A 232260-nucleotide genomic window follows, 5' to 3' on the forward strand; every position below is an offset into this window, starting at 1 on the left:
GATGAATCTAACAACCCATTGTTGGGTTGCTGCCACTAAATTGGTAATTTTAAGAAAATTTTGCAGTTTTTAGTTATTATTATTTAACCGTCATATATTGGTATGACGTTGGCGTCGTTCTCGGCGTGTCCGTTGTTCGAAGACATATTAGTTTTCGCACAATAGCTTTAGTTTAAGTGCGTGGATCTCTATGAAATTTGACCATAAGGTTCAATACCACAAAAGGAAGGTTGGGATTGATTTTGGGGGTTATGGTACCAACAGTTAAGGAATTAGGGGCCAAAAAGGGGCCAAAAATAAGCATTTTTGTAACTTCCAGACAATAACTTGTGTGTAAGTGTATGGATCTCTCTGACATTGTACCACAAGGTTCCATATCACAAAGGGAAGGCTGTAATTGATTTTGGGGGTAATTGCCTCAAAATTTTAGGAATAAGGGGCCAAAAAAGGGGCAAAAAACAAGCATTTTTCTAGTTTCATGACAATAACTTGTGTGTAAGTGTTTGGATATTTCTGAAATTGTACTACAAGGTTCCATATCACAAAGGGAAAGCTGGAATTGAGTTTGGGGGTAATTGCCCGAAACATTTAGGAATTGGGGGCCAAAAGGGGGCCAAAAATAAGCATTTTTCTAGTTTCCAGACAATAACTTGTGTTCAAGTGTATGGATCTCTCTGAAATTGTACTGCAAGGTACCATACCACAAAGGGAAGGCTGGGATTGAGTTTGGGGGTGATGAATCATAAGGGGGTTCAAAAAATTTGGGGGGGGGGGGATTTTTTTTCTTTTCTTTTTTTCCTTTTTTTTTTCTTTTAAAATTTTCCATTTTAAGTTGGTTATTTCTGATTTATATTTAAAAGCAAATAATAATGATATGGTAGGAGATACACACCAAACAGGATGTGTAAATTATTATATAATAAGTATTGTGCAATAGCAAGAAATTTTCAATTGCACAGTATTGCACATAGCAAGAAATCTTCAATTGCACAGTATTGCGCAATAGCAAGAAATCTTCAATTGCACAGTATTGCGCAATAGCAAGAAATATCCAATAGCACAATATTGCGCAATAGCAAGAAATTGTCAATTGTACAGTATTGCGCAATAGCAAGAAATATTCAATTGCACAGTATTGTGCAAAAGAAGATACTTCGTATAAATTGCTTATTTCTTGATCAATTTCAATGGGGTTTTATTCTTGAATTCTTGGGGTTCTTTAATATGCTGAATCTAACTGTGTATTAAGTTTTTGGATTTTGGGACCCGTTTTTTAATTGGTTCACATTGAGGTCCAAAGGGTCCAAAATTTAACTTTGTTTGATTTCATCAAAAATTGAATTATTGGGGTTCTTTGATATGCCGAATCTAACCGTGTATTTAGATTCTTAATTTTTGGTTCCGTTTTCAAATTGGTCTACATTAAGGTCCAAAGGGTCCAAAATTAAACTTAGTTTGATTTTAACAAAAATTGAATTTTTAGGGTTCTTTGATATGCTGAATCTAAACATGTATTTAGATTTTTGATTATGGTCCCAGTTTTCAAGTTGGTCCAAATCGGGGTCCAAAATTAAACTTTGTTTGATTTCAACAAAAATTGAATATATGGGGTTCTTTGATATGCTGAATCTAACCATGTATTTAGATTTTTGATTTTTGGGCCCCTTTATCAACTTTGTCCACATTGAGGTCAAAAGGGTCCAAAATTAAACTTTGTTTGATTTCATCAAAAATTGAATTCTTGGGGTTCTTTGATATGCTGAATCTAACCATGTATTTAGATTTTGGATATTGGACCATAATAGGTGAATGTCCAATTTAAAATTTTTAAGTTCTTAGACCACATTCATTCTGTGTCAGAAACCTATGCTGTGTCAAATATTTAATCACAATCCAAATTCAGAGCTGTATCAAGCTTGAATGTTGTGTCCATACTTGCCCCAACTGTTCAGGGTTCGACCTCTGCGGTCGTATCAAGCTGCGCCCTGCGGAGCATTTTATTGCTCAGTTATTATTATTATTATTATTCTTCTTCTTCCTCTTCCGCCGCTTTTAAATTTGAACTTGTCCGCACCCGTTCTCCAAAACCGCTTGTCAGATTAACTTAGGGTTTCACAATATGTTAGACTAACATGTCTAGTGGTGCAATCAGGGTTTTGTTTGTGCAATGGGGTTTATAAAGGGGTACTTTGGGGGGCAAAAAGAAAGGAGGGTTTTACTATAGAACCCTATGGGATTTTATTTTTTTAAATTTTCAAATGATTATAAATTGAAAACCGTTTGTGATAGACACAATCTTTTTAATTGAAAATGTTCTAAATGATAAAGCACATTAAATGAATTACAGGGTTAGTCCCAAGGGGTCACCCCCACCCCTAAACCATATATATTCTGGTTTGTCATGCTAAGATGGTTTGAATGATATACAGGGTTAGTCCCCAGGGGTCATGCCGACCCCCTGCCATTTGAGAAAGTTCTAATATCTTGTAAATGGTCGAGATCCCCACCCCTAAACCATATATATTCTGGTTTGTCATGATAAAGCACATCAAATGAAATAAAGGGTTGGTCCCCAGGGGTCACCCCCACCCCCTGCCATTTAAGAAAATTCTAATATCTTGTAAGTGGTCAAGATCCCCACCCCTAAACCATATATATTCTGGTTTGAAGATACGAAGATGGTTTGAATGATATACAGGGTTAGTCCCCAGGCATCACTGCATATAACTTTACTGGACCAAACTAATTTTGTCCAATGTCAGGCGACCCTGGGAGTTACGAATTATGGGAGCTTCGTTTGGGAGACTTCGTAACAGCATCCTGTTACAATCATTTCTTGTTATAGTTGCAAATTCCATTGGAAATTTGAATTGAGATTATGACAATATCTTGAGGGAAAGAATTTTTTTGTTGGAAAAGGAGGGGTGGGGGGTAAAAAAGAAATTGTGAGGGGGAGGGGGGATAAGCAACAGCATAGTGTATTTCACAAAGCAAAAAAAAGGAAGGGTCAATTTTTTGTTGTTGTTGTTGTTTTTGGGGGGGGGGGTCAATTCGCAACAGCATAGTGTATTGCACAAAAGCAAAAAATTGAATAAAAATTCAAATCATATAACCAATTCTAAGTTCTTTGACTACAGTTATTCGGTGTCAGAAACCTATTATGTGTAAAATATTTAATTACAATCCAAATTCAGACCTGTATCAAGCGCGAATATTGTGTCCATTTTCGCCCCAACTTTGCGGTCGTATCCAGCTGTGCTCAGCGAAGCATTTTATCTTGAATATTATTATAGATAAAGATAAACTGTAAACAGCAAAAATGTTCAGCAAAGTAAGATCTAAAAATAAGTTTCTATGACCAAAATTGTCAATTGACCCCTTAAGGAGTTATTGCCCTTTAAAGACAATTTTTCACAATTTGTTCATCTTGTTTGCTTACTTTAAAAAATCTTCTCCTTTGAAACTGCTGAATCAATTTCAGCCAAACTTGGGCTGAATGATTTTCAGAGTATCTAGTTATACGACCGCAAAAAAATTTTGTGGTCGTATATTGGTATGACGTTGGTGTCGTCGTCGTCGTCCGGCGTCGTCGTCCGAAGACACATTGGTTTTCGCACTCTAACTTTAGTTTAAGTGAATGGATCTTTTTGAAATTTGACCATAAGGTTCAATACCACAAAAGGAAGGTTGGGATTGATTTTGGGGGTTATGGTACCAACAGTTAAGGAATTAGGGGCCAAAAAGGGGCCAAAAATAAGCATTTTCTAGTTTCCAGACAATAACTGTGGAACGGTGTATGGATCTCTCTGAAATTATACTACAAGTTTCCATACCACAAAGGGATGGTTAGGATTTGCTTTGGGGGGTTATGGCTCAAACCGTTTAGGAATTAGGGGCAAAAAAGGGGGAAAAACAAGGTTGTCCTGGTTAATGGACAAATACTTTAGTACAAAACATAATTTAAAGCAGTGTAAGGGAGATAAATCAAATACATCATTGAAATTATCTCCCTTACACTGCTTTTAAATTATGTATAAAGTAATGGTTAATGAACAATAAAGATAATTTAAAACAGTGTACGGGAGGTAATCCAAATACAACGTTTTGGTTACTTCCCTTACACTGCTTTTAAATTATGTTTAAAGAAATGCATATTTATAAAGGAAGACCAGTAAAAATATCTGCAAATGTTGCATCTTTTTTTTTTACCAAAAAATCCATATGAAAGATTTGACACTATATTTTTAATTCTATTGTAAAATAGATTAAGTTAGCACTATGGTAAATTTAAATGGGTAATTATGGTTGCCAACTCCATTGGAAATTTGAATTGAGATTATGACCATATCTTGAGGGAAAGAATTTTTTGGGGAAAAAAGGGGGGGATAAAAAGAAATTGTGGGGGGTCAATTTTTTCTCATTTCAGATTTCAGAAATTATAAAGAATTATTCTTCAAATATTATTTTTTTTTCAAATTTCAAATATTGAAAAATTTCAAGAAGTAATCTTTAATTCCACAGTATGGCGCATTAGATAAAATCTTTGATCACATTTATTTATTTGTTATGCCGAATCTAACAGTGTATTTAGATTTTTAATTTTGGGTCCAGTTTTCAAATTGGTCTACATTAGGGTCCAAAGGGTCCAAAATTAAACTTTGTTTGATTTCAACAAAAATTGAATATATGGTGTTCTTTGATATGCTGAATCTAAACATGTATTTAGATTTTTGATTTTTGGCCCAGTTTTCAAGTTGGTCCAAATTGGGGTCCAAAATTAAACTTTGTTTGATTTCAACAAAAATTGAATATATGGGGTTCTTTGATATGCTGAATCTAACCATGTATTTAGATTTTTTATTTGTGGACCCCGTTATCAAATTGGTTCATATTGAGGTCAAAAGGGTCCAAAATTAAACTTTGTTTGATTTCATCTAAAATTGAATTATTGGGGTTCTTTGATATTCCAAATCTAACCGTGTATTTAGATTTTTAATTTTGGGTCCTGTTTTTTAAATTGGTCTACATTAAGGTCCAAAGGGTCCAAAATTAAACTTAGTTTGATTTTAACAAAAATTGAATTCTTGGGGTTCTTTGATATGCTGAATCTAAACATGCGTTTAGATTTTTGATTATGGGCCCAGTTTTCAAGTTGGTCCAAGATAGGGTCCAGTATTTAAACTTTGTTTGATTTCAACAAAAATTGAATATATGGGGTTCTTTGATATGCTGAATCTAAACATGTATTTAGATTTTTGATTATGGGCCCAGTTTTCAAGTTGGTCCAAATTGGGGTCCAAAATTAAACTTTGTTTGATTTCAACAAAAATTGAATATGTGAGGTTCTTTGACATGCTGAATCTAACCAGGAACATATATATTGACGGGACTTGACACTACCTAATTGTAGCCGATTTTATCGTCGGGTCATAGGTAACAAAGATACGATACGGAAACGGACATGTGTTAAAAACGTACTCGCTATTATCCCAATAAATTCTGATAATATCAATAAAATGTCATTCAAACTAGTTTTACAGTGATGCCAGTGTATCAAACTTGTATTCTGTCACTTCAAATTTTTTATAATCGCATTCATTTTATCACAGAATGGTACAGAATGCAAACAGGGAAACAAAAAAATGGCGCCGATTGCCTTCCCAAATTCAAAACATTATAAAACACTTCACATCAAATAAATCACACTTATTTCGGTAATTTTATATGTCAAAATGTATATACTTTATGATAAAACTTGTATTTATTTACGATTAGAATTATGTGGTCAATTTATTGAGCAGTTCCGATACTGTTTTTCAGTCAGGCGCCACCAAAATCCATAAATCTCGCGAAGTCTCGTGGAGTCCGAGATTTTATCAATTTTATAACGAAAAGCCTATCAGATTCATTTCCCGTTAGATATACTGTTCCCAGATCTAACCATGTATTTAGATTTTTTATTTGTAGGCCCCGCTATCAAATTGGTTCATATTGAGGTCAAAAGGGTCCAAAATTAAACTTTGTTTGATTTCATCAAAAATTGAATTATTGGGGTTCTTTGATATGCCAAATCTAACCGTGTTTTTAGATTTTTAATTTGGGTCCCGTTTTTTAAATTGGTCTTCATTGAGGTCCAAAGGGTCCAAAATTAAACTTAGTTTGATTTTAACAAAAATTGAATTCTTGGTGTTCTTTGATATGCTGAATCTTAACATGTGTTTAGATTTTTGATTATGGGCCCAGTTTTCAAGTTGGTCCAAGTTGGGGTCCAAAATTAAACTTTTTTTGATTTCAACAAAAATTGAATATATGGGGTTCTTTGATATGCTGAATCTAACCATGTATTTTGATTATGGACATTGGACCATAATAGGTAAATTAAAAAAATTCAAGTTCTTAGACCACATTCTTTCTGTGTCAGAAACCTATGCTGTGTCAAATTTTTAATAACAATCCAAATTCGGAGCTGTATCAAGCTTGAATGTTGTGTCCATACTTGCCCCAACTGTTCAGGGTTCGACCTCTGCGGTCGTATCAAGCTGCGCCCCAGCGAAGCATTTTATATAAATTTTGTATTTTATTTCCTTGTACGTCAAGAAACATAGCCACTATGGCTAGAATGGAACATAGGGATAAAATGCATTTTTTTGCTTTTGAAGAAAATATGACAGATATAAAGAACATTTAAATGGCATTTTTAAGCCACTCATTAATATATATTGAAAAGCAAAAATAATCATTGATGAAAGATTTAAGCAAAAAATTAAAAGGTGAGGGATTCAGGCTCTTGAGAGCCTCTTGTTCCATTCTCTCTTCTATTCTAGACACCAATTGTACAATGGAATTAGGATACAGGTAAAAATAGGTCAAATGCTCAAATCAAAGCTTATTTGATGATCTTGGAGAAACTGACATTAAGATGAAGGATTCATTTATTTACGGGTGTATCAATTTTTGTGGATTACAGAACAATTGGATTTTCATGTATATTTGATTTCGTGGTTCTGCCAAAGTCTGCATACAAGCCAATAGCAAATTTGTATTTCGTGGAACATTTAAAATCGTGGTTCCCCTTCATCCATGAAATCCACGAAAATTGGTATCCCACGAATAATAATGAATCCACAGTATTTCATAGTTCAGTGGCTTCAAGTTTTTAAGCCTCATTATCAAGTCGAGTTCAGTTTTTATACACTTAAGTATTTCTTTTTCTTTTTTTCTTGTTCTCATACAACCCTTTTCTAGGGCCAAAACTTTTTGATTACTTGACATTGACTTATGACGAGTTTATTATGATATTTAGCATAAAGGTGTATAACCTTAAGATGGTGGGTAGCATATCATAACTTTGACCTTTGAACTCAAGGCCAAGATAATTGATTTTGATCTCGTCTGCAATGAAAGACATAGGGATTACAATCTGGCTGCGGCGACAGCATAAACTTTGTTTAAAGCTTTATATTTCAGAAGGTTTTTGTTGTGTAAATTTCTCACGATTTGTGAGTAATACTAAGATAACTATATTCGGTATATAGGTTACTTGCTAGGTCTACATGTCTGTCAGACAATGTTCACCTGACCTTGACCTCATTTCATGGATCAAAGGTTAAGTTTATGTGGTCAAGTCCTTATCTCAGATACTATAAACAATAGGTCAACTATATTTGGTGTATGGAATGATTGTATAGTGTTCATGTCTGACTGGCAGGTTTCATGTGACTTTAACCTCATTTTAATGGTTCATTGGTCAATGTTGATTTTTTTCTGATTTTGTCTACTTGTCAGATACTATAAGCAATAGGTCAACTATATTTGGTGTATAGAATGATTGTAAGGTGTATATGTTCTTCGGATAGGATTCATCTGACATTGACCTCATTTTCATGGTTCATTGGTCAATGTTAAGTTTTTATGGTTTTTATACGAAAGCAAAAAAATTTTGTGGTCATATATTGGTATGACGTTGGCGTCGTCGTCATCGTTGTCGTCGTCGTCATCCAATAACACATTGGTTTTCGCACTCTAACTTTAGTTTAAGTGAATGGATCTCTATGAAATTTTACCATAAGGTTCAATACCACAAAAGGAAGGTTGGGATTGATTTTGGGGGTTATGGTACCAACAGTTAAGGAATTAGGGGCCAATAAGGGGACAAAAATAAGCATTTTTGTAACTTCCAGACATAACTTGTGTGTTAGTGTATGGATCTCTCTGACCTTGTACCACAAGGTTCCATATCACAAAGGGAATGCTGGGATTGATTTTGGGGGTAATTGCCTCCAAATTTAAGGAATTAGGGGCCAAAAAGGGGCAAAAAACAAGCATTTTTCTAGTTTCATGACAATAACTTATGTGTAAGTGTATGGATCTTTATGAAATTGTACTACAAGGTTCCATATCACAAAGGGAAAGCTGGAATTGAGTTTGGGAGTAATTGCTCAAAACGTTTAGGAATAAGGGGCCAAAAAGGGGCTACAAATAAGCATTTTTCTAGTTTCCAGACAATAACTTGTGTTCAAGTGTATGGATCTCTCTGCAATTGTACTGCAAGGTACCATACCACAAAGGGAAGGCTGGGATTGATATTGGGGGTAATTGCTTCAAAATTTTAGGAATTAGGGGCAAAAAAAGGGGCAAAAAACAAGCATTTTTCTAGTTTCAGGACAATAACTTGTGTGTAAGTGTATGGATCTTTATGAAATTGTACTACAAGGATCCATATCACAAAGGGAAAGCTGGGGTTGAGTTTGGGGGTAATTGCCCTAAACGTTTAGGAATTTGGGGCCAAAAAACAAGCATTTTTCTAGTTTCCAGACAATAACTTGTGTAAGTGTATGGATCTCTCTGAAATTGTATTGCAGGTACCATACCACAAAGGGAAGGCTGGGATTGAGTTTGGGGGTGATGAATCATAAGGGGGTTCAAAAAATTTGGGGGGGGGGATTTTTTTTTTCTTTAAAATTTTCCATTTTAAATTTGTTATTTCTGATTTATATATAAAAGCAAATAATAATGATATGGTTTGAATAAGTAAATTAAAAAAATTTAAGTTCTTAGACCACATTCATTCTGTGTCAGAAACCTGTGCTGTGTCAAATATTTAATCACAATCCAAATTGAGTGCTGTATCAAGCTTGAATGTTGTGTCCATACTTGCCCCAACTGTTCAGGGTTCGACCTCTGCGGTCATATCAAGCTGCGCCCAGCGGAGCATTTTATTTCAGTTTATCTCCATCCCTGTACCATATATATTCTGAATTGCCATGACAAGACCTTTTAAGTGCACCATAGACATTGTTTATGAATGATGACCTTCATATTACCGGTATAGTATTATATATATATTGAAAACAATTAAGATTCTCTCCTAATAACCATAAATACATATTCTTATTTGACAGTTACTTTTCAGTACTATAATGTTTTTGTGTGGCCTTTTCTTTATTGGAATAACTTCTAGAGAGGAACCTGAGTCATTAGTTTTAATCCAATAAAACAAACTCAACTATGCCATATGGGTTTGCTCATTGTTGAAGGCTGTACAGTGACCTATAGTTGTTAACTTCATTGTCATTTAGACTCTGGTGGAGAGTTATCTCATTGGCAATTACACCACATCTTATTTTGATCTCACCTGGCCCAAAGGGCCTCTGCGGTCGTATCCAGCTGCGCTCGGCAAAGCAGTTTATTGTCCATTATTTTGAAAACTGTTATAGAGAAAATCAGACACGTGCAAAAATGTTCAGAATGATGGGCTCTAACAATTGTCCATGTAAGTCAAAACTGTCAAACAACTTCTTATAAGAGTTTTTGCCCTTAAATGACAAATTTTACCATTTTTTTATTTCAGTTTTGCCTTTTATCTTGAAAACTATAATAAATAGAGAGAAACTTTAAAATGAAAAAATGATCAGCAAGACAAGTTCTACAAATAAATCAAACATGGTGGAAATCGTCAGTCGAATCCTTTTTAGAATTATTGCACTTTGATGACGATTTTTACCAAATGTTTTGCGTTTTTGCCTTGTATCTTAAAAATTATAATAGATAGATAGAAACTTAAATAAGCAAAAATGATCAGCTAGACAAGATTTACAATTAAGACAATGTAGAGGAAATTGTCCATTGACTCCTTATTGGAGTTATTGCCCTTTAATGTCGATTTTTACCATTTTTTTTTGCATTTTGCCTTACTGTGGATTCATTTATTTTCGTGGGTACCAATTTTTCGTGGATTAAGGAAAACTTGCATGTTCGTGGATATTTAATTTCGTGGTTTTGACAAAACCTGCATACATGCCTACAGAAAATTTGTCATTCCTTGAACATTTAATTTCGTGGTTCACCTGTACCCACGAAATCCACGAAAATTGGTATCCAACGAATAATAATGAATTCACAGTATATGATAAAAATTATAATAGATAAATAGACACTTTAAATAACAAAAATTATCAGCAAGGCAAGATCTACTAACAAGTCAAATTTTGCTGATTTTGTTAGTAGACTGTCATCCTTTATAGAAGTGATTGCCCTTAAATGAGGATTTTTTTTACCCTCTTTTGTGTTTTGAGCAAAAATTAAAGAAGATCGAGAGAAACTAAACAGACTTTTAAATGATCAGCAATACAAGATCAACAAAACAGACTTTTGTCATGAATTCTATTCTGGTCTACAATGTTGGAGAATTTCCTTTGTTGAATATGCACATAGACCAAGGTGAGCGACATAGGCTCTTTAGAGCCTCTAGTTATATCACCTAGTTGATGTATTGTTTTACATCCATGTTCAGTTCTCAGATAGTGAGTCAACTACGTACTATCATACATGTATCACTTAAATTCTGATGTGTGTTCAGTTAGTTTGGAAATTCTGGGGTACACTGTTATCTGCATGTTTTTCTACCAAGATAAATTTTGAGGAATGTCCAGCTTGTTTAAAAACTAGTTTTATTAAAAGGTAACTTCTGTTGCATGTATAGCTTGTTTTTTTAACTAACAGGTATTAAGATCAACATGTTTTAGATATCAAATTAATTCTGAGTTATGCTGATTATGTTTTATAGTCGACAGATAAGGTCTTACAGTCCTAAAACTTTCGAGTGTGAATATCATACTCAGACTCAGAAATCAACCAATCAAAATACAGGATTTGGCATTTTGAGCACAAATTTTGTACTCCACGTAAAGTTTTAAGACCAAGAGCCCTGATCTGATATATAACCAGAATGTTTTCTTTTCCTTGGTGGTCTTGTTGCAGGGTGGTTGCCGTGTGGCAGTCATCTGGCCCCAACTTCATTTTTATGGTTCATTGATCCACTTATTTATAAGTGATAATGTCCATTCTTCATTTTCTGAATTAATGAAACCTTATAGTATTCGGTAAATGCTTACAATGTCCAATGTAAGTCTGATACATTGTACTGGTATATGTTGTAATACCTATCAATATATTCAGACATAGCGAATTATGCAGGTATGCTGATTCTTGTTTTATACCTTGACAGGTATATACGGAGTTATGACTAGCTTGTTTTATACCTTGACAGGTATATACTGAGTTATGACTAGCTTGTTTTTATACCTTGACAGGTATATACGGAGTTATGACTAGCTTGTTTTATACCTTGACAGGTATATACTGAGTTATGACTAGCTTGTTTTTATACCTTGACAGGTATATACGGAGTTATGACTAGCTTGTTTTATACCTTGACAGGTATATACAGAGTTATGACTAGCTTGTTTTTATACCTTGACAGGTATATACGGAGTTATGACTAGCTTGTTTTATACCTTGACAGGTATATACTGAGTTATGACTAGCTTGTTTTATACCTTGACAGGTATATACAGAGTTATGACTAGCTTGTTTTTATACCTCGACAGGTATGTACGGAGTTCTGACTAGCTTGTTTTATACCTTGACAGGTATATACGGAGTTATGACTAGCTTGTTTTATAAGCAGATAAATTCTGAGATTTAACAAGTGTGTTTTATAACTCACATATGAGTAAATTGTTGTGTAACTAAAAAGGGACATTATTTGGTAATCTCTGCACCAACTCGGTGAAGATTCCATAAACAACATGCAAGATGACAGAAATTTTTGACATTTCTTCAAATGAAAGTTTTTCATTAACAGTGATCTATTCTCCCAGTGTGTCCACCTACAAAAGATACAAACTATTGTGTCCTGAATATGCCTTTATTATTCTCTATTTTTTATTTAACAACTGATAAATAATGATATCAATCCTTTTTGTTATCCTGGACAGACACTACCGAATGTATAAATAACTATAAACATAGCAGTAAACTGTATTGTTTTTTCTTTTTTAAATACATGGAGTCTTGTCTGGTCCTTGTTCACTAAATCATTGAAGGGAAGTATAGTGTTTTCTTTTTTGTAAATACACTGAGTCTTATCTGATGATTTACGACTATGAACCTTGTTGTAAAGTGTAGTGTTTAGTGTTTTCTTTTTTGTACATTCTTCAAGTCTTGTCTGGTCCTTGTTTTGTTTGAAATACAAACATAACTGAAATATGATTAACACAGGCAAAATCTGAGACATAATTTATTAAATGAGTTGCACTCTATCTGTCGACATACAGGTTTTACAAACCTGACAATAAATGCCTAGTCTTATCTATTATAAGCAATCACAATACACAATTTGTATACATTTTGCACACAATCCATGATTAAAGATAAACTTACACCCCTATAATCCCTTATTTAGATATGAAAGTGTTCTACTTAATTTCCCTTCTAGCTGTTTAATCCAAACATCAAATGACCAACTCTAACCATACTAGCTTGATTTAAGACAATGAAAGTATCTCTTATACTATGTACTATATTTGAGGTCCTTTTTTCTTCATATTTTTCAGTTATGGTTTTGACACTGTTTTAACTGTTAGATCCATTAAAACAAAATGATAAGGTCCAAACCTGTAGAGCTCACCTGACATCTCTGAATAATACTGAGCCAGTAAGATTTAAAAAAAAAATTACTTGTTACATAAAGTATCGAAACTCCATCAAATTGTCACACAAACGTCATTTCAAATAAAAAAATTACAGTGTTATAAGTTTTGGAAATTCCTTTTATAAATAATTTGAAAGTAACATGTCATTTAGAACCATTTGAATGTCAAAAATAAAAGTAAAACCTCTCTGGGAACCCCATAGAAAAAAAATTAAGATATGGATTCTCAAATACTCATGCAGAACTTATTAACTATGACAGACATACTGAGATTTGTATATGAGCTGTAACTACAGTAAAGTAACCAGTGACTGCAGAACAATAGAAAAGTAAATCTTTTGATAAATTTTGAATCATTAAAGTCAACAAATATTTTGTCCAAAATCAGACACTTCACTAAAAAAAAAACATAATTTTGATGGTTTTCATTCTTTTTGATGCATAGTTTGCTGAAGCATGCATAGACAGTGGACCTCACTGAACACATGGACCATTTCAAATGCTTATATTGAAGGAAAAAAGTTCTGGCTATGGCAGTCTACTGAAACCAATCCAGCAAAAACTTTTTTTCTGAATTTTCCTAATCTGGGGCTTTAGCTGTAAATATATGTATGGAAAAAGACACCCTAAGGATGAGTCTTGTAAAAAATAGTTCAATTATCAGTGTTTTCAGAGGAAAATATGGTTTTTCATTTACTAACAAAAAAGAATGATGAAATACCAAAGTGATGGCAATAGCTTGTATGGACCTGCAAGCCAAGTGAGCTAGATTTGGATTGACTATAGGTCAACAAATTCAAATACAAATGTGTAGACTGACAAAAATCTATGTCACATTTCTAAATGTTCACATTAAATATTAATTTTAAATCATAACAAAACAAAATACCCACTTACAGCAAAAACATAACAGTTGAACCATAACAAAATCTTATTTTGTGTTATCAAGACTAAGATTTTAATGGTCATATACATGTTTTTAGACAAATATAACTTTCAAGTTTTAATCATAAAACTGCACATTCAAAACATTGCCTTCTAACATGTCTAAATAAGTTTGTGAAAAAAATTTGGTGTTCACTAGTATCCTATCTTGTATTTGTTATTTGTCCCTGTGAAACACCATTTTGATGTTGGGACAGTAGATAAATACAGTCAATTATCATTTCTTTTTTTCTATTTCTTACAGTTTTTCATGACAAGACCACCATACATTTTAATTTAAAAATTAGTACATAGGTGTCGGTTATTAAAATAAATGAAGAATGTGTCCATGGGACACAGATGATGTCCCCACTTGCATATAACATTATAATGGAACATTACTCTAGAACAGTAAAGTGATGCCACCCTAATTCAAATGTGATCTGTGTTTTGGGGTAATAAGCATTGTGTATAATTTCGGGACATAAGTACAGACTTACAGATGGACAAGGGTAACACTCAATGCCCCCTCCGCTGCAATGGGGGCATACAAAACATTGCATATGACCATTAAAATCATTATCTAATTCACTCTCTAATGGCAGTCTTAAATTGTTTCCATATTTAGGTATTTTTTCTAAGCGTTCGAAATTTCACTCAACTGAGAAAAAACTTTATGGAAAACATCAATATTATTTATCTGCAAATAGATAAGGATAAAATGAACCAGTTGACATTTTGATTATATTACTAAGATGTTATATATAGAAAATGTAAAAGGTAATTGTTTGCTCATAAATGCTGGAAAATATTCAAAACAAAACAACACATGTAAAACAGTAATTAAAACAATTTAAAAGATTTTTAAAAAAGTTGACAGTTTATAACTGATAAAAAATGACTAGAATTTCAAAATAAATCATCTCAAAACATTTTCATTGTCAAATAATGTACACAACATATAAATATGCATCTAAAATTCATAAAAGTTTGTTCTAATACGGCTATTTTAAGGAATCAGGAAGAATGCTTTCATTGGTTCATTTGGCATAGTTATTTAAAATGGTTTTGAAGAAAACATTAAAAATGACAGCATCCCTATAAAAGATTAGACATGCAATAAAAGTACCAAAATATGACCTCATAGATACCTCATACTTATACTGAACTTAACTTCAAAGGATCAGACTGACATATATTCTAGTATTTTTAACCTCAAAGGAAATAATACCAACAATTGCAGGCTGTTTTTGATCGTAAGATAAAGTTCAGAATTAACTATTCTGATAAAAAAAGTAAAAAAAAAAACCAAAAACTATGGAACTATTTTCTTCCATACTTTTCTTCTTTCATTTATGTCATGGTTACATAAATTTTACATATACATATATATCAAAAAAAAAAAAATACGACAGCACCTGATCACATATTACAAATGTATACATGACTTATATGTGTGTAACATACTGAGACAGATTTATACAGCACTATAATCTATGGATTGTAGAAAGTAAACAAAAAAGGTTTTATATTCCTAATTATTTCTAATGTTAACATGTATTACAGTCTAATTGCTGCAGTATAAAACATACTAAACGATACTATCTTTGTTTTGGGTGGAAACAGATCATATATTCTGGTACTAAGTTTAGTTGATTCTCCTTGATTAGGTGTCTCTTAGCAATGTCTCGCGCTAATGCCTAAGATAATACAGAAATCTTTTATGATAATATACAAATCTTTTTTCTCCACGATCCTTTACTTTTAGTTCTTATGATGGAAAACTATGAACAAATGTGGCATTCAATGAGACAAAAAATATAAATGACACATTTCTCTTTTGTTTAAAAAAACTTAAATGTTGACTAAGTATAAATGTTTGATGTAGGACTGATATAAGCAAGATCCAAATGATTACAGAATCTGATACAAATACTGAATTTTCAGGGTCCTGAGTTTAAAAACAGGCTTTCAACTGAACAATTATAGAAAAGTTATACACAAATTACAAAGATCTGAATTAAAATTACAAAAAAATGTAAGTTTAATATGCTCCAAATACCCAAATTAAGACAAGTTCCTTGTTAACATATTGTTCATTGTTTTTCTCTGCACTATAATGGTTGCATGAAACATTAAGATTATTATGTCATCTGAAACTAAACAAAAATGAATTTCACTGGTATATTAATACAACAGCAGTTACTGACTAGTCAATTGTGTATCTGAACTCCTCTTTGGTGGTGGGGGAGGTACTTTTCCTTTCTTTGGAACCCCTCCACCAATTCCCTCCAACAGTTCTGGTGGTGGGAGGGGAAGATCATTAATATCAATGAGTCCCTCACATTCACCCAAGATTTCATAAAGGGGGTCGTAATTTGGCACAGAATGTATATCAGCACTAGTAGTTTTGATTTCACTTGAAAGTCTTGTATTTTCACTCCTTTGAGGGGGAGGAGGTGGCGGTCTTGACTTATTGCCTATATTTGAATTAGGCCTTGAAGGCAGAGGTCCATTTGGAGAAGTTACTCCTAGTTCATAAGAATTAGCACCATTGTATTTTTGAATATTTTTCGGTCCACTATCAGGCTTTGGCAATGTAGCCGGAGGAACTTTGCCACCTGCTCTTTGTGGTCTCTGAGATAATTCTGATAGAAATGGTAATTGTTGTGGTAGATGACAATGATCGTCACTGGATGAGACAGATGATTGCACAGACATGTGATTTTGTGGTTGATGAGAATTTCCATAACTGTCATATATTGCACTTGTTTTCCCAAGATTAGACTGTGGAATCATAGAACTGTTTGATGTTGGCATAGAAGATGACATAACACGCTGTGGACCACATTGATACATTTGGTCATAAGGTCCAGCAAATTGTGGTCCACTTGTTGTCATGGCATTAAAATGCTGTCCTTCAGGAGAATACATTGTCGGCGATATCACATTTTGAGAATTTTGTGAATTATATGCTTGGGTACTACATGATAATGGAGATGGTCTGTGTTTTTGTGTTGGCATGTTATAAGCACCTGGCTGATGATTCACTATAGGAGGTGACATCTGTGGTGCATGCGTATGAACAACAGTTTCAGGTCCAGTTTTTCGTAATGGAGTAATTCCTCCTATTTCCAAGCTTACATAACGATTCTGCAACAAAGGCATTGCAGGAGGCATAGGTACACAACTCCGAGGGGTTGATGGAGAAGATTCTGCATCATTTTGCATTGAGTAACTGGATTGTATTGAAGCTGCTGTCTGAATCATTGCAGGTGGAGCAGGAGAAGGTGGTGTAGCAAAATCAGAGGAGACAGGAGGTGACATCTGTGATGCTATTGGATGAGACAATGGTAGTGCATTCTGGGGGAAATGTTTAGACGCAGGAGGTGACATTACTAATTGTGAAGCTGGCTGATGGCTGAGCATTGGAGGTGACATTATTGCATGTGGTAATGATTGTGGCATGACTTTGTTTGACACTCCAGGTGAAGTCATTTGATATGGAGCTGGTGTAGCCATTGACTTGTTTGACATAGGAGACATGAGTGTTGATGGAGGTTGTGGGTATGATGACATCTTGTGACACTCTCCAGGAGGGACTGGAAAATGGTCCTCAGTACTAAGATTGCTGTAATGACTAGAACTAGAACTTGACCTAGAATGAGAGGTCATCTCTCGCTTGACAGTAGGTGGTGACATAACTCTCTGGATAGGTGGTGGTGGTGGTGATGTCAAACGTTCTCTCATATTACAGATAGTTGAATTAGTCGGGGGTGGTGGTGGTGTACAAAGCCTTTCCCTACTTGGTGCTGGAGACATTACTCTGTTAGGAGGTGGTGATATTGGTAAACTTGAATAAGGCGGAACAACTTCTTCAATTGGTTGAATAGGTCTAGTTGGTGGTGGAGTTTGTGGTCGTTTATAATTCTGTGTCGATTGCACTTGTTTGTTGGGAGGGGGCGGAGAACCTGTTCGTTTTACATCAGTCAGTAATTGTTGCCCATGAATACCTGATATTTTGTCACACTGATTTTGACGATTTAATGAATCTTGCGACGAGTTAGATCCCTTCCTTTCATGATGAGATTCTTGTATGTATCTGTCATTGGGAATAGCTTGAGAGCGAACTTTTAATTCTCTTGAACCATCTGAACCTTTTCTATCATGTCGTGATTCCTGAATTCCTCTTTCTGACGGAATAATTTGGGAGCGAACCTTTAATTCACGAGATCCATCTGAACTTTTTCTCTCATGTCGTGATTCTTTTACTCCTTCATTAGAAGCTTTACGAGAATGAATCTTAAATTCTCTTGAGTCATCAGAACTCTTTCTTTCATGCATATTTTCATAAAGTGGCTCTTTGTCTCCAGAAATTGAACGTACTTTGAATTCGCGAGATGAATCTGAACTCTTCCTTTCATGTCGAGTTTCTTTCCCTTCTCCATGAATGACAGGAGCAGATTTCCTTCTGTCTTTTTCAGTAAAACTATGAGAATGAATCGGACTTGTAAGTGAGGATTTCCTTTCATGTGTTCCATAAGATTCACAAGATGATATACTACTTCCATCCATTGTTTGTTGATACATTTCAGACATGTGTCGTGTGGTTTCAGTTGTAACTGGTATTCTAGCTCGCATTTTGCTTGCACGAGAAACACTATTGAAGCGCATTTCTCCACTTGAAATAGAATCCTCACTTGATTCTGTTGAAGAACTAGTTATAGAATCTCTGTGCCGTAAGGGAACAATTTCCTCTCCCTCAGAATTTATAACAGAATGTGTATTACTGAACGACACACGTTTAACAACAGGTCTTTGCACTTCATACATATTCTGCCCTGTTAAAGAGGATTTGCGTTCATGATGTGATGTCATCTCTAAACACATGATTTCATCTGAAGATTCACATATAGTTGTATCACTCCCAGCGCTATTTCTTACTAATGTAGAATTCTGAACGTGAACTATTGAATGACGAGATCCAGGTTCTGGCATCGACAAACGACTATCTTGTAAGCTACTTCCAGGAATAAATTCCAAACTTTCATCAAATGTGTCTGGATCAGAAACACTTGTCCTAAGTTCTCTAGAGTCCCATGTTGAGACTTCAGTTCTCAGTTTTTCATAATTATCCTGTAATTGTTTGCCATACTGAAACAAGATAAAATGTAAATTAAGTTTATCATCTTCACCAGCTTATTCAAATTACTATATATTCTATGTAGACTTGCTTAAACAACAACATGTTCACCTGAACTTTACACATACTCTGTTCTTTTTGCTCAAGTGAAGACCTCACTTTGACTTTGAGATGAAGAACGGCAAAAAAGCTCTGTTCATTTGCTTTTGATTTTTTACATTTGCTTGTAGTGATTTTGTATCATAAATTAATATATCAAATCCTTTCTTTTGAATTTAAAGGAGGCTGTAGTTAGTTTTGTAGTTTATGTTATAGCTTGTCCATTTTAACTGGTAAATTTTCAATTGAACTATGATCTCTTGTTTTATCAAAACAATCTCACATATTTTGTCTTAACATTATTTCATTGTTTTAAGCCTTATATTTCATACTGCCATCAAATGTGCTAGATAGAATGAAGTTGTTTCATTTAATCCAAGCAAAATCAATTACTGTAATTTCTGAAGTTTGTTTTTTCACTATTGCATTTTTGTTATCAATTAACAAAAGTATGAGACTATTAAATTAAAATGTGATTGAAGAAAATCATTAAAAATGCAATGAATTTCTACTTAAAATTTTGAAAGCATTAGACAAATTTTTGATATTTACAGTTTAACAAATGCCATAATGGTTTTTAGTTCTGAATACAAGATTGTACTATACAATGAGTAGTCCTATGTGTACCTTAGCCATTCTAATACCCATGATCCACTGATCCAATGCAGCTTTGTTTTCTGTACAAAAGTAGCGTATGTATTTTGATGTTTTCTTCTGAATCTGAGGATGCTACAAAATAAAAAGTGAATACAATGTATGATGGTTTCTAACAATCAAGCACTTATATTATGCAAAGCATCAGCTATTTAAATAACATGTGTATAATAAGATACATTCATTAAAATAGTCAAATCAATACATTTTCTACTAATTTCCATTAAAATGTCTCCACCATATCTGTCATTAAACCACAACTCACACAAACACTGTATTCAAATTTAACAAAATGTTATAAATAATGAAATTCTCAAATTTTGTTTTTGTTTTCAATAAGCCACAAAATAGATGCAATTGATTACGTGATTGCCTCCCTTAGACTGCCAATTGCTATGAACTTATAACAGAAATCAAGTATTGAAGGTAGTTTTTCAGTGTTAATTTGGTTAAATTATCATATACTGCTGTCATCAAAAACAAAAATTTTAACAGGAAACAGAAAATACGCAAAAAAAAAAAAAAAAAATAGGCAACACATGTATTTTTTTCTTTATAACTTACTATTAAATTGGAAATTTTTGCCAAATATAGTTTTTTTTTTAATTTTATATGCACCTGCAGACTTGTAATATTAATTAAAGGAAAATAAAAGGAAGGTACAACTGATAATAAAATACAAAATTATATTCATTTTACAGTTGAATTACATAGCAGGAACATTTTGTCCCAAAAATGTACTGTTATCTTTTCCTTTAAGGAGAATTCTATAACCTTTGCATGAGAATAATAAATAATAATTCTTATATGCAATGGCTTTTTCGGTAGAATATATATCTTACTTTCAGAGCAAATCCATGATCTGTTGGAGCATGATATTTTTTCTTCCATCCGAGGCCATAGTACACATCCACATAAGCAAACTGTACCATACATGTTAAATCTTTGGGAGCCTAGAAAGAGAAAAATAAAATGAGTTCTTCTGTGGTGGTAAAATGGTTTTGGATAAAACACAGAAAAGTTTTAAAAGGTTCTTTTTCAATTTTATTAGATACAAGCTCTGATCTTAACCAAAGATATTCTAAAGAAATTTGATGCTTACTAAACCAAAAACCTTGGGAACATACTCCACACAAATTATTCCAAACTGTGTGCTACATCAATTTTAAATCACTGCTGTCCATCAAAATATTGCAGGTCAGATGTTTGAACCCATATCAATTTTATAATGTGACAATGTTTGGGTTTCAAATTAATTTTAAGAAAGCAAATGCTCAATTCTTTATTAAATCTGCTTTGTGGTGAGCGTGCTTAACAGTGCTTAGCAAACCCAATACACATATTTTCCGAAATTGTCCCAAAATATATATTCATGTGATCTCTGTTTAGAATTGTTAGGCTTTTTAACTTAGCTTCATCTTTTTTTTTTCAAAGTACAGTTTGTTTCTATTCATGAATTACTAAACTTGCAGCACATTCAAGTCATTATGGTAAGCTTGTACTCCTTACATCAATTGTACATGAAGGAATAAGACTAACTAACGGACAGCAACCTCACCTTACTGACTTTCCCTTTTGGATTATAGTAGAGTCCAGAAGCTCGCAAAACAAAGTAAAATTTTTTCCATGCTTTCTTTCCTTCTGACTTCAGATACATCACACCTTCAACCTCTGGGACTTGTGCACTTCCATTGAAGAATTCCTGTAGGGCAAGAAAAATATATCAGACATGTTTTTCTCTAAATATTCTGACATGTCCGAAACAAACGTATCAATTACAATTTACAGTTTTTTTTCACATAAAATATTTCCTTCTATCAGGTGAAAAAAAACATTTGTCTTTCAATCATTTTATGTCTTTGACATACTAAGAACAAATCACATGGATGTTGAATTGTAAGAGATTTTTTTATTTTTAGTAATCATCAAATAATTTGACAAAAAAAAAAAGGGAAATAATGTCTTCTGATATACAAATAAATTATAGAAAAACCTATACAATTTTCCAAATATTAATGTAACTTTCTTCGTGTTTTATTTACATTTAATAAGTCTAATAGTCCTACCTGTACAAGTTTGTGTCTCTGGTTAGGTGCTAATGAGGCACCTTTCTCTGATGAGGAACTGACCAATAAATATTTCTGCAACAGAAATCAATATTTTTTAATGTTTATAACAAACTGATGTTCTACTACAATTTAGGGATAATGATGAAAGCCATTACAGAGGGCCACACAGCATGTAAATAAGGAAAATGTGATTCATACAAATAACTTGTTGGGTATGATCATCAATATACAGTATTCTTCTTTGTACAACACATTTTTAAGTAGTCGAGAATAATCATGCCTAGTTAAATCCCTGAACTCCACAGGGTTTTAAAGTTTCATCCCTTAATTCCAAGGGGTTTTACAGTAAGAGAGCTAAATAGTTTTGTACATATGCACAGATCATAGAAGTGGCTGGGTTGAACTAACTTTTAACCTTGAATTTCAATGTAGGGTTTTCTTCTGTGTAGCTGTAACAACAATTTCCTTGAAAATTTCATACATCCATAACTGTCAAACACTTTGACAAACCAGAAAAATTATCAAAAGGGATTTTCCTTTAAAAAAATCCCAATAACAGCATGTTTCTCCGTAAATCAATCCACATATACTCTAATAAGTGCCTCATATGTGAAAAATTGCCTTAAATCTGATGATGATGGGGGGTTTTTAACGACCTTGACTACCCATGAGGGTCTTGCACAGTCGGTTTAAATCTGACAGTTAAAGTCATGTAACTCTGGAACGGCAAATTAATAAAAAATTTAAATTGGAAAGGAGCTTTCTTTAACCATCCCAATAACAGTGTACAGTTTAAAGTAAATTGATCTAAGCAAACACAAGTTAGTGTTCGATATGTGAAGTATTGCCCTAAACCTGATAGTTTAAAGTCTCGTAACTCTGGAAAGCCGACCAAAATAAATGTTCAAAATTTAAAGGGAGTTTTTTGACATAGACTGTTTGAAGACTACAGTATACCATAATAAGTCCTTTACGGCATATAAAAATAGGTCATAATCTTCATTAATCAAAAAAAGGAATATTTTGGCTAAGTTTGCTCCTTAAGGTGATTATCTGTCAACCTTTAAATAGGGCTATGCAAAAAATAAATAAATTCAAATCATATTTTAACATTTGAAGATGAATAGTGAACATTTTTTCAAGAGTTACATCAAACTTTGTTCGATCCATGTAAACAAACAACAGAAAATATGTGTGATATTATGATATGATGGCTCTTCTAAATCTGTGCTAAATAAAAGCTTAATTTCTTAACAAATGTATGGAACTTGCCAACATACAAGTAAATATATTTAGATGAATGTTCTTTGAACCTATATATATTTAATGTACCTCGGGTTGCCTAAATAAATCAAATTTCTCTTGTCTCTCTTCAAACAGGATTCTGTTTCTAGAGTCCCTGGTCCACATTACCATATTCTCTACTAGACAGTCATGGTCCTCTAAAATTCTCTCTGTAATGATAAACAGGACATCATATTGCAGTCAAACATAATAAAATGCCTTAATCATTCTATAGAAAAGTAAAGAATATAACAATTCAAAGTGTATAGGGATATATAAGGAGAAAAAGTAAGACAACCTCATTGTAGTAATGTGTATAATGAAGCAGAGAATGGGTTTTAAATGTAAGGGATTTGCATTGGTTTCAACCTATCTTAAAAGTCAAGTGAGGATTGAAAACTTTTACTAAACAGTTCTAATTGCTTCTTTCAAACTTTAGACTTCAAACCAAGTCTGACCTTATATCTGGTACCCATGTTTTAACTGTGATAGAAGATGCATAAAAAAATTAGTTCAAATGATTAAAACAATAATGGAAAATAGGCCTCTGCTATTAATGAAGACTTTAAGTTTAATCCCATATAATAATTCCTACCAATGTTTGTTAGTATTAATTTGGCTAAAATTATAACTTCTGAATTGATTATTCCTACCAATGTTTGTTAGTATTAATTTGGCTAAAATTATAACTTCTGAATTGATTATTCCTACCAATGTTTGTTAGTATTAATTTGGCTAAAATTATAACTTCTGAATTGATTATTCCTACCAATGTTTGTTAGTATTAATTTGGCTAAAATTATAACTTCTGAATTGATTATTCCTACCAATGTTTGTTAGTATTAATTTGGCTAAAATTATAACTTCTGAATTGATTATTCCTACCATGGAAGTAATATTGAATTTAAATATTACTTCCATGTTCCTACCAATGTTTGTTAGTATTAATTTGGCTAAAATTATAACTTCTGAATTGATTATTCCTACCAATGTTTGTTAGTATTAATTTGGCTAAATTATAACTTCTGAATTGATTATCCATTGCTTAATGAACTTCTTAATGAAATCAAAAGAACTTTTTGTAATAAAATATTTACAATGTCATCAATATTCTGTATTGATTATACATTTGTTGAAAAAAATTTAATGCAGAATATATAGCTACATTTGTGTTGAAACATCTCAACGCTCAATACTGTTCAGATTGTCAATAGTATAAACTTGCTGATGCAAAAATTACTATATAAATTTTCAATCAATTCTAACCCCTATATAACAAAAGAAATTTAAATGCCTTAATTGTTTAATATGTTATCAAGGCTATAAAATATCATGTTTCTTTCAATTTTAATGAGTTATCCATTTTAAATAATAATGATCCCAAGGATCAAATGATACAGCAATGATCATTTCAATAAAATACAACACTTCCCATCAATACTTTAATATTTACTAACTTATTATCACAAAGAACAACAATACACCCCATTGAGCATTTTATCACATTAATAAGAGAAGATGAGAACTAGTATTGAATTAAATGATAATTAATAATTCTCTCCATTTTATTATCTTTACTCAAATAATCAATACTATGACTGAATTTTAAAATTGTAAGCGATACAATGGTCTCAATATACTCATGTGTATTCTCATACAAACATTAAAGGATAGAATTCTTTGTACTACTTGTGACTCATATAATATCTCCTTCTGACGAATGTATTACAGACAGTAGCATAAATGTACATTTCAACTGTCTGTTTTGGCATATATTCAACTGGATAAATTGCAAATGACTTAAATTAATTGATTGTAAGAAAGTAAAATACATGTACTGGTAATAAAGGGAGGACTTTTACATGTAATTGCAAGTATATCTTTGTACAATGCAACTTTTAATTCTGAACAGTGAACTTATTAGATGTCAGGAGAAGTTTCCTCCAAACAAGGAAACAAATTATAAAACAATATCATCAATGTCACTGCAAAAATCAATGTTTATTTTATGACAAAAACGTGATAACTTCAACAAAGTGTTAGAAACTAATTTACAATACAGATTTAGAAATCTTGCTTCATGACTGACTGCGTTTGATAATAAATGTCTTTAAATTTTTGCTGGAATATCATGATACCAACTTGAACTAATGTGAGAAGCTATAAAACCTGGTGTCAAATTTAGCATGGCCTTAAAATTTGTCTGGAAATATAAATCATTAATCATGTTAATATTCATCTACAGTTTTTTTTTGTGTGACCTATCTAGAATTCCTTTCATAATGAATATACATCTCATGCCCCAAGAAGTTCATTTATTTCTACATGAGTAAGCCTTTTAAAATGTTTGGTTTTCTTTTTGCCTTCCCGATAAAAGTTGTTACATGTACCAGGTAGTATTTATAGTAAATTTAAAACATTTGAGACACTGAGTGTTAACAGCAAAAACTAATTTTTTAGTCTATGCAATTGGAAGTTAGGAGAAGCAATTGTGCATGATCAGGATCAGCCAAAATAAAAACCAATCTTTCTTCTATGCCAACATTGTTAAAATTGCCAAAAAATAAATTAAAGGAGACATGGGGCCTTTGTAAATAAGTTAGCAACCCAACAAAAAAAAACATTCTCTGTGAAAGGGAACAAAGTTAAGAAACCAAAGCAAAATGTCTACAGAAAAAAATGAATGACAGACCCATATTATTGATATAACTTTATGAATACAATTTTACTTATTTTTCTTTGTTCATGCTTAGGTTTTGCATAAAGAACTAGTGTACAGTTAAAATAAAATACTAATATCACACACAAAACTTAAAGCCAAGACCAGGTTTCATAGTATGCCACTATAAAAACTATAACTTTCTCAGTTAGTGTCTTATAACTTTGAAATCTGTTTATTTGAACATAATATGAGAAAATGGTAGGCTGCATATGGCCCGTAAAATGTTTCCATATAACAAATCTAGAAGATACTATAAACTAACTAATTTTCATGAGTGTTGTTATTTCCTGAGTAGAAAAAATATGAATATTAATTGTCACAAATATGTTCATCTTGGATCTTCCCTCATAAATTACATCAAGAAAATTTAAAAAAATTCTAAAAATAAATCTGTGAAGTGGGCTACAAAGGGCTAAATGTGAAACAAAGTAGCCACAAAAAATAAGTTAGAGTATATAGTTTCACAGAAAGGGAAGTTCTGATAAATAGACAACACACAGTATCTACTCATTTTACAAGATGAGGAAACATCTTTGATATTGCATAAAAAGCAGCTAAATTATGCAATAATCCAGATATAAAACAATTAATTGTATACATGAAACATCTGCTTTGTTGATTTGATAGTAGTGGGTGGAGGATATCTAACGGAAATGAGGTATGATATACTTAGATAGTATAGAGATATTAAGATCAAATATTTTCAATAAAAGCAATTGTTCCAATTAATTAACATGGTAAATAAATTAAAATGTTGTCTCCCAAATGCAGCATTTAAGGCAAAGATCTACTGTCTTATTACTTAGCCAACATGCATACCTGACTTGACTGTAGAACTAATAATTAACCATTTTATTGATGTCTCTGTCATAAAATGTTTAAAAGAGAAACAAGTACACTTACTTTCAATGCGTTATGATTCATTATTATAGAAAAAAATCTCTACTGTTTTTATTTTATGGTCATCACAAATAACTAATTAAGGTGGATCATCACTTAAAATATTTCATCAGATGGATTTTCTTATACTTTGCCAAAATGTAGATTTTACCATGCTTAATTAAGAGTATGGGTCACCCTGCTAATTTTTAAGCCACAAGTTGCGCAAAATTGCTCCCCAAAAATCTTTTTTGCGATTAGAAAGAAATCTATGACCAGGCATGTGTTCTATCACTAGTCTTAACCGATAGAAAGATCATGCATATGTTGTGTATCACATGTTCTTATAAAAATAAAAAGATGTGGATTGATTACAAATGAGACAACTCTCCAACACAGACCATATGACATAGAAGTAAACAACTATAGGTCATCAATACAGTTATAAAGATCAGGCATAAGTAGTATCACTAGTTCTTACCCATATAAAGATCAGGCATAAGTAGTATCACTAGTTCTTACCCATATAAAGATCAGGCATAAGTAGTATCACTAGCTCTTACCCATATAAAGATCAGGCATAAGTAGTATCACTAGTTCTTACCCATATAAAGATCAGGCATAAGTAGCATCACTAGTTCTTACCCATATAAAGATCAGGCATAAGTAGTATCACTAGTTCTTACCCATATAAAGATCAGGCATAAGTAGTATCACTAGTTCTTACCCATATAAAGATCAGGCATAAGAAGTAACACTAGTTCTTACCCATATAAAGATCAGGCATAAGTAGTATCACTAGTTCTTACCCATATAAAGATCAGGCATAAGTAGTATCACTAGTTCTTACCCATATAAAGATCAGGCATAAGTAGTATCACTAGTTCTTACCCATATAAAGATCAGGCATAAGTAGTATCACTAGTTCTTACCCATATAAAGATCAGGCATATGTTCTATGACAGCTAGTTTAGCATTGAGTCGTACATGGTTCTTGTCAGCCAGGATACTGCATACTTGACCAATTGACATTTTCTCATCAACTAAAATACTTTTACTGCTTCCATCTTTAGCAAAAGCTCTAACAAACAACTGAAATAAAACACATAAAATAATACAACATATGATGCAATATCAATTGTAACTCCTTCTGAATTGTCAACAAATCCCATACCTATATGTCTTGTACATTTCTAGAGAGACTTTGATGTCATACTGTAATTTGATAGCTACAGATATATGGTTCACCTGTGTATCACCTATATCTTTGCATTTGTGACAAATCCTACTAAATTTGAAATACAATACATTTATTACATAACAGAGCATACAGTAACAGTTAACACAGTCTTATTGTTTTCTTAAATATTAGCTTGCTTGGTGTTTCTTGTGGTCTTGTCTCAGCATTATCTCATATGCTTAATGTGTATTTTTTTCAATCCAATAAATATATTGTCTACAACTTCAGAACCAGGATAACACATTAAATCAATTAAAAATAATATTTCAAGACTGCTGGCACCCTTTAACACTTCAGTTATTTTTCATTTTTAACAAACAAATTTCATAATTTAGAAACTGTCAGAAATCCATCTTCTCAAACTTTTGAAAGCTATGAAATGTATTTAATTGGAAATAAAGACTTTTCAATATTAATCATCAATATATATCAATATTATTATGTTTTATTATTTTGAGAAAAACCAAAAAAAATTAAATGTACTAGGGCTGTAAAGATAGCAGAGACTGTGTTCTAAACCAAAACAAAACCAATTAGGTACTAAAACACAGGGATCTATTAGTCATAACAGAAAGATCCTATAACACACAACTGGTTCAACTGTAAAATCATCAGCATTATGTCCAAAAGTGCAAAGAAAAAAGAGGAAAGGATTGTGGTTATAAGCTTGTCATTTCTGTATGTTTCAACTCTTTAGATTTCACTGTAGAATTGATATACATTGAAGTTTCATTCATAAATGTCTTATGTGCAAATGAATGTTGGCAACATTTCAAACCTAAAATATTTTATACACCCAGGTTATAAAATTATGAGCATATCTGAAATTTTCAAATGTATCTATTTCATCTATAAGATGCATTTTGGGTGTTACTAAATCTTTGGTGTTTTTTTAATTATTGAAAAGGTTGATTTCAAACTAATAACATCATTTGTATGAAATTGAAAAGGATATCAATGAGAACCAAACAATAAAACTAAAAAGACATACAAAAGTCAACATACTGTCTCCCCCTAAAAGAAGTGCTTTAGATTACAATGATTCATATAAGCTGTAGGTTCATTCATAGACTATCATAGACCTGTAACCAACACCCTTTTCCTTGAAGGACAATAACATGTTTAACTTCATGTAAAAGCCCTTGACCCCTTTATATTTGAATGTTAGTATTATTGAATTTCTTTGCATCTATTTCTTAATATGTGGCCCTTTTTAAATTTTTTTTTTGATAAAACTCGTATCAATTTACAATCTGCAATAAAATTTTCTAAGTATTCATTTTCAAATAAATGGTGAATGTATTCATGGGACACAGATGATACCCCCGCTTGCATATCATATAAAGTTAGAAAGGGACATAACAGTGACACCAACCCAAATTTGTACCTGATCTGTGTTTTGTGGTAATAAGTATTGTGTTTAAGTTTCATAACATTTGGTTGAGGCAAACTTAAGTTAGAGAAAGGAAACGAAAAATTCAGCAATTTTTCCATTTGTAAAGGGCATAACTCTAGAATGGTTAAAATGACTCCACCAATATTCAAACTTGTTCTGTGTTTTGTGGTAATAACCATTGTGTATAAGTTTCATAACATTTGGTTGAGGCAAACTAAAGTTAGAGAACGGAAACCAACTTTGGGACATACGTACGGACAAGGGTAAAACTTAATGCCCTCTCCGCTATGCGGGGGCATAAAAATTCATTATTTAAGTAAAGCCACTGTAGATATCATAATAGACGTATTCAACCTTTTAGGTATTTAGCTCAATTGTCTCCTAATGACCCTAGATCTGTCTCCAATAAACATCTGACGTCATGCAACAATCACTTTTTAATTATGAGTCAAATGTTTCAAATTGTGATGCAATATTTTGTGGGAACTTGTGTGGTTTCAAGTAATGACAGACAAATTTGCATACAAGTGTAAATACGTCTTTATGTATATGGTAAACTCCATCAGTTCTGTTCTATATAATCGTAATGTTTTACCAGTATATATGCATTATGATTATCCTCCTGAAGATTTGGTCTAAGACATAGCATAGGATGTTTAATATTGAAACCGTTCTTTAATAACAGAATAACAGACAATATGTTGGGTTTTTACCTGAACACAACACTAAGACAACAATGACCATTGGTTTTGTTCGAATTCCAATATAGTTACCTCGACTTTCGTACATTATTTATGCAATTGTATTGAAATATGTTTAATTATCTCTATACCTTTCCCTTTGATGTTTTGCTTCGATTAGTTCAATTCTAAACTGTGTGATTGTTTGATTATTTAAAACATGACGATGTGGTACCGTATGATTGCCAATGAGACAACTATCCTTCACAACTACATAGTATTTATTCATTTTTTTATAATATTTTTTTACCAATAAAACATGTTTTAACTCATGCTTAAAAATAACTGTAAATTTGAAAAGATCTACAGTCCCTATATATTGAGAAAGTCAAGATTGACAGACGTAATTTCCTAAGTCTGTGATATACAGCAGTATACTTCACTGATCAATGTCACTTTGTTGAAATATGGAAACCCCAAATAACTCTAAATTGGACTTTTTCATTGTTAATTTCACACCTTTGTGGTGTGATCGATGATGAGACCTCTTTAATGTGGGAATGAAAAATTAGGTTACTATTCATCATGTTCGCTTAAATCTTTCAAAACATAGAATTTTCTGATTCTCCTAGGATGAATGTTTTGTACTACCTTTCTAATTTTGGCTTCCTTGATCTTTTCTAAAGCTATTCTTATTTTCTCTGCTTTTAATCTTGCTTTCTGTTCATCCTGCAAAATAAAAATGATGAACAGTGAAAACACTAGTAAATGTTATTATGTTTCATAATCTGAGCCTTTCTGTATTTGTCTTACTTCGACTTTGTCAGAATCTTTTACAAAACTTATGTAGAAGCTGGTGTGAAGTTATTACTGATAACCATACCTTATTGTCTGGTCTCAAAAAACAAAAGTAATTTAAATAAAATGCAAAACCTGATCATTTAAGATTTTCTTAAAATATATACTAAAAAAAAACAACACTAAACAAATGTTTTCAGCTTGTTTCCCTCATTAAGTTTGTAAATAAAGCTAATATGTTGATAGAATTTTAAATCATATTCATGTCCATTAATTAAAAGATAAAAAACATAAGTGAACCTGTCTAAACAGAACACTCTTAGAATCAGCTGTACTGACAAACATTTGATATCTACATGTATTTGGTTATCCGAAATCAGTTGAACTGACAAACATTTAATATCTATATGTATTTGGTTGTCCGTATTAGTTGAACTGACAAACATATAATATCTACATGTATTTGGTTATCCAAATCAGTTGAACTGACGAACATTTAATATCTATATGTATTTGGTTGTCCGTATTAGTTGAACTGACAAACATATAATATCTACATGTATTTGGTTATCCAAATCAGTTGAACTGACAAACATTTAATATCTACATGTATTTAGTTATTCAAATCAGTTGAACTGACAAACATTTAATATCTACATGTATTGGATTATCCCATCATACAGTTCAACTTGTTTCAATCATATTCTGGCACCTAATCATATCTGAGCTCATTTATGATACTGGAATGCAAGGACTTCCACATGAACACTATTTTATATTCTTTTAAACTAGAGCCTGCATTGCTCACCTGGATTTATGTCCAGAGCAAACCTAAGTTCAGAAATAATATTAGCAAGCTCCACGCTGGATTTTCATCCATTTTTAAGGATAAGGTCTGGCTTTGGCAGAAATGCTGTTTTCACTGATGTATTTAAACCAAAGCTAAGAAGAAATCCGTCCATCACATCTGTTTCCAGAATTTTTTGATTTTAACTAATAATGACAGCAATGATTTGAAACAAATGAGGTCACCAACCATTATATTCACAAATAAAATTACTGGAAGTATGATAGCAAATGGTGAATAACTAGATTTTGCTATTAATTTTTGTTTTTTTTACCCCTTTAAGTTATTTTTCAGACATTTGTTTGATAAAATAGTCATTGAGCACAACTTTTGTTAAAGTCCACTCCATAAAGGATGATTTATGGTAAGTACTTGGGTTCCATTTGGCCCAGTGGTCTCAGAGGAATATTTTTTTTTTTTACATCAGATGCAGGATGATAGACGACAGGCACCAAGCTATGACAAAAGCCCACACTAGCCCTCTTTGCAGTCATCTAAAAAGTCATTCTAAAAATTGCATCCATATTTTAGTAGTTTCCAATGAAAATATAACCAAAATATATCATGATGACGTAAAAACATTAACAGACACATAAACCTAATGGTGTAAAAAGTAGAAATTGGTGTAAAAGAAATGTGATTATGCAAGCATTTGAAAATCATGTTTGTAGCATTGTGCAGTAAAAACATTGGCTTAAAGTAGTCTGCTAACAAAAATAACTTGTTTTTCTTAACATGACATAAAACATGGAACTACACAAATGTCTGCATCAACTTAAATTGAAAGAACTATGCTTTTTTAAATTATCATCTAGTCATGGCTTTTGGCAGATGTGTTTTATATTTAAAGTAAATGCATCAACATGGTAAATGATAAATTTTGTTTCCTTGACCTTCAATATACATCCTAACATCCTATATAATTTTCCATCTTTTACAGTAATATTTACAAAAAAATGATTTAAAGCCTGAAATCTATTCTGAGATATGCAGAAATTCACATTTACATCCTTAGGTCTTTGGGGAAAAACTAATTGTCTCATTGGCAATTACACCATATCTATATAGCTATAGTTTAAATTTCTCCAGTATTATGTAACAGTTACTGATTATCTTTGCAGAAACATCTTAATGTATGTTTTTGTTTGTTTTTTTAAGCTGGTTTATCAATCCAATCATTTAAGGTCTACAGCTGCTTCCAAAGCAACCATCAATATCCATGCATCATGCAACATGTTTTTACGTGTGAAACTGAATGTAAAGTACTCTCTGCATCTGATTATTGTTGAACAAAGAAATAGTTTACAGTGAGATAAGTGTATACATCATGCAATGCTAATGGTGCAAACTTATGCTATAAAAATACTAACACATAGTTGAATGGCTAAGAGAATTATGGGAAATAAACATGTAACACATTAAAGAAAGATAAATAATGCAAGAGTATCTAGTTGTTAGAAGTTAAAACTACATCACTAACAGAAGTGCCACTAAGATACAGTAGAAGTCATCAGAAGATACAGAAGAGGTCATCAGAAGATATAGTAGGGGTCATCAGAAGATACAGTAGTGGTCATCAGAAGATATAGTAGAGGTCATCAGAAGATATAGTAGAGGTCATCAGAAGACACAGTAGTGGTCATCAGAAGATATAGAAGAGATCATCAAAAGATATGGTGGAGTTCATCAGAAGATACGGTGGAGGTCATCAGAAGATACAGTAGTGGTCATCAGAAGATATAGTAGAGTTCAACAGAAGATACAGTGGTGGTCATCAGAAGATATAGTAGAGGTCATCAGAAGATATAGTAGAACCATCAGAATATATAGTGGAGGTCATCAGAAGATACAGTAGAGGTCATCAGAAGATATAGCAGAGTTCATCATAAGATAAAGTAGTCATCAGAAGATATAATAGTAAGAGGTCAATGTCAAAAGCAGCAGCAGACAAGATAGTCAACAGTTTTGCAGCATAGCGATTTAGGAAAGAATTAATGACTTAAAGAAGAAAGAAAAAGAAAGATAGAAAGACATCTATAGAAAAGCATTAGTACAAAGTAAGGAATGGATAAACAGTGAATGTTAGTAGGAAGCAAGGAAGAGGTAGAGTTAGCACAACACAGGTGAACAGTGACACAGGCATCTAGACTTACAGGAGGACAATTCTCTTTATGGAGTTCTTCTTCAAACAAACTCAACTGAGACATTAAAAGTTCATGCATCTAAAAATATCCAAAAATGTCAAACATTAAAACAATAACTGTAACATATTAAAACCTGTCTTAAGAGGAAATTCTTCATGTTTATCTATTGTATTAATGTTAAAACTATTCATTACTAAACCTTATTTTAATTTTTTCTTCTGGATGTCAGGACTTTTGGTCTGACACTCAGTCCTCTTAAAACAAGTTATCAAACTCTGATATGTAAATAGGTGACACATCTTAATAAAGTCATGTGCATTTTAATAACTTGCGAAATTGTAAAGGCAAATTATTAAACATGAAATGATCCTCTTGACTGGTTGCATGGTCTTAAAACACATTATTCCAGGAAAGATGTCCATGTCATATTTTCTGTATGCCTTAAAAACTAAATTCATAAGCCAGATCAACATTGTACTGTGCCATACAAATTCCAATAGTTATTACATGTATGTAAAAAATACAAATGACATTCAGTAATGGGTGTATGTACATAATTTTGGAATTTATAGACAACTCTCTGTCATGACTGAGTATACTTTGATGTTCAATTTATGCCTGTAGCTGTCAAATTAGAGAAGCCTATTTATTGCCTTCAAATTTCTGGCAAAAATACAAAAAAATACAATTTTTTATGCTACATATATATAATTTTTTGAATATATTAAGGTATTTATGTTCAATGTTTTACTCTTAAAATTCATGACAAGATGAGTTTTGTTTTCATCTGGACTTTTTTTCGCTTTTACAGACTTTATTTTGGCTTTTACAGACTTTATTTTGGCTTTTACAGACTTTATTTTGGCTTTTACAGACTTTATTTTGGCTTTTACAGACTTTATTTTGGCTTTTACAGACTGTATTTTTGGCTTTTACAGACTTTTTTTTTTGCTTTTACATTACAGACTTTATTGTGGCTTTTACGGACTTTATTATGGCTTTTACAGACTTTATTTTGGCTTTTACAGACTTTATTTTGGCTTTTACAGACTGTATTTTTGGCTTTTACCGACTTTTTTTTGGCTTTTACATTACAGACTTTATTTTGGCTTTTACAGACTTTATTTTGGCTTTTACAGACTTTATTGTGGCTTTTACGGACTTTATTTTTGGCTTTTACAGACTTTATTTTGGCTTTTACAGACTTTATTTTTGGCTTTTACAGACTTTATTTTTGGGCTCCTAAGAACATGGGGAAGGTACTTATATCTAACTTGCTTATTTATCAATATATGAATATGTATTGCATACAAAAATGTGGCATATAAATGCAGGTTATTTGAATTATAATGATGCATATATCTAAAAAAAAATGTATTTACAAAAAACCTATTGTTAATTATCACAAAACACATTTCTTTACAAATTACTAAAAAACTCCCATCAATTTCAACACATCAATAATGTATAAAAGGATGTATTTCTAAAATGTAACCAAGCTGAAGCAGACAAATTTCCATTACCAATAGTTGCAGATTATATAATCGGATTCCCCATGTCATTAGGATACAGCAATCCTGTCATGGAACTTTTAAGCTGACAAATTACTTCCACGTTCTGTAGATTTATGGTAACAAAGTAATCCCATCTAAAAATGTATTTGTCTGAGTACTCTTACCAATATCATTGAAATTCAGTCAACAATTATTCACAATTTGGAAAAAACTTAAGCAATGCCCAAATAAAGTTCAGAATAAATCCAATTAGAATAGTCTGAGAATTAAAAATAATCCTGAATTCTTACCTAAACTGATAATCAGCCATTTTCTCAATATCTGTTTCCCAGTATTCTTGGAATAATTGGGTACACATAGACTAAACTTCTGGCACAAAATTTAAAGGTAATAAAAACAAACTGGAATTGTGAACAAAGAATGTTTAACACAAAACTTGACACCCATCCTGCCTGTAATAAGACAGACAGGAAATCAGGTCTACACACATATGAGAAGTTAAAGCATGATTTTCTAAATTTACTTAGGCACTGTACAGAAGTCATAATGCTGATAAAAAATAAATCCTATAACAAATGTTTAATAGGTGGAATTTTTTGGGTCCCTTACCTAATTCTAAACCCGGTCTAATGTTTCTTTTCATATCCTAATTTGAATCTGTTTATCTATTGTTTTTTAGGGATAACAAATAACTGTGTGTTTAGGATATAACATGAGGATGAATAATAATTATTTGTTGATAGCCAATTTTATTTATAAGAAATATCAGGTATTAAATGTCACTGTATTGTATAATTACAAAGCTTTGTACAAAACTGTCGAGATCAAATCTCAAACAACCTTTACCTCACTTTCTATATTCCAAGCCATTTTCATTACAACAGCTATAAGGGTTTTTTTAAATTGTGTAAATTGGAATTGATTGTTGCATGTTAATGTCCAGTGACAAATATTTCATGCACCTTCAGGACATTGTAAAATATGAAGAGAGCAAAACATTTGCAAAGAAGATATATCTCTTTATCTACTTTTATTAAAAGAAAACTAAATAAATGGGGAATGTGTCCATGGGACACAGATGATGCCTCCGCTTGCCTATCATATAAAGTTATAAAGGGACTTAACTGAAGAACGGTTAAAGTGACGTTACCCAAATTTGTACTTGATATGAGTTTTGTGGTAATAAGTATTGTGTATAAGTTTCATAACATTTGGTTGCGGCAAACTTAAGTTAGAGAATGGAAACGAAAAATTCAGCAATTTTTCCATTTGTAAAGGGGCATAACTCGAGAACAGTAAAAGTGACATTACCAAAATTCAAACTTGATCTGTGTTTTGTGGAAATAAGCATTGTGTATAAGTTTCATAACAATTGGTTAAGGCAAACTTAAGTTAGAGAACGGAAACGAAAAATTCAGCAATTTTTCCATTTGTAAAGGGGCATAACTCTAGAACGGTTACAGTGACACCACCAAAATTCAAACTTGATCTGTATTTTGTGGTAGTAAGCATTGTGAATAAGTTTGATAACAATTGGTTAAGGCAAACTTTAAGTTAGAGAAAGGAAACCAACTTTGTGATGTACGTACGGACGCACAAGGGTAAAACTTAATGCACCCTGCGCTACGGCGGAGGCATAAAAATATTAAAACATTATCCATAGTTAAGAAATGTTTACAATGAACCTAAGACTTCTTATCCATGCACAAAATTTATCAAAAAGCTGTCAGGTATACATTCAAGAAAAGAGATTCTTTATTAATGGGAAAAAATTAAATGCATAAAAAATATTCACTTAATAATGCAAATTTTTGAATGCATTACTGTCAAACATTATGCGTCAACATTTACTAACACAATTGATTTAAGACATCCCATTAGAAGCATGTGGCTGACTTTGATGGAGCCTATTCTATGATAAATTATTCATGTGAGATACAAATAATTTCACCAGTTAATCATTATGTAACTGATTATTATCACTTGATTACTGATGCATGACAGAGTCATTTTACAATAAATGGGATATAAAAATACTTTAAGCATGTGACGAAATTTTTTCCTGCAACAAAATTCTGACAGAAGACTTTCTATAGGCTCTAATACAGCATAAACTAATACATAAAGATACTTATTGAATTTAGCCAGAAAAGCTTTCTTGGAGTCACAAGTTATCATGTACTTGTATACATATGATCAATTACAGTCAGTTTTTGACAGTACATGTATTGATATTTTGGAGTTTACCAACACTTTCTATGTGTCACCCATTATTAAATACATGATGAAAAAACATTTACAGTACAGGAATACATCATTTTGTACAGACCTAGAGGCAATTTCCCAAACAAACTGACCCCTAAGGTCCTATAACCCCATCACACCAAACTATTTGGTCACTTAGACCACTTAGTAGATGAAAGTCAATAATAAGGCTACCATTTATCTAATGTAAAATTTTGTTTAGTCTTCACAACATTCCCAATTTTCAATAGGTCTGCCTTCAGTGTAATGTTTACAGGTCAAATCTATTATTCATCCCTTAAGTTCTGATATGATCCAGCAGTAACTTTTTAATTGTATAATGAAAGTCATGGAAACTGAATTTGATACCATGTCAACATGCAATACAGACATGATTTTATTATTTAGATCAATTTACTACACACGATTCCATGTTTGTCTTTATATCAGCCAAACTAATATCTAACTTCTATTATCATGATTATATCTTCTAAACAGAGTTCTAGTTTAACCCTGCCACATTCGGTATGTGCCTGTCCCAAGTCAGGAGCCCGTAATTCAGTGGTTGTTGTTGGTTACTGTATATCCTATTTGTTTTTAGTTCATTGTTTTTGACATAAATCAGGCCATTACTTTTTTCGTTTGAATTGTTTTACATAAAAATTTGTCATTTCGGGGACTTTTATAGCTGACTATGTGGTATGGGTTTTGTTCATTGTCGAAGGCCATACAGTGACCTATAGTTGTTAACTTCTATGTCATTTGGTCCCTGGTGGGGAGTCATCTCATTGGCAATCATACCACATCTTCTTATTTCTATATTTTGTAGAATTTCAAACTGTTGAAATGATAATGAATAAAAAAATATATATATGATTTTTTTTTTAGATCTATACAAAATTTTTAATTGACATTTAAGTTAGAAGAAAGGATATGTACAAATCAAAATAGAAATGACACTTAACATTTAACGACAAAATAAATGTTAAACATGTACAATTATGACTTGTAGAGATAGTTTTTAATGGCTTCAAGTTAAAATGTTTTGAAAAAATGTGAGATCAATAAACATGATAAACTACATTTGTCTTTTTTTTCGTTCAATGTTTTGTTCCATTGATTTTCACACATATTTGTCAACTGCTCAATGAAATATATCACATTCCTTCAAAAAACATCCAATCAACCTCCCACTCCAATCAGTATTTACCTGATTGTAAGAGGGATGAATTTTCAATGGTGTCACTTTTTATGTTTTTATTTTTCACAAGTCTCTATTATCATTCTCAAGTGCAATGTTTATCATCACTCCATGCTCATAGAAATTTAATTAAAATCTGACCATAAATGGATCCAATATTACTTAGGACTGCATTAACATTTGTCCAGGACAGGTGTGAAAAATTTCATGTCCAAATTTTCCATTATGAACAAATCTTAATTAACATCAAATTTAATTAAATAATTAGGTGTGGTTTATTAACCCTATCATCATACAAATTACAAATCAGGAAAAAACATTCACTGCTTCTAAGAGGTTAAAAAGGTTCCTAATGCAACATAAATCTGGAAATTTCAAATTTATAAGAGACATGGTAGACATCAAATGCTACCACTAACAAGAATGAGAATTTATTTCAGAGGAAAACTGTTTAACCAAAATGCCTCACATTCAGAATTATGCAAAAGTTTAATGCTACCAGGCAACAATTGTGGGTAAAGTGCAATGAACAATAGCCTAATTAGATTGTTTTTTTTAATTCATTGCTTATTTTGTGTTTTAAGAATCTATCACAATACAAAAAGTTGTGGATTTCTTTAATTACTTGAACTTGACCATACCTGGTAAGTTTCTTTAAACAATCGCATTCAAATGCCTTATAAAGTTTTATTTGTAACCTATAACTGTCAAAAACTACTGCCTTATAAAGTTTTATTTGTAACCTATAACTGTGAAAACTACCCACCTCTGAGACTTGAGCTGAGAATGGTGTCACTGTACTGGTACTAACTGTACTTCCTGAATCACCAGAACCAGAACTGGAAGCTTCAGCAGAAGACGATACTGTAACCATGGAAGTGAAGGATTCAGAAGATGGAAGAGAGGCATTTTCTGAAAAAGCAGAATCTGTTTCACAAATATCGTGAGCATCAGAACATGATCCTCGTCGAGTAAGAAATTGGTCCGGTAATAATTCCAAATCACCATATGGTAAACTGTGTCTAAATGATAAACTTTGTGTAATTTCTGAGGCTAAAGCATCTAATTCTGATTGAGCTAAATCATTGCCACTATCCCGGTGTTCATCTTTGACGAGGCCCATGTTGTTCCTATCTAATTCATACTCTGTTGTGTTAAGTTGCATTTCCAGATCACATAATTCTCCAAGTATTGCATCGAAATTGACATCTTGATTTTCTGAAAAAAAGTAAACAACATATCTTATGTTAAAGCAGCTCGTAGAAAAGGACATTCAGCCATATTATCTAATTATGTAATTAAGGTAATACTCCCGTTTTACATAATCAAAATTGATCTTACATGAGAATTACTCCAAGAATTATTTTTTTTATTGTTTCTGCTGTAGCAATGAGAAACAAAAATACTGTGTAAGTTTTGGCTCAAGAAGTTTTTAAAATCAGACTGCGAATTAAGTAATTCTGTAAGATTATGCAAAGGAAAAAATTTAAGACCCTATAACCATGATAACAGCTTTTATCAATGCCACAAAAATTAATAAATAAGGGAACAGAAAGTCCATCATAAGATCCAACAACTGATAATATTGGAAGAGAAATATGCCGATTTTCACAACACATACAATTTTCTTGTCACTGTTCTATACAACAGATTTCCACTAGAAGTTAAACCTTCTATTCTGATCAAAGGCTTTGCCTCAAATGAGAACCTTATGGAAAATTAGTAAACTTAATTAGCCTATTGGCAAACTGAGAAACATTGGTTTTAATGAGGAGGAAAAGTAAAATGATTCTCTGCCAAAAACTGGCGTCTAATATGTCTGTTTGATAGATCAAATGATTCTGTCAGGGATATGTTAACCAGGTGTAAGATACATCAAATTTCTGATCATCTTAGCTTTTAAAAATTTGATGGTCAACTGAAATTTTGTTTCCTCCCCTTTTCCAATTTTTTCTTGGCAATTTCATCAGCTCAAATGAATAGCATCTTAAAACTTTCCTGTTTGAAAGAAATCTGCAAGTCAATTAAGTTCTGTGTTGTTGAGAGGAAAATGGATCAGACCTTTGACTTTAGAAGTTGCTACAGTTACATTTTCAGAGCCCAATTTTATATTATTCAATAAACTGATGTTTGTTTCTTATTTTTTTTTTTTCAAACCAGAAGCAAACCAACAGCTGTACCCATAGCTACCTTCCTGTAGTTAGGAGTACGTTTTGACCCTACTTTCCATTTTCATTTTCTTGTTAAAGTTAGTGATCCTCCTGTTTACAACATTAACATTAAAGGGTACAGATTTTACTGCAATAGTTACACATTTCAAAAATTTGTGTGTCTTCAGTGACTGATGCTCGAAACCAAAATATTTGAAAATCCAAAACCTTGTACAAATGTTGAAGAGCAGATATAACCAATAAGGACCAAAAGATCCACTGTGCAAGTTTTTAATTGTGTGTTTTTACAACATATGGTCTTGTTAAGTAAAGGGAGAGGTTTGTGCTCACAAAAACAATTTAACCCCACCACCTTTTGTGCCATAACCAAAGTCAGACTAACTTGATCATGTGTTGTTTGTTGTTGTATGTATTTGCTTGTTTGGAGGGGTCAGGTGTTAGTATTTGATATGGTTTGTTGTACTGTGCTGGGTTTTTTTTCACGTTTTCTGATATCCTGTTTGATGTATTATTGATATCTACTTGAATTCCATTACAGGGATTGCTATAATTAGACTTGGACACTAACCAAGAAAGATCTCTCATCTTCTGACAAAAGACTTTTGTCTGAGCTAATAGGTTAGTATCAACCAGGTGTTCATCTACCTTCTAAGATGGCAGGTAAATAAATACTTAGATAAGATCAAAGTAATATTTTCCAAACTTTCATTTTGTCTTGTAATATTCCATGCTTTTTCTGTTATACCTTGCATCTTAGACAGTAATATTGCACTTCCTCTATTCCTGTACAGATTTATTTCTATCAATCATATTAAAATACAGATCCTGTGTCCAAGCTTTGCTAACAAGGATCTGAAAATGCTCTGTTCTACTTACTGTTTCAAAGACCTTTCGAGATCCTCTAGTTTTGTCAGATTGATACACACCTTCAAAAATTTGAGGGCTGAAATGTCATTGGCTGATTTAATCATTCCTAGAACAGAAAGTACAACTGAGTGTTGTCAGATCCTTGTAAACAAAGCTTGGACACACGATCTGTATTTTAATCAGATTGTATTTCTATTTGGGGAGATAATTTTTTACTCATAGCTTTGGATTTTAAAACATACACTTTTCTGATTTGTGTTTTCTAAATTAGAATTGGGAGTAAACAGTAGCCAATGAAAAAAAGTGTTACATAAAAATTGTATTAGAATTTAAATTCAATTAAATCAACTTAAAAGTATGACAAGTGATAGGAAGAAAAAGTGGATACACAGGTACATGTATTATTTTCAAATGATATAATGTGCAATTGCACTATGCAATAATTGTGAAATCTTTAGCAGGTCTTTTTGAGTTTCATGGATAATCTTAGTTTGAGAACAATGATTTATGCTTCAATGATTTTAAACATAAACATTGTACATCTGCACTGTAATCAAGATGAGTCATTCAATCTAATGTCTTGAGCAAAAAGTGTTATGAAATTGATCAAGTTTGCAGAGAAACCACAAATGTAGTAGAAAATTAATGGTGCATCCCAGAAAACTGTTGCTATGACAAATTTCCACAAATGCTTGTATTTTTGATTGATTTTTAGGTAAAGTGACTGAGATCAATGCAAGTCTGGCGTCATTGAGGCCATCTAGTCACAGAGATGTTTATATTGATGATTTAATCATTGAGTGACATTTTCTTGAATTTTTGCGGATGAAAAGGAAGTGAAATAGTATTGTGGTCAGCTATGTTTAGTACTGATTATATGTTTCCCCTATATTTTACACTTATTCTATATATACAATTTCTGTAAATATAGACATATTATAATCCATTTCCAAAATATGGATGCATGTAGCTATGGGTATCAGTATACTTGAAAGACAGAACAACTATCAGTTGCAATTCTTTAACTCAATTAAAACTACTGTTTTCTAAAGTATATATATCTTTACAAATATTATGCCAAATATGAATATTTACATGGTTCACATGAGTTTCCACTCTTTTTTTTTCTTCAATTATATGTCTACACATAACAGTAATATATAGATCTCTTGAAAAAAGTTAGGAATCTTGGAACATCTATGTTTCACTTTTTTGCCAGTTGAAATTAACATTCCATTGTATGATATATGAACAAAGAGTTGAAGCATACTAAAATAATTATCCCCAATTCTTGTCATTATTGTATGTCTAGGTCATGAGTTATACACTGGTTAAATTAAGTGTGTCAAGTAGATCAATTTCCATTTCCTAAATATGTTTATTTCAATAACCATTTTCTACAGTCTGCACTAACTAAATATAGCTCAAAGTTATTTGCTTTATTTTTGCATTGAATTATGTATTATTTTAAAATATTGTGCAGATCTGTGTTTTAGTTTTAGTGACACTAGAAGCATTCTTGACCTTGCAGTAAGGTGAGAGTTTTGAAGGTCATTGTTGAAGACCTTGAAGACAAGTGTCAATAGGAAGAAACACAATAAAGGAGCTGTTCTTTTTATATATAAGTTATTTCCTACTTTTTCACAAAATTTCAGTTTTAAAGGGGCATTAGCTGTCAAATTCATGATCACCTATTTGACTTAAAATCTCATATTTGATTCATAACATACTAAAATGTAAATCCAAATTACAAAAAGTCCAAATAAAACAATTAACATTGCATGGACTAGATATAATGTAATAGCATTTTGTGCATATTTTAGACTAAACGATATCTAATTAACCATCAAGATTACCTCTGTAGACGGCCAATTGACATTCAAACCAGATTTAAACATAATAAGGTGGATCACTTGCTTCACTTTTCAATGATGACATTCTTTTCTTTTTAATAACTGAACATGCTTAGGGCATGCATAACCCATCTTCAGCTTAAGATCAAGTAAGAGAGTCATGAATACAGGTTCAACTGATATTGAATTATTCACTTGCAAGTCAATAATACATTTGCGATGTTTTCGATCTTATTTTGACCAAATTGAACCAAACTGACTGCTAATAGCAAAATACTATTGCATTTTTCCTCTTTTAAAACTGTTTGGGACAAAGAAATCTTATTTCACTTTTTTGTCTAAATGGCAGCTTAGGCTCCTTCAAAGACAAACAACCCTTATTCATTATTCCTGATCTAAGAAGAGCAAGAATAAGATATTTCTTGCTGCATGACACCTGCTGTATGTAAATATATATATTTATATCACATGAATGTTTGTACAAAAATGTAGTTCAAGAGAATACAAACCATCAGAATTAAGAAAAGAGAAGCGAAAACTCTCCATGGCCATTTTAGGTGTCACAATTGTTTTGTTTCTACGTCGTACTGTATCTGTCCCATCGGAATCCAAATCCTGAAATAAGATAATATTTATTTCAGTTATACATATACATAACTTATGATAAAAATTACAATATAGTTATAAATCTAGATATCAGTTTTCATTTGCCTATAATTAAATTTTTGGGGGAAAGGTTTGTTTTTGTTTGTTTTTAAGGGTGTACCAGAGCTAGAGACATTTCCATAATGTCATGTATGCTACTGCCATTCTCAATGTATCTTAATAAACAGCATATCACTTCAAACCATTTGTTTCATGGCTATAAATTATTTTGTTCTACCCTAATTCTTCTATTTTGCAAGTATGCAAAATACATAATCCCTAATCAATCAAGCAGTCATATAACTATATGATTCAATCTAAACAGCCATCCACTTACAGATCAATCATACCAGCAAACAAAACTTTGTATATAGATATAATTGAGAAACCAGCAGCTATACAATGAAGGATGACCAAGTCAACTCTAGGCCAAGGTTGTGCCGAGTCTCAAAGTATCATCTTAAAGCTGCTGCTAATTTCAAGCTATTCAACATTGTTAAGTTTTATGGATTTATGCAAGTTTTAAGATGACCATGAGTTGATAATTAAACAGCATCTGAATATAAACATAAAACAATAAATCAACCCAATGAAAAGTTGGATACTATTTTAAGGCTGAGTGGTTTGATTAGAATCCTAATTTTATATCTTTAATTACATGCTTCAATACATTTTTTCAAATAGCCATGACTGACACTAAATATTAATCATTCAGAGAGATTATGATTGTCAAAGACCAAAAAAAATCATATTTAAAGATTATCCAAAGTTGTACAGCAATTATTTCCAGTAATAATTTATATACATAGATTACAAACTACAGCAAGAAATATGTAAATTTTTTGTTGGAAGATTTGTTATCTGCTATTTCAGTAGCTTGGTGGCTTTTACATTTTGAATGAATTGTTTTGATTAAACAAAACAGGAAACCTTACCAAAATACCAGTTTAATAACATATATATGGTAATTTTGAGTAAAAATAGCCAACGATGACAGAAATAGTTCATATTATGAACAAACCTATATATGCATACATACATAATATATATAAACAATCCTTACAAACATACTACAAGACAAAATTCTGCAGAAAAGCCTAAAACAACACTATCAGATTTAACATTGGACATACCAAAGTTTATCAAAGATTAAGTGCTTCTTAACCTTCAAAAGAATTTCTTATCTGTAGGAATTTCAAAAACTGTTTCCAGTAATGTCACATGGACTTTCTGTCTACCAATCAGGCTAAAATAAATTTTAACTGTGCATTTTATATCACCCAATCTGACTGAATTTTGTTGGTAATTGCACTTTTGCAGTGCACTGTTAAACCATGAAACCCAAAATCTTTTCTTTGCCATAGAATAACCTCCCTCTTTTGACAATATTGTAGGAAACACATTACATATATTTCTTTTAGTCTTATTCTGACTAACTTTATTATCAAAAGAATAATTTTGTCATGAACTGAGTCAATACAGAATTCTTACATTTATGACAATGGGAAAGAAAACCGGGGAACTCCACAAAATACCATATTCATTCTGTGAATTTATACAGTCCCCTCCTAGTTATCAGTACAATTTGTTTTAAACTGTTTATTGTAATAAAATGAGATAAATCAGTTTCATTTTTCGTTTTCACATTGCATTTTTTATTAAACATAATGAGGTTATTTCAACCTAGTATCCTATATAGTCTGCCCTAGATTTCCGTTCAATATTGTCTAATTTTATAGAGACCTATAAGGCAAGGAAGTATTATCTACTGAGACATCAAATCATTAGTTTTCATTGGAATAGATCAGGACCTCTCATTATATAACGTCTACATTCTCATCCATAAAGACAATACAATTATTTCTTACAGAGACATATACTAATGTATGGTTTGGTATTTATTACGCTATTCAGATAAAATATAGATCCAATACTTAGTCTAATGGCACCAGAAAGTTTTTCTGAGACAATCTGTGTTACATGTAATTGTATTATAGCATAGAGTCGATTTAAATGACTAAATATCCAGTCTTAACTTATTAAAAGGTAAAGGCAATATGTGATACATGAAATAGTATTACAGTAAGAGCCTTGTAAAGATATGTTATAATCACAATCTAGAGACAGAGAATATCTCATATATAAAGTCAGACTGTTGAATAGATTTAAACATAACCTGATGCATTTACTGTCTACTCATGTCATAAAGTTTCTATACTTATGGCTGCTTATGATAATTATTTCAAATTTTCTTCAACAACTTGAATGAAAATGCATAAGATTCAAACTTTTCAATATGGAAGTCTAAACTTTTTAACATTTCTTCACTTTTACCACTAAATGTTAGGTGTCACTTTTATACAAAGTAACTAATTTTACACTAGTCCCCAAATTTCAAGAAGTCCCGGACTTTGCAAGGTTTGTTATCTCATTTTTTTTTTTAAATGCCTTGTTACCTTATACCATCACTCTCTGGAAACAATGTACAACTGTTCCACTGGAAGTTTCCATGATGCTCATCCCTATGCATCATAGCTATCATGGATAACCAACTTCCAAAAAATGACTGGAAAAATAACATTGCAACAATACCAAATAATTTACCCTACTTTCAATTTATTTTTTTCTTATTCTTATTGACAAATTCTACTATTTATTCTTATATCTATTCAATTACAGATATTGATGACATTATATTACTTGTTTTTATTATCATAAATAACCTACAATCAATCAAAAAAAAGTGGTAACACCCAGAGGTTTATTGACCTGATCTGGCTGTTTAGTAAACCCTATATCAGCCCCATGACTGATGAAATAAAACATTCTCCTAAGAACCCTTGGAGCTCTGTCTTATCTGATTGAAGCCAGCATCAATTAATTGAACTGCCAACACAAGAGAAACACTGACCATATAGTTTAAAATTTTTGAATCTATATTTTCCAGATAACGAACAAAGAAGAAAAAAAACATCATGTAATTTCTAAATTTTTAAATTTACAAAATCATCCAAAATCTCTTTTGTAAGATTTAAAAATTGTTGCAAGTAGTTAGGTTTATTTCTATGCATTTTTTTTAAATATATTGGAAGCATTAAATATTGTATTTTTTACTATTTTGAATTTGACTTCATAAAAAGTGCACAAAAATAACTATCTTACCTTAATCTATGAAATCTCATGTTTTTTAATATCACTGAACTCTTAATTTCTCCTGTATTAAAACCAGCTTCCTGACCCTGAGGGTAAGAGTAATCACATCACAAGTATAGCACACCTACTACACAGGACAGGGTGTCAAAACACATTTTAATCTTGTTAGAAAACATCCATGTACCTCCAGGCCATAATATGGACAATTACCACTTCATAATGTTTATACTTACTGATCATTTCCTTATCAATTTACATAAGAAAATAGTATTAGGCCAAGTCAAATGATTTTTAAGCTATATAAAGCATTTTCAAATCTTAAAATTTTACAGATAATCTTTTGCATTTTTCATATAGCTCCTCACTTATTGTATCTTTGACTAATATTTGGGTATGAGTGTTCCTGATGAAGACAGATCCAGAAATGTGCTTCAGGTGCACAGAATTTATAAAGAACTATTTTCAGTTTCTAGAATGGCAACATAAATTCAATTTATGGTGTTTTTAAACCAAATTGCATATAAAGATAGTAGCTTATTAGCAAATCTGTTTCAATGTATTTCTTGCTTCCATGCATTATAAGTGCTGATCATCTTGGTACTAAACCCCAAGTCAGTTGTTAGCCAAAAAAAGGCTATAGTTTTAAAGTTTTAAGTGTTTAATTACATATCAGCACTCATTTGGTTTTTGTATGCAAAAACAAAATTTAATTTCAAAAATCAATACTTTAATAATGGTAAAATATATTCAAATTTGAAGTTTATGAATTTTAAACAACTTGGGACAACATTCATCCCTTTCTATTGTAAGAAACTAAAATTTCAGATGATTAAAAGAGGTACACTTCCGATTCACTTGATATATTTCATTAGCAGACAGGCCTGACTTGTACAAGATCAAATGAAAATTGGAAACGGTCAAACCTTGTCTCCCATTAGAATATTTCTTGTCCAACGAAAGGTCTGTCTTTGTGATAGGAAATTATCAATAGTTATAGAAATCGATGTCTTTTATAAAGTCAAAGTGTTTATGCACACATATCACCTGTAAAAGGTTGTGTATTTGCCTAGACATGATATTTCTAAGTGCTAAGTTTTTTGCTTTGTTTTAAACAGTGTAGGATGCCAACTTCACAAATAATTCAGATACTGGAGTCTATACAAAAAACATTTTGAAGGCTGATAATTTTCTAAGTAGTAGTATGTAGGTGCAATGTTCAACCTGAAACATAACCAAAACATTAGGTTGACCTTAGACTGTCATACAAATATTCTGTCAAATATTACATAAATCACATCATGGATTTACAGATATGTAAAACTTTGATTGAATACATGAATATGCAATAATTGCTAGTCTGTTCATTGTATACTTCTTTCTAAATTTTATGGTGAAGTAGTATTATTTACATTCCATCGTCATGAGCAATATTTTTCATAACTTTTCTGTAATGAAAAATTCCAAAAGTGTGCATGCAGCATTTTGTTTTATTTATATATTATTGTGTATACAGTTAGAATTTAGTTGCAGTTTACAATTTTTTAAGCTGTTTTCTGTGCTTGTTTGTTACAAAAAGTCCAATTACAGTTTTAATATCTCAAGGATATAGAACTGTAAAATAATGCAGACTGGGAGAAGAGACAGCTAATACTGACTGCTACTGTCATGTAATGGTGTGTCGAAAAGGTAAGAAGTTTTGCAGTAAAAAAGAGTCACCCATGTCCCGTTCCAGGAACAATTGCTGGTTTTTTAACATGTAAAGAGTATAGCATTCTCCATATAAATGATTTGGGTTTATTTACCTAGAAAGATCAGACAAGGATGCACATCTATACATCCAACAAAGCCAGAGACATCTCCAGCAGTGTGTCACCTATAAGAGCCAAAGACTTCTCTAGCAGTGTGTCACCCATAAGAGCCAGAGACATCTCCAGCAATGTGTCACCCATAAGAGCCAGAGACATCTCCAGCAGTGTGTCACCCATAAGAGCCAGAAACATCTCTGGCAGTGTGTCACCCATAAGAGCCAGAGACATCTCCTGCAGTGTGTCACCTATAAGAGCCAGAGACATCTCCAGCAGTGTGTCACCCATAAGAGCCAGAAACATCTCTGGCAGTGTGTCACCCATAAGAGCCAGAGACATCTCCAGCAGTGTGTCACCCATAAGAGCCAGAGACATCTCCAGCAGTGTGTCACCCATAAGAGCCAGAGACATCTCCAGCAGTGTGTCACCCATAAGAGCCAGAGACATCTCCAGCAGTGTGTCACCCATAAGAGCCAGAGACATCTCCAGCAGTGTGTCACCCATAAGAGCCAGAGACATCTCCAGCAGTGTGTCACCCATAAGAGCCAGAGACATCTCCAGCAATGTGTCACCCATAAGAGCCAGAGACATCTCTGGCAGTGTGTCACCCATAAGAGCCAGAGACATCTCTGGCAGTGTGTCACCCATAAGAGCCAGAGACATCTCTGGCAGTGTGTCACCCATAAGAGCCAGAGACATCTCCAGCAGTGTGTCACCCATAAGAGCCAGAGACATCTCTGGCAGTGTGTCACCCATAAGAGCCAGAGACATCTCCAGCAGTGTGTCACCCATAAGAGCATTGTATCTAATACAGGTTGTCAGAAAAGATAGCCATCATAGCAAACTTTTATCTAAGTTGGATCTTATCATATATCACAGTTGTTTTCTATTTGGTGTTTGGTTGATATAATAAGTCTAACGTTTTATTTTTGTCATGTTTTATAGACTTATCCCTTTTTGAATTTACTTTGGAGTTCAGTATTTTTGTTAATACTTTTTTATCACATAAACTCTTATACAGTGACCTGTTAACAGATCACATCTTTTCCCTTTGATCTTTATGGATAGTTGTCTCATTGGCAATCATGCCTCACCTCTTCATTTTCATACTTTTTTTTAGTAACTCAGAACATTTATGGGCAACTAATTTATAATCCAGTCAGCTCAATAAAAAGTCAACCTCAAAACTGAAACCTAAAAGCTAGCCTTTAAGAAAGTATCTAGTTCAAGCAGAGATGTCAAAGTGATTCAGTTCAAATCACAATGACAAAACTAGTAAAAATGTTACATTTTATACCATCACTCAGGGGCCTTTAACTAACTCATTTATAATTAGTGAAATATAGTGAAATTCATAAAATTACTTTATTTATCAGACCTCCTGGTAATCTTCTTTAAAGTTATGTTTCATCCTATAAAGACCCAGGTATTAACTAACTTGGTTACAGTGACCTTTTTATTGTTCAAAAGACCATATAGTATTTTGTATTCATGTAAAACATTAACAGTTTGGTTATTTTAAATCATGCTGACTAAAGACCAAGAAACAGCTTAATTTCACAGGAAAACAAGAAAAATGCTCGTTTCTGGCCCCTAATTCCTAAACATTTAGGACAATAATCCCCAACATCATTCCCAACCTTCCTTTTGTGGTATGGAACCTTGTGGTACAATTTCATAGAGATCCATACACTTATTCTCAAGTTATTGTCTGGAAACCAAATGTCTTCAGATGACAATGATAACAACGTCATAATATTATACAACTGCAAAATTTGCGATTGGTCATATAAAATTGATACAACAAACTTGACTCCTCTTAGCTTTAGACAGCTGAAGCCAATATCACTTTGAACCCACAAGAGAGAATATTTCATTATCATCAAACTCCCACTAAAGTCATGCTATCCTTTGATAGAATATGTCATATCATGCTATAATAATGCAGTAATTGTCATTATTAAAATCCTCATTTAGGACTACCAACATACTATTGTCTAAAAATCAATCTACTGTTGTGTTATTTTTCAGTACATATAGCACTTTGCAAAAACTTACTCGAGTTTGAAAATTTTTCATCTGTCAATCAAACTTAATTCTAATTTATTCCATCTATTTATCAAAGCTCCTAAAGAATTCAGGAGCTTTACATTTGTAACATTTAATAATGGACAGTTTTTAATTAATGCAGAAAACTTAAGTGTCCAAAGTAAAACACCAACTGGAAAACTATTTTACACACTGGAAACTTTAACTTCTGATACTGTCAAGATGTACACCACTGATTAACCCAAATAATTCAGTCATTATATTCCGCTGATCTACGATTACTCCATTAACTCGCAAGTAGGAGAGATCAATTACGGGGAGGAACTGAATAATTCCGGTTAACCACTGATGTATATATAACCATCACAGCCAGAGAATGATGTGATCTTAATAACAGCATCTATCTATATCATGTTGACACATTAACCCAAAAGTACCAAAAGTACCAATCTGATGTGTCAAGTCCTTTCCAACTGATATTTACAACTTGCTCTCATGCTGTGCGATTACACCACTGTCCAAAGTAAGGAGAGGGTTGAGTGCTAACAAACATGTTTTAACCCGTCACATTCATTATTTGCCTGTCCCAAGTCAGGAGCAAGTAATTCTGGGTTGTTGTTTGTTGGTGTCTTCCATATTTGTTTTTTTTCATTGACCTTTTTTCGCATAAATCAGGTCATGTGTTTATTATTTTTAAATGCTTCACATCTTGTCATGCTGAGGCCTTATATAGCTTACCATATGGTATGATTTTTCCTCATTGTTGAAGGCTTAGTCAAGTATAAATTCATAGTTGTTTACATCCTCATCTACTGGTCTCTGGTGAATAGTCGTCATATTGGCAATCATACCACATTTCCTTATTTCTATATATGTATACAAGAGATAAAAATATAACTTACGGCGGTGTATGATAAACTAATATCAACTTTTCTCATACTCTGAATTGACTTGCCATTTGATGCATACAGTTCACTATTTGAATTTATGGCCAGACAAATACTCTTAAGTAAGAAATGTAAGAAATAAAACAAACAAATGTATTTATAGACTTCCAAGTTATCTAACAAAACATTGATGTTGTCTGAAAACTTATATATGCATGGAGAATTGGAGATATTGATTGTAGGGGGATGTTGATCTTTTCAACAGAAAAATATATTTGAACTTCATTTAAATTGTCAATTACTTTATGCTGGCAAAATTTCAGATGTAAATTCCTTTTCACAGTGCTTTCAAAATCTTGGGATTATTTTTAATAAAAAAAAAACATTACTCCTCCCCCACTCCATCCTACTGAACAATTTTTGTCTATTTTATCGTGTTGGGTAAATTTAAACAGTCATAAACAATTTTTGTCTATGTTATCTTGCTGAGTAAATTTTAACAGTCATAAACAATTTTTGTATATGTTATCTTGCTGAGTAAATTTTAAGTCATAAAAACATTGGACATTTGAAGGATGTCAGACATTTAGAAATACTAGGATACTGTTTTTTTTAAACCCTGCAGGAATGATCCTTTCAAAAATTCGTAAGGGTTCCGCGGAACCCAGTGTCTCGCCTACTTTTTGCTGTTAATCACAGGCTCAGCAAAAATGAGGAAAAAAATTAATAAAAATATTCCTCTCTATACTATCTTTTGATTGTAAGTAGCTTCTGTCCAAGTTTGGTAAAAATCCAGGATAGTTTATGAATCTAATAAATGTTTTAAAAACTTAAACTGCAGACTGTATGTAATGTTAACTGGAAGAAAAACTAAGTCCATTTATAAGTAAAATACGGAAAAAATGGAACAAAATTTCCTTCTAGATACTAGCTTTTGATCATAAACAAGCTTCTGTCTAAGTTTGGTACAAATCCAGGATAGTTTAAGAAAGTTGTTAAAATTTTAAAAACTTTAACCACAGAGTGAATGTAATGTTAACTGGCAGAAAAACTAAGTCCATTTATAAGTAAAATACGGAAAAAATGGAATTTTTTTTTTACAAAATTTACTTCTGGATACTAGCTTTTAATCATAAACAAGCTTCTGTCCAAGTTTGGTACAAATCCAGGATAGTTTAAGAAAGTTGTTAAAATTTTAAAAACTTTAACCACAGAGTGAATGTAATGTTAACTGGCAGAAAAACTAAGTCCATTTATAAGTAAAATACGGAAAAAATGGAATTTTTTTTTTACAAAATTTACTTCTGGATACTATCTTATGATCATAAACAAGCTTCTTTCCAAGTTTGGTAGAAATCCAGGATAGTTTAAGAAAGTTATTAAAATTTTAAAAACTTTAACCACAGAGTGAATGTAATGTTTCCTGGCAGAAAAACTAAGTCCATTTATAAGTAAAATACGGAAAAAATGGAATTTTTTTTTTACAAAATTTACTTTTGAATATTATCTTATGATCATAAACAAGCTTCTGTCCAAGTTTGGTAGAAATCCAGGATAGTTTAAGAAAGTTATTAAAATTTCAAAAACTTTAACCACAGAGTGAATATTTGTGGACGCCGCCGACGACAACGACGACGACGACGACGACGACGCCGACGGAATGTTGGATCGCTATGTCTCGCTTTTTCGACAAAAGTCGAAGGCTCGACAAAAATGATCAAATACGTAAAGCAATGTTTTTTTATATATGTATGGATACAAAAATAAGAAGATGTGGTATGATTGGCAATGAGACAACACTCCACCAGATACCAAATAACATAGAAGTTAACAACTATAGGTAACCATACGGCCTTCAACAATAAATAAAACCATACTGCATAGTCAGCTATAAAAGGCCCCCAAATGACAAATGTAAAACAATTCAAACAAGAAAACAAACGGACTGATTTATGTACAAAACATATATCCCTTTTCACATTATCCAAATTAGTGGAAAGCTGTTGACAAACCTAGTGAAATACACCAGGTTTATCTTAAAATAATCCCTGGGCATTTATTCCTTTGAATGAAAAAAAAAAACATGATAGAAGGGATATTAATATAGATACTGAGAACAAGATTTTTCTGTGTCTGAATTCATTTTTTTTATGTTTGGTGCAATTATATAATGGTCTGAAAAATTGTTTTTGTAATATGAAGAAGAAGGAGAAGATTTTTTATTTCCATTAAATGGGCTCACAAGGAGCATAGTACAATATAAGACATTAATAAGACAATAACAAAAAGAAACAACAATAGTCTAGTAAACATACAAAGAAAAGAAAAGGCAGCTTGAACATCATGAACTACACACATATATAAATATACGTTCAACAGTGTTTCCCTCCTTCTCAGGTACACCCCAACATGAAAAAGTTCCTAAAATAAATTGGCAATGTATTGAATATTTAACTTAGCTGCAAAAGCCACCAAGGGACGGTGCTGCATGGCAAGGTGGGAGATAGACTCACATGGTATACATGAATGTAAAATAGATAATTTGGTTATGATATTATGAGCAGATGCACAAACCTGGTATGTCATCCTCTTGCATGATGCAGAACAGGTTGATACATATTGTAAGATGACCTGATATGTGTTTTAGACATACTCTAAATACAGTTTGGGTGAATGGAAAAAAACAAGTAGAAATCTTTGAAAATCGCAAATAGAAAATGAGCTTAATAGTTATTCATCAACTTAGACAGTCAACAAACTTGTCTGGAAAAATGAAAAATTATCAATTTCAATTACTTTCAGTCAAAATTTGAGGGGCAAGCAGGGTAAATATAGATTTTTTTTATCGTAATACATCAAAAACAACTTTACTTTGTCTCAAAGACATCCGTGAATTCTTTGCAGCCAGTAATAGATCATCCAAATAAACAGATCTTGAATGGTTTCAAAATTAAATTTTAATAGGATAAATTACCCTAGGTTTTGGCATTGATTCCTACCAGAAAAAAATCCAGAAGTGAAATTTTATCTGATACACTCAAATACCTATAATTACAAAGATTTTAGTGTAATCAATATGTAATCATCAACATAGGTAATAACATTCCTCACAGCCACAACATAATGTGCAGAATTACGTAATAGATCATCTAAAACATTATATATCTCAAGAGAACATGTTATAAATGGACCATAATCACTGATGTTTTACTTTTGATCCTTTGTCTAGCTACGTAGGGTTGTTGAGAACAAATATACCAATTCATGTACTAGATAGCTTAATCATAACCATCCAACTGCAGAGGCTGATGTGACAAAGAACTAATAGTATTATATAGGATGGCCATGTACTCTGAGGATATACCATATAATTCTTTAACTTATTTAACAGCTGAGGGTGATGTGTGTACTCCCAGCACAGACAAGCTATTATGCACCTTATCAAACAGCAGATCACATCTGTTTTGGTGGACAACCAATTCTTTATCAAAAAGACACTTCGAAACAGTCCAAAATAAGGTCTCAAATGGCCACAGTAGAACAAACTGATATTCAGAAGACTTTGTGAGGCAATATAAACATATATATGTGACCCATGTATTGTAAATTGTTTGAATGATCTTTGCCAGAAACAACTAATGTTCTTGACATTTCTTTGTAAATCTATCTAAAAATCAACAAGGCACCAAGCAGATAAGTTATTATGTGAGATTATACAACTCTGACTTCCAGATCTGCTATCGAATTAGCTATAAGAATTTTATTAATCTAATCAAGAACCCATAAAGGGCATCATTTACAACAATATTAAGCACAATATGATTGGAAAAAAGAAAAACTATATCCTAATATAATACTATCATATATTGGACAGGATCAGAGCCTAACACATCATGTGTCTTACATAACATTAACAATAATTGCATAATAATTTTATATATTTTGTATCCACCTGGATCTTATTTCTAAACACTTAATTATATAATTGCCTAGGCACATAAGAGTTGGTAAATGCTCATTTGTGAACAGCCAGAAATATTTTTTATCCTTGGGTAATTCTTTAAAATTATTACAAAAACTGTTTACTTTATCCCATAATAATTTTCTCTGTTCGTTATATAAAGGACAACTTACTGTGAAATGGGTCTCATCTTCAATAGAATTTGATCCATGTGATAGGCAGTGATGACATAGACGCTGACTTCTCTCTATGTATTTTTTACTATACCTATCTTTCTCAATTTTAAGATCATGTGCACTTATTCTCAATTTACATATAGCTCTTCTTATATTAAAATCTTTAATTGATAAATAAGCCTCCTTTACGAAGTCAGTCTTGAGGTTGAAATAATTTTCTAATTTACTATTACCTTGTGATAAGGTATCAGATCTTTTGACCCCCCAAAATGTTTTAAAACTGTTACAAAGTTTACATTTTACAAATTTAATTAATCTATTGAGCTTTGTATTCAAATTTTGTATATCAAGTGATTGAAGGACATATCTCATAGATGAATACCAACAATTAATGTTTCCTGCATCTAAAATTTTATTACAAACATAAGCATCATAAAGTAACCCATCGTCCAATTTGTTAAGCCTGTGTACATATTTTACCATAGATATAATGACAGAAAAATAAAGAGGAAATCTTGCAACCTCTGATAACACTGCCAAATTTGAGGCTTTTTTATTTACACCAAGAATATATTTTAGATACCTGAAATGTGATTTTTCCAAATAATCATTTATGTAAATTAATTCAAATAGATAATCACTTTTTTTCTTGCAAGCAGCAGAGTTAATCTTAAAGGTACCCCAGATTTCACTACAATATAATAAAATTGGTTTTATTGTGTGATCATATAAATGGATTGCAGTATCAATACTTGGATTACAAGCTGACATGGATTTTTGTAGTTTAAATTTTGCCTTTAAGGACTTTTTGAATAGCTCTTCTTTCCCCTGCTGAAAAAGACCACTGGAAGTAAAGACTATCCCTAAATATTTATATCTGTTAACACATTCTATAGCCTCATTATCTAAACAAAGTGATTCCTTCAAAAATTTTCCAGGCTTGTTAAAAATTAAAACTTTTGTTTTGGACAAGTTAACATCTAGACACCAATCAATACAATAAGTTTGCAGGTTATCAAGTCGGGTTTGCAGACCCTGTTTAGTGTTTGATAATATAATAATGTCATCGGCGTACATAAGACAATCAATTCTACGCCCATTGATATAAACAGCATCTGGACTCGACTCAAATCTTGGAGGCAGATCGTTAATGAAAAGCTTAAATAAATTTGGGCTTAGAACATCCCCTTGCCTAACCCCAACTAGCGAGCTGAAAGATGGCGTTAGTACATTACCCACTTTCACCGACATTTCATTTTTTCTGTACATGTCTTTTAAAATAGTATAAAATTTTCCAGATATGTTATTTTCCAATAATTTGTATCTAATACCACAGTGTATGACCCTATCAAAAGCCTTTTTAAAGTCCACAAAGCAAGCATAAATTTTCCCCCCTTTTCTGTTAGTATATTTATCTAATATGGTTTTTAAAACAAACATATGGTCAGATGTTCTGCTCTTTTTTGAGAAACCAACCTGACATGGATGAATTATATTATTTTTATCAAGATGAATGTCAAGTCTTTTATTAAGAATACTGTTAAATAATTTTCCAATGCATGAATTAATTGCTATGCCTCTGTAATTTTCAGGTTTACTAGGACTCCCTGCTTTAAAAATTGGACATATATAAATAAATAAATAACATCAATACCTTTGTAATATAAACAAAACTACAGTTTTATTATTTTTAGAAATAATGTGAGTTCTTTGTAGGTCTACACTGATTACAAGATGAAATGCATTCAACCAGAAGTTTTGCCTCACATTCAATTAACTGTCAATCTGCCTGTATGTTTAAATATGGCAAAGGAATTCAGTTATTTGATCCCCCTTTTTCCTTGCAAATAAAATAATAATTTGTATCCAACCTCATGTTCAATTGACTTCTTGGTATCTGAATTAATTCTTGATTGGAGATATATAGGGTAGTTTAGAAACAATATTTTGTTCTGTTTTACAGTTAACATGTCATTTCGTACCCTTACTAATTGAAAACCAATTAAATGTTGGGCCATTTACTCAAATTCTTAGATAATCTCAGATTAAGAACCAGTTTTACAAAAATAGTGTTTTTCTCTATTAGAATTTGATAATTCAATTTAATTTTATATTTCTAGAAATTCTGAAATTATGGTTTTGTGAGGTGATATATTCTACAAAGCAAAACACTAAGATGGGTGGAAACTTGAATTTCAAGAGTTTTCAATATGTTTCTGATTTGTACTAAATAAACTGTTATCACAGAGATATGTCTCGCCTTTTTGTAATTTTGATAATGCAAATGTTGAAATTAAAATAGCAATACTTTAACATGTAAGTTATGCAAATATTCAAAGTCGATGAACCATGACTGAAGGTACATGGCTAAACAATTTCCATGGAATGAGATGTGCCAATGCTAATACAACTGCATACCAAATACCATGGACTTATTATAAGTCGTTCCTTTTAAACAAACCTAAACACAAACATTAACTTGTAAACTATGTAAAAGTTTCAAAGTCAATGAACCATGATCAGGGGTGGGGCTATATAATCTCCATGGGAACGATACTTGCAAATGCCAATAAATTTGCATACCAAATATCATTGACTTAACATTAGCAGTTCATCTTAAACTGATCTAATCACAAACTAATACATGTAAACTAAGCAAAAGTTTCAAAGTAAATAGACCATGACTGAAGGGGCGGGGCCAAATATTCTCCATGGAAATGAGATGTGCTAATGCTTATACGACTGAACACCAATTAACATTGGCCTACCACTAATGGTTCCCCATGAACTGACCTAATCACAAACTAATACATGTTAACTTAGCAAAATTTTCAAAGTCTATAGACCATGACTAAGGAGGTAAAGCCAAATAATTTCCATGGAAATGAGATATGCCAATGCTTATAATACAACTGCATACCAAATATCATTGACCTACCACTAGTGGTTCCCCAAAAATTGACCAGTCACAAACTAATACATGTAAACTATGAAAAGTTTCAAAGTCAATAGACCTTGACTGAGGGGGCAGGGCCAAATAATCTCCATGGTAATGAGGTGTGCCAATGCTAATACAACTGCATACCAAATATCATTGACCTAACACTAGTGGTTCACCATGAACTAGACCTAATCACAAACTAATACATTTTTGACGCTGCAGCCGCTGGAGACAGAATACCTATGTCTAGCTTTTTGACTCCGTCAAGGCGAGACAAAAATGGCGAAATTTGAACATTTTACATCTTCCAAATACACTGCTAAAAAGACCATCAAAACTTTCCAGCTAAATGTATAAACCATTCCTGAATATACACTGTTTATTCATAAGTTTTCAATTGTTTCGTTTTTTTCATTTGTTTTTAAATGAAACAATTGAAAACTTATGAATAAGCAGTGTGCATCCAGGAATGGTTTATACATTCAGCTGGAAAGTTTTGATGGTAAAAATTCACTATTACTGTGGGAAAAATGTACACACATATTTTTATTTTCTTTAGTACCTTTCTAAAATCTTTTAAGTGATTCATCATGAGATCCACAATGAGTTACCAAATGGCTACTACATCATCGACACATGCAGAGCAAAAACCAGCATACTCCAAGTTGCTGTATGTCTGAGCTTTTCTATGATAGAACCTGAATATTCAATTAAAATTTGCACCAACCTTCTGCGATTAAAGTAAGTCTGCCACATTTTTAGACAACTATCATTGGAGAAAGTTTCCAATTCTCAACAAATTCAAAGAAATAATAACAAGCATTCTGTGAGTATTGCCTGGCAATACATAGTACCCTACCGGTTAAAAATTCATTGTACTGGAAAAAAATGCTAACTTGATATAAAATTGATTATTTGAGTGAATTTTCAAAGTCCAAGGACCATAACTCTGAACAAAATCATCAAACTGGGACAAAATTTGAACTTGATCTGTAACTTGTCATGATAAAACTATATACCAATTATCAAATCAATATCTTCAAGCATGACGAAAAAAAGTGAGGAAAACTGATTATTTGAGTGAATTTTCTAAGTCCAAGGACCATAACTCTGCACAAAATCATTAGACCGGACCAAAATTTGAACTTGATCTGTAACATGTCATGATAAAACTATACACCAATCATCAAATCAATATCTTCAAGCATGTCAAAAAAAATTGCGGAAAACTGATTATTTGAGTGAATTTTCTAAGTCCAAGGACCACAACTCTGCACGAAATCATCAGACCGGAACAAAATTTAAACTTGATCTGTAACTTGTCATGATAAAACAATACACCACATATCAAATCAATATCTTCAAGCATGAAGAAAAAAAGTGTGGAAAACTGATTTGCAGGACTGACGGATGGACAGACAGACAGACAAACCTTCGACTTCGTTGGTAGGGGACTAAAAATAATAAGTTGACAGTCATTAATTAGCACATTAGTAATCTCCAAAGAAAAAATCATTACAAAATCATTACAACCTCATTGTAAAAAAAAACAAGGTAAGTTAAAGTCCTTTTTCTTTACAAAACTTTAGACTTTCTCATTCAACAAATAGATCAATGCCCTCCTCAAGTATAAATATACACTAGTGGTTTGACCTAGACATAAAGGACTTTCTACCAATTTCCAGAAGTTTACTTAGATATACATTTGTAGGTCATCAAAGTACCCTTATTTTGAGGTAATAAGTGATAATTTACTAAATGCAGTGCTTACATACCTATGACTGTATATCACTCAAATTATTGTAAGTGTTTAAAGTCTCCTTCAAAGACAAAACACTAAACCTCTCCTATAAGGAAGTGTATCCTCATTAATCTTACTATAACCATTTAATCCCATGTTACAAGACTGACGAAATTTGTGGTGTAATAATTGTAAGATGTATTGGACACAATACATTTGTTTGTTACGATGACAAGTTCAAAATAAAAACATGTCATTAATAAAATATTATGTACAACTCATTTTCACTGGAATTCAAAATTAAAATTCAATTGGTCGAAACCATCTAAACACTAACATAACATATACTAGAAACACTGCAGGTTTGAACTGTAGCATCAGTATTAACAATAAACATAACAAAATGTGCCAAATACAATGTATAACTTTTTAAATGAAATTCCATCAATTTAAACAGCTTAACAGAACTCAAATAGGGATACAGGAAAAAAGATTAAAATGGCTGAAAATGCAGATACATAGTAAAATTCAAGATCATAAATCAAAATACACCTTAAATATCCTTGTCCAGAGTTAAGAAAATGTAATTCATTGGTAGCCCTTGGTTTCTGCCTCTGCTTTTCATTTAAAATGGTTTGAATTGAAATGTTAAGTCTAATGAAGAGTTTCAACATTATAAATAGTTAATTATGCAAGATTTGTGTGAGGCAATATTTCTGATCATATTGAAATCAATTTCTCCATTTACTATTTTTTTTACTGATTTGTTGCATAATATGATCTGAACAGTCTTATGCATGAAATATTTCAAACTGAACATTAATCTCCTGCGGAAAGCCTGACAAAATTAGTGGTTTAATTATTTAATGTCCTTGGCAAAATATGTTTGTTAAGTACAATGACAAGTTCCTAATAAAAACATGTCATTTATTAAAATACTATGACTCAGAAATGCTTATTTTTCACAAAAATTCAAAACGCTGTCAGGAGTATAAGAATTATTGTCTTACCAGATAGTTGATGCCTTCATTTCTCCCTAAAATATTATAATTTTATCATAAATTACCAGAATTCTGAAGATCTGTTTTAATTTTATTTCCTTATCTCTCATGCCTTGTAAGTTTGTCTCTGTGGTTCTTAACAAATCCTTCAATCTTTTATGGAAAATTAAACTAGAGCCAAACTGCAAGGATTCCATTTTAAACTAGTAGCAAAATTCCTTATCCTATTCGCAGATTCTTCAGATTTATAATTATACATTTTCCATTGTAGAACCAAAAAACATCAAAAAAAGTAATCCTTCGTCTCTCAAATTGACATGTCCACATTAGTTTACAGTACCCTAGCTATCAGTGATTACTTATATAAATGAGCTAAGAAAAATATGTTGGCCAAACTGATTTGAATATTTCAAGCTATGCCAGAAAATCACACCTATCATCCTACAGTTAATATTTCCAACACTCCACTCCCCTACTTACTGCATTCAAATGATAGTTTTGTTAGACTGGTAATTAATACTGATTAACGACATAAACAAAAACACTGGTATCCTGCCAGGACAAACTGTCCAGTAAATTATCTACCAACAAACTAACAAATTAATATTATTGTACTGGTATTGTACTAATATTACTTTCTCTATAACCCGTAGAACCATATAAACCAGTTATTCTTTTCAAACTTCAATCTATAATTGGAACTGCTTTCACCTAGTCTTCCATTCCTTCTTTGATAGGTCTTATAACTGTTAAATGATTTGTTTTTTAAGCTAAACCAAACAAAGAAATAAAATCTGTCCAGCTTACCATTCAAGTTTTATAATACACTACCAATATCCAACAAGATTTACATGAGATGACAATGCATGTCTTATTTTCAGTTTCAAAATCAATCTACAATTTACAAAGAATTAAATAGTACTGCAACCTACCAGTGGTTTTTGGTAGTACTTTCATAAGTAAACTTCCCTTTCAAGCACTGATCTCTTCATTTAGAACACTTATAAAACTGACTTCACCTTGAAATATACAAATACCTTAAGAATAAAACTGATCTGACTACATGTATCTGACATGTCCAATTGTCTGTCAATGATGATACAATCTCATCAAAGGCTTAGTACATTCCAATGGTATCAACAAGGGTAGCCAACATCATGAAAACACATTAAATGGGTACTAAGTACAAATGTTTACTTCTTAGTGCAATGCTAAAATCAATGACTGTCAAAACCACATCAGATACCTTGGTTTCAGTTTGGCTAGGACTCTGTTCATCAGGGGCAAGGATTGTCCTCTACGTAATAAAAAGGAACTGTGAAAGTCACAAGCAAATGTGTTCTAAGATATAATTGTAAGTATGCAATACTCCAAATGTTTCAGCAAAATGACTGACAGTTTTGAAGCTTAACAGAAAGAGAAAAGGTATAGACAGTTTAACTTTACATAGTACATCTAAACCTATTAGTGATGTACATGTAATAAGAAATATATCTGTCATCAAAAGCAGAGATAAAGATATTTGATAGGGAAGTCCTTGTGATACATCAGAGGGATGGTCAAGTGCTTGGTCCTTATGGTCACACTTTACTCAGGATAATACGATTATGTACTTGAAAGTATACATCTAGATCATTTGTTAACTCTAGAATTTAGGTGAAAAACTATTTTAAACTTATTTCGCAAGGCCTGTCTTGCATGAAATACTCTATAACAATGTTTAAACATTAGTTTCATGCTTGCTTCTGAAGTCTGCAGTCCTTTGATCATTCTTGGCCAGCAGACTTCAGGCTGAAATAATTTATCCTAAACAGAACTACTTAATGGTCAAGTCTAGATTTAAAATCTTATTCAAGAAAGAGTAATTTTTGAAGGAAATGTCTACTAAACTTGACAACTTACCTTTTCCTGAATATATTCTACCATGTATGCTGCAAAATGCACCGATAAGCTAATGTTTATAAAGTGTTCTGGGTAAAAATCTCTTTTTAATATATCAATTAGATAGCATATATTATAAACTATCACTCCATTATATCATTAAACATCAAATGTATCTATAACATCTGGTTAATATTTTTCCCAATGAACTGAATTTACAACAGTTTCATAGCTTTCAGCTTTGTCAATCTTGTTTACCACCATAATTTCATTAATTTTCAGTCAATCAGAATTATTTCATCTTCTCCCTGTCTTGTCAACAAAATTACATCCAATGTAACAATTCTTTTAATTATAACACTGATGCTGTAGCTCCAGTTTTCTCAAATATGCTTATGGTTTATTGCAATGCTTTTATATATAATTCTAAACAAACTAAGTGTATGAACTTGAGGATTTCAACTGTTCTCTACTGTGCTTAAAACTAATTCCTTTTCCTCCATTCATCATAAAGCTTTAGACCAATAAGTCTTCCATAAAAGGATTCTGACATGCCACAACTTGCTCTTACTTCATCTTACCAATTCCCTCTAAAATACTCGAACAAATCAATCTAGTAAGTCTGGCATCCTTGGTTAGCACAATTCATGTCAAACCTCCATAAATTTCCATCAGCCAATAGAAGTCTGTTGTAATCTGAGGACAGTCTATATTGTAAATGACATCTTAATCCCCTAGGATACAGTCTGATCTATTCCAGGTTAATTATATACATAAGAAAAATGACAAATACTTTTCCAGTCCTATTCTAGAAAAACCTGAGGAAAAACACTTGAAGTTCTGTAATGGGAATACTATTCTAAGATTTGTTTTCAAGAAAAGTTGGAAAGTTTTTTTGATAAAGTAACAGCTTACAGATTATTAAGTTGGACACAATGCCACAAATGACAGATTAATAAGTTGGATAATAAGACAGGTACAGGAAACAGGTCTATTGAGAAAAGTTGAGTGTCAACCAATTTGACAACCAACAAACAGCTTTCTATAGAAGAAAACCTGAACAGTTTTGCACAAAAATATAGCATCAAGTGACCCAAGCAATTTAGAAATTGCTAATGTTAAGGTACCACTACCAGTAATGATATTTGCATGGTATCCAGTCCTAAGCAATTTAAAATTGCAAATAAAGGTACAGTAAATATCAGTGGCGGATCCAGGGAGTGTTCCCCTTTTTTATATGACTTGCATGTGTTGGAACCCCCCTTTTAAAAATGGCTGGATCCACACCTGGATATTGTAATGGTAAAACTAGGAATCACTGCACTGAACATTTATATGCTCATTTTTTTTTAAATAATGAAGAAAACAGAAAAGTATCCAAAACGTATCTTGTCTGACAAAAACAAATAATTAGGAGGATGGATGAATTGGATACTTGATAAAGCATTTAACAATATCATAATATTATATACCTTGCTTTTGGATAAAAAAAAATCTATTCCTAACTTAGATCAGTACAATCATGATAAAACTGGTTGCGACAAATAAATGCAAGTGTAACTAAGACATTTTCTAATCAAGTGCACCTTTTTACAATAACAAATGAAAGCAAATATCCTTTTTATCTTGGGGTATGGTATAATTCGTTTCAAAGTAGAAATGATTTCTTAGCAGTCATTTTCTGTTATTGTATTACAGAAAAAAAAATGATAAAAGCACCTCAGAAAAATTACATCACAAATACAGATTATAAAAGAAAGTACTCAGTTTGTATTGTATATCAGCTATTCAGATATCTCAGGATACTGTATAGCCTGATGTACATCTGACCACTGTAATTCTCTCTCTTTAATGGATAATTTACAAAATAGCCATCCGATTCAACAGAAAAACTGTTCTAGTCTGGTCACAAACAGGAAGTTGTTCTCAATGAATTTCCTGTATTGTTTCTTACAACTTGTTTGAACATACACTTTTCTGAAGAAGATTATAGTGATGTCAAAGCTTTCTTATATTATCTGTTTGGTTTATTTTACTAAATGCAGAATAATAAAAGCAATTAGTTTGTTCAATTTTCATAAGTTTTTATCATGAAGATACATTCTATGTCATCAGCATACCAAAATAGAGAAAATATTTGTCCAATAAAAAAGTGAGCAATTATAATTTAAGATGATTTCTTTTATCAAGAATTTTCTGGTGCATAATTTCTTACCTTAAAAACTAGTCTAAATTATGTTAAATTCCAGATTAATTTTAGAAAAATGATACAACATACACTACAACAGGAAGATCTTTATCTAATACATCAATTTATTGTGAAATATATCAATGTTTTAAAATCAGTTACCCTCCAGCCTTTACATCTAATATGTACATTCCTAAAGGAAATTCATGTTTTAAAAGTGCAATTTTTAAAGAAATAAACCTGTGTGGATTCACTACAAGAAGAGTTTTTAAGATACATCATTGCATCAGGCAATCAACTACATTTGTGGAATTTTCTAAACTTCTTGAAATTATATTATTTAAGAATTAAGAAAATTACTTTTCAAAGAGGAATTTAAACACAAAGCTGAATCTTTCTGATAAAAGGTACATACCTACCTGTACATGGCAAAGTAAACAAAGGGTTTTGAGAACAATTCAGAATAAAACTAAATTAATGGGGAATGGGTCCATTAGACACAGATGATATCCACACTTGCATATAACGTTATAAAGGGACATAACTCAAGTACGGTAAAATTGGCGCTACCCAAATTCGTTCTTAATCTGAGTTTTGTGGTAATAAGCATTGTGTATAAGATTCATAACATTTGGTTGATGCAAACTTAAGTTGGAGAACGGAAACGAAAAATTCAGCAATTTTTCTATTTTTAAAGGGCATAACTCTAGAAAGGTAAAAGTGACGCCACCCAAATTCAAAGTTGATCTGTGTTTTGTGGTAATAAGCATTGTGTATAAGTTTCCTAAGATTTGGTTGAGGCAAACTAAAGTTGGAGAACGGAAACCAATTTTGGGACGTACGGAGGACTGACGGATAAGGGTAAAACTTAATGCCCCCTCCTCTACGGCAGGGCCATAAAAACATCAAAACTATCAAAACAAACATGAATAAAATGCTCCGCAGGGCGCAGCTTGATACGACCGCAGAGGTCGGAGCCTAAACAGTTGGGGCAAGTATGGACACAACATTCAAGCTTGATACAGCTCTGAATTTGGATTGTGATTAAATATTTGACACAGCATAGGTTTCTGACACAGAATGAATGTGGTCTAAGAACTTAAAAATTTTAAATTGGACATTCACCTATTATGGTCCAATATCCAAAATCTAAATACATGGTTAGATTCAGCATATCAAAGAACCCCAAGAATTCAATTTTTGATGAATTCAAACAAAGTTTAATTTTGGACCCTTTTGATCTCAATGTGGACAAAGTTGATAACGGGGCCCAAAAATCAAAAATCTAAATACATGGTTAGATTCAGCATATCAAAGAACCCCATATATTCAATTTTTGTTGAAATCAAACAAAGCTTAATTTTGGACCCTGATTTGGACCAACTTGAAAACTGGGCCCATAATCAAAAATCTAAACACATGTTTAGATTCAGCATATCAAAGAACCCTAAAAATTCAATTTTTGTTAAAATCAAACTAAGTTTAATTTTGGACCCTTTGGACCTTTATGTAGACCAATTTGAAAACGGAACCAAAAATTAAGAATCTAAATACACGGTTAGATTCAGCATATCAAAGAACCCCAATAATTCAATTTTTGATGAAATCAAACAAAGTTAAATTTTGGACCCTTTGGACCTCAATGTGGACCAATTTAAAAACGGGGCCCAAAATCCAAAAACTTAATACACGGTTAGATTCAGCATATGAAAGAACCCCATATATTCAATTTTTGTTGAAATCAAACAAAGTTTAATTTTGGACCCCGATTTGGACCAACTTGAAAACTGGGCCCATAATCAAAAATCTAAATACATGGTTAGATTCAGCATATCAAAGAACCCCATATATTCAATTTTTGTTGAAATCAAACAAAGTTTAATTTTGGACCCCGATTTGGACCAACTTAAAAACTGGGCCCATAATCAAAAATCTAAATGCATGGTTAAATTCAGCATATCAAAGAACCCCATATATTCAATTTTTGTTGAAATCAAACTAAGTTTAATTTTGGACCCTTTGGACCTTTATGTAGACCAATTTGAAAACGGAACCAAAAATTAAGAATCTAAATACACGGTTAGATTCGGCATATCAAAGAACCCCAATAATTCAATTTTTGATGAAATCAAACAAAGTTAAATTTTGGACCCTTTGGACCTCAATGTGGACCAATTTAAAAACAGGGCCCAAAATCCAAAAACTTAATACATGGTTAGATTCAGCATATTAAAGAACCCCAAGAATTCAAGAATAAAACCCCATTGAAATTGATCAAGAAATAAGCAATTTATACGAAGTATATTCTTTTGCACAATACTGTGCAATTGAATATTTCTTGCTATTGCGCAATACTGTACAATTGACAATTTCTTGCTATTGCGCAATATTGTGCTATTGGATATTTCTTGCTATTGCGCAATACTGTGCAATTTAAGATTTCTTGCTATTGCGCAATACTGTGCAATTGAAGATTTCTTGCTATTGTGCAATACTGTGCAATTGAAAATTTCTTGCTATTGCACAATACTTATTGTATAATAATTTACACATCCTGTTTGGTGTGTATCTCCTACCATATCGTTATTATTTGCTTTTAAATATAAATCAGAAATAACCAACTTAAAATGGAAAATTTTAAAAGAAAAAAAAAAGAAAAAAAAAAAAATCCCCCCCCAAATTTTTTGAACCCCCTTATGATTCATCACCCCCAAACTCAATCCCAGCCTTCCCTTTGTGGTATGGTACCTTGCAGTACAATTTCAGAGAGATCCATACACTTGAACACAAGTTATTGTCTGGAAACTAGAAAAATGCTTATTTTTGGCCCCTTTTTGGCCCCCAATTCCTAAACGTTTCGGGCAATTACCCCCAAACTCAATTCCAGCTTTCCCTTTGTGATATGGAACCTTGTAGTACAATTTAAGAAATATCCAAACACTTACACACAAGTAATTGTCATGAAACTAGAAAAATGCTTGTTTTTTGCCCCTTTTTTGGCCCCTAATTCCTAAAATTTTGAGGCAATTACCCCTAAAATCAATTACAGCCTTCCCTATGTGATATGGAACCTTGTGGTACAATGTCAGAGAGATCCATACACTTACACACAAGTTATTGTCTGGAAGTTACAAAAATGCTTATTTTTGGCCCCTTTTTGGCCCCTAATTCCTTAACTGTTGGTACCATAACCCCCAAAATCAAACCCAACCTTCCTGTCGTGGTATTGAACCTTATGGTAAAATTTCATGGAGATCCATTCACTTAAACTAAAGTTAGAGTGCGAAAACCAATGTGTCTTCGGACGAGGCCAGACGACGACGACGACGACGACGACGACGCCAACGTCATACCAATATACGACCAAAAAATTTTTAATTTTTGCGGTCGTATAAAAATATGCAAATCCCTTAAATGATATATATGTTTAACCATTTATTAAATTTTTCCCTGATTTAATTCAACTTATTACTTAAAAGACAATATTAAATAATAATCTTATTACCCCATTCTTAATTCAAAAATAAGAACTGACATACCTTTACTAACATAATGGCATCACATGAACAATCAACAACACAAAGTCAGTATTTTTATAATCTATAGTTACAATACATTTTTCTGTCTGTGAATTTTTTTTTAGAATAATCACTACATTCACACCTTCCTGGCTAATTTGTTAAATTTTCACCTGCTTGACCCTAAACAAAAACTGTGAAAAATTTGTTCTTAATCTGTAAAGAATTACCACCCCACTTGAGTCATGTTAGTGTAAACTGTAAATAATTTTTGCCTCTTTGTAGCCATACATTTACTTCTCACGCTATATTTAGAAGTTGAGTTGCAGCAGTTTATACAGTATTAATTTGTCAGACAATTATCTAATTACAGACAATGTCTATTGTAAAATGGTTAACTTCAATTTTTTAAGTTTTTAAACATTAAGTCCCTTCTCTGTTGACAACTCACGTCTGAGCAATTCAAATTCAATTCTTTGACAGGTATTAAATTCATAATTTAAATCAATTTACATCATCATATTTGGCATAGAACCTGATTTATTTGTCAAGGAGAAAAGCGTTTTTGTTTATAGAAGGGAGATAACTCTAACATGAAACAAAGAAAATTGTCAATTTTTTTTTTACTGAACAAGACTGGTACCCATTCCTTTATCTAAGATACACAACTGTCCATTTATTTTGACATGCAAGTTCCAAATTTTTTGAGTTAGATTAAATCGATGAAAAGGAGCATCAAATCAATCTACAATGTAGAGAAATGTAACAGCTTCTTTGTTAGCTAGGAAGCAGCATGAAAGGATTATTGATTTCATTCAACAGTTAAGCTTACCTTTACAATAGACATTGGCAATATCTGGATAATTTCCCTCCATTCATAAAAAAATTATATGAAAATCATAAAATGTGACAGGCTAAATTCTCAAGGAATCAAATTTCCCTATCATGACTGCTACTGATGGTGATTAAAATGGCATAGTGGAAAATAAAGACATTATCTTAGGAAATGAAACTGATGCTGAAGATTAAGGCATAGCATAAGATATGGCATTGATGTTATATCAGATAAGTATTTACTGAAATTGCTGATAATTTGATTCTCCTTACAGGAATATAGATACAATTGTACTAATATATCAGTGGCTCAGTGCCAATTTTAAATATAATAATTGATCCTCTATCAATAAAAAAAACAAAATATTCTTAACAGACAAGTCCAAACCTACATTTCCAAACAATGATATAGAATGGTATTCAGATACCTCGATTATCATTGAACAAGGTTACGTGAAACTTCATAAATTTGGTAAAGGCAGCAACTGAACCAATCAATATCTAATCTAAATAGCTACATGGAAATGAAAATGTTATCAATTCTCGATTTACACAAGAAAATAAATTATGCTGGAAAAGAAATATTCAATGTCTGTAAGTTAAGTCATTGTAAGCAGCACTTTTTGATGGATGTTCGACCTTCACATAAATAATGATTCAAAATTGTCCCTCATTTTATATCCCCAAAATTGTGAGTAGATTTGATTGACATCAGGATGCCAAGCTATAATTATCCAGCTAAGTTAATAAATTCCAGCTGCAAGTCATTTTAAATTTAACTAAAAAAATGGAGAAAAATGATACTCAGAATGTCTTATTAAAACAAGTAAGCAAATACATGCTTCAAACTGTGTACATGCATTTTAATGGAATATTTTTGTTCAGTACATTTTCTTCAGACAAAAGTTTGTTGCTATAGTGACATGAATTATCACTGAAGGTTAACTGAAGTTTGAATGTTTGAATACACTTTGAATCTGGTCACTCATTAAAGGGAATGTTGAGACAAAGATTTGAACATTTACAGGTCAATGTGGCATATTTTTTATTTTTTCATGAAACTTAAAAGGGAAAAATAGAAAATGTTCTAAATTCTCTATTGACTTTTTAATGATTACAGTTTTAAAGCTGTTCAACTGTTCCTACAGTTTATGCTTTATGCTCTTTCATACTGAAAGACTTTTTTATGTAATAGAATCTGATAATTTACCATTCAAACTGACAAAAACAGTCAAGTGTCAGGAGAAAATTAAAATTAATTTCTTATTCATTTTGATTTTTTTCACTGTATCATTTGTTCTTCCACTGAAGAAGGTTGAGAAATTTAAACTCATAACATGTTCCAGTCCTGCTGAGAACCCTCCTTGGAGAAAATTCTTATCTTATTGTTATTCTTATTTGGGAATTTGAAGTCAATGTTAAATCTTCAGTGATTACAGTAACCTGAATAATTCTGTCCCTCCCCGTGATGGACTCTCGAGGGCCTGAATTCTTTATACAATAAAACGCGTCACGAATCCAGGATTTTGATTGGTGCTCTCTGTGAGAGAGAGCCAATCAGCTAATAGCTCAATAGCTCAATGTTATCGAGATAGGTAAATCGAGATAGGTAAATCCCGATCTAATTCCGAATGATTATTTGACGATTTTTTTATTGACAAGGCCTTCAGGCATTAATGTAGCCATCATAGAGCAGTGGAATATAACGACTGAACTGAATTATTCGGGTTATAATTACAGCAACTTGTCTAGATTGAATAGATAAGGCACCAAATCATCTTTTTCAAAATATATTCAGTTATTTTTGTCAATTAACAGAATAAACTGTCAAAAAGGTTCAAAACAATAGTTGTCTCCCTCTTTTCATGGGGATACAAAATAAAGTCAAATAGATCAAAAGTAACGTAAGAACATTGGTATTTTGAAGCATATAACAAAACAATAGTCCATAAATATTACACAGAAAATAAGATTGAGCAAGAAAAACCTCACTTAAAACCAGAGGTTGAGTCAGGTATCCCCATAGAGATATGGTAAGTAGTACCAACTTCTCTTGTTTACCCAAAACCAGAGGTTGAATCAGGTATTCCCATAGAAATATCGTAAGCAGTACTGACTTCTCTTGTTCACCCAAAACCAGAGGTTGAATCAGGTATTCCCATAGAGATATCGTAAGTAGTACCGACTTCTCTTGTTCACCCAAAACCTGAGGTTGAATCAGGTATTCCCATAGAGATGTCGTAAGTAGTACTGACTTCTCTTGTTCACCCAAAACCAGAGGTTGAATCAGGTATTCCCATAGAGATATCGTAAGTAGTACCGACTTCTCTTGTACACCCAAAACCAGAGGTTTAATCAGGTATTCCCATAGAGATATCGTAAGTAGTACCGACTTCTCTTGTTCACCCAAAACCTGAGGTTGAATCAGGTATTCCCATAGAGATATCGTAAGTAGTACCGACTTCTCTTGTACACCTACAGGGTTTGTTATGGCAACTTAAAATGTATTGATAAGTTATAATAGTGGAGAGGAGGACAGAATTCTGTTTTTGTGTTCATTTTTTCATTTGAAGTGAATTCATACAAATTTTTACACTAAAATCTTTCTTTCCAAATGAAGACAATTTTCAATTTGTTTGATCTGTAATAGTTCTCAACTGTTACCAAACAAATCCTTTACTTTGATTTAGAAGTGCCAATAACAAGTCAAATTATCCAATTTTCACCATTCTCTAACCTTCCTTGGGTTCTATTGATTATTAATTTTTTGTTCCTGAATGAATTTTAACTAAATCTGGCATCAAACTTCCTGAAGCTTTTAAACAGAAATGTATTTTTCATTCTAATGACATTATCATCAAATATTTAATTTAACTAAGATTTTATGAAAGTGAAGAGAAAATGCCTTCATCAACCAGGGTATATAATGAATGATCAGACTGCATTCTCCTGCATTATTACAGGCAAGGTTAGAAATTGAAAACCTATAACAGAGTATCAATTTTGTGATTTGAATTGTGATAGCACAGAGAAACCATGACAAAAATTGGAAAAAAAACAGTACTGCCAACTGTTCTTGTTAACCCTATGCATCAAAAATCCTACAAAAAGTTACTGCCTGCATGAGTAGTTTTATGCAAGGACAAATTATTTGAAAAATTGTGCTTCTAAATTAGATGGAGAAATGTATAGGTCAATAAAACTTTTTGTGATTTGGTTCCTTATGGTTCTCAAACATTGGAGATACAACTATAATATAAAAAGAAGATAGTTGCTCTGGAATTTAGTATAAAAGAAAATTGGAAGCATCGCCAGATTCAGGATCATCAAAAGCTATTCTGAAGTCTTTTAATGCCAAGGCAAAACATTTTATTTTATATATTTTGCTACATTTATTAATAATAATGGTTACCAGCCCTAGACTTTTGAAGTTTCTGGCACAAGGCTCATGAAGGAAAAGTTCAAATGGCAATAAATTAAATATTGAAAAATAACTGAAAAATATGCAATTAAAACTCAAATGAAGAATCAATGATCCCTTAGGATCCAACACATCAGAAATTAAGCAGTGGGCTGCAGAAAGAACTAAATGTATTTGTGAGCCCTTGGGGATCCTACACATCAGAACTTAAGCAGAGGGCTGCAGAAAGAACTAAATGTATTTGTGAGCCCTTGGGGATCCTACACATCAGAACTTAAGCAGAGGGCTGCAGAAAGAACTAAATGTATTTGTGAGCCCTTGGGGATCCTACACATCAGAACTTAAGCAGAGGGCTGCAGAAAGAACTAAATGTATTTGTGAGCCCTTGGGGATCCTACACATCAGAACTTAAGCAGAGGGCTGCAGAAAGAACTAAATATATTTGTGAGCCCTTGGGGATCCTACACATCAGAACTTAAGCAGAGAGCTGCAGAAAGAACTAAATGTATTTGTGAGCCCTTGGGGATCCTACACATCAGAACTTAAGCAGAGGGCTGCAGAAAGAACTAAATGTATTTGTGAGCCCTTGGGGATCCTACACATCAGAACTTAAGCAGAGGGCTGCAGAAAGAACTAAATGTATTTGTGAGCCCTTGGGATCCTACACATCAGAACTTAAGCAGAGGGCTGCAGAAAGAACTAAATTTTGTTGGTAGCCCTTGGGGATCCTACACATCAGAACTTAAGCAGAGGGCTGCAGAAAGAACTAAATGTTGTTGTGAGCCCTTGGGGATCCTACACATCAGAACTTAAGCAGAGGGCTGCAGAAAGAACTAAATGTATTTGTGAGCCCTTGGGATCCTACACATCAGAACTTAAGCAGAGGGCTGCAGAAAGAGTTCCAACTAAATGTTTTTTTGTGAACCAGTTCAGTGCTTTTACTTCATAACTAGTACTCTCTTTTTTTTGGTTACTTATGGACAATAATTTGTTGATAATTATCACATTGCCTCCAATTTAAACTCTGTAATATAGCATACAACACTTATTTTTACATGCTATCAATATTAAGCATTTGTTGTCATAGTTCATATTAATATAACTGATATTACCAGTACTTCAAACATACAATATAAATAGATCAATGTGGCATAATGATTTGCAAAATGAGTTGCCCAGCAAATTATTCTACCAATACAAACTGTAATTTTGATCCTGTTTGGATAGAACTTATCGATGCATGAGTCATCAAGGAACCAATTCCTGTTGCTGATCTTTATATCTGGGTATAATTCAATTTCTACAATTTATTATATAACTTCTGACAACCTGATTTCTTTATTCTTAAGAATCTTTAGATTTAAAATTCCAGTTCCCAAAAGATTGAAAGTAAGCAACAATTACTACCAGTAGACAAAGAATATTATAAATTCTACAAGCTCAATATATCAGCTATATGTTAATTCAATCCCAAAGCTCTTCATTCTAAGTAGTGCTGATTCATCAAGATTTATAGTAACACACATCTATTTTATGTGTAACAAAAACATTACAAAAAGACGACTTAAAAAGAGGCCCACCTGATATGTGTATACATAATCACCATAATAATGAAGGAAAACGGTTAAAAAGAGACTTTTTCTAATATAATTTAAAAATTCAAACCTTTAAGACTCAACACATTTGGTGTACGTTTATGCAATATCAAGACCTGAACACTGAGTACTGTTCAGTGTTAGGTTTTCCCTTACTATAGTCCCATTTAACTACTAGTGTTTACCATCCATATTTTACAGACTGTTCAGTGTTAGGTTTTCCACGTACCATAGTCCTATTTAACTACTTGTGTTTACCATCCATATTTTACAGACTGTTCAGTGTTAGGTTTCCCCGTACCATAGTCCCATTTAACTACTAGTGTTTACCATCAATATTTTACAGACTGTTCAGTGTTAGGTTTTCCCTTACTATAGTCCCATTTAACTACTTGTGTTTACCATCCATATTTTACAGACTGTTCAGTGTTAGGTTTTCCCCGTACCATAGTCCTATTTAACTACTAGTGTTTACCATCCATATTTTACAGACTGATCAGTGTTAGGTTTTCCCTTACTATAGTCCCATTTAACTACTTGTGTTTACCATCCATATTTTACAGACTGTTCAGTGTTAGGTTTTCCCCGTACCATAGTCCCATTTAACTACTAGTGTTTACCATCCATATTTTACAGACTGTTCAGTGTAAGGTTTTCCCCGTACCATAGTCCTATTTAACTACTTGTGTTTACCATCCATATTTTAGAGACTGTTCAGTGTTAGGTTTTCCCTTACCATAGTCCCATTTAACTACTAGTGTTTACCATCCATATTTTACAGACTGTTCAGTGTTAGGTTTTCCCCGTACCATAGTCCTATTTAACTACTTGTGTTTACCATTCATATTTTACAGACTGTTCAGTGTTAGGTTTTTTCCCGTACCATAGTCCCATTTAACTACTTGTGTTTACCATCCATATTTTACAGACTGTTCAGTGTTAGGTTTTTTCCCGTACCATAGTCCCATTTAACTACTTGTGTTTACCATCCATATTTTACAGACTGTTCAGTGTTAGGTTTTCCCTTACCATAGTCCCATTTAACTACTAGTGTTTTCCATCCATATTTTACAGACTGTTCAGTGTTAGGTTTTCCCCGTACCATAGTCCTATTTAACTACTTGTGTTTACTATCCATATTTTACAGACTGTTCAGTGTTAGGTTTTCCCCGTACCATAGTCCTATTTAACTACTTGTGTTTACCATCCATATTTTAGAAACTGTTCAGTGTTAGGTTTTCCCCGTACCATAGTCCCATTTAACTACTTGTGTTTACCATCCATATTTTACAGACTGTTCAGTGTTAGGTTTTCCCTTACCATAGTCCCATTTAACTACTAGTGTTTTCCATCCATATTTTACAGACTGTTCAGTGTTAGGTTTTCCACGTACCATAGTCCTATTTAACTACTTGTGTTTACCATCCATATTTTACAGACTGTTCAGTGTTAGGTTTCCCCGTACCATAGTCCCATTTAACTACTAGTGTTTACCATCAATATTTTACAGACTGTTCAGTGTTAGGTTTTCCCTAACTATAGTCCCATTTAACTACTTGTGTTTACCATCCATATTTTACAGACTGTTCAGTGTTAGGTTTTCCACGTACCATAGTCCTATTTAACTACTAGTGTTTACCATCCATATTTTACAGACTGTTCAGTGTTAGGTTTTCCCTTACTATAGTCCCATTTAATTTCTTGTGTTTACCATCCATATTTTACAGACTGTTCAGTGTTAGGTTTTCCCCGTACCATAGTCCCATTTAACTACTAGTGTTTTCCATCCATATTTTACAGACTGTTCAGTGTTAGGTTTTCCCCGTACCATAGTCCTATTTAACTACTTGTGTTTACTATCCATATTTTACAGACTGTTCAGTGTTAGGTTTTCCCCGTACCATAGTCCTATTTAACTACTTGTGTTTACCATCCATATTTTAGAAACTGTTCAGTGTTAGGTTTTCCCCGTACCATAGTCCCATTTAACTACTTGTGTTTACCATCCATATTTTACAGACTGTTCAGTGTTAGGTTTTCCCTTACCATAGTCCCATTTAACTACTAGTGTTTTCCATCCATATTTTACAGACTGTTCAGTGTTAGGTTTTCCACGTACCATAGTCCTATTTAACTACTTGTGTTTACCATCCATATTTTACAGACTGTTCAGTGTTAGGTTTCCCCGTACCATAGTCCCATTTAACTACTAGTGTTTACCATCAATATTTTACAGACTGTTCAGTGTTAGGTTTTCCCTAACTATAGTCCCATTTAACTACTTGTGTTTACCATCCATATTTTACAGACTGTTCAGTGTTAGGTTTTCCACGTACCATAGTCCTATTTAACTACTAGTGTTTACCATCCATATTTTACAGACTGTTCAGTGTTAGGTTTTCCCTTACTATAGTCCCATTTAATTTCTTGTGTTTACCATCCATATTTTACAGACTGTTCAGTGTTAGGTTTTCCCCGTACCATAGTCCCATTTAACTACTAGTGTTTACCATCCATATTTTACAGACTGTTCAGTGTAAGGTTTTCCCCGTACCATAGTCCTATTTAACTACTTGTGTTTACCATCCATATTTTAGAGACTGTTCAGTGTTAGGTTTTCCCTTACCATAGTCCCATTTAACTACTAGTGTTTACCATCCATATTTTACAGACTGTTCAGTGTTAGGTTTTCCCCGTACCATAGTCCTATTTAACTACTTGTGTTTACCATTCATATTTTACAGACTGTTCAGTGTTAGGTTTTTTCCCGTACCATAGTCCCATTTAACTACTTGTGTTTACCATCCATATTTTACAGACTGTTCAGTGTTAGGTTTTCCCCGTACCATAGTCCCATTTAACTACTAGTGTTTACCATCCATATTTTACAGACTGTTCAGTGTTAGGTTTTCCCTTACCATAGTCCCATTTAACTACTAGTGTTTTCCATCCATATTTTACAGACTGTTCAGTGTTAGGTTTTCCCCGTACCATAGTCCCATTTAACTACTTGTGTTTACCATCCATATTTTACAGACTGTTCAGTGTTAGGTTTTCCCCGTACCATAGTCCCATTTAACTACTAGTGTTTACCATCCATATTTTACAGACTGTTCAGTGTTAAGGTTTTCCCTAACTATAGTCCCATTTAACTACTTGTGTTTACCATCCATATTTTACAGACTGTTCAGTGTTAGGTTTTCTTTGTACCATAGTCCCATTTAACTACTTGTGTTTTCCATCCATATTTTACAGACTGTTCAGTGTTAGGTTTTCCCCATACCATAGTCCTATTTAACTACTTGTGTTTATCATCCATATTTTACAGACTGTCAATAATCAACTCTAGTTTCCAATTGTAAATACTTAAGCAGGTAATAAAATCTAACATACTTTTTCTCTCAACAGTTGAACCATAATTGATTTCAACAATCATTTCGAACTTACTTCAAACAATAAAGGGAAAGAAAATAACAGCTAAATCACAACAACAACTAAAAATACTCCACAGAGAATATATCTTCAATTTGCAATCTACATAAAATTTCTTTTTAAAAATTCATTTCAAAGTTATAAGAAAACTTGCATTGCATATTTGAAAGTGTTTGGAGGTGCAAACAAGTTTCTGAGACTTACCATTTTCAGAGTTTCCAATTGTCCTAACCACTGTCCCAGTTCATTTTCAGCATCTTGATCTTCATGGTCACTATCAGCTTCTACTTCACTTTCTGGTCGGTAGCAATAATCCTCATCTTCCATTCTACAACAAATACAAGCTCTGTATTAGCTCAGAAATTAATGTAGAAACATATTTTGATTATTGTGAATTCAAACTTGTTTGTAGGATATTTTTATGAATTTTGTAGGTGTAAGTAATACAAATTTCACAGTTTTGCATTCTACTGAGATCTCCATATAAAAATGTCCAGAAATTTTCCTCATTTCTGATTGTTTTGATAAATGCTCAATCATGTCAATATTCAGCCAGCTAATTCAAAGGATAATAAAATTACTGAAAAACTCAACTAAAACTCAAACTAACATATAGTTTCTTTAAGAGTATTATAAACTAGAGGCTCACACGAGTTTTTATCGTTAAAGTGGCACTATTTTTTTAGTGTTAAATTATCCACCCTTTTATTTTTTAGAACAACACAGAAAAATTTCTCCTTAGATTAGAAGCAATATTTCCCAAGAAATGTCTTCCTCAGAAAGAACTTGCATATCTATGTTCAATTGGAATATATTGACTAGTACAATGTATTAACATTTTAAAAGAACCTTGTAAGAAAGTTTCTAGTTAAAATCAGTTTTATACTGCATAGGAGTCAATTCATTAACTATCTCCATCCCTGTGGCTATATCTTGGCTTATCAAGACTCCAAAAGTTCTCAACAAGAAACTATTAAGCCATGATCCTGATTCCATTTAAACTAGTGGCAATTCTCCAAAACATTTTTTCTCATCAAGTGACAGCCTTTTTGCATTGACAAAATGTTAAGCAATCATTAATCAATCCATAAATCAACCCAGACATTTCCTTAAGAATTATGTAAAAAAAAAGCTCACAACAACAGCTGTACTTAAGTTGTCAGATCAGTTCCAAAGTAACATCATTCTTTTTACCAAAGGAACCTATGTGTCATTAGGCTCCTAATGAATAGTACTTGATAAGTTACACACAAGGAACCTATTTGAGATATTAAATGTGAGTTGTTTCAGTTGTATTCGACAATCAGAAAAGTATCATACGTCTCTAGTGGCTGTCATGGCTGTGGTGGCTTTTTTCTTGCCAAAATAGAATACTGTGGATTCATTTATTTTTGTGAGCATCAATTTTCATGGATTGCATACAAGCCTATAAAACTGTGTACTTAGTAGAACATTTAAATTTGTGGTTCACTAAAATTGATATCCCACCAATAATAATGAATTCTCACTAAAAGAAAGAAATTTTCTTTCAACTATTTAAAAAATACTCAACTATCTTTGTCAATGTTTGTCTCATTTGTAAATTCCAGAGAATAAGTTCAAAGTCAGGTGGCAAAAAATTGCACAGCTTACAGAAAACTTTTGATTCAACAGTGCGTGCATGCTTGTGATATGAACTCCTAGGACAAATGGTCATCATGCATGCTCATGTTTATATTCAGTATTTAAAGTAACAGAATTTCCCACAAGACAATTTATCTAAAAAAATAATTACACCTATGTAATCATAAGAAGCACCTCATAAAGTGGCACAACTTTAATTTGTCTTCATTACAAAATCTATTACAACATATGGTGTTAATTAGGGTTTATCATCATAACCTAGAATGAAAAATAATGGCTTATGTTAGAATTATCTCTCTTTGACCTAAAATAGGATGAGTCATTGTGTACTACTCTCTGAATATTCCTACCGACTAGTCCACTAATTTAGTTCATGTAAGTCTAAGGATATAAGACAACTTATTTTTGGTCACAAGTTATGAATTAAGACAATGATAGTAATCCACACCACATTAGTCCTATTTTACAGGTCAAGTAAGCACCTTTATACACAAATTTATACTAGTACCAATCTTGAGTGTTTTGTACTTCCGGAAATAAAATTTGTATGACTTCAGAGCTTCTTTCAGATTATTTATACTTGAAAACCTATTTGTTCTACTTAAATTATGAAAAGGATTAACCTCACATCCACAGTTTCCCTGTGAGAACCCCTCTCTGTGTTGTATCATAATAGGAGCTCAATAAAAGTAATATTTCACAATTTCCTGTGCTATCTTTAAAACAACTTCCAGACAGGTGCTACTTATTTAAATCATTTCTTTATATATTTTAAAGATTTGGTGGGAACCTTTCATTGACTGATAGACAAGTACATGTATTTTGTAAACAAACTGACAGGATACAACATGTAATGATAAACAACACCAGGTTTGAAGTGCTTATGTTCCAAACTACATCCTTGTACTGATAGCCAACTGGAAAGTCCTAATATACATATCCTATACTCCTGATACTATCAGTTTACTTTCTATATCTACTTTACAAAAAAGTCTCTATTCAATAAATACTTTCTAATTGAACAGGAAAAGAAGGCAAAGCAAGATTATTCCAGAACTCTAGTTTGAGAATTCTCTTGAGTAAAATAAATTAATCATACCTTAGGTTACATGATAAACATATGGTTAATGAATTATACAAATATTACACACATTACACAAGTATTTCTGTGTAGACATAACCAATATTTGCTTCTGCGCCTTGGTGCTTTGATATTTTATGTCATGTCAAATCAAACATGATGTTTTTTCAAGTTAACTTATTCTTTTCTGAAAAGAACAAATCAACTCTCATAAACATGATAAAAATCTTGGCAAATCTGATGAATTTCATATCTTTAAAAGATGATATTTTAAAACATTGTTGACAAAAAGACATACATAGATAGTTTATTGCACTCTATAACTACTTAAATGTTCAAGCCATGAAATGTTGTGTCTATAAATTGGCTAATCTTTGCTTATATTTAACACATTGTTTTTGTGTTATTGTCTATAAAAAGTACTTTTTCCTGACTTACATTGTAAATAGATCCATGTATATAGTAAGATTAAATCATAGATCCATCTTTATTATAATATAGAATGATACAATCGTCCATTAAGTTCCCTATTTATTTCCTGTTTTCCATCAAGTTCATAAGAGATGGCAAAACCTGACTTCCTGAGTATATGTTAATTTTACATGTAGACACAAACAGGTAGCTTGTCATAAAAATATCATAAATATTAGGCAGACAAACTATGATTTCTTTAATTCATAATGAATAGCATTTAGACAGGAACCAGAATGTCTCATCACAATGACTGCTGCATAAAACTTCCACTGTTTATAGCAGATATATTTAGCACAGCAGTCTCCTATATTATTTTTTTTTGGTCATTTCCACTATCTTCAAAAAAAATCACCAACCAATTAAGATAATATAAACATTCCTACCTTTTATAAGTTTAGTACTGTCCCAACTTATATGCAGAGAATTATAGATTTTCTTGTAAAAACATTATGCAAGAAGTCCAATAAAATCATGATATTGTCTGTCTGTATTGACTTAATGCATGCAGCCAAAACAAAAACTTGAATTAAACTCCTGTAATTTTAACAGATTTAAAAATGTAGTAATATGATGTATAAATATAAAACATGTGTTCAGCAGATTTGTGTCTATCAGACATATATCACGGCAGTCACTTTTTCCATTCAAACTGCTTGAATATACATTACAAATAGTGAATAAAATATAAAATTCCCCTTTAACTGAAAGATTCAGCTTAAAAGGAAATTATGTCCTGATCAGGGTGGGAAATAATTAATCTCATCACATTTATTCCATTTTTTCATTCTAAAATGTCCTGTAAATTCTGTATTTATATTGCACAAACCTGTGGTATAATTTATAATCCTATACAGAAGAAATATTCACAATTCACTATTTCCATCATCAAGTAGCAGTCCTTTTAAATCTTTATTGACACCATCTGTATGCAAAGAATCAAATACCATTTACATCAATTAACTCCAATTTCATACTTTTTACCTCAACAAATGAGATTTATTTATGGAAATTATTCTCCAACCAACACTGCATGTCACAATGTTTCCTAATTTAAACAGGTGTAGGAGGACAATTTTAATATTTTGTAATTGATTAAGAATCAATTTCTATGTTAATGTCTTACCTTATTATGTGCAATATATATATAATTCCCTGATTAGAACATTATGGATTTTCTCCTACAGCAACCTACAGTGATCAATTAAATTTACAATAAAGTATTCAGACTCCCATTGACTACATCCACACATGTACACATGTAGGAATACACAAGTTCAAGGTAACTTAAGGTCAAGCTGACTGACTGCTGTGTCTGTCATTGCATACTTTGTCATCTGCTTCTAATTAAATCCTACTTGGTTCTTGTTTTTACAACATCTGTCTACTATGGGAGGTAACTCTGTCACCACTAAACATTTGATTATGTACATCAACAGGACAGTTCATCCTAATTAAATTCATTTTTCTGCATCAAAGAAAAGCAAAAGCATTCTTTCATCTTAATTTGCCTAAGTTGAATTCACTGTAGAAATTTCATACCGGGTTCCAATTTAAAGAATAATTTTATTCTACTGCATTTACATTCGAGAAAAATCTAGCAATTTTCTAAATAAATAAAAAGATTGCAGATGGAAACCAAATGAAACAAACTGAATTGTTAGTGTTTTTAACTTTATCTTTACATATGTATGCTATACATTTGACAGGCTATTTATCAACAACTGTAACCATCCATCATGTTTGACACATAGGATTCCAAATTATACCAAATTACAACTTTACCATAGACACCACTCAGCTGCTTAAAGATATGTTTATGTCTGGGGTTAAGAAAACACTACTTTATATGCTTCTAATAGTTTTATATAGAAAACTATATCACCACTACTGTCTATAGGGGGTGTATATTAGACCTCCTGGAAGGTCATTAACACCTTCTTCAGGTGTCTACAGGTACTTGTACCCAAAACTTCAGGATTAAACAAAAACAATACATTTTTGAGTGATGAAATCAAAAGATCACATAATATGCAAGTCCTTATTACAATTTAAAAGCCCTCTTAAGCCAACGGATAGCAATTATAAGAGGCAAAAACTTTCTGTATGTGATGACCCCATCTCCTGAACTTTATCATTAATAACTGAAATATACATGTTCATATAACCTCGAGAGGAAATAAATATCTTTTCTGCACCTTACAGATAAATTGCAATATACTAAAATACGTCAGAAGTTAACAGGTGTTAATAAAAAGAACATTTTAATATAAATTCCAATCTTCTGGCACTCAGACAGCCTAAAATTCTTCATCAAATAACTTGTAATAGACTGATGGACTTTAAGCATTGGATCTTGAGCTTTCAATTGAAGTATAGATACAGGAAGGATGTATATAACACAACTATCTATACATACATGATTTAAACTTCCCAAAACCCCAGATAATTTTTATAATAAGAAACTGGGAGGTTATCAAACTATATCAAATGCATCCTTATATTACTGTAGGTCTAACAGTATCTAAATAGGTCTTTAAAAAAGAAACTTAATACATGTTAATGAAGAATAAAATTCGTAAAGGTTCCGAGGAACTCAGTGTCTCGCCTACTTTTGCTGTTAGTTGCAGGCTCAACAAATATGGGGAAAAAATTATTAAAAATTTTCCTCTAGATATAATCTTTTGATTGTAAGAAGTTCTGTTCAAGTTTGGTAAAAATCCAAGAAGGTTTATGAATCTAATAAATGTTTTAAAAATTTTAACTGCAGACTGTACGTAATGTTAACTGAAATAAAACTAAGTCCATTTATAAGTAATATACGGAAAAACAGGAAATAAATTTTTACAAAATTTCCTTCTAGATACTAGCTTTTGATCATAAACAAGCTTCTGTCCAAGTTTGGTACAAATCTAGGATAGTTTAAGAAAGTTATTAAAATTTTGAAAGCTTTAACCACAGAGTGAACGTAATGTTAACTGGCAGAAAAACTAAGTCCATTTATAAGTAAATACGGATAAACAGGATTTTTTTTTTAACAAAATTTACTTTTGAATACTATCTTATGATCACAAACAAGCTTCTGTCCAAGTGTGGTACAAATCCAGGATAGTTTAAGAAAGTTATTAAAATTTGAAAAACTTGAACCACAGAGTGAATGTTATGTTAACTGGCAGAAAAACTAAGTCCATATATGAGTAAAATACGGATAAACAGGATTTTTTTTTTACAAAATTTTCTTCTGGATACTATCTTATGATTATAAACAAGCTTCTGTCCAAGTTTGGTACAAATCTAGGATAGTTTAAGAAAGTTATTAAAATTTGAAAAACTTTAACCACAGAGTGAATGTAATGTTAACTGGCAGAAAAACTTAAGTCCATGTATGAGTAAAATACGGATAAACAGGATTTTTATTTTTACAAAATTTACTTCTGGATACTATCTTATGATCATAAACAAGCTTCTGTCTAAGTTTGGTTGAACTGCAGGATAGTTTAAGAAAGTAATTAAAATTTGAAAAACTTTAACCACAGAGTGAATATTTGTGGACGCTGCCAAAATGCCGACGGAATTTAGGATCGCTATGTCTCGCTTTTGCGACAAAAGTTGCAGGCTCGACAAAAATGAAAACCTAATAAAACGGAAATGTTGCTCAACCAAATTTTGTCAATAAAACAGAACTATAAACAACAGTCATACAAGTGGGAGGTTTAGGTAGCTATAAAACCAGGTTTAAGCCAACATTTTCTTCAGAAAATGCCTGTACCAAGTCAGGAATAAAAGTTGTTTTTCGCTTGTTCCGATGTTTGATTTTGTCAGTTTTTATGGACTTTCTCTTTTTGAATTTACCTTGGAGTTCTGTATTTTTGCTATACTTTTTTTATGCCCACACAGACATCTACACCAAAGGTAACAATCTCCAAATGTCACACTCAATTTTATTGAGGCTAACTAAAATAACATTTTATATTCTAATCCTGAATTCAATGTTATGCTTTTATTTGTTTTGATTTGAATTTTAGTTTGCAAAAGAAAAAAACAAGAGTGCACACACTGAAATGTCTCGCCTGCTTCACTGACCATTGATTTTATGTTGATAGTCCTAAATATAAAGCTTTACTAAAAGTATCACATAAACTTAACATGATCCAAGAAAATGAGGTCAAGGTCAGATAAACCAAACCAGAAATACATATACATCTTACAATCATCCCATACACCAAATATAGTTGACCTATTGCTTATAGTTTCTAAGAAACATACTTAACCAGGAACACTTAACATTGACCAATGAACAATGAAAATAAGGTCAAGGTCAGATGAACCATGCCAGAGAGACATATACACACCTTACAATCAATATATACATTAAATATAGTTGACCTATTGCTTATAGTATCTAAGAAACAAACTTAACCATGAAAACTTAACATTGACCAATGAACCATGAATATGAGATCAAGGTCAGATGATACCTGCCAGACAAACAAATACACCTTACAATCATTCCATACACCAAATATAGTTGACCTATTGCTTATAGATTAAGAAAAACAGACCAAAACACAAAAACTTAACACTGAGCAATGAACCATAAAAATGAGGTCAAGGTCAAATAAAACCTGCCACACTAACATGTACATCGTAAATTTTTTCCCTACACCAAATATAGTTGACCTATTGCTGTAGTATTAGAAAAAAAGACCAAAACACAAAACTTAACTCAACCACTTAACCATGAAAATGAGGTCCTCAGATGACACCTGCCAGTTGGACATGTACTCATTACAATCATTCCATACGCCAAATACAGTAGACCTATTGCTTATAGTATCTGATATATGGACTTGACCATGAAAACTTAACCTTGTTCACTGATAGATGAAATGAGCTTGAGGTCAGATGAAAACTGTCTAACAGGCATGAGGACCTTGCAAGGTACGCACATACCAAATATAGTTATCCTATTACTCATAATAAGAGAGAAATTAACATTACAAAAACCTTCACTTTTTTTTGCCAGTAGTCACTGAACCATGAAAATGAGATCAAGGACAAAGGACATATAACCAACACAAACATCATAACATAAGGCATCTATATACAAAGTATGAAGCATCCAGGTCTTCCACCTTCTAAAATATAAAGCTTTTAAGTAGTTAGTTAACGCCTCCGCTGCCACAGATCACTATCCCTATGTTGAGCTTTTTGCGACAAAAGTCGCAGGCTCAACAATAAGGATAAGAGCAAACAAATGTAACACTGTAGTCAGTCTGACAACATCTTGGTGAGACCAGAAGTTTTGTAAACAACCTGTTCACCTAGTATACTTGTTATCAAGGAAGCAGCATATTACATTCTTGTCATCTATTGTTTGCCAACTACAAGATAAATTACTACTACTTTTATTAATATACAATAGTTGTAGAAACATTTCTCTAGAATGTAAGGATATATATATTTAGCTGAATAAATGACAGATCATAAAATATGTCCTCTTATTCTTTGCTTCTGTCAAAGTCTTCTCTGAATTGCTGCCAAATAATCATTTACGTATCCATATATACCAATTCAATCATATAATTTAAATAATAACATTAATATCAACTTAATTTTTCCAAATTAATTTATATAAACTTTAAACTAGAAGCTCCAAGGATTCTAAAATCATCACATGACAAAGATACCCCTTCATAGTTGAAGAGAGTATTAAACTTCAAGGTTGTACCCATATTCATCTTTGCATCAGGACCAAAGTAACATCACTTAGTAAGTTCCCCATTAACCGTACATTACTGAATTTTATTTTTTCTACTGGTATTTCACTTCCAGAATAACTTGGAAGGGTTCCAGTAAGACACTTTTCAGACAAATTTGGTTCCATTCTGTTCAGTGGTTCTCAAAAAGATAAAATGTGAAATGTTAACAGACTGATGATAATGGAAGACAGAAGGTAATATCTCACATTTACTTTAGCCAGGTGAGCTAAAAAGGGAATCTCATTAGGTTCTGAAGTATTCGCCTAGGGTTGGGGCTCATTCATATATTCAAACATATAAAATTGAAATAAGATTCTACATAATTACATTATATCACTAATAGACCTAGGTTTTTACAGAGGATGACCTTGAGGTCACTCCGATGTATTGCTATCGCCTAAATTTCCATTATGCAAATTAGTTTTGGGATTTCAACCGATCTATAAAAATTATAGATCCGCGGTCATTACAAGGGAAAAAAGTGCATTTTTATACCTGCGATTCCATTCTCCGTTCGTACGATGTTTCATCAAAAAATGGAATCATTTCAGTTGTTGATTTAGTACTGAAAATTTGACTGAATTATCTCCTTATTAAATACGGTTTTATATGTTTAATAGGTGTTTAAGAAAGAGGTCAGGTGCTCATGTTTATTCATAAAATTATCGTTCATTCATGAATTTATCGTAAAATCAAAATCACTACACAGGTCACACAGGTTGTATACGTAGTGTCAAAAGATTACCTGTATAGTATCTAAAAATAGACAAACTTAACTGACTCCCCTTACTGTAGTGTGTGATAACATTTTGTGAGGGAATTCGATGTTTGCTATACCACTGTTCATTTCAACGCACTTTATGACGATACCACTTTATCAATATGAATGAAATTTTTTGCAGTGTTTTAAGAAATAATTTTACTTTAAAATCGCGTATCATTTGTGAACTATTAAATGTTTTACAAGGACGAATTTTCTGTATAAAGTCAATAATTGTGTGAACTTTTGAAGCCCAAACTTTTTATAGCCTTAAATACGCTAATGAAAGATCCGAAAACTATACCCATACAGAACGACATGTTTTTGAAATTGTAGCAAAACTTTTGGTGACAAATTTTAATTCGTTATTGCATAAATATTAACTTGAAATATCTGTCATTTTCTCCCTACCCAGTTTACCTCTATTACTCATTATGATGTGGACTTGACATTGTTATTGAATCTTATGCAATTTGATTGGATTAAGTTATTATTAGAATACCTTCAAACTGTTCATGCTTTTTCGTACGAGTATATTGATTAAATCAGAGCGTGCATGAATGTGTACAGAAAATTAAATGACCTGCAAACTGGACACTGGACCAGTCCATATTACGTTTTATAAATGAATAGATTTTTTTTTTATTTCCCAAATTACAGGGCCCATAAAGGGCATAAAATCAGATACAATTGATTTACATACTTGGTAACAACAACAATAATAGCGGCATATAAATAGATATTTAGTATATAAGCATTGGTCAGAATCAGATGAACGAAACTTAAGGTATGAAAGGTAACAATTGCCACTTTTTATCTTTTCACATAATTTTCCACATACACATTAGATAAATTATTTTTGATAGCCTATTGCGGAGAAAAAAGAGAAAGTTTACTGTATTAACGTTCTATCTCATTAAATACGCCATTTTTCGAAGATAAATGCAGAAAAACATTTATGAACGGCTACGCCAGGTAAAATTGTTGTATATCCTAAAAAAAATTACAATTTTCAGTTTCATTAGAATATTATAATAATAATAAATCCCAAATTTATGTAGTCATTAGATAAAGTCCTTATATGTCCGATCTGCCTATTTTTGGACATCAAAAGACAATACGATCGTTTTAAGGTCAATTTCGTCTACCTCACGCAATCTTGTTAGGCACTATAATGAAATGGACCTGAAATTTATTTCACATGTTTCCTGAAAATTGATAAATATCAAAGCAACATAGAGCTGTTTGTTCTAGTTCGTATAATGACAATTTAATGTCATGTTTGTTTGTGATGACCCCCCTTTTCGGGATTGCATGAGAATTATAGTTATCTCGTATCGCATGAGGATGACACATGTCAACTGAGCAATTATGTTTGGGACTTAGTTTTAAGGAATGATGTCAAAGTAACATTATGAAAATATTTTTAGTAAGCTGAAATATATATTTATTTTTTACATGTTTATGTCTTGTAAGATATTTTATTTCTGTCCCGTTTTTCAACATTTGCGTCTGGAAAGTTGAAATGTTTTAACTGAATGGTTAATTTAAATTAATTATGAAAATGGTTAAAATTAAATCAATAAAGGAAATTATTGCCCAGTTACAAACACTACCAGGGGATAATCCATAATGATTTTTTTTCAGTTATATGTTTCAGCACATGTATAATTAACCCCAACTTTAGCCTGGTAAACTTGTTGTCTCCTTGTAAAATATAAAACATATTTAAAATGATTTCCTGCTAAAGTCTTATATTGATATAAAGTTAAAACCGTCTTGCTTCTCACTAGTCAACACTCCTGTCCTGTCAGGTTTAATTCTTATATATATGGATGAAAAATAAAAGTCCACAAAACATTAACATGGCAGCAATTGCTTTTACAGCCTTTAAGACTTTGATTTTTTTTTACAGAAGAGTGTCCACCATGCACTTGCATTACACTATAATAATAGTAGAATAGTATGATATACATATAGATGAAAATTATATATACATGCAACCGTAATATTAATATAATATATAACAACAAACCAGTGTATTCTCTGGAACTATTATTATATTAGTATAATAGTCTAAGGTATACTGATTTATATCACTACAATATAATAGTTATTACGGTGAGGTTGAATTTCCTGTCATTTATTCACCATCCAAGCACGAACTTGTATAAGAAAAAAAAATCTCTGTAAATTAACCTCAGTTTCAGGTATAGAGATGTGATCTGTTTCTGTGACATGTGCTTTTGACCATCCACAAGAACCTGCGGTCATCCGATGTTCAGTACTTCAGTACTTCGATTATACATTAAATTGAACAAAGAAGAATAAAGTTGTTTATCAAAAAAGATGCACTCCTTCTTTTTTGTCTACAAGTTTTCAAACTCTTTATATTCTACTGCTATTTACTTAATTATCAAAACAGACATGTTGTGTCTAAATCAATTTCCTAAAATATATATCAGACCTGTCATAATACATAAAACATTAAAATTTCCAAAAGGTCAATTTAATAGGCAATTTACCAACAAGAACAAAAGTTTTTATTTTTTTCAAATTATTTCCCCCTCCCCTAAAAAAGAACAAAGTCCAAATCAAATTGAACATTCTAGAATCTCTACTTACATAAACCTCAAATATATTTAATGTTTATATTTATTAACAGTTGTTTATTTTTTTCTTGTGTAAGATATATATACATTAGCTTTGTAAATTGTACAATTCTTCAGTCATATTAAATATCAAAGTTTTTGTCCTTCTTTTTTCTGCTAACAAAACTACTGTCTATGCCTACTGTTTGCCAGTCCAATTTTGTTTCCACACATATTAAACATTAATTTTTCCACAAAATTTTCTAGTTGAATTTTATTGCTAGATTTGACACTCAACTGTGCAATTTGAATAGACCAAAAAACCAACATCATCTAATTCTTAAAAAAAAAACATACACTTTGCCAAAAAAGGACAAATGAATGTGCAATACATCAAGCGGTAAATTTCCCATATATAAAAAAATGTCAGGGAAGGACAGACGGTCAAGGGTAACACTTAATACCCCCTCTGCTGTGGTGGGGGCATCAAAAAGACTATAAAACAATAAAGATCTGCTGCATCAACATCATATTATCTTAAAGGCAAAACAATCATTAAAATACAATGACACCCGTGACTGACAAGATTCCTGACTTGGAACATGTACTCTAGTTTTATTTAGATCTCACCTATTTCTTGAAATTCCATATCTATCTTAAAAGTGTACAAAACTTTAAAGTTTTCAAGCAAGAGCTTGCACTTATTTTGTGACATCCGATATCATTAGTTTGCAAAACACACATGCTGAGAACAAAATGCTATGCTAATTAAAAATATTTGACCTATCAGTAAAAACTACACATTGGGGATCTGCTGTTAATGTGCCTTTCTTGTTGCTATTAGGGGGTTTATATTATTGTGGGTCAGAGGTCGGACATTGAAGGGAACTATTTCTTCAGGAGGGCCTTTCACTTGAAAATTCAAAGTTCTGGGCACATTTCTTTCTTTAAAGCAAATATGAACCCCTGGCCTTTGTTACTTCAAAATCACTAAACCAAAGACATACACACATACACACAACCTGTAAAAACTACCTCTGGTTAATCTCCTGTATTATTGAAAATCCATAATTTATATATCAGAAAATTCATGATATACTCAGAAGTTTATGATGGTAACATAACAATCTATCATAGACATCCTTAGAGGATTACAGAAGTATAACATAAAGAAATAATAAGTCTCTAATCATCATCTTACAGCTCTTTGTTTGGATTATTAACATATATTGATACAAGATAAATTGATTTTTTTTCTAGTGATATTAATGATCAATTTTTCTTTTATCATCAATATTTTATGATGCAATTACTTTTAAGAAGGTGATCTAATGCTTCTCACTTTCAACACATTCAAGACTTTCAAGTAATTAAATCTATATAGCTACCAGTATTATATATATATTACTGCCAGTCTATCCATGTCATAGTGTAATATAACAACCTTAACCTCACCCCTCTGATGTAACCTCTACTATAGCATAATACACAAATATCCTCAACCGTGCCATGGCCTAAAATTAAAAATAATCTCACCCCTCTGGTGTAATCAAGTCACCCCTCATATTGTTAAACTAACATTTAGTATCTTTCCCATTTTAAAAAAGCTGTTTAACCATTAGAATGTGAGACTGATCAGATATAAAATAAGTTCTTCTATTACTAACCACATCAAAGGTACTCGGATCATTTTTTTGTCATTTTTGTATCACCACTTCCTTACACCACTTCTAAACATAAAGTTTTCTACCCTTTCATAACCCTATTTGCATTAGAATTTTTAATTAGAATTGATGGAGGATTGTCCATATATCTGTATTAGTCACAGAACTGCTTTCAGTTACTGATATCATCTTTGTGTTTTAGTCACCTTAGCAGGACTAAACTTGTGTAACAGATTTAGATATTAGTAATGGCAACTGTTTCTGCTTATGGTAAATTTCAGTATTAAATATCTGCTGGATAAGTTGTGTCCTTATAACCAGTTCAATGGGACTATCCATTAAACTTTAAGGGGGAATATGTTTTTTATTTTGTAAAAATGAATCTTATTGAAAGTTGAATAAAATATGTCTGTCACAATGAAATTTTCATCAGAACCATTCAAATTAAGAAAGAAATCAGATTTTATATATGCAAAAATATATTGACATTATTTATAATAAAGGGCTTAGATGACCACATGATCTCAACATAGGAAGGTTAAAAACATGTATTTTCCCAACACAGTAATCTGTGATTCTACAACTCTTTTAACAACTATTATATTGAAAACTCTAAGATTAATGTGAAACATGTCCCCATTTTTCTGAAAGCTCTCATCATCTGTAATTACCATACCTCTGAAAGCTGTCAAGAACATGTCAACAAAAAATAATTGTATCACATCATGAGGAAAAACATACCTCTATTTTAGACATGATGTTTGATTTTTCAAACCAATTGAATCCTAATATAATTTGAAATGCAGAATGGGATTTGAATATAAGTAACGCATCAAAATAATAATAAATATAACAAGATGTACCGTAGCTAACTTATTATATCCAGATCAAAGTTGTCCACTAAAGGTATGGAAAATTGGAATTATAAGATGCATAAAAAAATTTCAATATTAGTATGAGAAGTGAAACATCAAGTGGAAACTGAAAACACTGTATGGCCTAAAGAGATGAAGCTTGTTACTATATATCAAGAAGCAAGACTTGCAGTAAAAAAATGTGACAGAAAAATGTTATGGATAGACAGACCTGCACAAATATACAAAGAAAGACAGAGGAAAGCCAATAGGCCCCTTCTTTTGTAGGAGAGCTATAAGAATCTACTCTTACATACACCTTAATAATCATACCACAAAAGTTAGACTGCAAAAATATGAGGTCATACAAAATGTCCATCTATTGCCAGGATGATGTTTGGGGCTGAAATTAAAATAAAAGAGAATAATCTCTTATAATGCGCTTTCAGAAAATAAAAAGCTAAAACAACACAAGTGAAACTGCAAGCTACTGCTCACTGATGATACCCCCGCCCAAATATTTCGGTAAACAGGAAGTTGTTGAGTGATGAATCTGAAAATACATCACATATGGTATAGATGACTTATATATAAACCCTAAAACCAAATTTCAGAAATCCTTGTATTGTAGTTCCTGAGAAAAATGTGACGAAAGTTTTCAACTTAATGGCTATCATGTGTAAAATGATACAAGTGTTCGGTAAACAGGAAGTTGTTGAGTGATGAATCTGAAAACGCATCACACAGTATAGCTGACTTATATAAACCCTGAAACCATTTTTTCAGAAATCTTTGTAATGTAATTCCTGAGAAAGATGCGATGAAAAATATTCATGGGACGGAAGGATGGACTGACGGATGGAAGGACTGACGGATGGATGGACGGATGGACTGACAGATGGACGGACAGACAGAGGTAAAACAGCATACCCCCACTTTTTTAAAGCGAGGGTATAAAGACAGAGGTAAATCAGTATACCCCCACTTTTTCAAAGCGGGGGTATAATATATTAAGAGGTTGCATTCCTCTCTCAACATGCTCAAAATATGCATATTTTATTAAAGATCTAGACCAATTGCTAGTACAATCAAAGATGACAGAAGACATCTGATCTACCTTAATGGTATTATGAAAATCCCTGAAAATTAAACCAACCAAATCTATAAATAAGAATTGTCTATATGCACTGCTTTCCTTAAAAAACAATTTTCAAAAGACATGAGCTTGGCATTCTATATTATTTTAAACCCACATTCCACCTTGCCATTTATAAGCCAGTTCAACAATCTATCAAACTTACTCTCACTATACTTTAAAGGAAGCTTAACATATTAACAGAAACCAACTCTAATTTTCATGTGGATAAGAGTTGGAGGAAAACAGCACGATATTATGACATCAAGATAATCAAACCCTTTTATGGATGTACCGGGTATTCCTCAATTGAATTTTCTTTATTACATTTTGTTAACAATAGAAAAATGACTGTTAAACTGAAATGTATTTCATCCTTGTAAGAAAATGCTACCATGACATATATTCCAATTATAAAGTTCTACTACAATGTTATCCTTTTTTATGTGCATATAACAACCTGCAAAACTTTTGTGTTGGAATATTAGAACTGTAGTACCACCATCTGGTGCAGAATTGTAATCAATTTTGATCTGTTGTAGCACAATGTGTTACCCTGTACCAATCAAAAGCTTCTTATTTTATAGAATTATTTCTTAAGTTGGTACAGATGTAAATTACATCTTAGTTAACATACAACCATTAAACAGGCAGTATGTTCAAAGTAGTGTTCTAAAATAAATGTAATTTTCCCCTTGACTTTTCTATTTCAACAAGAGCTGTCAAAATGATTTTATGTATTTATAAGCATATGAACTTAATAAAAAAAAAAAATTTCTTGATGGAGTTCAATTCTAGTCTGTAATGTGAACTGGTGTAAACATGACAACAGATATACTGTGTTCAGAATAACTCCAGCATTGCACAAATTATTCAGCAAAAGTGTTTTTTTCTCATAAAAATGGTATTTTCATTTACATGCGACTGGCTGACAATAGTGTGGCTTACAGATTGTAATATAGAAAGATAAAATAAATGTACCCCTTCGTGAATCATTGCAACTTTTTATCCATATCAATCCTTCTGATGGACCCTGGTTTTTATTTCAAATGAATCAGCATTGATGATTATAAGACTTACAACATAAGCCTTTATAGGTCCCAATCAATTCAATTCTATATACAATAAGGTGATGTGGTATGATTGCCAATGAGACGACTACCTAACAGAGTCCAAATGAAATGGATTTAAGCAACCATATGATTATAAGACCTACAACATAGCCCCATGGAGTGTTATGTTATAAGACTAGGATAGCTATCTAAGCAATGGTAACCAATCATAGCCGCTTAGAGTTAAAACAATGGTAGCCCATCATAGCCACATAGAGTTAAAATAAATCTAAGCAATCATAGCCACATAGAGTTGAAACAGTGGTAACCAATCATAGTCCCATAGAGTTGAAACAATGGTAATCAATCATAGCCACATAGAGTTGAAACAATGATTACCAATCATAGCCACATAGAGTTGAAACAAAGGTAACCAATCATGTTTACTGGTGTGCTATGGTAGAACATTATAATAATAGCAATCGAAAACAACGGTAATCAATTTACTACATAAAAACTGGGAAACTACTAGTAAAAAATATCTACAGGGAACACCTTTGATAAAGTTTCATGACAATATATGTACTTTAAGTATGTAAGTTTCCTTCTGGCCATTATACGTTAGTCTAACTCAGATATCTATTCTCATGACATTTTAACCTGTATAAGTTCTCAAACATAATCGTGCATGTCTTTTGTAGACTGTTATATAGATGAATAAAAACATATTTGATCTATTCCTTACCTATATCTGTTGTCCTAGCATGACATCATTTTAAGTAAATTTAATTTATACTGAATCAATACAATACTTTATTTGTATATCTCATATGGTATGAAATCAAAGTATCAATTAAAATCTAGACTTTAAAACTTATGCTAAGTTCACAATCTATTTGAATTAGACACCAGCTTGATTTTATAATAGCATCAACAAACAAGAGTGCACACGCTGAAATGTCTCGCCTTCTTTACTAATCATTGATATTATGTTGATAGTCTTAAATATAAAGCTTTATTACAACTGTCACATAAATTTAACATTAACCAAGAAAACTAAACATTGACCAATGAACCATGAAAATGAGGTCAAGGTCAGATGAACCATGCCAGGCAGACATGTACAGTTAACAATTCTTCCATATAACAAATATAGTTGACCTATTGCTTACAGTTTAAGAAAAACAGACCAAAACACAAAAACTTAACACTGAGCAATGAACTGTGAAAATGAGGTCAAGGTCATATAAAACCTGGGCGACTGACATATAGATCATAAAATATTTCCATACACCAAATATAGTTGAACTATTGCATACAGTATAAGAAAAACAGACCAAAACACAAAAACTTAACTATAACCACTGAACCATGAAAATGAGGTCAAGGTCAGATGACACCTGCCAGTTGGACATGTACACCTTACAGTCCTTCCATACACCAAATATACTAGACCTATTGCTTATAGTATCTGAGATATGGACTTGACCACCAAAACTTAACCTTGTTCATTGATCCATGAAATGAGGTCGAGGTCAAGTGAAAACTGTCTGACGGGCATGAGGACCTTGCAAGGTACGCACATTCCAAATATAGTTGAACTATTGCACATAGTATTAGAAAAAAAGACCAAAACTCAAAATCTTAACTTTGACCACTGAACCATGAAAATAAGGTCAAGGTCAGATGACACCTGTCGCTAGACATGTACACCTTACAATCATTCCATACACCAAATATAGTAGACCTATGGCATACAGTATAAGAAAAACAGACTAAAACACAAAAACTTAACTATAACCACTGAACCATGAAAATGAGGTCAAGGTCAGATGACACCTGCCAGTTGGACATGTACACCTTACAGTCCTTCCATACACCGAATATACTAGACCTATTGCTTATAGTATCTGAGATATGGACTTGACCACCAAAACTTAACCTTGTTCACTGATCCATGAAATGAGGTCGAGGTCAAGTGAAAACTGTCTGACGGGCATGAGGACCTTGCAAGGTACGCACATACCAAATATAGTTGAACTATTGCACATAGTATTAGAAAAAAAGACCAAAACTCAAAAACTTAACTTTGACCACTGAACCATGAAAATGAGGTCATGGTCAAATGACACCTGCCCGCTAGACATGTACACCTTACAATCATTCCATACACCAAATATAGTAGACCTATGGCATACAGTATAAGAAAAACAGACCAAAACACAAAAACTTAACTATAACCACTGAACCATGAAAATGAGGTCAAGGTCAGATGACACCTGCCAGTTGGACATGTACACCTTACAGTCCTTCCATACACCGAATATACTAGACCTATTGCTTATAGTATCTGAGATATGGACTTGACCACCAAAACTTAACCTTGTTCACTGATCCATGAAATGAGGTCGAGGTCAAGTGAAAACTGTCTGACGGGCATGAGGACCTTGCAAGGTACGCACATACCAAATATAGTTATCTTATTACTTATAATAAGAGAGAATCTAACATTACAAAAAATCTTAACTTTTTTTTCAAGTAGTCACTGAACCATGAAAATGAAAAAAAGGACATTGGACATGTGACTGACGGAAACTTCGTAACATGAGGCATCCATATACAAAGTATGAAGCATCCAGACCTTCCACCTTCTAAAATATAAAGCTTTTAAGAAGTTAGCTAACGCCGCCGCCGCCGCCGCCGTAGCCGCCGCCGCCGCCGCCGCCGGATCGCTATCCCTATATCGAGCTTTCTGCGACAAAAGTCGCAGGCTCGACAAAAAGATGTACATAATCCAGACCAGCTTAAACACAATGTAATTCACTTAGCATGTCTAAATTCTTGTTGGGATATTATTATTACTATACATTGGTATAGTCCAAGTATGATGGGATATGAAACTCCTATTTATCTGTCCTTTGTCTTGATATCATTGATATTAATTTGGTTTGTCTTGATATCATTGATATTAATTTGGTTTGTCTTGATATCATTGATATTAATTTGTTGATTAAGGTGTCAATACAACAATTGACCAAAAAAACAGATTAAAAGCAAAATTCATGACATGACGTCGACTTCACACTTCCTCAAAAAGTTTCAGAAACAGCTTATTTTGAACATAATTTGGTCAAAAGTTTATTGCATAACTTTTATATCTTTTCATTTTACTATAATCTCAAATATATTACAAATACCTAAACACTTACAGCATAATTAACTTCTCTTTACATGTATATTGAAATTATTTTTTCACAAATTTGCTATAAATAGATGCAACAAATTGGGCTTGCTGTTATTATAACAATGAAATAGGAAAACTATTTAGAAATACATTGGTCATTGTGATTGATTGTTATTTGCTTAAGTCCAGTGTAAAATAATTTCATGGAAATTCAGAAAGAGAACGACTAACAATAAATACAAAAGGTAAAGGCAGAGTGTGGTAAATCAGGATTAAGGATGGAAATTTCAACTGCCACCTGAAAATGAGGGTATGTTGGATGGAGGCAAAAACTTCCAGCAGACAACACTATCTGGGTTTGCTATCACTAATTACAACTATTCTCTGCACATTGGTATACGAGACACCCCAGCCCATGACATATCTGCAAACCAAAAAAGTTACGCGCTGGACACAAAGCTGGACAAACGGACAGACAGAAGGATGCACAGACAGACAGACAGACAAGGCGATTCCTATATACCCCCGAATCTTTGTTTGCTGCAGTATAATTGTTTTTGGAATATAATAAAGAAATGAAAGAACCTTTAGTGAGCAAGCTAAAATACCCCATGCCCCAACATAGAGCGGAAGAGCTTATTTTGATCTGCTGACATAGCTGTTTTGTATAAATATGGGATTTTTTCACATTTTCACCTCAGAAACAAATGGCTCTCCATTTCAAATTTTTCTGATTATCAAACTTATCCCATGTTTTAAAACCTTCATAGATATATCAAAAGGATCTGATAAAAAATAAAAGAGTTACCGAGGCCACAAAAAATATCAAGAGATATCTTTACAAGTTCACAAAATGCTCCCTAATTTCAGATTTTTTCTAATACCATAACTGAATTTATCAATGATTTGATGAGTGAAACATGCAGGTGTGGATCCAGGACCCAAGAGGGAGAGAGGGCCTTGCAAACCAAGGTTTGGAGTGATACTTGTAAAAAATCTATGCATTCATCATGTATGAAGCTCCATAAAGGGGAAGGGGGGGGGCATGCCCCTTGGCCCATCCCCTAAATCTTGGTACAAGTTTTGAGATTATAATACATGCATAAAATGAATGAAATATTCTGGCAACATGAATTGATATAAGACATTTTAACAAGTCACCAAAAATAAAATGCTCTGTAGCTTGATACGACGGCAGAGGTCAAACCCTGAACCTTGAACAGATGGGGCAAGTATGAACACAACATTCAAGCTTGATACAGCTCTGAATTGGATTGTGATTAAATATTTGAAACCGCATAGGTTTCTGATATAGAATGACTGTGGTCTAAGAACTTAAACATTTGAAATTGGACCTTAACCTATTATAGTCCAATATCCAAAATCGAAATATATGGTTAGATTTATCATATCAAAGAACCCCAAGAATTCAATTTTTGATGAAATCAAACAAATTTTAATTTAGGACCCTTTGGAACTCAGTGTAGACCAATTTGATAATGGGGCCCAAAATTAAAAATCAAAATACACAGTTAGATTCAGCATATCAAAGAACCCCAAGAATTCTAGACTCTGAATTAAATCCCATTGAAATTGGTCAAAAAATAATCAATTTACACAAAGTATTATTTTGTTAAAAAAGTGTGGGGCTTAATACAGGCAAGGCAGTAGTACGGCGTATGCTACTCAGCATAAGGCAGAACTTCGAATAATAACATTATAAATTACATTTAATTTATATCAAACAGCAAGCACGAGAAACACGAGCCAAAATCATACGATACATAGAATACCTGTTTTAAATTCACAATGCGACGAATTTCATCCAATGGAATACATTGTAAACATTACAGGTATTCTAAAAACATGTGTTGATGTAAACAAACACATGTGTTTTACCAAAACATATACATGTGCTTCCGTACTATTATTAAATATATTTATGTTCTAATTCGCCAGACTTTTTAAAAAAGTATTGTTTTTGGCCCCCTTTTGACCCCTAATTCCTAAACAGTTTGGGCCATAACCCCCAAAATCAATCCAAACCTTAATCTTTTTGAAGTATGGGACCTTGTGGTACAATTTCATAGAGATCCATACACTTATACACAAGTCCTGAAACAAGAAAAATGCTTGTTTTTGGCCCCTAATTCCTAAACAGTTAGGACAATATCCACCAAAATCGATCTTAACTTTCCTGTTGTTGTATGGAACCTTGTGATTCAATTTCATAGAGATCCATATAATCATACTCAAGTTATGTCTGGAAACCAAATGTCTTCGGACAATGACGACAACAACGTCATACCATATACGACCGCACAAATTTTTGCGGCAGTATAAAAAATGGTCCCCATTTAAGTTATTCTGATTATCACACTAATATACTGATTTGATGAGTGAAAACCTTCATGCCTATTTGAAAAGGATCTGATAGAAAAAGATGCAGGCAAAAAATAAAGTGATGATCATGATGATGAACATGTACAGAAGGACTAACAGATGAATGATCAACAACATTATACCCTCCTAAACTTGGTTGCAAGGGGTATAATAAAGAGACAGAAGATACTTTAAGAAAGTAGGGTCAAAACATGTTCACTTTTTTGGTTTATGGTATTAAAGATAGTGATACAGCAGCTAAATAATCAAAGTATCATTTTCAGTTTTCATTTTAGGTTGAGTAAACCTTTAGAATGATTGATTACAATGTACTACACTGTCCTATTATTGAAATAACTGTATCATATTCATATCTCTAGACTGATAAAACCACAAGAATGTAAACTGTTTAAAAAATGTCCTACACAGATTTATTTTTTATCATTTAACAACAATGAATATGGCATGTCAAATCATTTCTTTTTCTCCTACTCATCAACCATGTTATGATTCAGTTTATAACTGGGTAGAGACACGTTATGATTCAGTTTATAACTGGGTAGAGACACGTTATGATTCAGTTTATAACTGGGTAGAGACACGTTATGATTCAGTTTATAACTGGGTAGAGACACCCATTCATTTTTACAAGTTTTAAATGGCACTGTTATCTGTACATATTAGTTCAATAAGATTACCTGCAGCAAAACACTATTTAAAAAACAAGTATATACAGAGTGCATATTGTAATCCTTTAACATTCTTTGTGTAATTGATTTTTGACAATGTTATGACAGAGACATACCATATAGTACTACATATATATGTGTGTGTGTCTCTGGTTATGACTATGATAGTTTTGAACAATTTTTTGTTGTAAACAAGAATTGCTGTAAGTATGATAAATCTCCAACAGGCTCCTTAGGTCAGTAATCTCCTCCAAAACAAAAACATAAAGAAGTAAATTCAATACAATCTAACATTATCCAAAAAATTAAAAGAATTCTAACAAACGCCCAAAACAAATCTCATACAGTAAACCAGTTTTCCCTAGAAATTGTTTGAAGAATGGGGGATTGACTGAAAAAGATGGTGGTCATGAATTTTGAAGGGAGTAATAGGGCATTTCAAATTTTAAAGGACGGGGGTCTAAATTTAATGCATAGGGCACCACCATGCATAATGCATCTAGGTAAAACACTGGGTAACCTAAGTGAGCAAGTCCATAATACCCTATGTCATGTTATTTTTACTAAGCAACAGCTAAGTGGTATAAAAGGGAAAGTTGATCTCCCAAAAAGAGGTTTATTATGATAAACATACTTCTATCTCACTTGGAAGAATATTAGGCATGGAATTACTGTTTTTGAAATGGTGATCTTTCTGTCACTGTATGCTAATAACCCTATTGTTCACAAATCTCACTCCATTTCAAGTACATGTATCAGTGATAAGTATCTTTCCATGAAGGTTTGACAAAAATATTAGTGTCTGAAAAACCTTAACCTTAGACAGTATCTGTATGTCATCTGCAAAATAAAACTAAGTCCTTCACCAGTAAAATATGGAAAAATGAAATAACTATTTTTCAAACTTTTGCTATGAATACTGTCTTATGATCAGAAAAAAAGCTTCTGTCCAAGTTTCAAAAATTCTATGAATGTTTGATAAAGTAATTGATGTCTTAAACTTTAACCACAGACTGAACTTGAATGTTGACAAGTCAGAGGACGGAAGAATGTAGGATCACTATGTTTCGCTTCCATGACTTTCATCCAAGCTAGACGTTCCCAGACGCGACAAATATTATATCAGACAAATGGAGAAATTGGTGCATAAAATACCAACAAAAAGAGAATAAGTCCCACATTTCCTATTTCAGGAGAAGATAATCCTGCAAATTGGCAAACAGAGGTTGAAACTAAGCATTTCATTCAAGGTAGCATTTCTGCAAAATTAAGCAGATACCAATAAAACAGTTTATAGAAGAAATTCCAATTGTGACTTCCAATAAAGTTCAATGAAACTTTATGACACAGGAAGCATCATTATGAAGTCACCACTCCTGTAAGAGTTTTTAAAAACATTTGAGTTTCAGTATTTCCCATTTAAATTTGAAAGTCTATATTTGCCATCAATAATTATATACATAAAAATATATTGACCTACCTTCCTTCTCGCATTCTTATAGAATTTTGATCACAAATATGCAAATTTATTTCCAATTACATCAGCAGAAACTGTCCAATGAAGCAAATATGTCTGGTGTAACATAACTTGGTAAAATCCAAACTGTAGTCCATAATACATTAATCAAACAAGAATTCTGCCAACAATGTGAAATAAACGAAGAAATGTCACATCTGTTCTTATGACACAAAGTATAATCCTAGGAAATGATATCATCAAAACGATGTTACCTTGATTCACCTGCACAGGTAATTAACGACTTTGTTACTTGTTATTGGTCCAGATTAGAAAAGGCAGTAAATTAGGTGCCATACCTACAATAGTTAAATCTATAATCATTTAACCAGCAAAAATTGATTCAACAACCAAACCAGCATTTAAATAAACTCACAGTGTTAAATCTAAATAAACTATAGTAGTGCTCAATGATTCAACTAATATAAAAAAAAGTCATCAGAATAACAAAGGGAGTGGAGAAGTGTGGAGAAGTTAAATATTTATTCAGTTAGAATCTCTGGAGGTGTTCAGATCCATAACTTTGTACAAATTCTAAAAAGCATCAATTAAAAATTTCTATGTGCTCACACAAGTGTGATTCCATTGTTAAGATAAAATATGATCTGTACCAATTTTTCTGCTAAATTTAATATGATTTTAGCATTAAAAAGAGCATATATAATAATAAGATGTGGCATGACTGCAAATACAACTCTCCACTTGAGACCAAATAAAGTAGAAGATAGCACTAGCTGTTAACATTACAGAAAACTATTTTTTTTTAGTTATTTAAGTTTAAAATGAAAAATTCATCCAGTGATTTTACTGGATATAACCCCATTATCGTTTAGTGGGTAAATCGGGCAACTATAAGGCTAACAATACAACAAAGGCGTCTAGCTTGTATGGATCTCTATTCAAACTCTGATCTCAATACGTCACACTTAGGTGACGTTACAATGAATAGCGGCAGCGAGAACGTTACGTTTATGCGTTACTTCCAACATACTGGGGGCCGCAAATGAATTACTTTTCAATAAATAAAAGTGATCACAAATTAAATGATAAAAGTTCTGAGAAAATAAATTAAAACTTTAAAGTCTCTATGTAATAATATTTAACAGTCCACGGTTATTCACTTAAATGTCCATATGTTAATCACACATTTACTTTTACTTTTCACAATTTACATTTAACACGTGTTAGTCCATGTTTTTATTTTCTTCTTTGCCTCAAAATGAGCTGCTCTAGTTTCAACTTCCAAAGAATTCAGTTCTAACGGATAAAGTTTGCTGATTGGTCTAGATGTCACACCATTTTTTGTTAGAATTATGGCTGATCGTGTAAGTCCATCTTTGCCGTAAATTAATTTGTCAATTACAGCCAAAGTCCAATTTACTCTTGATACATCGTCATGAATCTGAACTACATCTCCGACATTAATGTTCTGTGTGTTTCGACCAGTGTATCGGTAATGTTCCTTAAGCGAAGTTAAGTATTCCTGTTTCCATCTTTTTATGAAGTTTTTAAGAATCAATGATAGAAACTTCCATTGTCTAGTTACTGATTCATGCGTAGTGTCTTTGGTTCCTGGTTGTAAACTACAGTCTTCAAGTCCGTTATACGGTAGCGTCCTGATTCGTCTTCCATATAATGAATGTGACGGAGTAAGGGGTTCGTCGTCCGTTGGATCCGATGAAACGTATGTAAGTGGGCGGTCATTAAGTATACTTTCTACTTCAGTAATTATCGGGTTGAGTGTTTCATTGTCCACCAGTGCTCGTCCTAACTTTTTTAATGCAATTTTTCGTTAATCCTATCAATCTCTCCCACCATCCGCCGAACCAAGGAGCTCTTTTCGGGATAAATCGCCAAGTTGTTCCATAAGAATTAAGCTTCTCGGTTACATATGATGACTTTGTTAAATGTTCAATTTCTTTTGCCCCCGCAACATACGTAGACGCGTTGTCTGAAACCATCACTTTTGGGAGTGACTTTCTACTTGTAAAACGGCGAAAAGCTAAAATAAAAGCATTCTGTGATAAATCCTGCACAATTTCTAAATGAACTGCTCTTGTACTAGCACAAGTAAACAGACATATGTATACCTTTTTGTTTTGTCCTTCTTTAGTTCTTATGTGTAATGGTCCTGCAAAATCCACTCCTGTAACTGTGAATGGATGGTCTTCACGAAGTCTGTCGGCTGGTAGGGGTGGTGGGTCCGGAACTGGATAGGGTCTTCCTGTTACTTTACGACAAGTAACACAGCGACGCAAAAGTGACTTTACGTTTCGTCTGATCGTTGGAATCCAGTAGTGCTGGCGCAAAACTGTAACTGTACTTTCTAGTCCATAATGGAAGTTTCTTGTATGCGCATCTTTTATGATGAGATCGGTTAACTTGTCTTTAGATGGCAATAAAACGGGAAACTTAGCTGATTCTAGTGTATTTGCATTGTTAATTCTCCCTCCACCGCAGCGTATTATATTTTCGTGATCCAAATACAGTTTGAGTTGTTTAACAAGGCTGTTTTTCGTTTGTTTCTCCTTTAAGTCCTTCATTATTTCGGCATAGTTTCTATGTTGTGAATTTCGAATTAACATTATAGACATATTCTGAATATCCGATACGGTTAACATTCCACTATGTTTGTCTTTTCTGCAGTTTTGTATGAATCTTAATACGTAAGCACTTACACGAAGTAGTTTCTGATAAGAAGAAAATTGATCAATGTTGATAATTTGATGAAGTCCTATTGTATCGGCTATCATACAAACCTCGTCCTTTTTCGTCGTTTCTACGTCGTCTGTGGAAACGGAGAGAATTTGGTGTTGATCATTAGGTATCCATGACGGCCATTTAGACTTGTCAGTAATCCACTGTGGACCATGCATCCATAATTGACTATTTTTAAATTTATCGGCTGATATCCCTCTAGATAATAAGTCGGCCGGGTTTGAGTCTGACGGGCAATACCTCCATTTAAACGTCCTTGTAAGTTGTTTGATTTCCGCGACTCGATTTCTAACAAAGGCTGGTAGTTGTTTGTCAGTCTTTAGCCAGTTCAGTACTATCTGACTATCAGTCCAAAGTATCGCTTGTTCAATATTGATATGTTGCATAAGATGATTTAACAGTCTAGCTCCTATAACAGACGCCATTAATTCAAGTTTCGGAATTGTCATTTTCTTCACTGGTGTAACTTTGTTCTTTGCCATCACTAGCTTGCTTTGATTTCCATCTACGTCTACAATATACGCACATGATCCGTAGGCCTTTAAGCTTGCATCGGTAAAAATGTGGATCTGCAAGTTATTCGTGTTTAAGGTGTTGTCTAGGTAACAGCGGGAAATCTCAAGTTTGGTACAATCATTCGTGTCTTTTTGTATCTGTCTCCACTGTAAAACGACGTCTGACGATAACGGTTCGTCCCAATCTACTTTCAACTCCCATATATGTTGCATCAACATTTTACTCCTAACGGTAATAGGACTGATTATTCCGAGCGGATTGTACACTTGTGATGACTGACGGAGTATATCGCGTTTTGTTGTAATGCTATCATCTACTGAAAGTGGGTCTCTGCGTGCAAATGTGAGTGTGTCGTTTTCTGTGTCCCATCGCAAGCCAAGTATCTTGACAAGTTTGTCTTCGTCTAGTACATTTTCGGATGAAGCACGGTCTTGTAGATCTTTGCAGTTTGAAGCCCATGAGCGTAAGTTAAAACCTGCTTTTTCAAATACTGAACGTGATGTATGAAAGTAGTCTAACAAATCTCCTTGTTGATTAAAGCTCGAAATAATATTGTCAACATATAAGTCTTTCTTTAACAGTATTGTCCAGTCAGTGGGATTTTCAGTCAAATGTTTACGTATAACAGCATTTAGGATGAACGGTGAGCAAGTTGCTCCAAATAATACTGACTTGAATCTGTATGTGGTAAGTTGACTATTTGGGTCATCCGGGTTACTAAGCCAAAAGAATCTGGTAACATCACGATCCTCTTCATCAAGACCAATATTAAGAAAGGCTTTTTCTATATCAGTCGACACGGCGTATTTGTGCATTCTAAATCGGAGAAGAATTCCGGTTAAGTCATTCAAGTTTGGCGAAAGATCCATCAAACAATCATTTAAACTCGGACTAACAGGTGTAGGTTTGCAGCTGCAGTCAAATACAATTCTGATTGGCGTGGTTGACGACTCTTTACGTACATGATGGTGAGGTATGTAATGAACCTTTGTGTTCGTTGATCGTTCATCAACTCTCGATAAATCCACGTTTTTCTTGTTCATTTATAATTTGTCCGTACTGTAAAAGTGTAGGTTCACGACTAAGACGCTTAATGACATTTTTTGTTCTCCGTTGTGCAACACTTCTGTTGTCTAGTAAGATAGGGTGTTCCTCCTTCCAAGGTAACTTAGCAACATATCTGTTTCCATGGTAACTAATACAATTTGCTTCATATACATCTTGGAAATGTCCGTTTTCAGATTTGTTGTCAGTACTTTCTATACCAGCAGCTTCAACTTCCCAAAATTTCTCCAAGTTAAGCTCTTCAACTTTGTGACCTACTAATATGTTCATCATTGACGTACGTGTGTGATCTGGAGTTGCAGGGAGTCCATTGATTGGGCCGGACAGAAGGTATCCGATTTTCGACTTGACGGCAGTAGGTCCTGCTCCTCGCACTATTCTATCCTCGACAATCGACCAGTAATAATCTACTCCAATCAATAGAGAAACTTCAAACATAGGGTCATGTGAGACGGGATGGGCTAATTTCAAGCCATACAAATACTTTAAGTGGGTTGTCTTATGTACATAGGTTTCCTCTGTCTGACCAAGGGATTCTAAACCACGTACATATGTTTCTATCTTGTCGTAATAGTTACGTAAGCTCTGTAGGGTATTCTTGGGTGACGGTATTTCAAGTAATGCATTCATGTACTTTTGCGTGATTTTGTGGACTTGTCCATACCTTTGTTGTAGCAACGAAACTACTTTCGTAATTTGAGTTTGTAAGTGCAAAGCCATTTACGGTTTGGAAAGCTTCATCGTGTAACAATGACTTCAAGTAATTGAACCTCTGGACGTTACTCAGTGTTGGGTTTGTATGTACGGCTGCTTCATACGAGTCCCAAAAGGACTGCCATTGTAGAATGTCGCCATCGAAAGTTGGTAGATTTAGTTTAGGGAGCTTATTGTACTCGCTAGCAATTGAGGAATATGAGCGAAAATCTGAACGGAAATGTGTATTGTGCTGATTTTCTGTGCTTGAAGGATTATTAGTACTAGGATATGACGGCGGAACGTCGCTTCTAGAGTTTGTAAAGCTTGTGGCATTTGTATTTAGCGTTGATGTTTGTACTGTGATAAATTTAGCTATTTGACGTACTTTTGTTTCTAAATTAAATGAATACTCATCTGAGTCAACAATTTTTGTTTCAATGTCCTCTTGATCCAAATTCTGAATAATGTCTTCATCTAATTTCCTTAACAATTCTTGTTTCCTTTTCAAAGTGTCTAAAATGTTCGAAAGTTCATCGGAATCAACAAGTTCTGTTCCGCTCTCCCGAATTTCGTCGAATTTCTTAAATATTCTTGAAATGGCGCTTCGATGTCCTGCACGTATCGATTTCAGCTTCAAATTCATCCTGGTCGCTTGGCACCAATATCGTTTAGTGGGTAAATCGGGCAACTATAAGGCTAACAATACAACAAAGGCGTCTAGCTTGTATGGATCTCTATTCAAACTCTGATCTCAATACGTCACACTTAGGTGACGTTACAATGAATAGCGGCAGCGAGAACGTTACGTTTATGCGTTACTTCCAACACCCATGTTTACAGGATATTTTACTCAAACATTTATTTACCTTGTTTCTTTCTTTTACTTTTTTAACCCATCTTTCTATCAAACATTTTAACTGATTCATCCTTTCAAGCATATCATTTTCATACTACTTTGAACAGTCATTATCCATCAAAATGTTCAATACAAATTATGCAAATGCCAGTCAAATTCATTTCTGATGAATTGATCAGACAATACCATCACCAGATTTTATCACAAAGTAGTTTACCTAATTGGAGATCAGGGTACTGATATTACTGTGTTGTACTGTTACGGAACCTTAGCTTCTCATAATAATGTTAAATATAGGTCCTCAACTGTCTACCTATATTAAAGTGTTCATAAACCTCAATAATATTGAGTGACTTTTCATTTATCTTGATTAATGATATTATATCTATAAGAATTATTACAATTGATTAATATCAAGACAGCTGTTATATGCACAGATTAATAACAACAGGCCTATTCAATAAATGTTTATTTATTAAGAAAGTAGTAGGTATTCTTTAGTAAAAAAGCTTAAACTGGCCATGAAAATGATGTTTGACAAATAAATTCAATTTGTTTATATAAACACTACAGCACATGCAAGAACCAACACAATCTTTATGCCAGTGTTTTCCTACAATATCAACACCTATCTTATAAATACTTTCATAATTGCATGTGCTCAGTATCCACTACTCATAATTTGACAAACCAAACAATTTTTGCCGTTTTTTTTAAGAAACATTAAATTTATCTTGATGAATATTCATTCAAACTGTAAGACATTACAGTTAACACTTTGTTAACACCAACCAATTATCTTAAAATAAAATGCTCCACTGGACGCAGCTTGATACAAACGAAGAGGACAAACCCTGAACAGTTTGGGCAAGTATGGACACAACATTCAAGCTTGATACAGCACTGAATTTGGATTGTGATTAAATATTTGACACAGCATAGGTTTCTGACACAGAATGAATGTGGTCTAAGAACTTAAAAAATTTTAATTTACCTATTCAAACCATATCATTATTATTTGCTTTTATATATAAATCAGAAATAACCAATTTAAAATGGAAAATTTTAAAGAAAAAAAAGGAAAAAAAAATCCCCCCCAAATTTTTTGAACGCCCTTATGATTCATCACCCCCAAACTCAATCCCAGCCTTCCCTTTGTGAGATGGTACCTTGCAGTACAATTTCAGAGAGATCCATACACTTGAACACAAGTTATTGTCTGGAAACTAGAAAAATGCTTATTTTTGGCCCCTTTTTGGACCCTTATTCCTAAACATTTTGGGCAATTACCCCCAAACTCAATTCCAGCTTTCCCTTTGTGATATGGAACCTTGTAGTATAATTTCAGAAAGATCCATACACTTACACACAAGTTATTGTCATGGAACTAGAAAAATGCTTCTTTTTTGCCCCTTTTTTTGCCCCTAATTCCTAATATTTGGAGGCAATTACCCCCAAAATCAATCCCAGCATTCCCTTTGTGATATAGAACCTTGTGGTAGAATGTCAGAGAGATCCATAAACTAACATACAAGTTATGTCTGGAAGTTACAAAAATGCTTATTTTTGGCCCCTTATTCCTTAACTGTTGGTACCATAACCCCCAAAATCAATCCCAACCTTCCTTTTGTGGTATTGAACCTTATGGTAAAATTTCATAGAAATCCATTTACTTAAACTAAAGTTAGAGTGCTAAAACCAATGTGTCTTCGGACGACGACGACAAAGACGACGACGCCGATGACGATGCCAACGTCATACCACAAACGACTGCAAAATTTTTTTGCGGCCCTATTAAAAAAACTCTATTTTGTTATATCTAAATTTTCCAGACAAATTAAAGACTCTTATAAATGCATCTCCTACTCTTTGGAAAAGGATAACGCAAAATTACAGAAACTTTTTCTGTGGTCACCCTTTTATATGTATTGTTTCTGTGCTGGTAAGCCAGTAAATTCAAAAAATGAAATACAGTAAGATAAATGAAGTCCTGCAGTGATAGCTTTGCTGTTTTTATGACATAATACTACATTCAAAATATTCATTTACATAAATCATTAAATAAAGTGAAATTAGAAATGCAGGTGCATACATGTATAAGTAGTTTTTTTAAATTTCTAAACACTTGTATCTAAGAACGAAAAGAGATGCATAACAGTAGAATATTGATTGATTGAATCATTCCATACATCTACACAATTGTAAAAAAATAGATTCAAATAATAATCTCATAATCAGTAAGACATAAAATAAAGTAAGAATCAAAAATATATATACCTGGAATTACCTGTGACTTTTATCTTGTCGCCTTAACTGTTATGTCAACATTATTTCCTATAAAAAGACAGTTTAAAATACCCTTTATAATACAGATAACACTTCAAATATTTAGCATTGATCTTTAATTAAATAACAATTATGTGAAATTCAAATAGAACAAATTCTCATACTATTTTAAGCTTTAATTTGGCTTGGTCATTTTATTGAAAGTTCACAGATAATAAAATGCTCCGCTGGGCACAGCTTGATACGACCGCAGAGGTCGAACCCTGCACAGTTGGGGCAAGTATGGACACAACATTCAAGCTTGATACAGCACTGAATTTGGATTGTGATTAAATATTTGACACAGCATAGGTTTCTGACACAGAATGAATGTGGTCTAAGAACTTAAAAAATTTTAATTTACCTATTCAAACCATATCATTATTATTTGCTTTTATATATAAATCAGAAATAACCAATTTAAAATGGAAAATTTTAAAGAAAAAAAAAGGAAAAAAAAAATCCCCCCCAAATTTTTTGAACCCCCTTATGATTCATCACCCCCAAACTCAATCCCAGCCTTCCCTTTGTGGTATGGTACCTTGCAGTACAATTTCAGAGAGATCCATACACTTGAACACAAGTTATTGTCTGGAAACTAGAAAAATGCTTATTTTTGGCCCCTTTTTGGACCCTTATTCCTAAATGTTTTGGGCAATTACCCCCAAACTCAATTCCAGCTTTCCCTTTGTGATATGGAACCTTGTAGTACAATTTCAGAAAGATCCATACACTTACACACAAGTAATTGTCATGAAACTAGAAAAATGCTTGTTTTTTGCCCCTTTTTTGGCCCCTAATTCACAAAGTTTGGAGGCAATTACCCCCAAAATCAATCCCAGCATTCCCTTTGTGATATGGAACCTTGTGGTACAATGTCAAAGAGATCCATAAACTAACACACAAGTTATGTCTGGAAACTAGAAAAATGCTTATTTTTGGCCCCTTTTTGGCCCCTAATTCCTTAACTGTTGGTACCATAACCCCCAAAATCAATCCCAACCTTCCTTTTGTGGTATTGAACCTTATGGTAAAATTTCATAGAGATCCATTCACTTAAACTAAAGTTAAGAGTGCGAAAACCAATGTGTCTTCGGAAGACGACGACGACGACGCCAACGTCATACCAATATACGACCACAAAAATTTTTTTTGCGGTCGTATAAAACCTATGTTCCCTGACAGAAGAAACAAATTATTTGGTGCAAATCCAGTTTCCAGAATGTTTACAATAATAAAACATAAAACAGAGAAAAAATAAGAGAATGTGGCAATTAATTTCACTAAGAATAAAATGAAAAAACAGGGTAGCAATGTTTTATATGTGTCATATAACAAATAATTTGTATATCCATCTGTTGCAGTAATATACAGTTGTTGAGTGTGAAGAATAACAGTAGAAAGGCTGAGCATTTTGAGGAATATAGCAAGTTGTCAATGATAACTGATAACAGTTATAGAAAGTTGGCAACAAAAGGTTCCAATAAATGGATAGCAGGGGCTTATAATAATAGCACTTCAAGGAATCCTGGTGTTTGGGAAGCCTTTACCTATAAGAACAGGACATTTTACAATAATTAGGTATTAGGAGACAGATAATTGGTTCAGCAGATAAATAATAATATAGTTATCTTTTTTTCCTGAAAGGCCTGATGAAGATAACCAAAAAGATGTTCTTTAGGTATGGCTTTACATATTTGGGTCTGATGTAGCAGACACTATAACTTTTGGTGTATGTGGTGAGCTTTGCTTTATATATTTGGGTCTGATGTAACAGAGACACTATACACTTTGGTGTATGTGGTGAGCTTTGCTTTATATATTTGGGTCTGATGTAGCAGAGGCACTATAACTTTTGGTTATGTGGTGAGTTTTGCTATATATATTTAGGTCTGATGTAGCAGAGACACTATAAACTTTGGTGTATGTGGTGAGCTTTGCTTTATATATTTGGGTCTGATGTAGCAGAGACACTATAAACTTTTGATGTATGTGGTGAGCTTGGCTTTATATATTTGGGTCTGATGTCGCAGAGACACTATAACCTTTTGGTGTATGTGGTGAGCTTTGCTTTATATATTTGGGCCTGATGTAGCCGAGACACTATAAACTTTTGGTGTATTTGGTGAGCTTTGCTTTATACATTGTTATATAATCATTTTCCTTTTGATGGTCATTGATTATTTAACATAGGTGGTGTGCTTTGCTTCAGATGGTCATTAATTGGCTGAAGTGAGGAGCTTTGATTTAGATGGTCATTAATTGGCTTAAGTGGGAAGCTTTGCTTTATATGGTACATAATGGTGGATATTTGATGTGTGTGGTAGGTTTTGCTTTAAATGATAATGACACGTTAAGTGTATATGGTGAGTATAGATTTTCAATGGCCACTATCTGGATTATGTGGTTGAAATTGCTTTGGATGGCAGTGGTTTGGTGTATGTGGTTGAATAAGTTGAATAAGCCACTAGTCCGATGCCCCAGACTAGTAAAATTGTATTTGGACTAGTATTTGCAAAACTTTGTTTACACACATAAAAAAAATTTCTGAATATCGGTCGTCGGACTAGTAGGTGGAAAAGATTTTGGTGCAGACTGTGGTAGTGCTTGGTGTATGTGGTTAACATTGCTTTGGATGCTAGCGGTTTGGTGTATGTGGTGGGTATTGCTTTAAATGGTAGTGGTTGCTGTATGTGGTGGGTATTGCTTTGGATGTTAGTGGTTTGGTGTATGTGGTGAGTATTGCTTTTTATGGTAGTGGTTTAGTGTATGTGGTTGGGTATTGCTTTGGATGGTAGTGGTTTGGTGTATGTGGTGGGTATTGCTTTGGATGGAATTGCAGGTGGGTAGTAGTTTGGTGTATAAGTTGGGTATTGCTTTGGATGGTAGTGGTTTGGTGTTTGTGGTGGGTATTGCTTTGGATGGTAGTGGTTTGGTGTATGTGGTGGGTATTGCTCGAGATGGTAGTGGTTGGGTATGTAGTGGGTATTGCTTTGGATGGAAGAGATTTGGTTATGTGGTGGGTATTGCTTTGGTGGTAGTGGTTTAGTGAATGTTGTGGGTATTACTTGGGACAATAGTGGTTTAGTGTATGTGGTGGGTATTGCTTTGGAATGTAATGGTTTGGTGTACGTGGTTGGTATAACTTTGGGTGTATGTGGTGGGTATTGCTTTAAATGGTAGTGGTTGCTGTATGTGGTGGGTATTGCTTTGGATGTCAGTAAATTGGTGTATGTGGTGAGTATTGCTTTGGAATGTAATGGTTTGGTGTATGTGTTGGTGTATGTGTTGTGTATTGTTTTAGATGGAAGTGGTTTGGTGTATGTGGTGGGTTATTGCTTTTGATGGTAGTGGTTTGGTGTATGTAGTTGGTATTGCTTTGGATGGAAGTGGTTTGGTGTAAGTGGTTGATATTGCTTTGGATGGTAGTGGTTTGGTGTATGTGGTGGGTTATTGCTTTTGATGGTAGTGGTTTGGTGTATGTAGTTGGTATTGCTTTTGATAGTAGTGGTTTGGTGTATGTGGTGGGTTATTGCTTTGGATAATTGTTGTTTGGTGTATGTTGTGGGTTATTGCTTTGGATAATTGTTGTTTGGTGTATGTTGTGGGTTATTGCTTTGGATGGTAGTGGTTTTGTGTATGTGGTTGGTTATTGCTTTGGATAATTGTTGTTTGGTGTATGTGGTGGGTTATTGCTTTGGATGGTAGTGGTTTGGTGTATGTTGTGGGTTATTGCTTTGGATAATTGTTGTTTGGTGTATGTGGTGGGTTATTGCTTTGGATAATTGTTGTTTGGTGTATGTTGTGGGTTATAGCTTTGGATGGTAGTGGTTTGGTGTATGTGGTGGGTTATTGCTTTGGATGGTAGTGGTTTGGTGTATGTAGTTGGTATAGCTTAGGATGGAAGTGGTTTGGTGTATATTGTGGGTTATTGCTTTGGATGGTAGTGGTTTGGTGTATGTAGTTGGTGTTGCTTTGGATGGAAGTGGTTTGGTGTATGTGGTGGGTTTTTGCTTTGGATGGTAGTGGTTTTATGTATGTGGTGGGTTATTGCTTTGGATGGTAGTGGTTTTGTGTATGTGGTGGGTTATTGCTTTGGATAATTGTTGTTTGGTGTATGTTGTGGGTTATTGCTTTGGATGGAAGTGGTTTGGTGTATGTGGTGGGTTATTGCTTTGGATAATTGTTGTTTGGTGTATGTTGTGGGTTATTGCTTTGGATAATTGTTGTTTGGTGTATGTTGTGGGTTATTGCTTTGGATGGTAGTGGTTTTGTGTATGTGGTGGGTTATTGCTTTGGATAATTGTTGTTTGGTGTATGTTGTGGGTTATTGCTTTGGATAATTGTTGTTTGGTGTATGTGGTGGGTTATTGCTTTGGATGGTAGTGGTTTTGTGTGTGTGGTGGGTTATTGCTTTGGATAATTGTTGTTTGGTGTATGTTGTGGGTTATTGCTTTGGATAATTGTTGTTTGGTGTATGTGGTGGGTTATTGCTTTGGATAATTGTGGTTTGGTGTATGTTGTGGGTTATTGCTTTGGATGGTAGTGGTTTTGTGTATGTGCAGGGTTATTGCTTTGGATAATTGTTGTTTGGTGTATGTGGTGTGTATTGCTTTGGTGTATGTGATGTGTATTGCTTTGGATGGCAGTGGTTTGTTGAACATGTATACGTATGTGCAATTTTTATATAGATAATATACTTCTATTGACAATATAATACTTCAATGGTGCCAAATCATAATCAGGGAATAATTCACTGTCTGTGGAGTGGGTCCTGGGGACATCATTGTCCAAAATGGTAAAAAAAAAAAGAAACTAGCGTATCAAGGTAAAAATATTGACAATTTTAAACCAAAAAGTTAATCTATTTTAATCAAAGGATCAGACACTGATAAAATCATACTTGGTAAAATTTGAATCATTTATTTGGTTAAAATCAATTTAGCAGTCCTTTTTCTTAATGTGTACATATCAGCTGTACTATTAAATGTAATTTGTCAATTTTGTAAATGCTAACTCTTTTCTTTTACTAATCTTTTCATCATATATTTAAATATTTACTTATGTAGTCTTTGTTAAAGATTTTCTCCACTCAAATGTTTATCATAATAAATATGTTATAATCAATCTTTAACTTCATTAATACTTGACAAATTTACAATAAGTTTTAATTGATCATAAACAAATATGGAAAGTTTCCAAACAAATAACATTGAAATATTGGCAATCCTATCACATCTCCTTGTTTCTATAAAGGAAGAGAAATACCCCCTTTTGTGTCTATCTTAAATAGAATATTATAGTTCAAAGGTATGAAAAACTTATAAAAAAATTAACCTTTCAAATTTTATGACAATTTTGAGGATTTTTATTTTATTAATTCAAACCACTGTTAAAGCAAACTTGTGCTTATTAAATAGTCTTACAAATATATTTTCAAATGTTTGCAAAGTTGAAAAAAAAACATTTCTTACAACCCTAAAACTAAATTTTTTTACTCATGGGTTGCATGGTTGTTGCTTTTGATTGTATTACTTTCTTGATAGATGGATAAATTGGCTTATGATCACTTTCTGATATATTATTGATGAATTTATTATATGTGTGTGTTTCATCATTTTTCATCTCTCAGTTACAATGTATGAATGTTAAAATACCGATATTAAAAAAAACATACTTACAAAATTCTCCAGTTTTAAATTCCAATTCACAAAATTAATAAATATTCCTAGCAAACCCTATTTGATTTATACATGTAGTAAGAGATTCACACATATGGCTTTAATAATGTTTGATTTATGGCTTCATCAGTGACCTGGGTTAGGTATTATCACTGACCCTAACAGGTGAAGTGATTATCTAAACATCTTATCTCAATAGCTCCAGGGTAAATATTATTTCACACAATCTTATGTGCATAACTTTACATGTTTATAAACACAATGACTATAATAAACAAAGTCTAGTTAATTGCATTGATTAGATTTCATGCATGGTCAAATATCCATCACATAAACAGTTATTTGACTTTAAATTGATGTGCAAGTCTAATGAGATGATAATGATAGTTGCAGGATATTTGGTGGGACCAGATGAATGCCAATTTTTTTTTTAAAAGAACATATACCAGTTAGTTCCTCAAATTTGTGTTGTACTTCTTTCTTAGTTTATTTTATCTCATCATACATGGTTTTGATATTAATGGATACTCTTCAATTAAATTTGAAGAGGGTTAATTCAGAAATTAAGGTTAAATTATAAGTGACACAAATAACTGTAGAACAAGTCTCTCCCTAGAAAAAGGTTTCCTGCAGATTTTTCTGATATTCTTCTCAAATGATCTAACATTATGACATTCTTCTGGCAACAAGGAAATAATGATAAACTAACCAGACTAACAGTTAGAAAAGTCACAATTATCTTATGTATGAAAATGATATTTTGTTACCTTAAATGAAAAACCTGTTTTTTTTTAATCATGTCAGTCAAACTTGGTACACTTGACATACCAGACTCACAATATAAAAGTAAACATAAGATTAACACTCTCTCCCTAAAGGCTAGCAATAGATAACAGTGATATAAACACATGATAAAGTCTACATCTATAATGGAATTTAGGTCTGAAATGACCATTTGATTTGTTAAAAGATTTTAGCAGCTCTAATTTTAACATAATACATACAACTCATTTAAATAAAATTAAGGTGCAATGAATACAAATCTTTTAATGGAATGTCTAAAAGGAAAATTTTCAAAATTGACCCTGCATTTCTTTAAGATTTAAAAATGAAATTAATATTGACAAATTCTTTCTTTATGATAGAAAAGGTTTTACTTGGATGTAGCCATGCCTTGCCCCCATTAGTGGGCATGGTTATAATACACCCCCACCCCCATCTTCAGTCTTTTTATAGTTTTTTATACCTTCAAATGTTGACTTTTTTGTAAGTTAACTCTGATTTTGTTTAGATTTATTTTATTAAGTATATAGAGCTGTATTTGCCCAAATTCTTTTTGCAAGGAAATAATTTAAACAAATTCAAAGAGAAGTAACTCAATTTCATGTATGCTTCCCCTCCTTGTCCCACCTTTCTAAGTCAGATTTACTGATCAAACAAAAACAGCTGGTCAAGAGTAATAATCACCTACTTAACCTATAATCATTTCCTGCTCAATGTAAAGTAGCAGAAAATAATACACATTTAACTGGTCTGGTAAAAGAATTAAGTGTGCCACTTTACCGATTAAAAAATTGATTAAAACACAACATGTTCCTATCAACAATTTACCACATAATTAATTAGATACAAAATTTATAACCAGTGAAAAAAGGTTGAAATTGAAGTATCTGCATGAACGGCAAAAAGGTTATTACCTTGAATTGTCTTGAGAATTTGAGAGAACCTTGTATAAAAAATAATATATAATAAAATGATGTGTGCATAAAAGGAAATCATAAACATTCATCAAGTATTGATTTCAAAAGAAAATGTAGTGTTGGTGAAATCAGCAGATAAAAATACTGAAGGGCTGTATGATTAGAGAGATAAACATACATAATAAACTAACACCTTGACTATATCAATAGAATAGATATTGTCCATTAATATCAGATTAACCTGATATTGATCATTAATGTCCAGTGATATGGGATTTATGAGTCACTGGACATGGCTCTCTGTTTGACTCATAACTTCACAACAGAAAAACTTAGACCAAATTGACCACAGTAATTTCATGCTTTTCTCTGGCCTAAGACCCCTGCCACCAAAAGTGTCCCAAATTTATATAATTTATATGTTTACAGTAAGTCTAGCATTAGTCTTACAGTGAGCACAGAAGACCAAGTCCTACGATACAAATGACAGTAAGTCTAGCATTAGTCTTACAGTGAGCACAGAAGACCAAGTCCTACGATACAAATGACAGTAAGTCTAGCATTAGTCTTACAGTGAGCACAGAAGACCAAGTCCTACGATACAAATGACAGTAAGTCTAGCATTAGTCTTACAGTGAGCACAGAAGACCAAGTCCTACGATACAAATGACAGTAAGTCTAGAATTAGTCTTACAGTGAGCACAGAAGACCAAGTCCTACGATATAAATGACAGTAAGTCTAGCATTAGTCTTACAGTGAGCACAGAAGATCAAGTCCTACGATACAAATGACAGTAAGTCTAGCATTAGTCTTACAGTGAGCACAGAAGACCAAGTCCTACGATACAAATGCACAAAGTACTTGTCATACTATAAAACACAACTGTCTGAGAGTCAGATAAATATATGTTTACACAAGTAAACAAATGTGTATTATAGTATATCAGTAACACATAATAGTTTAAGTTTGGAGTTGGTTTCCTTGTGGCATATATAGGTTGGTTTTTCAAAAAAAGAGTAGAACATCTGACCATATGTTTGTTTTAAAAACCATATTAGATAAATATACTAACAGAAAAGGGGGGGGGGGGAAATTTAGGGTCATACACTGTGGTATTAGATACAAATTATTGGAAAATAACATATCTGGAAAATTTTATACTATTTTAAAAGATATGTACAGAAAAAATGAAATGTCAGTGAAAGTGGGTAATGTACTAATGCCATCATTCAGCTCGCTAGTTTGGGTAAGGCAAGGGGATGTTCTAAGCCCAAATTTATTTAAGCTTTTCATTAACGATCTGCCTCCAAAATTTGAGTCGAGTCCAGATGCTGTTTATATCAATGGGCGTAGAATTGATTGTCTTATGTACGCTGATGACATTATTATATTATCAAACACTAAACAGGGTCTTCAAAACCGACTTGATAAACTGCACACTTATTGTATTGATTGGTGTCTAGATGTAAACTTGTCCAAAACAAAAGTTTTAATTTTTAACAAGCCTGGAAAATTTTTGAAGGAATCACTTTGTTTAGATAATGAGGCTATAGAATGTGTTAACAGATATAAATATTTAGGGATAGTCTTTACTTCTAGTGGTCTTTTTCAGCAGGGGAAAGAAGAGCTATTCAAAAAGTCCCTAAAGGCAAAATTTAAACTACAAAAATCCATGTCAGCTTGTAATCCAAGTATTGATACTGCAATCCACTTATATGATCACACAATAAAACCAATTTTATTATATTGTAGTGAAATTTGGGGTACATTTAAGTTTAACACTGCTGCTTGCAAGAAAAAAAGTGATTATCTATTTGAATTAATTTACATAAATGATTATTTGGAAAAATCACATTTCAGGTATCTAAAATATATTCTTGGTGTAAATAAAAAAGCCTCAAATTTGGTAGTGTTATCAGAGGTTGCAAGATTTCCTCTATATTTTTCTGTCATTATATCTATGGTAAAATATGTACACAGGCTTAGCAAATTGGATGATGGGTTACTTTAAGATGCTTATGTTTGTAATAAAATTTCAGATGCAGGAAACATTAATTGTTGGTATTCATCTATGAGATATGTCCTTCAATCACTTGATATACAAAATTTGAATACAAAGCTCAATAAATTAATTAAATTTGTAAAATGTAAACTTTGTAACAGTTTTAAAACATTTTGGGTGGTCAAAAGATCTGATACCTTATCACAAGGTAATAGTAAATTAGAAAATTATTTCAACCTCAAGACTGACTTCGTAAAGGAGGCTTATTTATCAATTAAAGATTTTAATATAAGAAGAGCTATATGTAAAATGATTGATTTGATTTTGATTTTTGGTGTTTTAACGCCGCTTTTAAGCACCGCTTTTGGGCTATTTCGTGGCGGCCAGTTTTTATTGGTGGAGGAAGCCGGAGTGCCCGGAGAAAACCACCGACCTTCGATAGGAAAACTGACAATCCTAGTCAATTAAGATTGGGGTCGAGTGCACCCGCATGAGCGGGGTTCGAACTCACAACCTCAGTGTTGACTGGCTAGTGATTACAGTAGTAACTACTTAGACCACTCGGCCACTGAGGGCCCATATGAAAAATGAGAATAAGTGCACATGATCTTAAAATTGAGAAAGATAGATATAGTAAAAAATACATAGAGAGAAGTCAGCTTCTATGTCATCACTGCCTATCACATGGATCAAATTCTATTGAAGATGAGACCCATTTCACAGTAAGTTGTCCTTTATATAACGAACAGAGAAAGTTATTATGGGATAAAGTAAACAGTTTTTGTACTAATTCTAAAGAATTACCCAAGGATAAAAAATATTTCTGGCTGTTAACAAATGAGCAATTACCAACTCTTATGTGCCTAGGCAATTATATTATTAAGTGTTTAGAAATAAGATCCAGGTGGATACAAAATATATAAAATAATATTTAATTATTATGAAATTATTGTTATAGTTATGTAAGACACATGATGTGATAGGCTCTGATCCTGTCCATAATATGATAGTATTATATTAGGATCTAGTTTTTCTTTTTTCCAATCATATTGTGCTTAATATTGTTGTAAAATGATGCCCTTTATGGGTTCTTGATTAGATTAATAAAATTCTTATGAAATGGAGGGGACAGTATTTCAGTGAAACAAGTGCTAATGAAAATATTGTCTCACAAATGATCTCAGATTCTAAAAATGTTTTTTTGTTGTTGTAATATTGTAACATTCCTTACAATTTCAGTTTCTTAAACAACCCAGATTAGAATTTTATTCCACAAAGGTTTGCCTGCTTAGATAAATAAGCAATGCATAGTGAATACCCCAGCACTTGCAATTGGTAAAAAACTAAATTTTCCATGCTATGGAGGATGTTCTTCATATTCCAAATAAACGTAAGGTTGCTTAGTACTTTTGTAAAAGAATACGTGTCCAAATATTTTTCCAGAATATTTATAAAAGTTGGAAGTGCAATCTTTAGAAATTCACATTTTTATTCTTTGAGGTATACATGGTTACTTCATAGTCCAAGGGAAAAGATTAGCAGCAATCCAGAAGCACATGCTTTTAATTTTGGTACTTATGTCAATTTTTCATATTGCGACAGGTAGGGCCCCTAGATAAAAAATGTTAGTCTTTTTCTTTGCATATTTATCAAAAATTTATAAATCAAAAATACTCAAGGAATATACCAAAATTGAAATTTCAAATCATCACAACAGTTGACAAGAAGCCATCCAAGGTATCAATATTTGCTGGTTATCTTCCAACAATTAACTTAATATATTGAAACTCAGTTATTTTTTTTAACTCATATGTCCTTCTCTCCCAGTTAAATTTATTAAAGTAAAGACATTTTATCTTTTTCTGAAGTTAACAAAAGTTTTTAAATTGGTTTATATTTTAAGTTTGTCTCCGATATATATAGAATTGTGATTTGTTGAGCTGTTAATGCAGTTTTATTTTCTAAATCTTACACACACTGAGTCTCAGCTCATGCAGACACACACTTAGTACATAACTATGTATATATGATATTAAGGGATTGGTCATTTTCTCTCATTTGGGGGACCTGGCGAGGAATCATCAGAATTTCTTTTTTTCAAGTCCCCACCTCGAAGAAGGTTAACTAAATTCAAGACCCCCTTCAGAAAACATGAAAACGACTCACATGAAACAATATTGAATGATTGAATTGAAGTTAAATGATGACGCAAGAGATATTTAGGTATGACATCTGAATCAAGTGTTAGACACTTCTGCTGAATATGCCCCCCTCCTATATAAAGATATACGCAGACGTGCAGCTGGTATGGGTCACTTTTTTGGAATGTCCAATATATCAATTTGGTGCAATTTTACGAAGGTAATATAACAATGGCCTGAATGAGTCATAAATGTTCATCTTCTGTTAAGAAGTCCCTAAAAACTATGTTCTCATCATTTTTATCTAATAATATGAATGATCACGTGTTTAACTTCTAAACAAGAGTCATGATAGCTGAAAAATTGAAAAATATATATAAATGGGTTGTGATTTTCCTATGAAATATATGAATGGGTAGGTATTTTAGCATGAATCAATATATGAATGTTGTTTTTTTTTAAAACCCAAGCGGGATGTCTGTTCACAAATTTGTATGTTGATACACCCCCCCCCCGGCCATGTCCTTTCCATTCCACATCCTTAGTGAATGGAGTATTGGATAGAATTGTATGTCATTATATTCCACCTTATATAGAAACTATAAACTAGAACTTTGGTTCAGATCATTTCACTTCTATCAACAAATACTTGAATGAACCTCAACTTAGGCACATGATTTTTTTTAATTAGTTGTTGTTGGCTTTCAACTAGCTTTCCACTTGGTCTTCATCCGACCTACAGTAAAACCCTTGCCAAAGTTGGGCGTTCGTTTGGCTGTGCAGGATGTATAAATACGCAGTCACGTCTGGTCAGAATGGGGACGTTAAATCCAATGCCTCGTGTAGAGAGAATGCCACGCTCTCTGCACATTAAGAAACTTTGAGGGGTTCGTAGGTGGTCTACTTATACTTATACTTATAAACAAAGTATCAAGAAGTACTTAACACAGTCCTGATAAAATTATGTTTTCTACAATGTATTTGTATATTTTTTTTTTTATTTTTTTTTTATTTTTATTTGATTTTTTGACTACCTACATGTACATCTTGAACAGCTTTATATCTTATCATGTTAACAATATTACATTGAACTACTTGACTGTAAATTAACTATGTGTAAATATCTGTTTTTGATTGTATTGTAATTTGTATGTGAGGGCCTCAGGGAAGATTAGTTTATTGTAACTAACTGAGTTTACCCTCTTTAAATAAAGAATTTATTACTGAAAGGCAAAATTTCTGTTCCCATCCAATAAGCCCTTATTTTCCAATACATGGCGTTTCCAAATTTCCAGACCTTTGTCATGGACGACCACTATTATAGGACCTAGCTACCTGTTGTATTTATTGGAAATTTGTTTTTGTCCTGAACATGCATGAACTATTTACCACTGGCCGTTTAGCAATCAATCAATCAATCAACTAGCTTTCAGGAACTTCGAGTACTCTCAGATCTACGTGTAATGACCATCATTATTCAAATTCCTAAGCAGGTAGGGATTTGACAGTACAGGATATAAAGATATATGAATTTCTTGAATTTTGTTTGATAGTATGGACAGAACAGAACTTCTGCATGAGGCATCGACTGTGTGTGTATGTGTTTGTGTAGCCAGGGAACGGTGAAGGTTTCTTTTAAATGTTGGATCGTCAATATGTACTATCAATTGACGTATATATCAATTATCCTCAATCAGAAAGGAATAGATATGAAAATACTAAACAGGTTGTGCTGCTTAATAAAGGGCTACGCTGATCCACGCTGGGCAATGCATATTGTAAAATTTTTTTATATATATTTCCAATTGTACTGCCGGTTAATTCATCAGTCAGATGTAATTGTAAAATTATGTATATTATAATAAAATGACCAGTTTTCATGTTTTTTTGTACACAAAATTTTGCAACTGAAATGCTGAAAACAGTTTTCTGTAGGGGAGCTTTGCCCCCCCCCCCCCCATGAACCCCCTAGCAGGGCACTGCCCTGGACCTGATGGGGGCCTTGATCGTCCTCCAGACCCCCTGCCGCAATTTGTGCCTACAGTTTATTGGATACCTAGCTACGCCCCTGTTAATTTCCTCCAACCCCAACCCCTTTTCACTTTCAGGTTACAAATGACCGGTCCCTAAAGCAAAAATTAATGGAGTCAAATCCTATCTATACAGGCACTTGTCTCTGAAAAATTACCTACTTACTTTAATATCAGACTATGTCTATAGTGCTATATTAAAGTTTATAGGTAAAAAATAATTAGAGTAGAGACAAGACTGAGTGTAAAATCTCAAATTCACAGTATTCAACACTTGCCCTTTATAAATATCTCAAGTTATCATGAGATGTACAGCCTATGACGAGGCGCACTGGGCCCTCACCTAGTCCAGATACTCGAGTTCGTTGCATTTCGGTCAAAAACTTTGCTTTTAGTGAACATCATTCGTGCGTTTTAGGGCACCGTCACTTCCTTCCCATGTGGAGCGAGCGGTTGAAAAATATGATGCTTTATTGCACGAATTATTCGGCAAATTAAATTCTTTATGATCGATCATCAGCACTGCTACCATAAGGGAATTGTGATTAAGTACCTACGGAACAAACATTATTTTTAGTTTATCCTGCATAATGTCGATCACGAAGACGCTTCATGGACTTTAATAGTGCAGGGATACAGGCGAACCCCTCTATCTGGTTAGTGACGTCATAAAGGCGTGCATAATTGACGAACTATTCCGGTGAAGGACATACGTGGTCTTTTTTCATGACGTATATAAAACTTTATTTAGAGCTGAGACTACTATAACCAGGAACATATATACTGTTCCCAGCTATAACACACATATATAGTTATATAGTAGTCTCACGGTTTAGAGGAATGTTTAAATCCTCGTAAACACTTCAAACAAAGAATTTCTATGACTTTAATTTTTTTTTTTAAACATTGATTGATAAACTATCATAATTTTCAAATGTTCGCTTTCTAAACTATTTCCTCCCTTAAACTGGACCCCTGTTGTGTTCACTTATCGCTACACTGACCCGGTGCGAAGCTATAGATGGAACGACGGACCAGTTTATTTCCTCCCTCAGCTCATTGTTGATGATCTTTGGAGGGTTTCTTATCGTCGAGTTACAAGTTGCGAGTTAAGGAAGTCGAATGCGAGTTACGAAAGTCGAGTTGCGAGTTAAGAAAGTCGAGTTGCGAGTTACAAAAGTCGAGTTGCGAGTTACAAAATGCGAGTTAAGAAAGTCGAGTTGCGAGTTAAGAAAGTCGAGTTGCGAGTTACAAAAGTCGAGTTGCGAGTTTCAAAATGCGAGTTGCGAGTTAAGAAAGTCGAGTTGCGAGTTAAGAGAGTCGAATTGCGAGTTAAGAAAGTCGAGTTGCGAGTTACAAAAGTCGAGTTGCGAGTTTCAAAATGCGAGTTGCGAGTTAAGAAAGTCGAGTTGCGAGTTAAGAGAGTCGAATTACGAGTTAAGAAAGTCGAGTTGCGAGTTACAAAAGTCGAGTTGCGAGTTACAAAAGTCGAGTTGCGAGTTAAGAAAGTCGAGTTGCGAGTTAAGAAAGTCGAGTTGCTAGTTACAAAAGTCGAGTTGCGAGTTAAGAAAGTCGAGTTGCGAGTTACGAAAGTCGAGTTGCGAGTTACGAAAGTCGAGTTGCGAGTTACAAAAATATTTTTGACACCGAATTTTCAGATTTGATTCACATTTGATAAACAAAGCATGCATGTACCCGAACTTAGTTATTCCCATGATTGCGGGATTTGAAAGAGTTATATGTGATACTTATTTATAAGTATAAGGGACTTATCATTTTTTATCTGGGAGGGGGGGGGGGGGCTGGTCAAAATGCAGGGGGGATCAAGTTTTTTTCTGTATGTGGAAAAGGGGGGTTCAATTTTTTTTATAAATTCAATGTGGGGGTATCAATATTTTTTGCACATAGAAATAAGTAGTTCACATACTTCAACGGAGACAAAATGCCAAGAAGAACATTACAACAGTCAAATCGAAATATATTTTTAACACCATTCATATACAATTAAGTAAGACATCACAAGACTTTAGTGATGTAGGATCTGAAGCTGCCATTTTGTGTCATTTTGTCCCATATAAAATGCATAGGTGCTTCATAATCCGAATAATTAGTCGTTATATTTCACTCACTTCGATCACTAAATTAACAAGCATTACTGCCAAGTTTTGCTATAATCAGCTTAATAGTTTGAGAGAAATTAAGTATAAATTAAAACCAAATCTACAGCGATTTGTTCAAAATTTTGTCCAAAAATACAAATCACGCCGCATCATGGAAGAATATAGTGTAGAGCAATAAATTCTCCAATAAATGATTAAATATTCATCTAATCTGCATACAAACAGTTGAATATTGATACAACAGATGATTCTGCGATGATGAACAACACTAATGTATCTTTTTGTTTCATTACAAGATCGCTTTGGGTCCATTTATACCTCTCACTCCCTCAAAATTTGTACTTTTTAGGCTAATAAATCAAAATTTTGAGGTTACCATCAAACATTTATGAATGAAATGTGACAATAAATGAGTAATTGAATTGTTCAAGCTGTAAGCATGAACTATCCATATAAAAGTTTAGCGACTCAATGGAGGTTTCAATAAGGCCTTACGTAAAACTTGTTTAAGCAGCGTTCACTGAGAGAGGGACATATAAAAGATCCCTCTAAGTAAATAATGTGTTGTTACTGTTTCAAAAAGTTTACTTTTTAATGTATATTTTTTACAGAGTTACTTAGGATAAAGTTTTTATTAATAGCCCAATATAGGAAATTAGAAAAAAAAAGTCAGAAAAAGCTATTCAAAGCACTGGCTTGCTCTACCTACTAATATTCATGGAAGAGGCCTCATGGAAGAGCCCTATTGCAAGGCAATTTTCCCTCAAATGTGTTCTTGGACTCAATACACTGAGAATATTTCATTTTCAATATTTTCGTGAAATAACATGATACGTGTTTTGCATGTTAAAATTTTGGCATGTTTAACAGAGGGGGGATCACAATTTTTAAATGTGTTTACGGGGGGGGATCAAATAAAAATAGTGAAATATTATGGGGGGATCAAGAAATTTTGTATGTTTCATTTCAAAATGACCAGCCCCCCTCCCAGGTAAAAAATGATAAGTCCCTAAGTTAAGTTCTGGAAGTATTTGAAAAAAAAATAATGTATCCTTAAAGAACGAGATCGATCTTATTTAATCAAGTGCGTTTAAACTACAACATAAAAAGAACTGGTCTGACCATAAATTACCTTATTACCTTATATTTCGTAAACAAATAATCCTAAAAATAGAATAGTAAAGGAAATTCTGCATCTCGCGCGGACTATAACACACTGCAAAATCATGGAGAAAATAGTTTGCTCATTGGAATTTCGTATGGATTTATTAATCATTTTTTTGGTTCATACATCACAAGTCATTAAACAAAGCCATGTGTGTAGACTATCGCTAAATAGCGAACGGTCAATGCGTTTGAAGATGAGGATTTGCAGCAAAGAAATAGATCTTATCGATTTAGAAGATAAAATATCTAAATATAACATTCACCTGAAAAAAAGATCGATCATCGATCGATCTAAGCATTTACACTTGAAAAAAGATCGATTCAAATAAACTTTTTAATCAAGTATTTTCTACAGGAATATATAAAACAAATGGTCATCATCATATATTTTTCAAAATTTTAAAGCGTGAGGGTCCATCTAAACCTGAAAACTACAGAGGTATTGCAATTGATATGTGTATATGAAAACTATTCAATTCAATCCTAACCAAAAGGCTAGATAAGTTTTTAAAAACAAATAATATAATAAATCCATGTCAGATTGGTTTTTCAAGTAAAAGTAGGACATGGGATCACATGTTTGTATTAAAAACTATAAATGTACACAAGTATGAAAGGTGTGACACTTTATGCTTGCTTTGTTGATTTCAAAAAATTAAAGCGTTAGACAAAGTCATTCATTCTTGTTTAAAGTATTAGTTATAAAATAATATATTTGGTAATTTCCATGCAATCCTGACAGATGTGTACAATAAAAGTGAATTATATGTTAAAATAGACAATATTTGTGCTTACTCCTAATTTTTATTCCCAAATTGGAGTAAAGCAAGGGGATATTTTGAATCCCAACCTTTTCAAGATTTTTATAAATGATTTACCGGATGCATTTCATGAAACCCCAGATGCTGTTGATATAAATGGCCGCAGAATTGACTGCCTCATGTATGCAGATGATCTTGTTATCTTTTGTCTAGTTCCAAGGCAGGTTTTCAAAAACGACTTGATGGTTTATCCAAATTTTGTACTGTAAAATGGTGTTTAGAGGTCAATCTATCTAAAACCAAAGTTATTATGTTTAACAAACCTGAAAAACTTTTAAAAGAATATTTTTATTTCGAAAAAGTTATAATAGAATGTGTTAACAATTATAAGTATCTAGGTTTAAAATTTATATCTTGTGGGCTTTTTAAGCAAGGAAAGGAAGAATTATACAAAAAATCACTAAAAGCTGTATTCAAATTGCAAACTTCATCATCTTTCAATCCAAGTATTTCTACTCTATTACATATATATGACCGTACAATAAACCCCATTTTAATGTATGGCAGTGAAATTACAGGAATGTTCAAAACTAGCTCTGCAGCATGCCAGAAAGAAAGTGAATATTTATTACAGCACCTTTATATGAACGATTTTTTAGATGAATCCAATTTAAAATATATGAAGTATATTTTAGGTTAAACAAAAAGTCTTCTAACTTTATAGCTGTGCTAGGAGAGCTTGGTAGATTCCCTTTATATTTTTCAGTTGTATTATCAATTATGAAATATCGGTTTAGAATAAAAAAAAAATATGAAAGATGGTTTACCATATGATACGGTCCGTGTAACACTTATCAATTCAAAATATTAAAAAGTTTTCAAATTTTAGATTTTTGAAATTTTGATCAAAGTTTTAAAATATCAAAATTCTTAACATTTGAAAAATTTTGAAATTTTGAAATTTTCACCAAATAGTTAAAATTTCAAAATTCTAAATTACGTTTTTATATTTGATAGTTTAGATATTTGATCAAACTTTAAAAGTTCTTAACTTAACGTGCAGTTTTGATTATTTCACTTTTTGAAAGTTTGATTTTTTAATTTTGATTAAAATATCAAAAATAGAAAAGGGGCGAATAGAGGGGTACCTGTAAACTACGACTGTAAACGGAATAAAAGCGAAACGAAACGAATACTTCAGTATTATTTGGTTTTCCCAGCGGCCATCATTTAGGAGTAACAGTGAATACTGATGAACTCGCAGTTAGCCAAATAGTATGGTAGGGTTGGGTATGTATATATTTCTACTGAACTTTAAGCAATAAAAAGGCTCAATATACATGTGTATTATTTTTTGTTTTGCTTAACGACTTCTTACTATCTGCAATCATGTCGGCAGATGAAATCATTGAATGTACATTTTGAACGATCATCTTTAAGCTTTAATCAACTATTTCCTTCTTATAATCACCTTGGATCGTTACTGATGAAGATAGTTATAGAAAAGCGCTTCGGACGCATGCAATTTTTAACGCTTTGTTTTCATTTTATATCAATTGCACGACGATCATATATTGTACATATAAGAAGATGTGGTATGAGTGCCAATGAGACAACTCTCCATCCAAGTCATAATTTATTAAAGTAAACCATTATAGGTCAAAGTATGGTCTTCAATACGGAGCCTTGGCTCACACCGAACAGCAAGCTATAAAGGGTCTCAGTTCAAAGTATTGGTACGGTAGGAACACTGAATCCTTGGTGTCGCAATGAACTTTGCGCTAGTCGCGACTGTGGGAGGTTGTTATTTATTTTACACTGCTACCCTCTATACACGACGAATTTCAGAATAAGATCAAATATAAGTACTAGTAGCTTGGAGCTAAGAAACTGTTATAAGGTATCTAAATAAACTCATCATAGATACCAGGATGTAAATTTTGTATTTGCGCCAGACACCAGTCTACAAAAGACATATCAGTGACGCTCGAATCAAATTAAATAAAAAAAGGCCAAATAAAGTGATATATTAATAAAAAAGCCAAATAAAGTAAACGTTAACATCCAACTCATCCTTCTGGTTTTTTAAAAGCTGAATACATTCATATCATATATAACGTATACCATAAACATTATTCCTGCATAGTAATGTAATAGTTGCCGCTGTACATTAAGCCCCCATCTATCCATTTGTAGGTGTCGGCATTTGGAAAATTGAAATTTTTGAAATTTTATATCAACGATAAATGGTAAATAAAATTGAGAATGGAAATGGGGAATGTGTCAAAGAGACAACAACCAGACCATAGAGCAGACAACAGCCGAAGGCCACCAATGGGTCTTCAATGCAGCGAGAAACTTCCGCACCCGGAGGCGTCCTTCAGCTGACCCCTAAACAAATATGTATACTAGTTCAGTGATAATGGACGTCAAACTAAACTCCAAATTATACACAAGAAACTAAAATTAAAAATGATGCAAGACTAATAATCTATTTGGGAATCGGAAATATAAATATTGTCAATAAGGTGACACTTAATTTGACTTGGATACTTCCACGAGGGGCTTCAATAATGGTGCATTTTTCAGGTGCGGATCAATGAATTGAAAAGGTGGAGTCCTAGTCAAGGAACGACCATTTAACTTCAAGACGGCCTTGGGGGGGGGGGGGGGGGGGGGGGGGGGTATGGTTTTTAAAAAAAAAAAAATTATTTGATCCCCAATTTGATGAAAGAAATATTCTGTTCAGGCAGATGACAAAACAAAATTCGGATTTTCCCCATACCTTATAGTTTTAAATTTTGAACCAAATAATTTGATTGATTGCGTTGAAAAACTAAAAGAAATTGTTCGAGCGATAACAAAATTCTCACATCGACAAAAAAAATATCCCACTTTTTGAAGGTCAATGGTTGCTCCTTTACACTACGTTTGGACTGATATTTGTAAAAAGTATATGCATTTATCATATATGTAGCTCTATTAGGGATCATAAATCCGCCACTGTTTACAAATAGCAAATAAAAGGAAACGTGATTTTTGTTTGTATGAAGGTATAGTTCCGTATTTGTTATTGATGCATTTTTAAGTTATCGTACGACTATCTATATATGGCAACTTTTTCAATAGTTTCGGTTCTTATATTTACTCGACTTTCAAACATTCGGTTTTCAGCGTTCCGCAGGTAAATGCTTAACTTGAAATTCAGCGTTTATATGTCCTGTTTTTTCGACAGCAACATTGATGTACTGCCAAAACGGCAAAATCCATCGCGCAGAGAGCGTGGCACTCTCTTTACACACCCCATTTTGATTGGACGTACTTGTACTTTGCTCAAAGTTGATTGTCGTACGATAACTTAAAAATGCGCAAATAACAAATACGGAACTATCCATTGATGCAAATATATTCCGTTTCCTTTGAGTCGCTATTTAAAAACAGAGGCGGATTTAGGGGGCCACCGACCCCTAACGGAGCTACATATATGATAAATGCATATCCTTTTTACAAGCATCGGTCCTAACGTTTTCTAACTAGACCCCAGGCCACATTTCCAAATTCATGGATCTGCACCTGAAAAATGTACCATCATTGAAGCTCCTCGTGGAGGTATTAAAGTAAAATATAGTGTCACCTAAGTGACAATATTTATATTTCCGATTCCAAAATAGATTACCATCTCGATTGGTCACTTCAACTTGATCCTATGTTTATCGTTGATATGAACTTTTTAAAATTGTTTTCAAATTATCATTTCAAAATGCCGACACCTCCAAATGGATAGATGAGCGCTTAATGTACAGCGGCAACTATTACATAAATATACAGGCTTAATGTTTCTGGTTTACGTTTACTAGTAGATGGTATGAATGTAAAAATGTATTCAACCTTCAAGCTACTTATATTTGATCTTACTCTTAAATTCAGCGTGTATAGAGGATAGCATTGTCAAAAAGATATCAACAACCTCCCACGTTCGTGGAAAGCACAACATTCATTGCGACACCATACATTCAGTATTCCTTCCGTATCAATACTTTAAACTTTAATCAATTATAAAAGGCAATATATGATCGTCATGCAATCGATAAAAAATGAAAACAAAATGTTAAAAGTTGCATGTGCCCAAAGCGCCATTCGAGATCTACCTTTCAGTTCAGGCACGCTCTAAGCCGAATATTAGGAGGTCATCAATTTATAAAGAACCGAAATAGTTGATACTAAAGGTTAAACAAAAAAAATGAAATCAAATTTGAGATAATAAACGTGTATTGAGCCATTTTATTGCTTAAAGTTCAGTAGAAAAATATACATACTCAACCGTACCATACTATTTGGTTAACTGCGAGTTCATCAGTATTCACTGTTACTCCTAAATGATGGACGCTGGGAAAACCAAATAGTACTAAAGTATTCGTTTCGTTTCGCTTTTATTATGTTTCGTAGTTTACAGGTACTCCTCTATTCGCCCCTTTTCTATTTTTGATATTTTAATCAAAAATTTAAAAATCAAACTTTCAAAAAGCGAAATAATCGAAACTGCACTTTAAGTTTAGTACTTTTAAAGTTTGATCAAATATCTAAACTATCAAATATAAAAATGTAATTTAGAATTTTGAAATTTTAACTATTTAATGAAAATTTCAATATTTCAAATTTTTTCAAAAATTTGGAATTTTGATATTTTAAAACCTTGATCAAAATTTAAAAAATGTAAAATTTGAAACTTTTTGATATTTTGAATTGATAAGTGTTACACGGACCCTATATGTGTAACAAAAACATGTTCACTAATAATATTGAATGCTTGTATTCATCCATACATTAATTTTTTAAAAAGCTGAATATTCATAATTTGGAAGTAAAGCTTTACTTTTTTATCAAGTCAGTTAAGCAAAAACTTTGTTTTAGTTTGGTAAAATTTTGTAACACAAAAATAATAGATATAAAGAGTAGTAAATAGATACTTGTTTCAAATTAAAAACTTGTTTTTCTAAAGAAATGTATCTACATGCATCTTTAAACAATTTTTAAATGAAGTATCATTATCATATGTAAAATCAGAATCAGTCCCCATGATCTCCAAATAGAAAGAGACAGATATAAAACTTTATATATAGAAAGAGACCATTTTAAAGGCTTTGTAAGAAATGTACTCTAAATCTAATTTAAGACGAAAAACATTTCATTACAAGTTGTCCAGCATGTACAAAGATGATCTGTAGGGAGATATTTTTCAAGGCCTGAGATATTTTACAGTATTTGTACAAATTTTCCTATCTCTCAAATGAGACAAAATTTGTTTGGTTATTTACTTAGGAAAATTTGTCTGTCTGTATTTAAATATTTAGGGAACTATATTATTACATGTCTAGATGTTAGACGAAATGTAAATGAATATATGTAATAATAATAATAATTGTAATGATCTTATAGTTCAAGTCCTGTCTTGAATTAAATGTATGTGACTTATTTAGAATAATATTTCGTTTCAACGTATAAAATAAATGTTTTTCTGTTACAAAACATGATGTATTGTTTTTTTATTAGACTGTTAATTTACTCTATCACATGGCTGAGCGGGTGACAATTTTTTGAATGTCACCCTCTCGTCCAGACCAATCAAAAATCGATAATTTAAAGGACAATGAATTGAATTTACATCAAGTTATTAAAGACAATGCTTAAGTTCTACGTTTTGGCTCAGATTCTATTATTTGACTGTCAAAATAAAAGAAATAAAACATCTTGCCTCACTTCCGTTGATTTTTCTTATACCTGTAACGTTGTTACATGTATGTACGTGACGTCATAGAAAATACTTTTAAATAAAATTCATCTGTAAAAGACATAATGATAAGACATTCAGTATAATAAATTAAATAACACATAGCTGAGAGGGTGATAGAGCAGATTGGTACCCCTGGAAAAAGCATTGTTAACCTTGGCTTCGCCGCGGTTGACAATGTTTTCTCGGGGTACCAATCTGCTATATCACCCTCTCAGCTATGTGTCATTTATATAATGTGTACATGTTATGCTGCCCATCAAGGGCCCTTGATTGGAATAATAAATATTCTTATTCTATATATATATTATATGAGATATCTTGAAATTCGAATAAATAGCGAAAGGCTTGCCATAAATAACACGGTGTTATTACCATAGTATCATCCTTTTTTCCCGAATATTGAACAATAAAAGATGCATTATCAATCTGTAAATCATAAGCAACACGATTCGTTCCACATGGTGAACCAAATATACTTATCCTTCCAAAGCAATTAAAATCAGATAATGATGGGTTTGTGATGTTGCATTTGTGAACGGTGGTTTGTCTTGTATTTTTTCGTGGTTTAATTTGGACATGGGTTTGTAAATTTGTCTTTGACCAGACAGTTTTAAATCCTCTTTTAGGTATGTTCCGCCTTTCTTTTATGGTAAAAAACATAACTCCGGATTAAGGGTTGCTGTCTACATGAAAGGTTTTGAACTATAAAGGGTTTCCAGTGGCATAATTTAAGATAAAACGTAGGAAAAACTGTCTCCAAATACTAAATTGCCTTAAACCTCAGTGTCCCAATGTGATACCATCGGATAACTAATCACGGAATACATTCTTTCATAAGCCAAACGGTAGGTGTCCCGTGTGGAGTAGTTTATGTTTTGCCTTTCGGGGGCACCTTGATTTTACCTCGATTTTTGGTTTGTAAAATGTTGATAAGTCTAGTTGTCTCACCTGCGTCTTCTGTCGCAGAAAACTTAGGGTTAGTGATCCGGTGGCGGCGGCGACGTTAGCTCTTGACTTTATATAAAAGCTTAGTATTTCGGAAGGTAGAAGACCTGGGTGCTTCATACTTTGTATATAGATGCCTTAATTATCTTACGAACTTTCCGTCAGTCATATGTCCAATGGCCATGGTTGAATGACTACTTGAAAAAAAAGTTAAGATTTTTTGTTATGTTAATTTCTCCCTTATAAGTAAAATGATAACTATATTTGGTATGTGCGTATCCTGCAACGTCCCCATGCCTGTCACACGGTTTTTAATTGACATTGACCTTTTCATGGATCAGTGAACAAAGCTAAAGTTTTTGTGGTATATCGCAGATACTATAAACAATAGGTCTTCTATGTTTGATATATGGAATGATTGTGAGGTGTACACCTCCCAACTGGCAGTTGTCATCTGACCTTGACCTCATTTTCATGGTTCAGTGGTCAGTGTTTACTTTTTGTATTTCGCAGATACTAAAAGTATTCAGTCAATTTGCGCCAAAATAAAAAAAAATCATTTACGCCAATAATACAGGTACAACATGTAAGTACAGGTAAATAGTATAAAAATAGTTTTATTCCAAAGATAATTTTAATAATAACCTTAAAGCACAGTTTTGATTGCATAATAAAGCATATTTCCAGAATCGATCATCCTAACCACTAATAATGTTAAAGCTGAGTTCTGTTATAAATTAACGACATCATAAAAACTAAAAGAAAGCACTCTACACTATTGTTAAACCAAAAGTTTGTTCTAACACAAGACTTGAAAGCAACGGGTCGGACGTACTAATTTACACTGGATAACTGCCTATATGTTTTGTCCTAGAAAGCTACAGAATCATTTCCTCTATATAAAAATAAGGAGATGTGGTATGATTGGCAATGAGGCACTATCAAGGTCAAATGAAGTGGATTTAAGCCACCATAGACAACCGTATGGCCTTCAAAATCCATTCTTTGCAGTCTGCTATAAACGGCCCAAACATGAAAAATGTGAAACAATCCAAATTGAATTCTTAGAAAACTAACGGAAACCGTTTTACTAACTCATAATTGACAATCTCAAACATGTGAACACTATATAATTTTAAACCTAAGTGACTCAGTTTTATAAGTTACCCAATACCCAGGAGGAATACTTAAAAAAAATTCTTATTCACGATGTAGCACTGAATAAACATTTTAAAATTTCCAATTAAATCTTACCTGTAAAATGGCGCAAATGTAGTTTTTACAATAGTATCTTTGACAGCTACATGTATAGACTAAAGAATAAAAACGGGGAATGAGTCAAAGAGACAGCAACCCAACCAAAATATACAATTCAACCAAAGGCCATTGGGTTTTCAACACAGCGAGAAATCACACGCCTAGAGGGAGCCCCGAGAAGGCCCCGAAACATAATGTTGTTCATTAGATCAAGAATATAGACGCCATTCTATGCTCTTAAATATAAAGATGAACCAAAATTAAAAAATATACAAGCGCAACAAAGGCTAAAGGTTCCTGACTTAGGTCAGACACAAAAATGCGGCGGGTTTAAACTGGTTTTATGCATGCCCATCATTTCCCCTTCATCTCTAGCCAATGTAGACATATATAATTTTAACGTCCACAATTTTGAGTGTCACTGCCAATGAATAAATTGTACGGTCCATAACGAATAATGCCCGGCTCAGCAGCTGCCCTAAAATGCCCACTCTAAACGAAATCTGCAGAAGGGGTCTTTAACATATATGTACTATAGTTTGGTTGCTATTTCCCTTTACGTTTAATATGACGGTGCTAGCTATGAAATTTAATATTAATTAAACTGCAAGCTATCCGCTGTATTTCAAACGGCTATCTGCTTCTTCAGAAAATACTATACGTAGTGATTATGTAAGCAATCCATTTTATTTTTACAAGAGACTCAGATGAAGTCCAAACAACAAAAATAATCAACAATACTGTATACAATTCTATAAGCAATCATCATTCCAAAATGTTAAACTTTAACACCAAAAATTTAAATCGTTTCCACATTTTTACGCAATTCGACTTTTGTAACTCGCAACTCGACTTTCTTAACTCGCAACTCGACTTTTGTAACTCGCAACTCGACTTTTGTAACTCGCAACTCGACTTTCGTAACTCGCAACTCAACTTTCTTAACTCGCAACTCGACTTTGGTAACTCGCAACTCGACTTTCGTATTTGTAACTCGCAACTCGACTTTCGTAACTCGCAACTCGACTTTCTTAACTCGCAACTCGACTTTCGTAACTCGCAACTCGATACTCGCAACTCGATACTCGCAACTCGATACTCGCAACTCGCAACTCGATACTCGACAACAAGTGAATCTCGATCTTTGTTTTGAACACTTCAGTGACCTTACCACGAAGTTGTCTTAGTTACGGTTTTATCCAGGTTGGACTAAAAACCGATAAGGACTAAATTAGTAAATAGCAACCAGGTGTTATATAAAACCTTATCGATATTTAGTTTAACCCGGAAAAAATACATTACAAACAAAATTGAACTTGAAGTGAAGAGTCAGTAAGTTGTGTAAAGAGAGATAACTCAATTTTGATCTTAAAAATAAAAATAAAAAGACACCCGAAAAGACAACGCCATGGCAATAAACGAAAAACGACGAAAAGACGAACACATCCATAAAACACTTTCGAGACGTTTTGGTCACATGTCGTTTCGGCCATTGTATTTAATATAATGGATGGATTTTTAAAATAATTTGCCAAAATGTAGTCAATAGTCAGGTCAAGTCAGGAGCCTGTAATATTAAGTGGTTGTCGTTGCTGCAGTGTATCATATTTGTTTATTGTTCATTATTTTGTACATAAATCAGGCCGTTAGTTTTCTCATTTGAATTGTTTTACATTTGTCATTACGGGGCCTTTTATAGCTGACTATGCGGTATGGGTTTTACTAATTGTTGAAGGCCGCACGGTGACCTATAGTTGTTAATTTCTGCGTCATTTTGGTCTCTAGTGGAGAGTTGTCTCATTGGCAATCATACCACATCTTGTTTTTATATATCTGTAACAAAAATATGGGTCACAGATCGTTTTTTCTAGTTACAGGTTGTGATAAATTGTCAAATTTTGCTAGTATAGTTTTTATAAATGGAATAAAATGCTCCGCAGGGCATAGCTTGGAACGACCACAGAGGTCGAATCCTGAACAGTTGGTGCAAGTATGGACACAGCTCATGTCAATAGATATAAACAATTCACCAAAGTTTTATGCAAATTGGTTAAAGAGGTTTTGAGTTAATGTCCGATATGTTGACGACGGACGGACAGACGGACAACGGTATACCATAATACGTCCCGTAAACGGGCGTATAAAAATTGGACATTTACCTATTAATTTACCTATTATGGTCTAATATCCAAAATCTAAATACATGGTTAAATTCAGCATATCTACGAACCTCAAGAATTCAATTTTTTATGAAATCAAACAAAGTTTCATTTGGGACCCCGATTTGGACTTATTTGAAAACTGAGCCCAAAATCAAAAATCTCAATACATAGTTTGATTCAGCATATCAAAGAACCCCAAAAATTCAATTTTTGTAAAAATCAAAATTAGTTTAATTTTGGACCTTTTGTACCTCAATTTGGACCAGTCCAAAATCTAATTTGAAACACGGTTAGATTCAGCATATCAAAGAAGGGCGTAGCTTGGAACGACCGCAGAGGTCGAATCCTGAACAGTTGGTGCAAGTATGGACACAGCATTCAAGTTTGATACAGCTCTGATTTTGGAGTGTGATTTAATATTTGACACAGCATAGGTTCTGACACAGAATTTTAATAATAAACTGCTTCGCTGAGCGCAGCTGGATACGCCCGCAGAGGTCCAACCCTGAATAGTTGTGGCAAAAATGGACACAATATTCAAGCTTGATACAGGTCTGAATTTGGATTATAATTAAATATTTTGACATATTATAGGTTTCTGAATAAATGTAGTCAAAGAACTTGAAATTGGTTATATGAATTGAATTTATATTCAATTAAAGATTTCTTGCTGTTGTGCAATACACTGTGCTGTTGCACAATACTCAGTAAATCTGTTGTCAGACTATAAACAAATAAAGTTCAATTAATTCTCAATGTTATATTAGAAATTTATGAAAGTGTAAAGGGAGCTTACATCAATTGATATAAACAATTCACCAAAGTTTCATGAGAATTGCTGACAGCATTTTTGAGTTATTGTCTGAAAACTGGAAAATCCCCCCTTTTTTATGAATAAAACCCAATAACTCAGAAATGATAGATGAAAAATTTATAAAATTCTAAACGGAGCTTACATCAATAGATATAAACAATTTACCAAAGTTTCATAAGAACTGCTGAAGTTATTGTCCGAAAACTGGAAAATCCCTCCTTTTTTAATGAATAAAACCCCATAACTCAGAAATGATAAATGAAAAATTTATAAAATTCTAAACGGAGCTTATAAACAATTCACCAAAGTTTCATAAGAACTGCTGTAAGCATTTTTTATTTTTTTGTCCGAAAACTTAAAAATCCCCCCTTTTTTATGAATAAAACCCTGTAACTCGGAAACGTAAAATCTAAAATATATAAAAATCGAAAGGGAGCTCATGTGAATAGATATAAACAATTCACCACAATTTCTTGCAAGTTGGTGAAAGCATTCTTGAGTTATTGTCCGAAAACTGGAAAAAAAAACCTTTTTTTAATGAATAAAACCCCATAACTCGGAAACGTAAAATCTAAATTTTAAGAATTTAAGACTTTGAATTGAACCCCGTTGAAATTGGTCAAGAAATACGCAGTTTATATTAACTAGGCAGTGTCAGAGAGGACCCCGAATTCAGGGACGAGTAGCCAAATTGCCATTCGTAGGCCAATCGGAACTACTCGGCCTTTCTGGTTGCACGAAGACATAAGTTATTGTATAACTCGAATAATTCAATCCCTCTCCGTGTCCGATTTTCTTCCACGCGAGGGGTTAATGTAGCCATCGTAGATCAGCGGAATATAACGACTGAATTATTCGGGTTAGTTATTGTACTGCATAGCGAGAATGGCCGAGTAGTTACGATTGATTCGTAGGCTACAAGTACCCGCTTCCGGTTTATATTTGAATGTCATCGGATCGGGAATAAAACGTGAAAATAAACGCGGAAATTATCGCAATTAGTGAATGGATGATAAACGTCCCTGGTTAGTTTTCAAAATATTTTTCCTTTTAGTATTTACTATAATTATTGATATAATGGAATCTATGATAGAAAAATATAAATGATAATCAAATCAAAAAGCAGTACAAACAATTAAGTGAGAAAAATCAGAGACATATATACACATATGTGTGTATTTGTCTCTGGAAAAATAAAACAAAATAAAAACAGTTTAAGTTCTTCACTGAATAAATATATAAATAAAATAGACTATCTATACATATATATAACACATAATTAATTCAAATTAATTTATTCATCATACGTAACATTATTTAAGGTTTAAAAAAGTATTGTGTTGGCCCCTTATTCCTAATCAGTTAGGCCCAGTGGCGGATCCAGGGGGGTTCCGGGGGTTGGAACCCCCCTTTTTTTGACGATCAATGCATTTGAATGGGGACATATAGTTGGAACCCCCCCCCCCCCTTTTTATATGGCTGGATCTGCCCCTGAGGCCATAACCCCCAAAATCAATCACAACCTTCCTTTTTTATTATGGAACCTTGTGGAACAGTTTCTTCATAGAGATCCATACACTTATACACAAGTTATTGTCCTATAAAACAAGAAAAATGCTTGTTTTTGGACCCCTATTCCTAAACAGATACGGCAATAACCCCCAAAATCAATCACAACCTTCCTTTTGTGGTATGGAACCTTGTTGTACAATTCGTATAGATCCATTCACTTATACTCAAGTTATTGTCTGTAAACCAGAAAAAAACTAAAAAATTTTGCTCTGGATACCATACCTTATTTTGGTCATAAACAAGGTTTCGTTCAAATTTCATAAAATTCCATGTAGTAGGTTTGACAAAGTTATTGATGTCTAAAAAATACATTAACCACAGACTGAACCTAAATGTTGACGCCGCCGACGCCGACGACGGAATCTAGGATCGCTATGTCTCGCTTTTGCGAAATAATTTCGCAGGTTCGACAAAAATAGAAGTCACAGGACATGTTTGCTTGATACATAACACAATAGGTAATTCCTTTATAAAAGTAAGGTAATCTGAGTTATATGGCAAAATTGATAAAGATTGGATCATACACAAAATGTTTTGTATTTTTTTAAAAACAGTCAAAATTATTAAAACTGTATTTTAAATATTTTACAAAACGAAAATGAAAGACCTCTCAACTGTTCACGAACAATCGTCAGTTTAATTGTCATTATTTCTATTTCACATTGGAAACTCTATACCAAAGTTTACCGAGTAAATAGACGATTTTTGTTCCCTGTTGGTAATTTTCCTTTTTTGGGCGTTGGTGTCCTTTTTGGTACATCCATAAGGTGTGGATATTTTCCTACTAGTTCGCTATGGACTACTGCTACTCAGAGGGTGTTTTACGACCTTGACTACCCATGAGGACGTGTCTGTAGCGACGTTTAAGATTTGAACGTACACTATGTATAACTGCTAAATTATTATGTCATGGTTTAGTAACCACAAATTTGAAATTTTGGCTGTACCAGTAGAAATCTTAGTACAGACGGGATATTATCACATTCTAATTTTGATGATGTTGTTAAACCCGCTACACTTTTTTATGCGCATATGTTCCCTAATTCAGTGTTAATCGTTGGTTGCTGTCTGTAATATTTGAAATGTTTCCCATTTTTTCATATCGGAACGTTTTATAGCTTACTTTAAGTTATGCGGTTTACTCATTGTTGAGGCCGTACGGTGACCAATAGTTGTAACAGTTTCATCCCTGTCCTTTGGTCTCTGGTCGCCGGATAGTTGTCTCATTAGAAATCATACATGTAACATGGGATGGCCATCTCCTAATGTTATATTGGAAAGATTTGGACGAATTATTATAGAGAATTTAGATTTGTAAATAATGACTAATTTATTTGATTATACATGTATTTTAAAATCACTTTTTGCCATATAAAATGGCTTTATCTGATGGAACCGTCAATCATGTCAGTACTCCGTTGGTCAAATGTAAAAACAAATGCTGTTACTACTTTCGATCTATCTTCAGTCTCTCCTCATACGTCTTCAACTGAGCTCTGAATCCATCATTAGGACGGATGGCAGGTCGCTTTTCTTTTACTAAAGTGTAAGCCTGAGTCAAACTCATGTCATGGGTTTTCATGAGATAGCCAATGATTATCGTGGAACACCTAGAAACACCAGCGTTACAATGAACCAATACACATCCGTCTCTCACACCTTCATCGATGAACTCGAATGCTTGATCAAAATAGGGAAGAATTTGCACTTCTGGCAGATCATTCACTTTAATGTCTTTATATTTGATCTTGTCCGGGTATTTATTTTGCACATAAGAAGCTAGGTTCAGTATATGGGTAACTTTGAACTTTTCCAACGTTGATAAGTCATGGGCTACATCCTGGGATCCTACAAAAAATATAGGTTTACTATTGTTCTATAAGTATGATTAAGCATTATGTGTGTGGTTTTAATTAATCATCATGTCTTTTACTCAGTGTTGATAAGATTATCTCTAAATTAACAATATAACAATAAATAGATGTGCATGGTGTGATTGACAACAAGACGATTATTCACCAAAGACCAAGGATGTAAATAACTACTGGTTCACATAGTATCGTTTGCGCTTGGGGCATGCACCCCCTTGTACTTACTTTTCCCTTTTTATGAACTACTGGGCCAAATTTAACCAAACTTGGCCACAATCATCATTTGGGTATCTAGTTTTACAAATGTGTCCGATGACCCTGACTGCCAACCAATGTGACCGACATGGCTAATCAGAGTGCTTGTGAGCACTGAAGGGTAAAGATTGCATGATTTGCAGTGGAAACTAAAAATTAAACATTGCAATGTAATAAGAATTGGAAGGCATTGCTATGAATTGGAGTTGTATCAACTACAATTATGTATAAAGGAAGATAACTCAAATTTTAACAAGAAATTATTGTAACAGGATGCTGTTTTGAAGTCTCCAAAACAAATTCCCTACAAGTATAAACACATACGGACTCTCCCTTTTATTCATCCAATTCAATAGAATTTTTTTTAATGTTGTATAAATTGAAAAAAAAACTGTTCAAGGTCAGACAAGGTCATAATTGACCATTGACCTTTTGACCTGAATTAGGCAATATGTTCCCATGGTCATTACTGAAGACCCCATGTGTCTATCACTAACTGTTCTCATGTTATGATCATTTAAAAAATAAAAAGTCCAAAAATCTCATAGGGTTCTATATATATTCCCCTCCCTTCTGTTGGTCCCTCAAATTACCCATTTATAAACCCCAGTGCACAAACAAAACCCTGATGGCACCACTAGAAATGTTAGTCTAAAATATTGTGGGACCCTAAGTAAATCTGACAAGCGGTTTTGGAGAACTGCTGCGAACAAGTGAAGTTCAAATTTGAAAAAGCGGCGGAAGAAGAAGAAGATTTTAAAACAAATACTAGATTCATGCACCATGCACAATTTATGTAATTTTCTTGACAAGTATATATCGTTATACACATACACATCAAAAAGTGAGCTTAATTTGCAGCAATGTCAAAAGATCACTAAATTTGTCACGGAACTACCTTTTTCCCTGTTTCATAGATTGATTTTGCAAGTAGGGCCTATAAAGTTGCTAAATCACATCTATAATGATCAGTATTGAATACACAATTAGGTGACAATTATCAGTGATTCACTTAAAGACTTTGTTAATTTCCTATTCTAACCTTATTAAAAATGTAATAAAATTTATATATTTTTATAACCAATTTAAACCGTATAAGGTATTTGCATATAGCATCTATCAGTCTCTGTTGTCTCTTTGACACATTCCCCATTTCCACTCTCAAATTATCTGATCTAGCATACCATTGACGTCGCACAAAATTATGTAAGTCAAAAGTTTGGTAGTTTGGTCAATTAAGATTGAAAAGAAGAGGCGGAGCTTCAAATCAAACTCCACCTTTGTTGTTAATTGTTTGTTGATCCTGACAGATGTCAATGTTAATATTAGTATATCAGTACTCATACCCGGAATTACATTCGCCCAAACTAAAGAGCAAATTTGACAAAACTTCTGAATTATTCGAAAATGTATTGGATTATTACATGCATGTTTCCAGGGTGCAATTACCATGCATTTCAGTGGTAAGTCGTCCACCAAATCATATAACAAACTAATGACCTCACTAATTGTAGCTACATCTGATGCCTTAGAAAATAATTGAAATTCAAATCTTTTAAAAAACAACCAGAGACATATAATACAACACAACTCTGAAACAACACAACACACAAATAAACAAATAACGTGTGACAAACAAACGGGTACAAGCTTTAAAACTTACCAATAATCAAATGATCAGATAAAATTTCTCCAACTTGTAAGTCATCTACTGTTGATGCCACAAACCCGTATGTTTTCCCTCCAACAAGCTCATGTGTTATCCGTCCATGAGAATCCCTTTTCTCGACTATCTGTAGTCCTGCAGTGGTTGTTATTTTTGTGTCTGTTTGTTTCAATTTTGTTTTGTCAAATGACTTAAGTGAATCAAGCAATGGGTTTGCCATCCTTCAACAGTAACACTCTAATGCAACAGTTTATAAATTCCCGGTTATAAGATTTCAAAAAGCAAGTCTGTACAATATCTGATTTAATCTAGATCTGGTTTAAACGGCTTTTAACATAATAATTACTATGTATCTAAATACATAGAGCTGACTGTGGTTAAACATTCCAGCATGATATTATAATAAGTCTACACAAACATTAAGCAATATTGACATTGTCACGTCTAAAAATAGCCGTTTTGAGTAACAATTCGGATTCATGTTTATCTTGACCGTGTTTGGCCAGGTTTTTGAATATTTGGTGGTTTTCCGGTTTATTTTCAACGTAGGACATCTGCAATATTTATAACTGTACGGTAAAGGAATTTACATGCATCATGCGTGGTACACAAATGATCAAATTTTTTCTTCTCACTATGTCGTGCTAATTTAAAATTTTAGCATTTCTTAATATAGCAATTCCTTGGATTGATCACATATGGTAACAAGCCACTTCGGCACCAAGACATTTCGGCACCTTTTCGGACATTTTCGATTTTGGTAGCAGTACCACAGGCACTTGTTTCTGTCAATGGGGAATTACTATCCACCTTGTGGTTTTTCGTACAAGTGTGGATAGTAAACCCCCCATTGACGGAAACAAATGCCTGTGGCTGTGAGCAGTACATTTCGGCACCAAGACGAATCTGCACCTCATCACTCTCTCTGGTGGGTCTCATTGGGGTCTAAGCGTGACCCGGGATTTCCATTTTTTGTAAGCATGACACGTGAAAGTCAAAATATTGTGCCGTGAAAACGGGAAATGAAGTCTAGCGAGACACGGGAAATTACAAAAAAAAATGAGAATTGCTTACGTACATAGTGTAAGCGGGATACAGGAGTCTGACAAAACAGTAAGCGGGATCCGGGATCAGAACATCCAATGAGACCCCCTCTCTGTATTTTCCTGTTTCCTGGATGAGTGCAAGTTCCTGACATTTGGGGATTTCCACTGTATTTGTGACGTCATGCAAAAGTATTTATCATCGCCAACGTCCTACAAAATGTACTTCAATAAAACTTAACTGAATATTTTTCATTGCATTTTCACTAATATCGGCTTGAATAAGAGAAGTTGTGTATGTTCTAGCATATTATTTATTTAAACATCTATTTCCACTTCTACTTATTTATTCCTCTCCTACAATTTCATTGAATTCTTGGGAAAATCCTTTCAGCAATGTTATTGACATCTCAAAAATGAGTCACCATCAATTTTTAGGTTATGTGGCCTCTTTTTCCTTTTTTTAAGGCCAAGAGTATTATTTTTTAAAGTCTGTATGTAAGCGGAATTTTTAAGATCAGAAAATTATTTGATCTATTTTGATAAAACAAAACCTGCCGAATATTGGCTCCTAAAAGTAATTTAATCCTATGCCATTGAATGCAAATTGTTTTGTCATAATTGTTTGTAGTTAGGGATTAATCAATATTTTATGTAAGTTTATAATAGTAAAAAATAATATTTTATTATTATGTCACATGACATATTGATTGACATACATTAGACATTAGACATTTTAGACATTTAATATTTTATCAGTTACCAATCATAGACCCCTGTCAGGCAAGATACACAAACATCATAATACAATATAATTATTATAAAACATGTAAGTTGTTAGTGAAAATACACAAAGAAATAAAGTAAAATTTGAGCAATATAGGTTATTATTACAGTATGAAGCATTTAGGAGGGTAGGAATGCCCTTTACCGTCAATTGTCAAATGGTAATTTTTTGGCTACCGTTAGCGTCAAATTGGATAAAATTTTACCGTGATTTGTCAAAATATTCTTATCGTGATTCATCAGAGGTCTCAAATAATTATCGTTACCGTTATTTTTGGAAAAAATTTAACGTGATTTTTTATAGTCAAAAAGAAAGTGTACATTTTATTGTCATGCACCCAAAATTACAGTTATTCGTCATGTAAGTACCCCAATTACCACCCTCATTTAGTGTAATGAGGTCAATTTTATAAATAAAAGAAAGAGAAAAAAAATGTATTAACAGGAAATAATAGAACCAGGAATATAGTTTCTCATGTTGTAGTAGTTCTCATGACCTGTGTACAGCAGCGAGGAAGTTTACATCACCACGATGCAAAGGTCATCAAAGGAAGGTCATTCAGAACCAGCTACAGATATATATATATTATGAGATTATCTATATTATACAATAAAATTAAAACATACATAGAACAATCAATACACAGCCATATCAATTTGGCTAATGAGACACATGGTACAAAATATATACATATTCTTAAAAAAATTCAACGATACTTTGAAATAATTTGAAATTCTATTTTTAAAACAAATAACTATGATTTAAGAGTATTTTGAACATGAATAAAAAGAAAGAAAAAATAAATAATATTTTGTAAAATATATTTACTTTACATTTATTTAAAACTGCAGACATATGTGAAAATATTAACGTTAAGATATCACAATAAACTAATTTAATAAATGTGAATAAACAAAATTAATTAAAATAATTTATTCATGGTTAAAAATTTATGTAAACAATCTACGTCACAAAAAAAACGTATAAATACTTTTACATAAAAATGGCTGAATTTTGAAGCAGTTCATGATTTGAATAAATTTTAAATCAGCTTTCAAAATTTTCGAAACTATTAAAAGGTTGTGAACATTCTGAGTAGAGGTCAAATTTAAGTCATTATATAAAGAACAGTTCAGTAAAAAATGATTCTCAGTTTCAACACAATTGTCAGAACAATAATTACACAATCGATCTTCAACAAGTATTGGCGGCCTGGTGTACATGTATCTGCCCGTCTCAATAGCTAACAAGAGCACGAAACAGGGCCATTACAAGTCGATACGACCGTGGAATAATTTTTGAAAAGTATGGTTCCATGGAACAGTTGTTTTTACTTTTTATAATGAGTTTTTTAACAAAATTTTATATAAATTTCCCAATAAATATCAAAAGTGTACAGCTTGTGTTTGCAGCTTAGGTTATTGTTTGAACCCCCAATTCTAAATGACAACAAACTAACAAAATACCTGTACACTATATTTTATTATTTTGAAATTACAAGCTTTAACTTAAAGTGCTTGCAAGCCATATTGAGTAAAAGCCCAGAACATCATAGAATTGTCAACACTTTTAGAATTGCCAGACGAATATAAGAACTTAAGATATAATAGTAATATTTACATGATGACAATTTTTGTCTTGCCTTGACGGAGTCAAAAAGCGAGACATAGGTATGCTGTTTCCGGCGGCGTCAACAATGTATTAGTTTGTGATTAGGTCTAGTTCATGGTGAACCACTAGTGGTAGGTCAATGCTATTTGGTATGCAGTTGTATTAGCATTGGTACATCTCATTATCATGGAGATTATTTGGCCCCGCCCCCTGATTCAATGTCTATTGACTTTGAAACTTTTGCTAAGTTAACATGTATTAGTTTGTGATTAGGTCAGTTCAAGGGGAACCATTAGTGGTAGGCTAATGTTAATTGGTGTTCAGTTGTATAAGCATTAGCACATCTCATTTCCAAGGCGAATATTTGGTCTATTTTCTTTGAAACTTTTGCTTAGTTTACATGTATTAGTTTGTGATTAGATCAGCTTAAGATGAACTGCTAATGTTTAGTCAATGATATTTGGTATGCAAATTTATTGGCATTTGCAAGTATTGTTTCCATGGAGATTATATAGCCCCACCCCTGATCATGGTTCATTGACTTTGAGACTTTTACATAGTTTACAAGTTAATGTTTGTGTTTAGGTTTGTTTAAAGGGAACGACTTATAATAAGTCAATGGTATTTGGTATGCAGTTGTATTAGCATTGGCACATCTCATTTCATGGAGATTGTTTGGCCATGTACCTTCAGTCATGGTTCATCAACTTTGAATATTTGCATAACTTACATGTTAAAGTATTGCTATATTAATTTCAACATTTGCATTATCAAAATTACAAAATGGCGAGACATATCTCTGTGATAACAGTTTATTTTATATTTATTATAATGTAAATGTTCACGACAGAACGGATGAGTGCTCAAAAAAGAGAGAAAAAATACAAAGCATTTGCTTTTACTGACCCTGGGAATTATATTGTCACTGTATTATGTCCCAGACTAATAATAACACCAAATTTTCAAATAGAAGACATGTATTAAATCTTAAGAAAACCTAAATCAGTATCAGGCCACTGTGGCAACAGAAGTAGTTGTTAATAATAGGGTCTAAAAACTTAACAATGGAATATAAACATACATGTTTAACCCCACCACATTCTGTATGTGCCTGTCCCAAGTCAGGAGCCTGTAATTCAGTGGTTGTCGATTGTTGCTGTATATCATATTTGTTTTGGTTCATTATTTTGTACATAAATCAGGCCGTTAGTTTTCATGTTTGAATTGTTTTCATTTGTCATTTCAGGGCCTTTTATAGCTGACTATACGGTAGGGTTTTACTCATTGTTGAAGGCCTACAGTGACCTATAGTTGTAAATTTCTGTGTCATTTGGTCTCTTGTGGAGGGTTGTCTCATTGGCAATCATACCACATCTTCTTATTTTTATAGTAGCTTTATGTGGTGCCGATTTGTCTTGATTCCAAACTGTCTTTCAGGATGCTGAAATGTCTATCATGGATGTCAAATTGTCCATGTTGGATATGTCTCGGTGCCGAACTGTGTCTAGAATTCGACCAGATATGGGTCATTTTAAAAAAATGTTGAATTTTTAGTACACCTATGCTAATTTTTCTGTTTTTAAAGGAAAATGCAGTTGTAAGTGTTTAAATGAAAGTTTGTATGTTTTATGAGTCATAACATCAATATTGAACACAATTTAGATCTATTTTGGTAAGATTAAGATATATATATTTTATTAAAGTCTGATTTTTGTGTAATTTGTGTGCTTACACACAGTGTCAGTGTTACACATTTCAAAAGATTTTTTATGTTTTCTGATTGACTTTAAATCTGCAAAATGAACTATTTTTTAACTTTAATGATAACTCTAACAAAAAAAATCACAGACTCAGTTTATTTTTTATTGTATGTGACATCTTTTCTTAAAACTAAATTCAATCTGTATACATGAAATACATAAAATAGAGAGTGGAAATGGGGAATGTGTCAAAGAGACAACAACCCGACCAAAGATAAAAAACACAGCCGAAGGCCACCAATGGGTCTTCAACACAGTGAGAATATCCCGCACCCAGAGGCGGACTTCAGCTGTCTATCCTGTTACTGCTACTAGATCAACCATTCAATTGTTTCTCCCTATGAATATGGAACTATTTAGTCATGTAAGTGATGATTTCAAATGCATTAAACATTCTTAAAATTGAACACAGCACATTTCTAGTATATCAGTGTAGAGAAAAGAAAATTCAGGACATTTAGTGAAACAAATAAGTGCATACCCTTTTATCCTGTCTTTGCTGTTACCAATAAAAAAAATCAATTACAATATTATTACAATATTATTATAAAAGTTCGATTACATGTTGGAAACCAAGACCACAGAAGAAAAAAGGTTATCACTGTGTGACAGGATTGCTTCCCTTCATTAGTAGATACTTAGTCAGCCGTAAGCGGTTGAACTAAAGAAGTACTTCTTTAGCTCAGTCGGTTAACGCGCTGCCTTGTAACACAGAGGTCCAGGGTTCGATTCCCGGTGGAGACGAGCAATTTTGTAAAGAAATTCATGCTCTCCGGTTACATTTGGCGCCCAACTAAAAAACCCATGGTAGTTAGAGAGGATTTCTAACTAGGGTATGTGTGTGAGAGTCATAATGGTATGATGACTCTTGAGGTGGGGGAAGTGTGACAGGATTGCTCCCCCTCATTAGTAGATACTTAGTCAGCCGTAAGCGGTTGAGCTAAGGAAGTACTTCTTTAGCTCAGTCGGTTAATGCGCTGCCTTGTAACACAGAGGTCCCGGGTTCGAGTCCTGGTGGAGACAAGCAATTTTGTAAAGAAATTCATGCTCTCCGGTTACAACTGCATACAAGCAAGGGAGTATTTATTTCACAACAGCATTCATAAATATAGACTTTGCCTATCCTGTTTCTATATATGATTACAGTAACAGAATAGACAATATTTGACTGAAATGTCTTCAAAAAGTATATAATTACATATATTTTTACACATAATGAAATGGCTGGTTATTTGAACTCATTTAAAGGTTACAAAGTTGTTATCTTTGCAGTTCAACACACACAAAATTCAATACTGCTATCAGCAACAGGATAGAACTTCATATGATGATATATCGTTAACATATGTTCCGCTGTTACCAAAAATAAAAATCACAAAAGTATTTAACAATATGTGAAGGAATTACTTAATGTTATGTTTATTAGAAAGAGAAAAAAATTATGAACATTAAGAATTGCTTTCTATAGACTAATGTTGCTGGTGGATATTTTTATAACCTTCGTAAACCTATTTTTAGAGGTATTTTTCTGTACACCATGGTTAATTGAACAATCTATCAACACTCAGAATGAAAATATAAAGAACTTTTGTTCTTGAAAACCACCTTATTGCCAATAAAAAAACAAGCTTTAAATTTTATCCAGAACTTTTCTAAATAGCCAAAAATTCCTTTTGAACATGGTAACAGGACAGATAAAATATTTTGCCACCTATCAAAAAATGTTTCTAAATATTCTTGTATGACATGAGTAAGATTGCATTTTTGTATATTTGTTCCAAAAATATTGTTTGTTTTGATTTGCTCACAAAGAGGGCTGCTTAAACTAGTAACTTTTATTCAATTTTGCAATTTCAAAATTCAACATTTTTTGAAAATAATCCATATATCTCATTCTGCTGCCTGTTTTAATATGGAAGCAAGACAACTCGCCCACAGACCATCTCCTTACTTTCTATCAACTCTCCCTACTAATGAAAAGGAGTTGAATGCAGCTGAATTTCTGCATGCCAACTTGCCCACTAAATAAAAGGAATCATATCCTGCTGAATTAAGACCTGCCAACTAGCCCCACTAATGAAAAGGAGTTAAATCCTGTTGAATAAAGACCTGCCAATTTTCCCTACCAATGAAAGAGAGTCAAATCCCTCTTACTTTAGGTCTACCAACTTGGCCCACTAGTGGGAAGGAGTCATATCCAGCTGATTAAAACCTGTCATCTTGCCCAACATGTGAAAAGGAGTCATATCATGTTGAATTAAGGTAGATGGGGAGGGGGGGGGGGGGGGGGGGTCTAAATTAAAATCCATAGAATTTTTTAATAATTTGTCAAAATGTAGTTTAAATTATACTTTTTTCAAAAATATAATAAAAAGTATGGGTCACCAGGCTTTTTTTCATGCTACAGGTTGTGCAAAATTGTCAGATTTTGTATAGATTATGCATGGAAAACCCAATTTTGTGTGATGAAAAGAAAACTACACCATAGAATTTTAAGATAAAATATGAGCAGATATCAATCATATTATTAGGGCTAAGAGAAAGAAAAAATGGGGTCACCGATTTAGTTTTCTTACTACATAATAAAATAGGTAAATTCACAACACATTCTAGTATAAAAGTTACTTTATATTCCACATAAGAAAATGCCTGTACCAAGTCAGGAATATGACAGTTGTTATCCATTCGTTTGATGTGTTTGAACTTTTGATTTTGCACAGTGGAAAAAAAAATGGGAAAAAAAATAGTCTGTAAAACACATAATTTTCTATATAAACATCAAAAGTCCTACACATGAATTACATATTACTCTCAAAATTTGCACATTTCATTAAAGATCTAGATTGATTGTTATCTGCTATTTCAAAATCCAAGATGGAGGAAGACACCCTAGCTAACTTAAGCAGCAGGATTAAACTCTTCATTGGTAGGTCTATAAATACAGTGGGATTAAATTCCTTTTATTAAGTGGTGTGAGTTTGCAGACTTATTTAGCAGGGTTTCATTATTTGTAGAAAGTTGGGGCAAGTTGTCATTTATAGATTAATATGAGTGTGGTGTTAACTGAAAGAGGACTAAGTTTACATCATTATTTTCATAATTCTTTTAAGTAATCAGGGTATCAATTTTGTGGGAATTTGTACGCTCAACAACATGGCAGTCTCCGTGAACAGGGGAACGTGCATTTGAATACAACTGTTGTAAAAAAGTTAACTATTTTGTATTTACATTTTTTACATTTACATTTAATCTTGGATGCAGCCAGTCACAAGTGCAATGGTGAACCAATGGAAATCATTACCAATTGGATCTGAAATACTGACAAGTACTTGATCTGCCGAGGGTGAAGAGGAGGGGCTAGATTGTAACCTTTGGCCATGAAGATGCAGTTTATTATGAGGCAGGTGCAACCTGATGGATTCCCTTAATCTATTGGTGCATGTTTGTTTTATTTATCATAATACTGTGTTGTAATCATACACAAATTGGGAGAAATCTTATGCATGTAAGCTATTTTTTACTTTTTGTTCATCCATGCACCTACCCAGTCTTTATGACCCTCATACAACACCTCCTAATTTAGCCTGTTCAAGTTCATGCTGGCCAGTAAATGATATTGATGATGATGGATGTCTGTTTAATGTCCAGCAGCAAATCAAAAGCATATTCAGGATGAGAACATGTTAATGTGATATGAATATTAACCCTGCTTTGTACTAGATCATCACGCTAAGCTGGATTTTTAAAGTGCTAAATCAGAAGGTAACTGTCCACATGAAGACATGTCAACCTACACAGCCACATTACTCAGACTCTGAGTCTACCAGTCTTTACTCTTACTGCTTAACACAGCATGCTTAGTGGAGAAGGAGCAAACACAAATTTTAAAGTTTTTGGTTTGACCCGGCTGGGGTTTGAATCCCATTACCTCTTGCACTAGAATTGATGATCCTATCTCAAGACCTCTGAGGCAGTCAATGATATTGAAAAATTATCTTAGTTTCCATTTTTTCTACAAACACATAAAAAAAAACCAAGCCACCCTTCATTACTTATCTTTACAGACATACAGTTTTATGATTTAAATATAAAGGATATTATAACATATATAATAATAAATGTACATTAATTTTATATTTATCGAAAATATTATGCTATTAGAATAAAGCATGAGAAACATAGAATTGGATTAAATTGTACAAAATACTTTTTCATAATTATATGTAACTAAAATGTGAAAAATGGTATATATGGTATTTCTATGGACCACATTCTCTTTGAGAAATATGGTTGATGACACCAAATACCATCAGACATGGTCACTTTATTACGCAAAATTAATATATGTCTGTTCCCTTCCTCTAGTCATAAAAAAAGGGTTGGTCATTCAGATTTTTTTGGACTTTAAAACTCCCAAGTCTGACCTGTTTTACACATCTACCAGTAACTTGTGCATGGTAAATCTAATTACAAATTTGACTGAATATTGCATAGGAAAAAAAAAAGAATTTTTCAATATTTCTTTGATAATTTGTTTTTTCAAGAAATTTCTAACCAATATTTCAATATTTTTTAAATCAATGACAATGATTGGGATTTTAAAAAAAAAACTGATCTTTTAAGCATCAGAGTTGAATTGCAGGGTAAAACAACATCTAAAATATAGGATTTATTTGTTCTTGTTAGGAAACAGGGCTATATAAAGTATTCATTCTTTTTGTTTGTTTGTTTGTATGTATTTTCATTCATCTGCACATTATATACACTCTTCTTCTTAAACCAAGGGACACTAGTCTCTGACCAGCATGATACATGTACATTTCTGAATACGTACGTCCTGAAATTGGTATCTGTTCTCGAACTTTAGTTTGCCTCAACCAAATGTTATGACTGTTATGAAACTTATACTCAATGCTTATATATATAACCACAAAACACAGACCAAATTTGTACAATGTGATTTTGTCATATTTTGTTTACATTTATTTATGTATTGTTTGTTTAGTTACAATGTAAATAAAAATTATGTAATCTGAACAACTGATAAAACATGGATGTTTCATTTTTGGACATAAAAGGTCATTTGAACTTTCTAATTTTAGCTAGGTCTATAGAATAGGGATAAAGTTGAACTGAATCATCCATGAAAGTCAACCTTAATATCTATACATTTTTTAAATCTCCGTTGAAATTCAGGTGAGCGAGGCATGCTTGATATTCTTTTACCAAATTACATTTTCTAAGGTTATCCTGTTTTAATTCAGTACATTTGTACTTTAATTCCAGTTATCTGGCTTGACAGTGAGCTGAATAGATAAAGTGCTGGTACATGTCATCACTTAGTATGAGATAGACTATCATAACGAAATAATGTTAGTGTGCACCAATATTCTTGCACATGGTAAGTTGTATTTAATTTTATGAAAAACTGTTTAAAAAATATCAGGAGCAATCTGTTTCAATAGCTGTTTCTAAATAAATGGAAAATTGACTTGATCGATTGCACGAACATCAGTTAAGTATGTTAGTTATTAGTTTTTGTGTAATATTTTATTAGTGTGATGTGTAATCTTAGAGCTTAATAGTGAGTTACTTATGATATTATTTACATTTGAAATAAATTGTAATTGAAATACCTTCACTGATTTACAATTACCATAAACTTAAAAGTCATATATGAGACGAGTTTCTTGTAATTATAATGTTATCGAAATGATTTAAACCAATGAATGCATATATAACTAAACTAAGTCCTGTATGCACGTTTTTTACATTTATCATGTTTAATAAGAACCTACAACTTATAAGTCGACCAATAATATTTCATTCAGTGATTGTTGATCGCACGCTAATTAACTTTCAAGTTTGTTGCCAAAGTTTACTGGATTGTGAAATTGATAAACAATCAACACAGAGCATGTTGAGTATGTGAAAAATAAATAAATTGATAGAGCCATGATGTTTTCCATGCATTCCCATTTGTTAAATACACTTTTCCTTAACAGTTGTTAAATGATTTGGTGTATATAATTTGTTCTTTGAGAATCAGTTATTACTATTTACCTTCAAGTGTACATTAGTTTACATATAATTATCACAGTTTTCCCTAGCATTTGCGCTGTGTGATGGCCGAAGTTCTAAAGAGAGGTCTGGTAGTTAAGGTCACTGCATATGGGGAAATATTGGTGAATTAAGAGTATGGGAAGACAATAATTAAATAGCAGTACATTTATGAATTTTTTTATTATGTAAAGGATTTTCTTTTACAATAAAGTCCACATGCACTTGTTTTATAGTAAAACTTAGACATTCAGTTTAAAAAAATATATTCATCTTTTTTTTTAAATTTGAAGTTTTATATGACTTTAACAGATTTTACTGTGGTTTTACTTTTTGAAATAGTTATTTCATATTTATTCAGAAGGGAAAAAAATTAAAGAATATTAATTGTCTCAGAAAATATAATGGACCATTAGGAAATGAGCAGCAGATTTTTACCACTCCTAAATGAGAGCCTTTTCTATATGATTATAAATTATGATATGTACTAGGCCATATTATATATATAATCTCTGACATAAGGAGATGTTGGAAGGGTACTTGCATGGAAAGAGACTATATAGTAATCCCATATCCTGCTATTCCTAATATATTACACTATCCCAACTGGGGCAGATCCAGGATTTTTTATTAAGGGGTGGGGGGGGGGCATAATTACCAATAATTAATACAAAAAATGTATAATATTGTGAAAAAACATGATTTTTTATATATTTTGGCAATCACCACCCTCTTGATCTGCCACTGCCAACATAAGTCTCATATTCTTTATTTTATTACCATCTGCTGATCAATTTGTCTTGCATTTCATTATAGACTAGCATGAATATATATATATATATATATATATTTTTTTTGTCTTTTTTTTCAGGATTTAAAAACAAGGAGGTTATTTTACAACTAAAGAATTTCATCTTTCCATAAGAAGAAAGTATTTCATATGTTTTCCTGCACTGAACAAAATGGGATAGCCAATTCGTAATGTGTTCACTTGGTTAAATGTAATACTTCAATTTTATATTGAAGTGCTGTGTTTATTGTTGTACTAAACACTTCTTGTTATTATTTGTTATTTGGTTAATTATGAATACTAATAAACAATATATACTCTGTTATATGTTATTTTTTTGTTAGAACTCTAAAATTCACTCACTATTAACATTCAGGTTGTTATTTTATGTGGTCTATGCGGTCAATACTCTTGTTAATTCATGTTTTACCTTAACACAATACAATGTATTGTATGTCTCTGGTCATATCAAAAGGTATAGTGACTTCTTGATATATTAATTGTTACTTATGTTGTTAAGATTTGATATTTATGAAGTGCTTCCATTGTTAATATCAAGTTATAGTGACTTCTAGTCTAGGTGCTCTGCAATTATTTCTACATAATTATTTTTGCCAAATAATTTACATATGATAACATTTGGTTCATTTATAATCATGTTAATACTTTGTGCTAAAACATTAATGTATTAAGAAAAGTTGTTTGGTGGTAATTGTTAACCTTGGGGAAAGTTTTATTCTGTCCATGTTTATTCAGAAACTTTTTTGAGTGAAGTATTGAATTATTTATCAATAATTACATATTAAAGTGTTCATTTTTTGTTTTGCCTTTGACATTATGACTAGTGGAAGCAAGACTTAGGCCTGCTGTTTCTGGTGTTAGTGGTATCAGTTGTTAAAGGTAGTGATTAGCTTACAGGACATATCTATATATGTGTTCATATTTTATTAAATATGAATTAGTTGTTAATACTCATTTACAATAATACTATATGTAATTATTAAATGTATATAGAAGTACATTGAATACTTGTTAATTGTATTTTAATGGAGGTCTTTATCTAGTCAAAAAACTTTTTTTTACTGATTTCAGTCATTTCTTTATACAGTTTGAGGAAATTGACTATATTAATGTTATAAACAATAGTTGTGATTTATTGTACTCATACATTTTGTTGTTGTTGTAATTTGTTTGTAGGAGGATATTATTGTTTATTTTTTTCAAAAATTTTACATTATCAGCATTAAATTGACAACAATTAATTGAATTCTTAAAAGTCGTCAACATAATTAGCATTAGTAATAAAACGTCAATTACAATAATGCATTAATTCATTGTTTTCACTTTAAATTATTGTTAATTTAAAAAAAAAATTGAATTTAAGAGGATTTACAGCTTAAAAATTATATATTGTAACAAGATCTAGTCTTAGTCTGCCTATTGGACCATGTATACCTTTTAGGGTAATTACTTGACAATTTATTTATTAAATGTTACAAGAACTAGTCAGTTGACAATTATTATTGTTGTTATTTAAATATAATACTGAGTTAATTTATTTGTTTTTGTGTGTGTATTTATCTTAGTTTTCAATGTATGAGTATTTTTATTACTGGTCATTAATATTGTAACCTTTTTTTACAGTTAACCTTTTGATGTAAATGGGGTTTACTTTTTACATGTAATTTGTTTTGTAAAGTGAGTCTTTAACACAACAATGATTTATATCATGTAAGATAGAAGTTTTACTCAGTCTTGACTTTATCATACTTATTTAGACTGGTTTCAGTATTTATAGCAATTATAGGAACTGTAACTTAACCTTAAATGATGTTTGGTTTATGTACACCATGGTCAAGGTTTCCAATTAATCCAAAGCAGTTCAATTTTAGACTTTCTGTCATGCTTTTCACAATGTTATTTTTCCTTTTCTTCATCAATTATGTAAATGAACTGCCATCAATATTATCTTTACCACAAGAAACTGAATCAATGAGAACACTGTATAAGGACTGTATAGTACATAAAGAAGAAGTCATGGGACATATCACTTTTACTGTTTTCACTTCATTTGATTATATTGAATCAAAGTTCATAGCAAATCAAAATGCTTTAAAGAACTGGAAGGCTATCGAAGGTGTCAAAAACTTTGTTCTTTTTACAAACTGTAGTAGAGCACGTAAACTTGGTAAATCAATGAATTTTGTAGTACTACCAGTTATGGATTCAGCAATCGAGGGAGTTCCTGTCTTAAAATCAATGTACTTGAAGGTTTTAGCCTTGTACCCTACATCATATATAATGTTTTCTAATGCTGATATAATGTATGAAATTGATTTGATGGAAACAGTCAGATTTGTGAACAGTTTTGTACAGGATGAAGGATTAGCAAGGAAACCTGTACTAATTGTTGGAAAGCGAACAAACTTGGACATTGACAGTGGCAAAAATGAATCATGGAAAAGTCTGATTAAAAAATCTGCTACATTAGGAACAAAGTTTAATGCTGATGCACTGGATTATTTCATCGTTGATAGAAAGTTTCCTTGGAAGGCATTTCCGAAGTTGGTAATTGGACGTGTTGGTTATGACAACTGGATTGTAGCATTTTCTCGTTATAAGAACTTCACAGTAGTAGATGCGACAGGTTCGATATTGGCAGTACATCAAACTATCAATGGTGCAAACTTTGAAGGATTCTCACACCATCATTTCTCATACAACCGTGACTTAATAGCAGAATCACTGCCTTCATATCAGTATGCATTATGGGGTAGGACAGAATGTTGTTACTTAGCAACTGGCCATGACAGTTGTGGTCAGCTGTATGTCAAAAACAGAACTTTAGTGCCACCATATTGTTTTCATCATAACTTTCTACATGATATTAAAAAGCTTTTCAAGACACTGTTCGGGTTAGGATGTACATGATGTTTAATTAGGCTTTTCAGCACAATTCATAATTAGTTAATTTATTAAATGTCCGTCACCAACAGGTTGTCCCTTATATACAAACTATATTTTTTCATATAGTTTGGTGCAAAATCAATTTTCATCACAATCGTATCTAGTGTTTATTATTTTTACTGATTTCAGGTATTTATTTATACAGTTTTAGGGAATTGACTATATTGATTAATATATTATTTAAACAATTGTTGTGATATTTTGTACCCATACATATCTGTTCATACATTTTTATGTTTTGATTGATTTTGCTTGTTTTAATTTATTTTGCTTGTTGATGTAATCAATAGAGGGCAGTTTTGTTTATTCTTTTTATAAATACATATAGTTGATATGTTACCTTGATTGGGTAGTTGTTAATTTAGTTAATTATTTATTACTTTACATACCATTATATAATAATAGATGTTCTCTTTTAGGAGTGATGTATTTACTGCAATAAGCAATCTTGTTATTTGAAATTGAATTCTGTCTTGTTAAATGAATTGAGATTACTTGTTTGTGTCTTTTGTTAACTTAATTTAGAGATTATTTTTTGTTTCTTTTGTTAACTGAATTTTGAGATAATTTTTTGTTTCTTTTGTTAACTAAAATTTTGATAACTTTTTAACTGAAATTTAAAAAAAAAAATAATACTCAATATACCATTTGCCAGATAGCTTTCTGACATGGTAGGATTATTTATCATCATATTCTTTTCACTCACCAAACTATACAGTCATATTGATTTGACAACTTTTGCAATAGAAATGGTACTTTAACCATTTTTTTTTATTATTATTACATAATGACATCTTTTAAATGCAACTTCTTTGAGACTTTTTGACAAAAAGATTTCATACTTACACATACATAGGATTGTTTATCAGTATGTTTTGGTTGACCATACTCTGTTGTCATTTTGATTTGACAATTTTGTAGGAGTATGGGGACTTTGACCATTTTTGTCCCTTGCTGCAATGCATTGTGGGGGATATAGAAAACCTGGTTTGAATCCTGTATCTGTTTGTCAGGTTTTGTAAGCACTCTCACAATTCATTTCTTGCCAGATTTTCATAAAACTTATATCAAATGTTTTAATCAGCAATGTCTTGGATGGAAAGGAAAATCATTGCTAATCAATTATTTTTAAAGAAGTAATGTCACTTAGAAATGTTACATTGCATTTTAAGTGCTCTCAAGCTTACCTTTCTAGTAAGATTTTTATGATATTCATACTGAAAGTTTATATCAGCTATGTCCTGGAAAAGTTCAGAAGTCAGTGCGGATCAACTATTTTTATAGGAATTATGTCACTTTGAATTATAATTAAAAAATAGCTTTGTCACCACTCTCAAACCTACATATCTTGGCCGATTTAGGAATTTGTATAAGCAAGGTCTTGGACGCGTTTGATAATCAGCACTTGTAAGCTATATTTCACAGTAATCCTTGGTAGTCAAAATTATAGGGCAAATTGTGTGGTTTATAGTGACTTCAAGGCAAGGTTTCTTAAGGATATCTATGAAAAAGTTTAAAAGAATCAAGAAAAAACTATATTGGAAGTATTGCCCTTGAACATAAAATATAAATATGGGTATCAGTGGTGGACATTAGAATGCTGTTCTTTTGTTACACTACATAATGACACCTTGTGTCCACAACTCTGAGACCATCTGACAGAAAGCTTTCATACTTGTTTGTAATCATGTGTAATTCACCATGCTATACCATTATTTTTATATGACAGTTTTTACGGGAGTTGTTGGACTTTCACCATTTTTAGCTCACCTGGCCCAAAGGATAAAGTGAGCTTTTCTCATCACTTTGCGTCTGTTGTCCGTTAACTTTTACTAAAATCTTCTCCTCTGAAACTACTAAGCTAAATTTAACCAAACTTTTCAACTATCATCATTTGGGTATCTAGTTTAAAAGTTGTGCAGATCAGCAAGACAAGATGTACAAAAAAATCCACATTGCCGAAATAATCCAAAAACTTATTGGAGTTAATGCCCTTTAATGATGATTTTTACCATTTTTGTCTTATATCTTAAAAATAATAAAAGATAGATGGAAACTTCTAAAGTCAAAATTAGCAGCAAGACAAGATCTACAAACAAGTCGACACTATTTTGGAGTTATTGCTCTTTAATGACAATTTTTAGAGATATTGCCTATCAAAGTAAAATCTTGAAAACTATAATGGATAGATAGACACTTAACATAGCAAAACTGATCAGCAAGACAAGATGTGTATTGTCTCTGATTTGACTATTCTTGCTTCAGTTACAGAAAGTACCTATAAATTCACTGAAAAAATTTCTAAATATGTTGTCTTCCCCTTTGTTATGTCTATTGAGTGGCTTTCACCTATATAAAAATTTGGTAGGCCCATGACTGTTACAAAAGAAAGGAGAAATAGAACTTTATTTTTAGTGATATTTTGAACAATGTTGTAGTGCTTACTTTGAATAAATGTGTATCCTGTTTTAACATTATGTTTATTGATGTATAGTTTATTGTCATGATAAACTGATACAATTCTTTGTCATCATTTAAGGTTGTATTCTGTATTCTGTGATTGGTGCTAAATTAAGGTTCAAGCAAATATGTATGTTATTTATATTTGAGATATATGCATTTGTTTTTTTATACAGCCAATCATTTTGTACCATTCTTCCTACCAAACAGATAACACCAGCTAAGTTAATTATTCCCATTTCATTAATGTAACATTGGCGTTGATACCATGGTACATGTCCTTTATTTTTTCATGATACTAATGAATTAGTTGATTTCTATAACATATTCTTTGGTAATTTACCTTAAGTTGTAAAGTAATTTGAATTTGAAAATAATAATCACTTTTTGTGATGGAGTTTTAAAGTTGATTTGTCTAAATAACTGTCTTTTCCAGATATATCAGCTACATATGGTTCTGTTTTTGCCATACATGCATTGCAAAAACATTAAAAGAATCCCTGAAATTCTAAGTTTAATAAAAATCAGGTAAGAGTAAAGATCGTTGATTTTTTTTAGCTTACCTGGCCCTTAAGTGAGCTTTTCTCATCACTTGGCGTCCGTCGTCGTCGTCCATTGTTGTTAACTTTTACAAAAATCTTCTTCTCTGAAACTACTGAGACAAATTTTACCAAACTTGGCCACAATCATCATTAGGGTATGTAGTTTAAAAATTGTGTCCGATGACCCCGCCTGCCAACCAACATGGACGACATGGCTAAAAATAGAACATAGGGGTAAAATGCAGTTTTTGGCTTTTATTTCTGAAACTAAAGCATTTAGAGCAAATCTGATTCGGGTAAAAATGTTTATCAGGTTAAGATCTATCTGCAGTGAAATTTGCAGACGAATCAGACAACCTGTTGTTGGGTTGCTGCTCCTGAATTGGTAATTTTAAGGAAATTCTGCAGTTTTTGGTTATTATCTTGAATATTATTATAGATAGAGATAAACTGTAAACAGCAATAATGTTCAGCAAAGTAACATCTACAAATAAGTCAACATGACAAAAATTGTCAATTGACCCCTTAAGGAGTTATTGTCCTTTAAAGTCATTTTCTGCATTTTTTAGGTGATTTTTGTAAACTTTTTCAAAAATCTTCTGCTTTTAATTTAACTTCTGGGCCAAATTAAACCAAACTTGGCCTCAATCATCATTAGTGTATCTTATACTATTTATTATGATTTTAACCCTATTAAACATGATTTCCAAAACCACAGTAGATGCAGGTGAGCGACACAGGCTCTTGAGAGCCTCTAGTTTATTTTAAGAACAGGTTCAAATCAATCATGTAGAAATTAAGCTTAACAATGAAAAATTGTTCATGCTTTATAGCAGTTCATTTGACTATATCAAATTCCTATATATATTTTTTTTTAAAGTGTCAGATTTTTGCAACAAAAATGATATCCATAAATCAAATGGTTAGCCCATACTTTGGATCACTATTATAACATTGAAAAAGTTTTTTTTTTTGGAAATGTGATATACAAATTGTTTTTAACACCAATTCAAAAAAATCACAATATTGACAAGAAAAAAATGTCCTTTGAACAATGCTACAGAATACAAAAAAATCTCCTTGAATGAATATTTTTATCTGTAAATTTATACCTGATTTTATTGATAAATATTACATAAAACTTGTAAGCTTAGACTTTAAGATCATTCCTATACAGAATTTGATGTATACCCCACATTTACTTTTATTCTGATCCTTTACCTAGCTGGTTATATCTGTTGACAGTTGGAAATTAGTACGGAGTTTGAGAACTGGAATAATTTCAGATGATTGCAATGGGATGTATGTTATTGTTCATTAAACTGGGTAATGATGTTAAAGTTGAATTTTGTTTGTTAATTATTGGCATATATATATATATAATACATATTTCAATTGCAATAGGGAACATATTTATACTACTAAAATAAGGAGGTCCAATTTGTTAGCAGGCATGACGTAAAAACGACAAATCAAATAATTCAACTTTATACATAACTAATATAGGACAATGGTGTTGATAAAAAATTACACCACTCCAGGCCCTTTTGTTTTCCATATGATTAATATTATCAATAATTAACAAGTTCCGGGTCGAATCCGATACCGATACCAAATAGTAAATGTATGTATGTTCTGTATCTCTCTCCTTTAATAGGACCACCACCATGGGTTATGGTGTAAAGGAGGACATTTAACAAACTGTATCGGTACAGATTTAATGTGAGCATTTGCCTACCCAGTTCCCCAGCCTGGCCATGACGGGTCTTACTACCAGAAAGTTAACCGTCCCCAAAACAATAAATACAATGCAATAAAACATACGAACACACAATCACCTGATTCACTCATCCTCAATATATAAAAAATGTAAAACATAGAGACAATTATATACAAAATAAGGGATAAGATCACCCTGGATGCCACACAAATGCCATGGCAACGAATGGGAAACGACATACTTGGATTCCAAAATATGCCACATGTAGTTTCCGGTTGTAGTAAGAAGACCAGGAAGAATTCACACAGAAAGATTTTGAAAGCAGAGAAAATTGTGCACCTTATAATCAGCATAAATTTATCTCTCAGATGCCTATACGAATACTACGAATACTAAAAATAAGGCGTAGGTACTTTAATTCAGTCATGGACGTGTTCTAGTTATAATATATAAAAATAAGGAGGTTTGGTATAATTGCCAATGAGATAACTATCCACCTGAGACCAAGGAAAGTATATGTAAACAGCTATAGGTCACCATACATCCTTCGACAGTGATCAAAACCCAAGCCATATATTACAAGCTTTTGACTTGGGACTGGTACATAAAGAATGTGGTAGGGTTAAACATGTTTCTGAGCTTTCAACCCTCCTGTTAACTTGGATAGTGGTGAAACAGCACAACTTATGAACAAACTGTAAAAATCAGCAAAAGTGCTTGACTCACCAGATCAACACCAAGCACAAAAAAACAACTAACAAAATTGACAAAAGACACAAAGAACCAATCTTAGAGTGATCACTGTTACTGAAAGCTAGTTTAAAACAAATAACAAATAAATATTGTTTTCCAAGACTGAAATATCAATCTGTACACATCCAATGGATTTAGTGTAAAGACATAATCAGTCCGAGAAAAGCATGACCTTGTGCAATGCCTAAATATAAGTATCGACATGATGAAGGACCATAAGTGTTCATAACTTGATAGTAATGTTGTAAAGCTGCAGCCAGTACATATTAAGTTATGTTTTGATTTGTTAACAACATCAATTCTGATATCAATAAATACAATATTCTAAGATTTTACTTGTGAGTGTTAAGTTAATAACCTCTAAGAATATTTGTATTTAAAGGATCAATAAATTTACATAGATAATTTCTAAATTTAAGGGCTTTACAAACAACATCATCCTTAAAAAAAATGGATGTGTTATCCTGTTTGTAATAAGGATTCTACAAATACAGCCAAACTTACAGATAAAATCTATGTATCAATGAAAGAATTTTGTAAAGATTTAAAGTAAATTATGGTAACAAAATCCCTGAATTAATAATTTACCAGTTATACATAGATTACTTTAACTGAAATCTAAAACATGACTTCAGACATGGGCAACGTACTGCTTGTTAGGATGCAATTAACAATTTCATATAAAATGTTTGGGGTTATTCCCAGAATGAAAATAGCTATGGACAGAATATATATATTGGACAAGTACCTCCATGACCTGCAGGTTACCCAGCCAAGTTTTTGTCAAGGGAGGCAAATATAGTTTCTGTATATATATGTATAGCATGGTTCTCCAGCAAGCATAGTGAACAAGTGGCAGTTAAAAATAGATTAAAATTTCACCAGAATTTTGGTTTTAGGGAAGCATCCATTAATTTGTGGCTCGGGAAGCATAGATTGGCCATACTATTTTTCTACTTTTTTGTATTTGATAGTAAGAAGTAGATGATCGTAGATGACTAAATTTCAATTTTTCTTGGGGTTGTTTTGGTAGGGGAAAATGAGAATAGTTTGTCTACTTGCCCTTTTTGGAGCAACCAATGAACCCTGAAGTGAATTTTTCAAAAGATTAGTTAAAACAATGATATTGATACAGTTTTTATTTATCATGCCTACAAAACCACCACTAAGATGTTACTTGAGCATAATCCCTTGTCGACGCCTACGCTCTATGTTTCCTGATCTTAATCTGGTTGAAATCAGGACGAATTTGTCAATTTTCTCAAAAATCTTTGGCCTATTTTGATCTATTTTGGATATAAAAATCAACGTTTTAAACTACAACTTGAACAACAATAGTTCTATTTAACTTTCTCACATGTCTTTTCATCAGCTTATAACATTTTTTATCTTTAAAAATTGAACTTCATAATCGAGGCCAAATATGGCACTTACCGAACTTTCTCTTTTATGGTAAGTTTCAGTGTTTTGATATGTCACTGGCTTGAAAGCTATATCTTCAAGACATCACCTCTACCTTTTAAAGTTCTAACAACAACGTACAGTGGTGAGGTGAACATATTCAGATCCTACCATATGCCCATATCATGAAATTTATTAACAATACATACTAAGTTATTCATATCACAAGAGTGTATAATCATACTTGTCTAGAAAAATGTTTGATTAAATATTACGATGTTTGAATCTACAAATGAACAATGAATTATTGCCCATGGAATGATAACTGGTTGTGCGAGACTTGGTACCTGCACAACTCCTTTTAAGGTTAGCCCTTGGGATGAATGTATCAGTTCTTGTATTCCATCATGCACTACTCTTCAATGCTTGTAGAAGGCTTTAGTTGCTATCTGTGCATTGCCTGTGCAAATCTTGTGAAATGGTCTGTCGTGACCAGGATTTATTGTTGACCTATGAATGGCTCAAATGTAAGGTAGTTCATATTCGTTATCCGCAGTGGTGTAATTGTTTAAATACTGAATAGCAGGACTATCTCGTTAGGAAGGGTCTTTCTTGGAATGCGTCTACACAGTGTCATATCCATCATTCAATTTCCTTTGACCATGCTCAAATAACCTCTTAATGGTGGTTTTGTTTATAAAGATACTTGTATAAAACTAGATATGACGCGTCAGAATTTCTCAAGTTTATAATAAAATAATAAGTATATTATCGAAAATCAGTTCTGCACAAACGCAATGATAAACAACAATATGCAATTTCCCAACATGAAAAACAGAGAGCAAGTCATGTAGAATATTTCTCAACAGTGACCAATTTCGTTTGACAAGGTGTCCCTTGTCGCTGCGTAGTGCTTGAACGGTTGTGAACACGTGATGCTGGAAGTACTAGCTGTTGTCTAATTTCATCGTTGATAATGATGCCACATATTTGGCAGAAGTGAGAACGTAGGTCAAGGAATTATTGTCGGTCATCACTGTAAAATGAGCAGGTCCATACCAATAATCCTTGAACTTGTATGTGATTGCCCACTTTAAAGCTAAGAACTCCATCGTATGTGTCGGTAATTACTCTCAGCCTTAGTAAGTCCTCTACTGGCCTACCATATGACGTGTTTTTCACCTTATTGTTCATGGTAAGTACCGCACCAAGTAGAAAACCTGACGCACTTATATAAAGTTCACATTGCAAACTGCTGTCAGGGTACCTCAGTACCGGAGCTGATGTCAGTAGATTCTTCAGTTTCTTGAATACCCGATCTTGTACTCCTCGATGCCATTCTTTCTGTTATTTCGTCTTCTTTAGACCTTTTTTAACTGATGAAATTGGCATTAAATTTGACAATGGTCTGCTTTTTTTTATAAATTTCTTGATAAAGCGTCGGTAGTATCCAGGTAGTCCACGAAAACGTCAAACATCTAAAGGCGATGAAGGTGTAAGCCATGCCATGACTTTCACTGTCTTCTCTATATCAGCTTTAACTCACTCCTCTAAAAAAATGTGTCCAAGGAACTTCACTCCTTGAAAAACTCCGTGGGTGCCGAATTCATGTTCGCTTTACCTATGCGGATCCTTTCAAGTTTCAGGTTGTGAAGATGTTCCTCGTTAGTCTTCCCAAAAATGATCACATCGTCGATAAACACACAGCATATTGTAAGGTGGTATTTAGCCAGGCAATCTTACCTGAGTCTATTGTAGGTGGCGAAAATGTTGGTGAGTCCAAATTGCGATATGATATTCTAATAGAAGCCGAGAGGTCCTACCTTGATGCAAGTCCTTTCCTTCGTGTGGTTCGCAGTGCTCTACCTGATGATACCTGGGCTTCATATCAACGACACTGAAAAGGGTACTTCCAGCAAAGCAATCAAACAGATCCACAATCATCGGTAAACTATAACTATCCTTTTATATACGATTGTTGAGTTTACGACAATCAACACATTGACGTAGGCTATTGTTCTTTCGGACGAAAAACGGCATTGAAACAAATGGGCTCTTATAAGGTCTGATAATCCTCGTATCTGAAAGTCTCTTACTTCCTCATATATATGCTGATGGAGGAATTCTTCTATAGCGTTGCTTTAAAGGCTTGTCGTCTGTCATACCGATACGATGATTCACTATATCTGTATGACCTACGCACTCATCAGTATTTGAGATGATGTCCATGTATGGAGCTTATAACTCTTTGATTTAGTTTCTCGTCTGTTGATGTGCTCTGTGTTATCTTTTTTCACTATGATGCCAGCCATTTCTTCTTCAGATTATAAACTTGGTGAAGGTTCTAGTTGGACTGGTTGTAATTCACATACTATGACCTTCTGTGGTAAACTCAGTGTTCTTGTGCTCAAGTTCTCTATGGTTACAGAGACTGGTTCATCCTGTTGGTGTTGATATGTGATTATTCAACACCAAAGTCTTCAGAGTCTTTTGCTAAGTTACTAGGATGGATTAAAGCTTGTGTAGTTTGATATTAAACTTCCTTGTTAAAATATTAATAGATATAAGAAGATGTGGTATGAGTGCCAATGAGACAACTCTCCATCCAAGTCACAATTTGTAAAAGTAAACCATTATAGGTCAAAGTACGGCCTTCAACACGGAGTCTTGGCTCACACCGAACAACAAGCTATAAAGGGCCCCAACAATGACTAGTGTAAAACCATTCAAACAGGAAAACCAACGGTCTTATCTATATAAAAAACGAGAAACACTTATGAACCACATCAACAAACGACAACCACTGAATATCAGGTTCCTGACTTATGACAGGTGCAAACAAATGCAGCAAACAAATAAGACAATGTAGTAGTAGTATTCGGTGTAATAATGGTCTTCCTGATTTCGGCTCTCTTTATAGTCTTTCTTCAGTAAACCCATGAAATATGATAACGTATTGATTCCTAGTAGAAGTTGAACATGCTGATTGTGTCGACTGTCCGGTATAACTAACATGATGTGATAGTCTGTAACTTTCAAAACATACATGACATACCCTCTACTCCATCGTATGGCGCTTACATATCTCAATCGATACGCTACGCTCATGCATGTTCACACTATATTGACTTCATTAACAGAGGTGTGTTCCTTATACAAAAACTGCTCCAACAGAGTTATGAGGAAGAACGATTGAAATCGACACTACATACGTTTGGCGGTCACCATCATGAATTGGTTGACCGATACGATATGTCATTGTCTCATCTCACTAGCGACATGTTTTAGGAGAGGCTTACCCTGTCAACGTACTCGGTCTCACTGCTTTTTCATTTTAAACGATTCCTTCGGTTTTAGTATGTTACCTTGATTTTTCTAATTCAATTTATGAGGGTTGAACATCGGTTAACTACTGCTGCCTATATTTACGCGATGTATCTGTCCATCTGGTAGGGTTCATATGACATTGATTCTATAGTTATGGGTCATTGGTCAACACTAAGTTTTCGTTGTTATGTTTGTATTTCAGATACTATCAGCAAAAGGTTACCTATTTTTTGGTGTATGTGGAATATTGTAAGGTGAACCTGTCCGTCTGGCAGGGTTCATCTGACCATGACCTCATTTACATGGATCATTGAAAAAGTTTTTGTACTTGTAGTAAAACATCTATCTTTAAAACTTTCAACAAAGACTCTAGGCATGATCAGTAAAGCAAGGGAGACATTTAAGCGTGTGCATTTTTGTTCAAGATAATTGCTCGCAAAAACCCGCAAAAAATTGGTAAATTAGTCATGTTAGTCAACATCTTCTAAAAGCTGTCGCAACATCTTCTAAAAGCTGTCGATTTACGATTTCGGTCACATGTTAAGACCTAGTCTTTTGCTGATCATCGTTGCTGTTTACAGTTTCTGTCTTATTAAGTTTTCACGATAATTTAAAAAAAAACCATAAAAACAGGGTAAAAATAGTCATTAAAGGGATATAACTCCTATAAGGAATCGATCGACGATTCTTGAAATAAAATATTACAACAGAGGCTTTGATTTTATCAAGATAAGTAGAATATTTAATGAATCTACTGTCCTTATATACTTTGATAGAATAGAACATCATATTATTGCGTTTACATATAAAAATACCCAGTAGAAAATAAGTATACGTTAGTTACCTCAGAAATGGATGCCTTTGTTGAAAATAATTCACTTTAACACGAAATTGTGAAACATAACAAAGGAACCCGACACCATCAATCCCAATAAGTTGGAAAGAGTGACGCCATGAAATTAAAGATGCTGATTCATACTATTCTTAAACATGGTTTAAACGGAAGAAAAATTGTGTCTAAATACCTCGATTCTCATTTCAATAAATGTAGTAAAATTGTAGATATTCGTACATCATCTACAGAAAATAATTTAGAAATAACTAAAAAGGGTCAACAAAACTTTTGTTTTTAGGATTAAATATAAACTTGTATTACTCGGATACCGCTAATGTTCGTACAAGTCGTTACAACAGCCAACAATAGGGGCAATTGTATCACGTTAATATGTTAATTCAAATTTTTCATGTTTTTGTAAAATATTTAGATCGAAGGACGCCTCAAAACCGGCGAAATAAATGAATATGTATCCGAATTTTAGACAGTATATGACTTAATTCCATTAAATTTTGGTCGTTGTTAAGGCTGTCCGTATATATTCATTGATAAACTTGGGACTCAAAATTTGCCAAAATCTGTCCAAATTGCAGTTTTGAGCTATCTTTAGGCGTTTATACATGGTTGTCTGTTACGAAATAAGCCATGTTGTTGTTAGAACCTCAAAGTACACATGGAGAAGGATGTGTGATGAATAATTATTAAAATAGTTGAATTCTTTTGCAACAGAGTGTAAAAAATACAATTTTTGATGTTTAGATACATTACATCCTTTTTCAATTGACCTTTCAATAATGTTTATGACTATGTCTGCACGACATTTTATACTATACTATACTTCAATACTTACCATACTATCAATTAGAATTTTTCCTTTTTGTCTAATGGTTTTTTTCAAAATTTGTATAAATATCTTCTGTGATGAGATGATGAAATCTTTCAATTTTCTCCTTGACAACATTGTAATCATTTTGCAGTTAAGCTTATCGCAGGTTGTGGGTTTCTATTGGTATCAATTGTGCACCTTTAATAGCATACTTGATTTTGTATTGTGTATAAAGCACAGTTTATGGCAAAATTTAATACAGATATTCCATACATTCTTTCAAAAAGCAACCCACCAATCTGCATTGTTTATGAAAAATTATAGCCATACTGAATATCCTAAAGCGTTTTTTTTGTTTTTGTTTGTTTTTTTAATGTCTCATATGCGACGATTTCGTCGCAGTATGCGAGACATAGGGATAACTATCCGGCGGTGGCTGCGGCGGTGTAAACTATTTGCATAAAGCTAAATATATTTCAGAAGGAAGAAGACCTTGATGCATCATACCTTGTATGTAGATACCTTATGTTACGAAGTTTCCGTCTGTCATATATCCATTGTCCTTGACCTCACTTTCATGGTTCAGCAACTGCTTGAAAAAATTATAGTTTTTTTCATGTGAATTTCTCACTTTTTATAAGTAATAAAATAACTATATTTGGTATGTGGGTTCCTTGCAATGACTACATGTCCGTCAGGCCGGGTTCACCTGACCTCGACCTCATTTCATGGATCAGTGATCAAGGTTAAAGTTACATGATTATGTCCGTTTCTCAGATACTATAAGCAATATGTCAACTATATTTGGTGTATGGAATGATTGTAAGGTGTACATGTGTGTCAGACAGGATTCATCTGACTTTGACCTCATTGTCATGATTCTTTAAAAATGTTTATGGGATACTTATAGTAAAACCTTTATTTTTTAAGACTTTCAACATAAAATCAACGACCAGTAAAGCAGGCGAGATATTTTAGCTTGTACAATCCTGTTTTTTTTTTTTAAATCTCTTGGTAGCGTCAATGTGAGACGCTTTCCTTTGCTCTTTACTTATGTCTTGTTGTATATATTATGCTGTCATTATATATGTGTATTGCTAGAAGATTACTAAATAATAATTGTAATAACTTGTTTCCAGTCCTTTTGCTTTAAAAGTATTTCAATAAAATATTTTGAAACTACATGTATTTAAACTAATGCACTTCAAATTTACCTTGAGTAGCACAGTACGAGTCGATTCGGGTGTTTTACTTACTGGCATGCAGAAACGTAATCCTCCTAGTATGACAGTTGTTTATATTATTCGATGACATTTGTTGCTTTTGCTTTATTACTGGTAGTTTTTTATGTTTCATTGCGTTATTGTAGTATAAATTGTCAAGCAAAGTAAGTTTTGGGTTTATTACTTTTAACTGCTGAAGATTTGTTAACGGCTGTTTTCAGGGACATGGCGATTTTCTAGGTTGGAGACCTCGTTCTCTAAGCACCTGTCTGCAGCGAGATAATAATCGTAATTTAAATTTGTATATTATGAAGTCCAGGAAGACAGTTGAAGGAATTTAACCCTGCATTCCATTGCAGAATCATAATCTTATATCTTGGGTGTTTCAAAATATCATTCTTTTTTTATTTGATGATCCAATAAAATATTTTGGAAACTTGAGATAAGGATGAAAAGTTGCTTGGTTTACTTCGTGTAATGGTTATTCCCTTATATGCAATGAAATATTGTGTGAAATTTTCACGATAGTACTGGACAGGACAAAACTTTATCCATGCCAAGTATATCTTTATTTGAAACAAAGATAAATTCTGCAAATTTTTTTCGAAAAATGCCAATTTAGCAAAGACTGATTGGGGAATACAATGGTGGTATTACCCCTTATAACACTAGAAATAGACATAAAACCCGAAACAGATGAAAAAGGACACCCGAAAATCATTTTGTTTTCCGAATTTTTCCCCTTCTTACCAAAAATATACAATCATTAGGGAGGATTACAAACTACGGTTTGCATACTACCTTCGGGATTGAGAACAATAGTGATTGGCTTGATCTGGAAGATGGATAGACGACACGAAAACAGGTCTCCTTATTTAGCACTATAAATACATAACTAAATATATTATAATTGTTACTCCCACTAGACGTTTTGCAAGCAACAATCAATATATTTATATCCATTTAAAAACACTTGTGTTCCTGTGTCCTGTCGATACCCAGATTCCGATCCAATACCATCTGGTCGATACCAATATGTTGGCATAGCATAAGTTCGGGCTTGATGCTTTTTATGAGTTATGTTTCCACTATACCTGTTCGAGGGGTACTGGTTGATAATGTTTGATATTTTTATCGGTTGAAATTCGGCTTTCCACAAGCTTTCAGTAACTACAGGTACTTGAAGACGGGTACGTTGAGTGTTTTATTTACGTCCGTTTTAAATCAACGTTTAATAGACTGGTCGGAAACGTTTGATATTGTGTCCGGTGACAAGTTCGGCTTTCGTCCCGGTCTTGCTACAGTAGATGCTATTTTTGCTCTTACATCATTAATTTTCAAATCTTTATCAGCCAAAAATCGTTTTTATTGTTGTTTTGTAGACTACACGAAAGCTTTTGACACTGTTCAAAGATTTTTGTTATGGTATAAACTATCAAAAATTGGTACTCAAGGTAAAATTTGTCACTGGTAATCAAATGAATGTGTTCTAATGTCAGTACTTGTGTGTGTTGATGGTTTAATTCTGATTATTTTACTAATATAGTAGGTTTAATGCAAGGTGAAGTATTATAACCAATATTTTTTTTTCAATGAATGTCAACGACTGTGAAATGGTTTTTATAGATAGTGACTCTATTCCCTATGAAGTAAAGGAGCTAACTTTATTTTTACTAATGTACGCTGACGATATGGTTACTTTTTCAGAACTATTTATATAATAGTTCTTCAATTACTATTATGTTTATTTCATAAATTCAAATTGTTCAAAGCAAACTCGAGTTAGGGAGCTACCATTTGATTTTTATGGGGGGGATAGGATGAAATTTGAAACAAATAGGCAGGACAGGAGTTTTGAATAAAAAAAAAGGCAGAATGAGATTATTTGCAAATAAAAAAAGGCAGGATGACAATTTATGTAAAAAAAAAGTCAGGATAAACTAAAAAAAAAAAGGCAGGACCGAATAGAGTGAAAAATAAAAAGGCAGGACCGAATAGAGGGAAAAATAAAAAGGCAGGACAAAATTTTTCATCCTAGCCCCCCCATAAAAATCAAATGGTAGCTCCCTTATTGTACGATTTCTATAGGAAAGAGTTTTACGATTTCTATAGGAAAGAGTGAAGACCAGTCATAGTGATAACAGTCAATGCCATTCATGTAAGTGCAATTTTCAGTAGTTTTCTATAATTTTATAATTCTTGTTGCTGAGTAGTTTGTCTCTATCAGCATCAGAACGTACGGCAAAACGATCATTTGAGTCGTCTGTAGCAGACGTGCCTTCCAGTTCAGCCATGTTCCAAGCGTCTGAATCGCGATTGCGTTATATTAAAGGGACATCACTCTAAACAGAGAAACCACGCCCCACTGATCATTAACATGTAAAAGTCCGTTAACGACCGGTTTTCTGGTCCGTTTCTTTCTGTTAATGACCGATGGAATTTTTTACTAAAGAATAAAGAATGTCATGTGGCCCCTTTTTATCCAATAAGAGAAGCTAATTCTTAACCGATATGAAATAAATCTGGTTTACAAACGTTACATGATACTGTGTATGATTACACCTCCAAATTGTCACTTAGTGTTGATATAGCAAAATCGAAAATTGTTGTTTTTAGAAAGGGTGGCAAAATACATGACAATGAAAAATGGTATTATAATAAAAGAACGGAGTTCCAATGTCCCCCGCGTTGCACATATTTTATCTATCCAAGGCACAAGGGCAATAACTAAAAATAGCACTTTTTTTGTTCTATAAGACTTTTTATTAAAATCTTAAGAGAAATGAAGACTTCAGCTATGTGTGCCTGTCTCAAGTCAGGAGAATGTAGTTGAGTGGTTGTCGTTTTTTGCTGTTTCTCATATTTTCTTTTCGTTTATTGTTTTGCATAGTTCGCTCTTATGCTGTTCCGTTACACCACTGTCCCAGGTTAGGGGGAGGGTTTGGCGCCAACAAACTAGTTTAACCCTGCAACATTCTGTATGTGCCTCTCCCAAGTCAGGAGCCTGTAATTCAGTGGTTGTCGTTTGTTGCTGTGTAACATATTAGTTTTTCGTTCTTTTTTTTTTGTACATAAATTAGGCCGTTAGTTTTCTCGTTTGAATTGTTTTACATTTGTCATTTCGGGGCCTTTTATAGCTGACTATGCGGTATGGGCTTTGCTCATTGTTGAAGGCCGTACGGTGACCTATAGTTGTTAATTTCTGTGTCATTTGGTCTCTTTGTGGAGAGTTGTCTCATTGGCAATCATACCACATCTTCTTTTTATATTCAGAGCAAATGCAATGTGATTTCAATTATAATTAATATTTCCAAGGGGCATAACTCGTTTAAAATATTTGATCAGAACTTATTTTCGAAAGTGTCAAATACATTGCTGATATAAACCTATGATATAAGTTTCATACAATTCTGGCAAGAATTGATCCTATGAGAGCGCTTACTAACAATGCAATTTTCCGTATAATCAATATTCCCAAGGAGCATAACTCTTTTAAAATGATTGATTGGCACTGATTTTCGAACTCGTCCAAGACATTGCTGATATAAATCTATGATATAAGTTTCATAAAAATTTTGCAAGAATTGAACAAATGAGAGCGCTAACGATGCAATTTTCTATATAATTAATGCTTCCAAGGGACATAACTCTTTAAAAAATAATTGATCGGGACTGATTTTCAAACTCGTCCAAGATATTGCTGATATAAACCTATGATATAAGTTTCATAAAAATCTGGCAAGAATTGTACACGTGAGAGCGCTAACAAGACCGGACGGACGGACGCCCGGTATTTCTATGTCCCCCGCAACGCGTTGCGCGAGGGACAATAACCAGGAAATAGAAGTTGTAGATAAGTTTTGTTATCTTGGTATATTGGTAAATTTTAATGGTAAATATAATCTGCTACAGCAGAAAATCTCTGAACAGGGTAGAAAAGCCTTTTTTGCCTTAAGGAGAACTATTAAAGATATTTATTAAAATTTTGTAACTTTACTTTCACTTTTTGATACTTATATTAAAAGTGTACTTTGTTATGGCTGCGAAACATGGGCATTCATTAATCCCCAGCTATAGAGATAATACATCTGGGCTATTGTAAAAATATTATGAAAGTATAAAGCTCTACTATTAATGTCATTGTGTATTATGAGCTAGGTAGATTGCCATTATTTGCACACCAGAAAATGTAGAATTTTCAAATACTAGTTTTAACTGTGTTTTGAAAAACTGTTACTGTTGTTTATATGATGATTTACAAAAATGTCCAATTAATAAGATAAATTGGTTGTATTTTATAAATAAACTGTTATCACAGAGATATGTCTCGCTTTTTTGTAATTTTGATTATGCAAATGTTGAAATTAAAATGGCAATACTTAACAAGTTAGGCTAATATTTAAAGTCAATGAACCATGACTGAGTTACATGGCTAAACCATCTCCATGTAAATGAGATGCGCCAATGCTAATACAACTGCATACCAAATATCATTGACTTATTTTGTTGTTCCCTTTAAACAAACCTAAACACAAACATTAACTTGTAAACTATGTAAAAGTTCAAAGTCAATGAACCATGAAGAGGGGGTGGAGCTATATGATCTCCATTGAAACGATACATACAAATGCCAATAAATTTGCATACCAAATATCATTGACTTAACATTAGCAGTTCATCTTAAACTGATCTTATCACAAACTAATACATGTAAATTAAGCAAAAGTTTCAAAGTCAATAGGCCATGACAGAGGGGATGGGCCATATATTCTCCATTGAAATGAGATGTGCTAATGCTTATACAACTGAATATCAATTAACATTGGCCTACCACTAATGGTTCCCCTTGAACTGACCCTAATCACAAACTAATACATGTTAACTAAGCACAATTTTCAAAGTCAATAGACCATGACTAAGGGGGCTGAGCCAAATAATCTCCATGGAAATGAGATATGCCAATTCTTATACAACTGCATACCAAATATCATTGACCTACCACTTATGGTTCCTCATAAACTGACCTAATCATAAACTAATACATGTAAAACAAGCAAAAGTTTCAAAGTCAATAGACCATGACTGAGGGGGCAGGGCCAAATAATCTCCATGGAAATGAGATGTGCCAGTGCTAAAACAACTGTATACCAAATACGATTGACCTACAACTTGTGGTTCACCACAAACAAGACCTAATCACAAACTGATACATTATTGACGCCCTCCGCCGCCGGAAACAGCATACTTATGTCTCGCTTTTTGACTCCGTCAAGCGAGACAAAAATGAGCTGCTAGGTATAGGTTTAGGTGATATTTGGTATAATCAAGCTTATTTTATAGATAGCAAGCGCTCCAGTGCTTTTTACTTAATAATTAAACAGCGCCTGTTTGATTGTCTGAAGCAAGATTTTGACAGCCAACTGAGTAATTTAGTTAAATGCTCAAGTTATAGATATATGGTTAAAAATTTTTGTTTACAATATTATAATAAGATATGTATTACCAAAATAAGACTTAGTAGTCATAATTTAGCTATAGAATGTGGACGTTACTCTGCAATTTCTAGAAGTAATAGACTGTAGTTTTTGTAAGGATGACATTGAGGATGAGATACATTTTATTTTAAAATGTCCCACTTATCATATTCTTAGATCTTATTTTATTAACCCTTTAATATTATTGGAGAAACCCTTCTATGTATAAATATATACAATCAATGAGTTCGAATAATCTTAGCTATGTAATTTGGATAAATTAATATTTCGTGCACAAAAATTAAGATCTGACATGTTGTAATATGTTTCACACTACCTTCTGCTATTCTATGTATACTATGTGTAGTTTATATGTTGTATGCCTATAGTTGTTATGACTTTGGTAAATGAAGATTATTATTATTTCACTTTGTTCACTGTTCAGTTTTGTGATTGCAGATCTAATGAGTTAAGTTTTTTTCAGTTAGGGGAGGGTTTATGGATTGGAAAGTAAACATGTTTTCCTCCCCTTTCGATTATGAGTGTGCCTGTCGAAAACTACTATCCCATAGTGCAGTGGTTGTCGTCTTTTTTGAATGCCGTGTTGTGCTGGGTGGTTGTTTATCAATTTTTGTTCTATGGTTGATATACATCTCGTTGGCAATCGTGTCACATCCGCTTGTGTTTATATACAAACCAACTGGTTTTGGTAGGTACAAATATTTATATATCTTGAAGATGCATCCTCATATATTTTACTGACATTTATTCTACGGAGTTCTGACAAAATTGTCCCTGCAAAAGAATTCTAAATAATCGGAAACCCGATGAAAGTTTCGTCAGAAGGAGTAGGTTACTTATACATCTTTAACATTCAATCGTGTTTGTGTCATCTGCTTTATCCATAAATTCTATCAAACATCCAATTTGGTATATCATCTCTATTCCCATTAAATCAATTTTCACATCTAACATCTGACGCAACTTAAACAAAAAATCCCAATAGGAGAAGAACCAAAATTATAGCTCAAGGAAACGCAGGAATGGTGAATGAGTCATCGTTACAGCTTGGGTATATTTGACTAGTAATACAAAGTGTACATACTGAAACGTCTAAATGCGGCTTGATTTTATGTTGAAAGTCTTAAAAGATAAAGTTTTATTACAAGTATCCCATTAACTAACAATGATCCATGACAATGAGGTCAAGGTCAAATAAACACTGCCAGACAGACATGTATACCTAACAATCATGGCATGCACCAAATATAGTTGAACGTCTTGCTTACAGTATCTAACAAACAGACTTAGACAGGAAAACTAAACATTGACCAATGACCCATGAAAATGAGGTCATGGTCAGATAAACCCTGCCAGACAGACATGTACACCTTACAATCATTTTATACACCAAATATATTTTACGTATTTCTTAAATTTTCTGAGAACAGGACCAAACTACGAAAATTTAACATTGACCAATGAACCATGAACATGCCGGGGTCACTGAAAGATGATATTTACCAGATAGACATGTTCACCTTACAATAATCATTCCATACACCAAATATAGTTGCCCTAATGCTTATAATATTAACAAAGCAGATCAAACACCCAAAAACGTAACATTGGACAATAATCAAGAAAAATAAGATCAATGTCAAATGAAATATGCCAGACAGACATGTACACCTTACAATCATCCCAGACACCACATATAGTTAACCTGCTACTTGTAGTATCTTAGAAACGGACCTAAGCACGTAACTTTAACCTTGAGCATTGGTCCATGAAATGAGGTCGAGGTCAGGTGTACCCTGTCCGACTGACATGTAGACCTGACAAGGAACCCATATACAAATAAAGTTATTCCATTAGTTACAATAAATTAGAGATTCACATGACCAAAAACAACTATACGATTTTAATAAGCAGTTGCTGAACCATGAAAAGGAGCGCAAGGACACCGGACATATAACAGACGAAAACTTCGTAACATAAGGCACCTGTATACAAGGAATGAAGCATCCAGGTCTTTTCCCTCTGAACTAAAAACTTTATACAATAGCTTATATATGCCGACGCCGGATTGCATTCAATCCCTATGTCTCACATTCTGCTACTTTGGTCGCAGGCGAAACAAAAGTAAAATAATTCCATACTACTAAAGGAAGCGAAAGATATGAAAAAAATATGGAATAACCTTCATCAATTTAATTATTACAATAAAGACCAAAATTTTAGAAAGAAATAAAAATTGAAAGCTTAGAATGAAAACTAGAGGCTCTAAAGAGCCTGTGTCGCTCACCTTCATCTTCAACAATGGCCTCTTTTTGAAAAAAAAATCATCACGAAAGGGCAATAACTGCATAAAGAGTTATCTGACAATTTCAGTCATGTTGACATATTTGTAGATCTTGTCATGCTGATCATTTTTGCTTTTTAATGTTTCTATGTACATTTGTATCCATTCTACTTTTCAAGATGATAGGCAAATACTTTAATAAAATGGTAATAAACGGTTGACACAGAGATATATGTCTTGCCTGTCGGCATAAAATTCAGAAAAAGACAATCAGATGGACAGCAACATTGCTAATTAATTCACTCGCTGGACCATGAACTAGTGGGTAGGGCCTCGAAATGGTCAACAAACTGAGATGTATGGACAGACTGAGATGTATGGACAGAAATGTAACTTTATAGAAAATATAATTGTCTTTTGTAAGTAGTTCCTATCAAACTAACTAAAGCAGAAAACTTTACATTGAAAATTGGTAATTAATTCAAAGACAATGGCCATGACCTAAGGGACAGGGCCTCCAAATAGTCGTTAAACTGATATGTACTGATAGTAATTCAACTTCATACAAAATATCATTGATCATATCACAAGTAGTTCCTATCAAACTAACTAAAGCAGAAAACTTAACATTTAAAATTGTTAATTAATTCAAAGTCACTGAACCTTGACCTAAGGGACAGGGCCACAAAATAGTCATTAAACTGATATGAACTGATGGTCTCACAATCCGAGAAAATCACCTCTAAGGGCATACGATACAGTTACTGGGGAGGTAATGACATTGCTAATGTATATGTAATTTTCGCGACGTCAAACTATGACATATCGGGAAAAGATGCCTTTTTCGAGTGATTTTGATTATTAGCTTGAAAACGAGTACATGGACCCCTCTTTTTTAAATGACGATTGGCTTGATTATGTATGAAGATTATTTGTTCCAATTTTTTTTAAATCAGATAAATATACTGGAAAAAATGCCGGTATTTCTAAAATCATGAAAATTTAGTAAAAAATTAATTATTTCCACAGAATTTTAACACAAATTTAGAGCATACTTTGGTAAAGAAGATATTTCATATCTTTTTACAAAAACCCGCATGTGTTTGTCTTTTAAAATAAAAAAAGTTAAGTATGTCTGTCCAAAGGAAAGAAACGTCAAAGAAGCCGAAATTTTGGGTAAATGTCTAAAATTTCAACCAAATTTATCTCGAAATGTAGCTCATGGAGGTATATTTTTTATTACATATTTGTGAATGACGAGGTGAAAAATAGCTTGTATACATGCAACTTTTCGTTGAAAATAGCTTGTATGCAACTTTTCGTTAAAAAATCACCATGGGATCAAAACTGTATCGTATGTCCTTAAAGGACAATAACTACAATAACGAGTCGACTGAAGATTTCAGCTATATGGCTTATTTGTAGATCTTGTCTTGCTGAATATTTTTGCTATTCAAAGTTGCTATCTATCTATTATAATTTTCAAGATAATAGGCAAAAATGCTAAAAAAAAATGGAAAAAAATCATTATTATAGGGCGATAACTTCAATAAGGAGTCGACTGACGGACGATTTCGGTCATGTTGACTTTTTGTAGTTCTTGTCTTGTTGACCATTTTGCTATATAAAGTTTCTATCTATCTATTTTAGCTTCTAAGATATTAGGCAAAAATTATTTTGTAGATCTTGTCTTGCATATCACTTTTACTAATTAAAGATTCTTTCTATCTATTATATATTATTGTTTTCAAAACAAGTGAAACTGTGAGCTACTGCTCACTGATGATACCCCCGCCCAAATATATCTGTAAACAGGAATTTGTTGAGTGATGAATCTGAAAACGCATCACATGGTATAGCTGACTCATATAAACCCTGAAACCAAATTTCAGAAATCTTTGAAATGTAGTTCCTGAGAAAAATGCGATGAAAATATTCATGGGACGGACGGACGGATTGACGTATGGACTGACGGATGGACGCATGGGTGGACGGACGGACAGACAGAGGTAAAACAGTATACCCCCACTTTAAAGTGAGGGTATAATAATCAATAAAAACGAAAAAAAATGGTAAAATTTTACATTAAAGGGCAATAACTCCTATAAGAAGTCATCTGACAGTTTTGGCGTAAATGGACAGAAGGTAGATCTCAATATTCTGAACATTTTTGCCCTATCAGATTTTCTCTATTCATAGCGTTTTCAAGATAGTAGACAAAACTTGCATTTAACCCTTATGTTCTAATTTCAGCCATGTCGGTTATGTTGGTTGGCAGGCGGGGTCATCGGACTCATTTTTACTTCCAATAGAATTTGGATTTAGTTAAGAATGTCATTCTTATCCATTTTTACGATAGTTACTCAAAATTTGCCAAAATCAAGCAAAATTACAGTTTACAGTCATATCAAGAAATCTAGTTTAGATATTTGTTCAGAAGTATGCCAAAACGTTACTAGAATTAGATTACATTCGAATAGCTTGTATACCGTGATTTTCAGTGAAGATTTTGAGTTTTTGAAAATGGCCCTGGTGTGAAGTAAATTCAGGGAAAATTGGCCCTTCCTCTACACTTGTTCATTGCTTACTTACTTCTTTAGTAAATTATCATAGTAAAAGTAATGTCAATTAGTATCTAATATTTGAAAATGTTCTTTGAAAAGAGAAGTCAGGTTAATACTGATAAGCGAAGATCAATAAAACTTTGAAATTTTTCTTGAAAAATAAGACTATAAATGTTCAACAAGAGTGTACACACTGAAATGTCTCGTCTGTTTTACTGATTATGATTGATTTTATGCTGAAAGTCTTTACGATAAAAGGTTTTAATACAAGCACCACATAAACTTAACATTATCAATGATCCATGTAAATGGGGTCAATGTTAGAAGACCACTGCCAGACACCTAACAATCATTCCATACAACATACCTATCCACGAAAACTTAATGTTGACCAATGAACCATGAAAATTAAGTCAAGGACAGATGAACCCTGTCAGACGGACATGTACACCTTTCAGTCTTCCATACAACAAACATAGTTGATATATTGCTTATAGTACTAGTATCTCAGGAACAGAAGACATCCTATATACAAGGTTTGAAACATGCAGTTCTTCTACTTTCTGAAATATAAAGCTTTGTAAAAATCGTCGTTGCAGGATTAGTTTCCCTGTGTCTCGCATTTTACGACTTTTGTGTGAGACGAAAGATAAAAGACAAATTACAAATTCTATGTTCCATTGGAATTTTAACCAAAGATGAAGAACTGGGTCTTCTTTCACTGTATTGGATACCTAAACTACATAAGTGTCCTTACAAACTACGTTATATTGCTGGGTCGTTCAAGTGCTCCACGAAACCTCTTTCTAAATTATTAACATCAATTTTATCAGCAATCAAAGTCGGGCTTCAAAGTTATTGTGAAACTACCTTTTCTGGAGGTGCATGGCGTGAATCAGATAAGGATACTAAAAAATTCCAAAGATCTTTTAGAGTACAAGCAATCTAAGACTCTTTCATCTTGCAATAGTATTAAAACATTTGACTTTTCTACACTTTACACAAGTATACCCCATTCCAAACTGAAAGACAAATTGAAAGAGTTGGTCCTGCTTTGTTTCATAAAAAAGAATGGCCTACGTAGATACAAGTTTCTTGTCTTAGGAAGGGATAAATCGTACTTTGTAAAAAATCACTCTGATTCAAACAAAAAATTCTCTGAAACTGACATTATCAAGATGCTCGATTTCTTGATTGACAATATATTTGTTACGTTTGGAGGACGTGTTTTTTAACAAACAATCGGCATTCCCGTGGAAACCAACTGTGCTTTTCTTCTTGCCGACTTGTTCTCTTATTCGTATGAGACTGACTTCATACAGGAACTTCTTAGGAAGAATGGAAAGAAGTTAGCAGTATCCTTAAACTTCACTTTCCGCTATATAGATGATGTTCTCTCACTAAATAATTCAAAATTTGGTGACTATGTTGAACGAATCTATCCCATCGAACTTGAGATAAAGGATACAACAGATACAGTCTGCATCATAGCTTGACTTACATCTAGAAATTGACAACGATGGTCGGTTGAAAACAAAACTTTACGACAAAAGAGATGATTTCAGCTATTAAACCAAGAGTTCCAAGTTGTGCAGTTGAAATCGTCCCTTCGTACATTTTACGGACGCCATCACGAGTTGATTGACCGTTATGGAGTATCCGTTACACAGATGACAACGAATATGTTCCAATTGTCGTAACTACAATCCCGTCCCCTTTTCCCCGAATGTGACCTACCGAATTAGACTTATCACAGGGTGTGTAATAACATTAGCAACACGACGGGTGCCACATGTGGAGCAGGATCTACTTACCCTTCCGGAGCACCTGAGATCACCCTCAGTTTTTGGTGGGGTTCGTGTTGCTCAGTCTTTGGTTTTCTATGTTGTGTTTTGTGTACTGTTGTTTTTCTGTTTTTCTTTACCTTGTCAGTTTATTTTCGATTTATGAGTTCGAATGTCCCTTTGGTATCCTTCGCCTCTCTTTTACAACAGACTACTTGAAAGGATGCATGTTCAAGATCCACTTTAATCAGTCTGTCGCCATGGGAAATGAATAAAAGGAGATGTGAGGAAGACGAAACAGCAACATCAAGATTGAAGATACAAGTACTAATTGCATTAACTTTTGTATTCGAAAATTTTACATCAACAAATATTAAATATTAAAACAGATTTAATTTGATGTCATGTAAAATAAATGTTCAATGATTTCATCGAAGAAGTCATCAAATTTACTTTAATATTTAAAAATGGCTTTGTCAAGATCTTTCGGCATTGGCATGGTATATTTTACATGTGGCATAGAGTCTGTTCTCTGTGTTTTGTCTTCTTCGTCGGTGTTTTCATCAGCAAACATGTCACTGACCTTTTCTCCTGGGTTGATAGGTTTATTGTCGTGTTTCTTTAGTGTCATTGATATTTTCTTAACAATTGGTTTAATTTTGGTTTCAAGTACAGTTGTTTCCATGCATGTCTCTATTTTATGAGCTGATTCAACTGCTTTATCCTTCGAGGGTGCATTATCGTTTTTAACTTTTTTCACTAAAGCGATCAAATCAAAAGCGTCCTTTTTCCGTGAAGACAATAAACTTTTCTCTTCATCTGCTCTTTTTTCTGAATTAATATATTTTTCATGACTACGATATCTATCTCTGCTTTCTTTCCGGTCTCGGTATTTATCACGCAATCGATCTCTATCACTACTCCTACTACGTTGCCTTCGACTGTGAGCCTGTCCATGTCGGTCAAAAGTATCTCTGCTTCTTCGCTGGTCCCTACTTCGATTTCGATATCGAGATCGTTCATCTCTGCTATTGGATCGAGAATGATGCCTGTCAAGTGATCGATCACGAGATTTATCATCTTTTCTATAACTTGTTTTACCACTTTTCTGTGGAGAAACTTCAACGGATTTTGACATTGATCTGGATGATTTTAGAGATGAAGAAGAGGTTGATGATGAAGATGATTTTTTTGATCGGGAGCTAGATGATGATGATGACGATGATGACGAAGACGACGATGAACCAGAGCTACTTCTTGACCTTTTGCGAGAACGAGATAACGACTGCGTCTGTTTACTTCTGTTCCTATTGCTGGTATCCTGCTTTATATTTTCCTTTTCACAGAGTTTTGTTTCATGTTTCCTATCTTTGTTTTTTAAGTGCTCGTCAACATACGCCTTCTCGTCATTTAAATGAATTCGGTCATCTTGACGATCACGATCATCGTATCGGTCACGGTCAATATGAGACTGGTATTGGTCGCGCTCATTTATTTGTTTACTATGATCTAATGAATAACGATCATATTGGTTTCCCCTTGATAAATGTTCATCTCGATAACGGTAATCGGTTGGTGAGTATCTTCGAGGATATTCGTATGTTTGGTATGTTTCCCGATTTCGATCAAACGGGTGTTTATAGTAGTCATACCGGTTTCGATCTAAATCACGATGTGGACCAAGGTCAAATGATTCTAACGGTTGGTATGTTTGTACTGAACCAAAGGATCTGTCATCGATGGCTCTTCTATTCAGTTCTGGTAATGTAATTGAATTTTCATCGTATAAGAATCTGTTTTCAGCATCAAAATCGCGATTAATTTCAGACTCATCGTCATTCGTCGTTTCTTCCGCGTGTTGTTCTGAATCCTGTGAAGTTAGATAATTGAATGTTTTATGTTTCTCGGCATTTGCAGTGAAGTGTTGCATATAGACCCGCTCGAGATCACCATAAGAGAAGCTTGTCGTTGTGTCGGAGTCACCTATATTATCGTAGCTATCTTTCAACATGTCCAAACCAGGAATAGATTCAGCTGGGGTCAACTCTGAAATTAGAAAAATAATAACGCCGAGTTAAAACCACTTTTAAGACTTCGTGCGATCCGAACATAAAACTTTTATTTTATCAAAAGTCAGTATGTATTTTGGGCTAGCAGTATTGCACACCTTTAGATTTTATTTGATCTTAAATCATTGAGATAAAAAATTGTACTTATCATGGTAAAGTTATAGATGTACGCATGGAAATGCATTTCTCTCTTTCAATATAAAGTTGGTTCCTTCCTGTCAATCTTTCTAACTGATATATTCTTGTTTTAAAGATTAAATGGAAGAAATCATTTCAACTTTCACTACTAACATTCATTCAATCTGATTGAAATACAAATCATGTGTCAACACTTTCTGAAAAAAAAGTACAAGCGAGGAGTGATAATTCTATATATGTTCATGATGACAATAGGCAGGACGATGTTTGGCAAGGACATGATAACTGAATACTAATTTCCATGGTTTATATCCATTTGTGTCTGTCCTCGTCCTATTCCAATAACATTTTTAATAAAATGCTCCGCTGGGGCGCAGCTTGATACGACCGCAGAGGACGAACCCTGAACAGTTGGGGCAAGTATGGACACAACATTCAAGCTTGATACAGCACTGAATTTGGATTGTAATTAAATATTTGACACAGCATAGGTTTCTCACACAGAATGAAAGTGGTCTAAGAACTTAAAATTTTTTAATTTACCTATTCAAACCATATCGTTATTATTTGCTTTTATATATACATCAGAAATAACCAATTTAAAATGGAAAATTTTAAATAAAAAAACATACATGTGATGGACTGTGAAACTCAGATCAGGAGATTGGAAAATTTTGGTCAGGAGATTAGGACTCAGATCAGGAGGTTTTTAATCGACATAAAGTTTGTCGTAAATGTAACCGTGTGCTGTAAAAATTGTCTTTTAAAGTGTGTTTTCTTCAACTCTCAATTCGAATGTATTATGTATTATGTTTATAGTACCCTTGTACTTATAAAGTTTCTTTATCTTAATATTCTACATGTTCAATCTAAGATTCTTTTTTTTTAGTATGTTCTTTAAATTTTTCAATTCATATCTTTTATATCATTAGTCTATAGGACAAACATTGCAATCAGATCATTTGTTTACCTATCTGCATTTGCAGTTAGATTTTATTTGAATTATCAGAAACTCATTTAAATTTAAAACATGGGTCATAATTATTATATGAATTCAATTTAAGCCTTGAAAGAAAGTATAGAACCCTCAAATAATTTTCAAATTATTATTTTTTGATTTGTCCTAAGACATTTAAAATCATTTAATTACCATCCTTTTATGATTATTTGTTCAATTTATATTTTATTTATATTCTTTTAAAAATTTACATTATTTAAAGGAAAGTAACTTAAAACAGGATAAATCAGGGGAAGTAACCCAATAAATACACTAAGTTTTTATTACACAACGGCAGTTAGCCTGAGGTAAAAATCGTTGATTACCAGTATGTTTGACACCCAAGCTGATAAGTGAAGCCATATAATTATGCATGTTAATTGATTTACAGGTAAAATATAACTTCAGGTGATGTCAGTTACACCAGATGTCTGAGATGATATGTTGGGCAGATTTCATACACAGGATTTTTTTCTCTTCAACGCGAGGTCGGGAGGAGACCCCTGAAAACGGGATTATTGTACTCCCGTCGGGAGGTTTACATGTATGAAAAAAAGAAAAAAAAATCCCCCAAATTTTTTTGAACCCCCTTATGATTCATCACCCCATTGGCCCAAACTCAATCCCAGCTTTCCCTTTGTGGTATGGTACCTTGCAGTACAATTTCAGAGAGATCCATACACTTGAACACAAGTTATTGTCTTGAAACTAGAAAAATGCTTGTTTTTTGGCCCCTTTTTGGCCCCAAATTCCTAAATGTTTAGGGCAATTACCCCCAAACTCAAACCCAGCTTTCCCTTTGTGATATGGAACCTTGCAGTACAATTTCATAAAGATCCATACACTTACAGTTATTGTCCTGAAACTAGAAAAATGCTTGTTTTTTGCCCTTTTATGGCCCCTAATTACTAAAATTTTGAGGGAATTACCCCCAAAAATCAATCCCAGCCTTCCCTTTGAGGTATGGTACCTTGCAGTACAATTTCAGAGAGATCCATACATTTGAACACAAGTTATTGTCTGGAAACTAGAAAAATGCTTATTTTTGGCCCCTTTTTGGCCCCTTATTCCTAAACTTTTTGGGCAATTACCCCCAAACTCAATTCCAGCTTTCCCTTTGTGATATGGAACCTTGTAGTACAATTTCATAAAGATCCATACACTTACACACAAGTTATTGTCATGAAACTAGAAAAATGCTTGTTTTTCGCCCCTTTTTGGCCCCTAATTCCTAAAATATGGAGGCAATTACCCCCAAAATCAATCCCAGCATTCCCTTTGTGATATGGAACCTTGTGATACAATGTCAGAGAGATCCATACACTTACACACAAGTCATTGTCATGAAACTAGAAAAATGCTTGTTTTTTGCCCCTTTTTGGCCCCTTATTCCTAAAATTTGGAGGCAATTACCCCCAAAATCAATCCCAGCATTCCCTTTGTGATATGGAACCTTGTGGTACAATGTCAGAGAGATCCATACACTTACACACAAGTTATGTCTGGAAGTTACAAAAATGCTTATTTTTGGCCCCTTTTTGGCCCCTAATTCCTTAACTGTGGGTACCATAACCCCCAAAATCAATCCCCACCTTCCTTTTGTGGTATTGAACCTTATGGTAAAATTTCATTGAGATTCATTCACTTAAACTAAAGTAAGAGTGCGAAAACTAATGTGTATTCGGACGACGACGCTGGACGACGACGACGACGACGACGCCGACGACGACGACGACGACGACGACGACGACGACGACGACGACGACGCCAACGTCATACCAATATACGACCACAAAAATTTTTTTGCGGTCGTATAAAAATGAATCAATTTTTCACGAAAAATATAAATAAAAAGCGGTTCATATTCAAAACATAATAAAATTATCTAGACCATAATTCATCCAAATCTTATTTCCATCCGATGGAAGGTTCCAGGTATCCTCTGAAAATCGTTATTTTGCACACAAGTTTTAGACTATTTATTATTAACTATGGCCTTGATCATCCCCTTCGAAGTATTGACCTCAAAATTATTAGAAATCTTACATATATTTTTTAACAATGAATAATATTTATTTCACTTTTTGTTCTGTAAACAGTTAACTATAAAATTGAGAATGGAAACGGGGAATGTGTCAAAGAGACATCAACCCAACCAAAGAGCAGAAAACAGCCCAAGCCCACCAAAGGGTCTTCAACACAGCGAGGAAAACCCGCACCCGGAGGCGGGCTTCAGCTGGACCCTCAACAATAATGTATACTATAGTTCAGAGAAAATGGACGTCACACTAAACTCCGAAACATATACGCATACATCTTTTACTTAGTATTACTAAATAGCAATAGTTAAGTGACATCAATTGGTAAACGGTACTTGTATTCTTGTAATTTGTTAAACAAAAAACAAAAGACACGTGAAATATGAGTAATATTGTCAGATTTGTTTTATATATTGAATTGAAAATACATTTTTACCATACTCAAATATACGAGTTAGGTATCTGGAGTTATATATTAAAGTATATTAATAGGTAAAAATAATTCAGAGACAAGTGCCTGTGTCTAGATTGTATGAACAACCATCCTGTTGTGTAGAAACGTTCGCTAGACAATTTTTATTCGCTTTTAGTGACCATCTACCTAAGTTTTGTTCAAATATGGAGTAGTCACAAAGAAACTATGTTACACACATGCAGATTCCTGTCTATTGTTTCAACTTTGTATCTGTGCCCTTGATCTCAATAAGTGTTGACCACAAAATCAATATGGCTCTGTCTATCATCACATGTGACCACGTACCAAAGGTACAATCCGTGAGTTATTATCCAGAAAGCAATTTAGCACTTATTACATTCCATTTTAGTAACTGTGACCTGATCTTTAATGCATTGACCCCACAATTTTCGCATTTTTTTGTTATTGTCATTATAATTCTAGTTCTAAAATAAGAATCACTCGGTAACCACTTTTATGTCTATTTTAGATTCTTGCCTTTTTTAGTTTCTTCCCTTTGGACGCGTTTAATCGTGACTCATTAGATACCTGACCTTCAACAATGACTGAGCAAAACCCTTACCGCATAGCAAGCTATAAAAGGCCCCGAAATAACAGACGTAAATTCAAAAGAGAAAGCTAACAGCCTGATTTATAAACAAAACAATAAACGAAAAACAAATATGATATACACCAACAAACGACAACCAGTGAATTACAGGTTTCTATCTTGGGACAGGCACATACAGAATGTAGCGGCGGGGTTAAACACGCGTACAGGCGCTCAGCCCTCCCGTAACCTGGGACAGTGGTTTAGCAGCACACCATAAAAACAATCTACCGGTACAATAAAATGCTTCGCTGAGCGCAGCCTGATACGACCGCAGTGGTCCAACCCTGAACAGTTGGGGCAAATTTGGCCGGATACAATATTCAAGCTTGATACTGTCTGAATTTTGATTGTGATCAAAATTTTGACATAATAAAGGTTTCTGACACAAAATAAATGTGGTCAAAGATCTTACAAATCTATTGCCCAACACTGCGCAATTGAAAATTTCTTCTTTAAACTTTTCAAAAATTTGAAATTTGAAAATTTTTGAAAAAAAAATATGAATTCCTTAAAAAAATTTGAAAAAAAATTCCCCCACCCCCCCAAAAAAAAACCTTTTGGAAACCCCCCTTGGAGCAATTACCCCAAGACTCAATCCCATCCTTCCCTTTGTAGTATGGAACCTTGTAGTACAATTTCAGAGAGATCCATACACTTAAACACAAGTTATTGTCTGGAAACTAGAAAAATGCTTGTTTTTTGCCCTTTTTTGACCCCTAATTAATAAAATTATATATTCCCTCTTATCTGTTACACTTGGACTGATGTGATGTGTTGTGATGTTTATGTTATGTTTTATGTGTGCTTTAATGTTGGTTGTGCTAATGTATTATTATTGTTGTACCTTCTGTGTGCTTAATAGTAACTTTTTATAATTCATGTCATGTGTGTGCTTTATTGTATTAAGCTGTCTATTTTGTGTGCTTTATTGTATGAGGGTCTGGATAGGATGGGAGGGGGTGATAGGCCTTCATTTCTCTATTCTTTAAGTTTTAGCCATTATATTTCAGCACCACATTATTCTCTATTATTTAATCTCTTTTTTTGCCTATTTTTCTCTATTCTTAATTTGTTTACCCATATTCCTGTAGTATTGGCTTATTATTCTCTATTCTGTAAACCCCACCCAGAAACCTCTTGTATCAAGCTGTCTATTATAGAGTGGGGTGCTCATTTTCGCCATAATTTTCCATGTTTTCTGCAGTTTATGTTCATACCTTTAAGTTTTTGAAGTATACTGATATTTCTATATGAAGATAACATCAAAAGCAAAATATTCTTAGCTCGAAAACGTGTTTCTCTGAAAAAATTCATCTGAAAAGTTAGATTAAAGGCTATTTGAAATTTCCTGATGTTTTGTCATAGGGGGACACATATTCGCCGTTTTTACACATCTAGTTAAAACCAAATAACTACAGCTTTAAACAATATTGATCAAATCAATTTCATTATAGATGAATAGCAGACATTTCAAACGTGTAAAGAACTGAAATTTAGGGCAATCAGTCAAAGAATTACTAAGAAATACTTCTTTGAAATCTTTTTTTTCATTCAGGAAATTGGCCGAAAATCGTTGTCCGTTTTTCGGTCCTTTGCGGTAAGTGCCGAAATTTTTTCTAAGTTTAAAAAATAATCATATTTGTTATAAAAATATAATTTACCGGCATATTTCTTCCATTTCAGCAATCCTTTGAAGTTTCTACACCTCAAAATCATAAAACGGCGAAATTGTGTCCTCGGCGAATATGTGCGCTCCACTCTATGTGCTTTGTTGTAACTCTTTATTATACATTTATGCTTGATATGTGCTATTTCATGACTTGATATAATTATAATCTATGTTTGATGATACTTCAATTACACATTTTATGTGCAAAATAAAATATGTCAATATTATTATTTGTTTATGTTTATTTTATATTGTTTATAAGTTACATTGATTAAATAAATACCTGTAATTAACTGTTGTACTATTTCATAACAATTAATCTCTGTCAAAACAATTCCCGATTGTCCCACATTTAAACTTCCCAATTGTCCCACAAACATCTTCCCGATTGTCCCACAAAATTTCATTACTTTTTTACCTGTAATTTAAAAAAGTGGGACAATCGGGAAGACACCATCTATGATGAGTTTATTTGGAAGTTGTCACGGTGATTTAAATAAAGCTTTAATTAACAGGTCAAGACATCTCTTTTTCCATTAAAAATAAAAAAGCAAAAGGATAGCTTTATACAATAATAAAATATTTCTTACAAATATTAGAGATGTATGATACAATATTATGTTTCTCCGTTTCTCGTGAATCAGAATACACCGTACACACCCTCTGTGGTGCGTTAACCTTTCTTTGTACGTTGTCACGTGACTAAAATCAATCAACACGCCATGACACGGCTCACACATACACAGCACAACACTGTTGATTAGCGATTGATTTTGATTGATTAGACAATTCTGATTGGTTGAAGAGAATCACCCTGGAGGAATTACACAACAAAGACATTTTCTTTTTCGAGATAATCATTTTCTTGTTTGAATAACTGCCATACATTGTGAAAATGGATTTTAAATGTAAAACATGAAGTCGTCGAACGGGTTGTACACCTGGCAGAGTTTAAAGAAGAAATATAATGGATGCTCACACATCGACCACATTAGAAGCTTTAGAAAGAACAGCAGCTTGGGTACAACAAGTTCAGAATAGAGTCGAAGAAATGAAAAATTCACCGAGCAGTTCTGCCCTGGTAAGGTTTTTGTTTGTATTTCTGAATGACGTATGTGTCTGCACGATTTCCGCAATGTAATCATTTTATTGAAGCATTCATGTTAATTATCTTTATTTAATATTTAAAAAAAATAAAACCTTCATTGATCCAGGCATTCGAGAGTTAGTCTAACATTAAAATGATCAATCAACAATGTACATACTGTTAGAAGTGCACAAAAGGGGGAGGGTTCCATTGTTTTCAATTTTTTTAGCAAGGACATTTGTACCTTACCTTCATGAGGCACAACAAATGCAGTAATACAATAAAAAAAATACTGAGAAGATTAAACTTAACCCCACCAATACCTAGAGCTTATTTTGGCGCCTACGGCCTTACCTCTGTGGTCTTTGAATTACAATGTTTGCATGCAATGGTTAGAATATTAAGCATTGCATTGGATGTTTATCAAATTTTGAGCATGTTTGGATTTTGGGTCATGAATTAAATAGTAATACAACAAGAACCATATCCAGATGTGGATCCAGGATTTTGAAAAAAGGGGTCGCAGGCCCCCCAAACTAGACAAAATTTGTAGTGGAACCAGTAAAAAGTCTGGATTAACCATAAATAAAGCTCCATAAGGGGCTCAGGGACCACCTAAATTTGCCCTTGATAACCCTTCTTTTCATTATTTTTATTCCGTATAAAGACATATAATATTATATGTCTCTGATCCTTATGAAATATAATCAAAATAAGGAAAATTGAGGTTTATATGTTATATTTCACTTTAGTAATAATATATTGTAGACATTTTCATACCAACAGTTATTTATTACATGAACAATAAATCATCTGCCAAACTAGTTACAATATCACATTATTTATGCATTCATGTACTAAGGAACAAGAAACTAATCCCAACAACTTACAGAAATTCATAATAATTGTTTTGTACTATTATTGGTGAACTGAGTTACATGACTTATATTCAGATTTATGGACTTAATATCAATAATAATAATCAATACTTTAATCAAAGGGGAGGATGGAGGGGAAATACTTTAGTTTTCATTTTGTTACTTACATGTACAAGCTAGAAAATAAGTTATTATAAACGTGTAGGATACAGTACTAGTAACCACATTCCAATTAAAAATTACAGGCAGTTCTTATATTTTTACATACAACAAAATAGCAAAGGTGCATTCATGTCGGGCCAAATTTAATATTTTACAACATGCAGTCAGTTTTTGGCTTATGCAATTTCCCATCAACAAATTTATTATTACTGCCAAAATACTTTTATACATACCGGCACATGTAGATGTATAGTATATACATAATATATAAATATAATTTCTTATCTACAAGTATTGAACCTGACTGTTTCGAACTGAAATGTGGTGTTCAAATAAATGCAAACTGATTTCTACCAGTTGTTAATATATGTACATATACATTGTAATTAAGAGATACATAACATTATAGTCCCTCATTATAAAGAACTTCAGTATTAAATAATGTAAAATTTCAAAGAAACCAAGAAGGCAATAATAGTGCTTGTACATGTACAATAATAAATGTAGAATGTAGCATTTCAAAGAAACCAAGAAGGCAATAGTGCTTGTACATATACAATAATAAATGTAGAATGTAGCATCTCAAAGAAACCAAGAAGGCAATAGTGCTTGTACATGTACAATAATAAATGTAGAATGTAGCATCTCAAAGAAACCAAGAAGGCAATAATGCTTGTACATGTACAATAAATGTAGAAAGTAGCAGCAGATATTGATTGTGCACAAAACTATCATTGATTATTTACCACTCCACACACACTTGATATTCTCCTTGCAATACAATTGTGCCATGGCAAGGTAAAGGATATTGAACATAAAAAAGTCTGTAAAAGAAAGTACATGGACAATTTTACCAAAATAGTATGTAAATGACCAGAGACCACAATTAATGAGAGAAGGTTCAAAATTTTAAATACTTCACTCGTTCTTCAATCAATAATATCTCTTCCTTACTTTAAAAAATTGGAGTTTACATTATTCCTTCACTGCAATTTCTTATTTTTTGGTTATAGATACATGTTTAAGAAATATTTTTGTCCTATTTGTTGGTTTTAGTTGTAAAGCCCCCAAAAAAAAAAACATAATTGTGCTTCATTTCTCCCTACCAACAAAATGTGCCCTAATTTTTCATGTCTACATTTGATGGACATTTTTGAACAGGTAAAGTTGAAGTCTAGAACATGTCCATTAATTGTCGAAATAAAATATTTTAGAAAAATAAAATCATATTCACCAACCTTCATTTACCAACCTATGACATACCAGATAGAAATGTTGCATAGGTCAGACTAAAAAAACTATCTTCATAAAAAATCGTGTGTGCAAAAGATACATGTGTCAAACATTTCATAATAACTTGTGTGATAAAATTCAAATGTAATTTTTTTGTGAAACAAGAGCCACAGATCTTAGTACATACAATGTATGTATGTTAATTTAATCAGGTAACTAATAAATATATAATACATGTGTACATGTGTGTGTGTATATCATTAATAAGTAAAGAGCATAAAATTTATGTCTGAAGTAAACAATTAACTTGTTATATACATTCCTCAAAGGACATATGTATAGTACATTTGTCCATGTTAAGTAATTAATTACATTTGTATCAGATATACAGGGAGAGTATATAAAAGTTTTCCTTGAGTTTCAAATTACATTTTCTATTGTCCTACTTAAAGTCTTTAAGGTGTATAACTTTGTTTATATTTTTACAAGTCAATTATGTAAGGTTATGTAAATTTATGAGGCAAATGAGAATTAAAAACAATACATATATACCCTATTTATGTATATGTGATTGATGAAATCCCAACTAAACTAGTCTAATTTAAATAATTTTTAATTAGATTCTTAAAATGCTCCTGTTCGATATGTTGATATGTTGCCCTAATCAGAACAGGAGCAATTAAAGGATCTAATTTTATCATGTTTATCAGATTGCAACTAAACTGAAATTCTTTTCGCACAGACACACTCACATAAATATTGTATGAAAACACACTGTTAATCTTTTAAATATTTACAGGAGAGTACAGTGGAGGAAATGAATATTGTTGATGAAGATGATGTTAAAATGGAACCATGTGAAAAAGATGATAATAGTTTGACAGACCATCATGATGAAGCTCTCAAGATGGCACAAACTTTTCCTCCTTATATACCAAAGGGCAAGAATGGAAAATCCATAAATTATGTAAGCATATTCAAGGGTTTAATTTATACTTGTTCCTGTTTCTGAAGATTTTTTTTTCTAGTGTGACTTTCCTTTTTCTTCTTCAATAGAAGTTCTATATGTGTGTAATGTAATAATGTCAGAAACTTGAGGTTTATTATCGGTGAAAACAGAAATATTGTCATTTCAATAAAATCTCTGATTGAATTCCTTTCTATTATTTTTTTTTAAATTGGAAAAATAAAATTCTGGTGATCAAATTTTGTCTTTCTTAAATCCAGATCTGTTTTGTTTATGATCATTTAACACAACTTCAACTTAAACACCTGTCCAGGAATCTGTTCTGGACAGTCGACTTCAGTTTTTAAAAGTGCTTATTTGTCCCTTCAATTTCCAAATTCACTGAATTTTTTTTTTTTAAATGTACGATATCATATTAGTTTGAAAGACTTCAAAAATGAACTCTTTTTAAAAACGTAAATGTTAGCTTGTGCATGATGACAAACTTACAGTTTATTTTTCTTACACATCACAAATCATAATCTTATACATGTATTGCACTATTTAGTTTACTTACTGGTAAAAATGCTTTCTGTCATTTTCCTTTTTCAAATTGGGTCATGATTTATGGGCTGTATGCACTTTTTATTTGAACCTACTCATTGTCAACTGAAAGAAACAGGGTCTTCAATGGGAAATGTAGTACTGTAACCATGGTAACATTTATTATTTTTATTTCTGCTGTTTCAAATAGGTAAAAATGGTCTCCGATATCTATTTGTAAAAAGTTCAAAACTCTGAAACTTCATGTACATGACAAAAATCAACTTTGACTGAAGATGATCTTCCCATATGAAATAGGATCCCTGTCCAGTACCAACAGATGAAGTCCCTTTATAAATCTACCATCTTTTAAATGGGATATTGTACCGAGATGAAAATTATGTATAGATGCTTAAATTTGTAGTATATCTATAGGGTATTCATTAAACTTTCAACTTCTGTTAAATTTTAAGTGATTCTGAAATGTAGAGGGTGGATGATTGCCTGAGTAAATGTTCCAAATTTTATTTTTGATTTTAACCAGGAAGTTAATAAAATTACCCTATTACTACTCAAAATGTATTGCTCTCTTAAATGCCAGTCATGACCCTTCAAGAATTCTCCAAGAAACCATGAACATGATGAAGAGGGCTACTAGTAGAAGAAAGTATTTGAAATTTTGCAGTCTAATATATAGGGAATAAAAAATCTATCCCTCAATTTTGATGTAATTGCATTTAAGTAATGGGGGAAATAATTGGATCCTGGTTCTAGTCAGTAGTTAAACTTGCACAATATATAATATTGATTTTGTTATGCCCCCGCCAGCATTAAGTTTTACCCTTGTCCGATTGTACGTCCCAAAATTGGTTTCCCTTCTTTAACTTTAGTTTGCCTCAACCAAATGTTATGAAACTTAAACTCAATGCTTATTATTACCACAAAACACAGATCAAGTTTGAATTTTGGTGGCGTCACTTTTACCGTTCTAGAGTTATGCCCCTTTACAAATGGAAAAGTTGCGAAATTTTTCGTTTCCGTTCTCTAACTTTAGTTTGCCTCAACCAAATGTTATGAAACTTATACACATTGCTTATTACCACAAAACACCGATCAATTTTGAATTTGGGTAGCGTCACTTTTACCCTTCTTGAGTTATGTCCCTTTATCACGTTATATGCAAGCGGGGGCATCATCTGTGTCCCATGGACACATTCCCCATTTATTTACTAATTATTTATACTAGGGTCTAATAAAAATGTACCTGAATCAAATTTCTCGTGAATTAAACCAGATCACTGCATTGTTAATTTCATACTATAAAACAATCTCATGTTAAAATATTCAGTATTTTTACAGACAGTGCGAGACTCTCAAGGATAGTCAAGGTTGTTTAACACCCTGTAGTAATATTAGTGGTCAAGTCATAGGGTGTTAAAGTCATTAACAATTTTATTTTTTTTTCAGTCTCACATTGATGTAAAACAGACTGTAAAAGACTTTAAAGAAGCTTTGGAAAAGTTTGGTATTTCACAAAGGTTTGCCTGTACACATATCATGGAAAACACTAGTCAAGGCAATCTAAGTTTCTTGTTAGATAAAGGAAAGAATAAACTTTGGTCAGAAATCAGCCCAAGGGGAAGAATACCTTACATTAGAATGAGACGTTGGCTAGATAGCCCAGATGAACAAAAAGCCACTATGGATTTATTACACAAGTCAAAAGGTAATTAATTGTATATCCATTGAGTTACTGGGAAACTCTTTTATTTGTGGATCATGATCGAAAAAACAAGGTAGCTGTAACACTACAGAATGCTTTTTCTTTACATAAATTTTATAGTATTGAAAATAAGCATCTTTTTCTTCATTTTTTTTAATAATAGCAATATTTATATTGAAACTGACCAAACATAAGTGAATTCCATACAAATTGTATACCAGATTTCATAAACAAAGCATTGTAATCCAATCTACACTTATAATTGTTTGAAAAATTTATTGTGCAATTTCTGATGTATCTTCATCCCACTTAGGCATTTATAGTAATATATGTTAAAGTTGTGTGTCTTCTAAAAATAATAGATACACATATCAATTTCATTTCTCTCTTGAAAAATGACATTCATCTTAAATTTTGTTTTATGTATGGTTATTTATGCAAAGAAGTTTTGATTTCAAAATGGACAGATCATACTCGCAGACAAATACAGGTATTGACTTTTTATTTTTACTTTTTCAGATTATAAGAAAGGAACTAGAATCAGTGGTGATACTGTATTGACAAAGAGAGAAAAGTTCTCTGTGTTTCAATTATTAGTGCTATGTCGAGTGTTTGAGGAAGACAATAATCCGAGTTTATCAACACGAGCTCTCCTTGCAGATAAACTAGAGGCTCCATTAGAGCGTATAACAATTTGGTTCCAGAACCAACGTGCAAGAGGTTTTCCAGCCAAAAAATTTCTAAAGGAGTCAAATATGGGTAAAGATCCTGTTGATATTCAGTCATTTTCAGGGTTATCTCCCAAAAAAGATCATGGAATGCGAAAGTCAAACACACCCTTATCTAATGGACCGTCAAGTAGCAATTCAAATTCACAGTTAACACCTCAGCAAGTGGAATCAAACAAACATGATGCATCAGTTCCTTTATCTCAGGAACATGAGGCACAGATACAATCATGTATTAGTTCAGTTTTAGGATCATCAGTTTGTCAGAACTTGCCTACTACATCAAGTTCTCAAATGACCACTGCCCAGATGCCACCGTTTCCATTTCCGCTTCAACTTTTAAGTATGGCACAACAGCCAGTCAAATCGGAACAGTCAGCATTATCACTGTCAATGACAACAGGACAAACTTATTCACCATTCTTGGGATTTCCACCAAGTATTTTTACATCAGCACCAACAAATGTTCCACAAAATACAGTAACTGATGCTGATGCACTAAACTTAATGAGGACATGTCGCCCAATGACTATCAAACAGGAGCCCCGTGACCCATCACCTTTTCCTGGAAATTCAGACTGAAATGTGAAAGACTTTATAAAGATAATTAAATCCAATGAAATTACAATGTATGAATATTTAATTAATGTCAATTGTATGGTATATATGAATGTATTGTATTGTATGCACTTTTTTTTTTACATGTTTTGTGTTGCAGTGAATGACATTTAGAAATGGTTGTCTAGATTCTGCTGGGAGTGTGTGTTTGAAATGAAAATTTGATCATCCAAAAAGTGTCAATGGAAAGAGCTGGGAGAAAAAATATGACAGAAAAAAATTTTTTTTTCAGCTTAAGGTGACTTTACTACATTTGTATATCAATCAAAAAATTGTTAAAACATACTCTTTATATTAAAGGATTATGAATTTGAGAAAGTCACTGGTTGATGCATTAATATGTGTATTATGTTTCTTAAGAATAATTAAATTGAAAAATGGTAATAAAATTTTGTGTCAGAGATACAATTTTGATTTTCTTCTTTTTTTAATTACATAATTGTAGGGTTATTGCATGAAAATTAAAATGGTGAATATTGTCAATGAGCTTGCAAGTACAATATATAGTCTAAAGGTATACATGTAATATTCATGCAATAACACTTTTATTGTATAGCAAAGATTGATAAACATTTCTTATGTTTTTGTCACTGATAATTTGAATTTCTATTTATACTATCTAGTCATGCTAGTGGGAAATATTATGTCGCTTTACAATAAATATATATACATATCAATCAAGACTGGAAAAATTACCTCAGCAAGCCTCTGTTACTCATTCTCTTACAGTTGTATGTATTAATGATGAACTAATTTCAATGAAATCAACAATAACAATTCTACTTTTGAAATATCACAGATTAAGATTGTGTGTTTCTTACAAATCCATAGGAAAAATCCATAGGAAAACAAAAACAGAAGAGTATTTTCTTTGGAATTTTATAATAATGTTCCTCCAAATGTTTCCAATCTCCACCCATTCAGTGACAATATTAATTTGTGTATGAAATAGAGGCTCAAAGAGCCTAAATTACTGATCTAGTAAAAAAAATATTCCGTATTTATATTAACATAAAAATCTGGACTGTAAAAATATTAACAAAGTTTTCCATTAATCTTTTATAGATCTTGAATTGCATTTTTGCTGTTGAAAGTTTTTTTTTTTTTCTATAATAGAATCCAAATAAAAGACAAAAACGCTAACATATGCCGAAAATAGTCATAATTACTCATATATCACCAGTCACAGTAGTCTGCACTTCTGTGTTGACATGTATTATCATTGATATGGTCATAATTTTAAATTAAATGTTAACAAAACTTTGAAGTTTTCGAAATACTAAGAATTTTCAGTATTTTGGGTTCTCAATGGTCTTCAACTTCATACTTTATTTAGCCTTTTAAACTGTTTTATTCGAATGTCACTGATGAGTATTTTGTACACAAAGATGCTTCTGGCATACAATTTTAATCTTGAGTTAATGATGAGTTTATATGTTAACAGAATTGACTGAGAAAGGCTTTGGTAAATGGTTTCAGTCATTCTTGCATTGCTTGAGATCTTGTAATGATGATTCTTTTTGAAACTTGTATTTTTTGGGAAAAATTGCATTCATGCAATCAAAACCCTTATGTGGCTGGCTTGGAAGTTATCAATTTTTTCCAGATTTTATCACTACTTTTCATATACACAAAACATAGTGCATTGAGCACACAACATTCTATACATCCAACCTATGAAAATTTCAAGAAATTTATCAATGAAATATATATATGTATTCAGATACTCAAGTGTAAGTGTATGTATAACCATACTTGTCAAGAAAATTTCATAAATTGTGCATGGTGTATGAATGTAGTATCTGTTTTAAAAATACCAATGATGTCATTGTTTAAGTATTATTTAAAATTGAAGATATCTTACTTTATACATAATTGTAGTTGAAACAAATACAATGATATTTCAAATTCATAACAATGCCTTCCAATGCTTGATACATTGCAATGCTTAATTTTTAGTAAATTAGGCATTAAAATAGATTTTGTTTTGCTGATTGCAGTCTCTGTTTATCTATTACAGATTTCAAGTTAATAAGCAAAATACTAAAATTTGTAAAAAAAAATGGGGGGTAAATTTTTTATTTTTTTTTGTGGGGGAGGGTGGTCAAATTCGCAACAGCAAAGTGTATTGCACAAAAGCACAAAATTGAATATAAATTCAAATCATATAACCAATTCTAAGTTCTTAGACTACAGTTATTCTGTGTCCGAAATCTTTTATATGTCAAATATTTAATTACAATCCAAATTCAGACCTGTATCAAGCGCGAATATTGCGTCCATTTTTGCCCCAACTTAGGGTTGGACCTCTGCGGGTTGGACCTCTACGGTCGTATCCAGCTGCGCTCGGCGAAGCAATTTATTAAAAGAGAGGCAGAAGGTACCAAACAGATAGTCAAACTCAAGATACTAGACAATTACTTGCAATGTTATGCACCTTTGTTCAATTTTAAGCTATGGAGGCCATGTTGGTTGATGGGCTGTAATAAAATCAAACAAGAGTGCACACACTGAAATGTGCCCCTGCTTTACTTGTGGTTGAATGTATGTTTAAAGACTGTAATATGAACTGCAAGTATCACATAAACTTAACATTATCAGTGATCAATGAAAATGAGGTCAAGGTCAAATGAACCATACCAGACCGACATGTACACCTTACAATTATCCCATACACCAGATATAGTGGTCCTATTGCTTATAGTACCTGGAAAACAGACTAAACCACATAAACTTAACATTGACCAAAGAACCATGAAAATGAGGTCGAGGTCATATGAACCCTGCCAGACAGACCTTATAATCATAACATACACCAAATATAATTGACCTATTGCTTATATGATCTGATAAACCGAAAATTCTGAAAAATTAATATTGACCAAAAAACCAAGAAAATGAGGACTGTCATATGAAACTTGTAAGACAGATTTGTACACCTTACAATCATTCCATACACAAAATATATAGGCCCTATTGGTTATAGTATCTGAGAAATACACCAAACCACAACAAGAGTGCACACGCTGAAATGTCTCGCCTACTATACTGACCATTGATTTTATGTTGATAGTCCTACATATAACGTTTGATTACAAGTACTACATTAACATTTATGATCCAAGAAAATGAGGTCAAGGTCAGATAAAACAAGCCAGAAATACATGTACACCTTTAATACAATCATTCCATACACAGAATATAGATGACCTATTGCTTATAGTATAAAAGAAACCGACCAAACCATGGAAATTCTATATAGACCAATTAACCATGAAAATGAAGTCAGGGTCAGATGAACCCTGCCAGACAGACATGCACACCTCAAAATCATTCCATGCATCAAATATAGTTGATCTATTGCTTACAGTATCCAAGAAACAAAATTAAACAGAAAAACTGAACATTGACCAATGAACCATGAAAATTAGGTGAAGGTCAGATGATACCTGCCAGACAGACATATACACTTTAAAATCATTCCATACACCAAATACAGTTGACCTATTGCTTAAAATTTAAGAAAAACAGACCAAAACACAAAAACTTAACATAAGCAATGAACCATGAAATTGAGGTCAAGGTCAAGTAAAACCTACCAGACTGACATGTACATCGTAAAATATTTCCATTCACCAAATATAGTTGACCTACTGCATACAGTATTAGAAAAAAAGACCAGAACACATAAACTTAACATTGAGCAATGAACCGCGAAAATGAGGTCAAGGTCAAATGAAACCTGCCAGACTGACATGTACATCGTAAAATATTTCCATACACCAAATATAGTTGACCTACTGCATACAGTATTAGAAAAAAAGACCAGAACACATAAACTTAACATTGAGCAATGAACCGCGAAAATGAGGTCAAGGTCAAATGAAACCTGCCAGACTGACAGTCAAGTTCAGATGACACCTGCCAGTTTGACATGTACACCTTACAATCATTACATGTATCCACCATGTGAAGTTTGGCTCGAATTGGTTCAGTAGTGTCGGAGGAGATTTAAAAAAGAATTTAGTACGAACGACAGAGATCTAAGGCTAAGTGGTGACAAAAGCTCACCAGGCTAAAATATTCACCCCATATCAAACATACATACTATTTGGTCATATGCAGATTATAAGCTAAGTTTTAACTCCGATCTCTTAAAAAAGTCAAAGAAAAAAATGGGGAAAAGGGGGTGTGTGTCTATTCTAAAAGTAGTGAATATTTTCTTCATTAACCAATCATCTTGACCACCATTACTGCAAAAAGAACACAGTGGTACAACATAGAAGTAACAAAAAATTAAAGGCATGCTTACCCGGTAATAAGGAATACATGACTGTATGCACACCCTATTATCGACCACATAAATGATACATGACTGCATGACACCCTATTATCAGCTACCTAAAGGATACATGACTGTATGACACCCTACTATCGGCTACCTAAAGGATACATGACTGTATGACACCCTACTATCGGCTACCTAAAGGATTCATGACTGTATACACCCTATTATCGACATCCTAAAAGATACACGACTATATGCACACCCTATTATCGACTACCTAAATGATTCATGACTGTATGACACCCTATTATCGGCCACCTTAAGGATACATGACTGTATGACACCCTATTATCAGCAACCTAATGGATACATGACTGTATGGTAACCTATTATCGGCTACCTAAAGGATACATGACTGTATGACACCCTATTATCGACTACCTAAAGGATACATGACTGTATGACACCCTATTATCGACCACCTTAAGGATACATGATTGTTTGACACCCTATTATCAGCTCCTAAAGGATACACGACTATATGCACACCCTATTATCGACTTCCTTAAGGATACATGACTGTGTGACACCCTATTATCGACCACCTTAAGGATACATGACTGTATGACACCATATTATCGGCTACCTAAAGGAAACATGATTGTATGACACCCTATTATCGGCTACCTTAAGGATACATGACTGTATGATACCCTATTATCGACCACCTTAAGGATACATGACTGTATGACACCCTATTATCGGCTCCCTAAAGGATTCATGACTGTATGACACCCTATTATCGACTACCTAAAGGATACACGACTATATGCACACCCTTTTATCGACTACCTTAAGGATACATGACTGTATGAAACCCTATTATCGACTACCTCAAGAATACATGGCTGTATGACACCCTATTGTCGACTACATAAAGTATACATGACTGTATGACACCCTATTATGGACTACCTAAAGATTACATGACTGAATGCCACCCTATTATCGACTACATAAAGGATACATGCCTGTTTGAAACCCTATTATGTACTACCTAAAAGGATGCATGGCTGTATGACACCCTATTATCGACTACCTAAAGGATACATGACTGTATCCCACTCTATTATCGTCTACCTAAAGAATACATGACTGTATGCCACCCTATTATCGATTACCTAAAGGATACATGACTGTATGACACCCTATTATCGACAACAAAAAGGATACATGGCTGTATGACACCCTATTATCGACCACCTAAATGATACATGACTGTATGACACCCTATTATCGGCTACCTAAAGGATACATTACTGTATACCACCCTATTATCGATTACCTAAAGGATACATGACTGTGTGACACACTTTTATCGACTACATAAAGTATACATGACTGTATGACACCCTATTATGAACTACCTAAAGGATACATGACTGAATGCCACCGTATTATCGACTACATAAAGGATACATGCCTGTATAAAACCCTATTATGAACTACCTAAAAGGATACATGGCTGTATGACACCCTATGATCGACTACCTAAAGGATACATGACTGTATCCCACTCTATTATCGTCTACCTAAAGAATACATGACTGTATGCCACCCTATTATCGACTACCTAAAGGATACAAGACTGTATCCCATTCTATTATCGTCTACCTAAAGAATACATGACTGTATGCCACCCTATTATCGACTACCTAAAGGATACATGACTGTATGCCACCCTATTATCGACTACCTAAAGGATACATGCCTGTATGACACACTATTATCGACTACCAAAAGAATACATGACTGTATGCCACCCTTTAATCGGCTACCTAAAGGATACATGAATGTATGCACACCCTATTATCGGATACTTCTACGACAGATACAATACATATTCATTTGCTGTACTGATAGCAGGTAACAAGGTGGGGTATGAAAAGTGCCGAACCGAAAATGGTTTACTTGTTCTCGGCAAAGAAAAGTGTGCTTGGTATTTATTGCAGCACAAATTAACCATTTATTTGCATAGTTCAATCATTTGATTGCTTTGCATATTGACCATGAATCAACCGGTTCGCACTTTTGGAACATTAATAAGGAAAGTAAAATTGATTCTAAATGATTGATTAATTCTCGTGATGTTTGCTAAACGTCAAGCGGCTAATACTTCATTCATATTCAAGGAAATAAATCAAATATGTAGGTTGTAAACATTGGGTCATTCGGGATAAACAGGCGAATAATTTGATCAGCCACTGGAAAAAGAGGATAGAGACAAACGTTACAGGGTACATACGGAACCATCAAACTGATTGTTAATAGTTAGAAATTTTAACTCAGTTAAAACAAAAACTCACATTTACTGAAATAATGGCTTGAAAGCTACAACTTTAAGATGTCAGATCAATCTTGGACTAATGGTCATGTAAATGGAATGAGTTCACAAACAAAATATTATCAACAAGCTATTGATAATTTCTGTGTACTACTAAGCTCTCCGTTTAAAAAAGTAAGCACGACTTAGGATTAGTTGTAGACATTAACAAACAAAACAAATTATTCAAGGTCTTTCTCAAAAATAATACAACTGCATATGTATTCCCTATTTTATTCAATCTGAATATAGTTTTTCAACTTTAAAAAACAGCCAATCTCTGATACAAGTGTATATTTATACATGAACAATGTAATTATTGTATTTTAATTTTTGCTCTACATTTGCTTCATTCTCGGCAATTCAAACCCACTCATTTTAAAAATATTCCTTCTGAATGTTATCAATCCCACATACTCAGTGTCAAAAATATACATTTGAACAAACATACAAAAAGTCAATCTGTTCTTTTTTTTGGGTTAAGGATTCATATGGCCAAAAATGTTAAGGTCCTAGACGTCTTCCAAAACTGCACACATTTAAATGATGTTCATGGTCAAGATTATAAATTCTACCATGTATGAAAGCTTTTTGGAAAACGCTATCTCGAGTTACAATTTTTTACTGCTCTTGTTTGGCACAGACGGAAAGACTATGTCCTTCGAATCACACGTGGCTGTGGTCAATAAAACTTATCAATAACCTTAAAACGAATATATCTGCCAACTTTTTTGAAAGTATCCATTTCTCACCTGGATTGTGCATGGAAAGACATTTTACAGGGAGTGTGATTGGTTGCAGCATTGTTGCACGTATAATTTCTTTTAGAATTTGAGTCATAATTTGTACATCTTCTTTTTTCTGTTGTTATACACTGCTCATGAATGTTGATGAGCCTTTCTTATATATATTTTTTTTCCTTTTTCAAGCTATTGAGTTTTAAAAAATAAATAACCTGCAAAGATAATGACCGTCGACATATGTTGATGCATTTAATATAAATAAGAAGATGTGGTATGAGTGCCAATGAGACAACTCTCCATCCAAGTAAGAGTGTATAAAAAGTTAACAATTATAGGTCAAAGTACGGCCTTCAACACGGAGCCCTGGCTCACAACGGACAGCAAGCTATAAAGGGCCCCAAAATGACTAGTGAAAAACAATTCAAACAGGAAAACCAACGGTCTTACCTATATAAAAAAAGAGAAACAAGAAACTCCTATGAACCACACCAACAAATAACAACCACTGAACAACAGGCTCCTGACTTAGGACAGGTGCATAAAAATGCAGCGGGTTTAAATGTTTTAACAGACGCCAACCTTCACCCTAACTTGAGACAGTAGTGTAACATTACAACATAAAAAGACACACTATAAAATATCTATTGAAATGGCTTAACTCGATCAAAAAGACGTTTAAACAAAAACAAGTAAACATACACTGAACTAATAAGTTTTATCTATGACACATTTATAAATACAATATTAAAACGTAGGTGCATATATAACATAGACGTTACAGGTAGTAATAAAAAAAAATGCAGGAAGAGTTTCATTAAGACAACTCTTACCTGGGACAAAATGGCGTTAAATAAAATAACGTACATAGGTAAATTTAAATATAATAATTTTGTTGTTAGGAGTACGGAAGTAAACATTTTTTACCAAATTAATAAATTTGTTGTTCAGAGTACGAGAACAGAAGTGAAAATTTATCGTAATTCTAAATACTTATCAAAGGTGGTACATATATCTGGTACTTAAAATAAATTTTAAGACAACGATTGGCAGAATTAAATTTAACAAAAAATTCTAATGGGTAAAACTAAACCCTGATTTTTATGTTCTTAAACTTTGTATTTGATGTGACTTTCTTTGTTTTGATTCATGTGCAACTGATGAGTCTTATGTAGCCAAAACGCCGAGTTCATTATTGATCTACTCAGATTTTTAACAAAACAGGAATAATAAAAATTAAAAACATCTGATGATTACTTAAATTTTAAAAACATTTGATCAACAGTGAGCAACAAGTGGTATGTAGTTTCTTAACGTTGATAATATGGAAGACTCCGTCTTGGATGAAGGGGTGTTCTACTTCTAACATTACGCTATGATGCACATGATTTAAAATCATGCAACAACAATAACCATAAATAGCAGAGAGCCACAGAAAGGATCTCTTAAGTTGCAAAGCAATCAATGGAGTGGGGAATCCAGAGCAACCAATTAGACTGATACCCCTCCAGGTCAAGAAAACTACGCATGCGCTTAATCACGTAAACAAATCGTTAGAATTAGGTTTTGATTGAGGTCAATTGTGGCAAGGACGTATATTATATATGTTAGTTATATGTCCTTGATTGTGGTTCTCCATTTCTTTTTTTAAGTTCAATATCAAAGTTTCATAAAGGTAACATAATAGGAACAACACCACTGTAGTACTTATCTGACAGAAATAGTTTTATTTGGAACCACTCTCGCATTTTTACAAAACAGCGGAATTCCCTCTTTGACGCTAAATATATAAAACCCTAAATATAGATACTGCTTATTTCTGATTTTCCGTATTGTAAAATAAACGCAAATAAAAAAGGGATATGTCAAAACATGAGAATTATGAGAAGAAAATAAACGGAAAGGTGTTTAAATTCAACCTGCTTGTTTGTTTTACTCTTTATAACAAAATAATCTTAAGAATCTGAGTTGTTCCTAAATGTAAAGCACGAAACGGTTGACGTGAGAGTCTTGGAAAGGAGTCAATAGTAAAAGTCTACAGATTGATTGACAGCAATCGTATCCCAAAAATGAGCCGTTAGTGTTCACTTTTGTTTCACATTTTTCATGGCGGGGCTTTTAAATGCCGACTGCACAGTATTGATTTTTCTAGTTGTTGTAGGCTGTACGGTGGCATGTAATTGCTTATATCCACTTCATTTGAACTCGGATGGATAGTTGTCTCATTGGCAATCATACAACATCTCCTTATTTTCATACTGACCTAAACATCACAAAAATTATATTCCATACACGAAACAGATGTCAATTTCTCAAGTTAAACAAATCGACATACCAAATAGTCTTAAACTGATTCTGAGGTTGTCTTGGTTATTATTTATAGGAATTTGTATATATACATGGCAGATCTTAGTTTCCTTTGAATTGTAAGCGTGGCGATTTAGAGGTTGACATACTGTATAGATACTTTTTTAAATGTTGAAAATCGTCTGTTGACCTGAGTCCTCAAATGGTCTTTTGGGCTTTTAGATCATCGCGTTTCTGTCTCATTGACGTCAAAGACTTTGCAAAGGAGATGTAATACTAATATTTCACTTTCTTCCAATTTACACGCGATATTTAATCGGTTGACCTTCGTGTATAAATTAACACTAAATTCCAGTTTTAATGTCAACAATTGCTACTGTGCAGGAAAAAAAAGAGCAACAGAAAGTGTGCCAAACTAACAAAACACATCATGATTCTGTCCAGAAATTGTTGGGCAATCTTTTTTTTGGACACAAATAAAATGCTTATTGAACACCTTTTTGTAACACTATTAAAAATTTGTCTAAGCCTCGACTTTTAATGAACATTTGGCATTAAAATATTGAACGTTACATGTACAAGTTTTGAACGCGTCCGTGATATTCTCAGTTAAGTTCTCTTAAAAAGGGATGTTGTGTTAAAAGTTGAAAACTTCACCAAAATTAGAAATAGCACAGTCAGTGGTTTTTCAGTTGGAAACCCCCTTAAATATATATCAATATGAACACAAATAAAAAAATAATTGAAGAACTACAAATAATATATAGTAACTATATAGAGCGTTTTCATTCGAATGTAACATATTAGATATTCTGCTTTAACAAACTTTCCCATATGTAGTAATCATTATACGTCAATATAAAAATCAAGAGGATCAAATTAAAAATGAAGATACACATCGTGTGATGAAACATTGTTAGTTTCGTTCCTTTACTTTGCTAACCAATACGTTGAAAAACGTCATCACTTGTAGAATTGTCCGTGTTTTTCTATGGGACCCCCACAATAACAATCTTATAAAAAATAAATGTGCCTGTCAAATATTTCGACCATGTTGGTGGTTTCGTAGTAGCGTGCTCGCCTCGAGTGTGGGAGGTCACGGGTTTGACGTCAAACAAAAGACTTAAAAATAGTAATATTTTTCTGCTCCTCCTCTAAGCAAACGAAATTTAGGGAAGAGAGCAAAGACAAGTTGGCTCGGAATCAGAATAATGTGTCCGAGTAGGATGACATGTCTTCCTGCCGACTGTTACTTTAAGAACAAGCATGCAGGCTAAATATACGAACTCAGCCGAGTGTTCATATTCATATTCATACCACATTAACATGATTAAAATGTTCTCGTCCTGATATGCATGTAATATTTACCACTGCACGTTTAACATCAATTTATTATAATCAAAGTTCGCCCAATTCCTATGGAATCTGTAGGAATGCAGCTCAATCCGATCAAAAGATAAATATGGAAGTGCATAACTACACACAGAGGGTATTAATTGTCAAAGGTGATAAAAGATATGCCGGTACTAAGTTTAGTTATGTTCCATTCCTATGAATTTGAGTTGACAGAATTTACGAAAGAGTCTATGCATCACCAAGTAAAATGAGAAATAAACTCAATAAAATCATTTCGAGGAAGGTTGTTGTACTCTCTTAAATGCATCTATACACCAAGCTAAACGATTGCAAGTAACTTACTCCATTATATGTAAACCATAATTAAGTCAATATTAAGCATAAGGTCAGAGTGGCCTACATTTTAAGGGAGCTTGCTATACTCTTACATCAAGTTATATAATTGTAGGTCATGCGCTTTGCATCTTGAGATCTAAACTCAGACATGAAACCTAATCAAAGTCATTGAAGTTTAAAGTATAGATCGGTATGACCCAATTTTTTGGTGGGAAGCTGATATAATCCCTAAGATGCATCCTTACACCAAGTCATGACTTTAGGTAACTTAGAAATGAACTACGATAATTAACTTAACCGAAGTCATCGAAGCTTTAAAGTTAAGTCAGAGTGATCTTTTTACAAGGACTGATTTTCTACCCAAGTTGCATCTTTAACCAAATTGTATGGTTGTTGGTCACCAAGTTTCTGAGATCTAAATTCAGACCTAAACATCTTATTTCAAGAAAACGTACTATATATCAGTGACCTAATTTTAACACGAAAATTACATATTATCCTAGTTGCATTCCTACACCAAATTATATGATTGTAGGTCACTTAGTACCGAGAACTAAGCTAGATTAAGAAAGTTTCACTAAAATTAATTCTCCAATAAATAGCAGAAGAGAAAAATATAAGGCGACATGAAGTAGTGATTAGTCTTCACTCTGGGTATTTTTCTAAACTCGAAAAAGACCTGTCTCCATTTTTTTGTACCACATTGTATCGACACAAAAATAAAACCCCAAAAAGATTTATAGAGGTCAATATACAGATCTTCAACGACAGACACGTCTAACTTTCTTGGCGTCTGTAAAACATTTCAAGCCCTAACACACACTTCCACCTCCCCGGGACTTAATAATCTGTGACTAAACTGAACAGAAACAATCAAAGATCTACCATCTTTACCTAGATGACAAAATTTTTAGTATAAAATAAGAACGTCTAGAAAATCGTGAACTTCTTTTAAGTTGAATTTGAATGTTGAGTCATATCTACTAGTGATACTGCTGGTCTCTTCAAATAAAAGCCTCTGAGGTCTCATGGTAGAGTGCTCGCTTCGAGTGCCGGGGTGATAGGTTTAATACAAAGACTTGAAAATTGGAAGCTGCTGCATCTCCGTTTAACACGCCGCATTTAAAGCAAGAATAGTCTGCTAGGAGTAAAAACAATGTGTCCAGATCTTCTTGCGGACTGTTACCTTGTGAAATAGCACGCTAAAAATCCAGATTAGCGTGTCGGTCTTGTTCAAAGCAGGGCTCATATTTGTATCACATTACTTACATATAAATGTTATACTTGTCACTGGACGTTAAACACCAAATAATCATCATCATCTCTATGTTGTCCATTTCAGCAGATTTTTAGTTGGCTGTACCATTGGTGAGAACTTTCAAAAAGTTAAATTTTATATAAAATTCATATGTATGTACCAAGCTACCAAGTCTGTATCCCAATCTTTGTCAGTGTCTTCGTGCTTTATTTTTCGTTTTTTATTATTGACTTAAATTATGCTGGTGGTTTTCACTTTTTAATTTTTCGCATTATGTTTATCAAACCTTCAAATACCCACTGTGAGAAGTAGATGTGTATATAATATATTTACTTTCCGGTCATTGAACTATGAAGACTACACCTAAATATTTGGGATTCAATCAACCCAGTAAAATGATGTCTAGGCTGCGTCATGTGTCAGACTGAACCTGATTTATAGCGAACCATCTACAGGTAAATTCTAAGGGTATATATATATTCTAATAAGATAATATAATAAGTTCAAGAACATTTCAGGAAGATTTTATGAAGCTATTGAATCGTAAAAGTTAGAGGCATCTGTAATATAAAAGAAACTCCAGTATACAGCATCGATTGGTCTACATCTTTAGGTTTCCCTATCTTGTTTACGCACGGGAATAGCCCATTTTTATGTCGCCTTCAGTGACATTCGTTTAGCATGCGATATACAAACAAAGGACTAATAGTGATTGCCGACACTGCTCTTACACGTCGCGTATGACGATCGCTTTATGGTTTGTATGATCCTTATAATATTTCACAAATATAATAGATCTGAATGAAATGATAAGGAGTATGGTTTTTGTATGCATATCTAAGATGACATAATAAAGTGTCACGTTCACATTGCTATCTTTCGTTTAACTATTTTGCCTTTTGCATTCATAAAGTATTTTAAGCAATAACAAGAATAGTTGTTCAAAGAACTGCATATCCCAATAACACTATAACATCCTAATTTCCAATGAACCGCGAAATATATTTTAAAAGTTCACATCATAATGAACATGTTTACTAAGATTCAAGTTGATGTGACTACATTTCATTGTAAACTACCTTTCACATAATACTTTAACATGATACAAGACGGACTAACAAATGGATACACAAACAAGAAAATATAATGCTATCGTAGGCGGGACATAAAAAGGCCGAAGAAAAAACTAAGAAGTATTGGGGTGCAGGTGGCAACAAACTGGTGGTATGAATAAAGCGAATATTTAGGAAGTGTGCTTTATTGTTATTCTTCTTATTCACAGGGTCCGAGTCTCGTTTGTCTAACTATTTCAGCGATAGTGATAAGAAGCCTGTCATTACTGAAGTTTTGAGTTAGAATTCCGTTTCGGCAATTGACTAGGATTTAGTTTTTCATCCGAAGGTCGGTGGTTCTCTCCTGGCATTTCGGCTTCCATCAATAAAAAATTGCCAGCAAGATATAGCCAAGTGTATAAGAGTGGCGTTAAACATCAACAATCAATCAATCAATCTTGAAAACGGGCTATTTGCTACATAGAGATCGGTGTTCAATTGATGTCTTGCAAGCAAATAATTCGACCTCAACCTTTAATTTGATAAGTTGCGCATGTGTTGAGGATGTCCATTGATTGAAACAATTGTCAGTTGAAAAGTGAATCCCGACAAGGCAGCAGCAGGAAGATTGATTCGATCCGCAAAGCCATAAGTCTTATACCTGTATTCAGGATATGAGTAAATGACTTGCATTTAGTTTGCATGTTTGAATCTATAATGACAAGACTGCACACGCTAAAATGTCTCGCCTGTTTTACTTATGATTGAAATCATGTTGAAAGTCTGTAAAATGAAGGTTTTACTACAAGCATCACATAAACGTAACATTATCAATGATCCATGAAAATGAAGTCACGGTCAGATGAACCATGCCAGACAGACATGTACACCTAACAATCAGTCCATACACCAAAAATAGCGGTCCGATCGCTTATAGTACCCGAGAAACAGATCAAACCAAAAAATCTTAACATTGACCAATGAACCATGAAAATGAGGTGAAGAGAATAAAAACCCTGCCAGGCAGACATGTACACCTAACAATAATTCCATACACCACATACAGTTGACCTATTGTTTATAGTAACTGATTAACTGACATAACAACAAAAACCTATCAATGCCCAATGAACCATGAAAATGAGGTCAAGGTCAAAAGAAACCTGCCAGACAGACATGTACACCTTACAATCATTCCATAAACCAAATATAGTGGTCCTATTGATTACAGTATCGGAGAAATAGACAAACCCACAAAAAAACCAACTAAACATTGTCCAATGAACCATGAAATTGAGGTTAAGGTCAGATGAAACCTGCCAGTCGGACATGTACACCTTACAATAATTCCATACACCAAATATAGTGGCCCTATTGATTATAGTATCTGAGAAATAGACCAAACCACAAAAACTTAACATTGTCCAATGAACCATGAAATTGAGGTCAAGGTGAAATGAAACCTGCCAGACGGACATGTACACCTTACAATCATTCCATACACCAAATATAGTGGCCCTATTGATTATAGTATCTGAGAAATAGACCAAACCACAAAAAAACTTAACAGTGTCCAATAGACCATGAAATTGAGGTCAAGGTTAGATGAAACCTGCCAGTCGGACATGTACACCTTACAATCATTCCACACACCAAATATAGTTATCCTATGACTCATAATAAGAGAGTATTTCACTTTTCAAACAAAAACAGTAATTTTGTTCAAGCAGTCACTGAACCATGAAAATGAGGTCAAGAACAATAGACATATGACAGACGGAAACTTCGTAACATAAGGTATCTGATCGAGGTCTTCTAGCTTCTGAAATATAAAGCTTTATACAAATAGTTTACGCCGCCGCCGCCGCTGGATTGTAATCTCTATGCCTCGCATTCTGCGACTTTCGTCGGCGAGAAAAAACTAGGAAAATCGACAGTAAGCTGTTGTACGTGATTTCCTGTCTATTTGTATTTTTGTTGACCTTTCTGTGTTTAAGTTTATAATTATAACGGAATCAATGCCCATGCCCATCAACAATTTTCATAGGTCATGATGATAATTAATTAAATGGCGTCGAGTCAGGTTCTTCAAAATGAAAACAAATAACAGTTATAACCTTTGGAAATATTTCATTTTAATCTCGTTGCAGTAAGCACTTCTCGTAACACGAGATTATCTAAAGTATCATGGCTGTATCCGTGAGCTGTCATTTCTTTCCAGACTTCAGCTGGTAGCAACAGCCACCGAATCTCTTCCTAATCCAGATAATTTCTTTCGGCATTTATATAGGACGTACTAGCTTGTGCAAACCATTCGGATTCTGGGGACCAAACAAGAGGTTATTCTCCCGTGATAATTGCTGGACAGTTCAATCAAAAACAATATTTTGTGTTTATTTTTACTGTGCAACCCTTTTAATGTTTACATTTATAGAGATTGTATTTTGCAGCACTTGTGGACATATCTACTCGTGAAAGCAAATAATAAACTGTCAATATTTTGTTAAGAATAATGTTGCATACTTGACGCCATCTTTAAATTTCTCATTTACATAAAAAATAAGTTCCTTCGACTTGAAGACAATATTTAGAAATTATTTACGTCATACTCTTTGACGGTGTGCTGCAGAATGGTTATCGGTCGTCAACGCCGTTGTCGTAGACGCCAGTAGATACATGTTCGACGGTTTTGTTAAGTTTAGAATTTTCCTTCTCTAATTTTTTCACTATTTTCACATTTCGCAACCGATTGTGAAAAATTGTTCTCCTCACTAGTGAAATAACCGTTCTCGGCAAATGATTGGTCAAAGTTTAAATATGACGTCAAATTTGCTTGGTTTCTTCTAAATTTTCTATTGTGACGTCATGAAAAAGGCGACCATGCCGGATGACGTCACATATATAGAACACAACTTTCTGCAAATCTTTGAAAAGGAAGGATAAAAATCAATAGAGAAACAGATTCCACCTCTATAACTCGTGTATTACGATATTTCTCCACTATCAACAGTTACATTTTAATCATTTATAAAGCTCGGCAAGCCTCGCGCTTTAAATATTAAAATTTAACTGTCTCGAGTGGAGAAATATCGTAACACACTTGGTGCAGTGGTGGAATCTATATTTCTAATTCAAAAACCTTCAAGGAACATGTACTGATCTCTTAGCAAGGAAAGAAGACGGCACACGCTGAGATGTCTCGACATCAAATAATGGCTGAACTAGATGTGGAAAGTCTTTAAGTTTACGGATTTTCACATAAACTTAACATTATCAAGATCAATGAATAGTATCAAGATCAATGAATATTAGGTCAATATCATAGGAACCCTGCCAGATGGCCAAGTTCACATACTACCATTCCATACACCAAGCCACATGATTATAGCAGGAGAAAAAACGTAACAAGAAAACTTATTATTTACCTATGAACCATAAAAATGAGGTTAAGATCAGATGAACCCTGCCAGACAAACACATAAACTTAAAATTATTCCATAAGCAAAATACTAGTATATTGATCTACTGCTTACAGTATTTGAGAAATCGACCTTATCACGTAAACTTATCATCGATCGATGAACCATTATAATGAGGAAAGGTCAGATAAACCCTGCCAGACAGACATGCACACTTTACAATCATTCCCTACTCCAAATATAGTTGACTTACTATTTAAAGCATAAGAGAAACAGACCTAATCACGAAAACTTAACATTGATCAATGAACCATGATAAGGTTAAGGTCAGATGAACTCTGCCAGACAGACATTTACATTTTATATTTTACATACACCAAATATAGTTGACCTACTGTTTATAGTATCTAAGAAACAAACCTAATCACACAAACTTAAGATTGACCAACAAATCATGATTATGAGGTGAAGGTCAGAGGATTCCTGCCAGACGGACATGTATCACTTACAATCATACCATACATGGAATTAGTTGACAAATGCTTAAAATATTTGAAAAAAGGACCTACTAACGAACTTAAAAGTTTATCACTGATTCATGAAATGTTGTTATGGTCCGTTGACCATGTCTGACGGACAAGTATACCTTGCAATGATTCTATATTCCAAATATAGTTACCATATTACTCATAACCGAAGAAAACAATAACTTTTCCAAAAATGGTTTTTCTTAACAGTCGCTGAACCATGAAAATGAGGTCATGGACAATGGACATATGTCAGGCTAAAACTTTGTATCATGAGGCATCTGTATATAAGGAACTAACGCCGTCGCCGTCGCCGCCATCTTAGCATCCCTAGGTCTTGTACACTGCGACAAGTGAGACAAAAATCTATGTATCGTACTTCTTTAATAACCAGGAACAGCACCAGCCGTGTTGTTTTAATGCTAAATTTGGAAAACCATATTCTTAAACTATAAACCCGACTTTCCAATTATTCCTTGGCTTGAATGTATACGTGACACATTTAGTGACGTCTCACCTCAACATCTAAGCAGTATTGATATTCAAAATGTTTATTGCAGGTCGAAAAAGCATAAAGACACACGGCATTAATTGGATTGCTTATTCGTTGAGGTTGACTAAGTTTCTTGAATGTCTTTTGTTTTTAATAATCTTCACATAAGTCTTCAACAAGTTTAAGGTCTTGCGGAGAGTGAACAGGACGTTTAAAGATGTCTGTTTATGCGATATTTTGAAGAATGAGTTTTGAAAAGCATCTTTCGAATCTAAAACAATTTTTGATTTGCTAGTATGATGCAAATCTAATATTGAAAATAACCATATGTGAGATTCCAGCAAAACAGGTGAAATACTTGATTTCTAAAGATGGTATAAGGGTTAACATTAAACAGAAACAAAGTTAGCCCTATGACGGGATTAGGGAAATAATAGACCTTTCCTTTATATATATATTCGGATTTGAAAAAAGAACAAAGATAAATTTTGATACTTTGAAACTGTAAGCACTCTTAGATGATTTCTTTCTATCTTTTGTCTTTTTTCAGTTGTTTAAATACTTAGTATCGATTTGACGAGTGACGCCATTTCCAGCCTTTTTTTACAATGGTCTAATGTTGTGGTTTACACTACTGTTCCAGGTTAGAGGATGGTTGAATGATAATAAAAAAAACCATGATTAACCCACATTCTTTTTGTATATGTCCCAAACCAATCCAGTGGTTGTCGTTTGTTGCTGTCAGCCATAATTGTTTTTCGTTTATTGTTTTAGTATAAATCAGGCCGTTAGTTTTATCTTTTGAATTGTTTCACATTATGTAAATCCGCGGGGCATTTTTTAGCGTAATATCTGGCATACGTTTTGCTCATTATTGAAGGCCGTACGGCGACCTATAGATCTTAAGATCATTGGAAGAAAGTCTTTACTAAAAGTATGAAAGAATTGAGATTATAAAACAAAATGGGCCTCAATAAATCAGCAGAAACCTTCCAAGATCAAATTTGCCTGAGGGAGTTGTTACCTTAGTAATTGCACAATTACAATTTTCTGATATAGTAAGAGGTAGGGTAAAATTCCTCTAAATATATTTCACATACGAGCCGTTCTCTAAAAAAATCTTCAAATCGTTACTTAATTTCGAAGTACGACAGCTTCGTGTGTGATTTTCTGAGGTTCTAACAACTTTATATCGTATATTTCAACATGTAACTAAATAACAAATGACTTAAGATTACTAATAAAATTCTCCGCAGCAGGGCGCAGCTTGATACGACCGCAGAGGTTAAACCCTGAACAGTTGAGGCAAGTATGGACATAACATTCAAGCTTGATACAGCTCTGAATTTGGATCGTGATTAAAAATTTGACACAGCATAGGTTTCTGACACAGAATGAATGTGGTCTAACAACTTAAAAAAATGAAATTGGACTTTTACCTAATATGGTCTAATATACAAAATCCAAAATCTAAATACATGGTTTGATTCAGCAGCATCAAAGAACCCCAAGAATTCAAATTTTGAAGAAATCAAACAAAGTTTAATATTGAACTCCGATTTTGGACCAACTTGATAACTGGGCCGAAAATCAAAAATCTAAATACATGCTTAGATTCAGCATATCAAAGAATCCCAATAACTCAATTTTTATCAAAATTAAACTAAGTATAATTTTGGACCCTTTTGACATTAATGTGGACCAACTTGAAAACCGGGCCCATTATAAAAAATATAAATAAACGGTTAAATTCAACATATCAAAGAACCCCAAGAGTTCAATTTTTGTTGAAATCAATCAAAAGTTTAATTTACGACCCTTTGAAACTTAATGTGGACCAATTTGAAAACAGGACCCAAATCAAAAATCTAAATGCACGGTTAGATTCGGCATATCAAAGAACCCCAATATTTCAATTTTTGATGAAATCAAAGTTTAATATCGGACCCTTTGGACTTCAATGTGGACCAATTTAAAATTGAGGGGTCCAAAATCCAAAATCTTAATGCACGGTTGGATTCAGTATATCAAAGAACCCCAAAAATCCAAGACTTTGAATTAAACCCCATTGAAATTGGTCAAGAAATAAGCAATTTATACAAATTATAAGAAAGTATTGTTTTGGGATGGAACCTTGTGGTATAATTTCATAGAGATTCATAGACTTATACTTAAGTTATTGTCCGGAAACTAGAAAATCCTTTTTTTTTTCTCGTAATTCCTAAACGGTTTGGCCATAACCCCCAAATTCAATCCCAGCCTTCCTTTTGAGGTATGGAACCTTAAGGTACAATTTCATAGATATCCCTACATTTATACACAAGTTATTGTCCTGAAACAAGAAAATGCTAGTTTTGGCCCCTAATTTCTTAACATTTAGAACAATAGCCCCATAATCAATCCCAACCTTCCTCTTGTGGTATGGAACCTTGTGGTACAATCATAGAGATGCATACACTTATTCTCAAGTTATTGTCTGAAAACCAATTTTTGTCGGAACGCGACGACGACGCCAACATCATACCTTTATACGGCCGCAAACATTTTGATATCATTACAAAATTGACAAAGACGATGTAAAATTTACGATATTGTATCAAAATTGTCTTCAAAACCAATAAATACCCCTGAATAAGAACTTGAGTTAAATTCTTGTAAAATCTTAAATGTGTATTATTTAGACTCTTTAATAATCAAATTCTATTCAAATTCAATTAGATTTCAACTCATTTTTGAAGACTATAGTATTACTTAATTCCACGTCATTTGAACTCTTTTGAATAGTTATCTCAGTCGTATTCATACCACATCTCCTTATTTTGTATTTAAACCGAAAGACACGACAATAGTAGTGTTAGAAGAATTATATTGAGTCTAATAACCCCAGGAATCCTGTACCGGAAACCGCATTAACTATCAAAAAGTAAGTCAGTAAGGTTTGACTTCGTTCGCAGCAGTGTATATTTTGCCATGGTATAAAGAAATAAAAGAAGAATGTGTCCATGGGATACAGATGCCCTCGCTTGTAAATAAGCAAGAGTCAATGTACTAATTCAAACCTATTGATGTTTTGTTCTATTTAAAACTTTATGACATTTGTGTTTGTATGTTGTTATTAGAGAGGACTAGAGATTGCTCGGGGGTTTGAGTGCTCTCATTGTTCAATAACAAACAGTAATGCGGTACCTCGAGAACAGTGAAAGTGACGCCACAAAAATTCGAAATTGATCTGTGTTTGGTGGTAATAAGCGTTGTGTATAAGTTTCTTGACATTTGGTTGAGGCATTGTAAAGTAAGAGTGCGCAAACGACAAATTCGCCAATTTGTCTATTTTTAAAGACATGACTCAAGAACAGTATGTGACACCAACCACATTCTAACTTGATCTATGTTTGGTGCTAATAAGCATTGTGTATACGTTTCAAACATTTGGATGTGGCCAAGTAAATTAAGATCGTGGAAACGGCAAATCCAGCAATTTTCCATTTATAAAGGGACATAACTCGAGAACGGTGAAAGTGATATAGTATCAATAAATACATCAATAGTAAAAATAGTAGCCGTCAAATTTTAGTGTGAACTGTATGCTTAACTTACTGCTACATTCATACCTGCGTGCATACTACTAATACACAATAATTAAAAGTCTCTGCATAGGAATATGCGTATGGCTAGACTTTTTTAAATATTAGTATGCCTAACTTTTATTTCGCAAATATAGATCACTGCTTTTAAAACAGAGATGTCAAACATAGAAAAAAATCACCCACCGATAACATGTGTGTAATAAAGATTTTTTAGACTTACTTTACATGGCTTTTATTTGTGAATGATGACTCTTAATACCTAACCTCTATCCAGTAACATCAACAGTTAAATCAGTGCCGACCGTTCATATATTTTCTTTTGCTAGAGTGCTTCGTGTATATAATATGTACATTCCTGTAAACAAATTTTGTGCATGTGGAGGATTTTCTTTAACATTTTAACTTTGGAATAACTTTTAGGTAAATACGTTAAAATTGAGAATGGAAATGGGGAATATGTCAAAGAGACAACAACCCGACCAAAGAGCAGACAACAGCCGAAGGCCACCAATGGGTCTTCAACGCAGCGAGAAAATCCCGCACCCGGAGGTTGTCCTCAGCTGGCCCCTAAATAAAATAGTGTACTAGCTCAGTGAAAATGGACGTCATACTAAACTCCAAAACATATAAATGAACTAAAATTAAAAAACATACAAGACTAACAAAGGCCAGAGGCTCCTGACTTGGGACAGGCGCAAAAATGCGGCGGGGTTAAACATGTTTTGTGAGATCTCAACCCTCCCCCTATACCTCTAGCCAATGTAGAATAAAAAACACATAGCGATACGCACAGTAAAACTCAATTCAAATGAAGTCTGAGTCCGATGTCAGAATAGGTAACAAAAGAAAACTAAGCAAAATGATAATGATACATAAATGAACATAGGACTACTAGCAGTTACTGACATGCCAGCTCCAGACCTCAATTAAACTGATTGAAAGATTATGTCTTCATCATATGAAAATAAAGTACAATCCCTCCCGTAAGGGGTTTAGTATCATACCATCATAAAATATATGAGAAGAACATAACGTTAACATTTTAAACTGACCCGTTAAGAGAAACAGCTAGCTGTGTGTGCTCCAACGCTGGAGGGATTTACTCAAAGAAGAAGAAGACGCCACATAAATTCGATCTTGACCTATGTTAGGTGTAATAAGCATTGTGTATAAATATCATAACATTTTGTAAAGGCAACCTAAAGTTAGAGTCTTAGAGAACGGAAACCGATTTCGGGACTTACAGACGGACAAAGGGAAACCTTAATACCACCTTCGCCTAGCGACGGCGGCATAAAAATACTGTTTCATCAAAGATGCTGCCCGGTATCCTTTTGAGGTGCTTATATCCCGAGAATTGCACGAAAAGACCAAGCTGTTTGCTAAATGAGACTTCTGAGTGTGTCCCAATGGAAAGAAGTGGAATGTACAGAAGTTGCTCGTGTCAACCCGGAATTGTCTTATATTCATGGTACTGATGAGGTTGGTTTTTTTTATTCCGGGAACCCCCTACATTTTTACAACAAAGCTATTGCTTACTAATGATACTTCAATATATGTATTCAATAAACAAGATGATGTGTAAAGGATGTAAAAACGAATCATTTGCTATAGCATACTCACATGAAGCTTGGTACGATAATTTCACAGGCTTTTTTCTTACTTCATTAGAAAATGTGACGACAATTTCATACATGGTCATTGTGTGTAAAAATATATCAGTATTCGGTAAACATATTTGTGATGAATGTGAAAATGCATCACATGTATAGCGTGGTAATTTGAATCTTAATACCAACTTTCATGTAGCTTTGATTTGTAGATCCTGAGAAAAAATGTAACGGAAACATCATGTGACCCACGGGCAGACAGACGGGAAAAAATAGTATGCCACTCGTTTGGATCGGGGGTACAAAAAGAAGATTCAACAGGAGTAATGAAAAAAAAACAAGTCAAATGAAGACAAACCACGATCCAGGAAACATGACACAGAAAACTGAATATTGAGCAATACGAACCCCCAAAAAACCGGGGTGAACTCTATTGCTCTGGAAAGGATATGTAGTTAATGCTCAACTAGAGGCATCCATTGTTTGCTTATGACAAGCAAAAAATCTGTCGATGTAATTAATGAGGAAAGGAGGATGAGATTGATGTACAGATACATGAATAAGCATTGTGTTTAAGTCTCATAAAATTTGGTTGAGGCTAACTTAAGTAGAGAACAGAAACTAAAAATTCAGCAATTTTTCTATTTGCAAACACGCATAACTCTAGAACGATTGTGTATAAGTTTTATAACCTTTGGTTGAGACAAACTAGAGAACGGAAACGAAAAATTCAGCAATTTTTATGTTTATAAAGGGATATAACTCAAGAATGGTAAAAGTGTCGCCACCAAATTTCGTACTTAATCTGTATTATGTAGTAATAAGCATTGTGTATAAGTTTCATAACATTTGGTTGAGGCAAACTAAAGTTAGAAAACGGAAACAAAAAAAAATGTACTTGATCTTAGTTTTGTGGTAATGAATATTGTGTATAGGTTTCATAATGTTTGGTTGGGGCAAACTTAAGTTACAGAATGGAAACTAAAAATTTAGCAATCTTTCGAATTATAAAGGGGCATAACTCAATAATGGTTAAAGTGACACTACCCAAATTCAACTTGATCTGTGTTTTATCAGTGGAAGTCAAAATTAAACATTGCATTGTATAAAGCATTGATTGTAGTTGATTCAACTATAATCAATAGACAAAGGAAGATAACTCCAATTTTAAAAATTACTTGATATTTAGAAGAAAATAAAATTTTTATAAAGGGACATAACTCTAGAACGGTTAAAGTGACGCCACCAAAATTCAAACTTGATCTGTGTTTTGTGGTAATGAGCATTGTGTACAAGTTTCATAACATTTGGTTCAGGCAAACTTAAGTTAGAGAACGGAAACTAAAAATTTTGCAATTTTTCCATTTATAAAGGGGCATAACTCTAGAACGGTTAAAGTGACGCCACCAAAATTCGAACTTGATCTGTGTTTTGTGGTAATAAGCATTGTGTATAAGTTTCATAACATTTGGTTGAGGCAAATTTAAGTTAGAGAACGGAAACTAAAAATGTTGCAATTTTTTTAATTTATAAAGGGCATAACTCTAGAACGGTTAAAGTGACGCCAACAAAATTCAAACTTGATCTGTGTTTTGTGGTAATAAGCATTGTGTATAAGTTTCATAACATTTGGTTGAGGCAAACTCAAGTTAGAGAATGGAAACCAATTTTGAGACGTACGGACGGACGTACGTACGTAAGTACGTTTATTTCCAGTTCAATGGGATAGATGCGACCAGCAGTCATCAAACTGAATTGTTAAATCATAGGACATTATCTCTACTGTAGAACATGATGTCGAAGGATAATGCTAGTATGTTTTCATACTTCTTGAGAAGCCCCTCTATGACTTCTGCCTAAAATGATCCAGCAAGTAAAGTGGAGCACAGTCTTTTCCAAATGGAATGCCACTGTCTGCAGAAATGTCCATTAAAAGTTAAAAGTATGTTATCAATTAAAAATAGCTGGTATCTTCATGATGTAAGTTGCGGATTGCTTTCTGTTGGAATCAGAGTGATTTTATACAAAATATGAATCACCCATTCCTGAAGCAAGATATTTGTGTCTTCTATGGTCATTCTTTTTTTTTATAAAACAAGGTCTTAAATTAGAAATGCCAGTTTAAAGGGAAGATCAGTCAATTTTTTATATACTATTTTATGAGAAGAAGGACTTACGTTGTATGTTCTCAGTCGCTCACTTAATAAGAATATTTCATAATTCCATAGTAAGAATATACTCTTTGTATGGACGCTAAAGTAAAGTGAAGGATGATCCAGTTCTTCATCTTTGGTTGAAATTCTAAAGGTACAAGAAAGATGATTGTCAAGAACGTCATCTTTACCATATCAGTTTGGGATTTGACTTTTTTTTACCCTTCTCTGAGTACATAGTCTTTTGGACCAGAAACTAATCAATAACTATCCATCATGTAACCACTGTTAAAAATTATGAGACAGTGAAGTCTTCATTCTTTTCAAGTTAAAAATTAAAAGAAGGCAAATATTCTGACTCTTCGTACTACAAATGATATTCCTTGGTGAGCTGCTGGTCTATGATTCTAACTCTTCGCACTACAAATGATATTCCTTAGTGAGCTGCTGGTCTATGATTCTAACTCTTCGCACTACAAATGATATACCTTAGTGAGCTGCTGGTCTATGATTTTAACTAAAAGTGGTGTGAACATTTCCATATGAAAATTGAGAAAGCTTGGAAGTGGCATACACCTTGTTTCTAAAGATATTAAACATTCCAGAGCAATGAAGAGTCTTGTTACAGATCTTTGAAGATGTGATCTATGAATAAACTATCGATATAGCTTTGTGTGAAAAGATAAAATTTGATATACATCATACATACAGGATCATGTCCTCCACAAGCATACGGATACTTAGTACACTGAGTCACTGATGCAGATGTTTTGAGCATAAAGTAACAGTTATCAGAATAATTGACCAGCAAAGGTCCCTGATGACTTCTTAGGTTTCAGAAATTTCACTTTTACTCAATCACCTGAATATGCTCTTTGCTATAAAATTGTAAATTAGTGAGTAAACCATCTGAGATGAACTGAAATTTGAAACATCAAATTAACCGAAATACAAACTTGTCAAATACCGGTAGATAGAATCTATATATATTACTTTTTTTCTGGTCTCCAAAAAATACCTTTCTACAATTCTTACTTACAAAAGCAGAGGTGATTATTTAAAGGAAGATACATTATATCATTTAGGAATAAAACCACTTATTCCTAGCCCCATTGCTTTCTATGTTAAATTCTGCAATTTCAAGCATTTCTTAGCTCTTTTGTCTTAAGTTCAAATAAAGAGACAGTCATTTCATGTCAAAACTATACCTTACACTGACTTGTGCTGAAAATTCAAAATACCTTTAAATGCATATTAGAGCGCACTGGTTCCGGGAAGTTTAGTACTACAATAAAATGCTTCGCTGAGCTCAGCATGATACGACCACAGAGGTCCAACCCTGAACAGTTGGGGCGAAAATGGACACAATATTCGCGCTTGATACAGGTCTGAATTTGGATTGTAATTAAATATTTGACACATAATAGGTTTCTGACACCTAATAACTGTAGTCAAAGAACTTAGAATTGGTTATATGATTTGAATTTATATTCATTTTTTTGCTTTTGTATTGACCCCCCCACCCATTTTTTTTTGCCAAAAAAAAATATTTGAAGAAATTTTCTTTTTAATTTCTGAAATCTGAAATGAAAAAAAAATGGCCCCAACAATTTCTTTTTTATGCCCATTCACCCCCTCCGCCCCCTTTTCCAAAAAAAAAAAATTCTTTCCCTCAAGATATGGTCATAATCTCAATTCAAATTTCCAAAGGAGTGAGTTTGCAACCATAATTACCAATTTAAATACATCATAAAAGTCTTAAATAGATAATTTAAAAGCAGTGTAAGGGAGGTAATCCAACATTGTACAATTTTGTTTTTGGATTACCTCCCTTACACTGCTTTTAAATTGTCCATTAACCAGGAAACCCTTGTTTTTCCCCTTGTTTGCCCCTAATTCCTAAACGGTTTGAGCCATAACTCCCCAAAGCCAATCCTAACCATCCATTTGTGGTATGGAATCTTGTGGTATAATTTCAGAGAGATCCATACACTTAAACACAAGTTATTGTCTTGAAGTTACAAAAATGCTTATTTTTGGCCCCTAATTCCTTAACTGTTGGTACCATAACCCCCAAAATCAATCCCAACCTTCCTTTTGTGGTATTGAACCTTATGGTAAAATTTCATAGAGATCCATTCACTTAAACTAAAGTTAATGTGCGAAAACCAATGTGTCTTCGGACGACGACGACACCAACGTCATACCAATATACGACCTTTTTGCGGTCATATAAAAACATGTACATCTGATCTGAACAACAGGGCAAATATGCCCTCCTATCTTAATTTCATATATCTTTTTATTATTATTAGAAACTTTCAAGAAGAGTTCTACAGTGAACCCAAGTCCTTAAGCTTTCATTTCACACCAAATTACCAAATATTTTACTTATTGACAAAGTATTAGCTAAGCGTAGGAACTATTTTTCTTAAATATGTACTCCTTTCTTGTATGTTCTTTCAGACCGGGCCCGAATTAGTGGTTCTATACCTTTTAGTTTAAGAAAAATCTAAATGTAAAGCTAAATTTCGTTAAGTAAGCTATTTGAATAGACTTTGAAATTGATTATTGTTACCTTTCATGCATCAAATTTATGAAGTGCCCTTTTAATTTTTAATATTTTATTCCTATGTACTGTAACCAGGCCAAGTTTACAAATCGACCGGGTCTCATGTTTTTCCTACTGCTGGCACCTTGCAGACTTTAGTTACATTACTTAGGTGACCAAGCATTAAAATATATTTAAGATGGCAGTTTTAATATGAATATTTAATGTGTGTTGCATTTTGTATTTCTATTCTTATAGAAATTCATAACATTAAGAATTCTAATGACAGCACAGTGTTATTTTGACACTATTAACCTGAAAGACATCTTAATCTATCACCCAAATTAATACATTAAGGTACATAATGGGCTTACCTTGATTTCTGAAGCATTTAATGTCAGATGCATTTGACATGTAAATTTGAACCAAAAAACAACAAAACTACAACATATTTAATCCTATCATATTTGTATGCATAACAGCAACTTATGAACAGAAGGTTATTCCTATCATAACATGTCAGCTGGCAGCTAATTGCTCTCCAAACCATACATTATCATGATATATTCCAATATTCATTATATGTTGGGCAGAGAATAAGACTTTAAAATTAAAATGTTTACTTAATTTGCTATCTTTTCCCATTAAAATAATAAAATAACAGCCTTTACAGGTTAAATTATCTGTTTTATGACCCAGGGGTTAGGGATTTTTCTGTTTTTTGCCACTGGGGCCTCAACTTTGCTAAAAAATTCTGTTGTTTCTGAGAATATGGAATATTTAGTATATTAATAGGAGAGAACAAACTATTGTAAGTTTTAAATAGGTATTTTTGTATCTATAGCTTGTATTTTTTTTATGCCACGGTCACAGTCAGGTGTTACAGCTCACTTATGGGTTTTCAACAGGACAAAACACCCCAACAACAATGTTCATCAAGGATCTATGAGTTTCAATGACTGCAAAGAGTAAATATAAGCACTTCTTAACAATTTAAAGTACATATATGCATGTATTATGAATTTACTTTACATACAGGGCTTTAGGTAAACTATGCATATTGTAAACTGTTAATTTATGCTGAGTCATCCTATTTAAGGCTCAAGATTTTCTCAATCTTCATGAAATATTTATAAAACTTTATATTTGAGTTAATTTCATTAAAATCTCTGAAGATAAACCAGATTTGGTAAAATTCTATATGTTCTCTTTTTTCACCCAATATAGGTTGCACTTCTGTAAATATAGACAATGCAATTTCCCATAGGAACTTCTTTTACGGCTAAAACTGTGCTACTTTTTCTATGAAGTTTCATGAAAAATTATATCCTAGAATGGACAGTTCATATGCACTACTATTTTTTCAAAGGTCAAAACATAGGGCTGTTTTCAACATTTATATGCCTCAACCTTCTTAGAGTTTAAACTTATACTAAAATTCTGTACTACCCCTTCTTTTACTTTTGAGTCTTCATCAGAATTCAAGTTGACTGCTATCCATGTGTGTTTATACTGGTAAAATTCCCAAGTAGTGTCTCCATGAGATGAAACATGGAGATCATATCTGGGAACTAGTAGGTAAAAAAACCAAAATATCTATGAAAATAAGCATTCTGAGATGTATTGCATGGCAATACATAGTCCCCTACCGGTTGAAAATTCATTATACTGGAACAAAATGCTAACTTGATCTATAACTTTCTCATTGTGTAAACTATATAACAAATATTAAGTCAATATCTTCAAGCATGACCAAAAGAAAGTGTGGAAAACTGATTATTTGAGTGAATTTTCCAAGTCCAAGGACCATAACTCTGCACAAATTCACCAGACCGGAACAAAATTCGTACTTGATCTGTAACTTATCATGACAAAACTATATACCAATATCTTCAAGCATGACAAAAAAGGGCGGAAAACTGATAATTAAGGTGAATTTTCCAAGTCCAAGGACCATAACTCTACACAAAATCATCAGACCGGAACAAAATTCAAACTTGATCTGTAACTTGTGATGATAAAACTATATACCAATTATCAAATCAATATCTTCAAGCATGATAAAAAAAAGTGCAGAAAACTGATTATTAGAGTGAATTTTTTAAGTCAAAGGACCATAACTCTGGACAAAATCATCAGACCAGAACAAAATTCGAAACTGATCTGTAACTTGTCATGATAAAACTATATACCAAATATCAAAACAATATCTTCAAGCACGAAGAAAAAAGTGTTGAAAATGAT

General features: G+C 32.9%; 5 protein-coding genes and 2 long non-coding RNA genes across 14 annotated transcripts; 3 read left to right on the plus strand and 4 right to left on the minus strand.

The window, feature by feature from the left end:
• Positions 1-12564: 12564 nt before the first annotated feature.
• Positions 12565-111902, minus strand: LOC127730584 (ras-associated and pleckstrin homology domains-containing protein 1-like). Of its 7 annotated transcripts, XM_052239038.1 has the most exons (14): positions 111844-111902; positions 103680-104014; positions 79156-79279; positions 44233-44338; positions 39599-40050; positions 33883-33951; positions 30736-30813; positions 27701-27860; positions 23216-23337; positions 21881-21955; positions 21373-21516; positions 20657-20767; positions 19788-19889; positions 12565-19072 (listed from the first exon to the last, which is right to left on the minus strand). In XM_052239038.1, the coding sequence occupies exons 2-14, from the start codon at positions 103691-103693 to the stop codon at positions 16121-16123; spliced, it is 4509 nt and encodes a 1502-aa protein (XP_052094998.1). In that variant the 5' UTR covers positions 103694-104014; positions 111844-111902; the 3' UTR covers positions 12565-16120. The 7 variants fall into 7 exon arrangements, with proteins under 7 accessions (XP_052094998.1, XP_052094997.1, XP_052094999.1 ...); XM_052239037.1 differs by lacking the exon at positions 111844-111902 and having other exon boundaries at positions 103680-104072; XM_052239039.1 differs by lacking the exons at positions 103680-104014; positions 111844-111902 and adding an exon at positions 83253-83501.
• On the plus strand, positions 76396-78237 carry LOC127730597 (uncharacterized). Of its 2 annotated transcripts, none has more exons than XR_007995189.1 (3): positions 76396-76462; positions 76755-76827; positions 78061-78237. It is a non-coding gene; the product is annotated as an uncharacterized LOC127730597 (long non-coding RNA). The 2 variants fall into 2 exon arrangements; XR_007995190.1 differs by lacking the exon at positions 76396-76462 and adding an exon at positions 76470-76536.
• Positions 111903-143340: 31438 nt separating the features above from the next.
• Positions 143341-146392, minus strand: LOC127730593 (dual specificity protein phosphatase 19-like). Its single transcript, XM_052239056.1, has 2 exons — positions 145825-146392; positions 143341-143883 (listed from the first exon to the last, which is right to left on the minus strand). The coding sequence occupies exons 1-2, from the start codon at positions 146045-146047 to the stop codon at positions 143483-143485; spliced, it is 624 nt and encodes a 207-aa protein (XP_052095016.1). The 5' UTR covers positions 146048-146392; the 3' UTR covers positions 143341-143482.
• A 6928-nt stretch (positions 146393-153320) lies between these two features.
• Positions 153321-165193, plus strand: LOC127730591 (uncharacterized). Its single transcript, XM_052239054.1, has 3 exons — positions 153321-154533; positions 156315-156429; positions 157960-165193. The coding sequence occupies exon 3, from the start codon at positions 159706-159708 to the stop codon at positions 160807-160809; it is 1104 nt and encodes a 367-aa protein (XP_052095014.1). The 5' UTR covers positions 153321-154533; positions 156315-156429; positions 157960-159705; the 3' UTR covers positions 160810-165193.
• A 21193-nt stretch (positions 165194-186386) lies between these two features.
• LOC127730589 (serine/arginine-rich splicing factor 4-like) lies at positions 186387-194493 on the minus strand. Its single transcript, XM_052239052.1, has 2 exons — positions 194322-194493; positions 186387-188105 (listed from the first exon to the last, which is right to left on the minus strand). The coding sequence occupies exons 1-2, from the start codon at positions 194443-194445 to the stop codon at positions 186514-186516; spliced, it is 1716 nt and encodes a 571-aa protein (XP_052095012.1). The 5' UTR covers positions 194446-194493; the 3' UTR covers positions 186387-186513.
• LOC127730595 (uncharacterized) lies at positions 189437-191091 on the minus strand. The gene is made up of 2 exons (XR_007995187.1): positions 190717-191091; positions 189437-190555 (listed from the first exon to the last, which is right to left on the minus strand). It is a non-coding gene; the product is annotated as an uncharacterized LOC127730595 (long non-coding RNA).
• Positions 194494-194722: 229 nt separating the features above from the next.
• LOC127730590 (homeobox protein cut-like 1) lies at positions 194723-202633 on the plus strand. Its single transcript, XM_052239053.1, has 4 exons — positions 194723-195119; positions 198198-198365; positions 200355-200613; positions 201130-202633. The coding sequence occupies exons 1-4, from the start codon at positions 195006-195008 to the stop codon at positions 201918-201920; spliced, it is 1332 nt and encodes a 443-aa protein (XP_052095013.1). The 5' UTR covers positions 194723-195005; the 3' UTR covers positions 201921-202633.
• The last annotated feature ends 29627 nt before the right edge of the window (positions 202634-232260 follow it).

This window comes from Mytilus californianus, unplaced genomic scaffold (assembly GCF_021869535.1).
Source record: "Mytilus californianus isolate M0D057914Y unplaced genomic scaffold, xbMytCali1.0.p SCAF_2, whole genome shotgun sequence".
Lineage (NCBI taxonomy): Eukaryota > Metazoa > Mollusca > Bivalvia > Mytilida > Mytilidae > Mytilus > Mytilus californianus.

Bases quoted from the DNA above. Each gene is read 5' to 3' on its own strand.
- LOC127730584 (XM_052239036.1), bottom strand. The intron at 21,517-21,880 runs GTAGGACTATTA...CTTGCCCTACAG, and splicing joins AGAGACACAAACTTGTACAG to GAATTCTTCAATGGAAGTGC. The intron at 20,768-21,372 runs GTGAGGTTGCTG...TTCTCTTTCTAG, and splicing joins CAAAAGGGAAAGTCAGTAAG to GCTCCCAAAGATTTAACATG.
- LOC127730593 (XM_052239056.1), bottom strand. From the start codon at position 146,047: ATGGCAAACCCATTGCTTGATTCACTTAAGTCATTTGACAAAACAAAA. The intron at 143,884-145,824 runs GTAAGTTTTAAA...TATTTTTTGTAG, and splicing joins ATCTGATCATTTGATTATTG to GATCCCAGGATGTAGCCCAT.
- LOC127730591 (XM_052239054.1), top strand. From the start codon at position 159,706: ATGATGTTTGGTTTATGTACACCATGGTCAAGGTTTCCAATTAATCCA.
- LOC127730589 (XM_052239052.1), bottom strand. From the start codon at position 194,445: ATGAAATTTTGTGGGACAATCGGGAAGATGTTTGTGGGACAATTGGGA. The intron at 188,106-194,321 runs GTATTTATTTAA...TTCTAATTTCAG, and splicing joins AGTACAACAGTTAATTACAG to AGTTGACCCCAGCTGAATCT.
- LOC127730590 (XM_052239053.1), top strand. From the start codon at position 195,006: ATGGATGCTCACACATCGACCACATTAGAAGCTTTAGAAAGAACAGCA. The intron at 195,120-198,197 runs GTAAGGTTTTTG...AAATATTTACAG, and splicing joins CACCGAGCAGTTCTGCCCTG to GAGAGTACAGTGGAGGAAAT. The intron at 200,614-201,129 runs GTAATTAATTGT...TTACTTTTTCAG, and splicing joins TTTATTACACAAGTCAAAAG to ATTATAAGAAAGGAACTAGA.